General features: G+C 35.4%; 2 protein-coding genes across 3 annotated transcripts; both read left to right on the top strand.

The window, feature by feature from the left end:
* The first annotated feature begins 11,063 nt into the window (after positions 1-11,063).
* On the top strand, positions 11,064-88,559 carry LOC150096732 (transcription initiation factor TFIID subunit 12-like). Its single transcript, XM_090408579.1, has 7 exons — positions 11,064-11,099; positions 37,363-37,490; positions 44,568-44,789; positions 61,779-61,856; positions 65,763-65,877; positions 80,562-80,650; positions 88,309-88,559. Exons 2-7 carry the CDS (start codon positions 37,410-37,412, stop codon positions 88,348-88,350), a joined length of 627 nt encoding a protein of 208 aa, XP_090264705.1. The 5' UTR covers positions 11,064-11,099; positions 37,363-37,409; the 3' UTR covers positions 88,351-88,559.
* A 19,241-nt stretch (positions 88,560-107,800) lies between these two features.
* LOC150096731 (uncharacterized) lies at positions 107,801-222,406 on the top strand. Of its 2 annotated transcripts, XM_090407858.1 has the most exons (12): positions 107,801-108,004; positions 121,497-121,668; positions 124,387-124,542; positions 124,637-124,773; positions 129,998-130,164; positions 182,433-182,621; positions 186,815-186,904; positions 195,755-195,850; positions 198,622-198,744; positions 206,421-206,552; positions 215,179-215,295; positions 222,075-222,406. In XM_090407858.1, exons 1-12 carry the CDS (start codon positions 107,977-107,979, stop codon positions 222,213-222,215), a joined length of 1,548 nt encoding a protein of 515 aa, XP_090263984.1. In that variant the 5' UTR covers positions 107,801-107,976; the 3' UTR covers positions 222,216-222,406. The 2 variants fall into 2 exon arrangements, with proteins under 2 accessions (XP_090263984.1, XP_090263985.1); XM_090407859.1 differs by lacking the exon at positions 215,179-215,295.
* Positions 222,407-249,854: the final 27,448 nt, after the last annotated feature.

Below are 249,854 nucleotides of genomic sequence, written 5' to 3'. Positions count from 1 at the left end.
TTTTTCTGCCAGCTCTCATCGCTCTTGTAATACATCAGGATGTTCCCTGAAAAGAAAGGCACAAGTTCTTGATGTTGGCGAATATATATAAACAGCAAACGAAATTTTTCACATTGAAAGTCTAATGAAATGCACGGTATTGTTAAACTACAATAAAAGTTTTCCTTTGGCCAATCTTATAAAAAAATGGAAACATAAAATTAACATTAGTTTCTGACTTATTCGCTTTTATGCTATTAACTACTTTCCTAACGGAAGTATTGAAATGGATTAAGTTAAGCAAGGAATCTAGAATTGGAACAAACAAATAAAAAAATAATCGTAGTTTCGCTATTATTTTAATAAACTGCAAAATCTACCCATATTTTGCAGATTATTACATTACATACGCATTTTCCGCATTTTTGATAAATTGTGCATCAAATCAAGACTGTTGTAATGTTTCAACTGCTGAAAATGAGAAACTGGTTTCTTTTAACACCAAGTATCATTCATTAGAAATAAAAAAAAAGAACATTCAGCTGTTAAGTAATGATTGTCATTACATTAGGACATAATAATAATAATAATGAATTAAAAGAGCCTGGATAGCTCAGTGGAAGTGGTGTTTGCACTCCTCAGTGCTAGACTGCACGAAGAAAGTCGTCAGTTCGAATAACTAGATCCTCGGTGTAAGGCAAGTATTGTGTTTCTCCGAGAAATTCGGGTTTTAAATTTTGCAGCTAAGAAAAATCGGCTGTAGAAAAATGTTGTCCTTGAGGGACGAAAAACCCGAGTTTCTAGGTTTTCTGGGTTTCCGACTCAAAATATCGACCGTGAAACCCACACTCTTTCAGACATAAAAAATATTGCGTTAGGATTACGGACCACGAGATGGCTGCACTTGTTAGCCATCTTTTCACTGCGTGCTGCTTATATTAATGATAGCCTTGGGCCAGCTATCTCTAATTGGCTACTGGTAGAGATTGAACTACCCACTCAGTCTCAAAAAGTTAGATAGGACTTAAACAGCTTCGCCCTCTCTATAAGGGAATAAAAGGCGTTAGCTGATTTTTCATAATAATAAATCTTCTGGCGGCTTTTTCCTTAAAGGGAGAAGGCCAAACGCTTTGAAATTCTAAATAACTTTTCGAAAATTTGTAGACAGTAGCTTATAGTTATCGTTTATTTTAATGGCATCGAGAGAAGGGTATGGAAGACAGCTACAGCCACCTCGCGATTCTAAATCATTAAGTAGGATTATGGTTTTAAATAGTCTGAATTCTACTGACGATTTTTCTTAGCTGCGAAATTAAAATTTGTTGGGGGAAAACAATACTAGCCTTACGCCAAGAAAAGGTATTCGATTTATTTAGTCGATTAATTATTATTCGATTCCTTTAGTCGATTAATTATTATTCGATTCCTTTAGTCGAACTAGACAATATCTCTAATGGCCTAGCATTGTGTAACTAGAAACGTTACAAGACTAGCCAGACTATTATGCTATTAATTTCCTTTATGTACCAATGTACCTTTACAAAACCTGGTGAGACTTTTGTATTCATACAACAGATATTAACACCGGAGAATTTACACTCATCTCTGAACAATTAGATTGCATTATATTACAGATATTTACAGTTTGTGTGTTTGCCTCTTCCAAATTTTTTTGGAAAAGCTGATTTTATCGAATCATTTCTGCAATTCTACCACTTGGTTATAAAACTGTTACACATTTTGTAAGAGTATTCACGCTATTTGGTGTTACAAATGGCAAAAGAAACTAATTCAATGAAGCTACTGTATCATGTCTGTTAATTGCGTGTGCGTTCTTCTGGTCTCTGTTTTCGCTATGTGGGATGTAAACCCAAAGTTCCTCCAACGAAAAATACTACCACCTGCTTATTCAACTCAAGATTTTTTTTTTGTTTTAATCTAATACTCGAGACCAAAAAACCTATTGCGAATCACCTCCATATTTGAATAGGTATTTTTGAAAAAGAAAATCTATTTATTTTTTATTTTTTTCAGAAACAAGTCATTGTCATTAGCGAATACTACACAAGACAGTCTGCTGTAGAATGCCATTTACGATGACACGCACTACACAATTGAGAGAAAAAATTGGCATCCAACTGCGAACAGTATAAGGTGTACCATACCTGCGTAGTCACTATGAAAATGACAAGTCCATTTATACTTTCTGAAAGAATTTTTTTTTTTAAACATTCATTAAAATAAAATGTAATCACGAAACATTAAATTTGTTCCTGAAAAAATTGCAAGTATCATTTGGGATGCAGTTTAGAAGCACTGTGGATTTCTTTATGATTACATGTAAAGCCGATGTCAGTCTAAAAGTTGAATTACTGAATCAGGGTAAGCAGGATGCCTTCATTATTCCTGTTCAGTAATATCTTTTGTATCACTTCCATCGGTTCCACTTAACAGTGACATAATGAACATGACAAGTGATTTCGATTAGACATATTACCAAATTAAAAGTTAGTTTCGAAACTTGAAAATATCAGATCCAATCAGAATACTCGTAGCATTAAGAATATTGGCCTTTCTGAAACCAGAATTTTAAATTCTAGATAATTATTTAGAGAATTACCAGTTTCTTTCTAATTACCTGAAGAATGTAACATTTGGCAATGGCCCAAATGTGACTTTTTTCTTTTTCAACAGTGAGTCAATGCTATCCATCGTGTTTATACTTTAAATACTTGTGGCTCTATTCAAGCCTAATGATTTCAATGAGTTTTCTTCAGAAAGCGTGTGTCTTGCAAGATACGCTAACCGTAATTTTCTGCAATGTACCAGGGAAATAAACAATGGCATTAATCAATGTACTACAATAACAAAGCTACTCTAATTGTTCATTTCGAAACAGATCCAAAGAATGAATTCAGTATTATTACTATCTTTCCATTCGTAATCAGAATTCCTTAATTTTTAATGTTCCCTCACAAAATGTTGGAAAACTTAATATTGCATATGACAAATATTATTTCCCTGGATGAGTCTTGATACCATCCGGAGTGAAGACTCATTTACGGAGATAACAGTGTGAAGTACCCTAAGAGGGATAATAGGTCATAACCCCTTTAAATAGTTTCAGTGAATGTACACTAACTGCCTCATCAATTTAACAATAAAATTATAATTATTTTTTAATAAAGCGTTTTTTAATCTAATTCCCAACTATTAAATGCTGAAATCCTAGAGTACTTTAGTATTATTACCCTGAGTAGGATAATTTATTTTTTACTGTTATTTGATTAACTTAAAATAAAATCCAGGTCTAGAGACTAAACAGACCAAACTTTTTCTTAGAGAACGTAAGTTCACATTCACTCTACATTATTAGCCTAACTGCCTCTAATAGGATCTCCATCCCTTACATTATGGTACGTCCACAGTGCTTAGAACTGGGGCTGATACATTGTCAAGAATAGTCAATTCATGCTGAAGAAAAATAAAAGATGTACGAATTGACCACCAACACGCAAAATCATGTGCTTTATACGTAAAAGTTTCCAACTGTTATACAAGCAAATTGGTTACCACTTTAAAAACTACATTGTCCATAAAAAAAGTTAATTTTCTGCATGTAATAATAAACAACTCATCTCACAAAACGGATTGATTACCCTATTATCGGAATGGGTTCTCCTTCTTTTGACATGCGCAAAAGTGTCGAAGGGTCTCGCATCTGTGGGCGTAGAGTAAAAGCATTTTAGAAAGTATCTCTCATATCTTAAAGAAGTTCAATATCGCTACCGCATGCAAAGCTATTAATTCAATCAGTTCTGTGATACCATCTCCAAAAGATACCCCCCCCTCTTGCTCCCTGGAATATATTCAGTCTCATGAAACTGCCAGTTATTCAACTTTGGACAAACAGAACGAACTGTTTCTAAACGCATCGCTGAACGTCAGTCCAATATTGCCTCCAAGAAATTTAACTGTTCTGAACAAGCAGAACATGGAATTACAAATACTAGCCACAGGATCTTTGGATGATATCAAATTAGTACACAGATGTTCCCAAATATGAATTTTTCTTTAAAGATAGTGCCAAAGTCCTTCTATATCATCCTAATCAGAGTTATAATGATGGACTTTCCATGTCAACTCTTTGAAATTATTATCAAGAATTACACTTATTATTAAATAGTTACTGTCTTTTAAATACTGTATATATTTGTTGTTACTCACTCTCTCACGCACAAACACATACTCATGATCCTAATAGATCGGTGTTCATCTAGCTATGTGGCGAATGCATACAAGGAAAGAGTCTATTCTCCATGTACTTTATTGTTGTTTAATTTATTAAAGCCCAACTTTGATACACTGAAGATGCTTCACAATACATGCACCAAAATATTTGTACTATAGTCAATCTTAACCAAATAAATGTTACAATGCGATTACTTAGAGCGCTGTTCCAATCTATACTTCGTTTTTCCACATGATTGGTGGAAAATTCTACGTAGTAGGCAAGGAAAATTCAGAAAAAACTAAAAACCTCTCTATAGCATCAACTGTTGGGAAACTCTTAAGTCAGGTGAATCATTTCTTTTTGTCTTCCCAAATTCTGCCTTCTACGTAGTAGGCAAGGAAAATTCAGAAAAAACTAAAAACCTCTCTCTATAGCATCAACTGTTGGGAAACTCTTAAGTCAGGTGAATCATTTCTTTTTGTCTTCCCACATTCTTCCTTCATGAACACTATGCCAGTTCAGGTTCTCTTTCCTAGATCTTCTATTATCTGGTCTTCTATTTCTATTTCCATACTCTTCTGCTCAAATTTTATTTCATATATTCTTCTCATCATTCTTTCTAGGTTCATTCTCATTAGATGTCCAAACCACTTCAAGTAAAGTTCATAAGCATTTCTTCAACTCTTTTCAGTCCTAAACTATTTCTATTTTTCACATTTCTCATTCTATCTTTCCTTGTTTCGCCAACATTGACTTTAAAACTTTCATTTGCATTGCTCATATTCTACTGATGTCTCTTTTCTGTAAATTTCTGTTCTGCTGCGTAAGTCAAAATGGGCAAAAAGTAACTTTTGTTAATCAAATGATTGAACTTAATTGGAACTTCACTGTCTCAAAGTCACTTATACTGTTAAAAAACGTTTGACCTAGTAAAATCATCCTCATTATCTCCTAATCTAGCTTCCATCACAAGGATGTATACTATCCAGATATTTGAAATCTGCTAACCTTTTTGATTCCCCAAAAGGACTTGGTCAGGCTGCAAAATAACGGGGAAGAATTAACCTAAAAAAAATCAGCTAACGCCTTTTAATTCTGGTATACGGGGAGTAGGCGAGGCCATTTAGCCCTACCTAACTTTGTTTGGAGACTGAATGGGCAGTTCAATCTCCACTGGTACAAATCAGAGATAGATCGCCCAAGGCTATCACTACTTAAGCGATACACAGTGAAGAGAGACGGCTCAAATGTGCCGCCATCTCGTGGTCCCTAACCCTAACACAATATATTTAATGTCTGAAATAATGTGGGTTCTACAGTCGATTTTCTTGAGTTTACAGCACGAAAAATCCGAGTTTCCGGAAGGAAAAACCCGCTTGCCCGTGCCAGAGATCGACTTACTCGGGAACCGATAAAACAAAGGCTTAGAAAAATTTCCTCTAGTCGCCGACTAGACTCGAAACCAAGTCTTCCTTCGTACGGCGCCAAGCGCCGTGGTATGCAAACGCCACATCCACTGAGCTATACAGAATTAACCACCTTTTTGAAACTGGTAGGAAAGTAATCTCTATCTTTAATGAATCATTTTAGTTTCCCCAAGACATCAATTAACTATTATCCTACGGCAGACAACTTTGCAATCTTCTGATCATGAATCCACTCACTATATATTATTGTCTGAAATAGTGTGGTTCTAAAGTTGTCTGCATAATTATTTCAAAAAATGTATATATGATACTTGTGAGTATTAAACTCTACTCATTTTTCAGAAATATGCTGCCAAGTTATGCTCATATTGTGAACTCACTAGAACATTATCCTCTATGGCAGTATTTACTGCATCATTCAACCAATATTGAGACCCTCCCTTCTCTCTTTAAAAAGCTTATTTGCTTGAAATGTATCATTAACTTTTATATACCACCCTGTTTAGATAATCATATTGCCTTACCTTTACCCTGCATATTCATGAATATTAAAAATTTCAAAGAACTTCCCAATTTGTATTTTTTTAAAAATCTTTTGTTATTAATAATAGATTCTGGTGCATTCTGTATAACCTTGTGAGAACGCTTCTTCTACTATAAGACTAAACTAGAGAAGGAAGATCGTTACTAATTTGATTCTACTGGTCGACCATATAAACAGAATCTAGTGATTTTTTTTTTGTTGTTGTTGTTGTAAAGCGGGTTCTCGATTTGGTCTCTACCAGAAACTAGACCTCCATACCTCAGTCAACTCGACTTAGAAATTAATATAGAACTCAGATTATTTCACAGACAAAACGACTTGGGTTAAGGATTACGAGATAGCTTCATTTTTCTGCAATTCTCTCACTTTGATGCCTTGGGTAGTCATAACTATCAAGAGTCCTAATCTCATATGTCATTGACAACTGATTGATATGTCTAGCTGCCTACCGATTTCTGATTTGGATAGTAATGGCTAAAATAACTCTACCTGCTCTTTCTAGGGAATAGAAGATTCCCCAGAAAGCGTAGGCAGAGTTATTTTTTAGCAAAAGTCTATTTTTAGCAAAATCCCAAGGGATTAATCTGGTGATGGAAATTATTGCAGGATAATGAATTGATTTTTCTAATAAATTGCTCATGCCAATAGTTTCAGATCGATGATCCTATGTGTGTGTGTGTGGGGGGGGGGCTTGCAAAACATGGTACAACACATCAGGAGGTCATTATATATAGTTTGTTCATTCTAGTGACTTCTAAAATAACCGTCATGCTAACTTGATTTTATTACTATTATTATTATCAGCATGTTTCTTCTTCTTCTTGGCCACTTTTCTATACTTAGGTTTTTTTAAATTCAGAGTTGCAGTTGAAACTTGACGATTTGTGGCTTTCAATATTGCTTCCATTTTGAAGTTAATCTTTTAATTAGTTTTCTTATCTCTTCTAATTCTTTGGGATCATCAGCTAGTGCCTTTTATTAAAAAAGCACAGATACAGATGACATAATCCATACCCATCGGATTTAGCTACAATTGATATTAACTTGAGTTTGATATGCTTTACAAATAAATTATTATTAAAAGATAAAGTTTGACAGAACTTTATTACTGCATAACGCCTCAAAGGAGTCCCAGGACTCATAAGGTAGGGCATTCTATTCTCCTCTGCTACACACACACATCTTTCTCTCTCCCCTACTACTTCATTCTACACCTACACACAACGACACTACAATCAACGCCATCTACCCCCCATCATCACCATAAACAGTATTAATGTGTCTATAAATTGCGTGTGTTCTCATGTCCGATTTGCCAGTATGCAGAACAAAAAGCAGAGTTTTTGGGTGCAAACAACCTATTACTCCCCATATGAGACCAGTTAACTTTTCATTTTTTAACAATAATTAATTAAAAATAGATATTGGGAGATAAATTCTGTGGCTGCGTATTAACACTACAATCCACCTTTAGGATAAAAAAAAATTTAAATGTTACTCTCATACTAGCACCATAATGCATCTAGATATTTCCAATAGCTATGCTGCAGAAGCATCTCATATAATTATTATTCCCTAACACCCTCTGAAGAGCCTGTGGAGCTCAGTAGAAGTGGCGTTTGCACTCTACAGCGCTTGACCGCACGAAGAAAGGATTTGGTGGTTCGAATTTAATCGCCGACTAGAGGAAATTTTCTAAGCCTTTTTTTGGCCGGTTCCCTAGTTAGTTGATCTCTGGCACGGGCAAGCGGGTTTTTTCTCCCGGAAACTCGGGTTTTTCGTCCCGTAAACTCAAGAAAATCGACCGTAGAACCCACACTATTTTCGACATTAAAAATATTGTGTTAGGGTTAGTGACCACGAGATGTCGGCACTAGATTGCCGCCTTCTTCACTAAGTACCGATGAATCAGTGATAGCCTTGGGCCAGCTATCTATTTGATTGGCTACCAGTGGAGACTGAACTGGCCACTCAGTCTCCAAAGTTAGATAGGGTAAACGGCCCCACCTACTCCCTATACGGGAACAACATAGGCGTTAGCTGATTTTTTTTTAACACCCTCTGTGATCCAAGAGGGCACCATATAATCTATAAATTAATACTCGATCTACATCCCATTCAATCTACCGCTGAATGTTTATGTTTGTAAATCCATGTGTTCCCTGGCTAATTTGCTCGTGTGGGGGATGAAAATCAGAGTGTCAGCTGTAGCAAATCTTCCCATCTCCGTATGTAAGATCGGCTAACTCGCCTTCATTTGTAAAAGTCCATATAAATATTTCACTCCCCATGACGAGATTTCAAATCAGTTTATTCCCCAATCGAAGGGAACGTGTCCCTCGTTCTTGCGATATTTATACGAAAATGTTATGATTGATTCCTTGATGACTAATTATAAACCTACAACGATTGATCACTCAGATAATGTGTTTAACATTACCACATGGTTATAAACATCAAAATGTTTATAGAATCTGCTAATCCATCTTTGTAATGCATCGACGTGGATATAATGAGCACTGTTTGCTAATCAAATTCGTGAGTGCAATGCGTAAAGACCTTGCAACATAGTGTTTATTCTGCGATGCCATTTCACACTGGTGTTAGTATAAATTTACCTTTCTTTATGAAACTTGTCTACAAAGCAAATTGAACTCATGAAGTTATGTTTTGAACTTCTTCGACTACAGTAGAATTTTCGCAACACTTTAAAGCATTCAATTAAAGCATGGCACTGGGAAAGCAGGTTTTTCCACCCGGAAACTCGTTTTTTTTGACCCGTAAACTGAAGAAAATCGACCGTAGTACCACATTATTTCAGACAGTGACATATGTTGTTAGGGTTAGGTACCAAGAGATGGCAGCACTTGTTTGCCAGTCTCTTCATCGGTAACTGATATAATTAGTGATAGACATGGGCCAGCTATCTTTGATTGACTACCGGTGGAGATTGAACTGCCCACTCAGTCTCCAAAACCTAGATAGGGTATAAAGGGGTCGCCTACTCCCTATTAGGGAATAAAAGGCGTTAGTTGATTTTTTTATTTTATTCTTATATTTTTAAGTTGCTCAAAATACAACTTTTTTTCCAAGTTATCTACCAGTTGATATAGATAAGTAGATTTTGAGAATTTGTTATTTTTATTTATTTAGAAGAGATCATGAAGGGAAAAAATTGAGTTATTAGCTTCCACTTGGGGAGCACAGTGCTGCTTCATTTTCCCTAATCTTTGGAAGATGACAGATGTTAACAGGTAAATCATTCTTATTGATACTCAAGAGTCCTTATTATGTTTACATAGTAAGGACTCTGGAGCTATGTTTGCAATGCAGCCTATTTTAAATACCACAACCACTGTATCTAAGGGCCTTTCACTTATCTTACTGCTTTAGCATGCAGCGCTAATGATGAAATACGGTCATTGAAAAGCAGAAGTTTCGTCGTATACATTGCATGATGATAATACGTCGGAAGGGGTTAATAGTATTCTCTGCATTAATAGTTAAGTTTGTGTGATAGGGAGCAACGTCATCGCTAATGTTGGACACAATTAGCATCATCTTGACTTTATTGGTTCCTGGAAACGTTTCTTTCTTTCGTCTTGAAAAACATATACGTCATCGTTCAATTCAGATGTCATTTTAGTTCGGGCTTCAATGCTCATGTTTACTTGAGCATGATATAGCCCATGAATAAGATGTCTTTGTAGGAGTTGTGCGAAAATGTGCGAAATTGGCACAAGTACAATGTACTTGTGACGTGATGAATTACAGCCATCTCCATGATGGCTTTAATGATATGACCAAGTAATTATTAGCTGATTCTGGCCTCCTCAGCTAGATGGCATGCATTCACTTCCAGCAATGATTTTCTGAACTGCTTGTATGATAAAGTATACGAAAATAAGTATTTTTATATGTTGATTATCCCAACCATGGTGAGTCGCTAGAGTACATTGTGGGTGTAAACCCACAATGTGACTGTTCTTTTGATAGCACATCGTTGCCATTCTTTCCAACAGACATTGTTGACAGTTCTTTGCACTGTGACAAAAAATAGTGGTCGTACAAACTCAATTTTTATCCAGGAACATTCTCTTAACTTTGTTAGTATATCTTTGAGAGCCTGTGTAGCTCAGTTGAAGTGGCAGTTTGCACTGCATGGTCCTTGACCGCCCAAAGGCAGATCTAGGTTCAAATCTAGTAGCCTCCTGGAGGAACATTTTCTAAGCCTTTCTTCCACAGGTTCCCGAGTTATCGATCTCTGGCAAAGGCAAAACGGGATTTTTTCTCCTGGAAACTTGGTTTTTCGTCCCGTAAACTCAAAAAAATCAACCATAGAACCCACGCTATCTCAGAAAATAAATATACAGTATTTGGATTAGTTTGACCATGCGATGGCAGCACTTCTCAGCTGCCTCTCTTCACCGGATGGTGGAAAGTGTTAGTGATTGGCCTCCAGTGGAGATTGAACTGCCCCCTCAGTCTCTAAAAAATTAGATATATAGCTAAAACGGCCTCCTCTATTCCGTAAGGGAATCAAAGGCGCTATTCTGTTGTTTTTATATTATAAACACATATATATTGTTTTTATATGATGAGACGAGACGTTGACTTTTCTGGAGACGTGTTGCAAGTATAATAAATAACTGTGCTTAAATGGGTCATTTTTAGCAAAATCACTGAAATTAAATTTTTTTATATAAATTTATTAAGTTTGAGTAAAATTTTTCAGCTTAGCTCTAGTTCGAGATTCATATATTTTAATTTGACAGTTGTTTATTTCATGATGAATGAAATTGATGTTTCATGTATTATACCACTGTGTGAGAGAAAAATTTTGCATAGAGGGCGCGGAAGCTGTAAATGGGCTTTATATGTGGGGACAAGGCGGCAAGTTTCGATATATGTGATAGTAAGTTGTTTAGCATTGCACATGTTTTTTTTTATAAGTGTAGCGTGGGAATTGCATATGTAATTTTAAGTAAAATGTGCATGTTTAGTCGTTTGTATATTGGTATGATTTACTCGTGTAGTAATAATTACTGCATATGATTCCCATCTTCTAGCCATTGTACTTCGTTGCCAGCTTAGTGGTCAGTGAACCAAGGTTTTGGGAGTCAGAACAAAAAGAAAGCCTGATAAAACATTGGTCAAAATAAGTGATATATATATATAGGAAGTTCATCATCAGATGAAAATTATAAAATGGCACTTACTCGTTTATATATATATATATATATATATATATATAAATAAATGAAATGTTAAGGTGGAGTTGGAATGAAAGAATGGGACGGGCAGTTAGTGGAACCAAAGGTCACGTCTGAATAGTGATATCCAGTTTGGCCGTGTAAAAACAGGAAGTAATAGAAAACTATTGTGGCGTCAGAATTCACATCATTCATTATTGCGATTTCAAGTAGATAACAAAAATAATAAATAGGTTCCAAACTAATTTAAACATGAACTTTAATTTGTTGTTTTTACTTTCGTTTCAAATTCCTGATATACATTAAGAAATGTGCAGGATACTATGCATGATAGCCTACGTGATTGGGTGTGCATTATTACTAGTTTCCTATTAACAGTTTTCACCTTTAAGGTCTCAACTGTGCTTTTATCTGGCGACTGTTTTGGTCTTTTGAAGAACTTTTAACTGGATCAATTCGCCTGCTTTTATTTATTTATTTATTTTTTTTTTTTATAGTAATCCTCTGCATTATTTTACTAGCACCAAATGCCTGTTTTGGTAGTCTTTCATCTCCTATTCTGTTTAGCTGACTTACCCACCTCAATTTAACTCTGCTTTTGCATTCTTGAATGCTAACTATGTCATTTAATATTATCATTTTTAATATTCTCCCATTGATACCATCTGTTCACTCCCCTAATTTATTTTATTATTTTAGGAACTATATAGCTATATAGTATAGTCTCTAGTTTTTGATCAGCTGTTTTATTTCTAAACCACCTCTCAGTTTCAGCATAATCTTTTATACTGTTAATTTAGCATTTTGGCTTTCCCAAACATACGGCTTTTCTTATTATGTTATTGTCTATTATTATATTTAATTTGCCATCACCAATAATCGTGCCTAAATAGTTGAAATGTTTCACTTCTGTAAGTTCTCCATTGAAAATGTAGTTAATAATTTTGAGATTGCTGCCTGTTTTCATATTTTTATTATGATTTTCCTACCAACTTGTCATAGCAATTAGTCACTCACCACATAATTGAAGTTTTGCACAGCATTTCACTAGTGCGTTTTTTTCTTTTCTGGATCATAACAGTGAAATGTAGGTCCTGAGATTTTCTCCATACATTTGACTTGATGCCCTGTATTTTGCCCAAACCTGGCTTGCTTTTTTCCTTAGTTTCTCTTCCATTTTTCTTGGTATCTTCTCAAGCATGCTTGCATAAATATTACCCCTAACAGTATTTGAGAAATTCCATGCAGTTTTATTTCCTTTTTAATAATCGACAGTTATTATGATAGCTCTACTCATCTGGAATTCTCCTTTCTGATTAGCATATTTTGAATTATGCAGTGTATCCACTGCAAATGTTTTATGCTTTAACTTTTATACCTCTCTTTGAGCATTTTGGATCTATTAATATTATATACTCCACTTGCCTATCTGCATCTTAAGTTTCTGATGATTGTATATATCATATCGGTATATACTCCTGGTTGCATTTCTCTTCTGACAGAACAGTAGTAATCGCAATTTTTCAAAATATAGACATACAGAATATCTCCAGTTTTATCCTTTTATCATATTTGAATTCTTTTACTTTCCTTCATTTCTAAGTGTTTTCAGTAGTCTCCAGAACATGTCACCTTTGTGATATTTATCTTCTATCTTTTTACCAGTCTTCCCATGACCTATTTAACTACTTTTGCACATCACTTTAACTCTTACATTATTCTCTGTATTCTCTCAAGGCATCTGTTAACTTATTTGTCAGAAACTTTTAATATGATTTCATGCAGGGGAATATTTAGTTGTTTGCAGATGATGTAAAGCTGGGAAGGATTATTAGTAATAGTGCAGATGTGGTAGCCCTGCAAGAGAATTTGAATAAGCTAGATAGATGGGCAAATGAATGGGGGTGTCGGTTTAATGCAGCAAAATGTAAGGTCTTGAGGTTTGGGACACATTGATGGGAAGCTGCATACTTTATTAGAGCAGCTATACTGGAGGAAGTAGGGAAGACAAGAGATCTGGGGTTGATGATTGATAGAAACCTGAAATTTAGGGGACATATTGCAAAGGTGGTGAAGGTAACACAATCGATTGCTTCAATAATGAGAAGGATGCTGACCTGCAGAGATAAGAGTTGTCATTCCGTTTTATAAGACTGATCAGACCACACTTAGACTATTGTTCTCATATTGGTCCCCAGGATTTGAAGGGGATAAATTAACTGTGGAAAGGGTACAAAGGCAGATAACAAAGATGGTTTCAGGACTGTACAATGTTAGTTATGAAGATCGGCTGAGGGAATGTGGACTGCACAGTTTGGTGGATAGAAGAAAGAGAGGTGATATGATTGACAAACTGTTGAGAGGTAGTTACAGGGTTGACACTGGGGAGTTCTTTTGCTTGGTTAAACAGCAGGAAGGAGTGATGACAAGGGACCATCCCTGGAAGTTACAAAAGGAAACTGTGAGCAAGAGGATGAGGAGTGGTTTCTTTGCATGGAGGGTGGTTGAGCCATGGAATGCATTGCCTGATAGTGGTGAGAGCGAGAACAGTCGATGAGTTTAAGGAGTGATATGATAGACTTTGTTTCTTAGGAGGGACCTCTCCCAACGAGTCTTTTGACTCTATGGAGACCTGAATAATCGTAATAACTAATAATAATTTTCTTTTCTTGTCTTTTTAATTTCTTGAGTCCACCATGAAGGCTTTTCTCTTTGCATGCAACTTCACTACATGCTATCCTGATAATCAGTTTACTGGATCCTAAGTAGGAAAATCAGTAATCAGTTTTGCTATGTAACATCCAGGGTTTGGTTTTTGTTTAAAAAATCTTTCATCCCCTCCAACTCACTCAGTATTTGTATATCTGTAGTTCACCCTTGAAAGCTGATTGGCCTCTGATTTTTTTTTTTAAAAAAGATTTGACATGTTTAACCTTTTAGTATGGTATTCATTTTTATCCAGCTTCAAGCTACATGCTAATTGCTTCCCATTTCAAATCCTTTGTGCCCCAAACAAGTGAAGATATCACATGAACAATGATAGTCAATAACTATTATTGTTCATGTGACAATGCAAACTGTCCAGAATAGACAGTTTATGGACATTGTACACTTCATAGCTCATATTTGCTTGAACCAAGATGTTTTATCACATTGTACCATCATGTTTGTTGTAATTTAAGCTAATGTAGAATATAATTTGCCATGATATTTCATCACATTTCATGTTTGTTGGAATTTAAGCTAATGTAGAATATAATTTGGTAATCTGTGTCCCACATTTCCAGCCCATCCTTGTTCAGGTATCCAAGTGGATACCAAATGATGGGATATGCCGGTAAGGCAAGGATTGGACATTGGGTCAGAAGCCCTGGTCGGCTCTTCACTTTCCTTATGAAGGTCTCCTCCTAGTTATCTAGCTTTGACCCGTAAGCAACCTGATCCTTTTTACTCTAAAATTAGATGGCTAAATTTTGTAGTTTTTTTTTTATGTTGGGCCCATATATGAGAGTTTGACTGGTCAATCTATAGTACGTTAGTAACATATATGGGTAGTGGGTTGGGAAAGGAGAAACTTGTTTACATTTGATTTAAAAGTCTGTATGATGGATTCCTTGGGAAATACATCAGGGGGAAGACAGCAGTTGCAGGGATGAAGGAGGAGGAAAAGAAACTTATTCTGTGGGTTTCAAGGTGTACTGTGAAAGGATGTTGGGTGGCAGCTGTACATGTTCCACTGGGCTTAGTACAGAGTGGGGGGAAATTATTGATGCTGTTTCCAATGAATATTTCCCATGGAAATATTTATAGAATATACAAATTGCAGAGACCAAACGTCTATGTGAGAGTGAGGGGAGCAAGTTGGTAAGAGATGGGTCATTTATCAGTCCCTCTGTATTTAGTCAAGCATATTTAGGGAGCTTTTAGGAGCCCCACTCCAAATGTGAGAGCAGTAATTCGATAGCTAGACAGATTTGTGATTTGCATAAGGTTAACAGCAGTTTAGAGGCAAAGTAATGTCTTGAGCAAAAACGAAAACCTAATTTTTTGGAAGCTGTTTTGTTTGTGAGAGAAAGAGCTGCATTAATAGTGGAAGCAGTTATTGTTTTGAATGCATGTATGTAGATAACTCTGAAGAGGGACTCGATGTGAAAATATTGTCTAGAAGATTAACTGACGTTAAGCATGGGAGAGTAAGAATGCATAGGTTTGAGCATCTTAATGACCTTCGACCAATTGCTGTATAGGAATAGTTGTGATATATATCATGGGTTGGAGATAAAGAATGCTTTTGGGAATTAAACAGATGATAGTTGAAATATAAGCAATAGTATGTAGTAGAACAGACTGTGGATACAGTATGAAAGTGAAGATCAAGGATTGTCAGTTAATAAAAAAAAAAAAAAAAAAAAAAGCATTAGAGTTTGAATGATTACAAAGACATGTGGGGTGGGGAGAGAGAAAGCATGATAAGCTGGGCAGACAAGGTGTGATAGAATTATCTATATGAATTTGTTATGTGGTTAGAAAAGATTTTTTTTTTTTTATATTTGCCTTGATTTTTGTGAATGATGAGGTGGGAAATGGTTAATAAGCCCAGTAGACTATCCATAAAAGCTGTTGATGGGTTATTGTTAGATGTTCATATGATGGAAATAATGGATGGTAAACTGTGGATTACTAATGTGTAATACTGTGACTTCCTAAGAATAAGGATGTGGGATAGGATGTAATTTACCATTATTATTCCGAAAATATGTAAGAAAAACCTCTAAGAATGCATGATGCTGTCCAGAGAAAAGGGCAATTACTTAATAGATAACATCTCTCTCTCACACAAAAAACCCTTCAGTTACCTTCTCACACTATTTCTGCACATTACATTTTTTTTTAATAGATATTTTCATGGCCAGTGTCCATCAAAAGTGCTGCTATTATTCTTCCCATGTCTCTGAACATTGGAAGAATATAAGCAGCTGCTGGTCAACATTCATTCACAGTTTAAAATTATTATCAATTTATCCTCTTCTTTAATTTCATATACCTCTGTTCTTTGGAGCATGATTCTTCATATTATTTCCTCTTAATAACCTTTAGCTCTTCAAGAAATGCATTTGAACAGATTTTTTCTTTCTAATCACTTGCTCACACATATAATACTGCTATGTTTTTATGAGCAGTTGTAACGTGTGTGATTTCATGTATGCATGGAATGCTGGCTGTGAAAGCAGATTGCAAGAATGAAAAATAAATTAAAAGTAGACTAATTAAGGATTACATAAAAGTTAGTTATTTTTTCTGTGAGTTGCTCATAACTGAATTTTTTTTTCTTATGGGTAACTTGCTCTTTTTTAATATAGGTAACTTGCTCAGCTTAGATTGCTAAAATTAATTTTTTTCATCTTCATTGACCACTTTCTTGTTTTTCTTGTAGTTTAATGGAAACAGAAAAAAACATCTAGAATGAATTTTAATTTTATTATTTTAAAGGCTTAAAGGCCAAGCCTCTTCTTCCCTGGCCATAAAAAACAACTGCAACTTTTAGAAATGTGGGTGATGCAAGCTGCCAAAAATTTGGCAGCCAACATGGGATCATCAGCTCAAGATTGTCAAAGTTTACCTGGCCACACTCAGAGGATACTAAGCAATCTTTTTTTTTGCCAGTTTTATATCTATAGAAGATGTCTTTGTGACATGAGAGGAATACTACACTGCACTGTATATCTGCATAATAATTCTTAAAAACATTGCAAAAAAAAAAAAAAAAAAGGCCAAGGCCTGAGAAAATGTTGCTACAATTGAGCTGCATCACCTCTGTTGACATTTTTATTAATGGTACTCCACAAATTTCTGATTGAAACGAATGTTAACTGCTTCTCAACTACACCCATCCTGCTTTCTTAATAAGACAGGCAGGATAGCCAACATCAGAACTGTTGAATGCAAGGAATTACATCACTATGGTTGGTTAGTACTTGCTGACCTTTCTTTGGATACCCACCACAGGATATGCTGGAAGAAAGTCACCCTACTCTATCCCAGCAAATATAAAAATAAGAAATTGTTCCTAGAATTTGCCTCAGCTTTAAGAAGCTGTTCAGACCTCAAAAAATTGGGTTGCACAAACTGCCTCAAATTTAGGAAGTACTCATCCTTAGAACTTCAGCTTAAAGTCCTAAATAGTGTCTCCACTAAGGGCATTGAAATTGCTTTCACAGAAGAGTGGGGAAATATCCCACAAGAACTGTTTGATCATCTTATCTAGTCCATGCAATCAAGATATACTGCTGTTTTGACTGTTAATGGAGACCATACACCCTATTAAAAATTAACAAAAACGTTTTCGGCTATTCTTATTATTCTTGTTAAAAATGGCATGCGCCAGCCTCATATATACAGCATAGTGGCTACATGCATATACTTTAACTGCGTTCCATGATGGCCTTTCGACTTTACCAAAATATCAGAAATGTTAATTTAATTATAATTATTATTCAGTCTACATTGTAATTTCCTTAAAAAAATAGTTATAACCAAATCAGGAATGCAATGACCTATAGTATGCTGTTACACATGAATGGAACTTACATTGTGCCTGCTTATTTTTTTCCTCTTGTCTATTCCTCAGTACTATTGCAGACTGTACTGAGGAATGAAAGAAGATACCACTTTTTAAGATGTGATGTCTGTTTTTTTCAAAGATAAGCTAGATACAAAAGTCAAACCAAAAAGAGAAACTTCATCTTGACTGGAGACAATATTATCAAGAGTAAAGGAGAATGAAGCAAGGTCTTTCTTCTGGAAATAAGATATACTGTTCAAAACAATTGGGGGATATTTTAGTTTCTGTTGGATAATAAATTTCTGCAAATAATTATAACTATTGGACTTAAGTATAAAGAGCTAATAAGCTTCATTTCGGCAATGAAAACATTACTAATATCCCCTTAATTTTAGTAATGTTTTCATTGCCGAAATGAAGCTTATTAGCTCTTTATACTTAAGTAACTTAATGGTTGCACCTACTTGGAAAACTCGTTCGCAGAGTATATAAGTTCTTTTCGCTATACACTTCGGTATTAGGTCTAGCTACTCACCGATGAGGCCTCAAAAAAGGCTGAAACCGGTCTGGGTAGTGACCTCCCTCCATAATGTAATAACAGCATACATTTCCTAGGAAATGTGTTTTACATTATGGAAAATACCTAAGAATAGCGATCTGAACTTTACCACCTTTGCAACGAGTTGCCTGTGATTGTACTACGTACTAGGATCACTTGCATTGGCTAGCGCTAGTGTTCGCCGATACTTTATAGTTTACTATATTCGGCAAGAAACTCTCTGATTCCTATCATTGAGTTTCTTATTCGGTTTTAAAACTATGTGGGATTTAATATCCCCTTAATTTTAATAACTATTGGATACTTTATACGTGAATAAATATTTCTTACTTATGGATAGGGTGTAATTGATAAGATATTGTTTAAATAATACTTATTACAAATTTAACAAATTATACATTTTAGCGTGAAATAATTTTAACAAGAATAGCCAAAAACGTTTTTGTTAATTTTTAATAGGGTGTATGGTCTCCATTAACAGTCAGAACAGTGGTATATCTTGATTGCATGGACCAGATAAGATGATCAAACAGTTCTTGTGGGATATTTCCCCACTCTTCTGTGAGAGCAATTTCAAGCTCTTGAAGTGATCATGGTGGCACCAGTTGAGCAGAAACACTCCTATCTAAAGCATCCCAGGCATGTTCAATCGGATTACAATCTGGTGAACACGCAAGCCAGTCCATTCATTCAATACCTTCTTCAAACCACTCTTGTACCAAATTTGCACGGTATGGACGAGCATTGTCATCCATAAAAATGATTTCTTGGCCAATTGCAGCAGCATATGGATGAATTATAGGTTCTAAAATTTCATCGTGATACCTTTTGAGCTGTTGAGGAACCGTTTCTGATAAAATAGAGATCAGTATGGCCACCTATACTTTTTTCCCAGCCCATACCATCAAACTCCCACCTTGATATTGGGATCTTTCATGAACAAACTGTGGATTATTTCTTGTTCCACTTTCACGCCATATTAAGATACGTCGGTTATCTGGTTACAGACTGAACCTGGACTTGTCACTAAAAAGTGCACGAGCCCAATCGTCATTTGTCCAATTGCGGTGTTCCTGTACCCAATTCTTTGGGCTCTTTTGGGGTTTGCAGTAAGCGGAATGTAAACCATTGGTCTTCGAGCATATAAACCTATGGCATGAAGATGATTTCGAATGTTTCCCGTCTCCAAAAAGCAATTCCAATTCGCAAAATTACACTTTGAGATACACGACACACTTGAGCAACAACTTGCTACATTTGTCCAGCTTCTAATCGATCAAATGGCTCTCCAAGCCATGGATTCCAGGATATTATGTTGCTCTCTGCCATTTTTAACAAAATAATGAGTGGTAGGTGACACAAGTTTACAATTGAAGTGATAATTATACACTGGAAGTGAGCGCAACAAGCCACGCTTTTATACCCTATGGCTAACACACATTTTGAGAATTCTTAACATGATTTTGTATGCAGTTGTGTGTTCTACACTGTTGTATATTAAGAATATTTTAAAATAAATGTATTATATATGTAAATTATTTTTATAATTTGCATGAAAACCCAAATATCCCCTGATTGTTTTGAGCAGTATAGAATTGTGGTTTGTTAGCATTGAAATTCACTAGATTTATTTTGATGTGAAGATAAATCTAGTGCGGTGTTTAATATGCTAGTCATGGAAGATCTTGAGCTTGAATGATTTGACCATTACAAGGTTTGTAATGCCATCCTGATTGGCTGAGTCGATAGCACACTTCTCTGCAATCAAGAAGTTATGTGTTCAAATCCCAACATGGGCATGGGTGTTTGTAAACCTGCTCTAGATGAGCATGTATACAAGGGTTGTTTGAAAAGTTTGGTAAAAAAATAACTTAGACAATTTTTTTTTGGAAAAAATCACCTTTATTTCTCAACATAGTCTCCATTGAGGTCTACACATTCGGTCCAGCAAGTTTCCAATTTTTTTTATCCCGTCTAAAAAGTAGAATTTGTCAAATTGTGCAAAATAGTCATTGACAGCCTTGATGACATCCTCATTCGAAGAAACGTTTTTCCACCGAGCGAAATTTTTAAGGTTGGGAACAAGAAGTAGTCACATGGGTCAAGTCCGGAGAATATATTGGATGTGGAACCAATTCGAACCTCAATTCGTGCAATTTTGCCATTGCAACAGCCAAGGTGTGGGATAGTGCATTGTCTTGATGAAAGAGCACTTTTTTTGTGTGCCAATCTGGGCTGTTTTTATTTTTACTTCAGTTCCTTTTTTTAAACTCTCCAACAATGATGCATAATAGACTCCTGTTATTGTCTTACCCTTTTCCAAATAGTCTATCATGATAATTCCTTGGGAATCCCAAAAAACAATGGCCATCACATTCCCAGCTGACAAAACAGTCTTTGCTTTTTTCAGTGTTCTTTCACCGGGCATTGTCCACTGTTTTGACTGCTGCTTGGACTCAGGTGTGTAGTGGTGGATCCAAGTTTCGTCTACAGCCACGGATCGACACAAAATATCTTGCAAATTGCGATTAAACATCGCCAAACACTGCGTTGAAATGTCTTTTTGCATACGTTTTTGATCGACAGTCAACAATCACGGCACCCATCATGCACACAGCTTTTTCATGTGTAATTTTTCGTGCAGGATATTATACACCTGTTCAGGTTGAGATGCCTACAATCTCAGCAATCTCACGCTCTTTGGCTAGGTGATCTTTGATAACGATACCATGGATTTTGTCAATCATTTCCTTCGTAGTGACCTCATTTGGAACCCGGAGCATGCTTCATTTTCAATGGAGTTACGACCATGTTTAAACTCATCCAAAAAATAGTCTTTAATGCTTGTGCAGAGTCCCCTTTAATTGCATCTAATTCGGCTTTGATCTGCACGGCCATTCACTTCAAATAAGTGTTTTATCACTGCACAAAACTCGTTTTTCTCATTTTAAAACATTTAAAATGACTGTGTTCACATTGTCATTTTAAATGTTTTCCAAACGAGAACTACGTGTCACACATGGCTAAAATTTTGCCAGGGGTCATGAAAAATATGATACATGCCGACACTGGTATGAATGAATGAATTGTGTCACCATCTATTGGAAATTTACCAAATTTTTTAAACAACCTTTGTGTAGCTCCTTGAATTTATAAAGGCTTGTCTTTATTTTTTTAAAACAAAGAAAAATGGAATATACCTTCATAATAAAAACCATGGACAGGATCAGAGGTTAGTGAGAGAAGGCCATTAATATACAGCAAAGATCAGAACCCTGGAGTATCCTGGTAATGATAGAGAAATTTGAGAGGAAGTTATTTACCATGACATGCAATGATAATCCAATCATTAAAGGCAAAAAGGAGACCAAAAGATGGTATATTGGTAAGGCCTACGTGCCCAATACTATCAGATGCATTGGAAATGTCAAAGGTGGCCATGTGTCTGCAAACCTTTCAGTGCCATATGCCCAAAAATGGATAAAGTTGACTTCCACCATTCTTGCTGATTTCCATAGCAGGACTCCTGCTATGGAAATCAGCAGGAGTGGTGGAATCCATATTGTTGAAGGAGAAGGTTATTAACCACCATACTGGCCATTATTGATCAAATATGCATCCTCGTATGCTTTCAATACCATTGATATTCAGTGTAATATCAACGGTATTACAATTTTAATATGTACTTCGCATTCGCATGATAACCTTGACACCTATAGACGTCTTGGCTGGTTGCGTGGTTAATAGCCACCTTCATTTTCAAGAGAGCTGAGTTGAAGGAAATGGAATAATAGTTTGATGGCTGGCTTTTATCTTTTTTTTAAATTAAGGATGGCTTGATAAATGGTTCTGTAGTGTTAAATAGATGCTAGATGAGCATGACAGTTTCTATAGGCAATATGGAGTGTATGTAATTCTGGTGGCAGAATATTATCTGACTAGGAGATTGATTAGCATATTGTATGTATTGAGGATTTTTCCGATAACTTTCTGGCAGAAAGATCAAAAGGAGTTTGTAGTGAGTTTTTCATGATATGATAGGAAGTGACTTAATTGTGGTTGAAAAGATCGATGTGATAGGGGTTCAGCCTTTTCTGGTGATGTTATTGCACTATCTGGATACTGGAGAAGCATGTAAGAGGATAGAAGTTTCATGTGATAGTTCTAATGAAATACCAAAAGGTTCATCCACCATTTGAGCAGGAGGCAAGTTTTTTTTTTGCATTTAGCACTTTTGAAATCTGATCCGTTACAGATGATGTGATTCCCAGAGTCTGAATATGAAGCTGTAGTTTTTGAATTGAATCATTTAAGATATTTTGAATTTTTATTGTGGACTATTTTGGCACTCTTTTTAGGAAACTTGGCTAGTTGTTGGGGATTTGTGTGGAGTGGGAATGAATACACTCAAACAATGATGAGGATTATTCACAGGTTATTTGGTCAGGGCAACATTTGGATCAGACTATGGAAAAGTGGTAAAGATATTCCAGAAGTAAACATCTCATTGGTAGTACTGTACTGTTGTAGTGCTAAAGGACACAATGCTGGAATTTGTTCAGTGACGATTAAGCTGTAGAAAAGATGTGGACAAGGTTGGAGTCAACAAGAGGTGAGCTAACATTTACAGAATATTTGGAGAAACCTTGTTAAGAAAAGGTCCAGATGTGTTAGTAAAACTATTGAGAATTTTCTGGTTGGTCTTTGCACAGTTTGCATTAGATTTGTTACCAGCATCAAATTATTCAGCTTCCTTTTCAGCCTGATCTGTGAAGTGGGAAAAGGGAAACCAGTTGAATTATGCATATTGAAGTCTCCAAGGATGATGACCTTATTGCTTAGATAATTAGATAGAAAAAAATCAACATTCAGATATAAATAATCAAGTAAGCCACTATGATTTGAATTATAAAAGCAGTAAAGCATCATGAATGCAATTAAGTTATGCAAGGAAATTAGGAATCAGTGCAGAACATGTAGAGGAAATTCAAGGTATAATTTCTGGCATGGAATAGTAGATCTAACTAACATGCATGTTCAGAGCATTAAAGTGAAATGTAATTGTAGAGAATGCTGGTTGAGATTCAGTAAATAAATAGCAAATCAGGTTGTTTTGATACATGGCATTAACATTTATGGCGAGGCCTTGGATCTTGGTAAAATGGTGTAGACATTTTTTTTTATTTTTTTCCACGTAATTTTGAGGCGTATTGTGTTTAGGCTTGTAGTTTTTTTGTCTTATATATGCATATTTAAAAAAAATATTTTTTTAAAAATATGTAGATATAAAAGTGCTGCGGTGTTGTTATTATGTGTATTATGGTCTTTGATGATAGTTGATGTTAAAAGCTTAGAGCCCCATATATGAAAGTGGAAATTTATACATGTATCCATTACTCCTACAAAGGGAGTGCCAAAACCTCCAGTCTGTGCATGATCTTCACAGTGTCCTTTGCATGCTCCTATTCTTTGGCTCCTTCCGAGCAGGATCTGGTAGAATAAGTGGCAATAGGATTATTCAGGAGCTGTTTTGGTAGCTGCTTGATGCTTTACCATAAGGTTTGGCTCTATGTATTATCTTGTAGCCAGCCTATGAAATTGCATTATTCTTGTACCCTTTGAAAGAAAGAAATACTGTTCCACTAGTTACTGTGTTGAGCTTGCCAATGAAAGGAGTCATCTGTACTGCATGTTTGAAGTTGGGAGGGGAGAGAAAGTTTATGGGAATTTTCCGAAATCTCTTCACCATAAAAACTTGATGACCAATTCTGCATATAATAATCATAATTGAATTTAATGCCATGTATATGATCAAATGGGTTGTTTCAAATATTATTGTATCTCTGATAATGTAAATGACTGTGGGACAGAGTGACAGAGCTAAGTAATAGGAATATGTATATTGAGTAGAGAAAACATTCTGACAAAGTAAGTTTGTGGGTTTCTAAGTGACTTACTTTTACAAGCAAGTGATAAAGGGATTATTCAAATTAAGGAGTTAGATGGAAGTGGGAGTCTAAACACTTAGAGCTAATCCCATACAGGGAATGCCCAGACTCTAGTCTTGATATTTTTACAAATATTCACTAAATTCCTCAGATAAAGGAATGGCAAGAAAGATTAGGCAGGGTATCAAAATGGACTATGAAAAAATAATTGCATATGCATAATTAGCATTTACTAAAAAAAAATCTAAGATTCTACTATGAAATATATGAAAAATACTATGAAATAAGAAGAGAATGAAGCAGGTGGCCTGAAGTGAAAATTGAGACCATGCAAACAAACCAGAAAGTTATGTATGGAGATTCAATGATCAGGAGAGTACTTAATGAAAATGTAACAAAATCATGTTGACCTGGAGCAGAAATAAATTATATTAGTCACACCATCTGGATACAAAAAGGGCAAGACGTATCCTATGAGAAAGGATGTAAAGGAGTTGTTAGACGAAACCAAAATGATGAGCAAGAAGGTAAAGATTGTAAGGTTCCTGCTACACTATGATAGAGGAAAACTGAGGAGGAGGGCATTGATAGCCAATGAATCAAATAGGTTGTGCAGAAAGAATGACACAGGAATTATGGATCTTTGGTTTGTGTTTGATGGAAAGAAGGATTTGTATAATGCTGATGGACTCATCTAAATGGTTTTGGTGTTAGGTATCTAGAGAGCTTTGTTCACTGAGCACTTAAGCACAAATTCATGCTTTTGTATGAATGTGAGCACTTAAGCAATTATGGTGGAAGCAGTTGAGTGTGTGTGGAATCTAATTTTTCAAGCAAAAATATTGAATCAATCAATCAACAACCATAGGTTCAAAGCCTGTAGGTGTCTGATGCCATTTTGATAAGATTCTTCCATTGCATTCTATTTTATGCAAGATGACTCAGTCAAAATATTGAAAAAGGTAGTCAATTCAGGAAGCAAGGGTGATTGGGGTTCTAGAGGGATACTGCAGTTTCCATATACTAATGCCAGTAGTATCAGGAACAAGAGGGAGGAGTTCTTTTTGGCATTGGTTAGTGCAACCTTGAAGTTAGGCATTGACTTGACTAACAGATGTAGTTACAGGGATAGAATATGAAGGGTTTATTATTTTCACGAAAGATAGAGAAATGGGAGGGTGGCTGTTCATTTGAAGCAGTATGGTGAGAGATCAATGTCGGTAAGACATAATATACAATTGATTGTTGCTATAGGCATAGGGGTTCCAGGGTTGATCTTCCAGATCAAATGCTTTGGCAAATCGGTATAATGAATTCTCGTAGACAGACTTATACGTTGGTTATGCATTATTAAAACACTTAAGGAATTGAACAACGTAGTTAAGGATATAAATTAAATTATACTTTAATAAATATTTTCCGATATTTCGGCAATGTCACATTGCCATCTTTTAAAGGAACTTACAAAAAAAGCACGTGCACGTAGGCACTACAAACACAGTAACTGGGAATGAAGAGATGAAGCTATTGTTCTCCTAAAAGTCCTGATGGTGCCCTCTAGCGGGCTAAGTAGGTGTTCTTGGCCGTTGGGCTGAAGGTCTGCTGATGTAAGCCTCCCAAATTTGGGGCAGTCGCATACAACCAAATTTGTTGAGGTTTGGAGAATTTCTTAGGGCTGAGGCTGATTCCATAAATAGTCTTTCGAATTTGTATTTGCTATGGTGTATTACTGTAGCTTTATTCCACCGTATTCTGTGGCGTGTATCCAGAGCATGGTCTGCATGTTCTGGGTTCTTGTTGAATGGCTGTACTTTCACAAGTACAGCCATTCTGGTCTTGCAGACGATGCTCTTTTGAATTTGTATTTGCTACGGTGTATTACTGTAGCTTTCTTCCACCGTATTCTGTGGCATGTATCCAGAGCATGGTCCGCCGCATGCTCTGGGTTCTTGTTGAATGGCTGTACTTGTGAAAGTACAGCCATTCTGGTCTTGCGGACCATGCTCTGGATACACGCCACAGAATACGGTGGAAGAAAGCTACAGTAATACACCATAGCAAATACAAATTCGAAAGACTATTTATGGAATCAGCCTCAGCCCTAAGAAATTCTCCAAACCTCAACAAATTTGGTTGTATGCGACTGCCCCAAATTTGGGAGGCTTACATCAGCAGACCTTCAGCCCAACGGCCAAGAACACCTACTTAGCCCACTAGAGGGCACCATCAGGACTTTTAGGAGAACAATAGCTTCATCTCTTCATTCCCAGTTACTGTGTTTGTAGTGCCTACGTGCACGTGCTTTTTTTGTAAGTTCCTTTAAAAGATGGCAATGTGACATTGCCGAAATATCGGAAAATATTTATTAAAGTATAATTGAATTTATATCCTTAACTACGTTGTTCAATTCCTTAAGTGTTTTAATAACGGTATAATGAATGCAGGTCGAATGATTATTATGGGGGGACTTCACTATGGAAATATAGACTGGAAAGAAGAAAGATCGCGTGACATGAAGGAAATGGAATTTATACACCTAAGAGATAATTACTTGAGGCAACATGTGATAGAGGGGATATTTGACCTGGTCATAGGATTGGAAGAGCTATCCATAACCAAGGTGACCACATTGCCTACAATTGGCGAAAGTGATTATGCTATCTTCACTTGAGAGATTGTAAAACATAAGGAATATTCTGTTAAGAAAGGATACATATATGTGGAATTATAAGGCAAGTCATTATGACAAGCTCTGGAGGAAGCTTGAATCTATGCGATGTCATAAAACCCTGCAAGGGAAGAATGTTAATAGTGCATGGGATAGTTAAGGGGCACCTAGAGGAAGCTATATTTAATTATATACCTAAGGTAAGCAGGGTTAATCAAGTAGGAGTCAGATGAATGAGTAATATCATTAAGTGAGCTGTAGAAGAAAATGCTGTGCAGGGTATATAAGGAGAAAGGTGACCATCATGGTAAGAAAGGTAAAATCAGATTATGAGAAGAATCTAGCCAAGCAAGCCAAAGGAAATCCCAAAGTGTTTTTTCGTTATGTTGCAAGTAAGAGGAAAAATGACTATGGAAGATTAACTTTAATGAGTGCTAATGGTGACAGAAGCAGATAAAATAGTTGACTTAATAAGTGACCACTTTGCAAGGGTATATCATCCAAGTGAGGTTATTGCTATGACAGAGACTGATGTGGAAACAGGTGGATGAATTGGAGGTTCTTAAGATATTGCAGAAAAAAAAACAGGTAGTCCTCGACTTACAATGGCCAAAAATTATTATAAAAAATTCTGTAATTTAACTTTGCTGCCAGCATATACATACATATGTCACATTACTTTTGTATACGGCATTAGTTGCAATAGCCGTTGCTATGATTCACCCACTTCTGACTTATCACAGCCTTTGGCAGATTAGTTGCTAATCAGCAGTTGAAGTGTTCATTTCTCTCGTTGCAACTTTTGTATCTCATCGTAACCCTAATCAGCTTCAGTAAGAGAAGTAATACTGCTGATGAAAATTCCAACATAAAAAAAAGATGAGGAAAGCTTTAAGATTAGATGTTAAAATGAAGGTCATTAAAGCATATGACAAAGAAAATAAAGTCGGTGAAATAGCACGAGATGAAAAACTATCGCATTCAACTGTTTCAACAATTATAAAAGATAAATCAAGAATAATGGAGGCAGCTAAAGGGGCAGTTAATATGAAATGTACAATTTTAACGAAAAAAGAGAAGTGCCATTTCATTAAATGGAGAAGCTTTTAATAATATGGATAGATGATCAAATCAACAAAAATATTCCTCTCAGTTTGTTTATGATTCAAACAAAAGCACGCAGGCTATTTGACAATTTGAGGAAATAAGAAGATAAATATGGCAAGCATGCATTTAACAGTAGTAAAGGTTGGCTTTATCGATTCAAAAGCCGATTTAATTTACATAACATACGAATAACGGGAGAAGCTGGTAGTTCCGATTTTGAAACTGCGAAATTTTTAAGAAAAATCTGAAATAAACGCATATCAAAAATGATGATTTTTGATATGTGTTTATGTATTTTTTTCTTAAATTTTCCTTCTTAATTTTATATTTATGTATTTATATGTATATGTGCTAATAAATAACTTATAAATATTTATGTAAGTTTATACATTCTAACCGTTTTAAGTTAAATAGAAACCTAATTTATGAAAATCATCATCATCATCTTCCTTATACCCTCTTTTACCTTGCGGTGTCGAGGGTCCATTGATCATCGGACTTCACTCCGTTTACAGGATAAGGTGGTCAGCCTTATGCCCCGGTGTATCCTATGACCTGTAGTGTTGAGTTCTCAAGGCCAGTTTGCCTGCTTTGCGGGATGAAAAACCCCAGAATAAACTGGGGAAAAAACCCTGCTGTCCACGCCCAAGACTGGCTAACTTGGCTATGGCTGAGGAAGATCCTTCAGCTCCTCACGTCTCCGACGGGAATCGAACCTAGGACACTCCTTCCCCAGGCATATGGTTGCGAAGCGCATAGCCACTAGGCTAACCGCGCGGATATATGAAAATCTTATAACAGAAATCACACAAATCAAGAATTAAAAGACATCGACTTAAGGAGATGTTGGAACGTAACTCCATAAGTCGAGGACTACCTGTACAGCTTTAGGATTAGATGAGATATCAGCTCAGGTTTTGCGAGAATGTGCAAGAGAACTGGCAATGCCTTTGACTAGACTCTTTAATTGAAGTCTCAGTTCTAGTAGAGTTCCAAAGAAGTGGAAAGAGGGCAAAATAATTCTCTTGCATGAGAAGGTTCTAACATTACAGTAGCAAATTATAGACCAAACCGTATTTCAGGAGTGGTGGTAAAAGTACTGGAAAAATTGGTCAAAAAGAATTCAAGAATGGGTGAATAAGAATATGGTACTGTATGAGGGGCAACATGGCTTTGTTAAGGCTCAGTCATGCCTAAATTTTTATAATAGTGACAACTGAGTTGGTCTGATGATTCTGCTGGATTTTGCAAACACATTTGATAGAATACCACATGGAACACTGTTATGCAAATCAGAACAAATAGGGATAATATGACACTGGTTATGTGAATAAAAGGCTGGTTTGCTAGACAGATATCAAATAGTGATATATGGAGGAGCAGAATCCAGGTGAAAGCATGTGACTAATGATGTGCCTCAAGGTTCAGTGGTAGGCCCACTACTGTTTAATTTGTACATAAATTATGTAGGAAATAACCTGAAAGGAAATATGCAGTTGCATTTGCTGATGATGTGAAATTGGGTAGAGCAATAGTTAATCAGGGTGATGGGGAAAGCTTATTGGATGATTAAAATAGGCTGTCAGTATGTGCAAAAGATAATGGGTGTGAGTTTAATGTGGAGAAATGTAAAGTTGTGCATTTTTTAAAGCCTTTATATGTCCATGTCTGCATTACTGTGCTTAGGTCTGGTCTCCTAGGTTTCTTGGGTATGAGGAAGCAGTGGAGAAGATTCAGAGGCGAGCAAGCAAGATGGTAAGTGGTCCGGGGAATGTTCCCTATGAGGATAGATTGAAGATGTGTGGATTGCAGAAGTTGGTTGATAGAAGAAGAATGGGAGATATGATAGAAACATTTAAGTTACTTAAAGGGTTTTATAGGATTGATGCAGGGGAAATGTTTCAGCATGTGGATAGAGATGTCACAAGAGAGCATCCCTTGAAAGTTGGATAAAGGTGTGTGTGAGAGAACTACATTTCTTGCTGTGAGTGGATTGGATTGCCAGTCAGTTGTGAGTGCTTTTTCTGTTAATGAGTTCAAGGAGAGGATTGATAGATTGTGTGAATAGTTTGGGTCTCTCATGAGTCTTTGCACTCCATGGAGGTGCCCGTGCAATAATAATAAATGTCGCAATACTATACTACTCCATAATCAGTATTTGTATCAGTTTTGAAGTTCTTTATCTTCAAATGACTATCCAGTCATTGAGTAATATATTATGTGAGAGGTCCAAAAACCTATGACAAACAATTCAGCTGTGTTCAACAAGAGGTTTCAGGTTATAATTCTGTAGGAAAACAGTACAAGGAAGCCTTTCAAAAGAAAAACCGAAAAAGGGAATTTGTTATTAGAAACATTCACAAGAATAAATTTTATTATTGTGAATTATTTATAAATTTTATATTACTTGCCTGTTGTTTATAAGGATGAGATTCTTCTAAATCTAAAAGCAGTGTAGAAACACTTCAGCACCCTCTTTAAACAGCCATTCAAACTCAAAACCAACATCCATGTAATGGGTGCATATCCGAACCAGATGGTATCAGGATCAGTTTCCACTCCATGCTGTGACAGGACAGATTTACCAAGTTTATTGTGGTTGATATAAGACTAGCGTTCCTATATTCAATTTTTGACCAAATGTCTTCTAAGTATGGGAGGAGGCAATTACATTGAACTTGGTAAATACCACATGGGGGGAGGGAGAGGGGCTGTTTATTTTTTGTGGAGGGTAACCAGGAGGAGTTTTTTTTGATAAGGAGGAATATAGGGACTAAAGTGTAGTCCCTACAGGATTTCAGGATTTTTGCAATTGCCTAAGAGATGCCTACAACATATGGAATTGGGACTTGCAATACCAGTTTAAGGTTCACATTCTTAAGGGACAGGCTTATAAGTGTCCAGAATGTGTTTAAACTTAAAATATTAGATGAAGCCATTCTATAGCATGATGCTTTGGACGGTGTCCAGGTCTAGTTTTAGATTCTCAGAATTGGAGCAAATAGCATGTGCTCCATTGAATAAAGATTTGATTTCTTCATTTTATGAGGGGTGTGAACCTGAAAAAATGGTATTGAAAGTTTTTCCATTTCGTTATGCTATAAATTAAAGATGCTACATTTTTTCTTCAAAAAGAATATTAACAGATTCCTTCCTTCTTAACCCTTTCCTACAGACAGCATCATTTTGCTATAGGTTGTGCAACTTTTTTTTTTTTATGTTGCTCCCACCTGCAAAAGGTTATTTACAAACCTATAGTACACATTTTTTATTTTATTATTATTTTTGTATTGTTTTGTTTTTTAAACCAATTTTATGTATATGTTAATGCAAATCTTTGAAAGTCATTAATGTTAACATTCCCTAGTTGTTGTCAACATTAACTGAATCACATCATTAAAGTACAAAGAAAATATCATTTCTCACTTGAACTACTTAATGTTCACATTAGCGGATAGAGCATAGTACATGTCAGAAAAAGTGTTAAAATAAGCTGCCCATGCATGCCTATCCAGCCTATTCCAAGTCCAGAATCCTAGCGAACATCAATTGTCAAAAAAGTAGGGTTAACATGTGAGTGCATGTGTGAATTGGCAGTTTATTAAAAAACGATTTACTCTTATAAAAATGGAAGTCATGATATCTGTACAAGCAGACACAAAAGAAGTTTTATGCTATATTTTTAAACTTACAAGATTTTAAATTAAATAGTTTTATGATAACGAAAGAAAAATATCAGTCGCTGATAGAAGATGCTAAACGAATCAAATCCACGAATAACCTAACCTATTGTCATCGTTTATACCTCAGGATGTTTTTCAAGTTGTTAACAGCAAATATGATCTTCAAAACATTATTATTATTACGTGACACCTCCAGGGAATCCAAAGACATTGAGGGATAGCACCCACTCTATAATTCTCCATCTCCACCAGTCAATCCACCAACTGCTGTCATCACTACCAATATGATCTGCTGCCCACCACCACCACTAGTATTTTCACAAACATCCGTGTCCACAGTAGGATTCAAACCTGCATCCTTTCGGCTAGAGAACAGACATGCTAACTACTTGTCCAACCAGGCTGGCATATGCAACTAATAAAAATGTTTTTCAGAAAATCTTAGGCATTTCAATAAATTTTATGATTAAAAGCCCGTTATAGCGACATGTTACGTATATAGATTGCTACCAAATGTTAAGCAAATAAGATTGATAGTAAATTGCATACTAAAACACATCATATGAGAAGAAGATAGGTACTCATTAGCTAATCTTTGTATGTTCGAGATAAAATATAAACTTTATCTAATGATCTTTAGTTAATGTGAACATTAACTAGTTAGTGTACACATTATATAGTTTAAAATTAAGAGCACCTTTTTATTATTTAAACTTTAACTAAAAGGTACAGGTAATGTGAACATTATGTAGGTAATCTGCAGATTAATGAAAATTCGCATGTTAGCATTAACATGTATATCAATTATTTATATATATACGAGGGTGGTCTGAAAAGTTCTCAGTCTAACAATGAAAAAGCAATTTATAATTTCAAAGTTATTTTTATTTTTTATTAGTCTTAAGAGAGATAATTTACATTATCTCTCTTAAGACCATCAGCTCAGCTAACGCTTTTTTATTCCCGTATACGGGGAGTAGGCGAGGCCATTTAGCCCTATTTAACTTTTGGAGACTGAGTGGGCAGTTCAATCTCCACTGGTACCAATCAGAGATAGATGGCCCAAGGCTATCACTAATTAAGCAGTACTCAGTGAAGAGAGACGGCTCAAATGTGCCGCCATCTCGTGGTCCCTAACCCTAACACAATATATATTTAATGTCTGAAAATAATGTGGGTTCTATGGTCGATTTTCTTGAGTTTACAGGACGAAAAACCCGAGTTTCTGGGAGGAAAAACCTGCTTGCCTGTGCCAGAGATCGACTAACTCGGGAACCGGTCGAAAAAAGGCTTAGAAAAATTTCCTCTAGTCGCCGACTAGACTCGAAACCAAGTCTTCCTTCGTGCGGCCAAGCGCCGTGGTTGGCAAACGCCACATCCACTGAGCTACACAGCTCTCTTAAGACTAATAAATTTATTCCAGCAATGCTCCAGTGCATTATTCCGTCCCTGTAGTGGTTCTTAGTAAGATCTGCAAAATACGACTCTACAGCTACAATCACTTCTTAATTCGAAGAAAAACGCTGACCAGCAAGGAAGTGTTTTAGTTTTGGGAAGAGACAGAAGTCAGGAGGGAGCCAAATCTGGGGAATAGGGTGAATGTTCCAACAATTCATAGTGCAGATCCCTTAATTTTTCCATTGCCAAAACACCTTTGTGGGCAGGTGTATTGTCCTGATGAAAGATGATTTTATTTCTTCTGCAAACCAGGTCTTTTCTCACGAAATTTTTCATCTAGTTTGATTAAAAGATCGGAAGAATATTCCCCGGTTATTGTTTTACCCTTTTCAAGATAATTAATAAACAAAATGCCTTTAGCATCCCAAAACACCAATGCCATTACCTTTCCTGCTGATGGAACTGATTTTGTTTTCTTTGGCACTGAACAATCGTCTTCTGTTCATTGTTTTGACTGCTGTTTGGATTCTGGTGTGTAATGGTGAATCCAAGTCTCATCCATAGTAATAAATTGACACACAAAATCAGTTTTATTCTTGTTAAAACGCTCCAGGCACTGTTCAGAGATTTTCATGAGAGTTTTTATCTGCTATTAGCAAGTGTGGCACCCATCTTGCACAAAGCTTTTTCATTTGCAATTCTTCATACAAAATATATCCTATATGTTCTTTTGAAATGCCTATAGTCTCAGCAATTTCATGCACTTTGACTCACCAGTCATCCAATACCATATCATACCGGATCATCTTCAAGGCTGGTATGGCCATGTTTAAACTCGGCAGCCCATTTCTTAATTGTCGAAAACGAAGGAGAAGAGTGCCATAAACTTTTATGAACTTCGAATGAATTTCTTTTGGTGTTAAAACTTCTTTTACGACTGATCGATACTCAATTTTATCCATTTCAAGGGATACAGACCACACTTTTGCTTCGGACAGCTGTATAAAACAAACTACTTGATAGAATGACTTGCAATTTCACATGGATGCTTATGACAGATGTACCAACTTGGGGAAGAAAAAAATCTTGCCGATAGTGTTGCCATCTATGGTCGAGGCTGAGAACGTTTTAGACCACCCTTGTATATATATATGTTCAATGTTTTTTGTTTTTTTTTTTTAATTTATTTTTAATAGTCTGGAAACCCTGATGTAAACACTAAATATGGAACTTTTTTAAGCCTCCAATAAGTGGGATGGTGATCTCACTGAGCTATGAAATTCATCTCCCACTTAAGTGGAAGTCATGCTTTAAAACTACTCCTATCACAATCATGGATGATTATCGAAAAAAATACTTCATCATTCTGTTTTTGGAGTTTGATAACCTAGACACATCACTAACCTCATTGTAAACAATGAGGTTAATTGTTTACAATGTAAACATTGTAAACAATTTACAATTTACCATGGTGTGACCTCACCAAGAGAAATCACTTCACCAGTGAAGTGATTTCTGTTAGACAAATTCAGGCCTGAAGGAACCTGTAGGTTCGTCTGTTTACATGACTGCTTCAATGGAAATGTGTTTTGTCCAAGAACCAGACTTTATGGAAAAAGGAACAGATCTTCACAGACATTGGCCAACACTTGTGCACAGTATTCCTGTCGTGCAGTGTAATCCGTTGCTGTTATAAACTGACCCACCTGAATGATGTACAAAAATTCACCCAACTCCTTAAGGATTCTCTGTAGTGACCTCATTATCCTATTTGGTATCCTGGCAGATAGCTACACTACTTATATTAGGCCATTGCTACAGCAAATAGCTCAATATGTCTTCCAACTTGGGCAGTGGACTTGGTAAAGGCCAGGCTATTGGCATTATGCACTATCTAAAAATATTTTTGGTTAATCATTGTGTTTTTACACATGTGATCTAGGTTACATACTGGAAAGGCCTGGGATTGAATTGTGTCTAGAATGTGAAGCGCATATTATAAAGACTATATAAGGGTTAATTCAGTTGAAGGTTAAATTAGCTTGTTTCATGCAGAGATGAACATAGTTTTTCCTCCTGGAATCTCAGGCTTTTGATCTTGCAAATCAGCTTGAAAAGACATTCAATTAACAAACAGTACATCAGTTACAATAGCCTCAACTGACATGATTAGGATTTTATCATAATTATTGTAATATAACACCTTCAAATGCAGTAAGAGAGACCTGCAATCATTGTTCTAATTTTATAAATTGAGACTGGCAGTAATGTTTTCTACCTTAAATCAGTTAGATGATTTGAAAAGAGACATCCTTTGAAACAAACATCAGCATGTTTCTGCTGATTATTAAACAATTCATTGACATCTTTTGATTTTATATGAAGAATGAGTGTTTTCATTCTTTCCCCTCAACACAACTATTAAAAATACAATAGAACATTTTACATTTCTGTATGTAAAAAAACACAGAAATACTTATAGCTGTTTTCTTTTATTCTGTGTAAATTTTCTTTTGGTTTTGTCAAGATTGACATTAAAAAATAACATCTTGAACATGACAGGTGAAACCATACATTTTAGTGCAGATAAAAATTTTTGTATTCTTTGTTATTTTATTGAGATTGTTAGTGATCATTTGTAATTTACAAATGTTATTTTTATTTTCTGGAAATGTACATTAAATTTTTGGACAAAATGAATCTGTCAAAAAAGACACTACTTTTTGCATTGCTTCTGGTGCCAAAATATCTTTTCTTGGTAGCATGATTTGTTTGTTTACTATCTAGTGTTGTTTCTTGCTAAATAATTGAAAGTTTGTTTTTCACTTGGTTAGACTATAATAAATTTAGTTTAATCCTTTATCCAAGTGTGAGCAAACAAAGTTTGCGCCTGAAAGTATCTTCAGGACTGGGGTAAGTTGGTACAACACTGGGCAACTCGTTGCAAAGGTGGAGCAAGCTGACATCACTCCTATCTCAGTATCTGACTATAATAAATTTAGTTTAATCCTTTATCTAAGTGTGAGCAAACAAAGTTTGCACCTGAAAGTATCTTCAGGACTGGGGACTATAATGAATTTTCTTTTCTTGGTAGCATGATTTGTTTGTTTACTATCTAGTGTTGTTTCTTGCTAAATAATTGAAAGTTTGTTTTTCACTTGGTTAGACTATAATAAATTTAGTTTAATCCTTTATCCAAGTGTGAGCAAACAAAGTTTGCGCCTGAAAGTATCTTCAGGACTGGGGTAGGTTGGTACAACACTGGGCAACTCGTTGCAAAGGTGGAGCAAGCTGACATCACTCCTATCTCAGTATCTGACTATAATAAATTTAGTTTAATCCTTTATCCAAGTGTGAGCAAACAAAGTTTGCACCTGAAAGTATCTTCAGGACTGGGGACTATAATGAATTTAGTTTAATCCTTTATCCAAGTGTGAGCAAACAAAGTTTGCGCCTGAAAGTATCTTCAGGACTGAGATAGGAGTGATGTTAGCTTGCTCCACCTTTGCAACGAGTTGCTTGGTGTTGTACCAACTTACCCCAATCCTGAAGATACTTTCAGGCGCAAACTTTGTTTGCTCATGCTTGTATAAAGGATTAAACTAAATTTATTATTGCTAAATAATTGTTGAAAACAGTAGTCCAAAACTTTGTTGCACTTATACATATGCAAAATTATACTAATATATTTGAAGGCCTAAAGTGTCTTGAAAAAGTTTCATGTTTGGTCTCTAGAGCAGGGTTTCTGAACTACATTTTAAAAAATATATAAAATCGATAAAAAATGGGGGGAACGAATCCTGAGCCCAGCCATGGTACAAGCGTACTGCAGGTTTACAAATAAACCTTTCATGGGTAGAAGCCACATTAATGAACTGTACTTTTTGTTTTTTTCAGGGATTAAAGCACAAAATGGTGTTTTTTTTTTTGACTGTATCAATAATTATTTTATTATTCTTGCATATTAACAGTCCTGTTAAACTGTTTTAAATAAATATTTGTATATAAATAAGTATTTTTAAATTGATTTTTTTATCTAGATTTTTTCAACGAATTAACAGATTTAGAAGATCAGTAAATATTGAGAATGGCTGCTAATTCAACAACAAAAGTAACATCAAGTACAAGTCAGATTCCAGCATCTCAGCTCTCTGTTCTAGGACCTTTAGTGAGATTCTTATTCACAATTTAATTTCAGTTCATATTAAATTGATCTTCTGATATTAAAGAGAAAAAAAAAAAAGCTTAGCTTAACCTAACATTGCAGTTTGTAAATGATTGGCTAGAATGAAATTGTTCATGTAACATACTATATTGAATATCAAGTTATGTAACTATATCATTTTAGTTCAAAATTGAATACCTTTTCTTGAGATGTTGAATGTCTCAAGAAAAGTCTCAAGGAGAAATGCAAAATTATTAAAATTGACATCTTTGAAATTGTTTCAAGCATATATTGTACTTATCTCATCCATTAGTTCTGTATACAAGACTTCCTGCTGGATAAAATTGATGCCATAAGTAATATCACAGCTGTGACCTGCATTTTGCTATTTCCACAATCTTTTATTAATGTTTAATGACAAACCCTGAATGTCTACATATTTGATAATGCTTCTTTTAAGATTATCTTGCAGCATAATCTCCTGAAATTTTGAAATATTCTAAGCCATCTATCTTTAAGAGGTATTAATATAATTACTTCATAAGCGTGATTGATTAGAAAAGCTAATTGTAAACACTGACAAACAATACTCTTGTCATGTGTGCAACAAATTCTTTATGGAGATTTACAAAGCTTTTAGTTATGCATGCAGTACCTTTCTGGGGATTAAAAAAAAATAAAATACATGTTTGTGGAGGATTTCCATTTATCTAGCTTGTCAGATTAGACACAGGAAATGCTATGCTACCAAAATTATGGTAATTAGCCTGATATTCATGAAGTTGGATATATAGATATTCTGCAATTTCAGATGATCGGCTCCTTAACACATCAGTGCTTTCATGGTTTCTGTCAGCCTTATGAATTTCATTGTCAAAAATAGTATCTTTTATTTAGTGAATTCAATATAGCAAACTAATGACAAGTTCTACTCAGGGCATCAATGCTATTCTAAACTCAAGTCATTATAGCTATAAAACTGTTCCTTTTAATTCTTATGAATTTATTATAACAATATTGTATATTTTCTTAACTGGAGTTGTCTTTTTTTTTTTTTTTTTAGAAATATAAAAGTTTAAGAAGAAATATTTCCTTTTTTGTCAACACATCTGATTTATTAAAAAAAAAAAGCTTTACATTATAGGTATAATCCAATTTCTGGAAAAATTTCCAGAAATTCGCTCTTCAAACATGAGGCAGCAGTTACATTTTTTTGCAAAGTACAATTAAATGCATGTGGAATCATTAGTACTAATTCCTTCTAGAATTTGGTTGTAACTTGGCTAGAAGATATTTTTAGGCAAGTAATAGCTATGTAGTTAATTTTGGGGAAAAACTTGTCAAAGGTGTGCTAGAATTAGCCACATGGAAACAATTAAAAATATTACTTAAGCATGAAGAGCTAATAAGCTTCATTTCGGCAATGAAAACAATATTTAAATTAAATTTATTTTAAATTAATTTAAATAGTTTTCATTGCCGAAATGAAGCTTATTAGCTCTTTATACTTAAGTAACTTAATGGTTGCATCTGTTTGGAAACTCGCATCGCAGAGTACATAAGTTCTTTTTGCTATACACTTCGGTATTAGGTCTAGCTACTCACTGATAAAGCCTCAAAAAAGGCTGAAACCGGTCTGGGTAGCGACCTCCCTACCATAATGTAATAACAGCATACATTTCCTAGGAAATGTGTTTTTACATTATGGAAAATACCTAAGAATAGCGATCAGAATTTACTGACTTTGCTGCGAGACTTCCGGTATTGCACTACGTGCTAGGTTCACTTGCATTTGCTCATGCCAGTGGTCGCCGATACTTTATAGTTTACTATATTCGGCAAGAAACTCTCTGATTCCAATCTTTGAGTTTCTTATTCGGTTTTAAAACTATGTGGGATTTAATATCCCCTTAATTTAAATATTAATTTAAAAAATTATATTTATTAACTCTACTGGGTTCATATTCTTTATGGGATGCTACTTCAGTATCAAACATAAATGCATAACTTAAAAATCAGAGCCACCTATACTGGTTTCATAAATTAAGGAACAAAGAGAAAAATTGCAATGCAAATGACATGGCATAAAAGCAGGTGTTTTGGTGTGGTTTTCCATTTTGTGTTTGTAGTGAGAACAAGACATGATAGTAAAATTCTTGGATAGCATTTATCCAATGAGAAAGCATTTATTCAGTGAATTCGGCTGGTCAGCCATCATAAAACTAGAAGCTGACCAAAGTCAGGCAAAAGTAGCCAGATGGTTGCATGTGAGTTGTTGTTCCATTGTTCACAGACTATGGAACCAATTTCAACAGTCATAAATGGCATTCCAGAGATACAGTGAAGGAAGACTGTGGGCTACAACTGCAGTGGGTGAACCGATATCTCTGATAATCTGCTCGCTAAAACAGGAGCTATCCCTGAATCAGCTACAATTTGACCTCACATTGGCTAGATGACTGGTAGTCTTGTGTCCCTTTCTTCATACCATAGGAGAGAATGTTCAAAATGATCCAGGCTCCATGCCAACTGAACCCAAGACCACTAGGGGAGTCAGTATTGTTACAGATGAATCCTGATTTACTCTACAGTGATACCAAGCATGCTCTGATCTGGATAGAACCAGGGACATTTATGATGGATGTGGGGAGACATCTCATTGAGTGAATGCATTGACCTGTATGCACTTCCGATCAGAACAATGATGCTGCAACTTAGAAACAAGGTTCTGGATTCTGTTTGTACAGTGTGTCCAAAAATTCACGCGAGATTTAAATTTAGCGCCACTTGTGTGGTAACAAGGAAAAAAAGGCAGCTGACAGTTCAGGGTTATTAAAAATGGAGCGCTACACAAAAGAACAACGAATTTTCATTGTTGAGCAATATTTTAAAAATAATGAAAGTTTGGCAGCTACAGTTTACAATTTTCGTACAAAATATGGTCGGAATAGTGATTTAATTTCATCAACTGTGAAAAGATTAATTAAAAAATTCAAGGAAACTGGATCAATTAGTGATCTTATACATTCTGGCCGTCGTTCAACAGAAAACATCGAAGCAGTTCGTGAGAGTGCTGCTGAGAGTCCAGGAACATCAGTTTGGCACCGTGGTCTTGAATTGGGCATTTCGAGAAGCTCTCTACAGCGTATTCTCATGAAAGATTTGCATCTTTATGCTTACAAAGTTCAATTGACTCAAGAACTGAAGTCTACTGACCACACACACAGCGAAGAGAGTTCATTGAATGGATTATGGAACAACAAGTGGATGTTTATTTTTCGAACAAAATCATCTTCAGCGATGAGGCTCATTTTCATCTTGATAGCTTCGTTAATCGACAAAATTGTTGCATTTGGGGTTCAGAAAATCCACGAGTGATTGTTGAGAAACAAATGCATCCACAACGTGTCACTGTTTGGTGCGGATTTTGGGCTGAAGGCATCATCGGTCCATTCTTCTTCGAAAATGCGGCTGGTAAGGCAATAACAGTTAATGGTGCCTTGATAATCCAGTTTTTTGTGCCTAAATTGCAAGATATGGATGTGGACGACATGTGGTTTCAACAAGATGGTGCCACACGCCATACAGCTGGAGAAACAATTCAATTACTGCATAAGCCATTTCCTGGTCGTGTAATTTCCCGTTTTGGTGATCAGAATTGGCCACCCAGATCATGGGACTTAACACCGTTGGGCTTTTTTCTTTGGGGTTTTTTGAAGTCTAAGGTTTATGCCAACAAGCCCACGACCACCCATGCCTTGAAGGAGGAAATTGAGCGCTGTATCAACGAAATTCAGCCACATTTATGCAAAAACGGTCATGGAAAATTTCGACAAAACAGTGCATATGTTCCAGCAAAGCCGTGGAGGCCATTTACCCGATATGCTATTCCATGCATAACCCTATACTATATACTTTATGAATCAATAAGAAATTACAATTTTTAATTAAAAACCTGTGTTTTCTATCAAAATTACTTTTTGCGTGAATTTTGGGACACCCTATATGTGGGTGTGATATGGGAGACGTTTATTCTACAAGGTGATAATCCTCATCGAGCGAAGCTCATGGACTAGTATCTTCGAGAAGAGGCTATTGTACTTATGGACTGGCCAGCACAGCCAGGTCTCTTGACCTTATTGAGCATCTCTGGGGGTGCTCTAGGTAGACCTGCTGCTGCTTTCAACCCTGCCCCAGAATCTTGAGAGGCTTAGGGGCGCTTTGCATGAGCAATGGTTATTATCAACGGAGTTCCTGGACACCATTATAAAGCAGTGCTTATTTTAGGAAACAGTAGGGCTGGTACTCTTTTTTGATATACTAGTTAAAAAAAAAAAAAAAAAAAAAAAAAAAGCACTGATAACAGTAATGAAACATCGTTGTGAGCACTTATTGCTGTGATGGGCGACCACATACTGAGTTATTTTGACCTCTTGTTTTCGCCATTGTCTTCATTTACATATTTGTTACTGAATTAAACTATTTATTTACGGGTTTTATGGATGTTTTTCTCACATCTCATATACTGCTTTTCACCAGTTTACCTAAAAATTTATATAGTTTTTGAGTTATGATTTTTCTTTATTTCTTAATTTATGAAAATCAGTATATGATATACAAACAACGGTAACAGAATAAAAATAGTTAAACATTTATATGCTCTTGAATAATATTCATTGCATCCTAAATTGCATGATAGAGATGTTTTATTTTCTGATGCCTTTTTCATTCCAAGCAAACTCTTACAACTTTCTGAATATACTTGTTCCAGAGATGTTTGAAAGGTGATTGTTAACCAGAAATATTAATGTTCTTTGGTCTGCGTGACAGATGTCAACAGCTTTTATTGAACAGTTTTGCCTAACAATGTGGAACATAATGCTGTAATATTTTTTGACAATGAAAGCACAACTCAGTGGCAGAAACCATCCTACACTGATCTTTTAGAGAAGCTAACAATACCATCTTATGCAATGAAACTTTCCGCTCATATTGTTCTGTTGACTAAAAATAACACACACACTAAATTTATAGACATCTCCATAATAATCACTCAAAATTTGCTTCCAATCATTGGACAGTATCAGTCCATTTAATTGGTCATTGGCTGCTCATTTACAAAATGTGTGAGAAAACACACCAGTGCTTGAATGTACTTACTCATAAACAATGCCACTAATCTCATTGCTATGGAGAGTTCTCTCTTCCACGTTATCCTATTTTCAACTTTTCTCTTTAGCAGAATCTCTTTAGATTAATCTAATCCTCTAAAAATGTATATTTTGGCCACCCTGTTCTTTTTCCTGGTATCTTCCCTTCTGATACGTTTATAATCTATTTGTTATGTCTTCATATGTGTCAGAGGAATTTCATCTTTCTTTCTATTATTTTCTTCTTCAATACTCAGCTGTTTTATTTCATGCAGGACTTCATTAGTTTTTCTTTCTCTCCAGTTTATTCCTAGCAATACTCTCCAATAGTACATTTCAAATGCTTGACTTCTTTTCCAGTCTTCTGCTTATATCCAAGTCACATAAACATATAAGAATATGGTCCAAACAAGTGTTTTTATAAATCTTTTTCATATGACTTATTTTTCGTATAATAAATGATCTTTTTAATACTTCTTTGGATTTCCAACTTTAATCTTCCTTCTTTTTGAATAGTTCTTCCAAGATATATGAACAGTTATACTTGTTCAGTATTCTTTACATCTAATTACTATTTTGTGATTTGATATAAGCATATATGTATCTGCACTCCATCTACAATTACCCTGTTATTCTTTCTTTTAATTTCATTGCATTTTCTATATACAGGTTGAAAAGTATGGGTGGCGGTGCAGAATATTGCCTTACTACATCGTTCTTTATTTCTGCAGTGCTTCATTTTTCTATATCTTTCCAGTCTATTCTAATTTCTTAATTATTTGAAAAAGTTTGTTCCATTATACATTATTGAATACCTTTTTCTAAATCTATGAAAGCAATGTCAGTTGCTTCAGATTGGCATAAACAAATGGCTCTCTTACTCAACGCTGCTCCACAAATTGCTATACTTTCCTCATGGCAGTTCTGCCTCTGAAAGGTTGAAAAACATATCTCATCAGTAATATTATATTTAAAAAAAAAACAGTTAACACATGTAAAGAAATTTTCCCTTTAAAGTTTGAGTCAGTACTGTTTTTTCATATAAGACTAGTTTGACCAGTGAGATATTGAAGAATTGAACGATATTTATTTAGCTAAATAATAAGTGGGAGAGCCAATACAGTCAACTGTTTAGACAAGCCACAGACACATGAAGGATAAGCATGTGTTTGCAGTTTTTTGATAATGGTCTCAGTGTTAGCATCCAAAAAAAATATATTATGTGTATTCTGGACAGGCCAAGGGTTAGCAAATCTTGAAACGTGTCTTCATGCTCTTTCAGGTCACAAGCAAGATAGTGGTCTCAGTGAATGATGAAAGTCTATCAGTTACTTTTCTAAACATCCATGTGCAGTGGAATTTGAACCAATACCAGAAAATAAGTCTTGTTGGAGAACAAGACATTTGGCTACCTAGATTTAGCATCAATCATTATATTAGGGTTACGGTAATATAATGATAATTCAAATTGGTACATTAGCCAGATTCTGTGTACACTTAATTTATGCTCATGAGGCACTTAATCATGTCATCAAAATTATCTAATTAAAATTATAATAAGAATGTTAATTTTTAATCTAATTTAATCTTGATGATTTATAGTTAGGAAGATAGAAGATTACTATCTTTGATAAAAGAGAATGCTTGTAATTTTCAGGCATTCTCTTTAAAAGAATTGAGAATAGAGAGAATTATTGAAAAAAGGAAGAAAAATTTATTCCTTTCAGTTTTGGAGTTTGTAAACTGGATGCTGCTGCAGTGCATTTTGATGGGTGCAAAGCTAAATTATAGATCAAGTTCATGTGTAATAACCATGAAAATATCTCTAGGAATCATAATTAATTCATCTAAAGTTTTGTTAGGAATAGATATTAACAGTTCTGTGAACTACTATAAGTGAGTAGTTTTATGATGTGTTTTCATTTTTCAGAGCAAGTATAGAGTATTAGGGTGTCTTCCAAAACAACTGTTATCTGCTATATCTTCCTCAGCTTGCAGTGTAGCTGGTTCCTCAGCAACAACATGTGGCATTTTTACTGTAACACCAGTTACTATAAAAAGCGAATTGAACCAGCAGACTGCAGACAATAAACTTGGTACTGCAAGTAGTGAGGCAAACCAAGAGTCGATTAGTGATGTGGAGGATACAGAGGTATCTTAATTGTTCTTTAAAAAAAGCTAACTTGTTCCACTGAAGTAATTTTTATAATTCCTGGTATGTTGTCAGAAAGTGAAGATAGACTAACTTTAGACGACAGGGGTATTATTAATTTAGTTTGACTAAGTAAATTTATCATAGTGATTTCAGATAGTCATAATCATAATGGTGATAATTGTACACACACAATGAGAGGGAACTAAAAAAAATGGCAGAAATTTAAGTGAATTTATCATTTTTCCTGTAGGTGAAGTTACAATTCAATGAATGGTGTAACAGTTTTTGATTGGATTTATATATCTAATTTGTATTTAATGATAATACTTCTGGTATGTGAATATTTATGGTATTCATTTCATTGTTGAAAAGTGGTAAACATATTTTCACGAAATATAAAAGGATACTGTAAAGGAATAAAAGATTTGATTATTATATACTGTGTAATCAAATGTACCTAGCTCCTGAGGTACCATCTTTTTAAAGCTTTATGCAGTAATAATCAGGATGCATATTAAATATATATCTTTCAACATAGACAGCAATTTAATTTAAAAAGAAATACACAACTACAGTAAAGACGTTTGGATAAAATAAATTTCGACATAAGATATTTTAGATTTATGTATCTCAGTATAATATGTGAATGATAAATGCACGTAAACACAAGAAAGATATTTAATTAACCAAATATTTCGGTCTGGAAATAGCAGACTATCCTCAGTGGTATTACAGGAACAGTTATAAAAAAATACAAGAATATTAACAATAGATCGTTTAAAATAGAACACACCGCACAATGTTATATCACTAAGTATGAAACAGAATATTTTGAAGTAGAGACATGATTGAAAAAAAAAAAAAAAAAAAAAGAAAGTAATCTTGATTAGACTTTCCCAGATTTTTGATATAGATATACAGTCATTACGATTCAGGTTGGGACGATGGAGCAAGGCCTCCACACTTTCCTTGAACAAACGTTCAAACCTATAATGGGATTTATGTAAGAGGAGAGTCCTGGACCAAAGGATGCTGTGGTCAGTTTCAATCCTGTCCAGGACTCGCCTCTTACATAGATCCCGTTATAGGTTTGAACGTTTGTTCAAGGAAAGCGTGGAGGCCTTGCTCCATCGTCCCAACCTGAATCGTAATGACTGTATATCTATATCAAAAATCTGGGAAAGTCTAATCAAGATTACTCGTTAATTTTTTTTTTTTTTTTTTCCAATCATGTCTCTACTTTAAAATATTCCGTTTCATACTAAGTGATATAACATCACATGACATGTTCTATTTTAAATGATCTATTGTTAATATTCTAGCTTGTATTTTTTATAACTGTTCCTGTAATACCACTCAGGATGGTCTGCTATTTCCAGACCGAAATATTTGGTTAATTAAATATCTTTCTTGTGTTTATGTGCATTTATCATTCAGTCTTATGTCACAAGTATCCTTAAAACAGCAGTATAATATATATGAATAATGTAATTGGACATAGTGAGTTATTTGTTCCCATGGTCTCACAGAAAGTCAACTAAGGAAGAAGTGGAGAAATTTTTTCTAGTCATCAGAGAAGGCAGCTAGCAGAAAAAAAAAAAAAGTCCTTGTTTTGGAAAATTTAGAGAAAAGAGCAAAGTTAATAATGGTTAGTAGCTGCTGAATTTCTATTTAGGACATGGACTGGGACAATGTTCCAGTATAAAGATGTGCAGAAATTCACATAGACAAAATAAATCTCATTGACTATTGATGTTAACAATATTGTCATGCTGCTGATTCAGGACATGGGGGTGGGAGGATAAAATGATATGAAAATTAAGAATTTCTGTACTGAGCATTCCAGGTAAGATTTACACAAGCATACATAAGATGCTTAGAAAACTTGTGGGAGGTAAACTTGGAGAAGAACAAGCTTGGTTGAGGCCAAATAGTATCAGGATGAGATTTTCACTTTTATGACAAATAGTCAAGAAATCATGGGAATATAACAAGGATCAGTATTTAAGAGTTGTAGATCTGGAAAAAATAAAAATATCTATAAAACAGTTGATAAGAGACTACAGATATGAGTGTTCTGAAAAAAAAAAAATAGATTGAACAGGTTTGCATCAATGATACAATCATTAAAAACAATATTAAGAAGAAAACTTGACATTGTTAGCATTCAGCAATGTGCATGGAGAGTTAATCTCAAATGGTGTAGTCATTTAAGCAGAATTGGTGAGAAAAGGTTAGCAAAATAGATTTGATGGCAGGAAAATGACCCAGAGTAAGACCAATGGCTAGTTAGATTGATGCATTTAGAAGTACCATAGAAGACCTAAATATGAGATCTAACAATATTGTGGGCCCTAACAGATAACAGGCTAGTTTGGAAGAAACTTGTAGATAAGAAGTTAAACTTTTCATGTTGAACTATCATAGTATCCTGTGTATCCCTTGAGGATACATATCAGGAATTTGATGATGAAATCATCTTTCTCCACCACTGACACCACTGTAGACAAACTTGACTGCCAATACCAATCCTCTTTAATTCCCTGCATATGGTTTGGTGAGATATGGGTTGGGGATACCTCTCCTAAAATGTTTCAGCCAATTGCTGCACATAAGAAGTTCTGTTTGTCTGTACAAGCCTTTTTTGAAGACAGTCTGTCAGGATCATTGTATATACTTAAATACCTGGGATAGCCTGCCTTTTGAGAAACCAGTCTGCTCTGCTGTTTTCAAAATCCTGGCTCTGGCCAGACAGGCACCCACCATAAGCCCTTTATCAAACTCCAAAAGATCCTCTTTTTTTCCCATTGTGATCAACACTATTGACGATTACTGACTAGCAGCATTTTTACATAGCTGCCCAGAACACATGATACATGTGACTAAGTATTTTGCATATGTGCTGTGTAAGTGATGTTTATGTACATCTGCTTATATAAAGGTTTCTAATTCAGTGGCCAGTATGTGTATGACAATAGATGGCACTATTTATCGCCTGCCCTCTTATAAACTAAAACCTGCCGAGTCCACAGGCTAATTTTGAAATAGTCACATATTCTCAAACATTTTATTTTTCATAACATATAAGTCATCACCATTCTTATAAAAGAGATATCATTTAAAATATAAAAAAAAAAAAGTTCCCTTGCAGAGACAAGTTGAAGACTGGTTCACTTTATTCATATCATGTCATGAAAAGATAGCTGACTACATTGCAGTTGTTGACTATTTTCTGTTGTTTTTATAAGCTTTTTTTTTGTTGTTGAATTATTTTTATGGATAATTTATATAAATTCATCTTTTATTATGGACAACAATGAAAGGAAATGCAAACTGCAATTTATAGTATTGGGAAGTGCAAACCTGAAGACAAAAGTAATGGGTTCAGAATATACTAAAAATGCTAGAGAAAAGTTATGTTGTGTTTTCAGTGTAAGCAATCAAGGTGTGCTTTAATTGCAAGACCCATGGTTCATGGAATTCAAGTGATTGTGCTAAAAAGATGAAGTTTAAATTGAAACATAAAACATATCCTGGAATTGCTTATAGAAATTACTGCAGGCTTTTTTTTTTGTCCTTTTTAAAGTGGAGACAATTGGGTTTCATGAGGCATTTGATTAAACAAAAAATGCTATGACATAGACTTGGCAGGAAATTGTCCTACATCTTTAAGTGCTTTCCAAAGAAAGATGTATTCTAAAATGTACGAACACCTCAAGTGCCTTTTTAATACAGACTATTATAAAGCTAAATTCAATAAACCATTTACTTTCTTCAAAAACTTATGGCCTTGGTAGTAAAATGGCATGAAATGTAAAGAATTTGTCAGTTACTGTTGCTGTCATCAAACAAACTTGGTTAAGGAAATCAAAGACTCCATTAGAGAGTCTTCTTCTAGATGTTTCTTCTTCAAACGAGAAACCTGTCCATTGTATAAGATGCACTGACAAATATTGGAAGTGGCATTTGTTTACATATTTCCTTTTCAAAACTCAGATGCATTATGCTTCAATAGATGAGAGAGAGAGTGAAGTGACTAAGCTCTTCTTGTCACTGAAGACTAGTAATTGAATGAAAGATGCCAAGAAATTATATGCCTGGTTCACGACTGCGCTACTTGTACATAGAGGCTGGTGACTTCACATCAGTTGCCTTATTATCCCATATTGCAGAGTGCATATCCTTACGGACCAAGCATATAATTTTTTGGCATCATTAATTTATAGTACGAGGGTGGTTTGAAAAGTTTTTGGCCTCGACCCTGGATGGCAACACTATCAGCAAGATTCTTTTTTCTAAGTTGGTACGTCTGTCCTAAGCATCCATGTGAAATTTCAAGTCATTCCATCAAGTAGTTTATTTTATACAGCTGTATGAAACAAAAGTGTGTGTATCCCTCGAAATAGATAAAACTGAGTATCGTGCGGTTATAAAACTCTTTGTAAAAGAAGGTTTAACGCCAAAAGAAATTAATTTGAAGTTCATAAAAGTTTATGGGCAGTCTTCTCCTTCGTTTTCAACAATTAAGAAATGGGCTGCGAGTTTAAACGTGGCCGTACCAGCCTTGAAAATTATCCAAAAAGTGTAACAACACCAGAAATCATTGATCGAGTGCATGATATGGTATTGGATGATTGGTGAGTCAAAGTGCGTGAAATTGCTGAGACTATAGGCATTTCAAAAGAACGTGTACGATATATTTTGCATGAAGAATTGCATATAAAAAAAGCTTTGTGCAAGATGAGTGCTGAACTTGTTCACCACAGATCAAAAACGCACTCTCATGAAAATCTCTGAACAGTGCTTGCAGCGTTTTAACAAGAATAAAACTGATTTTGTGTGTTGATTTATTACTATGTATGAGACTTGGATTTACCATTACACACCAGAATTCTAAACAGCAGTCAAAACAGTGGACAGAAGCTGGTTGTTCAGTGCCAAAGAAGCAGTCAGTTCCATCAACAGGAAAGGTCATGGCATCAGTGTTTTGGGATGCTAAAGGCATGTTGTTTATTAATTATCTTGAAAAGGGTAAAACAGTAACCAGGGAATATTATTCTGATCTCTTAACTCAGACTAGACAAAAAAATTTGTGAGAACAGACCTGGTTTGCAAAAGAAAAAAGTCATCTTTCATCAGGACAAATGCACCTGAAAATTAAAGTATCTGCACTATGAATTGTTGGAACATTCACACTATTCCCCAGATTTGGCTCCCTCTGACTTGTCTCTTCCCAAAACTAAAACACTTCCTCGCTGGTCAGCGTTTTTCTTCAAATTAAGACGTGATTGCAGCTGTAGAGAGGTATTTTGCAGATCTTACTGAGAACCATTATAAGAATGGGATAATGGTGTTGGAGCATTGCTGGAATAAATGTATTAGTCTTAAGGGAGAGTATGTTGAAAAATAAAAATAATTTTGAAATTGTAAATTTTTTTTTCATTGTTAGGCCAAGAACTTTTCAGATCACCCTTGTATAACCAAGTGGAAAAACTTTTCAACAACTATCTGTAATCTAGAGTATTTTAGTAATAAGGTGACACCTTTTGACTACTTGTATATGGAAATATGACTTCTGCATTACTTCAACCTTGGTATCACTTCTGGGTCTGGCTCCCACTGATGAGACCTTGATGAAGATCAAAACTGGTCTGGGTAATGGCCCTTCTCATAATGCATAGCATTATGCATGTCCATAAGAATGTGCCTTGCATTATTGGATACTAAGGCAATTGATGTGAAGTCATTTGTTTCTATATACAAGTAGCCTGGTCATGAAGTTACTTCACATGCAAACTATGAAAATACTTCATGTACAAACTTTGTTTGCTTACACTTGGATAAAGGATGAAATCAGGCATATAATTTCTTGGCATCTTTAATTTATAGTATAACCAAGTGAAAAAACTTTTTAATAGTAATTGAATTGGCTATTGAAAAAAATTTAACTCAGTTAAGAATTATTGCACATGATTTGAATTTAGCTGTTTTGATATTTTTAAAATTCTATTAGAGATTTTCTGTTTGTTGCTGAAATTGAAACAGTGCATGTGTGTTACTGTAATTCACACTAAAGGGAAGTAAAATTTTTTGTGACCAGTATTTAAGTGGTATTTCTGGAGCCCTGCTTGTCATTCTGTATACACAACTCCTGTACATAAATACTAAGATTATATTGATGCGAGTTCAAATTAATATATATTTAAATAATTAATATATTATTTAGTAACAGTGTCATTCTTTGGTCTCAAAGTCCAAGTTTGAGCACCATCTAGGCTAAGAATATAAGAATTTTTCCACTGAAAGCAAATTAGCAAATCTCATGCAATGACACCATTAATCCCACCATCCTCCTGGAAAGAAATCTGAGGTTTTTTTTTTTTTCTTGAAGAGCTGAGATTGTAGTTGTTGGAAACATTTTGCAAGGAAGGGGCTGTTGTGGAGAGTAGAGTAGAAGGAATAAAAGGGAAAAGTAGGTTCTTTGGGTTTGAAGTTATACTTAAAAGGATATTGGGTAGCTATTGCTCATTTGAATTATTTCGGTTTTGTGACCACATTTTTATTAAAAAATACTTTTTAAAACTAAACAAGTACTAAAAAACAAACCTAATTCCTATGCAATGCAACAAAAATCAAGGTTTGATTTTAAATCAAGTTTGGTCAGCGTTTATCAAAAATTTACCTAGTTCAGACCTCGGACAGAGTGAAAGTGAACCACAGAGCGCGACATCAAATAGCATTGTTTCCAGCTAACACGTATTAACGGTTGTATAGATCTGTTATTCGGTTTTATAACGAACTTTTTTTGATGTTCATAATACCAACAAATGAACTTGTTTTTCGTAATATTTTATAGTTTGTGCTTTAAACTGTTAGTTCTCTTTATCCCTGAAGATGTTAGTCTGACGTCTAATGAAACTTGTCGGGTTTGTTTTTTAGTACTTGTTTAGTTTTAAAAACAGTCTTTTTTAATAAAAATGTGGTCACAAAACCGAAATAATTCGATTGAACTTCTTAACTAACCACAGAAACCTCAGCTATTGCTCATGTTTCAAAACGTGAGCAGTAGCTGCCCAACATCTCTTATACTCAGTAACCATATATCTCAGTATCTATAAGGTTTATTCAAACAATTTTTTGTTATTTTACAGAGTCACCAAGTTTTTAAGAAGGTAAGTAAAGTTCAGTGTGGGCATCTTTTGTAGCTTGACAGATGTCAAAACGATACTCAAGTTCTTGCCAAGTGTTTTCCTTCATCTAAGGCATTATTAGAGCAACTGCTGCAACATACGTTGTTTCAAATCATCCAAATCTCGAACTTTTCTCAGGGACACAGTCTTTAATAAAGCCCCATGAAAAAAATGTCCAATGGAGTCATATACAGAGATCTAGGCAGCCACTCAAACTAAAGCCACTGAGCTTTAGTTTGAGAAAATATAATGAGTGGTTTTTGCATTATGTTGTTGTTTTTGGATATCTCTAGCCTAGTTCGGACATTCCGTATTTCTTGCAGTGGTATTTCTGTTTCTTCGGTACAGTTTGCATCCATGTTTTACATGATGGCTGTACATGTCATGGCCATAATGGTGATTAACAAGATTAGTGAAACCCCAGAGTAATGAGATGCAAGTCAGTAGAGCAGTCAGTTAAGGTGAAGTCAGTAAAGGGGAAATTACTGAACTATGTGCAGCATCGAGAATTTCTGCAAAGGTCCTTGGTGCACCATCCCAAACATGGGAGCACTATTCTAATATTTGGTGGATTTGAGATTTGTACAAAGTAAGTTGTGGGTAGATGAAAAGTATCAAGTTTGATTTTAAGAAGATAGAATTTTGTAGAGACTGAATAAGCAAATGACATGATGTTTGTGTCAAGACACACTTGAAGTAAATGCTAGTTTAAGAATTAAGATCTCATCATCATCAAATTCCTGCCATGTACCCTCAAGGGGTGTACAGGATATGACAGTACTACATGAAAAATTTACATCATTACTAACTTCCTATCTACAATTTTCCTCCAAATCAGTCTGTTACTTGTCAAGACTCCAACATTATCAGATCTTATATTTCTATCGTCTAACGCACTTTGTACCGTATCAATCCACCTATATCTTGGTCTTCCTCTGGGTCATTTTCCTGCCAACCTGGCAGAGAACACTTGTTTTGCTAATCTTTCCTCTCCCATTCTATTTAAGTGACCATACCACCTGAGATTAGCTCTGCTAACGCATTCCTGGATGCTGACAATGTCAAGTTCTTTCCTAATATCCTCATTTTTAATATCATATTGCCATTGATGCCATCTGTTCACGCCTCTAATCTTTCTCAGGACTCTCATATCTGTGGTCTCTAGTCTTTGGTCAAGCGTTTTACTTCTGACCCAGCTCTCAGATCCATAAGTTAAAACTGGTTTGAACACTGTCTTGTATACAGCTAATTTAGTGTTCCAACTAATTTCTCTCTTATTCCATATGAATTTATTCAATTGACTTCCCACCATACCAGCTTTGCTGATTCTGTTGTCTATTTCTATATTTAATTTACCATCTTCAGTAAAAATCGTGCCTAAGTAACTGAAATGTTTTACTTGTTCCACAGGTTCTCCATTCACAACACAGTTGACATTTTCAATGATTCTGCCTATTTTCATTGTCTTTGTCTTTTTATTGCTGACCTTCATACCATATCTATTACAACAGCTATTCAATTTAGTCAGAGAATCTTGCAGACTTGTAGTGGATTTATTTAGAAGTATAACATCATCCGCATAAAGCAAAGAGCTGACATTAACATCTCCAATTTTGATATCAGGTTTAATACCACTTTCCTTCATAATGTACATCCTTGTCTCACACCAGATTTAACATTAAACCATCTTCTTGTACTTCAATTCTAACTGCTGACTTACAACTCAAATAAAGACTAAGTATTGCTTGATATAATGCCCCATTGACACCATATAACTGCAGCTTATTGAATAGCTTCTCTCTTGGCACCTTGTCGTATGCCTTTTCCAAATTGACAAAACTTAAATACAGATCTTTGTTATATTCCCATGCTTTCTCAACTATTTGTCGTAAAGTGAAGATCTGATCCTGACAGCCTCTATTTGGCCTGAATCCAGCTTGTTCTTCACCAAGCTTTTCTTCCACAATTCTTCTCAACCGTTTCTCAAGTATACTTGCATAGATCTTGCCAGGAACACTCAGTAGGGAAATACCTCTGTAATTCTCACATTCAGTTTTATTTCCCTTTTTATATATGGGTACTATGAGAGCTCTACTCCAATCATCGGGAATTCGTCCCTCAGTCCAGGCTTTCTGAACTATGCAGTGCAGCCACTGTAAGACTTTTATACCACCATACTTCAGCATTTCTGGTCGAATATCATCTACTCCTGCTGCCTTTCCACATTTCAAGCCTTTGATGGCTTTTTCTACTTCAGGTATGGATATGTATACCTGACTGCATGCCTGGTCAGTGTTTTTTATCACTGTGCTATCATCACTGCTTGTTTCATTTAGCAGTTTTTCAAAGTAATTACTCCATACTTCAAGGATATATTTTTCTCCCGTTTTCATGTCACCTTTATCATCTCTAACTCCTTTTACAGCACTCTTTCCTCCATTCCTAAGCTTCTTCAACAACCTCCAGAATATTTTGCCACCTTCTTGATATTTATTTTCTGTATTCTTGCCAAAGTCCTCCCATGACTTTTGTTTAGCTAGTTTTACACAGTGTTTAGCATTCTTGCATTTGTCTCTATATTCTCTAAGAGCATAAGCCGACTTATTTGACAGGAACTTTTGGTATGCTTTCTTCTTTTCCTTCACTGCCTCTTTAACTTCCTGTGTCCACCAGGGAGTTCTGATTTTTTTTATCCTTACAGATAACCTCACCACATGCCTCTCTGGCAGAATCAATGTTTTCTTCAGAGTTTGCCACTGAATCTCTAAGGTTTGATTCCTGTTCTCAAACTCTTTCATTTTCTTTTCAATAATCTTTCTGTATTTTAGTCTACAGTTCACATCTGAGAGCTGCTCAACTTTTATTTGCTTTAAAACTTTCTTACATGTTATTCTTTTCAATATGAAATTCAATTTTATCCTGCTCAAGACTAAATAGTGATCGCTTCCAATTTCAAATCCTCTGTACAAAATTAAGATCTGGTCTTTTATAATGATTTCTTGTCAAAGGTAAGAGAAGGTAAATTAAGAGTCTTTTAGCATTTAAAAAAAAAAAAAAAACTGAATTTGTAGCATTTGAGGGTAACAGTTATTTCTCACCATATCAAAGAATATCTGAGTTCATGTTTAAAGGCACTGTGTGTTGAAGATCAGGAAGAAGCTTGGGATGTTTGGATACTGTGAAGTTTGTTGAATGGGCTGCAGAAATGGAATGTATTATCAGTAGAAAAACTATGGTAGGAATTGGTCAGGGAGAGGAGATCATTTATAAGAGAAAGGACAGGTGATAGAACAAGGCTCTGAGATACTTCTGCATTGCTGGGGTAAGTCTGAAGAGAGGAAATTAACGACCACGATGTGTACCAATCAACGAGAGAGAGAGAGAGAACTGGCCACCCAGTTACAGAGAATTAGAGGTTGACTAAAAGATGACAGTATGCAGAGGAGACTTCAATGCCAAATGTGATAAAATACACATTTGGCTTCACACACATCAAGGTCATCTGGATAGTATAGACATATATACAAAAAAAAACTGAGCTATGTCGTAATCTACATGGTATGCTAAAGTCACATGCTCAGGAAATCAGATCAGCAGCATAGTAATAACAAGTAAGGTAGAGTGGAGCTGGGGTATGCTTTGTTAATCTTCTTTTAGCTGCTACTTAGAGAATTAAACTTTATGCTAATGTAGTAAGCATGTGTTCTTTATACTACTGATATTTATTATACGAAGCTTTCATTATTAAAAAATTATGGAAACAACTACCGTGTTATAGTAAAACTTCAGTTTAATATAAACCAAAATAATCGCTGACATTTCGACCTTCATGTCGAGGTCATCTGGAGTATACACATATATACAAAAAAACAAGCTACATCACAATCTACATGGCATGCTAAAGTCGCTCTAATTTTGTCAGTCTTTTAACACTACTGGCCTGACCTGGTGGGAAAAAACAAACAGAACTTACAAAATCAAAGCTAGAGTCCTGTTATATGGTTACAAATCATTAAAAGATGTACTAAGCTAGAGAGCAATGAGCTCTCACTTATGTGAGAGCTTGTTACTCACAATAATTAGAACAAAAATAATATAGATGGTGGCCAATAAGGACAGATATTATTGCTTAGTCTTAAAGTAAGAGTTTGCTGGAGAACTTGAAAGAACTTATGCTGTGGGTTGAATTACATCAAGTCCACATTCTTGGAATTTTTATGCCATCATTATTGTTTAGATTAGTATTTGATCAAAATTTCATTGGCTTCCTTGAATTTCCATTCATATCAAGTTTTTATATGATGTAAGGAATAGGTACCTTTCCAATCAATTTGGTGTAGGATGTTAAGAGCATGATTTTTTTTTTTCTCTTGGCTATGCTACCAATTATATATTTGGTTTAATCCTTTATCCAAGCATAATCAAACAAAGTTTGCATCTGAAGTATTTTCAGGGCTGGGGAAACTCGTAAAGGTGGAGTAAGTTCTGGAAAAAAGACTTCCATCAATTTTCTCTAATCCAGAGAAAAATAATAAGGTGTTGACACCTTTTGACAACTGGTATATGGTGATATGACTTCTGCATTACTTTCACCTTAGTATCACCACCTCTGGGTCTGGCTCACACTGATGAGATCTCACTAACGGTCGAAACTAGTCTGGGTAGTGTCCCTTCCCTTAATGCATAGCACTATACATCTCCGAAAGGAGATGTGCTTTGCATTATGGGAGATACTAAGGCAGGTGATCAGAACTTGATCCACCTTTACCATGAGTTGCCCCAGTCCTGAAAATACTTTAGGTGCAAACTTTGTTTGCTTACACTTGGATAAAGGATTAAACCAAATATATAATTGGTAGCACAGCCAAGTGCAATAAAAACTTCCATCAACTTTCTCTAATCCAGACAATTTTAATACTAAGGTGCTGACACCTTTTGGCAACTGGTATATGGTGATATGACTTCTGCATTACTTCCACTTTAGTATCACCACCTCTGAGTCTGGCTCCCACCGATAAGACCTCAATAAAGGTTGGAACTGGTGTGGGTAGTGGCCCTTCTCTTTGCGAGGTATACGCAAAACTTTTCAATTTCTTTTTTCGTAAAGTAAAATCAGGGGATGCGAGTTATATTTGTGTAAATACAGAAAGTTATTTTTAAAGCTATATGAAATGTATTATCAATATTCAGGATTATGAAGTGTTATCTGCACATGATTAGATTGCCTGCGTACCCTTTTTCATTTGCATGTGTGTAGGTTGGCTTATAATTGTACTAATTTTTGGTTTGCTTAAACTTAGTTGGTATATGCAAAGAGTGATTATGAGATTTTCCGAGGCCAAATTATAATTTGTCAGTGTCTATATGTCTCTGTCCACATTTTTACACCCCATAATCCGATTTTCATTAAAATTAAAAGCTGTATGAAGAAAGCAATTATTTAATTGCTTTCTTTTATATATGCACACACTAGGAGGGGCTACGTCCCCTGGCACCTACAGCGCCCAACCCTCAGTCTTCTGGACTGGTAGGCCAGTTCTCCTTGAATTCTGATTACTCGAATTTTGAAGACTATACTCAGGGTAGCCCCTGAGTTTGAAAACATTTAAAAAATGACATACAAACATGACATAAAAAAGCTTATCATTATACGTGTGTGTGTGTGTGTAGAAAGTATTTTACTTTGGGTATAATAAATGTTAAAGATGCCAAGCTATTTTAAACTTGGTTTTACTCCATTTCCCAAGTAAGCAAACAGACAAATAAGTCAAGTTTGCGCCTGCACGTATTGAGAGTCTAGCTGACCCTCAAAGTAGTGCAAGTCAAGGCAACTCATGGTAAAAGTAGAATGAGCTTTGATGCCCCTTGCCTTTAATACATAGCATCATACATCTCCTCAAGGAGATGGGCTGTGCATTAAGGGTAAATATTAAGAATAATGATCAGAGCTTATTCTACTTTTACCATGAGTTGCCTTGACTTGCACTACTTTGAGGGTCAGCTACACTCGCAATACGTGCAGGCGCAAACTTGACTCATTTGTCTGTTTGCTTACTTGGGAAATGGAGTAAAACCAAGTTTAAAATAGCTTGGCATCTTTAACACACACACACACACACACACACACACACACACACACACACACACACACCTATATATATTATATATAGGGTAGATAGATTTATTTATTTATTTGCTTCCTGCTTTACAGATTGAGCAGAATGTCACAACCACCAGCAAAGACATTCAAATGAAAAGGATATTAGACAAATTAAAAAATACTGGACTGAAAAATTTAGCATGATTAGGAAAAATAAGAAAGCATTATGCATTTTATGTTCTGAATCAGTTGTTTGTAAGACTTCTTCTAAAGAGATGTTTTGAAACTTCATAAGAAATTAAGTAATAAAAGTAAGCAAGAACAGAGAATTAATTTCTTGAACTGAGCAAGACAAAAAATTAGTTTGATACGTTGATGAAATTTATTTCAGGTAGGCCTAGTTCCAACTTAGTTGCTGTTAGTTTTGAGGTTTCGAAAGTTATTGCCCAACATTGAAAATCACTCGGTGATGGGAAGTATATTAAAGAAGCATGGCTTGAAACGTTTTGACAATCTTTCAGAAAAGATAAAAATTATTCAGTGCATTAAAGAATTGTCTGTGAGCAGAAAAACAATTAAGGATAGGATACTTAAGTTGGAATGTAAAATATGTAAAGCAGTTATGAATGAATTATCTATTTGGCAAATTGATATTTCAAAAGCGTTATCCGTCACAACAGATTGTGCTCCCAGCATGATTGTTGAGGAAGCAGGATTTGTAAATCTGTTTGCAAAATATGGTGGGCATCCATTGATAGGTTTCATTGCATCCTACATGAGAAGAATTTATGTGCAAAAGCTAGCCTAAAGGAACTTCAAGAAGTGATGTAAACAGTAACCAAGGTTGTTAATTACATTTCTGCATGCTTTGAATAAAAATTTCAGAATCTATTGAATGAGGTGGATTCGGTGTACAAAGTACTAGTAATGTACAACAATGTTTGTTGGCTTAGTCGAGGTCTTGTTCAGAAACGATTTGTTGAATGCCTGGATGAGATAAATCTCTTTTTGACTAATCAACAAATGTGTTATAAAGAAATGTATGACATTGTGTGGGTTTGTAAACTGATGTTTTTTGCAGATTTTTGCAAACATTTAAATGATTTGAACCTCAAACTACAGGACACAAAAACATCTTCAAATAAACTTGCAGATGTTTTTGTGGATGAATATGGATGATTTTCAAAGTAGCTCAATTTGGAAGCAGAAATTTGTTGATCTTAGAGTTGACTTGGAAAATATTGAAAATGAAAAAAGAGGTACTAAGAACTTGGAATGCTATTCCCGAAATTTTTGTATGTTTAAAAACCCATGCAACAGCATTATTATCCATTTTTGCATCTACTTGTGAATCATTGTTCTTAATGATGAACTTTATTAAGTCTCGTAACAGGAGTAGCCTTATAGATGAAACTAGTAGCACATGCATATCTCTACAGGTTACAAAATATAAACCTGATATAAATTATCTATCATTAGTGATGCAGCAACAGCAGAAGTCTAAATGATGCTAAATAAATAAACTTCCACTATTTTTCTTTCTCTAGTTTTATTTTGATGTTTTCTGCTAAAAATGGTAAAGATTAATTTCTGTTTATTATATTATATGGGTAAAATAATTTATTTTTTTTGTAATTTTTATGTGTTACTCTTAAGGGATTAAGAAGTAATAAAATTATATCTTTAATTTTATTTTCTTTTATTGTGCTTTAGACAAGTAAAATGATTGAGATTGTGCACTGCAATATATTGAAAAAACTTGTCTGACTGATCTTTATAAAAAATAAAAAAATAAAATAAAAATCAGAATTATTGTTTACTCTTGCTGATGTTAAAAATTGTGCGGCTTTATATGGCAGCTTGAATTACACAAATGCAAAATAAAAAATATTCACGCTATCAACAGGGTAGGACTTTTAAGTAAAAATTCCATCAATCTTACATGAGTTACAATAATCACTCTTACAATATTCTTTGATTTTATCATTCTAGTGTGATTTTTGATTATTTAAAAAGGTCTTCCCAATACTTAAGAACCAAATAATATGTTCCCCAAAATTTCAGTTGGCACGTGAAAAAATTTTGCATCAAAGATTTTGGCATGCACACTTAAAAAAGTCTCCCAACCTTGGTCTAGATTTACACAAATCTATCATACTGCTGCTGCATTCCACCCAACCACCAAAACTTTTATGCGACTGCTGAGCAGGCAGTGGTGCTACCCATACTTTAAACAGTTATCTTTAAAAAAAGCTGATCTCTGAAATAAAACTATAGATGCATCTCCCTGTTTTCCTTTCTTTCTTAAGAAAAATTAGCTTGTAATTTGGTTTATTTATTCAGGCTTTTTTTTTTAAGAACACTGCTTAAATCAAAATCAAGCCTTTTTTTTTTTTCATAACAGATGAGATTTATAAACCAGCTAACTACAATAATACCCCGCTTTACAATCTGACATATAGTTTTTGCAAATAGTTGGTTTACAACATTGTTGCTCACTACATATCTGTGAGTTATGGTGTTTTGCTGTGAATTATAAACTGTTTATAACTATTTTATTTTATTGTTGTTAATAGATAAAATTCAAAGTAAAGGTACTGTTGCTTCCAATGAAAAGAAATGCATAACCCTATGACATTAAATGCTAACATTAAAATCGTTAAATTTAGTGACTGGTGTTATCAGACACTTAGACAATAAGTTAAACTTTCCTTGTGCTACTGTTGTTAAAAGCAAAGATAAAGGGAAAAGTGTTACACTAGTTAATCCTGCAGTTATTCATAAATGTGACATCTTATCGCTGAAATGGAAAAACTTTTAATGGTGTTGATTGATCAAACTGGTTGGCAAGCCTAGTTATTCAGAATAACTATCATTTACAAAAATTATTCTAAATTTTTTGTTTGCATAATTGATATAAAGTAATGCTTTGTCATTTACATTCACATATATGACTTCTTAAAAAAGTTGAGAGAATTTGGGAGGGAAGGCACTGATTCACTATACTACAAAATTTGCTATGCAACGGTGGTCTGTAACCTAACATGTCATATGCCTAGGGTATGTTTAATGCATCTGAAAATAAATTTTCAGTGTCAGTACTAATAGCACTTAAGGATCACTCATAAACTTGATTTTTCTCTGTTTATGAATCTATCAAACAAAAATTACATTTATAAGTAACTTAATGAGTTGCACAATGTCTGGTATTCAAATTCTTTTTGTTAAGGGTGTTATCTAAGATAAGCAGATTTCATCTATACAAGTTAGTCTGATGACTTGTAACATTATTCTTAGCAATATTTATCAGAAACATATTCTTTCTTCTCTTATCCACTACTATAGATATTGTGATTATTCATGTTTGTGGTTGTTCACTACAAATGAAACAGGAACTTTTTTTTTTAAAACATGTACAGTTTCACTACAAATGAAACTGTACATGTTCTGTTTTGATTATTGCTAGTGTTGTTTGACTGTCACTAATTTAATGAAAATTTAATCTTGTATGTTTCTTAAGATTTGTTCAGTGTAAACTCTTGATCTTGCATCATCATAAGTCATAGATAAAAAATCTTTATAAATAAACTTAGTTTAACGTATTCTATATTGTACCAGAGCAGAACTTAATGTAATATAAATCCATTTTTGTTACATTTTTTTTTGTGTAATTGATGGAAAACATTTTGCTTATAGATTCTATCTAAACAAAAACTGACCGATTTGGTGCAGAATGTGGATTCTAATATTGTTCTTGATAGTGAAGTTGAAGAGGTAAGTACAAAATTTGAAACTTCAGGTACTATTATGTAAATTAGCAGGAATTTGAGGATTGGATGTCCAGTCCTCACTTCCAGGCTTATTCAGTAGCGAGCACTTAAAAACACAAGCATGACTGCTTTAATATCTAGCCATTTTTATTTAATGTCAATAATTCCACTCAAATATAGTATAAAAAAATTCTTTTTTTCATTACATTACAATTAATTTTTAGGCCTTTTGCATTCATTAATATTGTAATATTTTCTGCTAAGAAATGATAGCATAAGTGTAAAATCTATTTTTCATTTTGAGAGTATTTTTCTGAGTGTTGCATGTTATAATTGTACTTACTAGCAGGAGCAATTTATGAAGCATTGTATCCCAAGAGGGCATTATCCTGTTTAGTTTGTCAGCAGACTAGTGTGTGATCATTTCATAACATTTCTGACAGCTTGGTATAATTGCCTCAACGAATGGTATTACCAGTAATAAAATTAAATATGTAAAAATTTACCTATAACAGATAATATATATATACTATAATAGAATTACTAAAGTAACTATTCTAGTTCAGCCTTTTTTATTGGGAGGACTACAAAATAACTTGCAGTTGAATATGATCTCACCTTTTTATCAGAAAGGAACTCTAACAAAAAAAAAAGCTAGTAAAATAATAAAGTAGAATAGTCAGAACTCATCAAATTTCTGATAATCAAGGTGTGTGTATTTGATACTATAATTACATAAGCTTACATTATTACTAAACTGTCGATAGTTTTCCTCCATGTTATCTGTCAGGAATCCGGTATTTTCTGTTCTTATATTTTGGTGTTCTCAGGCACTTAATCGGTCCACTTAGATCTTGGTCTTCCTTTGGATCTTTTTCCTACCATCCTGGTATCAAACACTTATTTTGCTAATCCGTCCTCTCCCATTCTGTTTAAGTGACCATACTGCCTTAGATATTAGCTCTACTCATACATTCTTAAATGTTAAGTGTGAAGTTTCTAATTTCTTTATTTTTAATATGATTCTGTCCTTGATGCTGTTCATTCTCCTAATTGTTCTAATGCAGTTCTCATAGGTGAAATTGTTTTGAACATTGCCTTGTATAGTTCAGATAGTTTATATCTATCTACTTTAGTTTCTTCACTAATTTCTCCTTTACTGCATATAAATTTATTCACTTGACTTCTAGCAATGCTTTATTTCCATTTTTAATTTTCCATCTTTGCTAAAAATTGTTTAAGAACAGCTAAAGCATTTTAGCAGTTCTAATACATTCTCCCTTCAGAATGTAGTTGATGGTTTTCATGTCATATTTGTTATGACAGTTATTCAGTTAAGGAATTATGCATACTTATACAAGATTTATTTAAGAGTATAACATTATCTGAATAAAATAAAGAGCTAAGTTGAATATTTCCATCTTACATGGCAATGCTATTGACATCTAAGATTAAAACCCTATGATATAGTCTTCTGATGTTTGTTTCTTTGTACATATTCTTTTACTTAAAAATGGGGTGGGGGGTAAAAATTTCATTACTTCAAGTATGATAATTGGAATTGTCAGTATAAAATAAAACAATACTTACTTTTCTATAATTCAGTTATGGATAGCAGTAACATTTTTTTTTTTTAAAGAATGCCATAACTATGTGCTTTGAATGTTCCTTGCAGAAAATGGAACCAACCAGTCACTAAGACTTGAAAGTATTAGTGAAAACATCACCTGTTTTTTTTTTTTTTTCCTGATATGTCAAATTCCATCTCAGTTGTGTAGTTTGAATTAAAACTCATAAACTGTTCCATCGAACACTAATTGGCAGACAAATTTTAGTAAAGATTATAAATACTAAATTCCAGCAAAATCTGTTCATCCTGAAATAACATATAAAGATGGTTGAGAAGAGGGGGAAATTGAATAAATACTTGAGCATTTTGAGAGATGGTATATATGTCGGTTGTATAAGACGACCCCCCCCCCCAATTTCTTCTTTCTTGTATTAATGCAACGTTAGGTATTGTTATATCCGTTATTTTTTTGCATAGTATAGATTTAGTATTTATGTGAATTACCTTAATTAAAAGTGATTAGCCCCAATTTTAATTAATTATTAATTTTGCATTTTTTTTTTAATTTTAGGATTATTGAAATTGTTATCATTTAAAATCATGGAACCAGCAACAAAACGAAGAAAGTATGAAGCTTGATTTAAAATAAGGATAATTGAAATGGCAAAGCAAACTAATAACTGTGCTGCTGCAAGAAAGTTTGACATAACCGAGAAATGGTAAGAGAATAGAGGAAGAAAGAAGATATTTTAAAAAAACTTCCAAAGAAAAAATGTGCAATGAGAACCGGGATCACCCGATTGCCACAACTGGAAAATCACATTGCAGAATGGGTATTCGAACAAAGGCAGAAAGGTTATCTTGTTACAAGAAATATGATTAGAGCATATGCACTAAAATGGTCAAGATTGAATCCGGATAAAAGTATAGAATTTTGAGCTACTTCAGGATGGTGTAATCGTTTTGTGAACAGACAAAATCTGGTAATATGACAAAAAAAAAAGGAAATTGCTCGAAAACTACCAGCAGATCTTGACCACAAACTTACCAGTTTCCATAAATTTATTATTCAGTTGAGACAAGAACATAAATTTCTATTGTCAAATATTGGAAATACGGATGAAACCCCTTTGAGCTTTGATATGATAAGCAATAAAACAGTGGAGTCTAAAGGTAGTAAGAGTGTGCTAGTTCGAAGTGCAGGTCATGAAAAAATAAGGTTTATGGTTATGTTGTCATGTTTGGCTGATGGAACCAAGTTAAAATCAATGATCATCTTCAAACGTAAAACTAAACCAAAGATAAAATTTCCTTCAGGTGTTTTTGTACATTTTCACTAAAAAGGATGGATGGGCAAAAATGGTGTGAAATTATAGATAAATGTGTGGAACATGCAACCAGGCAGTATAATGAAGAAATGCAGTTTATTAGTATGGGATATGTTTGGTAGTCATTTAACTGAGAATACTAAGGGTCTTCTAGAAAAAAATAACACAAAAATTGCTGTTATATCAGGTAGTTTAACTTCTATATTGCAACCACTAGACTAGACGTCTGCTTGAACAAAGCATTTAAAGATCACATACAAGAAGAGTAAAATAATGATGTTGACTGGTGAAAAATCATTTACAAACAGTAGATCTATGCATGCTGCATCACTTGGTATGCTGTGCAATTTTGTGATCAGAGCATGGAATAAAGTAAAAGTAGAGACTGTAATAAAATCATTTAAAAGGTGTGGTATCAGTAATCTTATGGATGGTACAGAAGATGATCTGTTGTGGGACACTGACGATAAAAACGAAATCAATTCACCAGATTCGAACTGGGATCCATATGACGATCGTTTAAACAATGAATCTGAAGAACTATTTTCAACAGATGATGAAGAAAATTAACATGAAAATTGAGGTTAATAATTATTATTTGTTTTTAAGACTTACATCTATTGTAATATTTTAAATAAATTTGTAACAAAAAATTAATCGGATTTGTTTATAAACACTGCCTATTTTCTTATATAATGATGTATTGTAACTATCTAGTTCATCCAAGAAATTAAGCTTCCCTTTTTATACTCGCTGTATAAGACGACCCTGATTTCAAAGGGTTTTTCTGTAGTATTTGAGTCATCTTATACGCCGACATATACGGTACTTATTTTAAGTGATAATTCCAGTATTCATTTATGACAGTTTCTGCCATTCATAATTTTTAAAAAGATATAGTCCCATGTAACGATGGGATAATAGATTCATTTTGTCTATTTATCTCAAGACTTATTTAAAATAACAAATAGCAAGCACTTCATTGTTTTCAGGTCAATATTTTATTTTACAGCTAATGATGGAAATTCTAGATGACTTCATTGAGAACGTAGTATCATTATCATGCAAAATAGCTCGTCACAGGCAATCTAAAGTTTTAGAAAAGAAAGATGCTGTTCTTTGCTTACGTAAGTTTTATATCTATATATTCAGATTTTCTAAACAATGTTTTTCTTTCTTTCAAACCCTTTCATACCTTCCTAATTGCACTACACATCAAGTACTTACCATACTCAATAGGATTAAGTAAAAGAAGGGATTCGTTTACTCAGAGGAACAAGAGAATGAAATGTTAGGTGAAATATAAATAACCCATATGCTTGCATTTAGTTTTTCTGAGTATTTGTGTATACAATAAAAGTTTGATTTAACAAATATTGCAGCAGTCATGCACGTGTTATGCATATTCAATAAAATGTTACACATGTGAGAAACATTTAGTTGTAACAAGAGCTATTTTTGTTGTCATGAACAGTTTTGGTCATTTTTCAGTTTAATAAATATATCTGCCAAAGTGTGCTTCAGTAGTTTTTCATGAACTGTAAGAGATCTTTGAGTGATGGTTAAAGTTAACACACAATAACATACTGTAATCTTCGGAATCACTTAATTTAACCTGTGATCAATCATGTTTCTCAAATTACAAATAAACATTTTGGAATGTTAGTTCTTCAGAAATAATGCCTGATTATCATTCTTTGCATCAGATTCATTTCCTTTTCTTTCCTCATGAGACTGCAAAACAACTTTAATTGCTTAGTATGGGTATTAAAAAAAACTTGATTGGCATAGAGGTAAACTTGCACCGGATCATAATCTTAATATCCACACTGTATAGAACATAGAACTGTTTTCCTTAACCATAGCTAAAGCTTAGTGAAAATGGAACAGCTCCTGTAGAATGGAAATCCAACCCCTAGGGCCAGAAATTCTGTACTGATTAAAATTATGCTAAAAAGGATATTAATGATAAAGTATACCTGAAAACTCTTGACGTAAACAATTAATTTTTCATAAAGATAATTATTTCCATTACAAAATGGTATGGAAATAATGCAAAAGGTGAAGAACCATTATACATCATGTGAATATAAAATAGTAGGAAATAAAATAGGAATAAAACACACTGAATTTAAAAAGAGACTATGAATGAAAAAAAACTAAGAGCTTATAAAATCTCACATGATAAGTTAATTTAGTTAAACTTATTGAGCTTGGTTTTACAAGGGTGTTGAATCAAAATATTATAGAAAATACAATGTATTATTTTTCTTTGAATATAAATTAACTACTTTGTGTAATATATTTGATATTACATGTGTAACTATAGTGTTTAAAAAAAAAATTGAGGAAAAGAATTATGAATTATTAGTATAGTGAGTCAAAAAATATATATATAAAAGAGAGGATATTAAGCTGGCCAGATTAAGGAAGAAATAAGATAAGCACATCAGAAAGGAAAGGTTTGCAACAACTTGTGAACAATTAGGCACCTAAAACAAAGACTTTCGGCAAGAGAGAGCCTGAGTAATGTCATCGCACCAGAGGGTGATCGTGAACACTTCGGAGTCAAAACAAAGAATGGGGAGGATTTTTAAGGGAGCTGAAAGTAAGGGGTTGGGAGCTGTGCTGGAAGAAAAGAGGCGATGATTTGGAGGTTTGGTAGCTTGTACCTTGTGATCCCTGAGAATACACTCATTTTTTTATCGTTGGAGTTTTGTCAATGGGGAGTCTCCTTGAAGTTCTCAAGTTCTCAGGGTAGTTTCCAAGGCACGTCCACTGATGTATTCTGCCTTATAGCAGACCACAATCTCAAGCATGACCGACTGGGGGTCCGATGGACAAACATCGAAGGCAGAATCAGTTTCTCCAGTTACCTATTAGTGTAATCAGCGGGCAGCTGCCAACCGAGGAAGAAAGGATATCGTTTGCTACTAGGTCCAGAACAACCATGACGGTATATAGAATACAGAATGTCCAAGTATAAGAAAGAAGTATCCAGATCAAGACAAAGATATGAGATGTCCTAATGGAAACTTTGCTTGTGGTAAAGGATGTTTATAAAGAAAAAACTGTGAGTAAGCACACCATATTGGTGTTCCTTGGATTGTAGATATGAAAAATTGTATATATATGTTAAGCAAGAGTCTGTGCTATATTTTGTAAAATCCTGAATAGTGTGTCAGAGTGGCGTAAATGTGTGTGTTATTTTTGTGCAAAGTATTTTCTGAAGGTAGCTGTGTTAGGAGAAACAGTTATTGCCCATTACTTGTCTAGTTTGTAATCACAATTTTCTAGTTAGAATAAAATGATTTGTTTAAACAACAATTTGATCTGATCATTGACAATGCACTATCTTAAAAAAAACTTATGGACCTGTGTTGTGTGTTAATTAGATATTGCCACGACTTGCTGTATAATTAAGAGAAATTTGACTAGACATTGCCTTTTCCATTTCTTTGATTTCTCACTCTCTATTGTTCTGCCTGACTGGCACAGTCTTAAATCAAATAAATTTTTCAGACCGAAGAGTGTGAGAAATTGAATATACTGCAATCATATAGCCAGCAATAGCTCGAATTAATCTGCTTTACATGTGATAGGAACAAAGGGCAAGAGCAGGAAGAAAGGGGGGGGGGGGAGAACAAAATTAAGATAGAGAAGCTTTGTGAACTAATCACATCGTAAATAAAAAATCTCTTTAAACTGGCGTAGTCAAAGGAATGATAACGTAAGAAAATATAAGCACAACAAAGGCTTAAATAAATAAAGTTAATAGAAAAAGTTAATACTAAAACATAAAAATTTACAAACAAAAAAAAACCCATAATATACATTGACAGGCCAGCAGAATCAATGAAAGTTATGTCGCTGCCTCGTCACTTTTACTTTTATTCTTATGTTATATTATTCTATATGTATTATTTATCTCTCATGCATATCAGTTATTTCATTGCCGACAAATTTATATTTTTGTTTAGAACGACTGCGCCAGCCAGCAACTAAATTCTGATACTCAAATAAACAACGCTAAACAACAAAGGGATCACGTGATGTGCAATCGTGGCTCCCCCCTTTTCTTTCTTACGTAAATTGCTTCTCCCTTCACTCATACAGGTCCGAAAGTTTTATAAGTGGTAATTCAATCTCAGAGACAACAGACTCATGAACTTTGATATAAAGAAATACATTTATTATAAACACTTGCATAGATACACTTTAAGTAATAATTTCAATGCTAGAGAGTCTGAATCCCCCCCCCCCTCTCTTTAGGTTAAGATATCCAAAATTTCAATTCTTATGTTTAAATGAAACAATCCTATATCTCTGTTATATTATTATGTTCAGACTCGATTATTCCACAGGGTTACTCAGTGCTCATTTTCTAAGCACAGTTATATACAAACTTTATACAAGGTATGTCAGATGCATTCCATCTTGTATTTTAAAATGGAAAAATATTCTAATTCGTGCTCAAGCTCTATCCCCCCCACAACTTAATTAAAATTCAGGCTAATATCTAACATTATATCATATAGCTTCTTCTTGACAAACAATTCAAGGTTAGGTTCCTTTCTCAGCACAAGCTTAGAGTGGCACCAGCTTATTTGACACAAACAGATCAGTCCAAGCAGTCTTTTAGGCACTATGGGTAAGTTAATGTGTGGAGCTCCTTAAATCCTTGGCTGCTATTCCTTTTACGATTACAATTCCATAATGAGTATGAAAAATTGTACGTTACCATCTTGTTCTTTTCATGGGGTTTCCGTGACTTCCCTCCATGCCTTCACTTCCGATGTGCAAGACTTCCGTATTTTCTCACCACGTGTTTCTGTGGCATCAGTGGCTTACTTCCACTATCTTCGAAGGTTGCCCTTCGCTGACTTCACATTGGCATAGCTTACCAACGGCTCTTTACTGGAATTCTGACTTCATTCCTTTGGTGACTTTATTCGACTCAGTACAACAGCAACCGGGAGATTGTTGCTGGGCACCGGCGACAAGCTTCTGTAGCTATCCAGGATTGGACGGGAACACAGGAACAGAAAACGAGAGAGAGAGAGTTTGAGTCTCGCGCCGCACCTTATATTACAAATGCGAGTGCCCTCTCTCGGTGACTATGTCATACTCTTAGCCACGGCCGATTGGTCACCCCAACTCCGAACTGTTTTGACATGGTTCTAATACATACATCTCTTATGCACATTTAATAATAACAATTTCGGTCCTGAGACACAATTTCCCTTTGCTTATTTTACACAGACATTATCAATTCTAAATACAGATTTCCTAAGTTTATTTAATATTAACAATCTCAGTCGGTTTGATATACTTTTGAGTGAACATATATACAACACTCTCTTAGCCCTCTCTCTGGAGGCATAAGCATGTCCTTACCCTTAGGCCTGATCGTCACTGTTTGTTAGGTCGGAAACAAGATGGCTTATGAATAGTGAGTCAGCTCTTTTTCCGAAACAACAGTGTGCTTGACCATTTTGATAAATTTGGCAGGTTATAGAAAGTAAGACTAGTTTAGAGCTTTTGGCATGGCTCAGTAGATTAGATATTAAGTGGAATTTGGTTGGTTTGAAAGTATCCCATGTGGGCAGGATTAGTAGTATCTTTGTGTGTTTATTGCATATTGGGTGGTTCTCATGGTTAATGATTCAGGGCAGCAGATTTGTCTTGCTTGAAAATCAATAATAGTGACCTTCTCAATTTCAGGGTATTTAAATTGTATGACATGCAACAATATTTTGGCAGTGGAGTACTAGTGTTTGCTGATTTTGTGATTAGATGTTAAGTCTGGTATGGGAATGCTGCTGTCACAGTACTGTTCAATTAAACATAATTTTAAAGAATTAGGTCGATCAGAATGGTGGATCTGATGTAGCAGATATTGTTCCCAAATTACACTGTTAAATTATATATAGTAATTAATTAACTCTATATTTAAACCAAACCTAGTTCAAAAACAAACCAGACTAAAAGTATATAATACATTAGCCCTACCAGTCATTGTATGGAAGTGAAATCTGGACAATAAAACAAAAAGACAAAGATTAATAACGGCAGAAATGAAGTTTGAGAAAAGCTGCAAGGTATACTCTATTTGATCACAAAAGATATGAAAGAATTAAACCAAGAATCAGTAAGAGAAAAAAATTAAAAAATATAAACATAAATGGATGGAACACGTTCAAAGAATGAAAATAGAAAGATTACCAAAACAAGCCTTAAAGTACAAGCCATTAGGAAAAAGAAAACCAGGACGTCCTCTTTAAAGATTCAACTATGACTTCTAAGGCCAGAACAGGCCACCTAAATCCTTGATATGCATGATGATGATTTTTTACATACTCCAGAATCCGTGCTTTGGAGACCAAACACAACTTTTTTAAGCTACTCTAGGCTTCTTTTGCTAGCTTCAAATTCTTTGCCAATGTGTTTGCTACTGCTAGTGGATGGCAAGTTCTGCAAAAGATCTTTGTAAATAGTTTGAACTTGTAAACAGATCATGTTTTGAGATACACCATCTCCTTTCAGTTGCATGTCATTAATCCAGACAGGTAGTAAAGTTTCCATTTCTTCCATAACTTTATTTCTTTGAGATGACATGATAGATACTCCTTTGGCCACATCCATTTCCTTATAAAAATCTGCTTTCTTCACAATTGTAGCTATGGTGGATTTGGACAAGTCATACTGCTTTCACAGATCACTTTGCCTGACTCCTTTCTCATATTTTTCCACAATCTCTTTCTTAATTTCTATTGTGATTTTCTTCTTTTTCAGTTTTCTTTGGCCTCATGTTGAAAATAATACGCTGATCAGTGAATGATGCTTATCTGGTAGATTTTTCAGAAAATAAACGTGAAGCTACAATAAAACACGTCACTTATAAAAAGAAATACATACAGTACACATAATAAATACAAACCTAAAAAAATCTTCACGGAGTATTGTTTGTTTACACTAATACCGAAATAGATACACAAAAAAGCAAATACGTGCAGCATTTGCCGTATTTCAGATAAATACGATAGTAACAACAATCGTTACACTAGAGACGGTTCAGCTAAATGTGCATAAAAAAGTTAAAAAAAAAAAAAAAAAAGTATAATATAAAACAGGCTTTAGTTCATTTGAAAAGAAAAGCATCACAGTTCGTATCTTGAGTCTAGGTTCATATCTAGAGGTCAAAATGGGATATGAAAAAAAGTTCGTATGTCGAGCGGTTTGTAAGTCGAGGTTTGTATATCTATTGGAAATGCTTTAAACATTCACAAAGCTATCAGATGAATCTTCAAGTATTCTAATTAGAATACTTGAAGAAAAAATTAAGACCAGTAATAAACCACAAAACTTAATACAACATAAAATCATAATTACCTCACCCAAGGACATTACTATATGATAATATGGTTTACATATTACTGTCACTCTGGGTGCCACATTGGATCCACTATTTCCTGTCTTTAAAATTGGACTTAATTGAACTTTATTCCCACAAAGGAAAAAAATAAAATAACACTAGCTACATCAACAAACCTACACAAAATTGCTGATAGTTTTTAAATATTAAAAAACATCAGAAGGAATTGCTATTACTTGAATTTTTAATATACTATCACATAAAAAAAAAAAAAAAGTTATTAATATCAGCATTAGGATGATTCTCTGCTGAACTTGCATCAGAGACATTCCTGCTTAGAACAAAGCTTAGGTATCTTCTACAGATATACCTCACGACATCTGATTGCTTTCAAGCATGCTCATGTGTGAGTAAGACATGTCGTCAGAGCTAAAAGGACTTCTGGATCCAATACACATACTCTATATACAGATCAACGAACATCGATTAGGTCTATGTTAAAATCCAGAAAATGAAGGGCAAAATATACTATCCATCCACTTTTGATCCTTGAATACAATGGACAGTTGCTGAGCCAAAAGTAGCTACCACTGCTCTGAGAAATTTTGGCCAAAACATCAATATATTTTTAATACCCCGAGTTCTTGGCAGAAAAATTCTATTTTCTGCTTGAACAGTGCAGAACATTATTATGACAGGTCTTTCATAAAACAAACTAAAGCTGCTTTGCTTAGATGTCACCTAACTGCTGTAGGACTAGATCAATTATGAAATTGTTAAACATCTTTCACCATCCTCCATGAGAACCTATTTCCAGAAGTCTACAAATAGCAATTATTTCCTTTCCATAAACCAAGTAAGGATCCAGAAATTCTAACAAAATATTGTCCAATTGTACTGACCACCTTCTGCAAGAACCTGGCAAAAAATAGTTAACTCTTTTATAGATTCTGGAGAGAAACATTTTTTTCCCAGAAAACATTCATTCAACTTTGTTCAATTATTCAGCTGCTGATCGTCTAGTCCAGTGGGAAGAATCCATTAGTGATGTCTTCCAAAAATGTGATCGCTTGGTATTGATTTTCTTTAACATGATAAAAGCATGCGACAACTTGAAGATTTGGAATACTGAATGGACTACCCAGCTTTAGTCCTAGAGGGGTACCTCCCTCTTTCTAACCAACCAAACGCTTCCAAGTTAGAGTGGGAACCACTCTCTCCTGATCCTGCACTCAAGAGGAAGAGTTTCCACAAGACTGTTTTGTGTGTCATGCTTTTTTGAAGTCAAGGTTAACTTCATAACTGAACAATTTCCTCCAACTGTAATACTCCACATGGATTACTTGACTATGGTCTGTCATTTGTGCAGTATGAGGATCATAAAAAGACAGCTGCAACAAGCCATTGACCATCTTTAAAAATGGGTGCTTGAAAATGGATTCAGGTTTTTTTTACCAGAGGAGACCACTTGATGGGAATTTTTGCTAACATCTTTACCCTGACCCAGAACTAAGACCAGGATAAATTTTAATCCGACTCTCAACAGAAGCCAAGTTCAAGTATATGCCTCTGGACATGCTGTTATGGTTGGATCCTGTCCAGCATAAAGAAATCAGAATTGCAGAAACATTTTGAACTTCAAATTCCTAATGTTTGTTGAAGCAAATGTGTCACCTTTGTCACTTTGATGACAACACTGTTTCTGTTATGTGCAACTAAAATAAAATCCCTGCCAGACACATGGCCACTAATTTTTTTGTCCATGATGGGAGAATTTGTACAGTACTTGTCAACATGTTTCTTTGATTTGCAAATAAAAGCGTTACTAGAATCTACTGTAGGTATCATGGTAGACAACACTGAACAGATGCCACTAAATATACTTATTGCCATGACTATGTACTATTATCAGTTTGTCTTTGTTCAGGTTAGCTAACGATTCCATCTCCAGCTGTCTACTAGCAGCTCGGTCAAGTTCACAGAACAATACCATGATTTTATGCATGTCTTCACAGACTGTTTAAAATCGGTCTAGTGGCATCGGCAGTTGTCTTCCTAGACAGCTGTATATCTAATCTTATATTTACCTAAACTTATCTACTATGTGGTTGTACAAAACAGTGTGTTAATGTTCAGTCACTGGGTAACAGTATTATGGAATTCAATAAAGGACCTAAATATAAATGCTGGAGTGTCAGGTGCATCAAATATGATACTCCTTGTTGATTATTGCTCATAACCCACGGTAGTTAAAAGTAAACACAGAATGGTGTCTACTAGATGAAATGAAATCGCCACCTGTTGACAAAATGAAAGGAGCATAGAAAGTAGATACTTATTACATTTGACGTTGCAATACATTGCCGGCCGAGTGGTTAGCATATCCACTCTCCAGCCAAAAGACTGCGGGGTCGAATCCTGCTGTGGGCATGGATGTTTGTGATTGTCTGTGAAAATACTGGTAGTGGGTAGTAGATGGTGTAGATGTGATTAGCTGTAGTTGGATTGAGTGGTGGAGACAGAGAGTTGTAGAGTAGGTACTCTCCCATTGATGAGTCTTTGGACTCATTGGAGGTGTCACGTAATAGTAATAATAATAATAATATAGCATGGGAACAGTATGTGGTTCCAGAGCTTAAAGCCCTCTCCCTAAAGGTCATTATTGAAAGCAGTTATTGTGATGTCAGTAAAATATGCCATTTGGACACTAAAGAAGTGGTAAAAATTGTGCTGGTTGAACAAGTCATGGTTCCTGCATCACAAATGGGTGGCTATATGTAGGGCATAAACAAGTCACTGGATCCTTTGCTTGCATTCTTCTACTGGCAGTGTTAGCAAGCCATGTGCCATCTTGTGCCTTTACCCATGCATATGCAAGTTTTGGTTGCATATGCATGGGTAAAGAATGAAAGCAAAAACACAGTTTCTTGTTATTAAGTAAGAAATCTTTCTACCTTTCTCTGATCAAGAATAATTAACAATATCGTTATACACCATTTTATTACTTATATATGGAAAATTACTTCTGCATTCATTTAACCTCAGTACTTCTGAGTGTAGTTCACACTGATAAGACCTCAATAAATGTTGAAAGTGGTGTACCTTTCCCATAATGTATAGCAACACACACACACGTCCAAAAATAAATGTGCTGTGCATTATTGGATACTGAAGCAATTGATGTGAGGTTGACAGCCTTTATAGAAGGCAGAGGTTGGAAAGTTCTGATAAATACCTAGAACAAAAATGATATTAAAGCAACTGATATAACCACAAGAAAGAACATAAGTTACCTTCATAACGCTGCTACTAGTATGTTCTTTCTTGGGATTATATCGGTTGCTTTAATATCATTTTTGTTCTAGGTGTTCATCAGAACTTTCTAGCCCCCCCTCCCCCTCCCATATACAAAAAGCCAAGTTGTTCAGATATCTCATGCTAACTTTGTTTGCTTATGCTTGGATAAATGATTAAAACAAATTTTCGTCTAGTTTCATATATGTTGTGCCTGTTTATATAATAACATGAGAATGTGTAATGGTGAAAGAACAACTCTTCCAGGTATTAACTAATTTTTGTGCAGCTTGATCATAAGGTAAGTTTACTGAAAGAATGGTCACTTTATTTTTCCATTTTCACTTAATAGGTTACAACATGCGCACACTGCCTGGTAAGGGTAAGGAAGAGAAGTAAGAAATCTACTATGGAAATTAAAGTATTGACCCCTCCCCTGTTAAAAAAAATAAATTTAAAAAAAAGCACACCCATTTCCTCTTTATTTCACTTTACTTTATTTTTTTTAATATTTTAAATTTATTTTTATATCATTAAAGTATGACCCTCCATAGCTCAGCATTATAGACGAAGCCCTTTTGTCAGAAAGATATGGGGTTGATTCCCATCAGTGATGTGTGAAACCTTTATCTGGTCTCTTTCAATGAAAGGTGAGTTAGCCTGTCTCATATGGGGGGGGGCAAAAAAACCCCCCAGAAACTTTGGTTTTTTTTCTCCCCCAGAATAGGCAAACTGGCCCTGTGAACACACGCACCAGGAGACATAGGGCCAACCACCTTATCCTCAACGTGGTTACGGTTGTAAGAATAAGAAACTTGGACACTGCAAAAAAAAAAAGGGAGAAGAGGAGGATTACGAAAAAAAGAAATATCATTGAAGTATACAAATATATAAATAGTACTTTAGTAACAAAAATCACAAGGAACTGTAGGTTGCGAGAAATTAAGAATGTATAGTTGGAATGGCTAATAGAACAAATATGAAAACAAACCCCAACTCAACATCACCAAAGTTAAAGATTGCTACTATCAACGTAAGAAGCCTGAATGGCAAAGAAATGGAGCTAGCTGAGGAATTAGATAAGTACCAGATCGACATAATAGGGGTGACTGAAACAAAAAAGACCAAAACTGGTGAGATCTTTCTGAGCAATAAATACAAAATGTTATATTCAGGCAATGACAATCAAGGAAAAGGAGTAGCCATAGTATTCAACACAAAATACGAGGCTAAGCTTCTTGAATGGCAGGCAATCTCAAATAGAGTAATGTGGGCAAATATCAGAATGGGGAACTGGACAGTAAGACTTATTTGTGCCTATGGTCTCAGAGAAGGTTCTACTAAGGTAGACGTGGAGGAATTTTTTGATGCTTTAGAAAAAGCAACTGACACAATGAAAAAGGAAAAGTTGGTCCTTTTTGGGGATCTAAATAGCAGAGTAGGAAATGATTGTCAGACATACAAAAATATTTGGGGAAAATTTGGAGAAAAGAGCAAAGCTAATAATAATGGCAAATATCTGTTGGATTTCTGCTCAGGACATGGATTGGTTATTACTAACACCATGTTCCAACATAAAAATGTACACAAATTCACATGGAGAGAAGAGGCTAGGAATAAGAAAAGTCTCATTGACTATGTTATTGTTGATAGTGATGTTTTCTCCCTGGTGCAGGACACTAGAGTGTACAGAGGATTTGAAATTGGAAGTGATCACTATTTAGTCTTGAGCAGGATAAAATTGAATTTCATATTGAAAAGAATAACATGTAAGAAAGTTTTAAAGCGAATAAAAGTTGAGCAGCTCTCACATGTGAACTGTAGACTAAAATACACAAAGATTATTGAAGAAAAAATGAAAGAGTTTGAGAACAGGAATCAAACCTTGGAGATTCAGTGGCAAACTCTGAAGAAAACATTGATTGATTCTGCCAGAGAGGCATGTGGTGAGGTTATCTGTAAGGATAAAAAAATCAGAACTCCCTGGTGGACACAGGAAGTTAAAGAGGCAGTGAAGGAAAATAAGAAAGCATACCAAACGTTCCTGTCAAATAAGTCAGCTTGTGCTCTTAGAGAATATAGAGACAAATTCAAGAATGCTAAACACTGTGTAAAACTAGCTAAACAAAAGTCATGGGAGGACTTTGGCAAGAATATAGAAAATAAATATCAAGAAGGTGGCAAAATATTCTGGAGGTTGTTGAAGAAGCTTAGGAATGGAGGAAAGAGTGCTGTAAAAGGAGTTAGAGATGATAAAGGTGACATGAAAATGGGAGAAAAAGATATCCTTGAAGTATGGAGTAATTATTTTGAAAAACTGCTAAATGAAACAAGCAGTGATGACAGCACAGTGGTAAAAAACACTGACCAGGCATGCAGTCAGTGTTTACATATCCATACTTGAAGTAGAAAAAGCCATCAAAGGCTTGAAATGTGGAAAGGCAGCTGGAGTAGATGATATTCAAACAGAAATGCTGAAGTATGGTGGTATAAGAGTCTTACAGTGGCTGCAGTGCATAGTTCAGAAAGCCTGGACAGAGGGACAAATTCCTGATGATTGGAGTAGAGCTCTCATAGTACCCATATATAAAAAGGGAAATAAAACAATGTGAGAATTACAGAGGTATTTCCCTACTGAGTGTTCCTGGCAAGATTTATGCAAGTATACTTGAGAAACGGTTGAGAGGAATTGTGGAAGAAAAGCTAGGTGAAGAACAAGCTAGATTCAGGCCAAACAGAGGATGTCAGGATCAGATCTTCACTTTATGACAAATAGTCGAGAAAGCATGGGAATATAACAAAGATCTGTATTTAAGTTTTGTCGATTTGGAAAAAGCATATGACAAGGTGCCAAGAGAGAAGCTATTCAATACGCTACAGTTGTATGGTGTCAATTGGGGCATTATATCAAGCAATACTTATTTGAGTTGTAAGTCAGCAGTTAGAATTGAAGGAAGTAGAGGAAGATGGTTTAATGTTAAATCTGGTGTGAGACAAGGATGTACATTATCCCCTCTGTTATTCATTATCTATATGGATTACATTATGAAAGAAAGTGGTATTAAACATATCAAAATTGGAGATGTTAATGTCAGCTCTTTGCTTTATGCGGATGATGTTATACTTCTAAATAAATCTGCTACAAGTCTGCAATATTTTCTGACTAAATTGAATAGCTGTTGTAATAGATATGGTATGAAGGTCAGCAATAAAAAGACAGACAATGAATATAGGCAGTATCATTGAAAATGTCAACTGTGAATGGAGAACCTGTGGAACAAGTAAAACATTTCAGCTACTTAGGCACGATTTTTAGTGAAGATGGTAAATTAAATATAGAAATAGACAACAGAATCAGCAAAGCTGGTATGGTGGAAAGTCAACTGAATAAATTCATATGGAATAAGAGAGAAATTAGTCAGAACACTGAATTGGCTGTATACAAGACAGTGTTCAAACCAGTTTTAACTTATGGATCTGAGAGCTGGGTCAGAAGTAAAACACTTGACCAAAGACTAGAGGCCGCAGATATGAGAGTCCTGAGAAAGATTATAGGCGTGAACTGATGCATCAATGGCAATATCATATTAAAAACGAGGATATTAGGAAAGAATTTGACATTGTCAGCATCCAGGAATGTGTTAGCAGAGCTAATCTGAGGTGGTATGGTCACCTAAACAGAATGGGCTAGGAAAGATTAGCAAAACAAGTGTTCTCTGCCAGGTTGGCAGCAAAACGACCCAGAGGAAGACCAAGATATAGGTGGATTGATACGGTACAAAGTGCCTTAGACGATAGAAATATAAGATCTGATAATGTTGAAGTCTTGACAAGTAACAGACTGATTTGGAGGAAAATTGTAGATAGGAAGTTAGTAATGATATAGTTTTTTCATGTAGTACTATCATATCCTGTACACCCCTTGTGGGTACATGGCAGGAATTTGATGATGATGATAGTTGGAATGGCACAGAAATTAAGTTACCCAGTACAGTGATTGCCAGATATTTCATAGCAAACTGTATTTAAAAGTGTTAAATGTTTTCTTTCAGTAAAACATGTCTGCCTTGGTACCACAGATGGTAAATGCCATTGTTTACTGCAAAAGCTGTGGGTTCAAATAATGTGTAAAGCATGGATGTTTGTAAACACTTACTTAGAACAACTTTGTTTAGCTTCTTGAATTTATAAAGCTCATCTTAAAAAAATCAATTGAATGGATACAATCAGTGGTGAGCTATGGAAATTTTAACAAAGGGCTCACATCGTCGAGCAAAAAAAAAAAAAAGGCTAACTTAGCCCCTATAATATTATATTGCGACTTTGTAGAACTTCTGAGAGATATAATTCCTGTAGGATATCAATCATTAATGCTAGATCTTTTAAAAAATCCAAATTGAGTAGTCGGTTTAAAAAGCCCTTATATTTATCATTTGATGCAAAATGCTTGCATAAAGCTGGGTAATTTCTCCCCACAGCAAGAGCCAGTCGTAAACTGCAAGCAGCCTCTCGTGGTCCAAACACATAGATCTTTAAAATTTCAATACCAAGGTCTTTTGCATTGTATTTAATTCTCGTTGATTTTTTGGTGATTGATGATAAAAAGCATATAATTTATACATAAATATTTCAAAATGATTTATTTCTTTAATGTTTTTTATCGATTCGTCTATGTAAACGATGTGTAAACAATGAGCTATGCAATGCCAAATCACAATGTTGGGAAATTTTTGTAGAAGTTTGATTGCAACACCTGATTTGTTTCCTAACATTACACAAGCTCCATCAGAACAAAATGCAATGGGATGATTTTTTAAATAGTTATCATAAAATCCATATGAATTTAAAGTAGCAATTATAGTAGCATGTATACATTCCGTGGTGGTATTTTTTAGTTCTACAAGATTATTAAACAAGAAAAATAAGGGGCTCACAAATTTGAGAAAAATTTAACAAAGGGCTCGCACAAGCCCCCTATAGCTTACCACTGGATACAATAGTTAAGTGTAACCTGATTCTTTATATTTTTACTTTTATATATTTTTTAAATTTAAGGCTCATCTTAAAAAAACACAATTGAATACTGGACATCATGCAGTATTTTTTAAACCTAATCTTTCATATTTTTCTTTTTTCTTGAAGAAAAATACTGGAATATGTGGATACCTGGCTATTCAGAGGACGAAATTAAAGTATATAAAAAAGCAGAACGCACGGAGGAGCACAGAAAGGTAATCATATGTTTTTTTTGTCTAGTTTAACATATGTTGTGCCTGTTTGTATAATAATATGTAATAGTGAAAGAACAACTCTTCCAGGTATTAACTGATTTTTGTGCAAATAGCTTCATCATAAGGTAAGTTTACTGAAAGAACAGTCACTTTATTTTTCCATTTTCACTTAATAGATTACTACATGCGCACACTGCCTGGTAAGGATAACAAAGGAGGGATAAAATAAATTAATGATATCAAATAACTTGTCTCTGTGTGTGTGTGTGTGTGTGTGTGTGTGTGTGGATGGGTGATTGGTTTCGCCACATCTCCTTTGTGAAAACAACCTCAATTTTGTGCATTGCTTCATCAACTCAGTTTGGGTTTTCCTACTATAACATAAACCACACTGAACCTACACATTCATCAGACATATTATGGGTAAAAGCTTAAATATTGTGTTTCAGTAAAATTAGTTTTATTCAGACTAACATAGTTTGCCATAACAGACTGACTCATGTAGAGTTTTATTTGTGTAAAGAGACCATTTCTTATGTTAATAGCTTTTGAATGATATAATGACATTTGGACTACCTTTTATAAATAAAGATGGATTACTGTATATGAAGTGAGTTCTGATTTATAATCCAAGGAATGGACTATTAGCGACAAAATTAAAGAATATATTTGGACTATATCATTAAGTTCACATTTCATCATCAAATTCCTGACATGTACCCTCAAGGGCTGTACAGGATATGATAGTACTACATGAAAAATTTACATCATTACTAACTTCCTATCATTATCATTACTAACTTCCTAAATAAAACTGCATGTGAGAATTACAGAGGTATTTCCCTACTGAGTGTTCCTGGCAAGATCTATGCAAGTATACTTGAGAAACGGTTGAGAAGAATTGTGAAAGAACAAGCTGGATTCAGGCCAAATAGAGGCTGTCAGGATCAGATCTTCACTTTACGACAAATAGTTGAGAAAGCATGGGAATATAACAAAGATCTGTATTTAAGTTTTGTTGATCTGGAAAAGGCATATGACAAGGTGCCAAGAGAGAAGCTATTCAATACGCTGCAGTTATATGGTGTGAATGGGGCATTATATCAAGCAATACTTAGTCTTTGAGTTGTTGTAAGTCAGCAGTTAGAATTGAAGGAAGTACAGGAAGATGGTTTAATGTTAAATCTGGTGTGAGACAAGGATGTACATTATCCCCTCTGTTATTCATTATCTATATGGATCACATTATGAAGGAAAGTGGTATTAAACATGATATCAAAATTGGAGATGTTAATGTCAGCTCTTTGCTTTATGCAGATGATGTTATACTTCTAAATAAATCTGCTACAAGTCTGCAAGATTCTCTGACTAAATTGAATAGCTGTTGTAATAGATATGGTATGAAGGTCAGCAATAAAAAGACAAAGACAATGAAAATAGTCAGAATCATTGAAAATGTCAACTGTGTTGTGAATGGAGAACCTGTGGAACAAGTAAAACATTTCAGCTATTCAGGCATGATTTTTACTGAAGATGGTAAATTAAATATAGAAATGGACAACAGAATCAGCAAAGCTGGTATGGTGGGAAGTCAATTGAATAAATTCATATGGAATAAGAGAGAAATTAGCTGTATACAAGACAGTGTTCAAACCATTTTTAACCTATGGATCTGAGAGCTGGGTCAGAAGTAAAACACTTGACCAAAGACTAGAGACCACAGATATGAGAGTCCTGAGAAAGATTATAGACTTGAACAGATGGCATCAATGGCAATATCATATTAAAAATGAGGATATTAGGAAAGAACTTGACATTGTCAGCATCCAGGAATGCATTAGCAGAGCTAATCTCAGGTGGTATGGTCACTTAAACAGAATGGGCGAGGAAAGATTATCAAAACAAGTATTCTTTGCCGGGTTGGCAGCAAAACGACCCAGAGGAAGACCAAGATATAGGTGGATTTATACGGTACAAAATGCTTTAGACGATAGAAATATAAGATCTGATAATGTTGGAGTCTTGACAAGTAACAGACTGATTTGGAGGAAAATTGTAGATAGGAAATTAATAATGACGTAATTTTTTTCATGTAGTACTATTATATCCTGTACACCCCCCTTGAGGGTACATGGCAGGAATTTGATGATGACTAACTTCCTATCTACAATTTTCCTCCAAATCAGTCTGTTACTTGACACGATTCCAACATTATCAGATCTTATTTCTATCGTCTAAGGCACTTTGCACTGTATCAATCCACCTATATCTTGGTCTTCCTCTGGGTCGTTTTACTGCCAACCTGGCAGAGAACACTTGTTTTACTAATCTTTCCTCACCCATTCTGTTTAAGTGACCATACCACCTGAGATTAGCTCTGCTAACGCATTCCTGGATGCTGACAATGTCAAGTTCTTTCCTAATATCCTCATTTTTAATATGATATTGTCATTGATGCCATCTGTTCACGCTCTAATCTTTCTCATATCTGCGGTCTCTAGTCTTTAGTCAAGTGTTTTACTTCTGATCCAGCTCTCAGATCCATAAGTTAAAACTGGTTTGAACACTGTCTTGTATACAGCTAATTTAGTATTCAGACTAATTTCTCTCTTATTCCATATTTAATTTAATTTACCATCTTCAGTTAAAATCGTTCTTAAGTAGCTGAAATGTTTTACTTGTTTTACAGGTTCCCCGTTCACAAATGTGTTGACATTTTCAACAATTCTACCTATTTTCATTTTCTTTGTCTTTTTAATGCCGACCTTCATACCATATCTATTACAGCAGTTATTCAATTTAGTCAGGGAATCTTGCCAACTTGTAGCAGATTTATTTAGAAGTATAACATCTTCCGCATAGAGCAAAGAGCTGACATATTAACATCTGCAATTCTGATATCATGTTTAATACCACTTTCCTTCATAATGCGATCCATATAGATAATGAATAACAGAGGGGATAACGTACATTCTTGTCTCACACCAGATTTAACATTAAACCATCTTCCTGCACATCCTTCAATTCTAACTGCTGACTTACAACTCAAATACAGACTAAGTATTGCTTGATATAATGCCCCATTGACACCATATAAGTGTAGCGTATTGAATAGCTTCTCTCTTGGTACCTTGTCATATGCCTTTTCCAGATCGACAAAACTTAAATACAGATCTTTGTTATATTCCCATGCTTTCTCAACTATTTGTCGTAAAGTGAAGATCTGATCCTGACAGCCCCTATTTGGCTTGAATCCAGCTTGTTCTTCACCAAGCTTTTCTTCCACAATTCTCAGCCGTTTCTCAAGTATACTTGCATAGATCTTGCCAGGAACACTCAGTAGGGAAATACCTCTGTAATTCTCATATTCAGTTTTATTTCCCTTTTTTTATATGGATACTATGACAGCTCTACTCCAATCATCAGGAATTCATTCCTCTGTCCAGGCCTTCTCAACTATGAAGTGCACAATACAAAATTTAATATAGATTAGCAAATAACCTTTCGCGCATGGGTGCATCATTAAAAAAAAAGAAGCAATTTGATACAATTGATAAGTTACTTAGAAAGCATTAAGAACAGGATATTATTGCTTTCTCTTTTTTATAAGATATAAGCAAATTGTTTCTTAATTACCTAAATTAGTTATGAGTAGACTTTGGTAAGAATAAAGAAGGTAAATATCAAGAAGCTGGCAAAATATTTTAGAGCCTATTTAAAAAAACTTAGAAATGGAGGAACGAATACTGTAAAACAAATCAGATGATAAAGATGACAGGAAACCAAAGATAGATATTCTAGTTGTCTGGAGATATTACTTTGAAAGATGGTTAAAGAAAACAAGAAGGGAGAGAATAGTTACAAAATATACAACAGGAATTCAATGAAGAGTACGTCAATACTTGAGGTCAGAAAAAAGTGATAGCAAAAACCTGAAATGTTGAAATGGCAGCTGGAATAGATTAAATTTAACCTTTTTTGATCAAATATTGAGATATTAAAGCTTTATATTTGCTTCTGCATAATTTGGAAGTTCTGGCAAGGTTAAATTCTAAATGATTGGTGGTAGAACTCTTAGTATCTAACTATAAAATGGGAAATAAAAATGAACATAAGAATTAGAGGAATTTCTCTTCTGAGTGTTTCATGTAATATGTATGCATGCATATTTGAGCAAATGGTTAAGAGAAATTGTGGAAGAAAAACTTGGATAAAAATAACCTGTATTTATGCTAAATGTTTGTCTCCTATTTGTTTAGACAAATGTAAATGGGACAGTAAAGTCTGTATTCAAGTTGTAAGTCAACAGTTAGGTTTGAAAAAAATGCAGGAGATGATTTTATTACACTTGATTTTATGTCAAACCACCTCTGTGATAGTGTGCATCTTGTCATCATCTGTGTTGGATTACATCATGAAGTAAAGTGACATTAACGTGATATTCAAATTGCAAATATTAGTCATATGTTTTACATGCAGCTGTTATACTCTCAAATAAATCTGTATAAGTCTGAATGAAATGAGTAGTAAAAGGAGATCTTACGAAAATAGGAACATGGAAAATTACTGCAGAATAGAGAACCCCCTCCCCTCCCCTCCTAGAAAAAAGTGAAATAGTTCTGCTATTTAGGAAAATTTTTTTTGCAAATATAGAAAATTAAATATGGAAATGGACAACGGAATAAGCAAAGTTGGTATGGTGGGAAGTCAGTTTAATAAATTGATGTAGTGGGGGGATGCATATTCTTTATTTCTTGCTTACTTGCAAAGTCTAGAATCTTTCTATATTTTATTCTGCAGCACAGGGATGTGCATTTATTTCAAATGCAGCATCTCATTGTAATATTCACTTTACTTTTTGTATGTCTTTCTTCATAATATTTAATGATTGATCCTCATGAATTCTAGAAGAGTGACAGCATCAATTTTTTCATTCTGAAAGTTGTAATTTGAATGAACATTCCCAAATGGAGATATAATGTTGACATTGAAACTGTTATTCCTCTTATATTTATAGTGACAGATCCACTACAAATATACTTATAATATGTAGTTGGTGATTCTTTCCTCACAGGTATCAGTTTGAAAGACAGTTATCATCTACTCTGATTGTTTGTAAACTCATCTTACACAGACTTTGTAAAACTTAAAACTGAAATATCTATGAAGATATGGTCCCCATAAACTAGCATTATCAATCATCACTGTGTGTGTCAATATTAGATGAATTTTGCGATTATTCTTATTAGTTTTGGTTGGCTGCAGTGTTCATTCTTCACCAATGAAACTTATTTAGCTGTTTTGCTATTATCAAAAGGTTTGATAAATTATGCAAATACTGAACCATTCTCTGACTACTAAAACATCTGCATCATGCACTTTTTGTTTGTTTTTACCTTATTAGTAGTCATTATTAGAAGTAACGTATCAAATATCTTAACAAAACATAAGCTGATCCATGCAAAACACTGAACCTGGTATAACTGCAGAAGTTGAGTATAAGGACCATATCTCTGATTCATTTGCATGCCTATAGTTGTAGCATACAAAATCCTATTACTGTTAACAATTTATTTATTTACTTAGTTTTCTTATTTTAAACCAAAATTATGAATCGAATTCATGAATGTTGGACAAAATCCTAGATAATAATCATGAAAATCCATTAGGCTTCATTATATGAAATGTTTTTTTTTCCTCTATTGTGGCATAAAAACATACTACAACTGTGTTTTTGTAATGATTAGCTATTTCATTACAACAAGAATACATTCCTTGAGTTTTGTTAGACAATTTTACATAATTTCTCAGTGTATCACCTGTGCAATCCATATACTTCTGCAATAGTTGCAGTAAGAGATGGAGTATAAACTGAACGATAAGTAGCCTGAGGCAGTGTTGTTTTGTATTGCTTGCTGTTTTGTTTTATTATCCATTACAGACTAGTTAAATAAAAAAATATGTAGAACAATAATAATACAACCAAGAGTTGTAAATATATGTGAAACACGTGGAACTTAACAAAATCTGATTTGGGGGGGGGGGTAGACATATTTGAAATGATATTCCTGTGCACACACCTTGATGGTACATGTCAAGAATTTGATGATGATGAAATGGTTGATGATTGTACTAAGAAAAATTGTAGTGCTAGCAGTAGAAAAAAATGACTATAGAGAAAGAGAAAAACAGAAAAAAAAACAGAATTGCAAAAAATATATAATGCATATCACAACACACTCTTTAATGTGTATCCCAGAAAAATGCTAAGCGTTAATGGTAATACCAATAAAATTCTGAATGCACTAAATCATTCTTGAAAATGATTTAGTGGATTCAGATGGCTTGAAAACCAGTGAACATGGCTCTGCCACAGAGGATGTGACTGGAGCCTCTTTATTACTGCTGAACCTTAGTGATAGTATTTCATATATTGTCTCATTTACAAACAAAATGATTATTATTATTGAGACCTCCAGGGAGTCAGACTCATTGAGGGAGGCTAAAAATCACCCAAACTTGTTATCATACCTTCCCTTAAATGTATTCACACTAGATGCACTACTACCCCTAAGGGCAAATTATTCCACTCACTCACTGCTCTCTGTGAGAAAAAAACCTAGCTCTTACCCCTTTCTTGACTGTGAACAACCTTAACTTCCATTGATGCCCCCCTCCCTGTTCTTTCTCCCATATAGCAATTGAATGCTACATGATTTCAGGCCCTAAGAACTTCCTAAATGTTCTTCTCTCCTGTACAGAAGAAAAGGCTGATGCTATGTACTTGTCTCTCACCACTATGCTCCACTCTTTCATGCAGACATCTAGTTTCTACTATATGTACCTACAAATAGTTCCATAATCACCGATCATCAAAATTATCATTAGTAATTCTTCACTTGCTAAATCTGCAAGACATCAAAACCAATTTATCCCTTCTTGGTTCAACTTTCAAACCCACAGAACAAATTTCTCTTCATTCCTCTGTTTTTGGTGCTATTGAAGGGAACAATCACATCCAACATCAAGTCATTTCCCAGCTTTCCTCTCCATCCAGTACTAATGACTATAGTTTGAACAAGCTTTCATTTGTAAGCTTACCATTATCTGAAATAAATAAATAAATAATTCTTCAGTGATTTGTATTATGTTTCTTCCTGTGAGTAAATCAAGAACAGCAGAAATCATGCAAAACTACTTGGAGTTAGCCTGTGTTCAGGGGGGCATTCATGATGCTTAATTTGACATAATCATTGAGATTTGTAGGGATGGTACAGATGAATACTCATGTGTAAAAAGTTCCCTATGAAATTGATTCCTTTACATTTACAACACAAACTGCTATATCTTAATTTCATTTCATTTACTCACTGTTCATTCATATTGTATAAAATAGGCTTGAACAGTCTGTTTTAATTTATTAAAATGCAAATTTTGTAGAACAGAGTGGAGTAAAGCATTTCTAAACTTGTCCTTCATTATTTTGAGTAAAGTAGTTTGGTTCAGGTTTTGATATTGAGATTTTGAAGGTTTTATAACTCTAACATGATATTCAGTGATTGACTTATATTTAATACATTGAAATTCATATAGATGTAAATTCGTTGCAGTATGTATTGATGAAATTAAAAACTAATTTTGATTTATTTTTGTTACAGAGGATGGCCCTAATCCGTAAATTCCTCAGAAGATCTGACTAGTCACTCAAGATCCTACATTATTTCAATGTCATTATTCTGTGATATTTCACTGTTTTCATAAAAGAATTAGAACCTTGTAATTGCTCATTCAGATAATTCAGATCTGTGATATTTTTGTGATGTTTCACAGTATATATTCCTATAAGTTTTCTCAGGTTGAAATAGTGTGATAATCACTTTTGACATCTTATTAAATTTGATATTTTTAAGATTTTTCTTAATATTTTGTTCAGCTTCTTCACCATACAAAAGTCACAACCGACTTTTTTTTCCTTGAAAACAAATATTAACTAATTTTTTTCATAGTCAAAAATATGACTGTTTATAAAAATCTAGTGAAGTGGATAAGAAAACATGGCTGATCCAGCAATTCTGAATGCCAGACTACCTCATATGATATTACTAAATTTCATTATTTTTGATTTGTATGTTTTTGCATAAGCAAATAAAAGTTGAGCAGCTCTCAGATGCGAGCTGTAGACTAAAATACACAGATTATTGAAAGAAAAATGAAAGAGTTTGAGAACAGGAATCAAACCTTGGAGATTCATTGGCAAACTCTGAAGAAAACATTGATTCTGCCAGAGAGGCATGTGGTGAGGTTGTTTGTAAGGATAAAAAAATCAGAACTCCCTGGTGGACACAGGAGGTTAAAGAGGCAGTGAAGGAAAAGAAGAAAGTATACCAAAAGTTCCTGTCAAATAAGTCAGCTTGGGCTCTTAGAGAATATAGAGACAAATGCAAGAATGCTAAGCACTGTGTAGAACTAGCTAAACAAAAGTCATGGGAGGACTTTGGCAAGAATATACAAAATAAATATCAAGAAGGTGGCAAAATATTCTGGAGGTTGTTGAAGAAGCTTAAGAATGGAGGAAAGAGTGCTGTAAAAGGAATTAGAGATGATAAAGGTGACATGAAAACGGGAGAAAAAGATATCCTTGAAGTATGGAGTAATTACTTTGAAAAACTGCTAAATGAAACAAGCAGTGATGACAGCACAGTGATAAAAAACACTGACCAGGCATGCAGTCAGGAATACATATCCATACTTGAAGTAGAAAAAGCCATCAAAGGCTTGAAATGTGGAAAGGCAGCAGGAGTAGATGATATTCGACCAGAAATGCTGAAGTATGGTGGTATAAGAGTCTTACAGTGGCTGCACTGCATAGTTCAGAAAGCCTGGACAGATGGACGAATTCCCGATGATTGGAGTAGAGCTCTCATAGTACCCATATATAAAAAGGGAAATAAAACTGCATGTGAGAATTACAGAGGTATTTCCCTACTGAGTGTTCCTGGCAAGATCTATGCAAGTATACTTGAGAAACGGTTGAGAAGAATTGTGGAAGAAAAGCTTGGTGAAGAACAAGCTGGATTCAGGCCAAATAGAGGCTGTCAGGATCAGATCTTCAGTTTACGACAAATAGTCGAGAAAGCATGGGAATATAACAAAGATCTGTATTTAAGTTTTGTCGATCTGGAAAAGGCATATGACAAGGTGCCAAGAGAGAAGCTATTCAATACGCTGCAGTTATATGGTGTCAATGGGACATTATATCAAGCAATACTTAGTCTTTATTTGAGTTGTAAGTCAGCAGTTAGAATTGAAGGAAGTACAGGAAGATGGTTTAATGTTAAATCTGGTGTGAGACAAGGATGTATATTATCCCTCTGTTATTCATTATCTATATGGATCACATTATGAAGGAAAGTGGTATATTAAACATGATATTGAAATTGGAGATGTTAATGTCAGCTCTTTGCTTTATGTGGATGATGTTATACTTCTAAATAAATCTGCTACAAGTCTGCAAGATTCTCTGACTAAATTGAATAGCTCTTGTAATAGATATGGTATGAAGGTCAGCAATAAAAAGACAAAGACAATGAATATAGGCAGAATCATTGAAAATGTCAACTGTGTTGTGAATGGAGAACCTGTGGAACAAGTAAAACATTTCAGCTATTCAGGCACGATTTTTACTGAAGATGATAAATTAAATATAGAAATAGACAACAGAATCAGCAAAGCTGGTATGGTGGGAAGTCAATTGAATAAATTCATATGGAATAAGAGAGAAATTAGTCGGAACACTAAATTAGCTGTATACAAGACAGTGTTCAAACCAGTTTTAACTTATGGATCTGAGAGCTGGGTCAGAAGTAAAACACTTGACCAAAGACTAGAGACTTCAGATATGAGAGTCCTGAGAAAGAGTAGAGGCGTGAACAGATGGTATCAATGGCAGTATCATATTAAAAACGAGGATATTAGGAAAGAACTTGACATTGTCAGCATCCAAAAATGCGTTAGCAGAGCTAATCTCAGGTGGTATGGTCACTTAAACAGAATGGGCGAGGAAAGATTAGCAAAACAAGTGTTCTCTGCCAGGTTGGCAGGAAAACGACTGAGAGGAAGACCAAGATATAGGTGGATTGATCCGGTACAAAGTGCTTTAGACGATAGAAATATAAGAGCTGATAATATTGGAGTGTTGACAAGTAACAGACTGATTTGGAGGAAAATTGTAGATGGGAAATTAATAATGATGTGATTTTTTTCATAAAGGACTATCATATCCTGTACACCCCTTGAGGGTACATGGCAGGAATTTGATGATGATGATGATGATGTTTTTGCATACCTTGTAGATATTAGAATTCTTATCTGTTATGCAATATGAATATATGCATATAAAGTTAAATACTTGTTTTTATTGACATTTTGAAATATAAATGGCTAAAAAATGCAGTATTTGAAAATTTTCTTTTTTCTCTGTTTTCTCTTATTTCTTGTGAAAAACATTTTTAATGCCAGCTTAACCACAAAAGGTTGGTAGCCTGTAGCACATTAAGTACTCTTTGGATAGGGTAAGAATTAAATGATTTAGGAACACTGTTTTATAGATCATTGTAACTTGAACTTTTTATAACCACTTCAGACCCTAAATAAACTGAGTGATGGTCTCACTCAGCCCATGACCTAAGAACTTAACAAAAATTATGCCATATCAGGGTTTGAGAGTAGTTTTGCTATTCATGTAGGTAACCAGGCTAGCAGTAATAAAATGCAATGTAATTTAATGATCATTATAAGCTATTACCATCAATGCTTTATTCACAAGTCCTAATCAAGTATATTTTTGGAACTGCAATTAGAAAAAGGGGAGGTTGAAGTTTACATCTGTACATTGGAGCTGCAAGCCCATAGTACAGATGTAAATTTCATATTTCGCAATGCATGCATGCATTTCATATGCATGCATGCATTGCGAAGGGCAAGTTTGCTATTAATGATTTAAAAGAACTTGGTCTTTTTTTTTTGAATACCAGTGGCAATCCAGATTGCTGACTGCATGCTAGAACATTTATTGTAATGAATGGTAATATAATGATACTAAACTGTAGTTAATTTAAAGTATCATGAACCAAAAATTCTGAGCTTCAAATTATACAAGCTTATTTCTACAATATTTGCTCCTAGCCACAACCCGTTCCCTTAGTTCTACATGAAATTTGAAGAGCAGACCGAAAACCTAAAATCAGAAATTTTATAAAAAGCCATGTGATTTGTGTTTGTGTAAAAATTGCCTTGCTGAAATCATTACTTTTTTAAACGAGGCAATCTTACTATGCTTTCTGAGGAAAAAAACTGCACTACTTCTGCCTTATCCTCCAATACCAGCAACAGCAGTCATTGTGACTGCAAGCAGACAGATTGTTCCTTTTATATTCACATAGATTCCAACCAGCTTAATTTCTAACAAACTAATACATCATGAATGTAACAAGATTTTGTATATCATGTGATTGCATTATATACAATTTGAATTGAAAACTGATTCACTTAAACTGGCTTGGGAATTTGATGATGCTAAGTGTCCAAGCCGGTATGTATTGGGGGGGGGGGGGGTTGTATAGGATATTATTATAGTACTACATGAAAAGTTTAAATCATTACTAACTTATGTGTATACTAAGACATGCCTAAACTGTGGTGTTCTGTCAGGTCTGATAGATATATGGGGGGGGGGTACTATAGAATGCTTTTTTTTATTCTAGTGTGTTGGCTTAGCAATGAAATTTAGGGTAGCCACATAATGATAGCGGGTTGCTTCTCATGATTGTTGGGTACTGTTGATTTTCTGGATAACTATGTAGACAATGGCAATTTTATGGTATCACACCTTTCAACATAATAGCACTTCATGTCCGAGTAATAAGAAAATAAGATTGAAACATTGTATTGGCTAGAATAAACCTGATATTTGAACCTGATTAAACATCTATGGGATTGAATAGCAGTGCAGAATTTATTTATTTTTATCCCACATCAGGACCATGTGTGAGGTTGAGTGAGGACTGAAAAGAAATGTATTCGATATTTTTCATGATGAGTTGAGACTAGTTGTAGGGAAACACTTTGTAAGGAAAGCTGTTCCAGAAAACAGTTGTAGGTGGAATAAATGAAGAGAAGCAGGTTTAATTTATTTACAGTTGATTTCTAATCTGATCTGGAAATGTCTGGTGACAGTATAAGTTGAAGTGAGTCTCCTGAAAGACTCTCATTCAACTTTTCTCTGAGCAATGTTCTTGCTAAGCTGTATGCATGTGTGTACACACACACACACACACACACACACACACACACCAGTCAAAAAGAGAGATCACATGCCTGGTAACTGAGTGCACAAAAGTTTTCCTTTCAGAATTTCTAATTTACAGTTGATAATTTTTGAACATACTATATAAACGAAGTATATAAATCATACTTCTCACTTGGTTTATTTCATAATTTCTTCATCTCCACCAGTATAACTTTGACCCATTCCAACTTAATACACTCTGATTGATTACTTTTAGCCTGCATCATGTGGGCAAAGGTGGCAGGTAGATCAAAGGAAGACTTTAATGTCCAACACAATCAAAAGCCCTGGAAATATCTAGTGACATTTCCAGCACGTTTCTATGAACCTTTCATGACAAGTGTCCAGTGATGGTATTGCAGGCCAGGAGGTCAGCTGTAGGATTGATAGAATCTCTACTGGTGGTCTCTGATTAATAGGTCTCTAAGTAGTGGAGAAGTCAACTGTTGATGACTTTTTCCATTATTTTGTAGAGGATTGAGTTGGTGTTATGTAATTGGACAGCACACTTTAATTCCCCCCCTCCCTTTTTTTTTTTTTTTTAATAGGTTGGATATATGCTTGTTTTCATGTTTTGGGATAAGTGCCTGCTGAGAATAGAAGATTGTAGAGATAAAAGGTAGCTCTGTAGTAAGATTGATTACTATTGAAAAGATTCCATCAGGACTAGAAGACTTGATTATCTAAGTTGTTTAGTAGTCTTCTGATGTCTTTTTTTGCTGAAAAACCACAGGAGGTATGTGGTAAGAAGTGAATAGCCTTGGTCATCTATGTAGTGGTGACATATGAATGAGAGAGGAAATATAAGTGAGCAGAAGTTGCAGCCTATGCAAGGGACCAGAAGACATAGCTTCTGTTTGGATAGAGGTGAGTTTCTGATATTCTTGCTATAAAATAACTAGGTAGTGTAACAAAATAGTGCTTTAAAGAAAGAGTGAAAAACATTAACTTTCTGTCTGAAATTAGTAGAAAATCGTTCAATAACATGCTGAAACATATGGCCAGTGGATAACACATCTGTCAGTGAGTTAGCAATAGCTTTCTCTCCTGCAGAAAGAACATAAAAAATATTGTTTTTAGAACACAGTTAATTCCTGCAACCAGATTTGCCACTCTGGTTGGTCAAGTGAATAGTACTTCTGTTCTCTAGTCAACAATAGTCCACGAGTTTGAATCTCATGGAATGTATGTATGTATGTCAGTGTCGTTAGATGAGCCACTTTAAGCCATGAAAGGTTGTAAGCCTTGTGTGATTTAGAATTTTGCAGTGCATTTGAGGTTTACATGCTTTACGTGGGTGCAATTGGCATTAAAAAAAAAACATTGGTTTCATCTGTTTCTATCAGTATGCAGGTGTCTGTTTATTGACGTACTTTCAAACTCGCAAAGTTTTAAATATTACTTTTTCTTATCAAATTACTGATATATATACCTCAGGAGGGGGGGAGGGTATTATGATAACGCTACATGAAAAAGTTACACCATTACTAACTTCAGATCAACAATTTTCTTACAAATTAATCTTATCTGTCAGGACTCCGTATTATCAGGTCTTATATTTGTCTTCTAAGGCACTTTTTACTGTATCAATCCACTTAAATCTTGATCTTCCTATGAGTTTTTTTTTTCCTGCTAACCTGGAAAGAATACTTTTTTTTTGTTAATCTTTCCTTTCCCATTCTGTTTATATGACAATACCATCTTAGATTAGTTCTGTTAACACATTCCTGAATACTAGCAATGACAAGTTCTTTCCTAATATCCTCATTTTTAATATGATACTGTCATTGATCTTTCTCAGCACACTCATATCTGTACTCTCCAGTCTTTGATCATTTGTTATATTTCTAACCAAACTCTCAGACCCATAAGTTAAAATTGGCTTGAACACTGTCATGTGTACAGCCTAGTTTAGTATTTTGACTAATTTCTTTCTTATTTCATATAAATTTATTCAGCTGACTTTGTACCATACCAGATTTACTAATTACATTATCTATTTCCATATTTAAATAATAATGGCAAATATCTGTTGGATTTCTGCTCAGGACATGGACTGGTTATTACTAACACCATGTTCCAACATAAAAATGTGCACATATTCACATGGAGAGAAGAGGCTAGGAATAAGAAAAGTCTCATTGACTATGTTATTGTTGATAGTGATGTTTTCTCCCTGGTGCAGGACACCAGAGTGTACAGAGGATTTGAAATCGGAAGTGATCACTATTTAGTCTTGAGCAGGATAAAATTGAATTTCATATTGAAAAGAATAACATGTAAGAAAGTTTTAAAGCGAATGAAAGTTGAGCAGCTCTCACATGTGAACTGTAGACTAAAATACACAAAGATTATTGAAGAAAAAATGAAAGAGTTTGAGAACAGGAATCAAACCTTGGAGATTCAGTGGCAAACTCTGAAGAAAACATTGATTGATTCTGCCAGAGAGGCATGTGGTGAGGTTATCTGTAAGGATAAAAAAAATCAGAACTCCCTGGTGGACACAGGAAGTTAAAGAGGCAGTGAAGGAAAAGAAGAAAGCATACCAAAAGTTCCTGTCAAATAAGTCAGCTTGTGCTCTTAGAGAATATAGAGACAAATGCAAGAATGCTAAACACTGTGTAAAACTAGCTAAACAAAAGTCATGGGAGGACTTTGGCAAGAATATAGAAAATAAATATCAAGAAGGTGTCAAAATATTCTGGAGGTTGTTGAAGAAGCTTAAGAATGGAGGAAAGAATGCTGTAAAAGGAATTAGAGATGATAAAGGTGACATGAACACTGAAGAAAAAGATATCCTTGAAGTATGGAGTAATTACTTTGAAAAACTGCTAAATGAAACAAGCAGTGATGACAGCACAGTGGTAAAAAACACTGACCAGGCATGCAGTCAGGAATACATATCCATACTGGAAGTAGAAAAAGCCATCAAAGGCTTAAAATGTGGAAAGGCAGCAGGAGTAGATGATATTCGACCAGAAATGCTGAAGTATGGTGGTATAAGAGTCTTACAGTGGCTGCACTGCATAGTTCAGAAAGCTTGGACAGAGGGACGAATTCCCGATGATTGGAGTAGAGCTCTCATAGTACCCATATATAAAAAGGGAAATAAAACTGCATGTGAGAATTACAGAGGTATTTCCCTACTAAGTGTTCCTGGCAAGATCTATGCAAGTATACTTGAGAAACAGTTGAGAAGAATTGTGGAAGAAAAGCTTGGTGAAGAACAAGCTGGATTCAGGCCAAATAGAGGCTGTCAGGATCAGATCTTCACTTTACGACAAATAGTCGAGAAAGCATGGGAATATAACAAAGATCTGTATTTAAGTTTTGTCGATCTGGAAAAGGCATATGACAAGGTGCCAAGAGAGAAGCTATTCAATACGCTTCAGTTATATGGTGTCAATGGAGCATTATATCAAGCAATACTTAGTCTTTATTTGAGTTGTAAATCAGCAGTTAGAATTGAAGGAAGTACAGGAAGATGGTTTAATGTTAAATCTGGTGTGAGAGAAGGATGTATATTATCCCTCTGTTATTCATTATCTATATGGATCACATTATGAAGGAAAGTGGTATTAAACATGATATCAAAATTGGAGATGTTAATGTCAGCTCTTTGCTTTATGCGGATGATGTTATACTTCTAAATAAATCTGCTACAAGTATGCAAGATTCTCTGACTAAATTGAATAGCTGTTGTAATAGATATGGTATGAAGGTCAGCAATAAAAAGACAAAGACAATGAAAATATCAACTGCATTGTGAATGGTGAACCTATAGAACAAATAAAACATTTCAGCGACTTAGGCAAGATTTTTAGCGAAGATGGTAAATTAAATATGGAAATAGACAACAGAATCAACAAAGCTGGTATGGTAGGCAGTCAATTGAATAAATGAATAAGTATTGAATAAATAATTGAAGTCATATGGAATAAGAGAGAAATTAGTCAGAACACTAAATTAGCTGTATACAAGACAGTGTTCAAACCAGTTTTAACTTATGGATCTGAGAGCTGGGTCAGAAGTAAAACACTTGATCAAAGACTAGAGACCACAGATATGAGAGTCCTGAGAAAGATTATAGGCATGAACAGATGGCATCATTGGCAATATCATATTAAAAACGAGGATATTAGGAAAGAACTTGACGTTGTCAGCATCCAGGAATGCGTTAGCAGAGCTAATCTTAGGTGGTATGGTCACTTAAACAGAATGGGCGAGGAAAGATTAGCAAAACAAGTGTTCTCTACCAGGTTGGCAGCAAAACGACCCAGAGGAAGACCAAGATATAGGTGGATTGATACGGTACAAAATGCTTTAGACGATAGAAATATAAGATCTGATAATGTTGGAGTCTTGACAAGTAACAGACTGATTTGGAGGGAAATTAATAATGATGTAATTTTTTTCATGTAGTACTATCATATCCTATACACTCCTTGAGGGTACATGGCAGGAATTTGATGATGATGATATTTAATTTACCATCTTTACAAAAATTGTGCCTAAATATCTGAAATGATTTACTTGTTCTATAGTGTTACCATTCAAGTTAGAATTCATGTCAGTACAGTTTTAATTAAAGTGAAACTGATTATAATTAAATCTTAATTATCAGTTTCACTTTATTCTGTTTTTTTTTAATTTGAATACTAAAAATAATTTTGTACACTTAAACATTGTAATGTATTAAGATAATCTTTAATTTTCTGATATAATGCAAATATTCTATAATCATTGAGCATTGCCTTCCCACCCACCCAACATGTATTATTCTTAATCAAATGTATATTTTTTTTTATTAATAGCTCACTGCAAAAGTTACTCTGAAAATTTGTGATAGAGACACTAATATTCCCGGTTCATTATGAAAATTCAAAAAAAAAAAAAAAAAAGTGTTTGGAACCAGTAGCAGGTCTTAAAAATCAACTGAACTCCATTAAATATTGTTGTGTGATAAAATATTTCTCCAGAATATGGGAAACTGACTATCCAACTCAACAACAGCAGCTACCTATCAGTATACCTACAGAGGGCACATCTTAGCATGCTTTAGGCTTTGTCTTATATCTTCTGCTTGTCTTTTGTATTATTTGTACGTATGTCACAATTCTTGCTTTCTATTTACATTTTTTATGCGACTCCTAGTCATGAAAGATTGTAAGCCCAATAGCTTGTTAGTATGTACTGCAAAGGCTAAGGATTAGTAAGCTCTTTTTTTTTTTTTCCTTAATGCATAAGAGCCTGTGTAGCTCAGTGGATGTGGCGTTTGCCAACCACGGCGCTTGGCCGCACGAAGGAAGACTTGGTTTCGAGTCTAGTCGGCGACTAGAGGAAATTTTTCTAAGCCTTTTTTCGATCGGTTCCCGAGTTAGTCGATCTCTGGCACGGGCAAGCAGGTTTTTCCTCCCGGAAACTCGGGTTTTTCGTCCTGTAAACTCAAGAAAATCGACCGTAGAACCCACATTATTTCAGACATTAAATATATTGTGTTAGGGACCACGAGATGGCGGCACATTTGAGCTGTCTCTCTTCACTGAGTACCGCTTAATTAGTGATAGCCTTGGGCCATCTATCTCTGATTGGTACCAGTGGAGATTGAACTGCCCACTCAGTCTCCAAAAGTTAGATAGGGCTAAATGGCCTCGCCTACTCCCCGTATACGGGAATAAAAAGGCGTTAGCTGATTTTTTTTTTTTTTTTTTTTAATAATGCATAGTCTGGAAATCCTTCTCTGGAGACTAAACATTCATTTTTTTTTTTCAAGCAATCTCAGGTTTTGCAGTGATCTCGCACTAGGCAATTAAATTCATTTCTCGCTTAAAGCTTATATTGTATTCTTAATGATGTCTATAAAAAACAAAAGATTGGAGTTATTAAATCTTTAATTTTTTTCTTAGTGCTGTTTTTTATTCCATAGGATAAAAAACAAACAAAAAAATGAATAGCTTTACCCATTTCTTCAAAATAGATGAGCAAACAGTGAAATTTGAAAATTTAGCACTTGTCTCTAAATTTGCAAATCTTGTTCCTGAATCACTGAAACAACAGCGTTCATTGCATTCCATATTTCCATTTTTTTCTTGGGTTTTCCTTTGGATTTGGTTTCCATTTTTCTGTTTTTCTAATTATTCTTTTTGCATTGTGTTAAGATGCTTTTGCCATTCATTTATTGTGAAATGAAGAAATATGTTATATTTATCTCAAAAACCAACTGAACTCCAATAAATATGGTTGTGTGATAGAGAAACTTATCAAATTTTGTTTTCTCACAGCTTCCTAAGTACTTTTATTTCTGTAGTAGTAGTATAGTTTAGCTGTTTGATCTTAACTGTTTTCAGTTTTCATTTCAGATACAAAAGTTAATAATAAACTTCTATCTCAGTCCTCACGTACATCCCACACATAGCACTGATGTGCATATAGGTTCTTCAATCTTTCATGTATGGGATCAATATATGAAAAGTTGGTGGTGGTTCTTATATATTTTATATATCAGGGGTTGTGGCTTACGTCCACACATCACACGGCTTTTCATGATCTACCAGGAAAAAATTTAAAAGAGAGGAGGAGACAACAAAAAAGAGGAACAAAATAAAAAGAGAAGAGAGAGAAAAACAGGGTCAATAAAAAGTATTATTCGAAATACATCAAATGAAGTTTACTTTGAACAATTAGAATAATTTTAAAGTCGAAACACAATAATTTTAGTTACTTATTATTTAGCTAGTAGTAGAGGCCTTCCTTGTATCCATTTTCTTAGTAAGCTCCTTAAAATTACGTGTATAATTAGTCAAAAGCAGTTCTTACAAGCTCGTTACATTTCTCTCCATGCACACACTCACTCATTTACTCCCATATCATCGCATCGGTCAAAGGTTGTGGCTCTTCTAAGTCTCACTGGAATTATCGTGGCTCCAAAAGGACAGTAGTTGGCCACCCCTGTTTTATATATGCACCGTGTTTTCCAGCATATAAGACGCACCCTCTTTTTTGTACACATTTTTAGGAAAAAAACTTGATCGCTGAATATTATAACGAATTTACAATATTTCAAATATAAAGTAATAATTAGATCTACTTTCAACAAATACCTAATCTAACTAGGAAAGAGTACCACCTTTTAATCTTCTTTGTGAAAACCCAGAAATTCGTCTCCAGTGCTAAATAAGAAACACTTGGAACCTCTTCTAAATTAGAATCTGAGTCCTCATACAACAAATTGTCCTCTGTACCATCCAGTGCATTACTAATGCCACACTTCTTAAATGATTTAACCACTGTCTCAGTTTTCACAGCATCCCATGAAGCTTTGACCCACTCCCAAACTTGTGAAATGCTAGACCTCTTCCTTCTTCCTGATGCCATAACCTCAAAATCTGAAGACTGCATCCAGCAGTCTTCTTCATGCAGTGTTCCACTTCTCCTTCATAAATCCCTTAAATGGTTTATTAATACAGACATCTAAAGGTTGAAGCTGACTAGTTAGATCTCTGGAATTACAGCTAACTGAGTTTTCAATTCCTTGAGTTTATTTTTAATATCTTCTGTTCTGTGAGAACAAAACTGATCCCATACTAGCAGAGCAGGCTTCTTCACTAGAGCACCTAGACCAAATGTTATCTATCCATAACTGGAATACATAACTAACATAACTGGAAAGCACTCGCACACACGCTGCAAGGAAACAAGAAAGAAATCGCGTAACTCGGAACAGAGAAAATTTCCAGAAATGAAAGACCTATTTTCAAAGAAAAAAGTGCGTCTTATACAACAGCAAATATGGTCCCAACCTACATAAGAGTTATGTTTGGCAAACTTTATATAGCTCAAATTTTACACAGGTTGGATTTACCCTCACCCACTCATTAATCACACCCTATTATGTGTTTACAGTATGTGTATGCGGTAGTTCATATGTTTTAAAAGTTATTCTTTCTGTTAGTTTCATTCACAGGCAGACACAGATTACATTTTAGAATATAATTATTAATACAAAGTAATCAAGTATAATAGTATGAGAAAATTAAAAATTCTGTGCAAAGTAAATAATGTCCTGCCACATATTTAGAAGTTTTTGAAGTTGACTTCTGTGTTGTAGCAGGCATTAGAAACATCTTTATGATAAATTTCCCTTGTAATGTACACAACACTCTTGAGCACAATGCTTCTGTAACTTAATGCTTTTTCATGACATCTTTTTGGTAAAGACAATTAAACAAAAATGTTTAATTTTGCCATCCATATGAAATTATTAACAGATGGCTGAACAGTGACTTCTCCCTTTCATAAAACTCTTGATAATGGACTAAAAGCATCATCTTTTTCTCTTTGGACCTTTAAGAATATGTGAATTCATCCTCCAGGTGTGTGCAGACATGTGGTACACAGATATATCCTGACTGGTAACCCGGAAGAAACAGAACTATGAAAAAACAGAACAGTGAGGAAAAAGAACAGTGACAAAACAGATCAGGGGAAAAAATAAAACATTTATTTGATACATCATATCTCTATGTTGTATCTATTTATTAATAAAATATCTATATAAAAGAAATATATATTAAAAAAATAATTAATCACTGCAGGTTGGCCATTTGGCATAAAAACCGCAATTTATCTTCTTGATTTTGATATTCCTGCACAACTATTGCCATTTGATTACTAAGGGTCTCATACCTCTTTTTCTGACTTCTGGGTGACCTGTATGGACATTGGCTAATAATAATCGCTGGCAAGCTATATCGCATCTTAATCCATCTAGTAGGTTCCAGCTTGGGTGACTACAATGAAACAATGAGTTTAAGGTATTGTGAAAACCTTCACAACAGTTTGTAGTCTTAGGACATCTCTCAGCAGCAGCAGTCTCAAAATGATTCCATATTCTAATTGGAAAGAGAGGTGATCTTCCTGCAACTCCTTCGATATAGGTTGAGAAGAAATGTGTGAGAACTTCATTGTAGTTATCCTCATCTGGAATGTGGCAGGTAGTTGGTCAAAGACAGTTCTTACACCTGTTATTCTGTTTCTCACATAGGCAAATCAGTTGTAGCTGGATTGGGAATAAGTAGTTTCTTTATGTTTAAAAAGACTTTGCATGAGTGAGGATTGCTTTGGTAAGTGTTCCAAAACATTCCTATTCACTTCTGATAAAATAATTCCCATAGGAATATTTCCCTATTCCTCGGAGTTGCACCAACTACCTTCATGTCTTGCTTCATCCTAGCCTTTAAAATGTTTGCCTGTGCTTTTTGAGGATTAGAATCATGGCAGTGTTGTGGGACCTCTCCAATGATATTTTCTTCCTGTGTCCTCAGGATTGCCCTGCATTTGGTGGCAAAGTAGACTGCAACTCCAGGTAATCACTCCACTTTCGTTTTCCCTATACTTGGTATATTCATATCATTGGTACAGTAGAACTTGATTTCCTTTGTGTAAGTGAAAATTCCATGATAACAGATCTGTTAAAAAATAAATTTATTATTAATTTTATATTCAAGCTTTGTCATAGTACTAAACTAACTAGTAAATTATACGGACAGATAAGTAACCGCCGATATGATCATAAATGCATATGAATACTTACCTTGCGAATAAATTGTATGTCTACAGCGAATATGTGGAAGATGATCACCCTTTTATTCCAATTCTTAATGCCTATAGCAGAATTTCCTGAATTTAATAAAAGTGTTATATTGTAAACTTACCAGAAACTGCATTAGGGGCGTTGAGTGAAAGGGTACCTATTCCTGGTAATCCTATAATCTGGTAAGCCGCTCAGTTCTTAAGAAGTACCCCTGTAATTACTTAGTATTCTTGGAAATGTAGGCACACAGTTTATTTGTATTTTTGCTAGAACGAAAATGTTTCGTCCCATTATTCCATTCATCCTTTTGACAAAATATGGATAAGGAGCCACAGGGGTCTGTGAAGGACTTGCTCATTTAAATGTTGTAGAACTATACATTGATGTTTTTACGCCGAATGGACAACCTGCAGTAATGAAAAATCTATACAACATATAGGGATACGACAATAATAATAATAATAAAAATGTTTTATTTTTCCCCTGTTCTGATTTGTCATAGTTCTGTTTCTTCATTGTTCTGTCACAGTTCTGTTCTTTCATTGTTCTGTTTCTTCATATTCTGTACTTTCATGTTCTGTTCTTTCATGGAACCGTCCTGACCTGACTTTGAATGGTGGAACGCCTATAGCAGAATTTCCTGAATTTAATAATACCATGGTTCCCTAAACTTAATTAAATTGGTGATTTTTTTTTTTTTTTTCACTTGCAACCTCCCTTAAAAAAAAAAATACAGACCTTAACTGCAAATATTTTAAAGTAGTTCTTAACAAGTCTTCAGCCTTTGTTTAAAGTTATTTGTTATTCAGCTCTTTAAGTTTGATAATTTGAATCTGTCCTATGGAGGATTGCTAAATTCAAACTGAATATTTTCTTTCAAATGGTTGACAAGGATAATTCAAGGGAAAGGTATGTTCAGTAATAGTCATTTTAGAAATATATTTTTCGAATCATTTTAAAGTTTTCTGAACCACAGGTTTAAGTTGCTCCTTGAAGTACTAATAATGGGGGTGACCTACATAGCCTCTTTTTTTGGCGAGGAGTGGTGCTACTTAATGCATCTTTAGGTCATAGGATACATTGTATTTAAGATAAGATTTGATCTAAGATGAAAGCATTACTATATCAAAGAAAAAAAAAATCTGTCTTCAGAAGTTCAAGGTACCTGAATTGATGTATTCTGTTTTTCGTACTATACACCCATAGTTGACTCTAAAAATTAACTTTTGCAATATAAAAAAAAAAAGAAAAGAAAAAAAAAGTACATTGAAATGGTGAAAGCAAGAAAAAAAAGTTTCTGAGAGTTAAAACTAACTCAGACATAAAAATTGATACTAATCAATAAAAACCTAAGAGGAATATCTTGTGAAAGGATTAAACTATGAATGAATGAAATATCTCGCAGTTGATTTTACAGATGACTGAATAATTTTTATCCTTCCTTTTTCAATCAGAAATAAAATCGGATGATATTTCTTTCATAACTGTGGTGAATTAAATCTTTACGGTGTGAAGCCATTTCAAACTTCATTCCATAAGATATTCCTCTCAGGTTGCTTTAATTATTTTATTAATTTGTATTTGCTTTTATATAACTGCCTATTCATTAGTGTTAATTTTCAAATGTCTTTTTCTTATACCATTCTAGGTATACTGAATTTTTTTTTATTTTTATTATATGAATTAATATAAACACAGTTGCAAATTAGAAGAAATATATTATTAAAACACTTAAGGAATTGAACAACGTAGTTAAGGATATAAATTAAATTATACTTTAATAAATATTTTCCAATATTTCGGCAATGTCATACAAATTAGCTATGCAGAACCCCACATACAAATTAGCTAAACATTTGGCCAAAGAGCTCACACACTATACTGGCAACACACCATCACACATAAAAAAACTCAGCCCATTTCAAAGCCAGCATAGAAAACCTTACACTCCAACATACTGACATAATGGTCAGCTTTGACGTCTCCTCTTTATTCACAAATGTCCCACTCAAGGAAACTCTAGAGCTAATCCAAGCTAAATTTTCTCCCGATATTTCAGTAGCGGGAGATATTGAAATATCGGGAGCCTTATTATTTCAGTTCACAATGAACTCAGGCTATTTCGTTTGGCAAGGAAAATTCTACAAACAAATAGAGAGGACAGCCATGGGTTCACCACTCTCCCCACCCTTGGCCAATTTCTTTATGGAGACCTTTGAAGAAAAAGCCTTAGCCTCTGCCCCACAAAAACCAACCATATGGCTTCGCTACGTTGATGATGTTCGCTATTTGGCTACATGGCTCTGAAACACTTCTCTCCTTAACACACTTAAACAACCAACACCCCAGAATCAAATTCACCCTGGAAAAAGAGGAAAAAAACAGCCTCCCTTTCCTAGACACACTAGTCACCCGCCAGCCTAATGGAACCTTGGTTTTCTCAGTTTACAGAAAACCCACCCATACAGGCAGATACATTCACCAACAATCCCCCCTCACAACAATATGGAGTAGTGAAAACACTATACAACAGGGCTAAACTAATCTGTTCAAACGACTTGGCCCTAAACACTGAACTAAATCACATCCTCAACACTTTCTCAGCCAATGGCTACCCCCCCAAAAAAAGTCCAAAAGATATTAGAACCTACAAACCACAGATCCCCTCCCCCCCTTCACAACAAGGATTACTCTAAATCCATCACCATTCCCTACATCCGAGGCACCTCGGAAAAGATTACCAAAATCTTAAAAAAGCATGACCTAACCTCCTATTACAAACCTTACAGAAAATTGGCATCCCTTATCTGCTCCACTAAAGACCAACCACTTCCCCTAGACCTACCTGGTGTATACCAGGTCCCTTGCAGTTGTAATCTGTCTTACTTTGGCCAAACAGGCAGGACAGCGAATATCAGAATTTCTGAACACAAGGACTACATCCGGTTTCACAAGTACAGCCATTCTGGTCTTGCGGACCATGCTCTGGATACACGCCACAGAATACGGTGGAAGAAAGCTACAGTAATACACCGTAGCAAATACAAATACAAAAGACTATTTATGGAATCGGCCTCAGCCCTAAGAAATTCTCCAAACCTCAACACATTTGGTTGTATGCGACTGCCCCAAATTTGGGAGGCTTACATCAGCAGACCTTCAGCCCAACGGCCAAGAACACCTACTTAGCCCGCTAGAGGGCACCATCAGGAGTTTTAGGAGAACAATAGCTTCATCTCTTCATTCCCAGTTACTGTGTTTGTAGTGCCTACGTGCACGTGCTTTTTTTGTAAGTTTCTTTAGAAGATGACAATGTGACATTGCCGAAATATCGGAAAATATTTATTAAAGTATAATTGAATTTATATCCTTAACTACGTTGTTCAATTCCTTAAGTGTTTTAATAATGCATAATCAACGTATAAGCCTGTCTACTAGAAGAAATATAAGTAACTCTCAAGTACAGTGAACTTCTGAAAGTAGGTAATTTTGATGAATGTGTAGTGGTGGGAACAGTTGTATAATGGGTGTCCTCCTACGATGAGTTTTCGGACTCCTTGGAGGTGTTACGAATAATAATGTAGTAATGCATTCATTTCATCTTTAATCAAATCATGCATTAAGTAGTAGCCAAAAAAAAAAAAAAAGCTGTGTTAGTTGCTCTATCCGATGTTCGGTGTAGTGGTGTGAACAGTTGTATAATAGGTCCCCTCCTGTGATGAGTCTTTGGACTCCTTGGAGGTGTCACGAATAATAATATTGAAAGTTTATTTTTCACTTGGTTAGACTATAATAAATTTAGTTTAATCCTTTATCCAAGTGTGAGCAAACTAAGTTTGCACTTGAAAATATCTTCAGGGCTGAGGTACGATAGTACAACACCGGGCAACTCGGAGCATAGGTGGACCAAGCTAACATGACTCTTATCTCAGCATCTCCCATAATGCAAAACATCTCCTTGGGGGGGGGGGGGAGATGTGTTTTATAAATGGTGGCAGTTGTCTACTCTACTCTCCTCGGTGCCAATTAAAGTAATTGATAATGCTTGCACAGTTATAGTTATTTGACTAAGAGCAGAGATTGGCTGCCTACCTGTCTTCAAAAGTTAAGGCTACTCTACTCCCTTTAGGAAATAAAAGACATCAGCGGATTTTATTTATATCAATGCACTAAATCTAAAAATGTTGATCTAAATTTTATTTATTTTTTGGCATAAGTAGCTGCTTAAAATTACAACTGAGCAACTAAGACTACGAAGGCAGTGTCTGTTGTGTGCTGATCCGTTTGCCTGTTTTGTAGGATGGAAAAATCGAATTTCTGGGAGGAAAAAAAACTACCACTTCGTTGAAAAGCCAAACGGCTACTACTTCATACTACTTCATTTGAAAAATCCTTAAAGGTTCTTCGCACCCTAGATGAGATCCATTTGCCTGTTCGAACCCAGGTCTTTCCAACCGAAGGGTATCGTTGATACCGACTAAATTACGGAGGTTTCGATGAAGTAGGCAAAACAGTTGAATAAATTGTAGAAATCAACTGGTGACTAGAGCTGTTTAAAGGAGAAAAACTTAGCTTTGCCAAAACCCGGTCTTTGACGGAGGTAGATTATTTAATTCAGTATCTGCACTCAGTATATTTGAATATTCGATGACAAATGATCTAATTGTTTTGGCTTCATTCTCACTAAAGGTTGGGTGGACAGTTATGACTGCATTTAATTCAAATTAATATAAACCACATTGACAGTTATTATGGCCACTTGAAGATCTACAATATTAAAATTCCGTAAACTTATGATCGTAACTGCCAGTATCTTTCTAAATCGAAAAGGTTCTGTTTTTCTCTTCATTTACTATTAAGCTATTCGTTGAATAGGAATCCATATTCAATTTATTTCTGTGTAAGCTTTAATTCACCCGTGTATGACTAGGACCGAACCAATGGTCATCAGCGATGAGTTTCTGAAACTTTCCACTCTTTATCAAGTTAATATTTTTCTAAAAATCGATGACACATCAGAGAGATTAAAGAAACATTCATAAGCTGCATGATGAACTGACCACTTCAAGGTCAACAACATCGATGTTTGCCAAGTTTACTGATTGTTTATCTATGATGATGCTCAAGACGTCTAGTCTGTAGCATATTGCTACATTGACAGAAAGGGAATCAAGTATTGAAAAGATAAAGTATTTATAGCTTGTGTCGAATGTTGACATTAAACGCATGTAAAAGAGAGTAGTGAAAAAGTAAAAGGAAAGCAGTATTATTAAACCCCTAACTTATTTTTCAGTTTTATATTTATCGTTTAATTTGTCACAGGAAAGTCTAGGAGATTTTAAGTAAAATAGAAGATTTTCTTAGGCATTTTATTTTATATAACTGAATATGAATTTTTCAGGTGTACATCAAAAAGGTGAGTGTCAGTACAAGCGCATGATTTGACATCATAATAAATCATATTGTTTCTGTTATTTAAAAAAAAAAAAAAAAAGAAAAAAAGAAAAGTTTCCTGTATATGTAAGTGACCGAATCTCACCCACGAAGATTAACCTATCGTGTATTAGTATCGTAGGTGGATTAACTCCTAACATACAAAGACATCTTTTGTTTAATTGCACCAAAATTGATTTTGAATTTTGGTTTCGCATATAAATACAACCGAATATAGACAATCTTGTGCCTATTTCCATTCAGCCGAGAAAAGTTGCCAACGGCGTGTATCGGCTATTTCGTTTGCACAAATTCATTATTTTTCAAATAATGATGAATTTGATCCAGCAAACCCTCGCCCAAAAAATTGGCAGAAAAACGACCGCTTTCTGATTTTTAATTGGTACGTTAAGGGTTAGGCAATCTGATAAATCTTGCTCTAGAGAAACATTTCAAGCCACTTCAGGCCTTTAATAAGCAGAATGATAGTCTAAAAACTGGTCAATAAAATTTACCTACTGAACTTTATTTAATAATTAGTACTAGTACACACGAGTGCCTTTCCAATTTAGGAAAATTTTGTCATAATGTCTAGAGGCGATGTAAATATTAAGACAAAATTGGGATGGTCTAAAATTCCCTTAATTTGTGTTTCTGGGTAGGAAACCGGAGTTTCCAGGTGAAAATATCTTCGTCTGAGACAATTCCGCTTTAGGAAATTTTTTGTTCATCTTCGATTTCCTGATATGTACTCTCAAGGGGTGTTCAGGTTACTATGACAGAACTACATGATTAAGTTTACATTATTATTAATCTATCAACAATTTTCCTCCAAATCATATATATATATATATATATATTGTCATGCATTTTATGCTTAGAAGCATGAAATGTTAGATATGACAATATTGATTGAATCAATCCTTGACATCAAGGGTTGTCATCTGACGCGTTGTTGAATGACTTGACATAATTATATAATGTCAAGTTCCTTTCTAATATTTTTTTTTCATGATATTTCTTTTGTTATTCATCGTATTTAAACTCTGCTCTTTTCTTCGAGAACGAGAAATATTACCAACTGTACACAGATTCGTCGAAAGTTTATTTTTTTTACATTTTAATTTCATCAAGGAACGTGCAGACAGTTTATCAGTGTAAAACTGGTTAAACAACGGCAAACTTTTTTGCGCATGTGTTGAAAGTGGTCGTAAGTCCTTATAAGGACTGGCTTAAAGGGGCGAAGCAAGAATGCTTTTCATCTTCCCCGTTATCTGTAGAGGACAGTGTAGGGATAAGGTGTTATTGAGCTATTAAAGCTCTGATCATGGCAGGAGGGTAACAGCAATAGCCGAGCCTCAGAACTTCATTGGCTACAGCATTGCCATCCATTACCCTCCAAGGGTATTGGATTGAATGAATCAATCACCGCATCTCACGGTCGATTGATTCCCAATCAGTGGTCGTAATGGAACGTAACATGAAAATATAACTTTCCAATATATAAACAACAAACAAGGTCATTGGTTTAAATAAGGGAATTAATAAAATTAACGCAATGCAATGTCGAAAATTTTTCACTTGGTTATAAATTAAATTAGATGCCAAGAAATTATATTCTTGTTTTACCCTTAATCGAAGCGTAAGCAAATAAAGTTTGTGCGTGAGGTATCTTCACAGCTAGGCTACTCATATACAGTATAGAGACCGACTTCACATCAGTTGCCTTAGTATCTCGTAATGCAAAGCACACACACCCTTTCGGATATGTATAATGCTATGCATTATAGAAAGAGCACTTCCCAGTTCTTTTACTAGCAATGTGACTGACAATTAGTGCGATATGTAAATAAGTGAATCTAGTGCTTTTGAGCTATTGCAAGCACCAGCAAAATAGTCTTAGGCTAGTAAACAGGGCATATACCTAAAGGTTCTAAGGGCATATCTTCGATAAAAATTTAATTTAAAAAATTCACGATATTAGCCATGCCATCCGGATGCAAAAAAGGTAAGTCGAAGGAAATGATTATCTTGGTTGATACAAATGATTTAAGAGGAGAAGTAATAGGGAGGATGTAAAGCAGTTAGAAGAGGCAAAATTGAAGAGCGAGAAGGTGAAGATTGTAAGCCTCCTACCACGCTATTATACAGGCGAACTGAGGAGGAGAGCATTGATAGCCAATGAGTATACGTAGATTGCAAAAGGAATGATGTAGAATCTGTGTTCTGTTTGACGGAAAGGAGGATTTGTACAATGCAGATAGAACTGCATCTGCATGGTTTTGGTGTTAGGTGTCTGGAGAGAGCTTTGTTCACTGAGCATGCTGATGTGCAAATTCTGGGAAATTTAAGAAATTAGGATGGAAGCAAGTGAGTTTGTGCGAGAATGACCAAGTGAGGAATCGAGTCTCTCAAGCAAAAATATTGAATACGGTAGTCAACTCAGAAAGTAAAGGTGGGTGGGAATAAAGGGATGATACCATTTCCACATACTAATGCCAGAAGTATCAGGAACAAGAGGAAGGAATTTTTGTCATTGATTAGTGCAACCTTGCCAAAAAGTTATATAGGCATTAGTGAGACTTGACTAACACCAGTTGATGTAGTTACAGGAATTGAATGTGAGGGGTTTAGTATTTTCAGGGAAGATAGGATGGAGGAGGAGTACGGCTGATGATAGATGAATTGCAACCAAAAAGAATACGAGACAGGCCGGAGGATGGCTGTTCACTTGAAGCAATCTGGTGTGAGATTAAGACCAATAAGACAAAATATACAGTTGATTGTTGCTATAGGAAAGGCAATTCCACAGATGACCTGGAAGAGATGCATCGGCAAATTAGCACGAGTACAGGGCAGAAGATAGATAATATCTATCTATATAAAAATATCAATGTGCCATGTCAAATGTGTATGCAAGATGCTAAAAATATAATATTTGTATTTAATTTTTGCAATATTCTCTGTGTGCGTTTTGTATTGAATATAAATACAATAAATATTATAATAACATGTCTGCATTACGATTTTTTTTTCCTCGATGGGGGTCGTAAAATATTTTAATTTTTCCAAAGGGGCCTTTACATCCATAGGTTTGGAAAGCACTGATCTAGAGGAAGCAATATTAAATGGTATATCTAGGGTAAGGAGGGTTAATCGGATAGGAGTTTCTCATGCTTAATGAATAATATCAAGCACGAGCTGCAGAGGAAGAAAATGCTGTGGAGGGTATATATAAAGAGAAAAGTGACGAGCTAACTCATAAACAGTACAAGGCTCAGGCAAGAATTTAGCCGAGCAGGCCAAAGGAAATTCCAAAGAGTTCTTTCGTTATGTGGCAAGAGGAAGAATAGTTTCTTCTTCCTTTTTAACCTTGCGGTTAAAATAACATGTCTGTATTAGACGTATGTTATTTTAACATATGTCTAATATTGCGGGATGAAAACCCCCAGATAAACTGGGAGAAAAACTCTGCAGTTCACGCCCTAGACCGGCTAACTTGGCTATATCTGAGAAACATCCTAAGCTCCCCACGTTGGCAATGGGAATCGAACCTAGGACACTCATTTCCCTGGCATATGGTTGCAAAGCGCATAGCCACTCAGCTAACCGCGCGGACGGAAGATTAACTTTAATGAGTGATGATGGTCACGAGGAGACAAAAGCAGATAAAATAGTTGATTTACTGAGTGATCGCTTTGCAAGCATATACTTCCTAGTGAGGTTATCGCTTTAACACATGTGATGGACACTAATATTGGAACAGAGGTGAATGAATTGGAGGTTCTTAGGATATTGCAGAATCTCAATGTAAATATAGCATTGGGATATCAGCTAGAGTTTTGCGAGAATGTGCAAGGGAACTAACAATACCTTTAAGTAAATTGTTCAAATCTCAGCTCTGGTAGATTTCCAAAGGAGTGAAAAGAGGGCAAAATTGTTCCTTTGCATAAGGGAGGTTCTAAGACTACAGTAGCAAATTATGGACCAATCAGTATCTCAGGCATGGTGGTAAAAGTTGAAAAAATTGGTCAAAAAGAGAGTTCAAGAATGGGTATATAAAAATATGATACTGTGTGAAGGTCAACATGGCTTTGTGAAGGATCGGTCATACCTTAGTAATATATTAACTTTTTATAATAGCGTAACAGCTGAGTTGGATAAGGGAAATGGCTACACGATGATTTTGAAAAGGTATTTGACAGAATACCACATGGAACTCTGTTACACAAATTAGAACAAATGAGGATGGATATGACACTGGTTAAGTGGATAAGAGGGTGGCTGCTGGGACAGATATCAAAAAAGTGGTATATAGTGGGACAGAATCGAAGCGAAAACAGGTGACTAGTGGTGTGCGGCAAGGTTCGGTGCTGGGACCATTGCTGCTTTATTTGTACATAAAGGATATAGGAAATAACCTGAAAGGAAATATTCAGTTGTTTGCTGATAATGCGAAATTAGTAGAGCAATAGTTAATCAAGGCAACGTGGAGAACTTGCAGGAAGTTTTAAATAGGGTGTCAGTTTAATGTCGAGAAATGTAAAGTTATGTTATGCATTTTGGTTAAATAGATTACAAGATGTGAATCACAATGATGGCGCTGTATTCCAGGAAATAGATAACGCTAGAGATTTAGGGGAGGTGGTAGACAGAGAATTAAAGTTTAGAGGCCAAGTTGCTAAATTTGACTACAAGATTGCTTAGATATTGAAGAACACATTAACAAGTAGAAATAAAGAAGTTGTAATTCCTCTTTATAAGGCCTGGATAAGCCCGAATTACTGTGCTCAAATCTAGTCCCATGAGTTTCCTGGGATGAGGAAGCGCTGGAAGAGGTGCAGCTAGGGAAGGGGAAGTCCACCCTGGGCGGCACGTTGAACCTTTTTTGAACAGTTAATTCTAAAATACAGTCTCGAGAACTCATTTCCAAAGATTGTAATACTACTGCGAAGTGTTGCTAATCTCAAAGTGTTGCTAGTTGTGAGAGGAGTTTTTCTAAATAAAATTGATTAAGAATTACCTACATTATTATGAAGTAGACTTCCAATGTCATCGACGATTTTGCGACCAGAAAAGCAAGAAAAATAACATTTTAGAATGTTGAGATTACAGTTTTACTTCAAAACTAAACAGTGTTTTAATTTATTTCTGTATACGTCGTTTTGACTTTTTGTAGTATTTTTGGTATTGAAAGTGGCCACAAAAGCTCTAGCTATACCATTGAATGTGGAGACGATTCAGAGGCGAGTCGCCTGTCGAATGTTCCTTATGAGGATAGATTAAAGGTGTGTGGATTGCAGAAATTGGTTAATATGAGAAAAAGAGGGGATATGATAGAAATACTTAAGTTGCTTAAAGGATTTTATAGGATAGGATATATGCAGGGGAAATGTTTCAGCACTTGGCTAGAGGAACCAGAACAAGGGGTCATTCCTGAAAGTTGAATAAAGATGTGGTTGGTAGGGAGTGTGAGAACTAGATTTTTTGTTTCGAGAGTAGTGAATGAGTAGAATGGGTTGCCAGCGTCAGTTGTTGAGTGTTTTGCTGTTAATGAATTCAAGGAGAGATATGATAGGTTTCCCGCAATGAGTCTTCGGACTCCATGAAGACTCATTGCTCGAATAATAATTTCTTATACCCTTCTGGAAATATAGTTATCTGTATGCTTTGAAATGTCTTCAACTGACCTGCACTTGTGTGAATATAACTTAAAAAAAAAAAAATTCTGGCCCTCTGCCTAGGTTATCGTTGTACAAACGATCCCTTATGATATACAGTTAACAGTCGCCTAAGCTCAGTTGGTTTCGACAAGTCCTTTGGTTGGAAATATCTGGATTGAAATCTGCCTACGATGAGAACCTTTATCTGTGTGTCAGTCAAACGTGAGTTAGCTGGTCTCATATGAAAGTGGAAGGATTTACTTCCCTAAAATCAGGCAAACACACATCTACAGACAGAATACTATTTGACAAGAAAGATAACAGGAAACCACCTTGTTTTATAATAATTCCCTTCAACCATCAAGTTGAAGGCACATGTATATGGTTAAGTGAATAGGAAAGTGGCTGCTAGACAGAAATCAAAAAGTGGTATATGAATGGACAGAATTGAGGCGAAAACGGGTGGCTAATGTACTACAAGGTTCAGTACTGGGACCATTGCTGCTTAATTTTACATAAATGAATATAGGAAATAACCTGAAAGGAAAAATGTAGTTGTTTGCTGATGATGCGAAATTAGGTACAGTAATAGTTAATCAAGGCAATGTGGAAAGCTTGCAGGATGATTTAAATAGATGTCAGTATGGGCAAAAGTTAACGGATGTCAGTTTAATGTGGAGAAATCTAAATTTGTGCATTTTGGGATAAATAGATTACAAGATGTGAATCACAATGATGGGGCGCTGTACTCCAGGAAATAGATGAAGCTAGAGATTTAGGGGTGGTGGTAGACAGAGCTAAAGAGGACATATTGCTAAGGTAGCCAATAAGATTATTTGGTTATTGAAGAACACATTAACAAGTAGAGACAAGGAAGTTGTCATTCCTCTTTATAAGTCCACATCTGGCAGTATAGTAACGAGGGTACGAAGTGCTTGTGGCAAGTGTCTAACTTGCGCCCCTCCCCCAACTCAAAAAAGACAAAACGTTTGAAAATTTAAATATAAGTTAAATTTTACTAAATAATATGTTAAATTCTGACTATTAACCCCATCAAAATGAGTTGCAGTGTGTTGCAGAATTTGTGTCTAAAGCGAGCATATTGCCGAAATTTAAAAACACATAAAATAGCGGACTTTTATATATATTTATTTTTATTTTTTACGTTTTGCGTCCCAAATCTAGTTGCGTCCGTGGCCGGCGCCTCTTTCGACACGCCTTTGTTACGGCACTGACATCTGGATTACTTACTCAAGTGTGGTCGCCAGGGTTTCTTGGGATGAGGAAGTGGCAGGGAGGATTCAGAGACGAACAGCCTGTAGATTGTTCCCTATGAATTGAATATTATTGAAGGTGTGTGGATTGCAGAAGTTAGTTGATAAGAGAAAATGAGAGGATATGATAGTAACGTTTAAGTTGCTTAAAGGGTTTTATAGGATAAATGCAGGGGAAATGTTTCAGCACCTGACTAGAGGGACCAGAACAAAGGATCAGCCCTGGAAGTTGAATAAAGGTGTGGTTAGTAGGGGTGTGAGGACTAAATTTTTTGCTTGGAGAGTTGTGAATTAGTGGAATGGGTTACCAGAGTCAGTTGTGAGTGCTTTTCTGTTAATGGGTTCAAAAAGAGGTACGATCGATTGGGTCTCCCGCGATGAGTCTTCGGACTCCATGGAGGTGTAATAATAATAATACATTGTTAATAGTATTATTTTATGCATTTTTGAGATTTTCTCATCGCAGTTTCAAATTGGTGGTTTTTATACGCGAGTGGACAGTATCTCCACTTTGCAATGAAAGCCGTGATTCAAATGTATGTAGCATGACCTCTTGTAGAAACCTTTATGTGGTAGATTAATTCATTGCCTGGTGAACGAATATAACCTTGTTTACTGAAAGCCAGAATTGATTTGGGAAGAGAAAGAAAAATTATCTAGAGCAGGACAGACCAACATGTTGGTCTGTTAATCCAGAATCCTGCTCTACGTTGGCTGACCTGGTTCTAGGTTTCCCATCTTTCGTGAGTGGAATATCCAAAATATCTCTAAAATTTGTCAAAGTTCCCTACTAGTGGTAGGTTTATTACATTTTCTTCCAAAATGGTATAGAAATAATGCCAAAAAAAAATTAATTTACCTAAACGTTTCTTCTCTCCACCTTATGCACTATCAACAATGAATCATTTATCCGATTCAACTGTGTCCTCATGAATTTTTCCTTTCTAAGACCTCTTGCTCTAGTATATATATATATATATATATGCGCAGATTATTATTTCTGGACTTTCCCTTAATCTCTTATCTGTTTCCCATCCATGCATTTCTGATCCATTCAAGTTTGAGAAATGGATTGACTCCTCTGATTAGGCAATTTAATGCAGCTGGTTTGCTATTCTTCTACTATATTCCTATGGGGGGGGGGTATTTTATATCTGTAGAACTCGTGTTCACGGGGCCGGTTTCCCTGTTCTGAGGGACGAAGACTCCGAGTTTCTGGGAGAAAAAACTTCCATAAGAGACCTAACGCGCCATTTGACTGAAAAAACCTGATAAATGTTCCTCAAGTCACGGGATTCGAACCTGGATATTTTCAACCAATGGGATCGTCTATATTAACTTATATTTCTCTTGAAAATATCGCTTTTCGTCGTTATCTCCTCTTCCTCGCATTCCGAATAATTTTCCTCGGTTTTACACGTGAAACACTTTCTAAACGGTCTTATTTAAAAGTCATACATTTGCAGCATATAATCTCTATCCCCCTATTTCAGGTCATTGTATTATTCACCATCTATGCACAGCTCAGCTCGTCAACTAGCTGAGCTGAGCAACGTTTTCTTTAAGTAACGCACTGTGTAATAGCACTAAGTGTCTTTATTCTCACCATTTCAAAAGCCACCCTTGCTCACGATTTAAGTTGCTTCTCAAATCATTTGTCCCAAGAATACAATTATCTCAACCACATATTCTTTGCGTTTTCTTGAAAGTTCGAGCTGCACTCTCCCAAGTTTCCCCTGGCAAGCAACATTGACACAAGTTTCTCTTGCACTTATCAAATTAAAATCAGACCAAGATTTTCTTCACTATTATGCTGTTTCATCCTGTCTCCTACCATTCCAATTGATCCATTTCTAATCACGAGACTTTTCTCTCCTCAACATCCCCAATTTTTTCATAGTTTCTTCCATTTTATTCTTTTAATATTGGACATTTAGTCGTCTCACACTTCTTACATGCATACACTACACACCTTCATTCTTCCACTTTTTTAAAACAATCAAATGCATACAAGCAGCAGCAAAATTTTGAATTGTCCTTGAATGGAAATGGAGAGAGAAGGTGCACTGTCACTTTGTCCATCACTAGACATTTCAGTTGTAGTTTTAATTTAATATCTGCAAGCAACACAACATCCACTTCAATATTAGTCTCGTGCACTCCTCTGGTTGTCAACAGCGAGATGCTACAATTCACTGTTTGACAAAATATGCTTTGTAAGGTTATTTGGTTTTGCATTGGCCTCGGTCTTAGCTGCTTTGACCCTAATTCCAAACTTCTGCAATCTGGTAACACTGATACTATATATGCCTTGTTTTATATAGTGAAGGTGGAGTATTCATAACTATAAATTCACACGTATACCATAGTAATTAATTTTTCAATAATATGTAAATATTTCGTCTTTAGTATCATAAGACATCATCAGTACAGTTATTTTTGAATGTAATTCCTATTGTTGTTTAATAACTGTACTGATGATGTCTTATGATACTTAAGACGAAGTATTTACATATTATTAAAAAGTTAATTATTGTGGCATATGTGTGAATTTATAGTTATATGCCTTGTGTTGAACGACGTGGCTTTCTCTGCTCATTTTGTTGTACAGTGAATGAATTTATTTCGACCTTCTCTAATTAGATGACATCCTCTCTCTCTCTCTATTGTTCTCATCTGTCATTATTTCATCACGAGATGCTAATTTTATTACTTGATTCTTGTGTATGCTATCTTATTCCGATTGCGAAAAATCCAACGACTATTTCACTTGATGACTCCCATCTTATTATATGTATTGGGTCCAGTGATGCATTACCAGCAAGTAAACTTGCTTTTGTTAACCTACTTTTTATTAAATAGAATGGATAATTTTATCTCCACACCCTGCCTTGTCTGTTTCTCCTGTTTTGTAAGACAGAAGAAAAAAAAAAACGGTTTCCCTGCGGAGCACGGACGGCACTTCGGTCCATGCCCTGGTTAGTTAAGACCGTTTCAGAAGACTAAAGGGATAGTTCTTTAGACACGTTTAGGCAATGTCCCTAATAAACTGACAAAGTATATTGTTATGGCTCTATATTTTCCTATGTTATCAGGTATTTCGTTTGCCGACAAATTTATGATTATTTTATGACTGCGCCAGCTGGCAATCGAATTCTGATATATAATCTTAATTGCAAAGAAAAAGAAATGCGGGGATCAAAAGGTTTGCAGTCGTGGTCCCGTTTCTTTAGTTACTAATAGATTTCCCTCAAATACACGGTTCGTGATTTTACAAGCGGTAATTCAATCCACAGAAACATGACAGACTCGTTTGGTTTAAATATAAGAAATACGTTTATTCTGGCTAAGACATAGAGATACACTTCAGTTAAACTTTCAAGTCTAAGAGTCTGAGCCCTCCTTTCTTAAGTTAACACATCCAAAAGGTTTCTATCCTACAATTTCTTATACTATCAAGATCATACTCTTCCATACATATATCTACTCTCAGACTCTGTTAATTTCTACTAAGTTACTCAGTTATTATACATAGAAAAATACATATATATATACAGGCTTATTATACAACCTTGGTATGGATTATATCAGACGTGCTTTGTCTGGCAAATTTTTACATGAGATAACACTCCTTGTGTTCAAACTCCCCCCCCCCAAATCTTAGTATTCAAATTTAAACTCAACATAATAACATAGATTCCACCTTTCAATATAAACAGTCCAAAGCCTCGGTTTCCAGCTCAGCTCGAGCTTAAGATGCTGCTTGTTTCTTAGATGTAGACAAAATGTCCAAAAAGAAGACGGTTCTTTAAGCACAGCATGGAATTTGGCTATTTTCTCAACGTTCAGTTCCTTATTCCTCTCTGGATATCTTAATACAAAAAGCTTTCAGCTTACCGTTCTTGCTATATACCACAAAACAGCGCCATCACTTGGTGGTGTCGTCATGCGTACAGCAGCAACCGATTGGTTACCGCGGCTCCGAACTGTTTTTGACATGGCCTAATACTTGTTTCAACTTATATACATCTTTTTAGCAATTTTATATGAATTTCCTATCTTAAATAATTCACAAGCATTCTTTGTTCAAGTTATGGGCTTCTCTAACATTACTTAATATTGTTGGATCCTACTTCTTCTCAATCTATACTTTGGATCCGATATATGGTTATTGCGATGTTCTTAACTAGTCGATAGGTTACAAGTTGATTTCTAATTCAAATATAAAGAAAATTTATATTTAAAGACTGCGCCACTTTATATCTGAATTAGTTCAAGAATTGAAGATAAACCAACTCTTAACTACCCTTCCTTTATATGTTGTTATTATATATTATATATACTATCTATCCCAATGGCTTTAACAGCCCTTTAAGGCCCACAACCTTCCAAGCATGCTTGGATTTCGTAACCGAAATACGAGGATAGAATGGTCACTCCTATGCCTCAAGGTATTCTTGGCTGTATCCCTGTGTGTTCACGAGGCCGGTTTGCCTGCTTGCGGGATGAAAAACACCAGATAAACTGGCGGAAAAAACCCTACTGCCCGCGCCCAAGACCAGCTAACTTGGCTATGGCTGAGGAAGATCCTTCAGCTCCTCACGTCTCTGACGGGAATCGAACCTAGGACACTCCTTCCCCAGGCATATGGTTGCAGTTATTATATATATACTGGCCGAGTATATTTAACTTACTTAATTTACCCGCTTTGTTTCGAATATTTTATGGTGCAGTAAAAGAGATTCAGGCAAAATACAACTTTGGATTAACAAAAACAAACATTTAATTTTAGAATCACAAATTTTACACTTAAGTTCAAATCAGTAATTAAGATATCACAAACATTTTAGCTTCTCTGATAAGTACAATCATACAAACTCAGACAATGGTAAATCTGTTATCTCTAGTACAGTCTTCTCACAGTTCCTTTTAACTACTTAATAAAGTTCCTTAATGATCATTCACATCAATATCTCATAGTTCTTTAAGTTTCAAATACAATAAAAATTGCAGTAACACCTCTTCACAAACAAACACTTAATTTTACACCTCGGCTAATTCTCCGCAGTAGTTACTGTTAGTATAAGGAAATTCTAGGATGAAACTCACACACTTCTCTGTATAGAAATATTAAAGGTTGGAATAATCTTACCGATAATCTTTTTTCTTCATCTACTTATACATAAACACTTTTTATAACTGTAAACACTTAAACAGTATATGGCACTCATTAAATAAGTCTTCTAAACAGTAACTGAATTAATCATCGGTCACTATACACATAAACAAATGTTCTTGCATGAAGTACTACTGATCACTCATGAATTAAGGCAACACACAATAATTCTTAACTTGAGGTTTTATATGCACAGTTGTTCATTCTTCCTCTATTCAATTAATTCTTTAGGCACTATAATTCTATACACAACTATCCTTAAACTTCAACTTTACAGTCTCTACTATTCTCCAGTAACTCCGTGCTTTATTTCAAGATTCTGTGTGTCCTTGAAAGGTCGGCCCTGAAATTAAATCTCAACTCAAGTATCACTAGTCTATTTAGTAGTCACTCAGCTGTCTTCCGTAGCTATAATTGTTATTCTACAACTTATTAGCTAACCGCCTCTCGACTAGCAGACTTTAATTAGCTGCTTGAGTGACTTGCCGACTCGCTATTATCGCGCTATGATACCCGAATGCTAAATGCTCCGATTCCAACCAAATGTTTCCTCTCTATCTCCTTATTTCCTTCTAGATCTAAATTTTCAGCGTTCCTCTCTTATATATATATATCCATTCTTCCCGCCTAAATTATTCTCGTGATCTCTTTAACTAAAACTCTTTACAATAAAACCATTTAACATTCTCCTCACGCACTGTTCCAAACTCACGCTCACTTACTTAGATACATCTCCATGACAACAAAACAAAACATAATAAAATTGAGCTATTGCATAACGTTAAACTTCTACAAGTAGGAATAAATAGAGAATATTTACATTTCAATTAATGCGCAGTTAAATTATAAACACAAATTCTTATAACATTAACATAGTAATAAATAAAATAGCTTAATAATATTTAATACAGTCTTTTCATTATTAATACATATATCTTTGATTGAATAAATAAATATTAGACAAAATTAAGGTAGTTATATGAATATTAATTTATACAAGTGATTTACATTAAATAATTACAAGTTTAGCTTATGTGATGGAAGATCAATGTTGGATTCTGAAGCAAATAATAATTACTCTAATTACTACATATTCAGAATCCAACAATATTTACAAAACTTTAAGTACATGTTCTAGGTCATTAATAAGTAAATTTTCCATCTGGAGGTATAAATATGTCCTTATCTATCTTTATGACGTTACCTTATGTTGGGTCGGAAAAAGGATGACTCATCAAAAGTGAATCTGCACTTTTCCCAACAATATATCGTGTTGATGAAATTTACTTTTTTATTTTTTAGTCTTTACTTAATGAAGAAAGCTTATAGCTGCATGTTTGTTCTTTAAACCACATTTCCTAGAATCAACTCGAATAATAATGCAAGAATATTGGCAGAACTTCATTCCAAGCATAGAAAGTATGATGCTAGATCCTCATGCAAGTTTAATTGATCTGGAAGAGAGGAAAGAAATCCTCAACCTTCTTCCAGATGTCACAGGAAGGACAGTGCTGGAACTGGGAGCAGGCATTGGGTTTGTATTGACATTTTTATAATTTAAAAATTATGTCAACAAATTAGAAATCATCTCATTGATGAACTAAAAATGTTAATAAGTGTATAGATAGGGGTTTTTTTGGTAAATATTTCAAATTACAGTAAATGCTAGCTCGTTAAGATAATTCTTTCTTTCTTGAGAGTGTAATTATGGATATAAAGAAATTGTTTTCGTCTAAGATCCATAATTGTGAAATGTGAATAATCCATTTTAGAGCTTTTTTATTTCCTCTGTTGTTCCTATGTTGTAATATCTTTTTATTATTATTATTATTTACTAAAATATAGCACATTTCTCTATGTACTTGTCCATTATTTCGATTTTTTTTTTTTTACAAATTGAACAGCCCATATTCATCATATCTGATTAATGACCAGGGGAAAGCATGCACGCACTTGAATGAAATAAACCAAGTACACACAAAGAAAACGAAAAGAAGACCACAAAAATAAAGAAATCTTATTATTTGATATAAATGTCTGGGTGCAGAAGAATAACGAATATTAATAATCCAAATGATCTAAGATAGTCAAAGCACATTCAGACAATTATTTTTTCTCTTATCAAACATTACTCCAATATGTGTTAAAAGTTTCATTTCACTGTTTGACAAAATTTAATTTCAGATAATTCTGGATATTTCTATATTATGGTAATAATTAATGTGTCGTCTTTGGACTTTATGTTCATTAACAATACTTAATGGACTTACTGTTATTAGGTGCATTTGGCAAAATCTAAGCATGTAATTAATTCGCTTTGCCTAATGCCAGGATTATGCAAGTTAATCCTGGACTGTGGAGTGACAGATTATATTGAAATTCATTATTTGAAATCTTTACAAACATTTGTCAAATTATCGTTTCACGAGTTTTCGTTTCGTTTTGGCCAATTGGAGAAGCAAAATCTTTCGAAATTATAAAGTAAATTCTGTAATGCATTTTATTCCCAAAGGAGAATAGGCAGAGTATCTTTTTTTCGAAGATGTTAGACATTGTTTCCATCCTCCATTCATGACTGATAGTGAACTCAGAGAAGTGCCGCCATCTCTTAGCCACCAACCCTAACGGGTAATATTATGTCTGAAATAATGAGTTCTAATGTGGATTTTTTTTAGCTCTGGGGTTAAAATCCGAGTTTTAGGGAGGAAAATTCTTTAATTTTCTGTACCAAAGATGACTAAGATCGAATCTGTAATTAGTGTTTTTTTTTTCGGTATGTCTAGGAGTATGGAAGCCAGCCGTATTTCCGCAGAAACTGTATATAGCAGAATTATATATAGCAATAACATCGCTGTTGGAGTTTAATAAAATAGAGTATTTATAGTATATACCAGAATATGTCCATATAGTTCAGCTTTGGTTTTCAGTCAGATTATTTATTTTTTTTTTTGTAATTTGGCAAAAGAATTCGAAATAACAGTAATAAAAATAAACCATATGAAAACTGAATTAATGAAATTTTCTGTTTACGATATGTTTTTATTTATTTTTATTTTTTTGTAGTTATTCCGTTTTCCATTTTAAAGATTATGTGTTGTGGCAAAGTTATATGCCTACGGTACACGATTATGATACACCGTAACTTTAGTTAGTTTCGTTGGATTTTAAGTACAAAAGTACAAAGATGTGATAGTTCCTTGAATACCATAAACATCATGATAATTGATGGTTTCCTGAAAAAAGCTCTGGCAACATACTTTCGAAAAATTCTTTACCCTCCATTGTAAACAAATTGAGAAATGAACGAAAGTAACGAACAATTTTTACTGGATTATTGTGAATGGATCAGTTTCTTTAATAATTGGTGTATTATTTTTTTCTTTATTGATATATGTTATTTATATTTCTTTAAAATTTATGTTGAAAATAATAATGCTAATAGCCTGCAATCGATAAATGAACAAAAAATTGAGAAAGGAACTTAAAGCGCGTTTCAAATGCAGTGGAGCATAATATATTCTTTGTCTAATTTCCCGATATCACTCTGAAGTGTCATCTGTCTGTCTCAAGACTTGTCGAAACAAAATTCCAGCTCTGTTGTTATTAATAGTTGTCTTCGTACCGCACAAATAAAGAAAAAACACTCAATTCTTAAAAGAACCGCAGTTGGAACTCTTCTTGATAAACTATTCTGTAAGTTATTGAACTGAAACAGCATCATTAGATACAACAAGCAATGAATATTTACGAATATTGCTGAAAAACAGAGGATGCGCATTTTTTTCATAACATACTATTTGACGAAATATTTTTATGTCACGTCAGATCTTCAGTAGATCAAATGGCTCACAGTGCGATTAAAATCACCTACCACATAATTGCATCAAAAAACTTGATTCATCTTGTTAATCAAAAGTAGTATTCATTTTGATAGGGACAAAAGTACTGCCTTTTGCGATAATAGTCCATTTTATCTAAGCGACAGGATTTATATCAGTCCTGTAGACAAAATGCTGCAGGACCTGTAGACTACCACGATAATGTATTAGGGACAGTACCTTGCTTTTATTAGAAGGTTAATACTGTTCGTTACCTTATCAAATGTACAGTGAACATTTCTTGACTCGATTTTGAAGGAACACTCGGTACTAATAGTAATTTGCTGCTCACTTGTCGAATTTTGTATGCCTTCTTGTAAGGTATATGTCAATACTGAATTCCAGAATGGTATAATAGCCCTTTTTTCTTGTAGTCGCTTCACTGGGCTATTGGCGAGTGCAGCACATCACGTAACGGCTGTAGATTTTATGGAGCATTACATCAACGAAAATAAAAGCCGCCATGGACACATGAAAAACATCGATTTCATCTGTGCTGATGTCATGCAGCTGAACTTGAACCCTTCAAGGTATGCAACATATTGTAATATTTCCTGCGAAAAAGAATAATTCCTATCAGAGTATTGTCTTAAAATCATTAAACGCTTTATTTCCATTTTCTAGATTCGACATTGTGTTTAGCAATTGGCTTCTGATGTACTTGAATGAAGAAGAATGTCAACGCTTAGTAGCGAAGGCTTTAACATGGATGAAGAATTACGGCTTTATTTTTATTCGAGAATCGTGTTTCTTACCATCAGGTTAGTAGTATATATTCAGCAAGGTTCGACTGTTTTGAACAAAATTTAGACAAAATACAAAGGCTTCAACACACTCAGAATGTTATGTCATTCGATCCTGAAGCATAATTCAGATTAGCGTTAAAATTATGCCAGCTAAATTAATTTTGTCATTATAAATTTATAATATTTTATAACTTCATAAATCATTATAAATACGAGATTATATATGTGGGCAATTTCTAACTTATTCTTAAAACCAGTCTGCACCTTACTGAAATTTGTGCGCTTGTGCGTTAAATCATGTATGCATTAATGATGACCTGCTTACGAGAGTGGTCTGACACGTTCTCGACCTAACAATGAAAGCACGAATTTATAATTTCAAAATTATTTTTATTTTCCAACATAATCTCCCTTAAGACTAATACGTTTATTCCAGCGATGCTCCAGCGCCATTATCCCGTTCCTATAGTGGTTCTCAGATCTGCAAAATACCCCTCTACAGCTGCAATCACCTCTTGATTCGAATAAAAAAGCTGACCAGCGAGGAAGAGTTTTAGTTTTGGGAAAAGATAGAGGGAGCCAGAGAAGAGTCAGAGGTAGCCAAATCTAAGGAATAGGGTGGATGTTCCAACAATTCATAGTACAGATCCCTTAATTTTCCCATTGCCAAAACACCTTTGTGGGCAGGTGCATTGTCCTGATGAAAGATGATTTTTCTTCTGCAAACCGGGTCTTTTCTCACGAATTTTTTCGTCTAGTCTGGTTGAAAGATTGGAATAATATTCCCCGGTTATTGTTTTACTCTTTTAAAGATATTTAATAAACAAAACGCCTTTATCATCCCAAAACACCGATCACATGACCTTTCCTGCTGATGGAGCCGACTTTGTCTTCTTTGGCGCTGAACAACCAGCTTCTATCCACTGTTTTGACTGCTGTTTAGAATTCTAGTGTGTAATGGTGAATCTAAGTCTCATCCATAGTAATAAATTGACGCACAAAGGCAGTTTTATTCTTGCTAAAACGCACTGTTAAGAGATTTTCATGCAAGTGCGTTTTTGATCTGCTGTAAGCAAGCGCGGCACCCATCTTGCACAAAGCTTTTCATTTGCAATTTCTTATGCAAAATATATCCTACATGTTCTTTTGAAATGTATATTGTCTCAGCAATTTCACGCACTTTGACTCGCCCGTCATCCAATACCATATCGTGCACTTGATCAATGATTTCTAGTGTTGTTACACTTTTTGGACGTCCTTCACATGGATCATCTTCAAGGCTGGTACGGTCACGTTTAAACTCGGCAGCCCATATCTCAATTGTCAAAAACGAAGGAGAAGAGTGCCCATAAACTTTTGTGAACTTCGAATGAATTTCTTTTGGCGTTAAGCCTCCGTAGCGCAATTGGAAGAACGACGGTACATTGCGCCCTTCGATTGGAATAGGCCTAAGTTCGATTCTCGTCGCGACGGGAGGAATCTTTATCTGGTCGATTTCAATCGATGGTGAGTTAGCCGATCTCATACGGAGGTAGCAGGGTTTTTTCTCCCGGAAACTCGGGTTTTTCATCCCGCATACATACAAATCGGCCCTTCAGAACACACGCAATTTACAGACAAAAATTACTAGTTGTGGTGGTGTTGGAGGTTGGCGGTAGATGGCGTTGATTCGTAGTAGAGGTAAGGTGTAGAGACAGTTGAAGATGTCCTCCCGCGATGAGTCTTCGGACTCCTTGGAGGTATCAGGAATAATAATAATAATAATAATAATAAATCTTCTTTTACAAAGAATTTTATAACCGCACGATACTCGATTTTATCCATTTCAAGGGATACAGACAACACTTTTGCTTCAGACAGCTGTATAAAACAAACTACTTGATAGAATGATTTGCAGTTTCACACGAATGCTTATGACAGATGTGCCAACTTAGAAAAAATAATCTTGCCGATAGTGTTGCCATCTATGGTCGAGGCCGAGAACTTTTCTGACCGCCCTCGTGTCAATGAAAATCACCTTGTTTAAATAATATGCATTCTGTCATATTACAGTCCTTCTATAAAGCAATTTTCTCTCCTTTATCTGTAATGGCAATTAACCTACTTGAGGAAACCGATGAGGTCATACATATACTGGAAGAAACATTGTAATTTAACTACAATAAAACGTTTCAATAGTCTAACATCTTTTGTAAACCTCGTCACGATTATGTGTTAATGACAATACCAAACAGTGGTAATACTGGCTTTTGTGTGAAATGTATGAACAATAGCGAACAAATTTCAGAACACACAATTTTAAGAAAAATTTTAATTTCGCAAGAAAATAAGTACAACGATTTTACCTAATATTTTATGTGCGCTCCTCTGTTTCTAATAAGTTCATTAAATCGCTTAGACATGGGCTCTAGCAACGTATAACACATTTTTCTTATTTCTGCATCTCGAAACCATACTTTTATAATGGATTGTATCAAGTTATACTTTGTATCACAATTTGATTTTCCGAATCTCTTTTTCACTATGGCCCACAAATTTTCTATTGAGTTAATCTCAGGTGAGTTACCTGGACACTGAAGCAATCGGATGTTGACTTTTGAGGAACTCTCACTTTTTTTGAAGTGTGACATGGAGCGTGATCCTGTTGGAAGATGAGTTCTTTTTCTTTCTGGATCTGTGAGACCACTCTTTTCTCCAATATTTTTATGTATTGGTCACTTTTCGCCACCGTAAACAGGCACACATAATCCTAGACCGTCACGTGTAAAACAATCCCAGAACATTTTTTTAGCTGGGTGTTTAGGAGCTTGTTGACGGTGGGCTGGAGACGTCTTCTCAACCGCTGATTTGCGAACATAGAGTACTCGCTCTCCTTGGAAAAGAAAAGGGCTCTCATCTGAGAATATGACCTTCTTCCACTTCTCAACTGTCCAATCTTTGTACACTTTTCCCCACTGGAGCTTCTTTTTCTGCATAGCCTTCGTCAACAGTTGTTTCTTTTTTGGTCTGTAGGCAGTCCTCCCTGTTTCCAACAATCTTCGACGGACTGTCATATCAGATACATTAATTCCACTAGTTGCCAAGTTTTCTATTTAAGTCTACATCAGACAATCTTGGATTAATTTTGATTTTCCTAACCCTAACTAGTAACTAGTAAGTGTAGTTTTTTGCTTTTCTGTCAGTAGAAAAGATACCTATCTCCCTAAACCTCTTTAAAAGCGCATTAATTACCCAACACAACACACTCACTGGCAATTTGTCTTTGAGTCATGGATGTGTGCTGACAAAACAGTACATATTTCTGAACGCCTTCTTAGAGATGTTTTCCTCTTATAGCTACACAAAATGAAAATGCTACGAATATCAACTTGTTTACATCATTAAAAACGCACAAGTCTGTTAATAAACATCGTGGAGACATTTTAAACACGCTGCACTCAACCAAAATAGTGAACCAAAGATTATTGTGAACGGAAACAAAAATCAAACCCAACACAAAAACTAAACAAAAATTCGACTTGTTCGGATTAATTTGCTCGCTAATGTATGAGACAAACGGCAGTTTTCCTTCTGAGTAGCAAAGTCTGTTTTTCCAGCTATTATGAGGGAAAGTATTCGACTGAAATGACTGTCCAATAAATTGACGAAATGAGTGAAAACCGAATTCGACCTGGTGTATATTCAGGTTGAATATGTAAATATGTAGCAGCTTAAATAGCTACATATTTAGTAATTAGAGGAAAACTTTAGGGATATGATTTTGCAGAACAACAAATTACTGATAACAGCGATTGTTAAATTTTAACACTCGATTATTAATATATTCACAGCTCGACGCTGTGAATATATTTGAATATTGGGTGAAACTATAAAGTAACGAGACTGACTGATTGATCAGTTTTTATGCGTAGTGAATACGGGAATATTCTTGGTAAAAATGTTCTGACATGCTTCGATTTGCACCAACAATAATCTTTTAATAGCATATCTGTTGCTGGTTAGAAGAGGGGAATGAAAATGTTAAAAATTATAAGTAACAGGAGGAATAAGCATTTTGATTTTTACAAAAATAAGAGTAAAAGACGAAGATGACGCCACCATACAAAGAGATTGTTTAACATACCAAAAGATTAATGAATCGACAGCAGAAAATTTGGTTCGCTCAGAAACGCTTGATTCTACACATAGTCGAAGAGTTAAATTTAGATTTTAAAAAATTGTAAGACTTGTTATCAGTGGTGAGCTATAAGAGGCTAACGCGAGCTCTGTTAAATTTTTCTCAAATTTGTGAGCGCCTTGCTCTTCTTGTTTGCTCTTTTATTTAAAAAAAAAACAAAAAAAAATTTTTTTGAAACATATTAAGCGACAAACTCATACGGTAACCTAACAAAAATTAGTCAATTCGGCAGTGTAGAATTATTTGGAATTATTGTTTCAACTTCTCTATAACGAATGCGCCCAAGTTTGAAAATAAAATAAGCGCATGTGCTATCTTTACCCTTCTCCCTTCTGGTAGCCAATTGTATGATAATAAAACCAGTAGCCAATCAAATGTTTTATAAAAGATTTCATTCTTATTATATTTTGATAGTTTAAAAATGTTTTTCTTATGTAAGATAAATTAACACAGTTGATTGTGTGCAAATATTTCATGTTTATATCATGAAATATTGGTTTAAAAATGATAGCCTTTAGAGGTTGATTGTCCTGTCATACGTTTTGATTGGAATTTGTACACAAGCTGTATTAATAAAGTTTTTGTGTGAAATGCGGCTTTATTATTATTATTATTTTTTTACTCGACGATGCGAGCATTTTGTTAAAATTTCCATAGTTCACCCCTGCTTGTTATGATAAAAAATTTGAACATAAATACAGGTCAACTTGTAGTGCGTTATCAGTGCTTTTTATGTACCACCACAACAACAACAACAAAATATCACCACTAACGTATGAGATTTGGCTCCTCATAACATCTATTTCAAAAACTGAATGGTCTTGAAAGAAAAAGACTTGATGGGACCGAGAACATTCAAAAGAAACTAATGTGGATTTTGACAATGGATCATTTACTTAGACTGTATCAACAAAAGCACCTTTGTCATTTCATTAATTTATAGTTGCGCCTTTGATATTGTATGTCAACAGCGCTTACCACTTCATTATAGGAAGTGATAGGCGCAGAATATGCATATTCTCACATTTGCCAAATATCAACTCATTGACTTTTATTTTTCAGGTGGAATCAAGCGCTCGTATAATCCAACTTTCTATCGATCTCCAGCTGCATATAACAGCCTTCTTGAAAACACTGTCCAGGTTTTACCAAACCATTACAATCAGCAATTATGTTCTACGTGGAAGTTGGAAACAAAACTAGTTAATTCAGTTAAAACATATATTAAGGTATTCACTGCTAATTATTATTTTTTATACTTTATTTATTATTAAAGTACTAATTAACATTTTCAACTTTTAAATGAAATTGAATCATACAAACCTTTACGTTGTTCGCAATTTCGAAGTGTATTAATAAGCACTTTCTCGCCAGAAAATTAGAATCCTCTACTCTGCATTCGAATGCTTTAAAATTAAATCCAGGAGAATTACTTGATATAGCACATCTCAAATAATCCCCTTGCATAATTTTTCTCTTCATAAATACAACTTACATAAGCGATAATCACGACGCTTCTAATTTTTTGAACAACTAGTGTATATGGCAATCCGGATGAACAGTTGATGTGCTCTTGAGATCATTAGTGTGGGCACCGAAATAAGTTCAAGAATGAAAAAACTAAAAGTATTTATGAATGATTCGTATTACACATTTATATAAAAATAATTAACATTATATAACTACTGAGCCAACTATCATTAAAAAAAAAAACACTGATTGAATCGGAATATCCTAACTGTGCAGATGTTTAGTCCAGATCTCTTCATACTGGATGTTCAACTATTATTGTAAAGAGTGAAATTACTGAACCTTGCAATCAGTGCCATGAACCAGATATTTTTCCTTTACTCGACAATGTAATGATAATGCCCTTTAGTTGCAAAGACCTGCCTTCTAATCCCGTCAAGGATGCTACGAACCTTCGTTAGCAAGTCACATATAGTAGTGGTAAGGTTTCCTCCGGAAACTCCGGTTTTTTTTAAATATCCATAAACAGGCAAACTGGCCAGAAAAATATATGCAATTAATAGATATAATATATGAGTGTCTCATCTCATAACGTTGCTTCTGTCGTCATTCAAAATAACTACTCTACGGAAAGAAACATTAATTATATGATTCTCCAAATTTTTGCGTTTAGCATAAAATAGTGATTATGATTTATAATTGAAGAATGTTTTCTTAATTTTATGTAGAGGTCATTTATTCAGAACTACTCCAAAAACTTTTTCCTCCTGTAATTTTGTATAAATTGTCTTTGATTTTGCTGTGCTCAGGGTCTCGCTCACTTCGTCTTAATTACGACACTGCTTGTAGTGATGCCAGAAGATAAAATAGCTCCACTGCGCAGTCTCATAGAATGTAATCTTGTGCACTTAGGATGGAGAATGTCCGAAAAGACTTTATTGCGTTCAGAGTGAAGTTGGGCGGAAGAGATTTGTGGTTTATCAATTATGCTTCACCTAACGATGAAATAATTTGTACGACTATCCAATATGTATCAACACGTAACAACTGCTATCCTTCTCAGCTCTTAACAAGGCTCTTTGAGGATGTGTAATGTGGACAACCTACCTCCTGCACAAAGCCCGCTGATTCAGGAATCGCAATTGATACAAAACTCTGGAAGCAAAAAGTATTTAAAACATATACTTCGTCCAACTCTATAAATGGAAGAATGCTTGCAGCATTTTGTCCGATATCAATATTAGTGATTGTATTAATTCTAATTAAACGATTAATAGCAACCTTACAACTAAAACCTGCTCTATAAGTTACCTTTTTTTAGTTTCATGTTTTGTATCGCTTAAAACAAGTATAGTAGAGTAAATGAATGATAATACTGAATTTTAAATTCGACGATTACATTTTTATATAAGTACAAACTATACGTTATACTGCTTTTAATATTTACGACAATTACTTTCTACTCAAGGATATACCAGTTACTGAAAATACTTCTTTAATTCTCCGTTCGGGATCAAAATTAACAACGTGTGTGACTACTGCTGTTACTCATGTCGGATTGTTTTATGACCTCCCCTGCACCTGCCAGTAGATCTACTGCACGGTTTGCTTTTCTTAGGCTGAAAATGCATGTTCTGTCTCTCTGTCTCTCTCTCACGCGCGCGCGCGCGCGCACGCACACACACACACACACACACACACACACACACACACACACACACACACACACACACACACACACACACACACACACACACACACACACACACACACACACACACACACACACACACACACACACACACAGAATACATTTGTATATTAAGGAGAATGTAAGATATACTAGGTAAACATGTTGGCGACCGAGTGTGCAGTGAAGTAGTTCTGTGGTAAAGCATATGCATCATACGGCAGAGCATTACTTAACAGTAAATGCAGTCTTAACAGAGAATAAAATCTCCGAAAAAAAAAATAAATAAATCATTTTAGTAAATAATTCTCTTTGTTTGTGGAACGAAGAAAATTATTCATCCTAAAAAGAGAAGGCCTCACCATTCATTATCACAATCACAATAATTATTGGCCTCGTTGGGTAAGTAGATAATGTCTTCCGCTCTTCAATCAACAAACTGTGGATTTGAATCCACTGTGGTATCGATGTTTTCCAAAAGCATTGGGTGGGTAGGTAGGCATGAGTGAATTATCTTTAAAAACGGAGGGCCCTACAAGTAATATATATAAAATGTATACGTGTGAATCTCACCCTTGAAGTACTGTACACTTTCGTACATTTCAGTATATCCTTTATATACACCTACACTCTGTGTCCAAAAAGAAACTGAACTTTTAGAAAATAGAAGAAACTATTGGCGCCACCTATTGTATATCTTTTAGTTATAAAACCTTTTTTGTTAGAAAGCGTCTACCTTCTTTAGTGTTGTGTCAACTGTTTATGACGTTTGATTCATTAGAAGCCGAGTTATAGTGCCAAGAGCGACAGTGTTTTGTCGAACGGTGGGAAGTCGGAAAATGAGTTTCAAACAGAGAGCTGCGATTGACTTTTGTGTTAAACTTGATAAAAGTTTAACACAAATTCCTCACGTCTTCGACGGGAATCGAACCTGGGTTGCGAAGCGCAAAGCTACTAGGCTAACCGCGCGGACCAAGCGGCAGTAAGCACGACCCTCAACAATATCCCAAAAACCGATATAAAAAAACTCATTTAACGAATTAATTGACCGTGCCAAACGCTGTATCGAAGCTGAGGGAGAGTATATTGATTGAAATAAATGATTTGAATAAATATAATTGGCCTGTATTTTATTTTCTATCAAAAGTTCGGTTTCTTTTTGAACAGAGGGTGTATGTCAATGTCTCGGACATTTAATAACAAATTTAATCGTCGTGTCATACCAGACGATGGACATCCTAATCAGATTTTTAAAAAGTACCAGAAGTCGATAGCATTTTTTAAATAACGAGCATAAATTTGTCACAGCTCTCGCAATATATAAAACTATCACATAATCAAAAGATGGCAGTTCTAATGTCAGTTGAAACTGCTGTACGCTGCAGCAGTGAGTAATTTTTGGTGTTTAAACTAATTATAGGTTCAAGAGTGGTTAATGAAACATTCTTTTTATAATTCTGCTTTTATTAGCAGAACGACCATTTTATTTTTACTAACTGGACCATTTTAACTGGTAAAATGAGTTAAAATAATAACGGCAGGTTCAAGAGTAGTAATTACTTGAACAACAATAATTTTATCTATTATTGTTATAATAATAAGCAATGATAATATTTCCTTATTATTATTATTATTATTATTATTATTATTATTATTATTATTGTTGTTGTTGTTGTTGTTGTTGTTATTATTATCATCAACATCTTTAGTTATCAAATTTTCATACAGTTTTAATGATTCATATATTATTCTTATGTTACCTTCATTTTATTACCTGTTCGGATGATTTGTTCTGTCACTGCAATATTTTGCGTTTGTCTACCATTAATTTCATCTCTTTGATGTTGACGTACATGTGATAAAGTATGAGAATGACAGAAGTGAATGTGTGCATGAAATAAATAGTGCAGAAATAGACACACCGAGATTGCTGAGTGATATACTAAAGAATGTGAGAGAAGATCAGGGACAAAAACAAGCATCAGTGGGAGTAAACGATGTCAAGTTAAGAAGAAGCAAAAAAGATGTTGTGCTGTATGGGGAATTCTATAATTAAGGGTGTGAAGGATGGTAGAGTAGTTAAAGCGTGTTATCCAGGGAGATTGAGATTAAGGATATAACTGGGGCTGTGAAATTGCAGAAAGATAAGAGTGAGTGAGAGAGATTATTGCAGTTATAGGGATGAATGATCTAGGTAACGAAAGATTTTCTGTAAGATAGGATTTGAAGGATTTAATGATAGCAATGACTGCAAAGAGTCAGAGTGGAAAGATCATGAGTGTGCTACCACGATTTCATAGTGATGAATTGAACAGAAGAGTAATTATAGTAAATGGAATGGTATCAAGATTGTGTAAAAGGTTTTGAAAAGAAATGAAACTGAATATTCATTCTATGAATGTCTGGGATGAGTTTAATAAAAGGATGGAGTATTTTAAGAGAGAGATGGTTTGCACTTAAATGGATTAGCAGCTTGGCATTTAGAACATTTATTGATAAAGGATAGAGTAAATGGTCAAAAACAGGGAAATGGGATGTGCTAGGGAGGCAGGTGATAGAGTCAGCTGTAAATAGTACTAAAGTCATTAATCGCTGTGAATTTGGGATTAATTGTTCGCAGAATATTAACAGTATACAGAGTGGGCTAATTCGCACACAGGGAGATTATGGGAGGAAGGGAGTATTGCAGTTTATGTATACCAATGCTCGAAGTATTAGGAATAAGTGTGAAGAATTTTTGTCATTACTTAGTACAACATGGCCAAAAATGATAGGAATTAGTGAGACTTGGTTAACTAATTTATTAATTAGTTAACCAAGTTATCTAAAGTTAACTAAAGTTATTGGGATTGAATGTAAGGGTACAGTATTTTCAGGCAGGACAGAGGTGACAGAATGGGGGAGGGGTTTTATTAATGATAGACGAAGCATTAAAGCCAAAAAAAGATAGAAGTACCTCACTGTGACAGGTATGTAGAGGGTAGTTCATTCGAGGCTGTTTGGTGTGAGACAAGGCGAAATATGTAATTGGCTGTTGCTATAATCCAAGGGGAATAAGGGAGAATGTAGATAGCATGCATTAGCAAATTAGCACAATGAGTGAAGGTCAAGTAATTATTATGGGGAATTTTAACTTTGGGGACATAGATTGGGGGAAGGAATGGTCACAAGGAACAAAGGAAATGGAGTTTATACAGTTGTTAAGAGATAATTACCTGAGACAGCATGTGATGGAAGGGACAAGAGATTATAGCGTGTTAGATCTGGTCATAACATCGGAGAACATATCAATAAGTAATTTAGTTACAATGTCTCCACTTGGGGAAAGCGATCATGTGGTCTTGACCTGGGAGATTGTAAGATGTGCTGAATATTCTATTAAGAATGGGTATATGTGGAATTACAAGGCTGGTGATTATGACAAGCTGAGAAGTAAGCTTTCAGGATGTACTATGGCATGAGAATTTCAAGGGGAGAGATCTTGATGGTGTGTGGGAGATTCTCAAGGAGTATTTGAAGAAAGCTGTATCAGACTGTATTCCCAGAGTCAGAAGGAGAAATCAAGTAGGAGTAAAATGGATGAATAATACTATTGAACAAGAGTTGCAGATAAAGAAAAGGTTGTGGAGGACGTATAAAGAAAAAGGTGATGAGCGTTCCAATGAGAAATACAAGGTACAGGCACAGAGAGTAACCTGTATGGTAAGGAAAGCCAAAGCTAATTATGAGAGGAAGCTAGCTGATGAATCCAAAAGAAACCCCTAAAGAGTTCTTTCGCTATGTGGCTAGTAAAAGGAAGAATATTCATGGAAAGATTACTTTAAAAAGTGTTGATGGCAGGGAAATTACAGAAGCTAATCAAATAGTTGAGTTGCTTAGTGATAATTTCGCAAAAGTGTACTATCTTCGTAGTGATAGTGCAGTGTCAAATGTGCCATTGACTGATGAGAGTCTAGAGATAGATGAAATTGAGGTGCTTAATATATTAAAGAACCTTAATGCTAATACTGCCGTTGGGTTTGATAGCATATCGGCCCATGTGTTACGAGAATGTGCAAGAGAATTAGCAACTCCTCTAACCAGGATGTTTAATTTAAGCCTCAGTTCTGGTAAAGTGCCAATAGAGTGGAAAGAGGGGAAAATATTTCCATTGCACAAGGGAGGCTCTAAGACTGAGGTTACAAATTATAGACCAATCAATATATCTGGAGTGGTGGTTAAGATTTTGGAGAAATTGGTAAAAATTAGAATTCGGGACTGGGTGGACAGCAATATGATACTTGTAAGGGGCAACATGGTTTTGTGAAGGGTAGGTCTTGCCAAAGTAATTTGCTTACTTTCTATAATAAAGTAACAGTGGCGTTGGATAAAGGAAATCCTTACTCAGTGATACTGCTCGAATTTGCAAAGGCTTTCGACAGGCTTCCACATGGAACTCTGTTACATAAATTCGAGCAAATGAGTATGGATCCGAAGATGGTGATTTGGATTAAAGGTTGGCTGGTGGACAGATATCAAAGAGTGGTTTACGGAGGAGCTGAGTCCAGAAAAAGCAAGTGACTAGTGGTGTACCTCAGGGCTCAGTGCTTGGTCCTCTATTGTTTAATTTGTACATCAATGATATTGTAAATATCTTGAATGGAAATATCCATTTGTTTGCTGATGATGCAAAATTGGAAGAGCGATAATCAATTCAAATGATGTAAATATCTTACAGGATGACTTAAATAGGCTGACGGTATGGACTAAGATAAATGGCTGTCAGTTCAACATGGCTAAGTGTAAGGTGAAGCATTTCGGGAGGATGACAACGCATGCTGTTTACTATATTAATGGAACTGAACTGCAAGAAGTTGATGAGACAAGAGACTTGGGAGTTATTGTGGACAGAGAACTTAAGTTTAAAGGGCATATTGCAAAGATTGCCAAAACATCACATCAAATTACATGGTTGTTGTGGAACACATTAAGACCAGTGCAGGAAATGAGAGAACGAGGGACCAACCCTGGAGATTGTGTAAGAGTGTGGTTAACAAGGGTGTTAGGACTAAATATTTTACTTGGAGGGTTGTGAATGGGTGGAATGCTTTGCCAGAGGTGGTTGTGAATGCTTCAACTGTGAATGAATTTAAGGACAGGTATGACAGGTATTGTGTAAATAATAGTCAGTGTGTCAATGTAGGGTCTCCCTCGATGAGTCTTTTGACTCCATGAAGACACCGTTAAAATAATAATAATAATAATTTTTTTTTATTGTTCTTTCAAAAATTTACATATGTACAATGATCATCTATTCAGTATATTATTTTACACGGTTCAGCACTTTGTGCTACATATAATGAAATTTAAATAGTAATGATGATAACAGTTTTTTTTTATATATATAACAATCATAATAATAATTTACAATTATATTGTTCAGAGTTACATAAGTTGTATAATATTACATGTTGTGGTTTACTATTTTTTTTTCAAGTTTGAAAAGGTGTGATTATACAACAGTATTTACCCATATGCAATCTAAATATTATGTTTTCTTATTCTCACAAACATACGGTGTAAACTCATGATTTACTTTTAAAATAATTTTTTTTTTTTTTACATTGGATACATTTGTTACAGTTAATATGTACATTACATACATTTGTTACAATTATTATATACATTACACACATTTGTTTACATATGATACATAACTTATATTTGTTTACATGTGATATTTACATTACGTACATTGGTTTACTTATAATACATACATTACATACACTGGTTTTCATGTGATATGTACATTACATGCATTTGGTTACATATGATACATCTTGGATGAGAACTAATTTTTTTTGTTTTTATCCTCGAAGCTTATATGTAAGCTTATCTGAGGATGACACCAGTTAGTTATTATGTATTGTTTTTTTTTTTTTTGCTGTGTTGGGATGCTACGAAATCTATGATTGAGAAATTCGCGCACACACGCACGCACACACGCACGCACGCACGCGCACACACACACACACACACACACACACACACACACACACACACACACACACACACACACACACACACACACACACACACACACACACACACACACACACACACACACACACACACACACACACACACACACACACACACACACAATAACTTGGAATGTATTGATGCGTCGCTGAACTGGAAGCCTGAGCGAATATATTGTGTTTCATTAAGTTTGTATGGTATTTTGGGTGCGTGTTTCTTGTTCGTAGTATGTCCTTAGAGCTCTTTTCAGGCTATTGTAGTCTGTAAGATTTCTGTATTCAAAAGGTAATTTGTTTATCATGTCTGGGATGTAGAAGTTTCGCGTGGCCTTTCCGTAGTGATTATTGTATTTATATGTGATATAATTAATAGTCTGAGGTCTAGTTATACAGTATGTATTTCTAACTGTCCTGTAGTTGGCATCGAAATAAGGTTTCAGCAAAGCTGCATAGTGACATAAATGTTTTGCTGTCAGTATTTTGTATTCTGCCATTGCAATGTTTGTAAGGTCGTGATTTTCCCTTTGTTCCCAAAAGATCAGTTTTGTCATTTTGTACTGTAGCGACATTAATCTATTTATTTTGTAGGGTGCACAGAAAGCATACGTTGTTATAGCGTATCTTAGTATATTTTGGCATAGTGCTTTGTATATTAGTGTTTTTAGGCGTGTGGGAACTATGTCTTTTAACCTGTAGAGTTTGCCACTTATTGTTCGGAATTTGTTGTGTAGATGGTTTATGTGGCTATTCCAGTTCATATCTGCATCGAAGTAAATTCCAAGGTATCGTATTGTTTCAACCTGAGTGATTGTAGTGGTTTTGCTGTTCTGTGTGTTTTTTATGTTGGAAAGTGGATGTTGGATGGTTATATATTTGTTATCAACTGGTCGAGTCAGTGGATTTCTGTAATGATAATAATAATGTAATGAAATAAAGTAATAATAATAATAATAATAATAATATCTTTTAAGTATTTTCGCTTCCAATTTCCAAATTTTAATGTTAATATATTTGCCCCTCGAACGTCACTTAGAAAATAATATTTGACCAACTCGCGACCTTCTGTGCCATCGCACTAATATAAACAATCGTCTGACGTTGACACCATAACAACACAAAGTTACAGCACTCTTAAACGAAACTATGCGATCCCTGCTGTTAGAGACGCTAAAGATATTCGAAGATAGCTTTGCCAGAGTAAGTTCATTTCTGTTGACTGTTTTTAATTATATCAACAGTATTGCATCAAATTTGAAAATAGAATTTATAAATTCTCTCTTTTTTACTTATATTTTCATTCAACTAGTTTTATTTTTAGTTTATTTCTTTTTTTAATGTATTCCAATGCAACATCGATACTGCATTCCGTTATGTCTGTAGTCATAACAACTTATAAGTAAATATCGCAGAACTCTTTTTATTCTATCTCAACACATATTATTCGGAATTGCAGTATGCTTAAGGAATTCTCTTTATAATTTCACAGTAACAAATTAAGTCTCTTGCACAAATCCTATCGCAATTTTTTACTCATTACTTTCTGTTTCAAATCTCCGCATTCCACAAAAGGAAACAAGTTTAACATACAAATAAAAGGATAATAGGACGTGTAAGCCTCCAATGTACAGTACATCAAAGCGCTATTATGTATACGTTTAAATATTGGTGTAAGTTATTTTGTAATTTCTCAATTTCGAAACTTAAGAAGTCAGGAAAATAAATAAAGGAATATATTTTGAAATAAGCCTGATTTTATGATTAAACATTTTTTTATTGCACACAATTCAAGTATAATATTTGTTTATAGTTATTTGAACAATTACAATGAATCTTATTTGCACATTCTACGAGCATGTTTATTGAACGTGTATACTTGAATAAAACATACGTTAGTCATATTTAAAATTAAGATCATTTCAATGCAAATATAATGTATTGATACTTTCAAAGTATAAATTAAGAAGTTCAATACAATTAACTTAAAAAAAATTTCTCTACCTCAACTACAGTGGCGCAGTTGACAAGACTATGAGATAATTATTTTTCGCATAGAAAGATATGCAATTTTTTTTTTTTTTTTTTTTTTTAAATACGGTTGCTTTCCATTTTAGATTTTAGAACCCAGTATTTTAAGCATTTGTAGAATATTTAATCCGTCCCCTCTGGCAGGAGTCGAACACTCTTGAAGTTCTTTTTTAAATGAATTTATTTAATTTAGTGCATTTGAGATCAAGGTTTATCGTTTGACAAATAAGCCACCGATTTCATAAACTAGAAAAGAACACAGAAATACTGGAACACTGTTTTATAACTGAAACCTCCTTACTTCAGATTTCCATGTTGTGTAGGCTGACCATATTTCCTTGAGACAAAAACGGGACATTGGGATGGGGGTTATGTAATATTCTGTATTCATGAAAAAGTAAAACGTTAAAAAACAAGTTTTATTACATAAACATATTAAGCTGACCATTATTCTTCAGCGACAGAACCCATACAAAAATTTAGGTAGACGTAAAGGGGGACTGTATCTCACCACGATCGTACTATGAATATGACAATTGACATTTATTCTTTAAGGGTGAAGCAAAATGCTTTTCATATTCCCCGCTATCTGTTGTGGTTACAGTGAGGGTAAAATTTACGAGCAGTTTGCTCGCCCTGAATGGGCATGGAGATTATGTATCGCTATAGGAGGCTAATATAGTTTTTGGTCTTCTATATTTGAATATGTCCGTTGGCTCGTATGCTGCAGCTTGTTGAACCAAATCGTTGGAATGTGTGGACGTCTTTAGAAAAAATTTGGAAGCTAAGGACTGTAGATAAGAGAGAATATAGGGAATATTTGTGTCTCTGTGGACCATGAATATTTCTTTGATGAAGTGATCTTACTCAGCAAATTTCTGTCTTTCAACACCTTATCATAAAACTTCTCAAACTCCATCACATAATTTTGTCTTACAACTGACATAGTCCTCATTGTCTCAACACTTAATCTAGATTTCTCCTTTGACCACATACTGTTCATAACAGAAAATATTCTCTCAACAGGTGCTGTACTTCCTGGAAGACAAAGGATTAACTCTACAACATTACAAAAGTCTTGAAAGTCTAAGCGTTTTTCGCTCATTTCAGAAAAAAAATCTGTACCCATCTATCAGATACAGGAATGTTTTCTTTATTCCATGTATCCAACTGCCTCACAATTAGAGATTTTATGAGGGTCAACTGATCCACAAACGATTATAGGTTATGAATAATAATTTATGATTGACCAATATTAATATATATTTATTGTTTTTATTAAAAACTGGAAAAAAACTGACATTTTTATTAAAGCGATGATACGGCAGGGAAATATGAAAAAAAAAACGGTACTGTCCCGTTCAAAACGGTACGTATGGTCAGCCTAATGTTGTGCAACTGTGCTGCTTCAAATTATTATCTAAAACTTTAAATTTTATCGATACCACCCTATGAAAGGCTCAAAAACCCCTAGCACAACAGTAATATGAATGCCAGTCTTATATTCAATACCTTGAACCTGAACAGTCTGGACTTGCAGAACATGCCATCATCACTAGACATGGAGTTCATTGGAACAAGATAAGAGTCCTTCAAAAAAAAAAGTTGGTTCCTCATGGAACGGCTTTCTTCATGTGAAACTTTACTTCACTCTCCTAACTTAAACAGATCCGATGGTTTACGTCTGTCCCCTTTATGGGAGATAGTACTTTATAAATCAGCTAATATTTCCTAACTTTTTATTATATATATATAATATATTTTTTTTTAAATTAGTAAATTTATTGACCTTTTTAGTTATCTTACATTCGCTACTTAGGTGGCGCTTTTTGGAATTGTCAGTTATTGTTCATTTTTAGCTTAAAATGTACTGAAGATGCCTATGACACGCAAGCGAAAATTATACTATTAAATAATCTTTTTACGCGAGTTTTTCAGTTTTAATTTTGTATTTATATGTCTGCTCACGGTATTCCCTTATTAAAACATGTGAAGCAATCTAGAATATAAATTTGATCTTGTTCAGAGATCTAGGTATTATAAAGAATAAGAGGAAAGAGGGGTAAGAGCTTTCTTGCGAGAAATAAGACGATGTCTTGGTGGTATTAAAATTCACAAGTTATCCAGCTCCAGTGAAGAATAATAGGGAGATAAAATTACAGTTTTGTCGAATGAAGAAAAGAAATTGTGTACTGTCCTTACTAAAGCATGGATAGGGTTTCAGGGCAGTGAGAAGATAATTTATGTACAGAGGAAAGACTGTGGATGAAAGTGAAGAACCATTGGGTACTCCATCATGTTGAGGATATCGGAGGAGTGTAAGCCATCAACAACAACGGGGAGAAAGCTGGCGATACAATTGTGAAGGATAGAAGGCAAACCATAGTTAGCTGAAAAGACTTCATTGCCAGAACTTAATTGTCCTAGAAATGTCAAGAGCAACCACGTGTTTCTCCAAAACCATCCATGGCTCCAAAAGTATTTGGTGATTATTAGGAAATCGTATCAAGAGTGGCGAAATTCGTACCGCTGGTCACTAATTAACTGGTGACCTCCAGGTAGTGAAGAATATGGCTGTTGATAACTTTATCTATGATTTTTAAGAAGACAGACTAGTTGGACGGTATTTTTTTTGCCTGACTTTCCCCATGGGCAAGATGTATCGCGTGCTATGTAACGAGCCATTTGTTTGTAGCCAGTATAAATTGGAGGAATATGATGCTCCCAAGTCAATGCAACTAACCCCGGGTGACATGGCTGCGAGAAGGGAACAGATGGAGTTGTGATAGGATGCCATGTTGCAGGCCTATCTTTTCTGCAAATTGTTGAAAAATTGGGCCATTCCAGGTCAACAATCAGTGATACCATGCTGAGATGGAAAGATGGAAGCGAAGGGACGGGAGCAATGTCCCCTCTAATTTTTTGCTGTGAGTGTGCGCAGAAATTTGCGTGTGTGCAAAATTTAACTTCTTTTGAAAAGCGTGTGCGCAACCATACGAGTCACCATACTGATTATTTAAGCAAAAAAGTTAAAAGATTTTAATTCACTCTTTACCTTCTGGTGTCAATGGGATGTCAGCCAGGTCACCCCCAACTCCCCACCGTGTTTCCACACACGGCAGTAGCCTCCCCAGCAAACAGTCGGAAATCACGATTCACAAGCCTTGGGCAGGACTCGATCTGGGGACTTCGCGCATGCGAGGCCAACACGATACCGACTGTACTAGATAGGATTCTAAGTGTGTGTATTATTACCATCACCAAATAGGTTGTGTAACATTAATCACAGAGCTAACATAAATATCTTATATGTATTTAATATTGATCTGATTAGAAATAAGAAATAAAGTAAAATAAAAAAATAACATTAGTGACTGATTGCCTTTAATTAATTTTTTTAACTTTGCAAATAACTCTAAACATACATAATAAAATATTCCCATTACTAATTCTCACCTTGTTAAACATTCATAATAAGTACGTTACTAATTTTCATATTGTTTAGTTCTAGCTTCTATCTCTTTATTTTTTCTCTCTTCTGTCTTTGGCATTCACCCACTCTTTATACACACTATCTAAATTAATTGAATTTCCATATAATTGGTAACTTTTCACTCTCATTAGCATATCCAAATTACATTCTCCAAAACGGTTTCTAAGTTGGTTTTTTATTTGATTCATTAGACTAAAATCTCGCTCACAGTCTGCACTAGATGCAAGGAAGGTTCCTCCAATATCCATCAACTTTGCCAAATCACAAAACTGCTCGTTTTGAAGAGCAAATACAACCATTTGTGTAAAATTTGATAGCATTTTGCATTTAATTTTTTCTTGTTTAGAAAATTTGAAATCATTAAACTGACTAATTATTTCTGTAGTATCATCCAGAAAATCATGATATTTAAGACAAAGGGCATTAACATGTTCACTACCAAATGAGAGAAATCACAATGTGAAATAGAGGAGATATCAAACACTGACCATTCTTGTATCTCATTCTCAGGGAATCTGTCCTCTAAATGTGCACATAAACAATTTATAAAATTTAACAGGGGCCTAGTATCTACTGGTTCAGTCTCTTCTTGTTTAAGTAAAGCATTTACTCTGTCACTCCAGCAAGCTTCACCTTCTAAATACTGATTCCTGATTTTGTTAATCTTCCCTCTGGCAAAATGATGACTGTCTAGTGGTGCAAGGTTACTCCTTTGTAAGATTTTGCACAGGGAAGCCATCACTTCAAAAACATCACTTAAAACATTAACAGCTATTTTGAATTTCACGTTAGTTAATTTATTGTGACAATAATTAACCACGCAGTACTCCTGGATCATTTGATTTGTCTTTTTCAAAATATGTGATCAGTCCCTCATAGTTTCTTATTATTGCCTGTAATACAAAATGTCTGGATAGCCACCGCAATTCATTGAATGGTCTGAGGGCAATAGTTTCATTTTCAGACGCCTCGACAATTTCTTTAAATTCATGTCTTTTCACTGTGGAACGAGAAAAGAGTGTATACACTGTTCTCATTAATGTATCAATATCTCTGATTAGTTTAATTTCCTTCCACGTATCACAGATCCCCAGATCCTTACGGTGAACTACACAGTGTTGCTGGACAAGATGTGGAACTTCTAATTTAAGTTTTGCAGCGACACCATTAACTTTGCCCAGCATCACTACGGCTCCATCAGAGGTAAACATCACCATTTTTTGGAGATCAAGTTTCTTTTCTTGATCAAACTGTTTAATAGCTAACACAATGGAGGAGGCATCAATGCCTGCAACTGAATTATTCCGTCAAAATATGTTTTATATTCATTACAATCTTTAGGTCTAAACTTAAAATATAGAATGAGATTATTTGTTAATAGTTATATCAATGCTTTCATCAATGGTTAAGGTGTGGAAATTTGCAGATGCAATTTGCTCAAACATGCCATTTTCAACAATTAAATTGATTATTTCTAGAAATTCAAACGCATAATTTTTGCTTCGCCAGCTGTCTGGGAGTTGAACATACTTTTCCATATGTTCATTAATATGGTGAACTGAAAGTAAAGAGTTATTCATCTTAATAACTAATAAGACACTGTCAATAAGAACTTTAATCTGCTCTGGGTTTGATCGTTTTCTCTCTCGGTCATCTGAACTTTCACGTAGCATATGCAGTACTCCTGTAGCTGGCAATGAACAATTTTGTTGCCTAAGTTTGTGTACACCATCCAGATGTATTTTACTTGTCAAATGGCGTTTCAAAAAGTCCAACTTCCAATTGACATCAAACTTCTTCCCATTAGCAAAATCCCCAGCAACCTTTGCATCACGACAATAAATACAAACAACACCATTTGTAGCATCATACATAAATATTTCATGCAGCCTAATATTTATCCTCATGAGCTTTTGGCGTAGCAGTTTTCACTATTTCATCCAGCCATTCACTTTTAAAGCAGCTAGCAGTTCGTTTTCACTTCACACCTTTTGCTTCCTTTGAATTTGACATGGTGCATCAGTTTTTTGCAATTTTGTTATTTGAAGAATGTTTTTTATTATTTTTATAAATTTACAAATGTACACTATTCACTGAATAACTTGGCAAGGCAAAAGCTGAACCAACACTAAACATTGCCGAGGGCAACACAAGAGCTAAAAGATATGCCTAGAGGCTAGATTTAATTAACTTGGTTGTGTCTCGATGCGTGTACACGAATGTTATTATTTAGTCTATTTTACAATTCCTTTTAAAAATTAGAGAATTTTGAAACGCTACAATATTTTTAATTGTACTCTAACTTAAGTTTTTAAAAGTATTTAATTATTACTATGATAACAAGCCAAAAAGGCTATTTTACCGGCGACATAAGTTAAGTTTAAGAGAGATGGTAAATCCCGTATTATTCTACAGCCGGGTACGAAACTCGGATCGAAATCCTAGAGTTTCATGCCGAAAAAACTATCGGCGAGCCCAAGTGTGAGTAATCACTTGGGGAGTACGACACCAGGGCAACTCGGAGCAAAGGTGGAGCAAGCTCCGTCGCTATCCTTATGAGATAATATTAAGGATAGTGACGGGAGCTTGCTCCATCTTTGCTCCGAGTTGCCCTGGTGTTGTACTACCCAAGTGATTACTTACACTTGGGCTCGCCGATAGTTTTTTAGGCATGAAACTCTAGGATTTCGATCCGAGTTTCGTACCCGGCTGTAGAATAATACGGGATTTACCATCTCCCTTAAACTTAGTATTTAATTATTTTTATTAAAATTATGAAACCATTGTTTTAATTCGTCATGATCTTGAACTAATTTGATCAGCCAATCACGTTTGGGAATTTTCCATGAGTCAGGCTTGAGATGTAAACAAACCGAGCGCCGTTCTATATGCTACTTAAAAATTACACATTTAAGCCACACCCCTTTCACTTTGGCATCAAATCGCTAGCCTCAAATAGGGTTACTGTTAATAATTTATAAGTTTCGTGCAACTTCGAGAATGTAATAAAAAAAATGCGAGGTTATAGGCTTGAGTATTGCCGAGTTACCGTATTTTTTAAAGAATTTATAGGTAAATGTTTAGATGGAACTTCTTTAATTAATAAATTTTAATTTCATCTTGAAAATCTAGTGTGCACATATTTTTTGCTTTGTGCGCTAGTTGTAAAACATGTGCGCGCGAGCACATGCGCACAGCTTAGAGGGAACATTGGACGGGAGTCAACTGTAAGTACTAACCTCAGTGACGACCAGGTGCTACGATGAATAATATGTAAAAATTGCCATTCGTCGACCGACATATTAATACGGAGTTCCAGGCATCGACTGGAACACAAATCTGCACAAAGACATTCAGAACCGAGGCTCACAACATGGGTTTCCATGGTAGGACTGCAATATGCAAGCCCCACATTATCCGAACCAACATGCCGCGTCATCTTCAGTGAGACATGGAAGCTCGGAAATCTGTTATGGAGTGACAAAACATGCTAAACCTTTTGCCGAGCAGATGGACGAGTGTGGCGGATGGCTGTTGAACGTCTCTTACCAGAGTGCTTAATCTCAGCTCTGACAATCGGAGGTGGTGGTGGTGTAAGATACGGTTCTGTTTTTCTTGGTTTGGCCTCAGACCTCTATTTGTGGTGCCACGAACATTAAACTCCAAGAGGTTTCTGGACAATGCAATGTTTCCTACTTTGTTCTGAGGAACTGACCATTGTCTCTTTCAGTAAGACAATGCACCATGTCATAAGGTTGCTGCTGTAATTGCGTGGTTCGTGGACATGAACGTCACCGCACTTGGTGGGCTTTCACAGAGCCCTGATCTCAACCCTATTTAACATCTGTTGGATGAACTGGAAGGTCGAATGAGGTCAAGGACGCCAGCCCCACAACAGTCTAGAACAGTGGTGGCGAACCTTTTTATGTGTGTGTGCCAAAAATTTACAAATAGTTGCTGACGTGCCGTTGCGTGTGCCAAAAATTTACCAATTGATTTGCTGACGTGCCAAGCAGATTTTAATAGGGGGAAATTAATCTAATTTAATTTATTTATTTATAATATTTTATAAATAATTATTTATAAATAATATTTTATTTAATTTATAATATTTATTTATGTATAAATTTATAATGTTATTCAGTGTAAAATTGATTATGGTATTATTAAATTGATTTTCATTATATTGGTTTGAAAAAAAAAAAATAGTAGTGAGAAAAATATTTAAGCATTGTAACTCACCATCTAAGTTAGCTGAGCAAGGGAAGCAGCAGAAGGATGTCAACTTGTCTGCGAAACGCTTATCATATTTACTCGAAAATAACTCGCCCTCGCGTATAACTGGCACCCCTGATTTTATTTTACGGGAAAAAAAAGACATTAAAAGGTGTTGCATTGGTACACGAAAAATATTTAAACATATTCACGTCGAGGCGATAATAACTCGCTCCCCGCGGTTAACAACACGCCCTCCCCATTATACTGCAGATGCAAGAAAAACAAGTAGTTTTATTGGAGTTCTAAAGGGAAACAGAGGCTTTTGCAGTCTGTGTAATATATTTTTCCACAAATAGTGCAATTAGAGACAGCGGGAATATAAACGGCGCTAACTAACGAATCATATGTCCCCTCTCACAGAAACTACCTTGTATAGACTCAAGCAAATCCATATGTTGTACTGAAACACAGTATCTAACTAAAAACTCTTGTCCAATTTTTGAATTACATGAAATAAGTGTTTGTTTTATTGCATTTGAAATTCTCCTTGTCATTATGATAGATCACAAAGGCTAACTTCAAATAAAATTCTACCACGAATTGAAACGTGCCATATAATGAGTATGTGGGTTCGCCTGCCAGCTCAAAAGCAAACAAGCATCAATAAAATTCAACCAAAGGTTGAAACTTTGGGTGAGTTCAGTTCAGCGACAAAGAGAAGTTCCGTCAGAATGATAAACGACACCCCTGTGTTAAAACTAAGAAATATATAGTGAATGTTGTTATGACACATGGTATGGAATTCGAATGAAGAGAATTAGCATTTCAACTCAACAATTGTAAGTTGCCTTTGTCTTTGCTGCACCAATCATATGCACATCATAGCTGCTCTCTGGTGTAAAACAAAATTTAACTTGTACGTATTTTAACAATTAAAAAAAATGTTGAATAATTTATAAGCTTATAAAAGGATGTCACCTGTAAATCATTGACGTGCCAGCAAAATTCTCGGTCCACCCCCTGGCATGCGTGCCATAGGTTCGCCGTCTATGGTCTAGGACCTCATTACATGGCTACAGGAAGAATAGTCTAAAATTCCTATTGATTGCCATCTTATGCTTGTGGAAAGTATGTCCTACAGGATTGCCGAAGTCATCGCAGCGAAAGGAGATCCTGCATCTTATGGTGGGCATCATGGCTGTTTGTTCCTCACACTATGGTGTCGGTTGACTTCTTTCCAAGCAGTGTAGGATATAGAGTAGGTGCCAGTCGAGCAGGAAAGACTGAAATGACAATATGTGATATAGGATAAGTATTGCTCGTGGAGCACAAGTTTTTATCACAACAGGAGGGATACGCTTAAGTTCGGAATCCGAATCAACTTTTTGTTCTTTCATTCCGTCTATCTCTGTCCCCTGAAACAGCCTTCTTCATGTAGTGTTCCCCTAAGGACCACAACATCCACTTCTTCAAGAAAAACATTAATATATATATATATTCTCTCTTATCCCTTCCTCACGTTCTTAATCACCCCCCTCCCCACACACACATTCTAACATTATGCTAACATTCTTAGCTTGTGCAATACTTTTAAATCTCAGTCCGAAAAAAAAAAAAAAAAAATTGACTGTTGATTGTCAGAAAAGCTCATCCCTGAGAGAACACTAGGGTAAAGGGACGGGAAGTGCAGGAATGGACCCCAAATATGAAAAATTTGGATAGGTATGCATATATTGCTTGCACACAGCACTAATGTACTGTAAGGTTTGCCAATTTTTCGTGTATGTGTGTGGATTAATATAAAGCTATACTATTTAACCATCCAACCGGCCATGACGTGTATATCCGTCCAGGTTACCATGGATGAAGTGCATATTAAAATTGTAATACCATTGATAATACATTGAAATATATGATGGATACGAAGTGTAGAGGAGTGGTGTATTTTATCCATACTGACGGCGACGTGGTGAAGCCCTCTATTATTCATTTATTTATTTATTTTTAACTCAGCAGGCAGCCAGTTAATCTAACCGTCGTGAAAGATTCTTGCTTTGTGCTAGTTAAAAGGGGATTCCTGTTTTATTTAAAAATAAATAATTAACATTTATTTTTATGTTTTGTATCCATATGTCGATTTTGTTAAATTTTTCGAGTTCTCCTACTTGTCCGCGACAAAGATCAACTAACTATGAAATCGAGTGAAAAAAAAAAAAAAGTCTGATTTCAATCATGTGAACCAACAGACCCAATAGAATGAATCATATGTTAATATGGTATTTGCCTGCACTCACGAGCCAGACTGCTATTCAACGAAATTATTATTATTATTATTATTAACATTCTCGCTGTTAAAGTGGTTAATTTTTCCTTACTAGGAAAGGCCTGCTTTATTACAGTGTTTCCCAAAGTGTGATAAAGCATATCCCTGTGGTCCTGGGAGGTACGCCAAAGGTATTCTGGGTACATGGCACTGTTTATATTTTTGTCGCCAGATTGTCAATAACTAAAAAATCAAATCTAACCACTGCCCTTCGTTAGGGCCGTGTCTGGTCTACGACGTGGTCGTTCCAACTGTGAAATGTTTAAATTTATTTTTTATTTATTTTTTAATGGAAATAATTCGAACCAGGGGCCAGAACTCTCCTCTAAATTTCGGAATCATTACCATCTTAAAATGCAATGTTACTAAAATTTTAAAAGACGTATGCAGGTACTGAAAGTTTGGTTTCCCAAACTTTCAGTACCTTGTATCCAAGTGCCAGGTCTCGAGGATTTCAACGACGTACCTTTCCCAGTGCAAGTGATGCGTGACAGCCAATCAGCTACCGAAACGTTGAAGGTTATTTCAAATTACGTTAGCTTATTTATCAAATGGAAAAAAAAACAAAACAAAAAAAAAAAAAAAAAAAAAAAAAAAACTAACCTACCAATGAATTTTAAGTATTTATAAAAAGAAAAGAGCCATACTAAACAGACAAAGTATTTCAATATTTAAAAATGAGCACGTGCCTGAGGTGAATTAACTTCTTGTGAGATATGCTAAAGAAACTTTATACTGTATAAGATATGGAGATGTTTATATATCGTCATCATAACGTTATCTTAAAAGTCATCATTGATCTTTCCTAAGTACAAACTGACTGTTTTAACATAGCGGAAAAGTGAAACAGCCAAAGTCCAAAGTCGAAATCTGAGTAATCGCTGAGATTTTTTCCCCCATTTTTTTAAACGACGAAACTGCTATAAATAACTTCATATCCTATGCACTTTATTAGTGATCAATTTACTCTTTATATTAGTTTTAAGGAGATTGTATCACTGTCCGATATATTTAATTGGTAAGTATTATTTTCTTATTATCACAAAGCGTTTAAACTTTTTAATATGGCCATACATTTCAAATAATTATGCACTGTTAATTGAGCATATATATGTTTCTCTCTTTCTTTTTCTTTTTCTTTTTTTTTTTTTTTAGCTGGCTTTTGTATTTACTTATAACAGTAGTATATTAAAAGTTTTAAATGTTATGTGAATAACAAAAAAAAAAAAAAAAAGACTATCGATTTCATTCTAACGTATGTTGTTGTTTTTTCGCAGACGAATTTATGCTAACGCAAAGTTTAATTTTAGTCATACCAAAAGGCTTCTTTAGCATATATCAAGGTAAGCTTCCGTTAAAACTAATCGATCTGCTGTGCAAAAGCATTGCATACTGTGCCCTTGATGCCCCTCCTTGGCGCTAGTTTGTGATCGTTTATCTCATCTCATCCCACCCACACGCACACCACATCGGTGGATAGGTATTTTGAATAACTGCACGAGAAAATTGATTTCTGACTTTCCAGTTCAAATAACCTTGGGAAACAAATGTTTGTCGCCTAGGATTATTACGCCAAAGCCTGAGACGATTTAATATTCTGTTAATGGCATGCGTTCTCGGCTAGTCGGTTTATTTATTTGTTTTTTTCTTTGCAGCACAAATTGATCTGGTTTCAAGCGAATACCTTTTTCTTCTAGAAAGTCCTTATGTAGGATCACTGCCGACTACTCTACTTAGCGGGGGGGGGGGAGAAAACCGGGGAAGCTTAATGGGGAGGAACAAAAACTAAACAAGAATCAAAATTACAGAGAAAACAAAACCAAGACAAAAATATGTAAAATGGCAATGATCATTGCGTTTCATCGTATAAAGATGAACTTTATTGCTGCTCTTTCAGTTTAGTTGTGGGCTCTCAATTTAAATATAAATTTCAAATTTGGCTTCTATCATCCAATGCGACCCAAGCTTTTTTTATTATAATTGACTGTGTCAATAAGAAAATAAAATTTCGAAACTTAGGGAGAGGGGAAAAAAATGGTGTGTTCCTTCCTCAAATATTTTGTGGTCCATCGTGTTTCTGTTGAATGTTTTAGAAATATTTTGTTTATTTCATGACAAATTTTCTTTCATATGAACTTATTAAATCTGGTATTTAACTGAAACTTCATGTTCCGAGAAAACAACAAAAAAATCATAACTACGTATAGCAGAAAGAAAGGAAAAAATCTACGTAATATCATTACATAAATTTAGTACGTCAAAAATTTCGCATGCTGGCTATGGTAATTTATGTCGTCTTTTGGGCCCAAAATAGGGGGAATCAGGGATAGCTGGTCCAAACCATCAGTGATATTAAACAGCATTCATTGAAAATAGTAGTGCAACTGCTGTCATTTCGTGGTCCCTAATCTTAATGCAAGCGCCTCCGTAGCTCAGTCGGTATTGATGAAGCCCTTTGATCGGAAAGACCTGCGTTCGATTCCCGTCCAAGACGTGAGGAACCTTTATCTGGTCTCTTTCGACTAAAAGTGAGTTAGCCAGTCTCATACCGAGGTAGGAGTTTTTTTATTTTTTCACCCGAAAACTCGGGTTTTCGTCCCCCAATATAAATAAACCGTTATCGCTTTTTATTCCCCACAGGAAGTACGTGAGGCTATTTTAGTCCTAACCTTTTTGGAGAGGAGACTGAGGGGGAAGTCATTCTTCACCCGTAGCCAATCAGAGATATCCAGTCCAAACTCTCAACGATATTAAACGGCATCCGGTGAAGAGAGTTGGGTAGACACCTGCCGCCATTTAATAATAATAATGAACCTTTTTTTTTGAAAAAAGGAGCAATATACCACACTGTGTATAAGCTGACATATGCCATCGTTTTAGCAATAAGACAGCTAATATTCAAATCTCAATGATAACGGCTTTGTTCCTTCATTCCTCTGCTACACTGGTGTACGAAGAAGTTGTATTTATCGTATAATCGCGTACTCAATATACATGTCTTACAAATTTGGCGAAGTATGCAAAACAGCGCACAGTAATCACACTTTTGAAGCATGAAAAATGTTCAATTCACTGCCATTACAAGGTTTTTATGGAAGCAACTGTAGATGTGAATTACACTTTGTCGTTGCGCACGAAAAACAAGAAGCGTTGGCGGAGTTGACATTCATGACTGATCACGAAGTAGCCAACTAAAAACCCAAATGAGCAGTTAATCAGAATAAATCAATAAATAATTCGTAGATCATTTAGTATTGAAACTGAATATTGGATTAGTAAAGCGCAAGTTGGATCACACCTCATTTGACTTGCCAAATGAGACAGACGAGACTGGAAATTTGTCGCCGATTGTTTCAATGCTACTAAGGGCTAGACAATGTTTTCCTTCTGAAAATCGTGACCGGAAACAAAAGGTGATCCATCATTGTGATCCTAAAATGAAAATTCTGTCAATGGAATATCACCACACTACTTCAGGACAAGGAAAAAAAAAAAAAAAAACGCATTATTTCTTAAAAATCATACGATGAACTGGTTAATTTTCTCTTATTTGCAATTTTAGCATATTACCAACCTAAATAAAAATAAACTAAATTAAAACGAATACTTTCATGTTGAATAACCGAAGTTAATTTTATTAGTATATATACTAAAATAAGTAAACAAAGATTATTTTTTGATGCTGGGGAAGGTGGGAGGGTTTGCGAACTGAATACAAAATTATCGGGATTTTTATAGTTTTGGCACGCCTACTGGAAGAGGTTCGCCATCACTGCTTCAGACACGAAGCTATTAGGGAAATTATGGCGTGACCAGATTTAGCTTAAGAACAGCTATGGGAGAAGCAAAGCTTACGATTTTACGAGAAAGAAAGTATCATACAGTAAACTAACATTCAAAAAAAGCATTCAGTGTAAACCGTGACTATGGCGAATGCTTTAGCGCTTGAAGCTCCTTGAAGTTCGTTACTTTATTTATTTGCACTTCAAAATATATTTTTCAAAGTAGAGTATGATATGATAGTGCTGGCTGACAAAGATCTGCTTTTCCATAATTAGAACAATACAAATAACACATACCACTTCCCACATGCAACTTCACTCGAACACAGATGCCTTTGCTCAGAAAGTTTTTTTTTTTTTTTTTTTTTGAGTAAGCATCGTTCTACTATTCTGTCCAAATTTGCTAGCTTCCACTGCCTGTGCAAAGAACAAGTGTGTACGGAAACTTCCATGTGTGTGTGCACATCTTTCTGTCGACAGTAATTGCGAGATGCCTTTTATATTTATATGAATATGTCGATACGACCAAATTCGGAACCGATTTCTCCTTAACACTGGCCGATCCATGTTCAACTATTGTATGCGCAAAACCTTTTTCTACCCCTCAGGAGTTCCACTTGAGTACTTGCTGCCCCAAATATATGGGGCTTCACCATTCACGGATGGAGTGATAAACTCCGTGTGTATCTGTACCATAACAATTAATTTAATATACGACAGTAGTCATGTGTGAACCGGAACATATCTGATTTCAGAATTTCTTTGGCTAGTTACTTTGCATTCCTTAGATTACTTTTATGGCAGTCGTCCTTGAGTCATTCGTGTTGAATGTTTCCAGTACTTGATAAGTATATTACAGTTTGCTTGTAAACAGTACTTTTGGATTTAAAAAGGCGCAGGATTCGATAGTCTCTCTGTATAATAAAATCAATGAAGTGATGACAAACAAATAAACAAAAAAAATTATCATATAATTTTACCAAAAATAAAATGACTACATTTAGCCATGAAGTACCTAGCAACGTATTTCATGACTAAATATACGCTCCAAGAATTTCTTTTAATTATTGCATACAATATAGGTGGGCTGTGTTCGGAGTTTAATTGTCGATTAGCAATATTCCCGTTGTTTCCGCGAGACCTACCTCCATGTCTCTGATAAATGTATGCTGCATATATATATATATATATATTGTTGCTGGATCCAGCAACATCCATTATGAAACGACGATCACCTTTGTTTGGAAAGACCTGGGTCTGAATCCTATCTAGAATATCGAAGACTTCAACATATTCATCTATGAAAGAGCAATGAATTTTTAATATTCGATTTTTCATTCAAGTTTACTTCGTCAAATTGAAGCTTTCTAGGCTCTTTGTTCAACAATTGTTGCTACGGTACTGGAAAGAGGTTGGTTTTGCTCTCATAAGGTTCCTGCTTAGTCTTTGATGAGGACCAACAGTACAAAATAGCTTCCAGGTCAGTGAAATCCTAATCAAAAGCACTACAAAAAGATTAACATATACGACCTGGGAAGGGTTCGTGTCTCAAGTAGTGCAATACCAAGGTAACGCTAACGAACGAAGTTGGTATAATCAGCTATGTGGCGAATTTCGAAATTTAAGTTTCAACATATTTATTATTATTATTATCTGAGACCTCCAGGAAGTTAAGGACTCATCTATGGAGGCTATAAATCACCCAAACCAGCTGCCATCCCTTCTCTTAAATTCATTCAAATTAGATGCACTCACTACCCCTAAAGGCAAGCTATTCCACTGACTCACTGCTCTGTGAGAGAAAAACCTAGCACTCACCCCTTTCTTGACTGCGAACAAATTTAACTTTCATGGATGCCACCGTGTTCTCTCCCCACTTTCAAATATATATATATATAACGAAAAATTTCTATATCCTATACACGAAAACGAAAATACTATATCCTATACACCCAATCAAAAATTTAAAGACCCCTCTTTCTCCTGTTAACTTGAGTCTGTAATCCACATACTCGCAATATGTCCTCATAATCTAAATCCCATAATCCAGATATAATCTTTGCAACTCTTCTTTGCACCCTTTCCACAGCCTGTTTATCCCCTTGGAACCCGGGAGACCAAATCTGCGCACAATAATCCAGGTGTGAGTCTTAACAATGTCTTATAAAGAGATAAAATGACTTCCTTATCCTTACATGTCAAGGTTCACTTCAACATCGCAATTATCCTCTGAGTTGTATTTGCAACTTTTGTTATGTGACCTTTGAACTTCAAATTTCTATCCACCATTACGCCAATATCCCTAGCCTTACCAGTTTTATAAAAATATCATCACGCCAAAGTGCATAATTTTGCACTTACTCGCATTAAACTACACCCATTTTCGTTTCCCCAACTTTCAGCTTATTCAAATCATTTTGTAAGTGCTGGATATCAGTAGCATCCCTGATTGTCTTGCCTATCTTCGCATCATCGGCAAACAATTGCACACCTCCTGTTAGATCCTTCCTAATGTCATTCATGTATAGATTGAACAATAGTGGCCCAAGGCACTGAACCCTGAAAAACACTACTGGTCACCTTAAATCTGGCAGATTCACACACACTGTATACCACTTTTTGATATCTATCAGTCATCCACTAATCCAAGTCAAGAGTTTATATTCCAATCCCATATGCTCCAGTTTATGCACACAGCCTTTCGTGTGGTATTCTATCAAATGCCCTTAACATTATCATAGTGTATCCATTTCCTTTGTCCAACTCGGCCGTAACATTGTTATAAAATATGAGCAAATTGTTAAAACATGACTTTCCTTTAGTAAACCTATGCTGCGCTTTACAGAGTATAGCTTGTTTGTCTACCTATTTCTGTGTGCGAGTTCTTATTAATTTTTTAAAAAATCTTCACTATCACACCAGAGATACTGATAGGTTGGTAGTTAGACACATTAGTTTCTGCAGCACCCTTGTGCAATGGAACTATCATACATTCCTGAGCTGAGACTCAAGTTATACGAACATGTGAAAGGCTAGTCAATTCGGTTGAACATTCCTTTAGCAAACGTACTGATGTTCCATCTGTCCCTATTGATAAATTCTTATCCAGGTTATGCAACAGTTCTTCAACCTCATTTTCATGCACCTCTAACTCTTCATCCAACTCTTATTCTCACGATATACTTTCCACATCATCTTCTTCTCGTGGATCTCTTGCTTCGCACTAGGGATATGTTTTCAATCCTCATTTAAGCAAGTTTTCAATGTTGCTGACATTTTCCCCATTCAGTAACTGATACCATGGGACCAAAGATAGTATTTAGCTATGAAAGAAGAAGAAAGAAGATATTGAATGAATTTCATTCAATATCTTTTTATTAATTTGATCTGTGCAGTTGTTTTATTAAATTAATTAGTAATTAAGAAAGTTTATCGGGCATTTGTTTGACTGTCCATGTGCTTCTAGTTTAACGTGTAGGAGTATAAGCGCGTATATGCATATTGAAATGTACGTATATTATTATTATTATTATTATTATTATTATTTGACACCTACAGGGAGTCCAAAGACTCATCGAGGGAGAGTGTGCCAATAGCATCGAACGATTGGTCCCCTTCCAACTACTAACCGCGCTCAAACTTACTGAACTGAGCCATTAGTAGCAGAGGCTCTACCAATCGACCAACCTTTGCCGGCATGGTTGCTGTAATATGATACTGGACAGCTAATGTTCTGCTTAGCTATGTATTTAGTGTTAAAGTATCTCGTTAGGCTTATAATATACACTTTCTCCTCTGGCTATAATATTTTCGTAATATCCCTTCCTTCCTTCCTCCACAGGAAGGAAGGAAGGTATGTTATTTAAAGGTAGCTTATTCAATTTAGTTTATTTCTGGAATATAAGTACTCCGGGGAGCCTGTGTAGCTCAGTGGATGTGGCGTTTGCCTACCACGGCGCTTGGCCGCACGAAGGAAGACTTGGTTTCGAATCTAGTCGGCGACTAGAGGAAATTTTTCTAAGCCTTTTTTCGACCGGTTCCCGAGTTAGTCGATCTCTGGCACGGGCAAGCAGGTTTTTCCTCCCGGAAACTCGGGTTTTTCGTCCTGTAAACTCAAGAAAATCGACCGTAGAACCCACATTATTTCAGACATTAAATATATTGTGTTAGGGTTAGGGACCACGAGATGGCGGCACATTTGAGCCGTCTCTGTTCACTGCGTACTGCTTAATTAGTGATAGCCTTGGGCCATCTATCTCTGATTGGTACCAGTGGAGATTGAACTGCCCACTCAGTCTCCAAAAAGTTAGATAGGGCTAAATGGCCTCGCCTACTCCCCGTATACGGGAATAAAAAGGCGTTAGCTGATTTTTGATTTTTTTTTTTTGATAAGTACTCCGGATAGCACTACCATAGTGATTATTGTCTTTAAACGTTTTATAGTTTGATTGTGGTGTTGTTATTCGATACATGTTATTCTTAGTTCGAGAGTTGAAATATTGTTTTAACATCACTGTGATTTGCCATAGATGTTTCACTGTAAGTATATTATGTTGCCATTGAATTATCAATAAAGGCAGTATTATCTCTTTGATCCCAGAAGATCAACTCTGCTATATTTTGCAGTGATATTGTTATATATATTTATTATTATTATTATATATTATATTATTATATTATCCTTCAGTTTATAGTCAGCATGGAATTTTACGCTCTTATGGTATATTTTAGGATGATTTCACATAGACTAATTTTTACTTTTACATATGTTGGAGCTATGTCTTTTGACCAGAATAGTTTGCTTGCTTCAATTTTCAATATGTTTTGCCGATGAATTAGGTTGCATCGAGGGAGATTGCAAGGTATTGTATCGTGTTCCTTGGGTGATGGTTGTGATTTTTCGAAAGTCGGTATCATCTGTGTAAGAAGGTTAAGGTCCAATTGTTATTTTGTGTCAATGGATTGTGTCTCTGAGTTTCTGGATATCATGGATTTTGTCAAAGTTTAGGTGCATGGTGTTAACATGGTCATATGTTTCTGTAGCTTAAATTATTATGCATATACATAGTTGTGTGTGAATATTAGAATATTTTACCAGTTAGTGGAAGCAGATTAATATCGTACATGTAAATATTAAAGAGGGTTGGGAAAATAACTGCTTCGTGTAAGACTCTACAGATCACCAGTAGCTCTTTGCTTCTAATTAAACTTATATTTGTGATTTATGTTCTGTTTGTAGGCAAGTTTTAAATCAAGTAGAGTTCAATTATCGCAATATGCCTTGGCTTTTCTAATAATTATCTGTATATTAGCATGTCGAATCCTGTGTGTGTGTGTATGCTAACCGTTTTTTTTTTTTTTGGGGGGGGGGGAGACGGTGTTGAATAAGTGCTTAAAATCTTTCAATAAGTTTTTGTGTGTATACATGCGCGCTTTATAATTTGGTTTATGACTAGGCTGGCCATGCGTACCGTTTTGAACGAGACAGTACCGGTTTTTTTTCGTATTTCCCGGCCGTCCCGTCGTTTTAATAAAAAATGTCAATTTTGTCCCGTTTTTAATAAAAACTACAAATATATTTTAATATTGGTCAATCATACTTATTATTCATAACCTATAATCGTACATCAATATCATGGATACCAGTAATTTGTATAACCATGGAGTCGCATTGTTCGATACCAATCGCGGCATCTGTTTTGCTGTAGCGTTAGCTTTTGTTTTTCCTGTATACTAACCATTGGCTTTGTTATTCAATGCCGGTAGTTTAAATTTCATATTTTTTAAAGTTTTAAGTCTATCCTTGGAATGTCAAAGAGGCTAAACTGTAGTTTTAATGACAATCTCCAGAAAGCATTCAAAATTATTAAACTGTACAAGCTGTTTAGCAATGGAACCAAAGTGGTATGCCAGCATTGTATTGTTCATATTCAACCAACATCTACGGCCAGAAACATAACGACTCCGAATTCAGTTAAAAACATCAGCTCGTTTATGGTGAGACGTGATGTTGATAGTGGAAACGATAAAATTGCAGAAAGTGAAGCTCTTGTTACTTATCGTACTTTGCGTCACGGTCAAAGTTTTCGCGAAAATGACTGCTTGTAGACATCGACAAATAGAATTTATGAACCAAAATTTTCTTCAGCACGTACCAAATCAGAAGCAATAATTACCAATGTTTCATCACTATACATATTGGGCGAAGTAATAGAGGATCTGAATAAAACAAAAAGAATTAAGACATCAAAATTTTTCCAATCGTTGTGCGGTACTTTTTGCCAAATTGTGGTGTTTAAGACAAAATTATAGACTTTATTTCCTTACCTGAAATAGTCCCCCCTCCCTCTACGTCTACCTAAATTTTTGTATGGGTTCTGTCATTGAAGAATAATGCTAAGCTCAATAGTTTATATAATAAAATTTTTTTATTGTCTTACTTTTTCATGAATGCAAAATATTACGTAACCCTCCGTCCCGTTTTTGTCTCAAGGAAATATGGTCAGCCTATTTATGATCCGATGAAGTAGCAATATGTCTGTAATTGCTTATTACGCTTCTTTCCTTGTTCGTAAATTGGCTTGATTATTACAGTCTTTAAAATAACCATCGTCATCAACTACAATAGTTATAACTGAATTATATCAGTATAAAATCGCATGCTAGCAAGCAACGCCTTGACGTCAGAACACGCCCAGAAAGCTTCATGAGTAATTCAGTGAATTATACAAAGTGACTTTATTTCAAAAGGAATTCATTTACTAATATTCTTCACTTTGAACTCGGAAAGGGACTCTACGTTAGCTTAATTTTTAGTTTAGTAAATTTTAAATTAAAAAAAAAAAATACAAACTTCAAGAAACATAATAGCTCTTTGGTGTAAAAAAAAAAAAAAGTACCCAACACATTTTCTTTTACCAACCAAAATTTGTTTTTATTCGCGAAATGTGGAGAATTGAAATTACATATTTGAGATCTTCGCATTTCACGAATGAAAACAAATTGATTATAGAAAGATTTTCTTGTATAATGAAATGGAGTATCCATAACTATCGAATAACACGTATGCCACTAAAATAAATTTATTATGTAAATATTTCGTCTTAAGCATCGTAACACATCAGTACAAAGAACGAACAACAATAAGGAACTAAATAAAAAAATAAGAATATCCATGAACACGCGACTGTATACGAGGGATTCCAATTTAAGTATGCGCTCAATTATTTTTTTTTTATTCAATTCCTTGTCGTTGTTTGTACTGATGATTTCTTACGAAATAGTTACATAATGCATTTATTTTACTGTGGCATATGTTATTCTATAAGTATAGCAACATTTGTATGACAATTTTTCACATGCTTTCTCTCTTTCTGAATTTTGGAGAGAGCATGTGAAATACCATACTGTCTCTTCCAACATTGTGGGCTTTTCCGCTACGCTTTTGGCGTAGCGGAAAATTGCCTTTAATTTCGAACAAACCGGCTGGGGAATTCAAGCAGCAACAGACATAACATCCTAGCTTCATAGTAGTTGCTTCGTGAAAATTCTAAGAAACTCAAGCATCCTTTTACAACGGAATTTTTTATGTTGTTTTCATCCACGAAAGGTGATTTGTAAACCTATAGTACATTTTGTACAATAGGCTGCCCAAGATTTTTTTCTATTTTTTATCAAATATACATATTGTATTTGCATTTTTCATTTATTTTTATACAGTCCGAAAATCCTGCTCTAGAGACCAAACATGGAAATTGTTGCTATCTTCTTGGGCTAGTGCTAACGTAACGTAGTTTCCTGAGAGAGAGAATTACCCCTGGGACAGAGGCAGCCATGCTAAGTTTACAAGATTAGAACAGTAAACATTCTGTTACTGCATGTAGGATATTGTAATAAACATAGAAACTCACAAATAAAAAAGATCGATGACCCTTTAATGGAACCGTAAAATAATAAAAAATGTGTATTTCAATTTATTTATTTAAATTTAATTAATTTCCGGTCCTGCCAATAAAATACATTAATAGCGTCGACAGGTGTCACTGCCATTTAATAAATATTTATGACGTTAAAAAAAGTCAGACTTATCGAGAAAGAATATAATATACTATATATACGTATGTAACGTTAGTTAAAATGCGTTAGGACAGTAATATCGTAGAGAATCGCAACTAATTTTTAATTGACTATCGTATTAAAAAAAAAGATAATAGGAAATGAATTTATTTAAGGGGAAGTTTTAGTACTCGTGATTATTAACTGAATTCATTGGTAGGATCTTACAGGCAAGACGAGACCAATGTTGCGACCTGAGACCCAAGTAAAAATTTACATGGAAAAATCGAAAATTGTGAGAAAAGGAAGGTGAAATGCCGAATTTGAATTACTCTAACAGTAATGTAATATGATGAGTGCTTGATCGGCTTCAATCCGACAGTAATATATGCATGGAGGATAATTACTGAAGAGGGGTGATGATGCTTATGTAAAGATAATTGAACATTCTTCAAATGAGATTATAATTTAAATTACAATATGCACAAGAAATTTTGAAATATTGAGAAAGCTGGAAATCAGGAGTAAGACAGCGAAATGCAATAGCAAAAGAAAGCTGGTTTTTTTTTGGGGGGGAGGATCAGGGTCGTTGTTAGCTTAATATGCGTTCACTAGGCAAGCATTGCCATGCCTAAATTCAAGAAAATATGTAAAATTAAAAACGGTAATTTTATGACTGAGATACGGATTTTTATGGTTACGATGGTCCTAATCAATGCAGTCAAGCAAAGGGTTATTAGAATTACTCATCGCCGCGAAGTACCGGTTCTCTCAGTACCTTGGTATTCGATCTGATCTCACGAAGCTTTACTATAATCAGTAATATAAACACCTTAACATTTTTTTTTTTTTTTGACTCATAATGAAAGTCATTGCCTTTTCATGGTGTCATACAGTCTCATATAGGGTGGCAAGATCTTTCATCCAGCAAACCGGCCAGAAAACTAATGTCTTAGTTAAGTAAGTTTGAGCGCAGTTAGTAGTTGGAAGGAGACCAATCATTCAATGCAGTTGGCACACTCTCCCTCGAATGAGTCTTTGGACTCCCTGGAGGTGTCAAATAATAATAAAAGCAGTTTACAGTGACATTGGTTTTATAGCTTTAGTTGCTTCGGCTGTAAATCCTAAACAACAATCAACCTGGTTATGGGACTTGTTATAATAAATTTTTATGCAGCATGGATTCATTAGCTAAATTCTACACATCAGTTTATTAAAAAAAAAAAAAATAATATAATATAAATCCGCTTTTAGTATTTTAAAGGAAGAAGTTTGAGGCGGTAATAAAAAAAAAATATACCAGAGTTCACATTCCATTAAACTAGTTTTGATTACGACCAATGTGGTATTTTTTTTTTTTATTTAATTTGTGTGTGTGTGCGTGCGCGGTATCAGTCGATGTACCTAAATATATTTTACTAATCAATAAAATTTAACTCAAAAGGAAAGAAAAGAAATACAGGGAAATATCACCAACTCAATTTTTTATCCAAAAATCATAATCATCGTTATTTTGTCATCGTTTTAAAGGAGAAACCAAATTGATTATTCTTTCGTCCAAGAATTGACGATTATTTTGTAATACTTAAACACGCACTTGCGTCGCCACCACGAAAGACTCTGCGCACGTGTAAAAGATAGCGAGGAACACACGAATTGCGGCAACAACCGTAATGCAGTTTCCAGGCTTGAAATAGGAGTATTCTCCATGCTTGAGATGTCTGCTTCTCAGGCAGTGTTCTTCGTCTATTTGTGTAATTATTGGATTTTGCTTTTCATTAACTTATTATAATTTTCATCTTTAATGAAAGTCTGCATTTTTGATATTTGTGAACATGACTTTCGCGTATTCCCCCCCCCCCCCCCCTTCAAAGCTCGAGCACTGTTTCGTAATGTAAGAAAACACAAACTTCTTAAGATTATTAGCAGAAATTAGTGGGGGGGGGAGTATCAGCAGGAAAGAAATTATGAAATATGGTATTGATGATATTTAATGGTAATGTAGGTTAATGCTACAAATTGTTGGTTATTTAATTAGATATAAGTTATTAAAATCATTTCGATTTCCGATATCCGGCTTTCATTTTAATTGTTTAACAAATATCTTTTAATGAACAAAGTGCAACATATGTGGCAGCGACTTTCAAATGGTCAATAGTAAGTTATGCTGGTAGAGCCTCACATGTTCAGCTTTAAATCTGTTACTCCTGTCTCAACTTATATTCAGTTTGAGACCAAGAACTTGTCTAGTCTTAAACTGGCGGTCGTTGGCATAATTGGAGAATATATGCTTTTGTACGTTTCCCTAATTTTTCCTTTTCTTTTCTCCAATTATGCCAGTTACCACAACCCACCATTGGTCTTCAGACTAGGTAAGTCCTTTTACATATCCTATTTTATTTCATATTCAATATTAAATAAAAGTTAGGAAAGGAGTAACATATTTGACATATGGTTTATCCACATTGCTGTTTGTATTTGTTAATTAACCAGACAAGCTTATGTTGATTTACAGTGTTTGTTAATCCTATGATATGAAATTGCAAACTGTCTTTAAAAGAACAGGTTTTATGCCAGTTTATCTAATAAGCCAAAAAACGGATGAAATGACATGACATCCAGACCTCATTGAAGAAATAACATGATGGAACTGAGTAATTTTGACTGATAATTAATTTGACATGTTTGTAGTAACTGTATTTAAATCTTTGGATATTTAAAAATTTTTTTCATAGCAACTTCACTCATTAGGCTATGAAAAACTAGGCAAAATAGTGGAATCATGCAAAATGAGATGATTATAAATATGAATAATAGTGGCTTTCCAACCATCCACACACTTGTATATTTTTTGATGTGCTAGCTGAGAAACATTGTTAAGTATTGTTTTTATATTTGTCAACTTCAGAATGCATTTCTGGTTTAATCATGACTGTTATTAGACATGGGTTGAATTATTCAAAATAACAACAAGTACTGTATCTTATTGTATTTCTTTATAGGCTTTTGTTCTATTTTAAATATTTAAAGATATACTTTAACTTTTTAACCATTATTAAGAACTTCCAGTACTGCCACTGGTCTTCAGTGGCTTTCTGAAGACCAGTGGCAGCTAACTGGGGGAGTTAATTTTATTTTTGTTCTTGTTATTTTGTTTTTTTAGTACCATGAATGGGTTTTGGGGTTGAGTGAGATAATTTGAGAATGTTGTTCCAGAGAACAATATACTTTTTACAGCCGCTTCAGGCCCCTCTTAAGCAGATCTTAATTGAAATTTTTATTAACTGACTAGCATACCAGAAATGAAGTTTTAAAATTTAAAAACTTCATTTCCCTTTCCAAAATAAATGAATAGTAGTTCATTAACATGAGGTTTTTATATTATTCACAAGGGCTTAGGCTGGGCAGCTTAATTAGTTTTACATATGATGCTGATTGCAATGGTGTGGTGCTATTTTCTTTATTGCAATATGTGTGCGTGCATGTGTGTAAATATAAGGTATACATCCCTGAAGATAACCTTGATATAAAGGTTATCAAAAGATTTTTTTTTTTTTTAATCTCAAAGAGTAGTTGAGTGTATAAATTTAATCTAATGAGTGCTGTTCACTTGGCTGGAAAAAAAAATGGTTTTCTTGTGTACATGTGTGATGGCCCCACCACTACCATTACTGGCAGTCAGCCACAATTATTATTATTATTATTTTTTTTTTTGACCCAGCATTCTTTAATTCAAGAAAGTTATTAATATGAACTAAAATCAGAGAATAATCTTTGCTATATGTGGTTTTAAGTAGTTCTAAAATTATTTAAATAGTTTAAATTCTGGATAATTTTTTCATTTTTAATGTGAATTCTACATTTATGACATGTCTGTGAGAATAATGTGTGTGAGAGAGAGATGCATACATTGAATGGCAACTGACATGCTAATTTATATATTAATGATAGTTAGGGTGTGTGTGAGAGAGAGAGAGAGAGAGAGAGAGAGAGAGGTTTGAAGATTATACTAATTGGGGAGGGTAATGGTAAAGAATTCTGATGTGATGTTGAATTTCTGGCCTGTTTTGGCTCTTGGTTAGCTTAAAACAGGGGCTATGGGTTTTAATTCCATGGTAGCATGTTTGAGAGTTTAGTAGACAAGTTTTTTGTTAGAGCCTGTGTTATTCAAAGTTTGAAGTGGTTTGAAAAAGTACTATGTTTGGTCTTTTAGAGCTCCCAGATTATCTAATCCATCTCTGGTACTAATACAGGGTGTTCGGGATAAATTTGACAGTTTCGTAAGGAAAAAGAAAATCTTCTTTGTATCTATTAAATTTAATGAATTGAGAAAAAAACATTACAGGCAGAGTTAATTACAATACTATCAACAAGATTTACTCAAAATAACCACCATTAGCATCGATCACAGCTTCAATTCTGCTTCGGAACCTCGAACAAGCTGATGCTACAGTCTCCCTGGGAAGGGCCGCAAAAACTGTTTTAATTTTATCCATTAACTGGGCTTTTGTATTACTGGAAGTGCGATTGGTGTCTTTTTCAACTGCGCCCCATACAAAATAATCCATGGGGTTAAGGTCTGGGGAGTTTGGAGGCCAAACATTTGGACTGGTGAAGTCGTAGAAATTTTCAGACAACCATTTTTGACTTTTCCCAGAGGTATGGCAAGGGGCCAAATCCTGCTGCCATACATACGGCCTACCATTGGCTACCCTTGTTATCCAGGGCTTGACTACAGTTAGCAACTCCACGAACAAAGCCCGAATTCCAATGCCAGGGTTCTTCAACACCTGTTCCTGCAGATTTGCGAGGAATTCTGCTGTACGAACGCAATCAGATAGTCTGCTAGGGATCTTTCTTCTTGCTACATCCTCGTAGTCACCATTGCAAGTCTCTAGTTCATGCCTGATTGTTTTTACTGTATTCAGGGAGCATTGGGCAGCAGTCGTAATATTCTTATTTTGATGGCGGGCACGAATCATCATGATACAAGTTATTCTCTTCCATGATTCAGGTGGGTTCCAGCTATCCATCCTTTCTGACATCTTGTATATGAATGAAGAAGGGTCCAAACTTTTAAATGAAGAGAAGTGTGTGTTAATACATGTAACTTACGGAAAAATATAATTAATTATAAATATGTCAAATTTATCCCGAACACCCTGTATACTATAGGTTTACAGATTTTTATTTGAATAATTCATATAAAAAAAACAAACTAGTATTGTGGATAGATGAATGGAATTAAAGTTCATATCACCAAAAATAAGGTTATGTACTGTTGTACTGTGACCACAGAAAATGTAACACAATAAAATAAGGTATTCAGGGAGGTGGAGGAAGTAAGGAATTTAGGTAGGAGTTTACATTTGAGGAACCTATTGCAGAAGTTATCATAATATGAGAAAAAAAAAACTTTTGTATGTTTCTCATATTATGGCACAACAATAGTGCCATTTTATAAGACGTCAGTTAACTACATCTAGATTATTGTGTAGAAATCTGGTCACCTGATTATCTTGAGAGAAAATGAAAACAGCAGAAAATGTCTAGGCAAGTGATGTCTTGGGACCGTGATGCAGGCAAAAAATGTGGGCCTTGCCTTGCAAGTAGTTATTATTATTATTAGTTTTCATAGTTATCAATAGTTTTCAGTTTATATAAAATATAAACTGAAATATATAAATTTTTTAAATAAATGTTATATAAAATGTATACTTGGAAAATTTCAGTGCAGTAGACATGCTTCTTCTACATTATTATTAGCATCTGACCACCATGGAGTCAGAGACTCAGTGGCACACCCAGGCCCTAGCCCCCTCCAAAAGAAAAAGGAAAAAAAAAACGCTAGAAAATTTTCCAAAAATCTTTTTCTAATTAAAATTCATTTTTTTTTATTTATGTTGCATCATGTCTTCTATTTCTATACTACTTATGAATTAGCGATCATTGCAGATGCTCAGTCATAGGTCGTCTGCGATGCATAGTGTGTATTCTCAAATCGTCTACTCAACTCACTCCCCCCACCCCAAAGATTAAATCTTGAGTGCTCGGCCCCCTCCAAGATTAAATCCTGAGTGTGGCACTGCAGAGACTCATCATGGGAGATACACACTATTGCACACGATATTGATCCAACCATGCCTTTAACTGATTCAATGTGTCTACATTCACAACACACTCGGCAATGCATTCCACTCACCAATCACTCTGCATGCAAAGAAGCTGTTCCCCTCTCTCTCTCTCTCTCTCTCCTGCTCACATCCTTATACAGTTTCCAACAATGGCCTCTTGTTCTATTCCCCCTCTTCCATTCTGTAAAAAAAAATCTCTTTCATGTCAACTTAATAACAACCCCTTACTGGCTTATATGTCTCAATCATATCCCCCCCCCTCTTCCTCCTATTCATGAAGCTTTGCAACTTACATTCTCTCAGTCTGTCCTCTAACTCCACATTCCAAAGACCATTGACCACCTTTTGTGAATCGTCTCTAGACGATTTCATGGTGACAAGGATAAGTTGGAAAGAAAACCTGTTGACCAAATCTGTGCACAGTAATCCATATGGGGCCTAATCAAGGCCTTATATGATGTCATCATAACCTCTCTATTTCTGCATGTCAGGATCCTCCACATCATTGCCATTATCCAATGTGATGTCTTTACAACTTGTGCAATGTGGCTCCTGAATTTCAGGAGCCACATTGCACAAGTTGTGATGATGGAGTGATGGTGGACATTTCCTTGTCCACCATCACTCCTTCATCTCTTATGCTTCTTTTAAAGTTTTCCCACTGAGTGTATACTTCGCATCCCATCACTGTTTACGAAATCTCAAAACCTCACACTTTGCAGCATTGAAGTGACAGTTCCCTTACCTGCCCATTCATGCAATCTATTCAAGTCCTCCTGTAAGGCCATAACATGCGCATGACTCTGGATTGCTCTCTCCAATTTTGCATCATCTGCAAACAGCTGCATATCACTAATTAAACCCGTTCCAAGTAACATACAAATTGAACTGCAATGGTCCCAAAACTGATCCCTGCAGTACACCACTAGTGACCTTCCTCTTTTGGGATACTGCACCCCAACTATATATGAGAGAAGGCTGAAAAGTTCTGATAAACACCTAAAACAAAAATATTAAAATGACTGATATAACCACAAGAAAGAACATATCTTAAAACACTTTAACCCCCATGTTTCATTGAATTGTAATAATTTGTTCTTTTTCTTTTAGAAAAGAAGACACGGGGGTTCGTGCCACAAGAAAAGTCTGCAACTGAGATTCACCAAACTTTCTGTGAGCCCTTAGGGGACTGTGTCCTAGTATATCCAACAGTTGCCAGATGGATGGTCATGTTTAAAACTGGGCATTCTGAGACCATAGATGTCCCCAGGTCAGGAAGACCTTCCACAGCGTCATACTTGAAAACATCCATGCAGTGATACCAGCCAAAAACATTGCAAAGATTCTGGCTAAATGAGTTGGGGTCATTATCCATCAAATCTGGACATGCAGAAGCTCTCAGCACAGTTGGTACCCAAATGTTTGAATGCCGACCAAAGGAGTAAACGTTTGCTGTCATCTCAAGGGATTTGAGGTCATTTTGAGAAATCGGGTGCAAATTTTTTGGCTCGTATTGTGATTGGTAATAAAACATGGCTTCATCACTAAGACCCAGAGACCCAACAATGGTCAGTGGAATGGAGATACAAAGGTTCTTCACAGCCAAAGAAGTTTTGAACCCAAAAGTCAGCAAGGAAGGTTCTTGCCATTGTCTTTTGGGATATGGATGACATAATCCTTACCATTACTTCAAAAAAAAAAAAAAAAAAAGTGAAACTGTTACAGCAGCAGCAGTTTATTTTATAGCTCTGAAGGAATTGAAGGAAAAACACTGCAGGAAACTGATCAGAGGCATGTTACTTTTGCAGGACAATGCACCTGCTCACATTGCTCATGAAACCCAACAGAAAATACAGAACTTGAGCTTTCAGTGTCTGCTTCACTCATCAGACCTCGGACCTGGCTCCATCCAACTTTTCCTATTCCAAATTTAAAGGAACAAAATTTACCACAGATGATGATGTCACATCTACAGCTGAGGACTGGTTTGTGTGCAACATAGAGAATTGCAAATGCTACAGCAGCATTGTGACAAGTGTATAACACTTTGTGGGGAATATGTAGAATAATGTGTAAGTTCCGTAGTTCTATCTCTCCTTCTTGGTGATTATCACAAATTTTCAACACACCTTCGTACAAAGGACCAATGCAGCAACTAATGGACATATTACCTTAAACACCAATCTCCCTGCCATTCTTCAGCAGGTTGAGGACAATCTTGTCAAGTCAGCCCTATTTCTTGTAATAAAGATCATAGTTTCCAAATCTGACTTTCTAGACTTGCAAACAAAATCAGTCTTCTTGGACTGATTCACATCACTAATCTTCTGGCACAAATGCATCACATTTATAGCCTCCTCATTTTCTAGACATCTTGGTATCCAATTTTGTTCAGGGCTCACTATACAAATCCCAAATCTGTTCAAACTTAGAATGTTATTTTCACACTTGGGGGGGGGGGGTGATGCACCAAAACCTCCCTAAAAATTCTTGATGCCATCCAGAAGAGGACAATCCAGTTAATAGATGATTCCCTCTCTCTCACACACAGGTTTATTCCATTCACTTTATCAGACACTTTGCTTATATCTCTTTTATAGTTATTTTCACAGGCACTGTACTGCTCAACAGGTCACAACAATTCCTCCACTTTAATCTTATAAAAACCAGAATTTGCTAGTGAATATCTATCATTCAACTTCAAACTTACCAAGCTAGCTCCCCCCCCCCCCCCCTTTCATTCCATTTACTTTGTTCTCATGAACAGTTTTCCTCACACTGCTTTTCTTAAGGAAGACTACTAGCTTCCAGTTCCAGAAACCTGATTGTTTTTTTTTTTTTTTTAAATCCAATTTCAGTGTCTGTACTGTCCATATTGTCCACACATGACATTGATGTGCTCTAAGTTTTGCAACCTCTTGTGTATTGTGTGTGGGGAGGTATAATTGATATTAAAATTGGACGTATTCATTGGAACAGTTGACTTTTGGACTTTTCCCAGGGTATGTAGAGGTTTGATGTTGAAGTAATTAGTAAGGCTGAATAAACACATTGAAACAGTTTTCTTATGTTAATTTGAAAAGTAAAAATTATATGTCACAATATATTTATAGACCTTAGTTAGCAAAATACATTTACAGGCCTTCAATATAATTTTTCATTCTGCTTAATCACTGCAGCTTAATGTTTTGGTAAGCATCATATTCCTGTCAGCAAACCTTGATGTGTTTGATAAATTGAGTTGCTTCATCAAAGAAAAGTGATGGAATGACAGCGAGTGAGCAGTAGAACATGATGCATGAAACTACCTATTTTCTGCCTTGTGATCTATAAAAAAATCACAAGGCAGAAAAAAGCATTTGTAAGTAAGTGAATGGAATGAATCTGTAAAAGGGATCATCTGTTATTAACTAGATTGTCTCTCCCAGAAAAAAGAGGGCAATTTGGTTAATATTTTTTTAATATGAAGAATATTTAGAGAAGGTTTAGGTGCACTACCCAACATAAGAACAATATTTTAAGGTCAGGTAAATTTAGGAGTGCTACAGTTATAATTTTTGAGTAGAAAAAGACACCTAAGATTTTTAGAGGCTGTAGATGTGATGTGATTGTGTAAGGAAAGGTAAGAGATGTAAATCAGCCTAAGAGGTGAGGCATGATCTTTCTTGTAAGAAGTAACATAGGACTGTTATTTTAGCATTGAAGTTAACACAGTTGCCTTTTATTTGTTTCCTCTTTTCTAGAGAATGGCACAAATTCAAACTTTAAGACCTTCTGACCTTGGTATAAAGCTTGAAATTTTGAGCATTACAAGACTTGTTGAATGAAGAATGTGTACTGTAATAATCTGCAAAAGTATGGATAGGATTTGAGATTAGTGAGTGAAGGTTGTTTATGTGTAGGAGTAAAGCATGAGTGAAAGAATATTTAAGAACCTTGAAGTTTTTTGGCATTGATAAAGAAGTTTGAAGAGAGGAAGTCATCTACCATGATGAGTGACCAGTGAGGAAAATTGATGATTTGACCCACTTGTGAAGCGTGAAAAGCAAATCTTATGATGGTAATAGGTAGGTCTCTATAAATCTGATCAAATATGAAATGTAAAGAGCAGTCACATAAGTCTCTCTCCAAATGTTTCCCAAATTGTCCACTTTTGTGTCCAGAAGTGGGACATTTTGGTTTAGAGACTGACTGTGGATCAAAAGTAGTAAAACCCATATTCACAGATTAATTATTTCCTAATAATGGAGTTAACTATTGATGATCATTATTTACAAGAGAACTAAGGTGAGGACAATGAGATGATAGTTTAATGGCTGACTTTTATTTTTTCTTTTCAGAATGGGCTGAAAAAGAAAATATAGATGTAAATTTTGAATTCAGTAAGTCAGGAATGGAATACCAAGGCCAGAAAATTTGTTGGTATACAAGTTATGCATACTGCTTTTATTTTTATATATATCAGTCCCACACGAGAGGTTCCAAGACCTGTGACACAATGGTGCCATGTGTGGATAAGTGGTTAGAAGGAAGAAAGGATTTGTTGATGTGTTTTTTAGAAGACCTAAAGGTTGTAAGCATTGGGAAAAATGGTATATTATTATTATTCCGGGCAACTCCAAGGAGTCAACAGACTCATCGAGGGAGGCCCTAACATCATGTCAAAAACAACTATTTGACATTCACACAGTATCTATCATACATCGCCTTGAACTCATTCATGGTCTTAGCACCCACAACAGACTCTGGCAGCTTATTCCACTCATTCACCACTCTCCAAGTTAAAAAACCTAGCTCTAACACCCCTGCTAACCACATTCTTGCCCAGCTTCCATGTATGGCCCCTAGTCCTCCCACCACCAGTCCTATTCTCAAAAATATCTTCTGGATTAATCTTATAGAAACCCTTCAGTAATTTGAATATCTCAATCATATCACCCCTTTTTCGCATATCGACCAATTTTTGCAACCCACAGATCTTCAACCTATTCTCATAAGGTTCATTTCACATACCTACTATCATCTTGGTCACTTGTCTCTGGATCCTCTCCACCTCCTCCTCCCCATCACGAAGAAACCATGGCACCCATATCTGGGCACAGTAGTCTAGATGGGGTCTTATCAAGGCTTGATACAGAGGAACAATAACTTGTTTGTCTCTGCTTGTTAAAGTATTTTTCAGAAGCCAAGTGATTTGATGAGCTGATTTAGCCACTTTTGCAATGTGACCCCTAAACGTCAATTCCCTATCCACCAACACTTCCAAATCCCTGACCTCATCAATCTCCTGGAGTACCGTTCCACCAATGTGATATACTGCTGCTCTTTTCACCCCAAAATGCATAACCTTACACTTTGCCACATTAATTGACATCCATTTTCCCTAGCACAGTCCTCCAAACCATCCTGTAAAATTTTTACATCCTGTGCTCTCACAATTGCTCTACCCAACTTTACATCATCAGCAAAGAAGTGAACACATCCTCTCAGATCATCTCCTATATCATTAATGAACAAACTGAAAAGTAGTGGTCCAAGAACAGAGCCCTGTGTCACACCACTAGTCACAAGCCGTCTTTTGGACTCAACTCCTGAATAAACCACTTTCTGGTATCTCTCCATCAACCACCCTCCTATCCATCTCACTAACCCTATATCCATCCCTATCTGCTCCAGTTTACTGATTAGTTCCATGTGGTATCCTGTCAAAGGCCTTTGCAAGGTCCAGTAGAATCACTGTAAACCCATTACCCTTATCAAGTTCAGCCATCACTGTGTTATAAAACGTGAGCAAGTTACTGAGGCATGATCTACCCTACACAAAACCATGTTGTCCCCCCTACAATATCCCATTTTCATCTATCCAATCCTGTATTCTTTTCTTGACTAATTTCTCCAACACCTTGACAACGATTCCTGATGTGCTAATCGGTCGGTAATTTACAACAGCAGTCTTTGAACCTCCTTTATGCAGCGGAACTATTTTCCCCCTCTTTCTACTCCCTCGGGACTAACCCAGACCCGAGACTCAAATTAAACAAAATGGTCAAGGGTACTGACAATTCTTTAGTTGCTTCACGTACGACATGAGCTGGTATACCATCCAATCCCACAGATGTATTGACATTGAGGTTATGCAATAAGTTTATTGCATAACCTCAACCACTCACCTCCACTTTATTCACCACAATTCCCGTATAATCTATTGGTTCATTCATTTCTGCAATGTCACCACCTCGGTGATATATTCTTGCAAAGTGCTCACTCAGTAACTCAACTATATCAACTGATTCAATTACCTCCCTACCATCGGCATTCTTTAAAATCATTCTGCCATATACATTTTTTCTTTTACTTGCAACATATTGAAAAAAACTGTTTAGGATTCTCTTTAGCCTGCGTGGCCAATGTTCTTTCGTAATCCTTTTTTGCTTTTCTTACCACACTAGTTACCCTTCTGGCCTGCGCTTTATATTGTTCATGTGCCTGCCGGTTACCTTTCTCCTTAAATCCCCTCCATAGTTGTTTCTTTTTTTGCAGCTCAAGCCTAATGGTGTTATTCATCCATTTAACCCCTACTTGATTTATTATTCGGACTCTAGATATACAGTCAGCCATTGCTTCATGCAAACACTTCTTAACTGCTTCCCATGCACTATCAACTTCTAGCCCTTGCAGTTGTACATACCATGGTACTGAACCAATCAAACTCCTAAGCTTGTCATACTTATCAGCCCGATAATTCCACACGTACCCTGTCTTAATTGTAAATTCCACACCTTTAGCCACCTCCCAAGTCAAGACCCTATGATCACTTTCACCAATTGGTGGCAATGTGGTCATATTTGTTATACAGCCAAATCCTCAGCTGCAATTACTAGGTCAAGCATTCTCTGACCCCTAGTATTTTCCATTACATGCTGTCGCAGATAGTTATCCCTTAATAACCACATAAAATCCAATTCCTTCCTCTCGTGTGGCCTCTCCTCACTGCAATCAATGCGACCATAGTTGAAATCTTCCATAATAATTACCCTCCTTCCAACTCATTTCTTCTATTTGCTTGTGCATACTATCTCCACCATCTTTTCCATCACCTGGTCTATAGCAGTACCCAATTGTATATTTTGTTCTGCTAGCCACAATCTCACACCAAATGGCTTCAAATGTGCTCTTTTCTTTATCCTGCAATTCAACTTCTATACTCCTTGGCTGCAGCTCATCAGTTATTATCAACAATACCCCTTCCCCCATTTTATTCTCCCTGTCATTCCTGAACACACTATACCCATCACATTCAATCCCATTAGCTATATCATCTACAGTCAGCCATGTTTCACTAATGCCAATAACCTGTGGTCTGGAAGTGTCAACCATGGCCAAAAATTCTTCCTTCTTGTTCCTAATGCTCCTAGAATTAGTGTACATGAATTTCAGACCCACATTAGCCCCATCCCTACCTTGATGCCTTATACTAACTATCCCGTTCTGATTTGTTGTCCTTATTCGCTCGGGCATATTATACTCATTCATACACTCAACTGCCTACCTAAGGTCTGCATATCTACCCCCCTCCCCTTAATAAATCTAGTTTCCCTGATTCTGCACATACACTTCATTCAACAACACTTTTTCAAGTCTCCTTACATCGAATCCATTCAAATGCAATCCATCCATCTTATATAGATCCTTTCGCCCATCGAATTCACTCCATACATCCACAAATGCCACACCACTCATCATACATAACCCACACATAAAGTCATTTGCAATTATGGCCCTCCTTTTAAACACTTCACTGTCATACCGTGGCAAAAGACTAATCATCCTAACTCTCTCACTCTTTTCTTTTGCTACCTCAAACAATTCATTCAGGTTCTCTATCATTTCCATTTTATCTTCTTTCAAATCATTCGTACCTGCCACAACAATAATTTCTTTCACCCTTTCCTTCTAACAGACTCAGTTATGTCCTTGATGATCGCACCAGGTTGGTACAATTTTGTCAAATCCTCTACTAACACACCTTGTACTAACGAATCTCCTTACAGCACTCTCTCTCTCTCTCCTTCATTTTGTTTACGTTCACACTCATACTCTTATTTTTCCTATCATACTTTTTATTATTGGCGGGTACACTCAGTAGACTTTTGTTCATACTCTCTAGCTGCCACTTTGCTCTTTGTATCGCTCTGCTCAACAACGCGATCTCACTCATTGCATCTATCTCATCTTTATTTTGTGTTAAACCATTAATTTGCTCTGTAGTAATACCATCATTCACACTTTCTACATTCACGCCCTCACAGTTCTCTGGTACAACCTCGCCATTTCTTGTCATATCACTATTTTCTTCATTCTGAAGTTTGACAAAAATATCACACTCACGACCTGAAATACACTTTAATTCCTCATTTTCCTTACATTTTCTACACGCATTCACTCCTTTATTATCATCTAACCATACTCCAACTGCAATATGGAAGACTGTTTCAAAGAGCAAAGGTATAGAAAATAATGGCAGAGGATTGAATGAGTTTGTAGTCAAACTGTGTAGGTAACAGCACTGGGGTGCACCAGCATTAATTAAAAAATATGATGAAAGGAAACCATCCACTGTAACATAGTGAATGACTGCAGAGAAGCTGACTTTCCAGTTTTGTAAGAAGGCCAGTATGTCAGACTGAATCAAATGTTTTGGAAATATCAGAAATGATGACTTGAGGTTCTCTGAGCTTTTCCATGGCTGCTTCCAAAGGTGGATGAGGTTGACAAGGAGGTCTGTTGAATGAGAATGGCAGATTCCATGTTGATGATAACTTAGTAATTGGTAGGTCTCGAGTTATGAAGCAGTTGGCTGTTGATTATCTTTTCTGTTATTTATTTATTTAATTTTTTAGAGTACTGAGGTCAGAGCAATAGTTTGTTGATTTTTATCTCCCTTTTTTGGGAACAGACTGGATAAAAGCTTGCTTCCAGGCTGTAGGGCAGATGCTAGATAAGCATGACAGCTTGAAGAGATGATGCAGATGGCTGTTGATTATCTTTTCTGTTATTTATTTATTTAATTTTTTAGGGTACTGAGGTCAGAGCAATAGTTTGATGGTTGACTTTTATCTCCCTTTTTTGGGAACAGATGGGATAAAAGCTTACTTCCAAGCTGTAGGGTGCTAGATAAGCATGAAAGCTTGAAGAGATGATGCAAATTACTACAATTGTTATGAAGGCTACCGAGTATTTTTCTGATGTCCTTCTGGTGAAATTTTCAGAGGGGGTATATCATGTATAGTTTGTAGAATGGTAGATCGCCATCTATATGAGAGTTGGAGGAAAACTTGATGTCAAGAAGTCTGCCTTAAATGTGAAATATGTCATCATTGTATCATCAAGATTTTTGTAAAAAAGCTGGAAAACATAGGAGGACAGAAGATAAGCTTAGTGCATTTGACCCTTATAAAATGTGTTTGGATTTCTTGATTTTCTTGCAGTTATGAGCTGTGGTTTAAGCTGAGTGAGAGGCTAGAGTTTTTGATTGGAGCCATTCTGAGTTTTTGGTTTGGACTTCTTTGCCATATTTGTTGGAGAAACATGGTTTGGATAAGAGTTGAGGATTTTGAGTGGAGTAGTGAATAAAAGCATTCATCCCAATGAGAATAATTTCTGTTAATAGATCAGATCAGGACCAGAAGTGTAGAAGCAATTAGTCAGACAATTATTGTCTGACTAATTGCCTGGGATCACCCAAGGTGATCCCATTTGGCACTGTTGTAGTTCCACAGGATACAAGGTTAGGTCAAGAGGAGAGACGCACATTAGTGGTGTACTGGTAGGGAAAGCTGATTAAGAAAAGGCCCAAGATGCTGGGAGAATGAAGAGAATTATCTGGAATTCTGGTGAGTTTGTGGAAAATTTGTTATTGTTAAATCATTACTAATGGCAAACAGTTCAACTTCTTTACCAGCTTGGTCTGTGAAGTTGGAGAAGGGAAGTCAATCAATGTTGAAAAATCACCGAGGAAGATTATTTATCTCACTATTGTAGTTAGATTGTATGTGATCGATGTTTAGATATAGTCAGAAAGGTCAATGGAGGTTGGAAAATGAGGTAGCAAATGAAGGTAATAAAGTAAGTTAAGGAGATCTTGAGCCAAAGCAGATTACAGATCCAATAAACTTTGTATGGGCTATCAGACCTCACCAAAGCAGGTTTTGCTGTTCTTGAGAAAGGTATTATGAAAACGGTAATGAGGAAAGTCGAGGTGAGATATTGTAGTTCAATAATAAATAGCATGTCAGGTTTGGATGTCCTGTAAGTGGTGGTGCACATCATTGATAATGGAATTAAGACCTCTAATGTCAGTGAAGTCAATCTGAAAATTATTTATTTTTATTTATTTATTGTGAGGAATTTTGAGATTGTTGGATTTTTTTTTTCTTTTTTTTTTTTTTTGTATGTAACATTTTTTTTTTAACCACAGTGATGTTTATACTGTTGATCATAGTCATGGGTAAAAAAAAATGGGAAATTTAATGAGTAGCAGACATGTAACTGGGATGGAGTGAAAGATTCAGGGGTTCATTACTCACCTCCTCACACTGAGTGACGTCAGTTGAAGTGATGCCTTGGACAGTGCCCCCTTCCCCTGCAATCTGCTGTACTTGGACTCTCTTCAGGCACAGTCTGGCAAAGTAAGTAGTAACAGCAGCAGGATTATTTGCCAGTTGATCAGGAAGCCTCCTGAAGGTTTACCAGCAGGTTCGGTCCTGTGCACTACTTGGTAGCCAGCCTGAAGAAACAGCTTTACAACTGTACCTACCCTCGAATGGAGGAGGTAGTAGCTCTCTAGTTAAGATTTGAATATGAAGAACATGAGCAGGAAAGCCTTCACCTACTCTGCTTGTAGAAAGAAAAGGGGAAAACAGACCAGAAACTCTACTCTAGAGACTAAGATGGCAAAGGTCACTTTTTGTTTCTCTGGGCAATGAAAGACCTCTTACTATCAAGAGGTCTAGTTGGTATTTCCTCCAACTAGGAAATGTATGCTTTTAAGGCAGTAATATTCATCTCACCAGATCCCCATTATTTGTGATGACAGAGATGACTTGATTGGAAGAGGCTACATATTCTGCAATCACCAGCTGTTGATGTGCCTGACACATGTAATTGTCCTTAGTATAGTGGATATGATTTGCCTTGGTCATCTATGCAAGCATCTGGAGGAGAAGAATGATGCCAGGAGGTCAGTCTTATTTTTGGATACTAATTGTTAAAATAGTACTATCAGAATTCGAGAAATGTATGCATAGATGGGTAAAAGTTGTTCCCAAGTAGCCTTTAGTTGTTGTTTTGCAGTAACTGCAAAGCAACCAAGGCTATGAGGCTAGTGTCTTTCATTGCCAGCCTGGTTGGCTGAGTGGTTAGCATATCCACTCTCCGGCCAAAAAGCTGCAGATTCGAATCCCACCGTGGGCATGGATATTTGTGATTCTGTGAAAATATTAGTGGTGATGGTTGGTAATAGATGGTGTAGGTGTAGTTGCGGTTTAATGTAGTTAGTGAATTGAGCGATGCCCTCCAGGATGAGTCTTTGGATTCCCTGGAGGTGTTACGTAATAATAATAATAGTGTATTATGTCTTGAATTGAGTATTGTGGCTTGTTACTAGGTGGTAAACTTCTGCCACATCTATATGCGACTGGCTCACCTTCAGATGAAAAAAAAAAAAATCCTTATAAAGGTTCCTCACATCCTACATGGGGTTCAAATCCAGGTCTTGCCAACTAAAGGGCATCATCAGTACTAACTGTGAACTATGGAGGCTGTAGGGAGCCAGGAGGCATGATTGCTAATTGCACAGGAAGGACACTTTCTATATTTTTCTCTTTTGTAGAAAAGGATCTTCTGTAGAAGAGGAAATGTGGATGAGGTTATGGTTTAAATTATCAAAAGGAGAGCTGACACCTTCAATTGGAAGATTTAAAAGGTGGTTAAGATGCTGGCCTGGTTGGCTGAGTAGTTAGCATATCTGCTCTCCAACAGAGTGTAGGTTCAAATCCTGTCATGGGCATGGATTTTTGTTAATAATATGAGAGATGATTTTCACTACCTGATGTGAGACTGTTGTTCTACTTATTGGAGGCCAGAAGTGCCTTGAAAAAGTTCCATGTTTGCTCTCTAGAGCAGGGTTTCTAGATTATGTAAAAATACAAAAACAAATAAATAAATGAATAAAAGTGATAAAAATAGTAAAAAAAAATCCTTAATTTCCCCGGTTCTTCATCTTAACATTTGATTATTCCTAAAAGCTGACCTGTCCTCAGAACTATCAAGATTGGATATCGCATAACTCCATTTTTAAATTAAAAAGCTCTGTTGAATTGGTTAATAACATGAAAAGTAATCTTTCTTCCTCAACTGGTTTTCATTCTCAGGGATATAAGAAATTAGAGACTACATATATAATGGATTATTGTCTTGATATTATACAAATTTTGAAATAATTTCTAACTTCCAACAAACTAATTATTCTTATACTGACATTCATTGCATATTGTGCCTTGCATTCTGGTTGTGTACTGGTTAAGAAAATCATGTCATATGATATGGATTCTCTCAAATGGCAGCAACTTGTCATTAGCATATTAATAGGAAATTGTTATCTTATGCTAATTAAAATAAGGTTTTAGCTGCAGTTTTAATAAAACATGTTTAGGATTTTAATTCTCTGATTACATAATTTATTTCTGACGTATACTTTTCTAGTTCAATAAAAAAAAATTTTTTTTTTTTGTTTGTTGTTTTTCCTTTTTCAAAATGGTAATAATATGGGACTTATTTGCAGGCATATTGTTAAAAAAAAATTGGTGTAAAAGATACTTTTAATAGGATATGTGCACTTCACATTATAAAGTACTTTACGGCTTACACATGGACTTTGTCTCCCTGACGAAGTCCATGTAATGTTGGATGAAATATATTGGAGTTTTTAAATAAAATTCTATATAATTTTTTACTACATGTGTAAGCTGTAAAGTTACTTTATAATGGTTGTAAAAAATTTTCCATTAATAGATCTGGCTGTTCTTCAAAGAGAATCCAGACTCATCTATCTAGTCTGTTCTAATATTTCAAGATTTTTAACTGCTGTTGAAGTCACTCAATCTGTAATTTGATAATCCTGTTTTGACACTGCCCTTATATAGTATAGTATGCTTGTTTCTTTTTACACTCCTTCTAGGTTCAAGATTCATAAATTAGTCAAGGCAACATTAACTTCTCAGAATATTATTATAAAAGATGGTAAAGCATCATTCATTGCCTTATTATCAACTAATAAATTTTTTCTAGTCATTCATATCAGTTCCATCCTGTTTATCTTTTTATATACAATAGATATAGACAAGTTTATCATAATTTTCTGCCATGTAATTCCATCTATATTTTTGTCCTCTCCCCCCCAAGAAAAAACATTGTTGGAAGAATCAAGCGTTTGGGTTTTGGTAAAACATTAAGGGTATGAATGGTTGAGTGTGGCAATCAGTTTTTGAAATGGAGTTACCCAAACTTTTGATCCCTCCAACATTATTTTACCACATGATGCCTAAGATGATTATCCCTCTGTAGTTTCAGAAATTAATTTTCTTTTATTCCAGCATGATGATTCATCCTTGCAGTCCTTATTGCCATAGTTATGATCTTTTACCTCATCCCATATATCTTAAATGGGTATATGGGATTGACTACTAATCAATTGACTAATTTCTTCTTCATTTTGTATCTGAGCAAACAATAGTGATTAGGAAAGTCATATGCCTTGATTATTTTCAGTGTGATACAGTAATAGTGACTACTGAATGTTCACTTCATATTTGTGTGCAGAATGATATAATTCACTGAAAGCTAAAATAACTGCTTAATTGTCAAAAAACTGTGGTGTATTCTTGGGCATTTGGCCTTTCAAAGCACATCATACAATTAGAATAAAGTATTTTTCCTACCTTCTTTTTACAAAAGTTGTAATAAAATCTTTCTTTTAGCTGCATATTTTTTAATACTCTGTTAGTCTTTTCACATTGTATGTATTGTATAGTTGCTAAATGCATTTTGTGATGATCATTAACATTTATTCTAATGATTAAATAATTCAAACATTGATAAATACTGAAGCATACTTTGAGTTTTGTGTAAATTACTTAAAAATTCATCTAAATTTGTGGATATTATTATTATTATTATTATTTTTTAAATGCAAATTCTGATTTTAACAAATTTCAACATGTTCTTTCAGTATAAAAATAATCCCTGTCAAGTGTGCTTTTTAGCAGCAAAAATGCCTAAAGAGCAGAATTCATCTGAGACATATAACAGTTTTCAGCAGTTCCTTGACCAGCAACAATATACTAGAAGAGGAGTTGAACGCTATGAATGGATATTTGGAGAAACATTCTTGAGCACTGGAGGACTAGAAACTACCAAGGTATAAAATGAAATACAATCTTTTAAGAACATATGAAAATTATTCCATGTCAGTGAAATATTTGTATTTTTTTGTACTAAAAACAGTCTCAGTTCTCAAACATCCATCCAAAGCAGCACGTTATACTGAGGTAGCAGGGATTTTTCTACTGGAAACTCTGGTTTCTCATCCTGCATACAGAGAAATCAGCCTTTAGGGCACATGCAATTTACAGACAAAAATACTAGTGGTGGTGGCCAGTTGATGGTGTTGGTGTAGATGATGGAGACTAAGAGTTGTAGAGTTGGTACCCTCCCTCGATGAGTTATAATTTCATGACTCCTTGGAGGTGTCACGAAATTATAATAATAATTATGAAATGTGAAGATAGTCAAATTTTGACAAGAAATGCATAATCATTGTGTATTTAGATATAGCACTACTCACCTTAACTTTCCCAGTTATACGCCCTCTTCCTCAATATGTCCACTCTGATATACCATGACAACCTGGAATCCCCAGATTTTGACCTTCTCTGGCTGAAAATCTCTGTACCTTATTCTATCAGATTCATTTGCTATCTCTACTACTCTCCTAATGACACAAACCATTCTGGACTTTTTGATTTCCTTTACTTAAAAGTCGATATTCTTCAATCCAGCTTTTCTAACAGTGAGGTCCTTTTCCTTGGAGATTTTAATGTTCACAACACTATCTAGCTCTCCTACTCCACAGATCAAGCAGGTAGAGAGGCTGAGTCATTTGCCATCATCATTGACCATACACACATGCCTACTGAAATACTGAAAATCCTGCTGTGGGCATGGATGTTTGTGATTGTCTTACCTTGTGTACTGCCATACCCTTTGATATGGTACAGTATAACCTATGACCTTTGTTATCCTTGTACAATTAAAAAAACATAAATCATCATCATCAGCCTCTTCTTTTGATCTCTTGATTCATAATTGAATATAAAAGTATATACATATGTCATAAAAATATATAATTTTTAAAGTGACCAAAACTGAAATAATTCTAAAGTGTACATCAATACAGCTGTTACTGCAGTATGCTAAATCACTATGGTACTGTTTTCTGTCAGAATGTCAGTAATGAAGCACAGTACAGTACCCTACTACTGCTAATTTTTTTTTTGAATTTTTAAAAATTATAAATTGTGCTGTAGAAAAAAACCATGCAATGCAAGGTATTGCTGTACTGTAGTGTGAGTCACTGAGTCATTTGGCCCAAAATTTTAAGTTTTATCAGCATGCTATTTTTATTCAGTAGGACACAGCTTGCTAAATTTTAATTAATGAAGCTGAAGCATTCAGAAAATAGTGAAAAAGCATTTTGTTTTTTCTGTTGATCCCTTTAGATTGCCTACTGATTTGGGTCAGATTTGGAATATAATTATTACTTGTGTTGTTTTATGCTGCTCCTTACTGATTTTGACCAAATTTGGAATATAACTGATTCTCCCTCCCAGAAAATTGGGCATTTTCATCCCACAAAACATGCAAACTAGCCAGAAGAACATGTGCAATTAACAGACATGATACACAGGCCTTTGTAGCCTTAGTTGTAATTCAAAACAACACATCTCTTTTGAATGGCAACCAGGGTCTCAAAAACTTAATTCATAAATGATGAGGTTCGAGGCATTCGGAAATGATAGTTTCCCTCTTGTGAAACTTAGGTTTTGCAGCTCACGTTTTACTTTGCCTAATAACCTCAGTTTTCAGCTATCATTCAACATACTATAACAGATTATAACCCCAATAAAAAAGGTTTCTAATAATTAAAACATATCCCCTGTATGCTATACCATTTGCAGTAACATTAGGAAAATAAAAACCCAAATGGGGAGGACCTAACTTCCATTAAACTATATGTATCTAAATGCTGTACTTCAAAACAATTAAACTTATCTGACATTTTGTATTTTATTTCTGTTTTGAAGTGGCAAAATGAATTGATCAGAACTACTGAAATACTGTATTTACCCAAATATAATGCACCTTCGCATGTATCTTGCACCACCAGATTTTACTTAACTGAAAAATGAAATTAAAAAGTTTACTTTGGACATGAAAAAAGATTAAACAACGATGCACAATCATACAACTACTGCAGACGGAAAAAAGTTGCCTCCTTATGGTAATATTCAAAAGGAAAACAATGCCAAAAGAGAAATTTCCATCTGGAATTCATGTAAGAGTTCAGGAAAAAGGGTGGATGAATACTACAATGGTTCAATATTGGATTAGAACAGTTTGAAACACCGCTCTTGAGACCAGAAGTAGCGAATAGCAGATTCTTGGTAAGTCATAATTACTTTCAATTTTTTTTAAAATCATGGTGATCTTATGATTACTAAATGGTAAAAGGACAAGCAATAATGAAACTGTTTGTTTGTTTTAATTTAATTACAGAAACATTGTCACTAAAGATTCAAATATATCGTGTGATGAAGGTGTGTCGCCGATCACATAAATAACGCTGATAATTAAAATTGAAATGTATTCATTTTATAAATAATCTGAGCAATTATAAATTATGATTAAATACTGATGATTTTAATTATAAACGCCAATTTAGTTTTTTTTCTGAAAAACTTTAGTTTCTAAAAGTCTCTGCATATTTTTTGCACCACAATTTTATAACTTTAATCTTGGGAAAAAAGTGAGAGTTATATTCAAGTAAATACGGTACTCAGATTAAGAGAGAGAAAAAAAAAGTTTCTCCATACAAAGCAAATTGAAATTTGCTTTGTATGGAGGAAAGGGATCAAACTTGAATATACATTATTACAAATGAGCATATCCTTAAACTATCATATTGGTATCATGCCTAACTGTTGAAATTCCATAGAAATGAAGAGTGAAAAAATGCTGTTTTGGTAATGACAGATTCTGTTTGTATCGCTTTCAGTCACTACATATATTGTCTAATTGGTTTGTCTGTTTGCAGGATTAAAAGAGAAGAAACGTTGCTATCTTCATGTGAGATCAGATAACTCACTGAAAGGTCCTTATAAATATCCTTTGCTTCTTTGAGTGAATTTAAATCAGGAGCGAATTCTCTATGATTGCTGCGCAAGCTCATTAATTGAGAAAGAAGTAATATTTATTTGTTAATAAATGCATGCATTTATAAGCATTCCATTTAGGCTTTTATTTTTGTAGACAGAAGACGACTTAAGCTTGTGCGGCAATAATTGAGCTTTGCATTGTGTATTGAAGGTCGATGCTTGCTCCTACTAGACGAGCAAGCATCGACCTTGGCTTGCTCGATTGTAGGAACTTCCAGGTCCTCACAGCAGCACTGTGATTTCATGCGCAGGCATAGCCATTTCATGTCGTTTCAGTCTACTGTTTAAACACAGGCCATACGCAGTCAATGTAGCTCTAGCCAGTGAGCTTCAATAAGCCTTTACAAGTGTGCTTGTTGCTTGGGAAAATTAAGTTGCAACCAACTTTTTATGAAACTGTTATTGACCAGTTCATGAAGTAGAACCATAGGGTAGAATTTGTATTCAAGTAGCTAAATTGAAAAAGATAGAACATCATTTGTAAAATAAATGTTGTATTTGTATGATTAAATGTACATAAATTCCTAAATATATAGTTTTAAATGGTCAGTAATTCATTATTCTAATCAGACTTCAATCACACCTCTCACTCCCTGAATGATAACGAGAGCAAGAGTGAATTTCAAGACCAGCATTCGCCCCTGATTTAAATTCATGTTTTCCAACCAAAGTTACAACTAAGGTACCGAAACATATATGTTCACTAATTTTATGTATTGCAGCTAAAATACAGTTTAAAATAATTTTATAGATATTAACAGGAAATCAAATATGATATTTAATATTTTAAGAAAAAATTTTTTTTGTAATGAGATTTGTGAGTGATGAAGTACCATTCTAGTGAGTTAACTGCATTTGACTAATTATATATAGCAAACCTAGTTATAAGAGATTCTTATTGCAACAAAAAGCATGAACTGAAGCCCCATAGATGCAATGCTATTCAAAAGAAAATTTACTATAGCAAACTATTCCTTTGGTTCCTAAGTTCTTGTAGTGAGAGTCTATCATATGAATTTTTTTTAAATCAAAATTTTGATTTTTTTTTTTTTTTTTTTTTGTAATGAATAACCTATCATTTGCTGCATTTAATTTGTTGCTGTTTCTTTTGTTTCAGAAATGTGTGAAATTGCTGAATCTGAAACCTGGTGAAAAAGTTTTAGATGTAGGTAGTGGAATTGGAGGTCATGATTTTTATATGGCAGAAGTAAGTTAAAAAAAAAATGTTCATGAAATTTTGCAATTTTACCATTTTTAGGTGCACTTAATGGTCAACATTGTCAAAAAATGGATTTACGAATAACACTTTTAGACTGATTTTTTTTCCAATGATATCTGAAGGAGAAGGATACTTTGCCTTCTGTTTTAGTATTTTTTTAGTATTTCTGTTAGTTATTGTATGATGCTACAACAGACATTAAGCCCACATGAACAAGTATGGCAGGTACATACATTTTGTCTATCAATTGTGTGTATTTCATGGATGGTTTCCCTGGTTGTGGGACACACAAAAAAAAAAAAAAAAAAAAAAAAAAAAAACATGTTTCTAGGAAGAAAACTTTACCATCTTTATGTGAGACTGGCTAACTCGCCTTCAAATGAAAAGCCCTGATAAAGGTTTTTCATGTTCTAGATGGGATTCAAACCTGGGTATTTCTAGCTGGAGGACATTGTCAAAACCAACAGCTACGGAGGCTTCAGTGCTTCTCTGAATGGCTATATAATTTGATTCATTAAAAAACATTAACAGCTTCTACATGAGTATGTTCTTTAATTCAATTTTGAAGATATTATACCGCATTAGTAAAAAGAAGACAAAAGCACACATGCAAAACAATATAACTAACTCATTTCATTTTGCAGAAACACCGCTGCCAGAAGCCACTAACAAATAAATAAGAAAAAATTAGTTCTCATTAAAAAAAAAAAAAAAATAAAATTAAAGTGTCATTCTGGACATAAAAAAAACACAAAGCAATGACAAGTACTATACTAGAGTAAACCTCACTTGTTTTGTAAAGATATATCTATCAGTTTGAGTATTGGAACACCAGTTTCTTCTGGTATACCTCTTGTAGTATTTTAGTTTTTTTTATTTTACTATTTGTAGTTTATTCTGTTTATTTTAAATGATGTTTTGAGATCTGAAAAACCGAATGCCATTTAGATCCATAGTGTAATTTAATCAGATCAAGAGCACGTTATTTGAAAGCGTTTAAAAAACTTCTTTCCAAGTTAGCCAGAATTAAAATTTTATTGACAATAACCCTATAGATATCAAAACACGTCAGAAGGAAGATGGTACAGGTGTATTTGTCATATCTAACATCCAGCTAGAGGTTATTAAATCAAGAATCCCCTCTTTATTCTGGCTCAGATTTCCTTTCCACATTGTTGCTTTAATTTGCTAGTGTACCCAATTCCTAAATTGCTGCTTGGTTGATTGGCTGGGTATGCTATCCACTCAGCCTGATTGGCTGAGGGGATAGCATACTCACTCTCTAACCAACAGGTCATGAGTTCATATCCCACTTTGAGATGTTTGTCAAAGCTCTACATGCTCTAGATGAACATGTATAGCACTTTGACTTCAATGAGGCTTGTCTTTTTCTAATAAAAAATATAAAAAAAATTCTGACTCATTTGATTATTTATCTATGAAAGTTGGTTTTCTAATCTAATTATCCAAATTATGAGATCAGAGACGATTTCACATATTCATGATTCATACTGGCTTCTCCTCTCACTTCACAGATCAAAGCGGAAGAGAATTTTTTTTTAAGTTTTATTTTTTAATAATTTTGTTTTTATCTTCATAACATCATTAAGCAAGAGTTTAAAAAAAATGTGGAGGGAATTCAAAGAGAAATGTGATTGATGAGCTGTACAAAACACAGGCAAGAAGGGTCACCAGTGTGGTAAGAATGGCAAAACAATCATCATCATCAAATTTCTGCCATGTACCCTCAAGGGGGTGTACAGGATATGATAGTACTACATGAAAAAAATTACATCATTACTAACTTCCTATCTACAATTTTACTCCAAATCAGTCTGTTACTTGTCCAGACTCCAACATTATCAGATCTTATATTTCTATCGTCTAAGGCACTTTGTACCTTATCAATCCACCTATATCTTGGTCTTCCTCTGGGTCGTTTTGCTGCCAACCTGGCAGAGAACACTTGTTTTGCTAATCTTTCCTCACCCATTCTGTTTAAGTGACCATACCACCTGAGATTAGCTCTGCTAACGCATTCCTGGATGCTGACAATGTCAAGTTCTTTCCTAATATCCTCGTTTTAAATATGATATTGCCATTGATGCCATCTGTTCATGCCTATAATCTTTCTCAGGACTCTCATATCTGCAGTCTCTAGTCTTTGGTCAAGTGTTTCACTTCTGACCCAGCTCTCAGATCCATAAGTTAAAACTGGTTTGAACACTGTCTTGTATACAGCTAATTTAGTGATCAGACTAATTTCTCTCCTATTCTATATGAATGTATTCAATTGACTTCCCACCATACCAGCTTTGCTGATTCTGTTGACTATTTCTATATTTAATTTACCATCTTCAGTAAAAATTGTGCCTAAGTAGCTGAAATGTTTTACTTGTTCTCCATTCACAACACAGTTGACATTTGCAATGATTCTGCCTATTTTCATTGTCTTTGTCTTTTTATTGCTGACCTTCATACCATATCTATTACAAGAGCTATTCAATTTAGTTTGAGAATCTTGCAGACTTGTAGCGGATTTATTTAGAAGTATAACATCATCCGCATAAAGCAAAGAGCTGACATTAACATCTCCAATTTTGATATCATGTTTAATACCACTTTCCTTCATAATGTGATCCATATCGATAATGAATAACAGAGGGGATAACGTACATCCTTGTCTGACACCAGAATTAACATTAAACCATCTTCCTGTACTTCCTTCAATTCTAACTGCTGACATACAACTCAAATAAAGACTAAGTATTGCTTGATATAACTGCAGCGTATTGAATAGCTTCTTTCTTGGCACCTTGTCATATGCTTTTTCCAAATCGACAAAACTTAAATACAGATCTTTGTTATATTCCCATGCTTTCTTGACTATTTGTTGTAAAGTGAAGATCTGATCCTGACAGCCTCTGTTTGGCTTGAATCCAGCTTTTTCTTCACCAAGCTTTTCTTCCACAATTCTTCTCAACCGTTTCTCAAGTATACTTGCATAGATCTTGCCAGGAACACTCAGTAGGGAAATACCTCTGTAATTCTCACATTCAGTTTTATTTCCCTTTTTATATATGGGTACTATGAGAGCTCTACTCCAATCATCAGGAATTCGTCCCTCTATCAAGGCTTTCTGAACTATGCACTGCAGCCACTGTAAGACTCTTATACCACCATACTTCAGCATTTCTGGTCGAATATCATCTACTCCAGCTGCCTTTCCACATTTCAAGCCTTTGATGGCTTTTTCTACTTCAAGTATAGATATGTATTCTTGCCTGCATGCCTGGTCAGTGTTTTTTACCACCTTGCTGTCATCACTGCTTGTTTCATTTAGCAGTTTTTCAAAGTTATTATTCCATACTTTAAGGATATCTTTTTCTCCCGTTTTCACGTCACCTTTATCATCTCTAACTCCTTTTACAGCACTCTTTCCTCCATTTCTAAGCTTCTTCAACCTCCAGAATATCTTACCACCTTCTTGATATTTATTTTCTATGTTCTTGCTAAAATCCTCCCATGACTTTTGTTTAGCCAGTTTTACACATGTTTAGCATTCTTGCATTTGTCTCTATATTCTCTAAGAGCACAAGCTGACTTATTTGACAGGAACTTTTGATATGCTTTCTTCTTTTCCTTCACTGCCTCTTTAACTTCCTGTGTCGACCAGGGAGTTCTGATTTTTTTTATCCTTGCAGACAACCTCACCACATGCCTCTCTGGCAGAATCAATCAATGTTTTCTTCAGAGTTTGCTGCTGATCTCCAAGGTTTGATTTCTGTTCTCAAACTCTTTCATTTTTTCTTCAATAATCTTTGTGTATTTTAGTCTACAGTTCACATTTGAGAGCTGCTCAACTTTTATTCGCTTTAAAACTTTCTTATATGTTATTCTTTTCAATATGAAATTCAATTTTATCCTGCTCAAGACTAAATAGTGGTCACTTCCAATTTGAAATCTTCTGTACACTCTAGTGTCCTGCACCAGGGAGAAAACATCACTATCAACAATAACATAGTCAATGAGACTTTTCTTATTCCTAGCCTCTTCTCTCCATGTGAATTTGTGTACATTTTTATGTTGGAACATGGTGTTGGTAATAACCAGTCCATGTCCTGAGCAGAAATCCAACAGATATTTGCCATTATTATTAGCTTTGCTCTTTTCGCCAAATTTTCCCAAAATATTTTTGTATGTCTCACAATCATTTCCTACTCTGCTATTTAGATCCCCAACAAGGACCAACTTTTCCTTTTTCATTGCGTCAGTTGCTTTTTCTAAAGGCTCAAAAAATTCCTCCACTTCTACTTTAGTAGAACCTTCTGTGGGACCATAGGCACAAATAAGTCTCATTGTCCAGTTCCCCATTCTCATATTTGCCCACATTACTCTACTTGAGACTGACTGCCATTCAAGAAGATTAGCCTCGTATTTTGTGTTGAATACTATGGCTACTCCTTCTTTTCCTTGATTGTCATTGCCTGAATATAACATTTTGTATTTATTGCTCAGAAAGATCTCACCAGTTTTGGTCTTTTTTGTTTCAGTAACCCCTATTATGTCGATCTGGTACTTATCTAATTCCTCAGCTAGCTCCATTTCTTTGCCATTCAGGCTTCTTACGTTGAAAGTACTGATCTTTAACTCTGGTGATGTTATGTTGGGGTTTGTTTTCAGATTTGTTCCAGTAGCTGACTTTTTGCTGTTCGCCCTGGTTCCCTGGCGAAAACAATGGAGGCCTTGTTTAGCCTTGTTTAACCCCAGCTGGCATAAAATTTTGTCATGTTGCACCATCATTTTTTATTTTGGTTTAACCAATAAGAATACAATTTGGTCGGCTAAATGGAAAATTAGCAGTTTAGGCCAAAGGTAATCCCAGAATTCTTTTGATATGTTGCAAATAAAGGAAGAATGATTATGGAAGAAATAATAATGAATGCCGACTGAAGCAGATTTAATAGTTGAATTACTAAGTGAACACTTAGTAATTCAACTGTTAAATCTGTAGTATATCATCCAGAGTAGATATTGCAGTAACAAGTGAGAGAGAATGGCTTATATGGAAATAGAGGTAGATAAACTGGAAGTGCATTGGGTATTACAGAACCTTGATGATTACCAGGTTGAGTTTTACGAGAAGGCCAATAACCAATCATCGCCACTGATTTCTGGGTGCTATTGTCTCAGCGCACACCATGCCTCACCTTCTGGGTGTTTAAAACCATTAGAATGCTAATTTAAGAAGATTAGCATTTTGAACAGACACACTGTGCAATCTGTGTGTCTGTTCAAAGAGTTCAAAGGTGTCCTTATTTGTGACCACACACCACCCAGACTATTAATGTGAATGTGATGCGATGTTTAGGCATCAAAGTATCCTCTTCATGAAGCATTAGTATATTGTGTTTTCGCTTGATTCCTAAAATCAAGCGAAGCCAAAAAAAACAATTAGGGGAGTCTTTAACAGGAATAAATGCAAAAATATATCGGTGATATTGTTATTCCACACACCTAGCACATCCTGAATATATGACCCTGATATATATCAGGGTCATATATTCAGGATGATATATTTATGAAGGTTGTTGTACTTCTTATTTACCACAGATCCTCACTGATGTGAATGGTATAAACTTCCTAGGGAAAAAAAATGGTATCTTGCATCTCTTTAATGTCTATGGTGTGCTAAAATTTTATTCTTTAAAGATATTTGATCTTGTGTAGAGATCTTGGGTATTATCAAAAGTAAGGGAGAGTAATCTGTGGTCTTTCTTGCATACAATAAGATAGGATCTTGTTTTTGTGGCATTGAAGTTGACTGGGTTACCCTTCAGAAATATGGCAAGGAGATCAGTACTTAAGGCATTAATTATGGAGGGACCATGTAACTTGGAATATATGAACATGGCAAGGTTTTTATCAAATGAAAAAGAGAAATGGAAAATGCTTTCATCAGCAAAATTATGGATAGGATTTGAAAATAATGATGGAGGTTATTTATTAATGGGGATAAAAAAACTGTGGGTAAAAGTGAGTTGTAGAGTGCTCTAATAGTATCTTGCATCATTAAAATCTGAAAAAAGAAAACCATGATTGGAGTGAACAGCCAGAGAGAGAGAATTGATAATCCAGTTGCAAAGGGTGGATGATATACCATTTAAATGAAAATAAAGGTTGAAAGTATTTTACCTTGAGTATAATAAATGTTAAAGATGCCAAGCTATTTTAAACCTGGTTTTACTCCATTTCCCAAGTAAGCAAACTGACAAATATAAGTCAAGTTTGCGCCTGCACATAATGCAAGTCTAGCTGACCCTGCAGGTAGTGCAAGACCAAGGTAACTCATGGTAAAATAGCTTGAAAATAAAGGTTTTTTCCCAACAAATCTGATTTGGAGAAAGAAAGTCTTCATTCTAGTAAGAATTATTTCTAGTTGGGTGGATATTGGATCAGAAAAGTGAAAGGAGGAGTCAAAATCACCCAGATCAGATTTGGCATTAAAACAGTGATAAAGAACAGAACAAGAAAATGTCTTAGAATCAGGCTTATTGATCTATATCAACTAAACCTTAATAAGGCTGATTCTATGATTGTCTCTTGCATTTGGAAAATAGTTATACAAAAAAATGAGAACATTTTTAATCATTTAATAACTGCAGTATATTAACACACACACACACACACACCAGGGGGGGATATCAAAATAATGGAAACACCTACAAATTTTTTTGGAGAATTTTTTATTAATAGGCTGTAGGCCCATCTCAGGCTGTTAGTACACCATGAATTTGACATGGAATAGACTTATACAAGCCATGTACATAAGATAATGGAATTTGGGACTATTCTTTCTGCAAAATATGTCCCGACTCTGCCAGTGATGTTGCAGGTGGAAAATGTGATTGAACCTTGGAAAACTGATTGGAGACAATGCCTTGTCTGTTTCCATACCTTGTCATAATCTTCGATACTGTGGCTCATGATACAACTACGATTTCTGCTGTTTCAGTTATGGCAGCTCCTGCAAGCCGCACTCCAATGATTATACCTTTTTTTGGAGGTCACTGAGATCTGACATTTTGCACACTAACTGCACAATAGCTAATTCAACATTTACCATGCCACTGTTATGTGATAGCCAATGTCATACTGCACTATCACATTGCAGATGATATCTCTGATTGTCATTGTGCAGTTAGCGTGCAAAATGTCAGACCTCAGTGACCTCCAAAAAGGTACGATCATTGGAGTGCAGCTTGCAGGAGCTGTGTGTAACCAAAATAGCAGAAATCATAGGTATATCACAAGCCATAATATTGAAGATTATGACAAGGTATGGAAATGGACAAGGCATTGTCTCCAATTGGTTCTCAAAGGTTCGATCACATTTTTTGCCTGAATATCCTAAACTGAATATGGATGTATAAAGCTTCCCTGGGAAATGGAATTTCAGGCCTCTTGTCTGACAATGAAGACCCCTTACAAGCACCCATAGGGGATGCTTTTTCTATCGCACCCAGGGGATTTATTATTAGGAAGATTCTTTATTATGTGTTGTATCTCATTTCTTGTAAGTAGTGGTATCTGTTGCTGCACAAAACCTAGTGTCATAAATCGTTGCTCATGTTCTCATCATCATAGAGATTTGATAATTATTCCACCCATCTCTCATTTATCTTTTCATTATCAATGATTGTTTCCCTCTTTGTCCTTGATGTTGTTGGACTGTGTTCATTTTACTTTTCCATTAAATTCTTTCACTTTCAGGAATGCTTCTCTGGTTCTTTTTTTTTTTTTTTTTGTAACTCTTCTATGTTGACACATTGGTTATTTATTCCATTCTTCTTTCAACCTCCTGCATAATTGTTTGATTCTCTTATCCATTATATCTTGATCTTTCTTCTTCATTTGCTCTTCTTTTCTATGTTCTTCTTTCATCGATAAGGTCAATTACTTCTTGCATTATCCATGGTTTTTTTTTTTTCTTCATGTTTACTGATATGGTTCTTAGCAGAAGTTATAATAATTGTTTGTAGTTTGTTCCATTGGGAAAGGTCACTTTTTATTTTGTAACTATGCAGCCAGTAGCTCTGAAACATTGTCATTAAATTTTGATTTTACTGTTGCATTTTGTAGCATTTGTAAATCCCATTTATAGGTTTGTTTCCTTTTAATTTTTATTGCTTTCAAACGAATATTTATCATTAGAACTAGTCTATGATCAGATCCATATTCAGCACTTGGCATGACCTTTTGAGTTTTATATCTTCCATCAGGACCCATGATATTATTACTATTATAAACTAACAGTAATCCCTTATAGACATGCCATGGCCAATAGCCATTGAATCAAATGGAAAATAACTATAATATTCTTGAATGCAATGAGCATAAAGATGAACAACTTCTTCCGAGTTTGCCACTAGTATTAAAAAAAATCCTAAGCTGAATATGGATGTATGATGGTTCCCTAGGAAATGGAATTTCAGGCCTCTTGTCTGACAATGAAGACCCCTGACAAGCATCCATAGGGGATGCTTTTGCGGTTTTAAGCCTGAATAGTTCTGCTTCCTTTTATTACCTACATGCCAATTATTTTCTCACATTGTACCCTCTCCAGAGATAGCTGTATAACAGATGAAGTAACTATAAACATTAAATTTAATTTCATTTCATTCTCTAGTACTGTGCATTATTTCTCATTAAACTTATATAATGAGATCTAGCATTTAAGCCTGCATATATAGCCTTGAGGTTAATGATTAAATCAAGAGAGAGAAAATTTCATCGGTAGTTTTATTATTAATAAATTTTCTGAACTTATTTATTCAGGCCTATGATGTAAATATTCATGGAATTGATTTGTCAGTGAATATGATGTCAGCTGCCCTGGAGTATTTATCAAAGAAACCAAACTTAACTTCAAAGGTAAGAAAAGCTAGCTTGTTTTTAGAAACATTGCTCTCAACTTGTGATCTCATCTTAACCAAATTTATTATTAACTCCTACAGTTTTATATTCTTGGTGATTAGTCAGTTATGTATAAAACTATGAATTCTGAATTACTGTATTTTTCATGTATAAGTCGATACTTTTTTCTAAAATTTTTAGACCAAAAATTGAGGGTTGTCTTACACATGGGGGAGGGGGTAACTAGTTGAGAGACCCACGGTTGCTGTGGCAAAACTGCCGGTACCCTGTCTCTGCAAATAGGCTTCCGCCAATCACTAGCCTTTGTTAACTCTGTCGAATGACATCATTAACAACTGATTGTGATCATTAATAAAATTTTGAGCACTAGCTCATAAAAATATCTGAAAATAAAAAACAACGAAGAAAATGATATGCCTGGAACTGAGAGTAATGCATAATTTCTTAGTATGTATCTTAAAAATATTACCTAATTACTAAATATACTTTGAATATTTAAAAAAATGTCAAATGTGTTCTGTTTTATGTTTAAAATATTGATTTCTTAATTTCGGGTTCAATAAAAGTAGGGTTCGTTTTATACATAGAAAAATACGGTAATTTTTTGTGGCAAGTAATAAATAAATTTTTTGTCTAACACAAAAACATTAGGATTTATAAACATCCAAATGTATTAAAGATAATTGAATTACACCATTTGCAGTGAAAACTGAAAGTTAGGATACCAGGAATCATAGTTAACCTCCTACATGCTGAGTTACATGTGAGGAGAATTTGTGGACTGAATTACATTTGGTTTAATATTATACACTACTTGGAAAGAAGTCACCAGACACCATAATGTGAGGAACAAACAGCCATGGCACCCACCTTAATAAGATGTAGGATCTCCTTTTGCTGTGAAGACTAGTAATCTTATGGGGTATACTTTCCACAAGTGTACAATAGCAATCAATGGGAATTTTGGACGATTCTTCCTGTAGGCATGTAATGAGGTCCTGCATTGTTGTGGAGCAGACTTCCCTTGACCTCACCAGATACTCCAGTTCATCCACAGATGTTTGATAAGATTGAGATCAGGGTTCTATGGAGGCCAGTCAAGTGTGGTGACATTCATGTCCACAAACCTTATATGGACTTTTTCAATTGAAGGTAAGTTAGCCAATCTCATATGGAGGTACAGAGTTTTTTCTCTCGGAAATTCGGTTTTTCATCCCGCATACAGACAAATCGGCCCATCAGAACACACGCAATTTACAGACAAAAAATACTAGTAGATGATGGTGGGCAGTAGATGGCATTGATGTAGAAGATTGGTAGTAGAGGTTCGGTGTATTGGTGGAGACGGAGAATTGTACAGTAGGTGTCCTCCCACGATGAGTCTTTGGACTTCTTGGAGGTGTCACAAATAATAAAAAAAAATATGGAGTTACAGCAGCAGCCTTATGACACAATGTATTGCCTTGCTGGTCAGTTCTGTAGAAAGATTACATTGTCCAGAATGTTCAGCTACTGCTGGCATTTGGAGGTCCAAGGCCAAAACAGGACCATACCATCACACCGCCACCTCTGAATTTCATTGTTGGGTTATGCATTCTGGTAAGAGGCATCTGCCACACCCATCTATCTGCTCGGTAGAGGGTATAGCATGATTTGTCATTTCATAATACAGCTTACCTAGCTTCCATGTCCCACTGTACATGCCCTTTGCACCACCGAAAACTCGCTGCATGGTGGTTCGGGTAATGCTGGACTTGCATGTTGCGGTCCTACCATGGAAACCCATTTTATCAGCCTTGGTTCTGAAATATTTTTGTGCAGATTCATGTTCCAGCCAATACCCAGAACTCTGCATTCAACATATTGGCCAGAGAATGATGGTGTTTACATATCATCCTTTGTTACACCCTACAGTCATGTTCAGTGAGTGTGGTGGGTTGCCCACTGCAGGTAACACTTGCAAGCACAGGGAGTCAACTGCATCTCAGAATGGTATTGCTGATTTTTGACCTGGGATAGTCCAATTTTTAACATTTTGCCAAATAGATAGGCCTGCAACATGGCATCCTATTGCAACACCTCTTTCAAACTCAGTCAGTTCCCTTCTTGTAGCTCATGGCACGATGTACTTTGCTCATGGGGGGGGGGGTGATGTCCACTGACTTCTTTCCAAGCAGTGTATTTTAACTGCACTGTTGAAATTTTTAATTAAAAAGGTTCAGTTTTAAATCAGGGATAATCATTCAAAAATGTATTATAGAATTCATGAATTTCAGTTCATTTATTCTTAAATAACTGTAGCAGTCTTGAAAGTGAAAATTGTAACCTAGTATTATACAAATATTGATCTTTTGAGCAGCTCCTGATCTGTTCTGCAACAACGTTTAAATGTGGGGTTTCTTTATTACCATAACAGTAGTGATAATTTCACTTAGTGGGCACCACAGCACAATTTTTAGGATAATCTTGTTTTGTGTATGTGTGTAGAGGGATTGGGAGGAATTAAACTTGACTTTCTGTGCAATTTTTACCCGCAATGGTTTTTTAAAAACTAAAAAAAAAAAAAAAAAAAAAAAAAAACCCTTGGCATGTAGTGTTTTTGCAGGGGTGGGGGAAGAATTTTCAAATTATTAAGGACGTTGCAGAACACTGATTTGAGATTTTGTCCACATATAAAAATGTTTTCATGCTTCATCCTAAAACTTCCTTCTTGTTTCTAAATAAAGAATAGAAAATTCATTTCTTTCATTAAATTCATTTCTTTTAAGGTTCATTTTGAAATATGTGATATCACCACAGCTGATTTTGAAGAAGGATCATTTGATGCCATCTACAGCAGGGACACTCTTTTGCATATTAGTGATAAAGAAAATCTATTCAAAAAATTTATGGTGAGTTGAAAAGAAATTCATTTTTTATAGGAGTGCATCAGGAAAATTTGTTCAAAAAATATTAAACTTAGTTGCTTAAGAAAGGTGCAGTTTTTTAAACAGTACTAATTAACAAAAGTAATATACATTCCATTTTAGAATGCTTTAGAAGATGTACACAACCATTTCATATCTTCTAGCCATTTAATATCTTTACTTTAAATCATACTATTTGGCCAGCTGAAGCCTTTTAGAATCTGTTGTCAGTGTCTATTAAAAAGGGAGACATATACATGGAAAGAATAACTTTGTAACTGGAAAAATACTAATAGTTTGATAATCACCACGAATGGAGGTAAATGTAGGATTTTGATTATATTATTGGTGCCTTATCAAAATTCTGATAGTATGCTTACATCCCTTGAGGATACATATTATCATGCTGCCTAAGTTTACAATATTTACATTATTATTGTCTATTGACAATTTCTCTCAAAATTACTCTATTTGTCAGTATCCAGTATTCTCAGATCTTATATTTATCTTCTAAGACACTTCTAACTGCATCCATCCGTGTACATCTACCTCTGGATCTTTTTTTTTCTGTCATCATATACTTATTTTTTAATCTTTAGTGATTAACAAAATATAGTTATCCTAAACCTGTAGTTAGCATTCAAGAGTGTGTTTGCATGACCATATCACCTTTTAGATTAGATCACACACTCTTGAATGCTAACTACAGGTTCCTTTCTAATATCTTCATTTTTAATATGCTTCTTCCACTGATGATTTTGTTCACTCTATTTCCTTAAGCTTCTCTTCTCCTGGCCTAGTCTTTGATCAGCTGATCAAAGACTAGGCGCCAGGAGTGTCCTGAGGCATTCTTGCATTGGTGGAGAAACTTGAAGAGGGTGATCATCCACTGTGACATGTAGTGAATGACCAGAGAGAGAGAAGTTGCTACCTAATTACAGAAAGTGGCAGATAGGCCAAAGAATGGCAATCCACCGAGCAGATCCAATGCTTTGAAATATCAAGAGCAATAGCGCATTTCTTTAAAACATTTTTTTCTCATCTGATACTGACATCTTTGTGCTTCAGTTCAGTGTTTTATAATTTCATTCATGTCATCCTTAATTATGGAATATATTTAAACAGTTCATTCTTGACTTGACATTGAAATTATAAAAATGTTAATATTCCTCTAGTTACCAAACCATGCTTTCCATATATATCCAGGTATAGCTTCATTTTTATTCCCTATTCTTTTTTTCTATTTTATATTAATACACTTGTTCTAAGTAATTTTAATTGCATCTAACTATGTTACACGCCTGCACTTATACCAAAGGCTAGTGTGGCTAGATAATGATAGGTTTTTTTCCCTCATCCTTTCATACCATTATTTTTGCTTAATTGTCTGTCATCAAGCACACTGCTGCATCCTTCATACCCTTCTACAAATCTGCATGAATTATTATCCTAACACCCCATGGAGTCAGACTCATCTAGGCGGTCCTCTTTGTCATACACACAGCTCATCATACCGTGCCTTAAATACATTCAAATTCTCTGCAGACATCACCATGTGTCTGCAGAGAATTTGAATCATTCAATTTCAATCATTCACAACTTTCCATGCATAAAAATGCATGGAAATTCCATGCTTGTTCACATCCTCCTTATATACCCTCCAGGGACCTCTTGTTCTCCCTCAATCTCCCACTATTTTATGAAAAACCTCTTCAATGTTAATCCTATAACAACCCTTTACCAACTTGTACATCCATCATATCACCCCTCTTCCTCCTATCCACTAGGCTCTGTAAATTGCATTGTCTCAACCTTTCTTCATATTCAATGTTCCAGATATCAGAAACTATTTTAGTCAATCACTTCTGGACTTTCCTCCAACATCTCTTCATCCTTTTGAAAACCAGATTACCAAATCTGTGCACCGTAGTCCATGCATGGCCTAATCAGAACCTTATACAACGAAACCTGAATCTCCTTACTTCTACAAGTCAGTGTCCTCCATATCATTGCCAGAATTAGTTGTTTTGGCAGTATGCCCCTTAAATTTTAGAACCTTATCCACAATCACCCCCAAGATCTCTTATATCCAGTGTGAGCTATGGAAATTTTAACAAAGGGCTTGCATTGTTGAGCAAAAAAAAAAAAAGAAAAAAAAAAGCCATATTTCACACCAAAACTATTATTAATACAGCTTGTGTACAAATTCCAATCAAAAAGTATGAGAAGACAATCAACCTCTAAAGGCTATCATTTTTAGACAAATATTTCATGATCTAAACATGAAATATTTGCACACAATCAACTGTGTTAATTTATCTTATAAAGAAAATAAGAAAAAAATCATAAGAAAAACATTTTTTAACTATCAAAATATAATAAGAATGTAATCTTTTATAAAACATTTGATTGGATACTGGTTTTACCATATGATTGGCTACCAGAAGGGAGAAGGGTAAAGATAGCACATGCGCTTATTTTATTTTCAAACTTGTTTGCATTCTTTATAGAGGAGTTGAAACAATAATTACAAATAATCTATACACTGCCAAATAGACTAATTTTTGTTAGGTTACCATATGAGTTTGTCACTTAATATGTTTCAAAAAAAATTTTTTTTTTTGAAAAAAATAAAAAGTAAACAAGAAGAATAAAGGGCTTGCAAATTTGAGAAAAATTTAACAAAGGGCTCGCGCAAGCCCCTTATAGCTCATCACTGCTTATATCCTTCACCTCCAACAATATATTACTACCAGGAATAAATTCTATATATCCAGTGTGAGCTATGGAAATAAAGGACTCTCATCATCGAGGAAAAAAAAAAAAACATATTTCACACCAAAACTTTTATTAATACAGCTGGAATAAAGATATATCCCATCTTTGTTTTCTAAATTTTAAAATCTTACATTTCACAACATTGAACCAGCATCCCCACTCCCATGCCCATTCACTCAGTCTATTCAGGGCTTCTTGTAAGGCCACAATGTCTGCTCTGCTAATCATAGTTCATTCCTTCTTTGCATCATCTGTAAACAACTGTATGCCCCATTCAAATCTTCCCCAATATCATTAACCTACAGATTAAACAGCAATGGCTCTTACACAGATCCCTAGGCACACCACCAGTGACTTCTCTCCTTTGGGATATTGCTCCCTCATACACCACCTGTTGATACCTATCAGACAGCCAATCTCCAATCCAATGCACTAGTCTAATATCCACCCCCATCTGCTCTAGCTTGACCACCAACTTATTACACGGTAATTTATCAAAAGCCTTTGCAAGGTCTAAGATACTATTGTGTATTCATCTCCCACATCCAATGCTGCTGTCACATTATTGTAATAAGTAAATTAGATTACTACAACATGACCTTCCTTTAACAAATCTGTGCTGTCCATCAAAGATACAACCATTGTTGTCAGCCTAATTCTCACCAGCCTTTCCAACACTTTAACCACACCAGCTGACACACAGATTGGCCTATAATTCGATGCTTGAATTTTGTCTTCTCCTTTATGAAGAGGTACAATCTTGCTTTCCTTCCACTCCTTCGGAACTTGACCCAGTGTAAGACTCATATTAAACAAATATGTCAAGACAGATGTCAACTCCTTGGCACATCGTTCCTTCAAAATATATGTTGATATATCATCAAGTCCCACAGCCTAGTTAATATCAAGTTTGCTTAATTCCCCATGTACCTCTTCCTCACTCACAGTCGGTTTCTCCTCCTCATCATCCACTGCTCTCTAACTTTCCATGATATCACATTCACAAGGATGAAAGACCTTTATGAATTGCTCATTCAGTATCTCAACTATATCCTCTGCGGTTATCCTTTTTTTTTTTTTTTTTTTTTTTGCTGGATACATATCCAAAGAACTCTAGCTTTTTTACTTCATTAACTAACTTCTGCTCATACTGAACTTTTGCACCCTTACCAACCAAGTCACTCTCCTTGCCTGTTCCTTGTATTCTTCATGGAATTGATTATTACCACTCCTCTTATGTTGCCTCCATAATGCCTTTTTTCTCTGTATTGCATGCTTAATCTCTTCATTTATCCATTTCACACCTACCTTATTTAACCTTTTGACCTTTGGAATACATTTAGACATTGCTTCTACTAGATAGTTCTTGAATATCACCCAAGCAGCACTGATCTCCTTTCTATCCAACTCTTCATTCCATGCTACAGCTGCAAGCTTCTCCTGAGCTTAATATGAATTAATGAGAATACTTAATAAGAATTATGTACATAGAGAGAGAAATAGCCATGCAAATATATTTGTTACATTAACTGATAATACTTTATAATTCTTCTTCTTGCTCAATCTCCTCATGTCTGAGGACTCATGATCCTAGCCACAATGTATCTCCATTTCTTTGTCTTTTGTTGCAGCAGTGGCCAATGCTGAAGTAAGTCCGGTGATCTTTTTAATCTGATCCCACTATCTTGGTCTCGAGCATCCTCTTTTTCTTTGTCCTTCCACTTCTCCCTGGATGATAACTTTTTCTAGGTTGTCATTTTCACGTCTTGAAATGTTACTGAATTATATGAGAATTCTTTCATTTACAATGCCACATAGCCATCTCTTGATTTTTAGCTGACTTATTATACTTTCATTAGACCTTTTATCCATCCAGGAGACTTTCAACATCTTCCAGCACCACATCTCAAAGCTGTTTATCTTGTCCATATTTTTCTTGCTGAGTGTCCAAGATTCAGCATCATAAATGAAAATCAAAAGCACTAAGCTATTGATCAATCTTGGTTTTTTGGTGATAGAAATGTTTCTGTCTTTCCATATTTTCTGTAATTGCACCAATGCTGACCTTAGCATGGTAATTCTTATTTTAATTTTTGGTTGACATCTACTCTTGGTGCTTATTAGAGCTCCAAGGTAAGTGACTTCATCCACCTTCTCACAGTCAGTGTTGTGGGCAAAATTGGCATTTTCATCTATGGCCATGTATTGTTTTATTACAGTTAATTCTTAAACCATATTTCAGGCTTTTCCATTCAACTCTTTTAATGAGGGACTCCAGTTCTCCTTTACTGCTGGCATTAATAACAGTATCATTAACATATCTAAGATTATTTATCTTTTTTGCCACCCAACTGACAAATCACTATCATGCCTGTTAAATGCCTTTCTCATAACAGAGTGTAATTAATGATAAAGATGAGCGAGCTGATAGTAAAAAAACATGTGCAACTGATGGCAAGATAGCAAGAATGATACAAAATTTTTTAAAGCAGAGTTATTGAAGATGAGGCAAGAGATGAAGCGGATGCCGAGTGAAATGAAGAGAGTTATAGATACGTATGGAAGAGTGAAGAAGGCTGAAACAACGCCATCTACTGCCAACCACCACCACTAGTATTTCACAGACAATCACAAGGAGAAACAGTGGCAGTGGTTTGAGGCAGTATGGCGTGAGATAGAGGAGTGAACAGAATGAAATGCTTAGTCAGATGTTGCTATAGATCTAATGTAGAGGGTAGCGACCATGAAATGTATATACAAATTAGCCAAGGAAATAGGAAAAGGATAATCATTATGGCAATACAGACCAGATGACAAGATAGCATCTGGAAGTAAAAGAAATGAATTTTTCAAGTTTTTGAGAACCACCTCAAGCTGTATGTAATAGAGCATGCAATGATCAAGTGTCTTGGATTGACATCAGAGGATGTCATTATAAATTTGGTGTGAAATCTCCCTCTGGTTGGTGAGAGTAACCATGAAGTGATTACCTGGATGGTTGCCAACCATGTGAGGACTTCAGTGAGGAAAGGATATATGCAGAACTATAAGGTTGGTGATTATGAAAAGCTTAGGGGACAGTTTGCAGCTGTGGCATGGAATGAGGAGTTGAGTGGAAGGAGATCAATTCTGCTTGGTTGTTATTCAAGAACTATCTAAATGTATTCTGAGGATCAGAAAGTTAATTTAGGTAGATGTGAAATGGATGAATGCAAAGATTAGGCATGAGGCAATATAAGATTGAGTGGTAATGACCAGTTCCATGAGAAGTACAAAAAAACTGGCATGGAAGGGTGACTTAGTTGGTAAGGGTAGCAAAAGTGCAGTTAACTAATGAAGCCATAAAAATCCCTAAGGAAATCTTCCAGTGTGTAACTAGCAGAAAAGAGTGATTATAGAATTTTACTCTTGAGAGACACTTGCAACATTATAATTAGGAATTATAGACACATTAACACAAGAATATTTTAATATTTGCCAAATATTTCAGTCTGAAACTAACAGACTATCTTCACCTTGTTAAAAACTGTTCTTCCTATGTAGCCACTGAAGATAGTCTGTTAGTTTCAGACTGAAATATTTGGCACTTATATTAAAATATTCTTGTGTTAATGTGTCTATAATTCCTAGTGATTATAGAAGGATGACACTGATTGAAGAAAATGGTAAAAGGATAACTTCTGCAGAGGATATAGACAATCAAAAATATCCATGCCCATGGCGGGATTTGAACCTGCAGCCTTTTGGCTAGAGAGTGGATACGCTAACTCAGCCAAAGGATATCAGTGACATCATGTGGAGTTTGAGAACAGTGGACAAGTGGACTATGAGTGAACAAGAGATTTTGGAAATTGACTAACTTGATGTTAATAAGGCTGTGGGACTTTATGATATATCACTATGTTGCTTTTGAGTCATTGTTCCAGGAAGTTGTCTTCTGCCTTGACATGCTTGTTTAATATGAGTTACATTCCACTCCATTGAAAGGAGTGGAAGAAAGACAAGATTGTACTGCTTCGTAAGGGGGGGGGGGTTGACAGAACTCAAGCTTCAAATGATAGGCCAATCTGTGTATCATGTGTTGGTGAGGAGATTCTGATTCCTTTGTATAATGCGACACGCAAATTACCGTGGAGATTTGGTCACCTGCTTTTCAAAAGGATGAAGAGGTATTCGGCTAAGGTGGATGTTGAGCATGAAGAAAAGTTGAGAAGATACACTTTACAAAGTTTATTTCACAGGAGGAGGGGTAACAAGATAGTGATTATATAAGTTGGTAAGGTTTTTTTTTATCAGATTAACATTGATGAGGTTTTCATAAAATTGGGGCAGGGGATAACAACAGATCATCCCTGGAAGGTGTATAAGGAGGGTGTGAGCAAAGGAGTGAGAAGCAGGTTTCTTGCATGGAAAGTGGTGAATAATGTATTGCTCGAGAGTATATGGTGTCTTAGAAGAATGTGAATGTATTTAAGGCATGGTATGATGAGCTGTGTGTATAACAGAGGGACCTCCTATCATGGGGAGTCCCTCAGTCATACACACAGCTCATCTTTGACTCCATGGAGGTCTGAGGATAATGATAACAATCATTATTTATGCAACTGTAGAAAATTACCAAAAAGTGCTTATATTTAACAAATAATGCATTTACTGTGCATAGTAAAACTCTTGCATAACTGAATTTTCATTATATAGAGTACTCATTTTCTTTAACTTTTTATTGTACTTTGCCAAAATTAAGCAATGTGTATATTGCTTAATTTTAAACTGAACTTTTTTTTGTTCTAAATAAGCAGACAGAAAAAATTTTAATTGAGAATAAAATGCAAAATAAGAAACTATACATTTTTAATTTCCTTTTCTTTGTTACTTCATGGCAGAAATGGCTATGTCCTGGAGGAAGACTTCTCTTCACAGATTACAGTAGAGGTGATAAAAATCATTCTAAAGAGTTCTTGAAGTATGTGGAACATAGAGGTTACCATCTATTAACAGTTAATGAGTATAACCAGGTCAGAGCAATATATCTTATTTCTTTACATGCAAGAACATACCAAATGTCAGACATACCAAATGAAACCAAGAGTGACCATTTTGGTGCTGTCATTAGTTTTTCTTACTTGTGGAGTTTATTTAACTACTCACTGCATTGTTTCACCATTTTCTGACTTAGAAACAAAATATGCATTGACTTAATAGCAAAAAAAAAATCTATAGAAAAATTCTTTTAGTCACTGAATCTGAACTTTCCCTTTCTGTGACCTGTAACGGATGTATTGATACCATGGAGAAAGTTCTAGGTTTCAGATTGTCAGTGACTGCAGGAATTTTTCTATTCAGTAGAGGCTGTGTAGGGTTTTATAAGGCAAATATAATAAACACACCAAGCTTTAAAAGGGCGTGTAATTTATAATCTGATTAAAGACTAGCTAGTTACAGAGCTAAACTCTAAGGACAAATGGTATTAATCATATATTGAAATCAGATATTGGAAAGTACAAGACAAATATGACCAGGAATAAGGGTTAAGGGAATAAAGAGGACAGGAGTAAAATAAAGTGAAATTAAAAAGAAAAAAATTGCTTTCGAAAAAGTACAATAAAAGAATGCCATAAAAGAAGTGTGTGGGTGTGAAATTTATTTTTTGATTTATTATTTACATTTCCAGATAAACTAATTTTTTTTTCAAGAAGACACCCATCTGCTTCAGGTGTTCTGAGTGTTTTTATTTTTTTCTTCATTTTGTACTCTATCCTGCACTCTACAAGTTTGATTTTCCTCAAATTATGTAAAAAAATTTAAAAACTATTTTGAACACCAAAAATGTCACGAGGGACAAAATAAAAATTTGAACTTTTTTTTTTTTTAAGGAGATATTCTTAGGGACTATAAAGTAAATTTGGGAACAGTAAAGCTTTGAAGGTCTAATTGGAGGAACTCTCTAATCTGTAATGTAACTTCTTCAATTCAATCCATTTAATTTTCAAGAGTGAGATTTTGATAACTAAAGTGAAAAAATATAATTATTGGGAATGATATGGCTCTATGATTTTTATGTTAGTTATGATAATTATTTAATGAAGGAAAGAGTAGCATATGAACAGGAATTATATAAAAGAATTCCTAAAATTCTTATGTCCAAACATGTAAGAATTATGGAGACTACAGATGAGTTTGAACATGCGTATCCATGACACAGCATATTGATGCAAGTCAAGAGGATTCAGCATGTTATTTGCCATCCCATCCCCTCTGTTCCTCATTCCCAATTTTGTTCAGTCTCATGTTAGCTATCTAGTATGAAATTGCATTTGTATTCAGATTGACTTAATGGACTGCTCTTGCTCAAGTGTCAACATTAAAACATTAAGAAAACTTAGATTAAGTTGTAGATAGTATTGTAAATGTCTATACATATCTATAAGAAGTATGTGGAAAAATGTTTTTTTATTTATATGGTACCAAATGCTGCGAACCATATGTTATACACATGCTGTTTCAAAATCATTATGAGAAAGCACTCCGGTAGGGGATTGCTAGAATAATGTGTACCAGGTAACACTGTATGTACTCAGTTTTAAAAAAAAAAAAATAAATAAATAAATCTTTAGAATTAGAAGATAAAGAAACACATTACAACAGTCTCTGAGCCATAATTTAGTCTTTAAGAATCACTTAGCAGAATAAAAAATTATTATTCATAGGGCAGATGTCAGGGAAAGGCCATGAGTATCTCTGGAAGCTGTATAATATATGTCTTGAAGGAGTAAATAATTTGCATGGGTAATGAAATGAAGGGATGAATATACCATCATTAAATGAGTTCAAGACTATGATAATTATTATTATTATTATTATTATTCAGGCCTCCAAGGAGTCAAAAGACTCATCGAGGGAGGTCCTTTCTAAGACAAAGTCTGTCAAGACTCATCGAGGGGAAGTCCCCCCCTGAGAAACACAAAGTTTATCATACCACTCCTTAAACCCACTGACCGTTCTCGCTCCCACCACTCCATCAGGCAATGCATTCCACGGCTCAACCACCCTCCACACAAAGAAACCACTCCTTACCCTCTTGCTCACAGTTTCCTTTCGTAACTTCCAGGGATGGCCTCTTGTCATCACTCCTTCCCGCTGATCAACCAAGCGAAAGAACTCCCCAGTGTCAACCCTGTAACCACCTCTCAACAGTTTAAAAGTCTCAATCATATCACCTCTCCTTCTTCTATCCACCAAACTCTGCAGTCCACATTCTCTCAGCCGATCCTCATAACTATCCTTGTACAGTCCCGAAACCATCTTTGTCATCCGTCTTTGTATCCTTTCCACGGTTAATTTATCCCCTTCAAATCCTGGGGACCAAATCTGAGAACAATAGTCCAAGTGTGGTCTGATCAGAGACTTATACAACGGAATGATAACCCTCTTATCTCTGCAGGTCAGTGTCCTTCTCATAATAGCAGCAATCCTCTGTGTTACCTTCACCACCTTTGCAATATGTCCCCTAAACTTCAGGTTTCTATCAATCATCAACCCCAGATCTCTTGTCTCCCCTACTTCCTCCAGTATAACTCCTCCCATAGAGTATGCAGCATCCCATCGATGTTTCCCAAACCTCAAGACCTTACATTTTGCTGCGTTAAACTGACACCCCCATTCATTTTCCCATCTATCTAGCTTATTTAAATCCTCTTGCAGGGCTACCACATCTGCACTATTACTAATAATCCTTCCAAGCTTCGCATCATCCGCAAACAACTGAATATCCCCCTGCAATCCACTGGCTATGTCATTGATATAAAGGTTAAACAATATAGGTCCTAGTACTGAGCCCTGTGGGACCCCACTTGTAACCCTCTGCCTCCTGGAAACTGCTCCACCATACACAACTCTCTGATACCTATCAGACAGCCAATCCTGAATCCAGTTGACCAATCTGACATCCAGACCCATGTGCTGCAACTTAAATATCAGCTTATCATGTGGCACCCTGTCAAATGCCTTTGCCAAGTCTAAGAAAATTGCAGTATATGCCTTTCCCTCATCTAATGCTCTTGTAACTTTATTATAAAAGGCTAGCATATTGCTAAAACAAGAGCGTCCTTTCACAAATCCATGTTGATTATCACAGATAACATTACCCTCATCTGCCCAATGCTGTACACGGTCCCTCACTACTTTCTCCAAGATCTTAACAACTACTGATGACACACAGACTGGCCTATAATTAGACACTTCCAGTCTGTTACCACCCTTATGCAATGGCACTATCTTACCTTCCTTCCATTCCCTGGGCACCTTTGCCAAAGCCAGACTTTCATTGAAAAGCCACGTTAAAGGTATTGTCAATTCCCTAGCACATTCTCTCAAAACTCGTGGCGAAATACCATCCAGTCCCACAGCTTTACTGACATCCAGAGTACTCAGTATCTGAAACACACTCTCCTCCTGTACCTCCAGACCTCGTACCAGTCCTATCCCTCTAGCATTAAAACTGACTCCTCTAGGATGAAATACTCCAATAAAGTGTTCATTGAACAATTCCACTATGTCCTCTGCATCAGTCACTCTATTCCCATTTTTATCCCACAATATCATTCTTCCACAGTCATTTCTCCTCCTACTGGCCACATAGCTAAAAAATTCCCTAGGATTTTCTTTGGATCTTAGGGCCAATCTCCTCTCATATTCCAGTTTCGCTTTCCTTACCACACGAGTCACTCTTCTGGCCTGTGTCTTATATTCCTCATGCATCTCTTCACCTGTCTCCTTATATCTCTTCCATAGCCTCTTTTTCGCATGCAATTCCTGTTTAATATTGTTTGTCATCCACTTTACTCCAAATTGCGCCCTCTTCTTCACTCGTGGTATACAACTTACCATTGCTGATAACAAATATTCTTTCACAATTTCCCACGCACTGGTGATATCCCGGCCTTCCAATTCCTCCCTCCATGAAACTTCCCGAAGTTGACGTCTAAGACTATTATAATCACCTGCCTTATAATTCCACATAAGTTCCCGTCTCTTTGATACTCCTGCATGTCTATTCATTTTCCAAGTCAAAACCATATGGTCACTCTCTCCAACTGGTGGGAGAGACGTCAACTCAGTTATTATCAACTCTTCTGATGCTATAACCAAATCCAAAATTTTTGAACCTCTTGTTCCCTCTGTTACATGTTGCCTAAGACATTTGTCCCTCAAGAATTCTAGAAATTCCATTCCCCTATTGTTACATGCATCTTCCTCTCTCCAATTTATACTACTGAAGTTAAAATCTCCCATAACAATCATTCTTCTTGCACTTGCCAAACTTAGCTGTCTAAACATCTCCTGGTCCCCATCCTCTGTGCTCCTGGGTCTGTAGCAACACCCCACTAAATATCCTGTCTTGCCTACCTCTACCTCACACCATACGCTCTCAAAATCATTTGTCTCACTACCTTCCAAATTCTCCACTCTTAGAGGACATAGGTCATCACTTATCATAAGCAGCACCCCACCACCACGCTTTCCCCTCCTATCCTGGCGAAAAATGCTATACCCAGTGACTTCTATTCCTGTTTTTATATCCCCTTCTGTCAACCACGTCTCAGTGATCGCAATAATTTTTGGCCAGGCTGATGCTATCTGCACCACCAATTCCTCTCCCTTATTCCGGATACTCCTGGCATTAGTATACAGCATATAAATGCCATTGTTTCTATACCCAGCATTATCCCTTCTAGACTACACTGGGCTCAGTCTTACCTGACATTGTCTCCCTTCTCCCAAGTATCCATTCCCACAAGAGGCCACCCCTGCTATCATCCTCCCTGGGACACACTGACTCGTTCAGAACAGCAATCTCTCCAGATGCCTACGTCCTTCCTCATTCAAATGCAAACGGTCTCTCGCAAACAACTCCTCTCTTTCCTCAAACGCACTCCAAGCATCCACATATACCAGTCCTCTCTTGTCACACATTCTCGCTATTATGTCATTCAATATCACCGCTCTTCTGCTCAGCTCATCATTATCATACCTAGGCAACACGCACACTATTTTTCCTCTCTCTGTCTTCTTCCGTACAGTCTCAAGCAAAAATCTCATATCTCTCGCTGCCCGACTTACATTACCACTCAAGTCATTCGTTCCTACCATCACAATCATCTCATCCACCCTTTCACTTCTCTTAATTGCCATAGCCACCCTTTCTATTGTTCCTCCTGGCAAACACTCCTCACGCATCCTATCCTGAACACCACGGATCATTGAGTCACCATACATTATACCTCTTACCATTCCATCGCTCCTATTGTTTCCATTCTCTCCTCTTCTTTCATTCCCATACCTCTCTCTTCTACTGTTTCCATTCTCTCCTCTTCTAGCACTCCCATACATCTCTCTCATTCCCTCTCTCCTACTGTTTCCATTTTCTCCACTTCTAGCACTTCCATATCCCTCTCTCATTCTGTCTCTCCTACTACTGTTTCCATCCGCTCGTCTTCTAGCATTCCCATACCTCTCTCTCATTCCATCTCTCCTACCGTTTCCATTCTCTCCTCTTCTAGCACTTCCATATCTCTCTCTCATTCCGTCTCTCCTACTGTTTTCATCCTCTCGTCTGCTAGCATTCCCATACCTCTCTCTCATTCCTTCTCTTCTACTGTTTCCAATCTCTCCTCTTCTAGCACCCCCATACCTCTCACTCATACTCCTTAAATTCTCTCTCTCTCCTACTCTGATTCGCCTTGCATTCATCTCTTCCATTCTCCTAATCTTATCTTTCATACTTCTGCTCTCATTCACTAGACATTCCACCTCCTCTTTCAACTCATCTATCTCCCGCTGCAGGTCAGTCACTCTTAATCTAAATTCACTCTCCCAAACAAAACCATCTCCTAAACTTCCACAGTCACTCACACCTTCCACACTATCAACCATTATTTTCTCATTCTCTCCTATCATACTACTCGTCTTCCTACATTCATTCTCCGTTCCTGGAGCAACAAAGTCGGATATCGATGATAAGCAAAAGAATGTGTATAACAGATGGACCTTCTACAGTGAATCTTGTAAAACTCTGCAACCTCAAATAATAGAACCAAAACAGGTTTTAAATTACAGATCAGTTTGCATTTTTTTAAATTTTTATGATATGACAACACCACCAGACAAGGGAGATGAATATGTAATGATGTTTTAGACTTTGCAAATGCATTTAACAGACTTCTATATTGAAAAAGTTATTGAAGTGAAATGGGAACAGCATAGATAGATTTAGCCTGATTCAAAACTGTGACTGCCTTTAGTGAAAGCCACTGTAGGTTTTGAGTCCTGCTGGTTTTTGTGAAAACTAATAGATTAGTTTTCACAAAACAACTAATCTCCCATTCATGGAATGAATGGGAGATTAGTTGTTTCACAAATGTCAACATATTGTGTATGGAAGTCCCCCAGAAAGGAAGGTAATAATTGGAGTGCTGTAGAGTTCTGTTCTTGAACACTACTTTTTAGTTCGTTTTTTTAATGATATTGCACATAGTTTGAATGGGATATTTAGTTGTTTGCTGGCAAATTGGGAAGAGTTTCTAAGTGGATACTAATTCTTGTAGAAAGGCTTATACATTGGCTGTACATGATTATTAAATTATTTAAGGAATTCACAGCATAAAACTGGAATATAAATCAAAATAAACTTTAATATATAATACTTTAATAATAATTTCACCAGTGCAGCCACTCAGGGCTTGCAGACCATGCTCTGGATACTTGCCACAGAAATACACCACAGCAAGTTTAAATTTGAAAGACTATTCATAGAATCTGCCTCAGCCCTAAAAAACGTGCCAAACCTAAACAAATTTGGATGCATAAGACTGCCCCAAATTTGGGAGACGTACATCATAAGAACATCATCAGCCCAACGGCCAAGAATACCTAATATAGCCTGCTAGGGGATCATCAGGACTTTAGGAAAAACAGTAGTCTCCTCTCTTCGACCTCATTGCTATATTTGTGCCTGCGTGCACGTGTCTTAGTCTTAAGTTCCCATGAAAACGGTAACATGACATTGCCGAAATATAGGAAGTATATATTAAAGTTTATTTTAATTTATATTCCAGTTTACGTTGTGAATTCCTTAAGTAATTTAATAATTAAGCGGATACAAATGGCTCATCTGTTCAGGAAATTTTAATATTCTGAAATATTAATGTTTGGATGGGATTGACAATTCATTGCTGCTAACTGAAAGTTGTGCACATGAAGTATAAGTATGTGTGATTAGAGGAAGGATTGCTGTGTACTACTGATGGCTCTGTAGCAAGAGATACAAAATCTTGGGTGAATAGTAAGTAAGAAACAGACTCAGTGATATACCGAAAGTTATTAATGACTGCCCATTAGTGATAAGAATAATATCTGTCTGAGGATGACAGATAGAAATAAAGAAGTTATTGTCCTGTCATAAGGCCTTGATCAGATTTGAAAAGATATGGTTGCCTGCTTTCTGGGATGAGGAAACAAAGTAACCACCTTGATTGATCAAATCCTTTGTTACTGCAACTGGATCCAATGTTCTTAATTCCTGAGTCCTCTTTTAGATGTTAGTTTAGATAATTATCCCTCATTAACTATAAATTCTATTTCCTTCCAGTCTATCCCCCATAGTTTAAATCTTCCATAATGATTATCTGCTCTGTGTCCACTGAAATAATTAGTATATACACATCCAGAGATATATAGAAGCACCTGTTTTGTCCTGCTAACCTCTGTTCTCACACCAGGTAATAATGTACAGCCCCAAGTGCACTGCCTCTGATGAATTTCTACTCTTGTTGGTTGCAGTTCTTTTGCTATCCATAGAGGGGGGGGGGAGAGAATGCAGGGAGGAGTGCTATCTTCCCTCAAAATACTATATTTTCCATATTCTGTATTATTTACTACAATGATGGGTGAGTGGAATATTGCTGATTTATTTAAATTATCATTGTATAGTTTGCATATCAGATTTGAATAAACTAAATTTAAATTGTAATCTCACAATCTAAATATTTTAAAGATTTAAAAATTTTTAACTTTAAACTTCAAAAAAAAAAAAAAAAAAAGAGCCTGTGTAGCTCAGTGGATGTGGCGTTTGCACACCACCGCGCTAGGCCGCACGAAGGAAGTCTTGGTTTCGAGTCTAGTCGGCGACTAGAGGAAATTTTTCTAAGCCTTTTTTCGACCGGTTCCCGAGTTAGTCGATCTCTGGCACGGGCAAGCAGGTTTTTCCTCCCGGAAACTCGGGTTTTTCGTCCTGTAAACTCAAGAAAATCGACCGTAGAACCCACATTATTTCAGACATTAAATATATTGTGTTAGGGTTAGAGACCACGAGATGGCGGCACATTTGAGCCGTCTCTCTTCACTGCGTACCGCTTAATTAGTGATAGCCTTGGGCCATCTGTCTCTGATTGGGTACCAGTGGAGATTGAACTGCCCACTCAGTCTCCAAAAGTTAGATAGGGCTAAATGGCCTCGCCTACTCCCGTATATACGGGAATAAAAAAAGGCGTTAGCTGATTTTTTTTTTTTTAGAACTTCAAAAATGGATGAAAAACTGCTCTTGAAAAATGTGAAACTTGATTTAATATTGTTTACCCTTTTCAGCTATTAAAGAAACAAGGATTTGTAAACATTTCTGTTAAAGATGTAACATCAGATTTTGTAATGGCTTTGAAGGATGAGCTGAAGAAGCTTCAAACACAGAAAGAAGACTTCTGCAAGGTAAAATTTGTACTGGTGACCAGTATACGAGATAAGCAGAATACTGTATATTATAGCCAGAATTTGTGCAGAACTCTGTGCAATATATTTAAAACTGAGTGATAACAAAGGTGGGTAATTAAAAAATAAATTCATGCTGTTTTCTGTAACCTCCAGAGGTTGCATATCTCCCAATTATCTGTTTGCTCTCTACAAATTTTAATACTACTCTGCCTTAAAATGTTATTTCTACATTCGAGATAGGCACTTAAAACTACCCTAAAAATCCTTGATTCAAAACAGTTTTTATTATCAGTGACTTCCTTCCATTTATGTCTTTATCATATGGTTTTTGACACTTCAGTGAGCATAGATTTTCTTCTGCAAAACGGGCCAACCAACCAGAAGAATACATGCAGTTAATAACTCAACAACCTCTCAGTTGGAAGAGTGGTAGACTGTAGTGGTTGTCAGAAGTGCAGTAAAATAAGTCAGTGGTTCAAATCTGCTTTGGCAGAAGAATCCTTGGTTGGCTGGGTGGTTAGCATATCCACTCTCCAGCCAAGAGGCTTCAGGTTCGAATCCTGTCAGGGCATGTATGTTTGCGACTGTGCTACTAACTCTTTGAAGATCATCTGTGATCGTACTACTTCTTCTAGCAGAAGGCTTCACTTCTAAACCCCCAGTGAGGAATAGGAGTGACCATACAGCATCCAAATGACATCACATGAATAAATAACTAATCCCTCAATGAGCACTGTTTAGCTAAATGACAAGTTTTTTTTTTTGAGGTGTCCCAGATATAGGGAAAATAGTAATTCCAGTAAACCTAAATCTAGGTTTACTGGAATGAATACTGCACAGAGAAACAATTGAACATAAGTTTAATGAATCCTATATTTTGCCTATCACAGACATGAGAGATCATCTTAAAGTTGTAATAACATGCACAACAATAAGTGGAAGGAATTAAACTATTTTGAGCCTAAAGTCCTATGATGTTCACTCTCTGTAGGTGCTGCTGAGTAGGGAGGCCTAAGAATTAATTTCCCAAATCTTGGGAAGTTTAACACAGACATATTCTAAAAAAAAGTCTTTCAAGTTTGTACTTGCTATGATGAAGCATAATTTTATTCCATCTGATCCTGTTCAATGTATCCAAGGGATAGAAACAAGGATCCATTGTCAAACTCTGGTCAGTCAGCTAGATGCATTTCTTGTATTCTTCTAGGCAGATCTCCAATTTGTTGATAATATGACAAGTTGCAAGATCAGAAGCTTGTAAACGCCTAGAACAGAGAGGGAAGGGATCAGGGCAGCTAGCTTCAGATGAGGTTTGAAAGCCCTACAGATATTTCTTTCGAGTTCTGGCTATTTTTCTGAGATGTCCCAGATATAGGGAATAATAATAGAATTACTATAGTCTGTATATTGAGAGGTATGTGTGGAAAAACTAAACTAATTTCCTGTTTTTTTTTTTTTTTTTTTTTTTTTCATTGTAACCATCAGACAGACAGAAAGGCCATCCAATACAGGTCTTATCCTCGAGATCCCAACTTCTTCTGACAATACTTTGCACTGGTACTCTGTACTGATGCTTACACTGTATGCTCTGATGGTCTTGAAATTTCACTGCATGCATATATCTGTTTGTGGGTGCCAGGAATTTCTTCTTAAGGAAAAATTCCTGCCACCTCAGCTAATTTATTTTCAACTGACAAAATCCTTTTGTCAAATTCCATGTTGCTAATAAGTTCCTGATGTTAACAACAAGAATTGTACCCTGGTCTTTTCCCACTAATGGGCACATGCTGCATTATCCTTCCAGCAATGCTAAGGAGACACTAAACTTTAGTGTGCACACATTTTTTTTTTAAACACACCTAAAGAAAAAAAAAATCTGTTTCTGATAGGAATTTAATGTCTCATTTTGAATGCTGAAATGGATATAAATAAATAAAACCATTGGCCCACCCATGGTACTGGCTAGGTTTACAATTTTTGTGGTGGGATTCACATAAACAAACAAAAAAGCTAGAGCTGTGAAGCCAATAAGCAACATGTCAGCATCTCTCAAATTTTCACTTTAACCAGTTTGCTCTTCAATTAAATGAGAAATGTACCTAAAATGTATGGTTTTTTGGTTCAGGAGTCAGACATGCTAGCCTATTGAAAGATTAAGTTGATGGTTGGTTGATTGAGAGCTCACTTATTAGTGGCATCAAGGGATAACCTTCTCCCATAAGTAAGAATGTAGTTTCTTGTAGAAGGATGCTTCATTTAAGGATCTATACCAGAGTTGACTATTTTTCTATCACATTTTTTTTTCTACAGTAGGAAGCCAAAGTTCTGTCACATTTTTTAAGCATCATTTGCTAACTTCTGCTCATACTACACTTTTTCTACCCTTACTAAATGAGTCACCTTCCTTGCTTGTTCATTGTACTCGGGTAACTAATTATTTCTACTCACCTTTGCTGCCTTCAGAAGTTTACCTCTTCAGTCATTCATTTTTAAACTTACCTTATTTAATCTCCTGACCTTTGGAATACACTTAGTCACTGTCTCTGCCAGATACTTCCTGAGCAGAGACCAAGCCACATTGATTTCCTTCCTACCCAATTCTGCAAGCTTCCTCCTGAGTTTGTCATAATCACCTGCCTTAAAGTTCCACATATAACCCTATCTCACAAAAGTCCTCATATGGTTGGCCACCACCCAAGAGCTTCATCACCAACTGGAGGAAGATGTGACACTTCGTTTACAACAATATCTTCAAATCAGATAGTCTAATCCAATAACCTTGATCCATGTGTGGTCTCTGTTACATACCGCATAAGGTCGTTATCCCTTAAAAACTTATTCTCTTTGGTTCCTGGTGTATCTTCACTCCAGTCTATATTATCATAATTGAAATCACCCTTTTCTTATTAGCCAAACCAGTTTGTCTAAACATTTCCTTCTCACCCTTCCACATTACTAGGTTTATAGCAACACTTTACCAAACATTTCATCCTATCCACCTCCACTTCACACCATACTGCTTCAAAACTACTGTCAGTATTTGCTCTTTGCATCTCCAGTGTAGATGGACACAACTCTTCTACCATCATCAGTAACACACTCCTCCTTGTCCATCTTTACAAAAGACTACATATCCCTCTATCTCTGTTCCTGGCAAATGAACTCTATCAATGCTAAATTTCATTTCTGTTGTTTCAAATACTTCTATCATTTGTAAACATACAGACTAGCTTGTTTCTGTAACAAGTCCCTCTGACCGCATGTCTCAGTTATGACCCCCCCCATCTCCATTCTTGTCTATCATCATACTGATATTATATCCCTCCCCAGATCTAAATGTCATCCCCCACATCCTTGAAAAAATTCAAAGATAACAGTATACTACACTGTTATCTTTCACTCTCCTTAACCTTTTGATCATTACAAACGTGCTGAGCATGTTTGTTGGCATCGTTTCTTGTAAACATACAGATTAGCTCATTTCTGTCACAAGTCCCTCTGACCCCATGTCTCAGATATGTGCACATTTCCATAAACGTTTTCATTTTATAATCATTATAACTGCACTAGACATGTTTATGACTTGTTTATTCATAGATGGCGATAGTCCCCTGTGAGAAAAGAAATTTGTTTACTTTGCTAGAAACAAAGGTATGTTGAAGGATGCACATGGTGTAAAAGAATGACTTTGACATTAGTTTTGCAGAAGGGCAAGAAGTCTGCCACATTATTTGCAAGAGATTCTGATAGTGAATCAGATGAAGAATTCTTCTTTTTAAATGTAATGACAGCGATGTCGATGTCTCATTGGAGAGTTTTGTTGGTGATGAAGACAGTTGTGGTTTGTCCCAAGCTAGGATGGTGCCATGTACTGGCTGGATCGGTATGTTTATGTGGTCCTTGCTTTTCTCTTATGGGAACACCTGGTATTTCTTAAGATATCCCCATAAGTAATTGCTCATTGAGATTGTTTGAATTATATTTTGATGAAAATATAATGAACATTTTAGTTGAGGAAATGAACAACAAAGTTATGCTACAACCTTCAAAAGTTTTTCTTGTTGCTTTCGTTGCTTTCACTGTCTGTATCTTTGTAACGAAAGGCATAATTCAGAAATCAGACATAAAATGATATTGATCTAAAAAAAAAAAGATGATCAAGAATTTTTTTTTTTTTTTCAGAAACGAATGTAGGTATTCATCGATAACGAAATTTTTACACTTTGCTGACAAGGATTCTGATTATTCCAATCCAAAACTAAAACAAAAAAGCCTCTTTTTTTTTTAACTCTCTCAAAAAGAAGTTCCAGGAAGTTTATACACCAGAACAAGATATCTGTGTTGATGAAAGCCTTATTATAAACAAGGCTTTGATTGGAAACAGTACGTGCTGCTGAAGCACTCTCATTTCGGTTTGAACTTTTTGAATCATCTAGTGGCTACGTATACGAACTGATAATTTATACAGGTAAAGGCACTCAGGTATGCAGTTTACTGCCTAATGCTGCTTGCTTTTGGTACACGAATTGTTGTTACCTTTGCATCTTCGCTGCTGAATAAGGGCTACTGCATTACCTTAGATAATTAATTCCATAGTCCTGAGCTCACAGACCACTTAGTTACAAAGAAAATGATGCTTATGGGACTAAGACAGCCCCTGAACACAAATGCCTGAAGACCTCAAATTGAAGTTGAAGAAAGGAGAAACTTGTCTTTCAGTGTGGGAAGATCATTGCCTTGAAATGGAAAGACAAGAACAATGTCACTATGCTGAGCACCATTCCAATGGAATGAAATTTAGAATGTACAGATAAGCAGAGTAACGGTGAATAAACCAGCTGTGGTATTACAGTACAACACCATGGGATTTGTTGATCATTAGACCAAATGCTTTTGTATTATCCTGTTACTCAGAACAAACAGAGATACTATGTAAAAATATTCAGATACCTTTTACATATGTGTACAATGCTTTTGTACTACACACAAAGTTGGGTGGTATGGTGGATCTCATAGACAAGATCATTGAAACCTACCACACCCTGAGGGCTAACAAGAGAGGACCAGCTAAAGGAGGGAACCCAATCAGACTGACAGGAAGGTACTTTCCAGAATATATATCCCCTACTGCAAAGCAAGCACACCCAAGAAGAAGAAAATGTGTCATTTGTTGCACAAGATCAGTTTTGGGAAAGAAGGTTTGCTAAGAAACATGTATGTGGTGCCTCAATTGCCAGGTAGGGTTGCATGCTTCAAAATATACCACACTATTTGAAACTTCTGAAAAGAAATTTGAAAATAAATGTCACTGTATGTAGGTTAATATAGTTGTTGCACGTATAAAATTCTAAATAAATACTTTTTATACCTAGTTAATCACGTAGTCTTGAAATTTGAAAAAAAAAAAAAAAAAAAAAAAAAAAACCAACCTTGGGGTAAACTACCTGAAATCGGAACCTAGCAGTCAAAGTAACAGCCTCATAACATCCCTCCTTACATTCTTCTTGTTACCAGTCAAATCATTCATGCCAACTACCACTATCCACTCTTTTCTCCTTATCCATTGCTTCAGCCACCCTGCTTATTCCTGCACCTTTTCATTCTTATCATTGAAGCTCAGCTCCGTACATTGCCACTCTGAAATTGTTCAATGTTTGCTTCAAATCTTTCATCGCATTGTTCCTCATATTCCTGTGCAAATCTGTAATTCTCCTCAGTTCATTCCTCATATGTTAAATCCCTTGTCTTATCTTTACTAACTCCTGCTTTCATGTCTTCAATTGGTTTTTAAGTACCATTTTCATTGCTGCTAACTCACTGCACCTATGCATGCTGTCTTGTCACTGTTTTTTTTTTTAAATGAAAATCACTAATTATACCATATTTTAATTGAGGAACTGGACTTAAGGTCCTTCTGCAAACCTTGGAAGACCCATAGTCTTCTGAGGTTACTCCCTGATTCATTGATTTTATTTACCACTGAACTGGCCTTGACACATCAGTAATTATATGGATGCGAAGTACCCATTGAAGTTAATAACATGGATACAAAGCTTATCGTTTTAATATATTTTATCTGCATAACCATTTGGGTGGTTAATGAAGTAGTGTTGGCAGTTGCAACTCTTATCTGCATTTACTGAACATTGTAACTGCAGTCAATCACATATGTTTTCTGTAAAAACATGCTGAATAATTAAATGAATGTTAGTAAAGAGGTGATAATCGCCATGCTTAGGAATTACTAAGCATAAGAAGCATAAGTGCTGTAACAAAAAAAAAAACTATGGGTATTGAGTGAGGTATTATTTATATGGATGTATTTGATGGAAGAAAGAATTTATGTAAATGAAATGGATTTCAAGAGAATGAATAAAAAATCAAGGCAGAGTTCTGTTTGGCATGAAAGGTTTCATGACCACAGAGACAAAGAGCATCACAGGTTACAGATTGAAGGTAGACAGATGGCTGCACATATTTGTTAGATTTATAGGAAGGAAAGAGTTTATGGTCACTGCTTTTATACAAAAATTACTGACTTAAGCAGGAACAAAAATTCATAGGATTCATAGGACAAAAATAAATCCCTATTTACAAAATCTACTGTAACCCTATCATCCATTAGTTAATGGATAAGATCAAATGACTGATTTTGAACATTTTATGTATATACTTTGAATAAACAAATAATTTATGCACCAACATGCATCATTTCATTAATTTGTTTAGCTATGAATATAAATATCTTAGTACAATTTAAGCTGTTGTATTTACAGAAGTTTTCAGAAGAAGATTATAAATATTTAGAAGATGGATGGAAAGCAAAAATGCAGAGGACTAGTGATGGTGATCAGACTTGGGCATTATGTTATGCTGAAAAACTAAAGTGCCAAAATCAGTTTAATGATCATGAATGAAAAACTAGATCTGGATGTCAAGTATATTGTTTCAACATTAAATATTATTTTTAATGCTTTAAAGAACAGCCTTACAACTTGCTGAAAATGTTGTAAAATAGATTTGTATTGTTACTGTTGTATATTAAATACTGTCAAATGCACCAACTATTAAAAAAAAAAAAAAAAAAAATTCCTTTTTCCTTCCCTGAGTACTGAAGAGAATATTTTCTTGAGCTTCACTAAACTTGTATATCTAGTAACAACTGTTTCTGGTCATAAGTGGAAATTAGGATACTAATTCTTGCTTCTGAAAGAAACTATTACTCATTGTATATTACTGAGATCTTGCAGTTTTTGTTAAGCACCTAACTAGCTGTGTCAGGTATACATATCTTTGAGTATGAAGTCCCTTCAAAACAACATTCTGAAGAATATTGTTGAAATTACATAGATTCAACATGCAAGCAGTTGATTATGATTAAATATGACATATCAGCACCTTATGAGAATTTTTATTTTTATCACATGGATCATCATTCTCTGTACCTTAGACAACTGTTGATGGACTAAGAATTAAAATAATCCAGAAACCCTGTCAAGAACCTAAATGTTTTTTTTCTCAGGCTCCCGTTTTATTGTATGGCAGCATCACATTTGACAAAAAAAAAAAAAAAAATCAAATCTTTGCCTAAATTGGATTAACTCAATCATTGCAAAATCTGTTTCTCACTGGTCTCAAACTAATAACCATAACATATGAGGAGCAGTACAAACAAGTAGTTTATTTGACTGAAAATGGCATTGCTAGTTTTTTATGTAATCAGATTTTCTCACCTTTTCATAAAAAAAAAAAAACAGCTGCCTCTGTTATGTTTTTTTTTTTTAATTATTATTATAAATGATAATCTCTGGGGGAATGACAGGAAGTGATATAATATTTCGGTAATGTAGAGATGTGTGGAAGATAGTAAGTGTTGTATGCTATGACTTTTAGCATAGATATAACTTGATATATTTGATTCATAACAGTCAGTTGGGTGGTTAATAAAACAATATTGCTTCATAAATTATTTATAATTTTATGAAACTGCTTTATGTAGTTTTATAATAAATTAAGTATTTATGTTTTTTATAACTTTTCTTATTGAAGCCACTTGTATTTTATATGATATGACACATTTTTCATTTGCATCAGTACCCACACAGATGACAAAAAAATAAAAATCCAGTTTCAACAATTTGTCACTATCAATAGATGAGTAAAAAAAATGTTGCAAGCCTGGCCATGTGTTAATATACTCATGTTTTCAGAATGGATTGTCAGTGTTCATTTGTTGCATACATCTGTTAACATTATACATAATTAACTAAATGCATCTTAAATCATAGGTAGCAGAGGAAATTAAAATTCATTCTCTCATTTTGATATCACCATAAAATAAAACAATGTTTGGTCTCCAGGCCAGAACTCCCAACTTACATAAACTGAGAAAAGGGGCTGGTATGTTTAAATTGAATAAACACAAGTGAAATTATTCAGAGCTCTCTCTCTCTCCTCTACTCTTTTTTTTTTGGGGGGGGGGGGGGAAGAGCAAGATGTCATTCCTGGAAATTGTATAATGGAGTGAAAAGTATGTATTTGAAGATTGAAGGACAAAATAAATTTATTCGAGATCTCCATAGTCATAACTCATCATGGGAGGTCCACTTTAGACAACATAGTATTATACCAATCCTTCGCCGGCAAAGGTTGGTCGATTGGTAGAGCCTCTGCTACTAATGGCTCAGTTAAGTAAGTTTGAGCGCGGTTAGTAGTTGGAAGGGGGCCAATCGTTCGATGCTGTCGGCACACTCTCCCTAGATGAGTCTTTGGACTCCCTGGAGGTGTCAAAAATAATAATAATAATAATCCTTAAACTCATCCACGTTTGCTCTCACTCCATGTCCCTCCAACTCTCCATGTGAAAACCTTACTGCTTTTGCAACTTGCAAGGATGGTCCTTGGCTTTTCTCTCCCCTTTTTTCTACCATTGAAAAATCTTCCCGGTGTCAAGTGAGTAAATGTCTGCCTGCTCCCCATCTTGTCCAACAAACTGTAGTTTACATGCCTTCAAGCTATTCTTATAACCAACGTTGTACAGTCCTGATATTTTCATTATCTACTTCTGTGCCCTCACCAAGATTACTTCAAGTCTGGTGATTAGATCTGAGAACAGTAATCCAGATGTGATCTGAACAGAAATTTATAAAGTGGAACCACCACCTTTTTTTTCTCTGCTGGTCAATGTTCTCTGTTACGGTAGCATTTCTCTTGGTTGTCTTCACAACCATTGCAGTATGTCATAAGATTTTTATCTACAATCATATGACATACTGCAAAGGTAAGCAAGATTCTTTGCTTCTACTTCTTTTGTTCAGTAGTAGAATTGAGGCACATAGAGCTCCAGTGAAGGATGTCATGGTATAGACATCAGTATGCTTTACCTGAACAGAGATTGAATACAATCCTGAAGTGAGATAGCAAATATTAATTAGAATTTTTGTATAGTGATTTACATAACATCTAACTAAAAATGATGGTACAACATGACAAAATTTCATGCCGGCTGGGGCGTCGCCCGGTTAAACAAGGCCCCCGTTGTTTTTGCCAGGGAACCAGGGCGAACAGCGAAAAGTCAGCTACTGGAACAAATCTGAAAACTCAACATCACCAGAGTTAAAGATCGGTACTATCAACGTAAGAAGCCTGAATGGCAAAGAAATGGAGCTAGCTGAGGAATTAGATAAGTACCAGATCGACATAATAGGGTTGACTGAAACAAAAAAGACCAAAACTGGTGAGATCTTTCTGAGCAATAAATACAAAATGTTATATTCAGGCAATGACAATCAAGGAAAAGAAGGAGTAGCCATAGTATTCAACACAAAATACGAGGCTAATCTTCTTGAATGGCAGTCAGTCTCAAGTAGAGTAATGTGGGCAAATATGAGAATGGGGAACTGGACAATGAGACTTATTTGTGCCTATGGTCCCACAGAAGGTTCTACTAAGGTAGAAGTGGAGGATTTTTTTGACGCTCTAGAAAAAGCAACTGACACAATGAAAAAGGAAAAGTTGGTCCTTGTTGGGGATCTAAATAGCAGAGTAGGAAATGATTGTCAGACATACAAAAATATTTTGGGAAAATTTGGAGAAAAGAGCAAAGCTAATAATAATGGCAAATATCTGTTGGATTTCTGCTCAGGACATGGCCTGGTTATTACCAACACCATGTTCCAACATAAAAATGTGCACAAATTCACATGGAGAGAAGAGACAAGGAATAAGAAAAGTCTCATTGACTATGTTATTGTTGATAGCGATGTTTTCTCCTTGGTGCAGGACACCAGAGTGTACAGAGGATTTGAAATTGGAAGTGATCACTATTTAGTCTCGAGCAGGATAAAATTGAATTGCATATTGAAAAGAATAACATGTAAGAAAGTTTTAAAGCGAATAAAACTTGAGCAGCTCTCAGATGTTAACTGTAGACTAAAATACGGAAAGATTATTGAAAAGAAAATGAAAAAGTTTGAGAACAGGAATCAAACCTTGAAGATTCAGTGGCAAACTCTGAAGAAAACGATTGATTCTGCCAGAGAAGCATGTGGTTGTATGCAAAGGGGTTGTATGCAAGGATAAAAAAATCAGAACTCCCTGGTGGACACAGGAAGTTAAAGAGGCTGTGAAGGAAAAGAAGAAAGCATATCAAAAGTTCCTGGCAAATAAGTCAGCTTTTACTCTTACAGAATACAGAGACAAATGTAAGAAAGCTAAACAGTGTGTAAAACTAGCTAAACAAAAGTCATGGGAGGACTTTGGCAAGAATATAGAAAATAAATATCAAGAAGGTGGCAAAATATTCTGGAGGTTGTTGAAGAAGATTAAGAATGGAGGAAAGAGTGCTGTAAAAGGAGTTAGAGATCATAAAGGTGACATGAAAACAGGAGAAAAAGATATCCTTGAAATATGGAGTAATTACTTTGAAAAACTGCTAAATGAAACAAGCAGTGATGACAGCACAGTGATAAAAAAAACACTGACCAGGCATGCAGTCAGGAATACATATCCATACTTGAAGTAGAAAAAGCCATCAAAGGCTCGAAATGTGGAAAGGCAGCAGGAGTAGATGATATTCGACCAGAAATGCTGAAGTATGGTGGTATAAAAGTTTTACAGTGGCTGCACTGCATAGTTCAGAAAGCCTGGACAGAGGGACGAATTCCCGATGATTGGAATTCGTCCCTCTCATAGTACCCATATATAAAAAGGGAAATAAAACTGCATGTGAGAATTACAGAGGTATTTCCCTACTGAGTGTTCCTGGCAAGATCTATGCAAGTATACTTGAGAAACGGTTGAGAAGAATTGTGAAAGAAAAGCTTGGTGAAGAACAAGCTGGATTCAGGCCAAATAGAGGCTGTCAGGATCAGATCTTCACTTTACGACAAATAGTCGAGAAAGCATGGGAATATAACAAAGATCTGTATTTAAGTTTTGTCGATTTGGAAAAGGCATATGACAAGGGGCCAAGAGAGAAGCTATTCAATACGCTGCAGTTATATGGTGTCAATGGGGCATTATATCAAGCAATACTTAGTCTTTATTTGAGTTGTACGTCAGCAGTTAGAATTGAAGTACAGGAAGATGGTTTAATGTTAATTCTGGTGTCAGACAAGGATGTACATTATCCCCTCTGTTATTCATTATCTATATGGATCACATTATGAAGGAAAGTGGTATTAAACCTGATATCAAAATTGGAGATGTTAATGTCAGCTCTTTGCTTTATGCGGATGATGTTATACTTCTAAATAAATCCGCTACAAGTCTGCAAGATTCTCTGACTAAATTGAATAGCTGGTGTAATAGATATGGTATGAAGGTCAGCAATAAAAAGACAAAGACAATGAAAATAGGCAGAATCATTGCAAATGTCAACTGTGTTGTGAATGGAGAACCTGTGGAACAAGTAAAACATTTCAGCTACTTAGGCACAATTTTTACTGAAGATGGTAAATTAAATATAGAAATAGACAACAGAATCAGCAAAGCTGGTATGGTGGGAAGTCAATTGAATAAATTCATATGGAATAAGAGAGAAATTAGTCGGACCACTAAATTAGCTGTATACAACACAATGTTCAAACCAGTTTTAACTTATGGATCTGAGAGCTCGGTCAGAAGTAAAACACTTGACCAAAGACTAGAGACCGCAGATATGAGAGTCCTGAAAAAGATTAGAGGCGTGAACAGATGGCATCAATGGCAATATCATATTAAAAATGAGGATATTAGGAAAGAACTTGACATTGTCAGCATCCAGGAATGTATTAGCAGAACTAATCTCAGGTGGTATGGTCACTTAAATAGAATGGGAGAGGAAAGATTAGCAAAACAAGTGTTCTCTGCCAGGTTGGCAGGAAAACAACCCCGAGGAAGACCAAGATATAGGTGGATTGATACGGTACAAAGTGCCTTAGACGATAGAAATATAAGATCTGATAATGTTGGAGTCTTGACAAGTAACAGACTGATTTGGAGTAAAATTGTAGATAGGAAGTTAGTAATGATGTAATTTTTTCATGTAGTACTGTCATATCCTGTACACCCCTTGAGGGTACATGGCAGGAATTTGATGATGATATTTTTTAATTATCCAAACAAAAATTAAAATTCAACAAGTAAGTAAATATTATTGAATTAAATTGGATACTTAAAAAAAACCCAACAAATAGCAGCAGAATGTTCATTCCTTTCTCATTCTGTAAAAAAAGTAATAAAAGAGGGGTGAAGTGAATAACAATATGGTTTTATTGCTTCTGCCTTCCCTTGGTGTTTTGTCAGATTTGAAGTAAGTGTGTTATCCACATTTCAGCTAATTGCTTGTTGTTTATTGATTTTTATTATTGAAGGTTTTCCTCCTTCAACCAAGACTCAGTGTATCTTAAGAAGTGCTAAGTGATACTTGGATAAAATGTGTTATGAGAGAAATGTTTTTTTAATAAAGGGAAAAGTGGCTTCGAACTAGGACTTTGAAAAGAAAAGAAAATGAAACAAGTGATATGCTAACTCTAATTGTGATACACGTGTTGTAATGGGGAGTAAATCTGATACTATTAAAGTGGAAGAAACACAAAAATACGTGTTTGGAATTCGGGTTTACTTGGTGTGGAGATGAAAGTGAACAGAAACCCAATGTGTTTTGCGTTATGAAGTGTGTCAAACGAGTGCACGAAACCCCGACATTTAGAAACTAAACATTGTGATATGAAAATTAAGCAACGCCTGGGGACAGTAAATCATGGGAAAGATATTGTTTCAGCCATGGGTTCCATTAATAGCAAGGCACTGGAAGCATCCTATCTTTTAAGTCTGTGCATAGCGAAAACAGGGAAAGCTCATTCTATTGGGGAAAATTTATTACTTCCAGCTATAAAAGATGTGATAAAAACTATGTTTGGACAAGTTACTAAAATATGTTGATTTCATCCTCTTTCAAATAACACTGTTGGTCGCAGAATTAATATCATTAATTCTGCGACCAACAGTGTTAAGAAGAGCCCTTATTATGCATTACAAAGAGACGAGACTACTGATGTTACAAATGATGCACAGTTAACATGCCATGATAACAACATTCATGACAATATTGTTTTGTAGAACTTTGTCATCCCAAACAACTGGAGAAGCAATATTTCACACACTCAATAATTACATAATATACAAAGGAATCCAGTGGGGAAAATGTATGCGATTCTGTTTGGATGGAGCTCTCACACCCTTATAGGCATGCATAGTTGCTTCTATGGTCAAGGAAGTAGCTTCGGATACGAATTGGGTACATTGTTTCATACATAGGAAAGCATTCCTCCAGAGGAATACCACGAGAATTTAAAACTGTGCTATACGAGGGTGGTCTGAAAAGTTGTCTGTCTCGACCATAGATAGCAACACTATTGGCAAGATTTTTTTTCGAAGTCGGTACATCTGTCATAAGCATCCATGTGAAATTGCAAGTCATTCTATCAAGTACTTTGTTTTATACATCTGTTTGAAACAAAAGTGTTGTTTGTATCCCTTGAAACGGATAAAATTGAGTATCGTGCAGTTATAAAATTCTTTGTAAAAGAAGGTTTAGCACCAAAAGAAATTCATTCAAAGTTTATGGGCACTCCTCATTCATTTCTGACAATTAAGAAATGGGCTGCAGAATTTAAACGTGGCCGTCGCAGCCTTGAAGATGATCCATGTGAAGGATGTCCAAAAAGTGTAACAAAACCAGAAATAATTGATCTAGTGCACGATATAGTATTGGATGACTAGCAAGTCAAAGTGCATGAAATTACTAAGACAATAGGCATTTCAAAAGGATGTGCAGGATATATTTGTGTAGGATAAACACACCTGCATGAAAATCTCTGAACAGTGCTTGGAGCGTTTTAACAAGAATAAAACTGATTTTGTGAGTCGATTATTACTATGGATGAGACTTCGATTCATGTCGGTTTCATCTGCAGGAAAGGTCATGGCATCGGTGTTTTGGGATGCTAATGACATTTTCTTTAATTATTTTTGAAAAGGGTAAAACAATAAGTGGGGAATATTATTCCGATCTTTTAACCAGACTAGATGATAAATTTCGTGAGAAAAGACTTGGTTTGCAGAAGAAAAAAAAAAATCATCTGACATGATTTTTTTTTTCTTCTGCAAAGATGAAAAAAAAATTGCCAATGGGAAACTTAAGGAATCTGTACAATGAATTGTTGAAACATCCACCCTATTCCCCAGATTTCGTTCCCTCTGACTTCTATCTGTTCCCAAAACTAAAACTCTTCCTTGCTGGTCAGCGTTTTTCTTCGAATCGAGAGGAGCTGTAGAGGGGTATTTTGCAATCTTACTGAGACCCACTACAGGGATGGGATAATGGCACTGAATAAATGTATTAGTCTTAGGGGAGATTATATTGAAAAATAAAAATAATTTTGAAATTATAAATTCGATTTTTCATTGTTAGGCCGAGAACTTTTCAGACCACTCTCGTACAACAATGTAAAGCTACCAAATTTTATTAAGGCCCCCCCGTTAAATAACAGGTTATTTTCAGTACTCTGCGATGAAATGGACAGTGAATATACACAACTTTTGCTCCATTCTGAAATTCGCTGGCTTTCCAGGGGCAAAGCACCAACAAGGTCATTTCAATTAAGGCATGAAGTTTTATTGTTTGTAAATGAACGTAATTCTGATTTTGTGTCAATCCTTGTTGATGAAGCATGGTTATCAACACTATCCTATCTTTCAGGCATTTTTTCAAAATTAAATTAACTAAATCTCTCCCTTCAGTTAAAGAATTTAACTATTTCTGATGCCTAAGCCAAAATAAAGGCATTACAGAAAAACTGGTGTTATGGATTGCTTATGCAAAAAACAGACAATTTACACCTTTTCCAACATTGGAATCCTTTTTAGTAGAAAATATTTTTTTTTGATTCCGAGTTTCTGGAAATGGTTTGTGACCACCTCAAAACTCTGAAACAGAATTTTGAAACATATCTTCCGAATAACTTTCATAAGAAATTTCTGTGGGTTCGCGATCCATTAATTTCGCGAGAACAACCTTTCATTATTGAAAAAAGAACAGTTAATTGAGCTTCCATGTGACAGTGGGCTTAAAATGCAATTCCATGATCTTGGTTTGGCTCGATTCTGGATCTTGCCTTCAGTGCGAAGTGAATTTCCCGAATTATCTGATGAAGCATCATGCAGTTTTTTACAACCTATCTCTTTGAGAAAGGATTTGCATTGCTCCTTCAAATAAAAACAAAATACAGAAATTATCTTAGTGTGTGTGCGCCAATCTTCGACTGAAGTTGACCAATATTGAGCCAGATATCCATGTTATAAATGACACAGTTTTTCCAAAATATTGGTAATCCTCGCATAGGTTTTTTAAAAAAATTACATGGCTTAGTGGTCTGTAGAATTGTTTTAGGCATTTCACTGGTCCTTGGGCTTAGAAAGGTTGAGAAACACTGATATAGGTGTTACATCAAAACTTATGTATAGTGTGTGTGTGACCAGGAGAATGATGTAATACTTTCCACCATAATGTAGGCTCTGAGTAAAAATGTGCACTTGTTTGTTTCTGGTGTTCTTAGTCTGCAGAATGACACCACCAAAATATAAGTACTTCTAACATAAGTATTTTTACTTCAAAATGGAAGAAAAATCTGACACAGGCTGCATATTGTTTAAGCTGGTGAATTATCATTCTGTATGGAAAGTTAAGGCCACTTGTTTCATGTGAAGCATCTAATCTCCCACTTGAAGATATTCACAAGCAGCAGTGTTGTTACAGTGAGATTTAAACTGACAACCTGTAGTAATGTTAAGGAGCAATATATGCTTAGCCACTAGCTATATATTGTTTCATATATATATATATTGTACAGGTGTCTTTTACTGCATCTCTCTCTCTCCAGTTGCAGTACCATGTGTTAAAAACTGATGTCAATGTTTTAATATTGTGTTAACTAGATAGTCACTGCAAACTGACAGTGTTGTAATTTACATGTCCATTTTATTTTTTTTGCCATTTTTCTGACCTATGATTATCTTCACTCTCAAAATGATTTGGACACTTTCTCAGTGAATGTCACTCATTTTCTTATATACAGTACATGCACAATGGCAAGCAATTTTTTTTTTTGTCTAGTAATACGTTATTGGATATGCTATTTCCAACTCAACTTCTGGCCTGAGTGGAGAGCATCTGTTCTCCCAACCAAAAATGCTGTGGGTTTCAAACCTCACTGTAACATGGATGTTTAAATTTTTGGGTGGAAACCGCCTAAAGATTCAAAGGATAAGTGAAAAATTTGTTCTTTGGTGGCCAGTTTGTCCAAGAATAAGAAGTTTGATTTATTTATGAATGCCAGATAAATTAGAAATAAGGATTGAAGTTTGTAATATTAAGTCATTCATTTAGTCCTAAATTATAGCATAATTGGCAAGATGTAGTCAACTGTGAGAAGGATTGGACTGGAATATAAAGGATATGAAATATTCTAGAGAGGAATTAAAAATAAAAATAAAAAAAAGCAGTGGAGGTAATGATGACAGTAAAAGAGCTGTATCTTGTCAGAGTGGATAACCAGAAGACAATGACTATGTGATGTGAATAGGTCTGTTATTGTAGGTCCTAGGAATACTGAAGAGAATGACTAAGAATCAAGTAAATAAAGTAACAAATTATATGAAAGTTTAACTATAGCAACAGATCAGAAAAATGAATTTTTAGAACTGCTTAGGGACAATTATTTCATATGCATCTGATAAAAATGGCAGGCATGAGTGTTTGATTTAGTGATAGTAAATGATATGTATTATTCATGTAGATCTGAGATGGGTGGCTTAGTAAGAGAAAGTGATGTACACAACTATTATTATTGTACATACCTCTCCTTGAATCTATTAACAGACAATGCACCCACAACTGACTCTGGCAACTCATTTCACTCATTCGCAACTCTCTGAGCGAAAAAATCTAGTTCTCACACCCAGTGCTGTGGCAATTCAGGAGGCACCCATGTGCAAAACTTTTTTCAGCATCCCCCATAAAATATTTTTGCAAAAAATTTTACTTTGTTAAAAGTACAAAGCAGTTTATATGCATATATAAAAATACATTTTATTTAACAGTAATAGAACATTGTAATCACTGAAATTCATTAATCAGGAATTTTTAATAAAAATTTTCAAAAATGTTTATTCCTTAATATATAAATACAACAGAATATGTATATATTGTTAAAATGAGTTAAACGACTTAACCCGAGAGTTAGGTTAAAAAAAAAAAAAGGGGGGGGGTAATATTAAAACACGACTAGTTTTGGCTTAAAACCGCCTTCATCAGGTGACATAAAAGAATATATATATAAACAAAAATTACTTTTATTTTAATATAAAAAGAAATATTACATAAAGATAATTTGGAGATATGCTTTTAACTATATAACAATTAGTATAAATGTAGATTAATTTTACATATTTATCCGTCTTGCTTTAGCCGCCACAAAATTTTTAATAATATCTTTAATGTCTAATGAATCCATATTATTATTTTCAATTGATAAATCAGTTAAACGCTCTCCAGACATTGTTGACCGCAAATAATTTTTTATTGGTTTGTTTTGAAAAACTTCTTTCCCCTGATGCTACGGATATTGGTAATGTTAAATAAATACGCATCACAATCGCAGTATTCGGAAACATGTCGGTTAATTTATTTTTGTGTGTGTGTGTATATACAGGGTGTTCGGGATAAATTTGACATATTTATAATTAATTATATTTTTCCGTAAGTTACATGTATTAACACACACTTCTCTTCATTTAAAAGTTTGGACCCTTCTTCATTCATATACAAGATGTCAGAAAGGATGGATAGCTGGAACCCACCTGAATCATGGAAGAGAATAACTTGTATCATGATGATTCGTGCCCGCCATCAAAATAAGGATATTACGACTGCTGCCCAATGCTCCCTGAATACAGTAAAAACAATCAGGCATGAACTAGAGACTTGCAATGGTGACTACGAGGATGTAGCAAGAAGAAAGATCCCTAGCAGACGATCTGATTGCGTTCGTACAGCAGAATTCCTCGCAAATCTGCAGGAACAGGTGTTGAAGAACCCTGGCATTGGAATTCGGGCTTTGTTCGTGGAGTTGCTAACTGTAGTCAAGCCCTGGATAACAAGGGTAGCCAATGGTAGGCTGTATGTATGGCAGCAGGATTCGGCCCCTTGCCACACCTCTGGGAAAAGTCAAAAATGGTTGTCTGAAAATTTCTACAACTTCACCAGTCCAAATGTTTGGCCTCCAAACTCCCCAGACCTTAACCCCATGGATTATTTTGTATGGGGCGCAGTTGAAAAAGACACCAATCGCACTTCCAGTAATACAAAAGCCCAGTTAATGGATAAAATTAAAACAGCTTTTGCGGCCCTTCCCAGGGAGACTGTAGCATCAGCGTGTTCGAGGTTCCGAAGCAGAATTGAAGCTGTGATCGATGCTAATGGTGGTTATTTTGAGTAAATCTTGTTGATAGTATTGTAATTAACTCTGCCTGTAATGTTTTTTTGTCAATTCATTAAATTTAATAGATACAAAGAAGATTTTCTTTTTCCTTACGAAACTGTCAAATTTATCCCGAACACCCTGTATATATATAAAATTTAAAACATCCTGAGGAGCAGACTCTTTTTTAATAAAACATTGCAAAGTTTTTAATTCCTCAAATGAAGTTATACCATCAATATCGCAGTTGTCGGAATCTTGATTGTCGCTCAGTTTTAAGTGCAGATCTTTACAAGGTTTCATTAAATCTTCATCCCTCCAATCTTTTAATTTGCTAATGTCTCTTATAACTTTAAAGTCCTTGCTATGTTGTTTTAAGAGTATGAATCTTTCCATGACTGAAGTTATTATCGTGTCTAAAATCGCGAAGAAAACATTTATTTTAAAATTTTGTTTCGGATCATGCGTTGTCTCATCTGATGCTTCGTAACCAAACATTTTTTTCTGCTTTTGCGAATGTCTAGAAAAATAGGATCAATATTAAGATAGTTTGCTACTTCTTTTGCAGTTCTAATATTTTCAAAATAATGCAGAATCCGACATTTTCGAGACTTAAGATTTCGTAACAAACATGAACAGAGCAAATAAATTTAAACGAATAAATCTTTGAAATTGTCTGCCTGAACTCCAGAATCGATATCTTTAGTTTCATCTTCCGTAATATCAAAAAGAGCCTGGTAAATTTCCTTGATATTATTTTTTTTTTAAGTGGCTTTATTGCTTCTACTCTACTTTCCCACCTAGTTAGCAGAAAGTGGTTTCAAATTTAAAACACGAATATGTTTTATAAAACACATTCGTTTTAAACTTCACAGATATTGAAAAATAATTATATAATCCCTGTATTACCCCAAAAAATTTAGTTCCATAGGATATCTTAGCTGCATCATTAACTACCAAATTTAATGACTCAGCTGCACACGGAATAAAAAAAAAAAAGCCCTTGAGTTTATTTCAAGGATGAAATTAAGTTGAACCATTATCATAAGCTTGGCCACGTAAATCTGAAATGTTAATATTCAATCATTTTAAATAATTTTTTATAAATTGAAATAGTCCTTGCCTAGTGGTAACTTTTACATTGAAAACCCCAAAAATGTTCATGAATTTCTGCTATATTTGTATCTTTATTTTGATTAACAAATCTAATAACAGATAATTGTTCTGTGCGACTTATATCCGGAGTAGTGTCAAGAATTAATGAATAATATTTCGCCTCTTTAACCATTTCTAAAATTTTTTTTGTTTTATAGCTTCAGAAATTATACGCATGATTTCGTTTTGTATTTTATCACCTAAATAATGAGTAATGTTTCTTTTTTGTGATGTTTGGATGCGATGCATCTGTTCTGCCATTATCGAATCAAATTTAGCGACAGTTTCTACTAACTATAAAAAATTGCCGTTATCATTTTCAAAAAGTTTTTGTGAAGAACCTCTAAAAGCTAACACTGTCTTGATAAATATTGTATTATGTAGATTAACCGTTCTATAACAGATTGCCAATATTTTTTCTCAGTTTCGTATAATCTTTGTTGTGTGCAATCAATAATGCATTTTTTAATGAACATTTTAAGTTCACTGTATTTTGAACAGTTTTTAATGTGCGTGGAACTTGTCTCGTGTATTTTTAGTATAACATATGACTCAAATGTTGCGAATCGTTACAACCGTATTCGTTAGTAAGTTGGGAATTTTGACTACCAAATAAATATTTTGCAATCATAACAGAAAACCGAATTTCGCGATTCTGAATAAACTAAATAGCTTCGTAAAAGTTTTTCTCCATTTGCTAAAGTTCGATAATAGTATGAATCGGAAAACTTGCGGCTAGATTCATCTTTGGGAAATTCTTTATTAACTACTTGATGCGGGCAATGCTCAACTAAACAATCTCTAACTTTGGTAGTTATATGATTCGGCCAAGTACCTATAATTGCAAAATGCAAAACTTTATATTTCTCCACACTGAACTGACACCCTATTTAAATTATCATGCAAACTCTCCACATTATCTTGATTCACTTTTCCTCTACCTAATTTTGCATCATCAGCAAAACAACTGAATATTTCCTTTCAGGTTATGAAAAGTTCTAATAAACACCTAGAACAAAAATGACTGGTTTGTGAAACAAAGGAAAGACTTTTTTCTCAGAGGATTGCAAATGATGCAGCAGCATTGTAACAAGTATACAACACTTCATGGGGAATATGTAGAATTATGTATATGTTACATGGGTCTACCTCGAGTCCTTCATGATGATTATCACAACTTCTCAGAACATCCTCGTATTTCCTAAATTTATGTACAAATTAAACAGTAGTAGTCCCAGCACTGACCCTTGCAGGACACCATTAGTAACCTTTTTTCACCTTGATTCTGTCCCTCCATATACCATTTTTTGATCTGTTTGGCAGCCACCCTCTTATCCACTTAACCAATATCATATCCATTCCCATAATATTTCCATGTGGTATTCTGTCAAATACCTTTGCAAGATTCAGAATCATCATGTAGCCATTTCCTTTATCCAACTCTGCTGTTACTCTATTATAAAAGGATAGTAAATTACTAAGGCCAGTCAATAGGGAAATTGTCATTCATGTTTATTCAAAAGGGTTTAGAAGCACTGGCAGGATCACCCAAAACTTAATTACAATCTGGTGATATTCTTCTGAAAAAATGTCAATAACTTTCTGAGGAACTGCTGAGAGCATCAGCAATGCTTGGAATACCAATTATACCAATACTAATTTCATAAAACACTGGATTTTTGTAGAGGAATGATATCAGAATGGGATTGACAGGTGTGAGGCACATGAAACTGACCTGGTTCTGACCAGGAACATCAACCTTTTTTTGATGCACCTAAGTCTCTAACATCTGTAAAAGCAGGATATCTCAACTGTCCTGTTAGAATGTACATCCCTGATCCACTAAGATGCTTCAAAATGCCATAAACATGACATGCTCAAACTGCCTGTTGTGGCAGTAAAGAGCATGATAACAAACCTTGCTCTCCAAAGAAGGCTAAATGTGTCAACTATCAAGGAGATCACTCAGCTTACTCCCATGCATGTCAGGTGGAAAGATGAAAAAGAAATACAAAAAATTAAAACAGAACAAAATATATATCAGGATGCAAAAAGGAGGTCAGTCACTACTAACACCTGTTCTGAGATCCTCTTGTGCTGAGAAGGTGGAAGCAAAAAACATGTCAACAGCATCTCAAACATGTATGTCTATTGCACCATTTGATAATTTCACCATACCTGAACTTGATGATCATGAGTGCTTCTCTGTTGAATGTATCAATCACATAACCTATGGTCTCACTCCAGATACAACTCCAAAATGGTTTCATTTGATGAGAGCCCACTTGTTAAGAAAATTATGACAAAAATAGCACTTAAAAATAAACCACCAGACATCCCAAAGAAAAAGTGGATCTGTCTGATAGCCACCCTCTTTTTGTAGATACTTCAATATCCACAGAAAAATAAATTTGCCAACTGACCGTGACACATCAGATGTATTGAATATTATACCAGAGGAGATGAACACTAGCCATCTGTACTTCCCAAAATCAGTTGATAAATATAAACCTGACAAAGGTAAGCTCTCGACTTTCCAAAAACTGGAAATTTTTACAATGGAACTGTTGAGAGTTTCACCAGAATATCAATGATTTCAAGATTTTACTGCCGAAACACAAACTTGTCTGCAGGAAACATTTAAAATCCAATGAGGACCCTACATTAAAGAAGTTCACTGTTGTACTCAAAGAGAGAACCGGAGATGGAGTAACTATCCTAGTGGGCAGTCATACTCCTTTCCATCAAGTCTAACTTAATACTGCTCTGGAAGCGGTAGCAATTCGCTTATCCATGGGATTTCTTATTACAGTATACTCACATTTATTTACTACTGAGTGCTGAGTTAAATGAAATTGATCTTGATAACCTTATCTTGCAACTGCCTGAACCCATATTTCTTTTGGGTGTGACTTTAATTGGTCATAACACTTGTGGGGTAGTGCTAACAAAAATGGATGAAGTCATATCATTGAACAAATCCTAGATAATAATGACCTCTCTTTTGAATAATAGACTCAATACTTTCTTCCATATGCCTACCTACTCATATTCTGCAATTGATCTGACAATCTGCTCTTTGGCTATCTTTCCATTGTTCAGTGGGATATTGAAGATAACATCGACAGCAGCAATGATTTTTCTGTTATTTTGCACAATGTCCTCATACGAACTATGTTCTCCTACATGGATGCCCATATGAATACTTTTTCTCATCTTGCAAAATTTAATGCTGATACAGTCAGTCAAAACACCTATCAGTGAAGCAGTAAGGTATATATAACAGATTGCATTGTCCAGGCAGCAACAGCCTCAATTCCAAAAACATCTTGATTTCCATTCTAAGTTTTTCAATAAAATATCAACACAGAGTATGGGGAATATTTTGTAGATATCCCATCACATCAAACTTAATAGCTTTTAAGCATGCTCAGGCCAGAACATGTTACATGAGACATCAGAGTCAAAAACAATCTTGAATCCAATTTATCTCATCAACTAATCAAACAACCAGTGCAAAAATTGTATGGGATAAAATCTGGAAAAAAAAGTAGATACAGAACACACTGTTTGTCTACCTTAGACCATAATGGATGTGTTGTTGTTGCAGATCCCAAAGCTATTGCAAACACTTTGGGAGAAAATGTTGCCAGAATATCTCAACAAGTTTTATATCCTGAATTTTTACTATTGAAAGTGCAACAAGAGAAACAGCAACTAAATTTTCTTACCAATGGGCATGAGCCATACAATCGGCCATTTGTTCAGGAGGAACTAAAAAGAGCTCCTTTTTGTCTCACTTTAGTGCAGTAGGGCCTGATGACATCCATTCTTCCATCATCTTTATGGATCTCTTCTTCTGCAAGTATTCTGTTGTATAGTAAGAGGAGTTTCCAGATTCTTGGCATAAGTCAGTTGTCATTGTTAGCCCAAAACCAGGAAAGGATCCAATACAAGCAAATAATTATAAACTTACAGCTCTGACCAGCTGCCTTTATAAGATATTGGAGAAAATGGTTAATGCAAGACTCCTCTGGTATTTAGAAAACAACGATCTCTTCAATATGTGGCTTTCGCAGGCATCATTTGGTTTTGGACCATTTGATCCATTTAGAAACTTCTATAAGAGATGCATTCCTGATCCAATTGAAAGGATCCAATACAAGCAAATAATTATAAACTTACAGCTCTGACCAGCTGCCTTGGTAAGATATTGGAGAAAATGGTTAATGCCAGACTCCTCTGGTATTTAGAAAACAACGATCTCTTCAATATGTGGCTTTCGCAGGCATCGTTTGGTTTTGGACCATTTGATCCATTTAGAAACTTCTATAAGAGATGCATTCCTGAAGCAAGAACATGTCGTTTTCAGTGTTCTTTGACATGGAAAAAGCCTTAAAAGGCCTCCATAAACTACGTTTCAGAGGACACCTTCCTGTATTTATTAAAAACTTTCTGTCCAAGCAAACTTTCCAAGTCAGAGTGCGAAGTACACTATCTCAGCCATATCATCAAGAACAGCATATTCTCCAAGGCTCTGTCTTAAGTGTGGCATTTTTCCCTATCAAAGTTAACTCAATTGCTCTATATGTTGATGACTTCACAATTTACTGTCACTCTTGTAACACATGAGGATAACTGAAAGACAACTTAAGCAAATAATTGATCGTCTCTCCATGGGCTCTTAGGTTTTCAGTAGAAAAAAGTGTCTGTGTACACTTCTGTCAAAAATGCACTCTTCACTATATCCTAAATTAAGAATGGGAAAAACTGTCATTCCAGTAGCAACTGAAGCCAAGTCTTTCTGTCTTTGGCAGAAAACTTACTTTACTTGCACACATTTGTCAACCAAGAGAAAAGTGCAAGAGAGCATTGGATCTTCTTTGCAACCTATCCTCTACTGAATGGGGTGCTGATCATTCTTCATTGTTTCGTTTTTATCGTGCACTTATACATTCAAAGCTGGATTATGGTTCTACAAGGTAGAATAACCTTTTCTCAAGTCTATGGTTCTACAAGGCAGAATAACCTGCAGTAGTTGAATCCAATCCATCATCAGAGTATACAAATAGCTGATATATCACCCACTCAAAAAGTGTTTGTATTGAAGCAAACGAACTGGCTCTATCACTTAAATGGAAACAGTTATCTCTTAATTATGCCCTAAAAGTAAAGTCCCTTCCAGAGCAGTCTATGTGGACTAGTCTCTTTTCTCTGTGTTGGGAAGTTCAATCAATATCACACACATCAGATTTCTACATACCTTTTGGTATGTGTGTGTTAAAGAGACTATGCAAACTGTTGGCATGAATGTTGACAACATTGCCTGCACCAAACATAACAGCATCCCTCCATGGCAGGTTTGCACTCTATCCTGCAACCTTTCACTTTGTCAACTACAGACGTCTCATACTCCATCATCTGTCTACCTGAAATTGTTTAATGCACACAGAGCAGTCCACTTGGATTTCTTGCCCAACTATATTGATCGTTCAAGAATTGACACTTGTGTTGGCAGTGCTACTGTGTTTCCTGACATTACATTCTCCAATCAGATCCCATCTGATTGCAGTAATTATACAGCAGAGTTGCATGCCATTCAGCTCGCACATGTGCATATAAAAGAAAACTGCTACAAATAGTGTGTAATTTATATGCTCATTGAATTCTTTATGTGCTATCTCCTCTCCTGTGTGCAATCCACATCCAGTACTGTGTGAGGTGTTACACCTGTTGTATACAAAATGAAGACCTTTAATTTTGATGTTTGGTTGTTCTAGATTCCCAGCCATAATGGAATTAAGGAAAATAAGACATCAGCTTATACTTTCTTCACATACTGTTTGCATGTGGAGAAAGTTGGCAGTATCATATACAGACTACAGACAGTTTATAAGATCAAACCTAACTGGAAATTAAGCATTGGCAGTCTAGTCCAGTCTATGTGGAAGAGATAGGGTCCTCACCACATGTCATTACACCCGTAGCCAACTATGAGTCAAATCATGGTAGCCAACCTCCTAGATAGGAGATGACACGTGAAGGAAAAGGAGTCTAGTCAACGTAGAAAACAGAAGCGAGGAAGCTGTTCTTGCTAGGTTCCACATTGGTCATGGTCATCTTGAACATTCCTATTTACTGAGGGCTAATGAATCACCTGTGTGTGAAAAATGCAACATGCATCTTGCCATTTGTCATATTGTGGTGGAGTGCCAGCACCTCATATGAGAGAGGAATGAAATTTTTATCCATCTAGCCACCAAGGAAATGTTATCAGACTCAGAAAAATTGCATGACATTTTTAATTTTTTTGCAAAGAATTAATTTATACAATCAAATTAATTATACATTTTATTTATATGTAAATATCACATTGCTTAACTTATATTTTGTACATACATATTATTTACTAATTTATCTCTGGCTATTTAATATTATCTTGTGTACTGATGTAACCTTTGCTGTACTTATGACAATAAACCACAAACCAACCAACTTAATCTTTCACATCAAACATTCTGGGGATCTGATACTGACAATCATCTTTGGATCCTCTCCAAATATATTCTCATGCCCTTGAAAAACCAGTGGTCAGTCTTTACACAGGAATCCATGTATGGAATCATACAATGGAATTATTATTATTCAGGATTATTCAGCCTCCATGGAGTCAAAAGACTCATCGCAGGAGGTCCTTCCTAGAAAACACAAAGTCTATCAAGACTCATCGTGGGAGGTTCCTAGGAAACACAAAGTCTATCATACCACTCCTTAAACTCATTGACCACTCCCACCACTCTATCAGGCAATGCATTCCATGGTTCAACCATCCTCAATGCAAAGAAACCACTCCTCACCCTCTTGCTCACAATTTCCTTTCGTAACTTCCAGGGATGGCCCTTGTCATCACTCGTTCTTGCTGTTCAACCAAGCGAAAGAACTTCCCAGTGTCAACCCTGTAACCACCTCTCAACAGTTTTAAAAGTCTCAATCATATCACCTCTCCTTCTTCTATCCACCAAACTCTGCAGTCCACATTCCCTCAGCCGATCCTCATAACTAACATTGTACAGTCCTGAAACCATCTTTGTAATCTGCCTTCGTATCCTTTCCACAGTTAATTTATCCCCTTCAAATCCTGGGGACCAAATCTGAGAACAGTAGTCTAAGTGTGGTCTGATCAGGGTCTTATACAACGGAATGATAACTCTTATTTCTGCAGGTCAGCATTCTTCTCATTATTGCAGCAATCCTCTGTGTTACCTTCACCACCTTTGCAATATGTTCCCTGAATTTCAGGTTTCTATCAATCATCAACCTCAGTTCTCGTCTCCCCTACTTCCTCCAGTATAGCTCCTCCAATGCAGCATCCCATCGATGTGTCACAAACCACAAGACCTTACATTTTGCTGCATTAAACTGACACCCCCAATCATTTGCCCATATGTCTAGTTTATTCAAATCCTCTGGCAGGGCTACCACATCTGTACTATTACTAATAACCTTCCCAGCTTCACATCATCTGAAAACAACTGAATATCCCCCTGTAATCCACTGACAATGTCATTGATATAAAGGTTAAACAATATAGGTCCCGTACTGAGCCCTGTGAGACCCCACTTGTAGCCCTCTGCCTCCTTGAAACTGCCCCACCATATACAACTCTCTGATACCTATCGGACAGCCAATCCTGAATCCAGTTGACCAACCTGACATCCAAACCCATGTGCTGCAACTTAAATATCAGCTTATCATATGGAACCCTGTAAAATGCCTTCACTAAATCCAAGAAAATTGCAGTATATGCCTTTCCCTCATCTACTGCTCTTGTAACTTTATTATAAAAGGCTAGCATATTATTAAAACAAGAGTACCCCTTAACAAATCCATGTTGACTCTCACAGATAACATTACCCTCATCTGCCCAATGCTGTATATGGTCCCTGACTAATTTCTCCAAGATCTTAATTACTGATGACACACAAACTGGCCTATAATTAGACACTTCCAGTCTGCTACCACCTTTTATATTATATTCTTTTCATATTTCTACTTCTTTCCAGCTTAATATCAATATTCATCCATTTCACATCTGCAGTATTAATCCTCCTAACCTCTATAATTACTTAGAAGTTAGGTAAATACTTGAAGAAACACTGATTTCCTTTCCAGTTCTTGTTTCCATGATCTCATCTCTATCCAACCTATATGCTTAGTCTCATAATCTCCTGTCCTGAATTTTCATATATATATATATATATAAATTTTTCTTGAGACTTCTACTTGTTTTCTAAACAAGAATAATTACTCTCCCCATCAGGAAGTCACATCTCATTCACAATTACATCCTTGGCTATTATCACATCCCAAACTGTGTATTCTATCACATGTGACCTCAGATAGTTATCTCCGAGTAATTCCAGAAACTATTCCCTAAACTAATTCTATTAAGGCAGTGAACTCTTTCTCCTAATATTCCTACATTAGTATATAATAAACACAATAGCACATTTCCTGATTGAAATAGTCCTATTCCTTTTACTATACCCCCTCCCGGCACGATAAGGAGCTGAAGTATCTTCAGGACTGGAGCAACTCATGGCAAAGGTGGACAAACTTCACATCACTTGCCTTAGTATCCCCCAATGCAGAGCACATCTCCTTGCAGACATATATAATGCTATGCATTATGGGAAGAGTCAATACCCAGACTGGTTTCAACCTTTATTGAGGTTTCTTCAGTGGAAGCAATGCAAAAGTCATATTTACCTATATGAGTTGCCAAAAGGTGTCACACCTTATTAATAAATTACTCTGGATTAGAGAACGATGTCGGAAGTTTTTTTTCACTTGGTTAGACTATAAATTATATATGTAGTTTAATCCTTTATCCAAGTAACAATAAGCAAACAAAGTTTGTGCCTGAAGTATCTTGAGACTGGGGCAACAATCACTAGGTTACGTGGAGTAATACACAGTGCACAGCGGCAGTTGGAGCACCTGCAAAACTCTTTCCAGAGTGCCTCGGCTAATGGAAATAAGCAAGTGTTTGAAAGGAAAAATAAGTGTAAGAGTCGGAGAATTTCAGAAATGAAGGAAAGAGTGTTGTATGGTGACTCGTTATTAAGAGGTGTGATAGATGGGAGTTTAACTAAATCGTACTTACCGGGTGTGAAATTTAAGGATGTAAGTGAGAGTATTAGAGTGCAAAAACAGAGGGTGAAAGAATTGATAGTTGTGGTGGGTACGAATGAATTGAAAGGAGATAAATTTTTTATGAGAGAGGACTTGAAAGTATTGTTAAAGGCAACGAAAGAAAAGAGTGACAGAGTTAGGCTGGTGAGTCTGTTGCCATGGTACGACAGAGAGGAGTTTAGAAGGAGGGCCATAATCACAAATGACTTTATGCGCAGGTTATGCAGATGGTGTGGTGTGGAATTCATGGATGTGTGGAATGAATTTGATGGGCGAAAGGACTTATACAAGATGGATGGTCTGCATTTGAATGGATTTGGTGTGCGGAGACTGGAAAAAGTGTTGCTGAATGAAGTGAAAATGGATGTGCAGAACCAGGGAAACTAGAACTACCAGGGAGGGGGGGGGTGCATATGCAGACATCAGTGAGAAAGTTGAGTGTAAGAATGTATATAATGTACCCGAGCCAGTACTAAGGACAAGTAATCGGAATGGGATAGTTAGAATAATGTATCAAGATAGGGGTGGGATAAAGAGACCTCTGCAATTCATGTATACTAATGCCAGGAGTATTAGGAACAAGAAGGAAGAATTTTTGACCTTGGTTGGCTCTTCCTGGTCACAGGTTATTGGCATTAGTGAAACATGTTTGATGAAAGATGATATAGTTAGTGGGACAGAATGTGTAGGTTATAGTGTGTTTAGGAGGGACAGAGAGAATAAAATGGGGGGGGGAGTGTTATTGATGATAACTGATGAACTGCAGCCAAGGAGAATTGAAGTTGTATTGCAGGATAGTGAAAAGAGCTCATTTGAGGCTATTTGGTGTGAGACTTGAGAGGCAGAACAAAATATACAGTTGGGTGCTGCTATAGACCAGGTGATGAAATAGATGGTGGAGATAGTATCCATAAACAAATTGATGAAATGAATGGAAGGAGGGTAATTATTATGGGGGATTTCAACTATGGTAACATCGATTGGAAGGAGGAGAGGACACATGTGAGTAAGGAAATGGATTTTATTCAATTATTAAGGGATAACTATCTGAGACAGCATGTAATTGAAAATACTAGGGGGTTTGAGTGCGCTTGACCTGGTAATAGCATCTGAGAATTTGACTGTAATGAATGACCATTTTGCCACCTAATGGTGAGAGTGATCATAAGGTGACCTGGGAGGTGGCTAAAGGTGTGGAATTTTCAATTAAGATGGTATATGTGGAATTACCGTGCTGGCAAGTATGACAAGCTTAGGAGATTGCTTGGTTCAGTGCCATGTTCATGTAAAACTGCAAGGGCTGGATATTGATAGAGCAGGGGAAGTGGTCAAGGAGCATTTACAGGAGGTTATGGCTGATTGTATATCTAAGGTCCGAATAGTAAAACAAGTAGGGGTTAAATGGATGAATAACACCATTAAGCTTGAGCTAAAAAAAAGAAACAACTGTGGAGGGAATTTAAAGAGAAAGGTGACCTGCAGGCACACAAACGGTATAAAGCGCAGGCCAGAAGGGTAACGAGTGTGGTAAAAAAAGCAGAAGCGGATTATGAAAGGAAACTAGCTATGCAAGCTAAAGAAAATCCCAAACAGTTCTTTCAATATGCTGCAAGCAAAAAAAAACTGTACATGGCAGAATGATTTTAAGGAATGCTGATGGTAAGGAGGTCACTGAATCAGTCGATATTGTGGAATTACTAAGCGAGCACTTTGCAAGAGTATATCATCCAGGTGGTGACATTGAAAAAATGAAGGAACCAGTTTATAAGGGAATTGTGATGAATGAAGTGGAGGTGAATAGTCTATTACAGAACCTTAACGTGAATACATCCTTGGGATTGGATGGTATACTGGCACGGGTCTTACATGAAGCGGCTAAAGAATTATCAGTGCCCTTGACCACCATGTTGTTTAATCTGAGTCTCGGGTCTGGTTTAGTCCCGAAGGTGTGGAAAGAGGGGAAAATAGTTTCACTGCATAAAGGAGGATCCAAGACTACTGTTGCAAATTACCGACTGATCAGCATATGAGGAGTCGTTGTCAAGGTCTTGGAGAAAGTAGTCAAGGGAAAAATACAGGAATGGATTGATGAAAATGAGATACTACGGGGGACAAACAACATGGCTTTGTGAAGGGTAGATCATGCCTCAGTAACTTTCTCAAGTTTTATAACACAGTGACGGCCGAACTGGATAAGGGTAATGGGTTTACAGTGATAGATCTGGCTAAGGCATTTGACAGGATACCACATGGAATTCTAATCCGTAAACTGCAACATATGGGAATGGATATAGGGTTGGTGAGATGGATAGGTGGGTGGTTGATGGAGAGATATCAGAGAGTAGTTTATTCAGGAGTAGAGTCCAAAAGACGGACTGTGACTAGTGGTGTGCCGCAGGGTTCTTTTCTTGGACCACTGCTGTTTAATTTGTTCATTAACGATATAATGAAGGATCTAAGAGGAAGTTCATTTGTTCGCTGATGATGCAAAGTTGGGTAGGGCAATAGTGAATGCAGAAGATGTCAAAATCTTGCAGGACAATTAGGATAGATTGGAATTCTGGGATAAGGAGAATGGATGTCGATTTAATGTGACAAAATGTAAGGTTATGCATTTTGGGATGAAAAGATTAGCAGCAGTATCCCACATTGGTGGAACTCTACTCCAGGAGATTGATGAGGCCAGGGACTTGGGAGTGTTGGTGGATAGGGAGATGAAGTTTAGGGAGCACATCGCAAAAGTGGCTAAATCAGCTCATGAACTCACTTGGTTGTTGAAAAATACTTTGACGAGCAGAGACAAGCAAGTTATTGTTCCTCTGTACTGAGCCTTGATAAGACTTCGTCTAATCAAGGCTCGGTACAGTAGTCTAATCTTGACTACTGTGCCCAGATTTGGTCACCTAGGTTTCTTCTTGATGGGGAGGTGGAGAGGCAAGTGACCAAGATGATAGCAGGTCTATGGAATGAACCTTATGAGAACAGGTTGAAGATTTGTGGGTTGCAAAAATTGGTTGATAGGCAGAAAAGGGGAGATATGATTGAGACATTCAAATTGCTAAGGACATTCAGAGGATATTTTTGAGATCAGGACTGGTGGTGGGAGAACTAGGGGACATCTGTGGAAGCTGGGCAAGAGTGTGGTTAGCAAGGTGTTAGAGCTGGGTTCTTTACTTATAGAGTGGTAAATGAGTGGAATAAGCTGCCAGAGTCTGTTGTAGGTGAGTTCAAGGCAAGGTATGATAGATACTGTGAGAATATCGTATAGTTGTGTGGACATGATGTTTAGGGCCTCCCTCGATGAGTCTAAGGACTCCCTGGAGTCGCCCGTAATAATAAAACTTTTTAAAGACAATCTCCTCGCTGCTTTTAAAACCCCATACCCAGTTAACTACTCTTATCCACTTCCCTAAAATGCATTTTGCTCTACTTTCAGTACAGCAAATTTCCTCATCATTGCAAACTGCAAAAACTGGAAGAAATCAATGTCCGTCTTGAAGAACACAAGAATTATATTTGCATCCATAAGTATGGTTAGTCAGGTCTAGCAGACCATGCCTTAGACACCCTGCATAAAATCAAATGGAAAAAGACTTGTGCTTCACTGTATTAAGTACAAACAGTAGACTTTTTTTTTAATTAGCCAGGAATCTTAAGACCCAAGTCAACCTCAATAAATATGGTTATGTGAAGCATTCAATTGTTCTTGTGTGCATACATTACAATTTTTATATTGTATCTTCAAAGATGTCTCTATAACAACAGAGTGAAATATTTCATTAAACTTTTAATTCATTTCCACTGCTTCTGCTGTCTTCATTTTATTAAACCAAAGAATGAGAATTTACCACCATTGGTTGTGTCAAGGGTATTCCATAACAGCAGAAACTTGCACAAGGTTGTGGTATGAGTTACCAAAATGAGAAATGATGTGCATTAGGTCACTGCTAACAGCATATACCTTGACATCTCTACCAGCTTATATGTGGAGATAGATAACAGAAACCAGTTTAAGTTGTAAACACTGAAGTACCCCCCATGCCAGAAAGATGACCTTCCTATCTCAATATTTAAGTTGCAGGAAAATAAAGCTTTAAAGAGAGATAATCAAAGAGGTCAAAGTTATCAGAATTTGCAGAGTGAAAGAGAAAGAAAAAAAATGGGGGGGGCAGCTGAGAAGATCCAGAGGCAGGTGAACAAGATGATAAATGGCCTACAGAACTGGATATATGAGAACAGAATGAGGGTAGTGTTCAAAGTTGGAATACATGGATGAGAGGAGATATGATGGAAACATGCTACTTACAAAGAGGAACTTACAATAAGATAAGTGAGATTTTGCAATTTATGGCTGCTATAATCAGATCTCAGGATCATCTTCCTCGACACTGGCTAAGCATGTGAAGTCTAGATTCTTTCCATGGCAATTAATGTGTGTGCGCGCGCGCACATGTGGAATGGGCTGCGAGTACATTGTTTAGTGTGTAGATTCAAGGAGATAGGTATTTAAGTGCAAGTACATAAAATGGTCTTCCCTCGATGAGTCCTTCAACACTCCCTTTAGGTCAGGAAGCTTCCTGATTTGTTACTGTACTATCTAGCAGCTAGTCCATGGAAATATTTTCTGCTGAACTCTCAAATAGAGAAGGGAGGCTTTGTGCAGTATATTTGGCATACCCCTGAAGGGGGAGGGAGGTGACCACTGCTGCATGTAAGAAGGGAGTGGGGACAGAAACCAGGATCTCTACTCTAATCATTTCAGTTTTCTGATAAGCAAGGTGAAGTTTCATCAGGCAATGAAAGTCATCTACCACCTAGAGGTCTAGTGGCATTTCTTCCAACTAGGAAAGATATACTGTCACACCACCAATACTCACTGGATTCCACAGGGACTGTTTGTGGAAACAAGCTACACTGCAAGAAGGTGGGATTGGCTTGGCTGGATGGCTAGCCTAGCCAACCTCACCTCCCTTTCTTTTATCCCTAGCACCTAAATAAATCATCTAATTTATTTAAAAAGATCTTATCAGTTTCATTCTACTGCTTAGTCTTAGCTAATTATGTTGACATATTTCTGAAATTTTTCTGATAGCTGTTTTGCACTGATGCTTTTCTAGTAATCTTAAATACTACTAAGGTAGTATTTAAGATTACTACCTTAGTAGTATTTAAGATTACTAAGAT

The sequence above is a fragment of the Typopeltis vanoorti genome, chromosome 18 (genome assembly GCF_054136105.1).
Source record: "Typopeltis vanoorti isolate ZY-2024b chromosome 18, IOZ_Tvanoo_1.0, whole genome shotgun sequence".
Lineage (NCBI taxonomy): Eukaryota > Metazoa > Arthropoda > Arachnida > Uropygi > Thelyphonidae > Typopeltis > Typopeltis vanoorti.
This window is presented reverse-complemented; position numbering and strand designations above follow the sequence as displayed.

Bases quoted from the DNA above. Each gene is read 5' to 3' on its own strand.
- LOC150096732 (XM_090408579.1), top strand. From the start codon at position 37,410: ATGGCTGCTAATTCAACAACAAAAGTAACATCAAGTACAAGTCAGATT. The intron at 37,491-44,567 runs GTGAGATTCTTA...TTCATTTTTCAG, and splicing joins TCTCTGTTCTAGGACCTTTA to AGCAAGTATAGAGTATTAGG. The intron at 80,651-88,308 runs GTAATCATATGT...TTTTTGTTACAG, and splicing joins GCACGGAGGAGCACAGAAAG to AGGATGGCCCTAATCCGTAA.
- LOC150096731 (XM_090407858.1), top strand. From the start codon at position 107,977: ATGAATTTTTCAGGTGTACATCAAAAAG. The intron at 124,774-129,997 runs GTTAGTAGTATA...TTTATTTTTCAG, and splicing joins ATCGTGTTTCTTACCATCAG to GTGGAATCAAGCGCTCGTAT. The intron at 182,622-186,814 runs GTATAAAATGAA...CTTTTGTTTCAG, and splicing joins GAGGACTAGAAACTACCAAG to AAATGTGTGAAATTGCTGAA.